We start from the raw sequence: 261592 nt of genomic DNA, 5'->3' as shown, positions 1-261592 counted from the left end.
GTTCCAAGGGCTGGAGCTCCTCTGCTTTAGGGCCAGGCTGGGAGAGCTGGGGGTGTTCACCTGGAGAAGAGAAGGATCCAGGGAGACCTCAGAGCTCCTGCCAGGGCCTGAAGGAGCTCCAGGAGAGCTGGAGAGGGACTGGGGACAAGGGATGGAGGGACAGGATAAGGGGGAATGGCTTCCCACTGCCAGAGTACAGGGAGAGATGGGATATTGGGAAGGAATTGTTCCCTGTGAGGGTGGGCAGGCCCTGGCACAGGGTGCCCAGAGCAGCTGTGGCTGCCCCTGGATCCCTGGCAGTGTCCAAGGCCAGGTTGGACAGGGCTTGGAGCAACCTGGGACAGTGGAAGGTGTCCCTGCCATGGCAGGGGTGGCACTGGATGAGCTTTAATGTCCTTCCAATGCAAACCATTCTGTGACTGCAGGGGACAGAGACAACATGGTGGCCCAGAGCTGTCTCAGGCTTGGCTTCCTGTAGCAACCCCACCTTTCTCTGCACCTCTTTTATTTAAAAGATCTGGGGGGGTGGGGGGGATCAGCAACCAAAAGAATCTTGCTGCTAAAGCCACCTCCAAGCAGAGTGTCCCCAGCACTGAGTGACCTCCCCTGGAGAGGTGACATCCACCTGTCACTGCAGGGTGAGGGGAAATGCCTCACAGAGGCTCTGAGCATCCCTGCCAGGCTCTGTCCAGCATTCCCCCCTCACCCGGCTCGGTGACACCAGCAGGAGAGGTGGGGACACCCTGGGCAGGGCCACCGCGAGGTCCCCTGGCAGCAGAGCCACCGCTGTCCTCCCCACGCCCAGGAACGGTGCAAAATGAGGAAGTGGGGGGAGGGAAAGAGAATCTGTCACAACTCATAGTCGCAGCAGAAAGGCAAAAACAAAGTGCTCTGGGATGGCCTCGGGCCGGCGGTGACAGAGCCTGCAGCACCCGGCCTGGCCAGGGGACACGGGGACACCATGGTGAGTGCAAGCTGGGCCCTCGGGGACCCCCACCCTGCTCCTCTGGGGCACCCCGGGGTGTCACCCCCTCAGCCCTGCCCTCCCCTGTCCCCAGCACTGTCCCTCTGCCTTGGGAGCTGCCAGGGACCTGCCTGGTGTCCCTGCTGGAGAGAGGACCCTGTGCCCAGCTTGGGGACAGCCACTGGGGCTGGCTGAGGTGCTGGGGGTGGGTGTGGGGTGCTGGGGGCTGGTGTCCCCTAGGACAGCATGGGGACAGCCAGGGGATGGCTCTGTGCTGGCACAGCTTTGGATTCTGCCGTGGTACCCAGGGGACAGCTTTGTGCTCCTCCTGGCCAGCTGGCCACTGATTTCAGCACTGCTGGTGCTGAGCGTGGGCTGGGGGTGACAGCCACGTGTCCCAGGCCAGCAGGGACCCTCTGGGTGCTGGGTGCTCATCCCCACGGGGGGACCCTGCAGGGGACAGGGGACAGGGGCTGCTGCGGGGGACAGGGGCTGCTGGCAGGGCAGCAGCCACTTCTGGAAGTTGATGTGGAGGCAGAAGAGGAAGATGGGAGCTTTCCAAATTAGGAAGATGGAAGATCTCAAAATTAGGAAGATGAAAGCTCCCCGAATTAGGAAGATGCTCAGCCGTGGGCTAAGGGCTGCCACAGCTGTGTCCTTGCAGCCCCCAGCTCTGTGTCCCTGGGGTGATGCTGTCCCCAGCTATTTCCACCCAGACAGGAAGGGGACAGTGGCCAGGTTGAAACCAAACCTTCTCCCACCCACGGTTGTGGCTGTCACCTCCGAGAGGCTGCTCACATGCTGTCCCCAAAGACACCCACACTGTCCCCTCCCTGTCCCCTGAAGCTGCTCTGTGGCTTCCTGAAGGACAAGGAGCTCTGCAGCCAAGCCCCAGCCCCTGCCAGGGCCCAGCTCAGGGTCAGCCCCCATCCCCAGCCCTGCCCCAGCCTGGCTGTGACAGTGAGGTGACAAACCTGCTGCTCCTCCCGAGGCTTCCTGTGGCTTTTAAGGTGTTGCTGTTTCTGGGCTTGGCCTATCTTGACTCAAAAGGTGCCACCTTGGGCTGCATCCGCTGCTTGCTCAGGGCTTGCAGGGGTTGCTTTTTTGTGGTTTCGACCTCAGCTTTGAAGAACAGCATGATGTTTTGCAAGTGCAGGAGCATCCTGGCCCTGGGCACAGGGGTGGTGGCAGTGATGCACAGGGGTGGTGGCTGGGGATGCTGAGGGGCTCCTCGTGTGTCACCTGTCACCTCAGGAGCCAAGTCCCTCCTGCACAGGGGCTGCAAAGGGTGCCTGGAAGGTTATGGGGGGACAGAAGCTTCTCCCTGCTTGGCCTGAGGATGGAACAGCTCCAGGGATGTGTTTGGTCCAGGCTACCTTCCCTGGGCAGCTTTGGCCTGGGGCAGAGCAGGGGACTGAGGAACTGCTGCCCCAAACCCCTGAACGCCAATTAATTTGTGTCCCACTGCAGCCCCATCCCCTGGAGGCTCGCTGGGCACTGAGCTGGGGTCATGCCAGGGCTTTAAGGGACCTGAATTCCTCTCCATCCCGATTTTCCCCAGTTTAGTGGCCCTGCAGCCCCACTCAGGGCAGCCAGGCAGGCTCTGTGCCCCCAGAAACAGGGCAGGAACACCCAGAGCTCTGCAGATCCCCAGGACAAACTCAAATTTGACGTGAGCTGCTGCTTTCCTCACAGCTGGGCTGCACCAGGTGCCCCAGCAGAGCCAGGAAAGCCCCTGAGCTGTCTGGTAGGAAGAGGAGGAGGTGAAGATGTGCTCAGCTCTGAGCAGTTGTGTGGCTGGGGGAGAATCTCTGCATGTCAGCTAGGAAGCTCTGAGCTCTCAGTGCAGGAAATGCTCCAATTTGCCTTAATTTGGCCTCAGTCAGCAGCCTGGGGTGATGTGCCAGAGGTTTGGGGTGATGGGCACAGAGCACAGCAGGGTTTGGCTGCCCTCCTGCTCCTCTCCTCCTGAGGTGGAGGGGTTGGGGTGAAGCTGGGCAGCTCTTGGGGTCCCTGGCAGCTCCCCAGGTGACACCACAGTGACCTGGGGAGGATGGCTGAGCCTGCCTGTGTTCCTCCACATGGATTTTCCAGGGGCTATTAGGATGAAGGCAAGCAAAAGGCCCATAAACAATAACCAGGAGGAAGAGCAGGAGCTCCCTGGGTGGTTTCAGGCTCTGTGAGCAGCCCTGAACCCCCTGAGCTGCCCTAGCTCTGTGCACCCCACGAGAAGGTGGAGGGAAACACAGCCCCACAACCAGCTATAGGGTTGGCTTGCATTTAGGGTTTGGGGAGGGGGCACAGGGGGTGTTTGGGGCTGCAGAGCCCTGTGAGGAGGGAGGCAGGCAGGGCTGCAGGATCACAACAGAGCCAGGCTGTGACAAACACCCCAGGGTGGCTGGGGAGGGCTGGGGGCACCCAGCAAAAATCAGGAACCTCCAAAGGTGCTGGGATCCAGAGCTCTGAAACCTTGAGAGCCTGCAGGAAAATCAAGCAAAAGGGGAAGAGAAGAAGAAAAGGGAAACGGAAAGAGTAAGAGGCCAGGGGTGATGGGGGAGAAGTGAAATCGGTGATGGGAGCATGGGGGTGAAAGAGGAACCGTGGGGACAGGGACAGAGGAGCCACAGACAGCTCCAGACAGGGCACCACAGCTGTGCCCAGCTCCTGTCTGGGGACATCTGGGGTGGGTTTGGCACAATGAAATCATCCTCTCCTCTCCCCTTCCCTCGCTGTGTTCACCCAGAAGGGCTGAAATCACAGCCCAGTTCTGCTGCTGCCCCTGAGAGACCAGAGCTGGGTGGGGTGGGGACAGCTGGACAGAGGCTGCTGGCATCTCCCTGGGCAGGGGGAAGGGGCATGGGGGCACAGGGGTGCCAGGAGGATGTGGGGGTGCACAGGATGTCACCACCCTCCTTCCCCTGCGTTGTTCTGGCTCATGATCTGTGCTTCAACAGCTTCGTTAGTCCTTCATTAACCTGAGCTAATGAGTTCTTAATGAACCCGGGTGAGGAGCTGGGACAGGTCCTGTCTGCTCCTCTCGGGTGCCAGGAGGGGAGGAAGGACCCAGAGGGTTGGGACAAACCCCAGTGCTCTGGATTTTGAGCTCTGCACATTCCCAGCTTGGCCAAACCAAGGAGGTGGACAAACCTCCCTGGCCAAACCAAAAGCAGGAGGTGTCTGGTTTGAGGTGACAGCAATCCCAGCTCCCGGCAGCTCCGAGGACAGAGCCAGCCCTGGTGGCAGGCGGTGGCACTGTCGCTGTGTCCCTGTCCCCGCAGGGCAGCAAGGAGCGCTTCCACTGGCAGAGCCACAATGTCAAGCAGAGCGGCGTGGACGACATGGTGCTGCTGTCCAAGATCTCCGAGGAGGCCATCGTGGAGAACCTCAAGAAGCGTTTCATGGACGATTTCATCTTTGTATCCTCCCGCGGGCAGTGGGGACAGGCGGGGGAGCAGCAGGGATTGGCCTCAAGGCTTTGGCAGGGCTGCCGCAGAGCTTTCAGAGTGTCCTCTGTGGGGACAGGATGGGGACTGGCTGCGGGAATGTCACCAATGCAGCTGAGGGGCACTTGGCAGGGACACAGCGACCAAACCCCTGCCCTGCTGTGCTCCAGCATCCACTTTGGTCCTTCCTCTGGAGCCACAAAGCCCCAAACAAAGCTCCTCATTCACTGCCTCCCCCTGTTCTGCACAGCAGAGATGTCCCTGCCTGTGACCGGGGTGGCAGCAGTGACCCTGGTGGCAGCAGTGACCAAGGTCCCCCGCTGCTGTCACCCACCTCCAGCGATGCCCACAGCACCTCCTGGCTGCTCTGCACCCTCGCAAATCCAGGCAAACCCGGGATGGAGCGGGACGGGCACGGGGAGGAGGAGATGCTGTCCCTCGTCCCCAGCGATGCCAGGACACAGGGGACACCACACAATGCTCCCACCCTGCCCAGTCGCTGCCATCCCGGAGCTGGCACTGCCGGGCTCCAAGCAGCTCTGGAGGAGGATGGGGAGGTGTCCCCAAGGTGTCCCCAAGCCCTCCCTTGCTCACCCCACCCCTGCCTGGGGACATGGCTCAGCGCTCTGGCCCCAGCCCAGCTCCCTGCTCCCCAGCGCGGCGTGGCTGTCCCCGCTGGGGACAAGGAGCAGGGCCCGAGGGACACAGCCAGGCACGGCGAGGGCTCGCCGGGTGGCAGCAGGACCGAGGCGGGCTGAGCCTCCTGCCCGCTCTGCTGTGGTTTCCCAAAAGATGCTGCTCTGTCCTTACAAGGCGATGCTGTCCCGGCTGTGACTCAGCCACCTCCCCCCTGCAGCCCTGGGGCTTCACATGTGTTTGGGGGTTGGCTTTTGGGGGATATTTTTTTTTGGTTTTTGAGGGAAAAAATACCCCACGCAGCCTCTCTCTTCCTTTTTTTTCTGCACTGCTGCACGCAGGGCTCTGTCCAGTCATGACTCAACATCCCAAGCTTCTGCATTTCCCAGAAAAGCCTCCCTCCTCCTGCCCTTTGGCCGCTGTCCCCCTGCCCCTCTCTCAGGTGGGACATAAATGGGATATCAAAGGCTTGGGATAACCTGCACTGCTCCATCCCCAACCTCCATCTCCTGGCTCATCCCCATCCCGCTGCTGCACCATTCCCAGGTGCAATTCCCTGCTTTTCCACTCCCTGCTGCACTGAGCTACTTGGGCACGCTGCAGGAAAGGCAATGGAGTGGCTGTGGGCAGGGGAAGGTAGGAGCCGCAGCTCCTCTCCTCTTTGTGCCTCAGTTTCCCTGGCTATAAAATCGGGATTAGCTCCAGCTGCAAAAGCCGCAGGTGGAGGGTGAATTGTAGGAGGTTCTGGGATGCTGGAGAAGCTTTTGGAGCTGATCCTCAGCCAGAGCAGGGAGTTGAGGGGATGCTCCTGCAGCCATCCCACTGCAGGGGACAACCTGGGCCAAGGAAATGCTGAGAGAGCTCCAGGTCAGGGCAGCAGAGCAGCTCTGCTGGTGCCAAGCTGGAAACCCTCATGGCATTCCTGGTGCAGCTCCTAAGGCATGGAAAGGATCCCATAACCACCTTCCTGCTTCCAGGGTGGGATTGGGCAGTGGGATGGGGACATGGGAAGGGAACATCTTTGTGGAATTCCCAGTGCAGCTCCCAGGACATGACAGGGATCCTGAAAGTGCTTTCCTGCATCCAGGGTGGGGCTGGGCAGTGGGAAGGGGACACATGGCACATGGCACAGGACACACAGCCCTTGACCTGCTGCCCAGACCTACATCGGGCCCGTGCTGATCTCGGTGAACCCCTTCAAGCAGATGCCGTATTTCACCGACCGCGAGATCGAGCTGTACCAGGGCGCGGTGAGGCTGCCGCGGGCGATTTGGGGTTAATTCTGTGCAAAATCCTCAGGCGTGTCACCTGAGGGTTCCCATCCTCCCCAGCCCCTCGGGGGCTGCAGGGGTCAGGGCTCCCAACAAGAGTCGGTGGTGAAACCCAGCAGCAAATCTGCATTCCTGGGAAATTCAGCTCAGAAATGCATCCTAAAGCAACCCAAACATGGCAAAATGCAGCCGGAGTGGCTCTGCCCCAGCGAGCTTCCCGAGGAGGAGGGGAGAGTCAAAAAGCACCAGACATGCTGCTGATGAGCTGGGGGTTGTGGGAAGAGACTGATTGCCACGTGGGCAGGGTTATGGGGTTTGGGGAGGGGAGCTGGGGTCTGCTCTGTGCCCAACACTGCTGTCCTTGTCCCCTTTTTAGGGTCTGTGTGAAGAGGCTGATTCCCCTGAGGGTTATGGGGTTTGGGGAGGGGAGCTGGGGCTGCTCTGTGCCAAAAACTGCTGTCCCTGTCCCCTCTTTAGGCCCAGTATGAAAATCCCCCCCACATCTACGCCCTGACTGACAACATGTACAGGAACATGCTGATCGATGGGGAGAACCAGTGCGTCATCATCAGGTACTGGGGGACACTGGGGCACAGCTGGGGTGTCCCTGCCCCTGGGGACAGCTGTCCCCATCACCCATCTCCCCAACCCAGGGGTTTCCCAGCTAAGAGGTGGCTGAAGAGAGGTGGCTCCAGGACTCTGGGGTGTCTGCAGGGACCCCCATGGCCACAAGCCCCAGGCAAGGCTGTGACCAGGAGGGTCCTGGGCAGGGCCAGAGCCTTGTGCAATGCACCTTTCCGGTGCAGTGTTGCAAGGGAAATGGTCAGGATGTGGGGCAAGGCTGGGAACTTCCCTCTGAGGCTCCCAAATCTCCCTCCTCCCCTTCTAAATCCGCCAACAAAAAAATCCAACATCTCCCGGAGCAGCTTCTCACCGAGCCATGCTCTGCTCACACTGATACCCAAGGGAGTGGCCACGGTCCCCAAAACTCACTGTCATGCTCTGGTCCTGCTCCAGGACCCCAAAGCCCCCAGGATGGGCACTCAGGTGGGGCTGTTTCACATCTGCCCTGCTTTGCTGTTTGCACAGCGGAGAAAGCGGCGCTGGGAAAACGGTGGCAGCGAAATACATCATGGGCTACATCTCCAAAGTGTCTGGGGGTGGGGAGAAGGTCCAGGTGAGTCTGTTGTCCCCCCTGCCCCTCATCACTTCACCTCCCAGCTGATCCCCTCCACCCTGACCCCAAGCCCTCAGCTGGTGGCACACAGAGCAGCCACTCCAGGGCTGGGGACATGCCAAACCCCAGCTCTGTCCCCAACCCCAGAGCTGTGGGGCACAGCTGTGCTCAGCCCTCCCTTCCTGTGTCACCAGCACGTGAAGGACATCATCCTGCAGTCCAACCCGCTGCTGGAAGCCTTTGGGAATGCCAAAACTGTGCGGAACAACAACTCCAGCCGCTTCGTGAGTGCCAGGGCAGGTGCAGGGGGTCAGCAGTGCAGCAGAGTCGCTGACCCAGCTGGGAAAAGCTGACCTTTAAGGTCAAGTCCAAGCATTCCACCACCTCTGCCAAGCCACCACTGGACCATGTACCCAAGTGCCACATCTACCCATCTTTTAAATCCCTCCAGAGATGGTGACTCCACCACAATCTGTTCCAGTGCCTGACCACCATTTCCATGAAGGAATTGTTCCTCATATCTAACCTAAATCTCCCCTGGGGCAATGTGAGGCCATTTCCTCTTGTCCTGTTGTCCCGCTGGCTATTACCTGGGAGAAGAGACTGACCCCACCTGGCTCCAGCCTCCTTTTGGGCAGCTGTAGGGAGCGATGAGGTCTCCACAGAACCCAACTGTCTTCAGCCAGGGGTTGCACAGCCCAGCAAAGCTCCTGGTGTGGTGGGAGAGCAGCCAGGGCTGGGGGGAATGAACAATCCCATGGCTCTGAGCAGGATCTGTGCCCAAACAGGGAAAATACTTCGAGATCCAGTTCAGCCGGGGCGGAGAACCTGATGGGGGCAAGATCTCCAACTTCCTGCTGGAGAAGTCACGGGTGGTGAGCCAGAATGAGTGCGAGAGGAATTTCCACATCTACTATCAGGTATGAGGGTGCTCTGGAGCCACCAGGCTGCAGGGAGGACCAGGAGCTGGGTGACCACAGCCCCCTGTCCCCTCCCAGCTCATCGCAGGGGCGTCCCAAGAGCAGAGGCAGAATTTGGGCATCATGAGCCCAGATTATTACTTCTACCTGAACCAGACAGACACCTACCAGGTGGAGGGCACAGATGACCGCAGTGACTTCCTCGAGACCATGGTGAGTGCCCAGATGGGGATTCCCCAAAGGTTGTGGGGCCGGGCAGAGGCTCACGGGGTCTCCACACCCCCAGAACGCCATGCAGGTCATCGGCATCTGCGGGGAGGACCAGCAGCTGGTGCTGCAGATCGTGGCGGGGATCCTGCACCTGGGCAACATCAGCTTTCGGGAGGAGGGCAACTACGCCCGGGTGGAGAACGCTGACTGTGAGTAGCCAAGGAGCCCCAGGGGATGGGTGGGGACAGTCACAGGGACACTTGGGAATGAGCGGCAAACTGGCTGCGTCACAAATCCCCCGGTGGGCGAGGGAGGTGGTACCAGCACCTTCCTGATATTAGAGACAGGGAAACTGAGGCAGCGAGCAAATGGCTCAGCCAAAGCTTGATTAGCCAGGGGACAGATGGCAGGTGTCACCTGGGGAGAGGGAGGGCCCATCCCATGTCCCTTGTCATTGTCCCACTGCTGTCCTTCACCTTGGATGGGGCTGGGGGCTCTGGATGGGCAGAACACAGCTCTGAGCAGCCCCCCTGTGCCCAGCCCTGGCCTTCCCTGCCTACCTGCTGGGGGTGGACCAGGAGCGCCTCAACGAGAAGGTGACCAGCAGGAAGATGGACAGCAAGTGGGGTGGCCGCTCCGAGTCCATCACCGTCACCCTCAACGTGGAGCAGGCTGCCTACACCCGCGACGCCCTGGCCAAGGGGCTCTACGCCCGCGTCTTCGACTTCCTCGTGGAGGTGTGTGGGCCTGTGGGCTGGCTGGAGAGGGGATGGTCACCATCCTCTCCAGGACATGGCCAATCCCACTGCCCTGTGCCCACTGTGTCCCCTCTGCCCCCACAGTCCATCAACAGGGCCATGCAGAAGCCGTACGAGGAGTACAGCGTTGGGGTGCTGGACATCTATGGCTTTGAGATATTCCAGGTGGGTGATATCCCAGGATGTGGCTGTGCTGGAGGATTCCAGCTGGGAATGTCCTGCTCTGCCCCCACAGCAAGGACAGCACCTGGGTCAGTGGCCCCGAGAAGGGTCCCTAGAGCAGCACCCAAGAGGTGCTGGTTGGGGTCCTCCCAGTGAGCCAGAGGAGCAGAAAACAACTCAGCACCCTTTTCTCTTCCATCTTTCATCCAGAAAAATGGCTTTGAGCAATTCTGCATTAACTTTGTGAACGAGAAGCTGCAGCAGATCTTCATCGAGCTGACCCTGAAGGCAGAGCAGGTATAGGGGGGCAGGGCTGGGGGGCTGTAGGGCTGTGCCAGCACCCCAAATCCTGCACCCCCCTTCTCCCCAGCACCCCCAGCTGGAGCAGGGGGTCTGCAGCACATCCCGGGGGCTCAGGGTCCACCCAGCTCTCCCTGTGCTCCCCCAGGAGGAGTATGTGCAGGAGGGGATCAAGTGGACACAGATCCAGTACTTCAACAACAAGGTGGTGTGTGACCTGATCGAGAACAAGCTGGTGAGTGGGGTCTCCTCTGCCAGGGAGGATTTTTGGGGAGCAGAGGCATCCAGACAGGGCGGGGTGGGTTCTGTTGTTGAGGTGGGAGAAACCAGTCCTGCCAAGGAGCAGAGAATCCCAGGATGGTTTGAGTTGGAAGGACCTTAAAGCCCATCCAGTGCCACCATTGCCATGGACAGTGACACCTTCCACTGTCCCAAGGTGCTCCAAGCCCTGTCCAGCCTGGCCTTGGACACTGCCAGCACCTGTGGGAGAGCAGCAGCTCCAAGCTGCTGCTCAACATGAAGCAGCTGTGCCCAGGTGCAAGACTGGACCCTGTCACACCCATGGCTTCCTTTTTCCTGTCCCAGAACCCTCCTGGCATCATGAGTGTCCTGGATGACGTCTGTGCCACCATGCACGCCACGGGCGAGGGCGCCGACCAGACCCTGCTGCAGAAGCTGCAGGCGGCCGTGGGCACCCATGAGCACTTCAACAGCTGGAACTCGGGCTTTGTCATCCACCACTATGCTGGCAAGGTGGGCAGGGCACCCCAAACCCCACAGCCTGCGCCCCACAGCCCCAACCCCTGCAGCTGAGGTGTCCTGCTGTCCCCAGGTGTCCTACGATGTGAACGGCTTCTGCGAGCGCAACAGGGATGTGCTTTTCACCGACCTCATCGAGCTCATGCAGAGCAGTGAGCAGTGAGTTTGGGATTCTGGGGCATCCCAAAAGGGCTGGGGCACCCCAAAAGGGCTGGGGCACAGGGCAGGGTCCTCAACATCCTCACCTTAAAGGCTGGTCCTAAAATAGGGCTTACCTGAAACAGAGGGCAGACGAGGTTAGGAGAATAAAAAGCAGACAAATTTATTAAATGCCTTTAGGTATATTTAGGGCAGACAGAGCCCACTTGTGAGGCTACACCCAAAATGGATGCTGAGTCACGAGATCTCCACATTTTATTAAGTTCAGTCTATTAACATATCAGCCTCAATTCTCCAATTACACCTTCAGGTGATGATGTCAACCACCCCAAGCCTGCTTCCCCCAGTTCACTGTTTTTTACATGTTTTGGGACTCTGAGGCAGCAAAGTGTCCTTGCATTTTCCACTGAGAGCAGTGTTTTGGCTAAAATGCTGGGAACAGAGGTTTTTAGCACTTTATATGCAGCCTGGAGCTGCACACCAGAACTACAGTTACATGAAAAATAGAAGCTAAAAATCCTTAAGGCATCAATCCTGCCTTTGTGGGCATCACAGCTCGGAGTGCTCAGTCCTGCATCACCCCATGGGCATTGGGGGCATCCCAGAGCTGGGCAGAGTGGGATCATCCACCAGTGGGATCATCCACTTGGACTGATGCTATTTTAGGACACTGATAGGACGCCTATGGAAGCCAAACCCCCAATGCTCCAAGCAAGGTCAATCTGATCCTGCTCCCAGGGGTGGTTGGGGAGGATGAATACAGCCCCAGAGCACAGGATTTCCCAGCAGCAGAAGGCAGAGCTGCAGTCAGCCTCAGCTCAGGCCGTGCTGAGCCTGGCAGCTCTCACCTGGGGACTGTCACCTCCCTTCCAGTGGTTTCATCCGGATGCTTTTCCCAGAAAAACTTGATTCTGACAAAAAGGGACGACCGACCACCGCAGGCTCCAAGATCAAGGTGTGTCCCCTGGGCTGCAGGGTGTGTCCCTCTGGGGCGTGGCAGGGGCTGTGCTCCCACCGTCCCCTCTGACACTACAGAGGTCGATCCTTGCACCAGAAACAGGCCAACGACCTGGTGAACACCCTCATGAAGTGCACCCCACACTACATCCGCTGCATCAAACCCAACGAGACCAAGAAACCCCGGGACTGGGAGGAGAGCAGGTAACAAGGAGCCCCCAGAGCCCAGGGAATGGGATTGGCCATGGAGAGGTGGCCAGGACCAGCTTTCCTCCAAAAACTGCAGCCTTGGGCGGCTCTCTCTGAGATGTTCACACCCAGGGGAGCACAAGGAGTGGTGGGGACTCATTGTGCTCTTTAGGTGCACCTTTAGGTCCCCTCCTGAGCTGTTGTCCCACGTTGTCCCCACAGGGTGAAGCACCAGGTCGAGTACCTGGGGCTGAAGGAGAACATCCGGGTGCGCCGGGCAGGGTTTGCCTACCGCCGCCTCTTCCACAAATTCCTGCAACGGTGAGGGATGGGGCTGGCAGATCCCACAGCTCAGCCCTGACCCACAGCTCCTCGTTAGGAGGAAATTCTGCCCTGGGAGGGTGGGGAGGCCCTGGTGCAGCTTCACAGGATAAGAGAGTTCGGGGTGTTCAACCTGGAGAAGAGAAGGCTCCAGGGAGACCTCAGAGCCCCTGCCAGGGCCTGAAGGGGCTCCAAGAGAGCTGGAGAGGGACTGGGGACAAGGGCTGGAGGGACAGGACACAGGGAATGGCTTCCCACTGCCAGAGGGCAGGGAGAGATGGGATATTGGGAAGGAATTGTTCCCTGGAAGGGTGGGGAGGGGCTGGGATGGATTTCCCTGAGAAGTTGTGGCTGTCCCTGGATCCCTGGCAGTGTCCAAGGCCAGGTTGGACAGGGCTTGGAGCAGCCTGGGATGGTGGAAGGTGTCCCTACCATGTCAGGGGTGGAATGAGATGAGCTTTAAGATCCCTTCCACCCCTAACCACTGTGGCATCCTGTGACTGGTTTCTCCCCACAGCTATGCCATCCTCACCCCCGAGACGTGGCCATCGTGGCGAGGGGATGAGCGCCAGGGAGTGCAGCACCTCCTGCGCTCGGTCAACATGGACCCTGACCAGTACCAGATGGGCAGGAGCAAGGTGTTCGTCAAGAACCCCGAGTCGGTGCGTGGCCCTGAGCCCTCTGGGGACACTGAGGGTGGCACTGGGGAGGCTTTGGGGTGTATTGGCTCAGCACTGCCTGTCCCTCCCAGCTCTTCCTCCTCGAGGAGATGCGGGAGAGGAAATTCGATGGCTTCGCCCGGGTGATCCAGAAGGCGTGGCGCAGACACATCGCCATCCGGAAATACGAGCAGATGAGAGAGGAGGGTAAGGCCGGGCCAGGATGGGGTCAGTGCCACCCCTGCTGTCCTTTTAGGGTGCCTTTCAGTGGGGCAGCCCAGCTGTCAGAGCAGCAGCTCCTGATCATGGCACTAGTAGGGATCAGGCGATGGAGGAACTGGCCCATGAGATGTTGGGAGGCTTTTCCCACTCTGAGAGGAGCACAGATTTCCTGCTCCTATTCCCAGCCCTGGCAGGGGCCACGGGACAGACACAGATCCTTGTGCTGTCTGGCTCTGTGCTTCATTGCTTGCACAGGGATGGAGGTGAGCAGCTGGGAGTCAGTGCTGGCACAAGGATGGGACAAGCCACTGCTCCCTGCCTGACCCTATCCCAGGTTTTCCCACCTTCCCAAGCATGCAGTGAAAAATCGAGGAGGAAATCCCATGAAGCACCTGGGTCCATCCCTCCTTCCCACAGCACGAGGGTTTTTGAAGGCAGTTCATGGGTTTCAAAGCCAGCCAAGCTCAAGCAGCTGGGATTCCTCCCAAGGCACAGAACAAACCCCACTTGCTGGTGCCATGATCCATGTGACAGCTGCCACAGCTGGTTGGGGGGCTCTGAGCCACCAGCACAGAGCCCTGTCCCACCAGCATGGCCTCGGGGTCCTTCCCAGCTGCCAGCATTCTCTACAACTTCAAAGAGCGGCGGAGGAACAGCATCAACAGGAATTTCGTGGGTGATTACCTGGGCATGGAGGAGCGGCCGGAGCTGCGCCAGTTCCTGGCCAAGCGGGAGCGAATCGACTTCGCCGACTCCATCACCAAATACGACCGCAGGTTCAAGGTGAGGACACTCCTGGGGCTGGGACTGGCTGAGCTGCAGCTGGTGTTGGCTTCCCTTGGGTGGGGTTTGTGCAAAGCTCCTCACCCCCTTCTGCTGCTCTTTCCCAGCCCATCAAGAGGGATTTCATCCTCACCCCCAAGTACTTCTACCTGATCGGGAGGGAGAAGGTGAAGAAGGGGCCTGAGAAGGGGCAGATCAAGGAGGTGCTCAAGAAGAAGGTGGAGCTGCAGGCGGTGAGCGGAGTGTCGCTGAGGTGTGTCCCTCCCCACGGGCTCTGCATGGCCTGGCTTCCCCCATCACCTCCAGCAGCCTCTCCATGCCCTGGTGCTGCCCAGCCCCTCACCCATCCAGCCCTGAGGAGGAGGAGGCTCCCCACAGGGAGCTTTGCAGATGGGGCTGTGGAGGTCAAGGAGTTTTCCAGCTAAATCACCCTTCAAATATCCTGGGGTGGACCCAAGTCCAGCAGGGCCCCCAACTCCCCCCCAGCCCAGCTGGCATCAGCCTTGGTGGGGTTGACACCCCTGCTTGCTCCCCCAGCACCAGGCAGGACGACTTCTTCATCCTCCACGAGAACGACGCTGACAATTTCTTGGAGTCCATCTTCAAGACGGAGCTGATCAGCCTCTTGTGCAAACGCTTCGAGGAGCTCACCCGCTCCAAGCTGCCCCTCTCCTTCAAGGACACGTAAGGATGGGGGCCAGGAGAGGGGACAGAGCAGGACAGGGTCCTGTCACAGCAGCCTCATGGCTCCTCTCGCCCCCAGACTACAGTTTCGGGTGAAGAAGGAGGGCTGGGGTGGCGGTGGCACCCGAAACGTCACCTTCCTCCGAGGCCAGGGTGACGTGGCCACCCTCAAAGCTGGAGGCAAAACCCTTACGGTCAGCATTGGGGATGGGCTCCCCAGGAATGCCAGTGAGTGCCAGGGCACTGGGGGGTGGCAGGGGTGGGACACAGGAGCGCTGGGGTCACAGGGCACAGCTGGAGGCCTGGGAACATTGGGATGAGCTGGGTGTACCCTGCGGGGTTTGTGTCTCACCCGGGAAGGAGCTCTGGTGATGGGGCAGCACGGGGAGCTTTGGGGAACAGGGTCCAAATGGGGGGACAGCCCCTAGAGCTGTCACCTAACGGGGGGCTTGTGTCCCCCCAGAGCCCACAAGGAAGGGGGCAGCACAGGGCAGAGGTGGCAGCAGGTGTCCAGCACCCTCCCGAAGTGCTCCAGCAGCACCCAGAGGTGAGGAGGGGGCAGCAGGGTGGGGGGACCCCAGCTGGGATCCAGGCTCTGCACGGACCTGGGATGGGGTGTTGCAGGAGCCTGCAGGAACGGAGCCCCCCAGTTCCCCCGAGGCGATGGCCAAGGCCAGCGGGACACCTACAGGATGCCCCAGAAGCAGACCAGGGGTCCCCCGGCTGCAGCTCTTCCCACCCGCAGCGCTGGCCACCAGCCCAAGGCGCGACCCCCATCCGAGCACAACATGGACTTCCTCAACGTGCCTGACCAGGGCGTGGCCGGGTAGGTCCTGTCCCATGTCCCTCTGCCTGCCCCACCCTCCTCTCCCACTGCCAGCAGCACCAGGAGATGCTTTTTCCCCTGGAGGCAACTGGGGCAATCTGGCTTTGCTGGAAGGACACACCTCCCAGCTCTTGCGCATCCCAGTTCTCCCAGTCCCTGCACTGGGAGAATCCACCTGCAGGCACAGAGCATCCCATGGGTATAGGGCAGCAGAGTGGGAAGGAGGATAAAGCACATCCTATCCCAGTTCTCCCAGTCCCTGCACTGGGAGAATCCACCTGCAGGCACAAAGCACCTCAGGATGGGCGGGGGGGAGTGCAGCTCATCCTGCCCCAGTTCCCCCAGTCCCTGCACTGGGAACACCCACCTGAACTGCAGGCTCAGAGCAGCCCATGTGCAGTGTTTTTTAAGGACATGCACGGACTTCACCGTGGTATGGCAAAGACACTTCATTGCAAAAATTTAGGGTTCTTAAACTGTTAGTTTGTTATGAGTTTATATGCTCGTGAGGCACAACAAATGAGCTTAACCAACCACCAGAGACCACGATAGGAACAGCATCAGGTGTGACCAACCATGAGCCCCACAGTGTGAGCACTGATTGATTCTAATCATTGTTTTACAATTCTGTAACTTGCTTTTCGCATCTAGTTTAGCCGAATCATTCCCAGAATGCTTTTTTAGTTAGCCAAAGTCACAGAAGTGAGCAAGGATTTTCCAAGGGCAGCAAGGCACTCGCTTTGCAAGGCCTTTCTGCTCCACAATACCCATGGATGGGGCCAGCAGGGGACATTGGGGTCACCAGGATGGTCTTGGGGTCACTCTGGGGACATTGGGGATGCTCTGGGGCAGTCACTCAGGTGGGGGGGACATTGGGGACCCCTGTGGGTCACTTTGGGGACATTGGGGACACCCTGGGGATCATTTTGGGGACCCCCCAGTGGTCATCAGGGCAGCCTGGGGGTCACTAGGACTTTGGAGTCCCCTTCAAGGGTCACTCTGGGGACATTGGGGACACCCCTGGAGGGGTCACTCGGGTGGGGGGGGGGACATTGGGGACACCCTGGGGCCACTTTAGGGATGTTGGGGACACCCCGGTGGTCACTTTGGGGAGCCTCAAGGGTCACTCTGAGGACATTAGGGACACCCTGGGGTCACTCTGTGGACACTGGGGACATCCCAGAGGGGACACTCAGGTGGGGGAAGTACACTGAGGACAGCAGGGAGCAACATATCCACCATCCCCCACCCCGGTGTGACCATCCCTCCCTGTCACCCCCAGCATGCAGCGCCGGCGCAGTGTGACCCAGCGGCCACCGCCAGCCCGGCGCCCCAAGCCCCAGCCCAAGGAGGGGCCGCGGTGCAGGGCGCTCTACCAGTACCTGGGGCAGGACGTGGACGAGCTCAGCTTCAACGTTGGGGACATCATTGACATCCTGCTGGAAGGTACCAGCCTCCTGCCCTGCCCAGCTGCCCGACCCATGCTGGCAGCACACCTCACCTGCCTCTTCTCCCCTCCCCAGATGCGTCCGGCTGGTGGAAGGGCCGGCTGCACGGCAAGGAAGGGCTTTTCCCCGGGAATTACGTGCAGAGGATCTGAGCTGGAGGAAAGGAGGTCACCTTCCTCCCAGCCCACCTCCAGAGGCTGTGCCCAGGGTGCCAGTGGTGGCTCCATGAAGTTTTCCCACCAATGCTGGCATGGAGCAAGTGTTTCCTCATGAGCCCCCGGACTGTGTGGTGCCAACAGCTGAATCCCACCTGCCCTTTTTGATTTGGGGACATCCCTGCAGCAAGGACAGGCTCTTTGCTGCTTGTTCATACCCTGGGACTGAAATTGCTCCGTGGAATGGATAGAATCGTTGTTAATAATTATGGTAAATAGCCAGACTCAGCAAATCTGACTCAAATATTCAGTCTGGGGTTTGTATTTCACCCTGGTGCCGATTCCCAGTGTGGCTGTGACAAGAGCTGGGACGTGGGCACACACAGATCAGAGGCAGCCCTGCTCCCCCTGCTCTGAACCCTCCAGAAAATGCTGAGCACACCAACCAGCTCTCCCGGGGATCCAGCTCGGGCTTCTCCACCTCCTGCCGGGCTCTGCATCGCTCAGCACAGCCGCTGGGAGCTGCCGGGACAGCAGCGAGGCAAAACAGGGCCGGGGTGCTGTCCCCATTCCCTGATTTCTCGCAGGAAAAACTCCCAGGATCTCCCAGACAAAGCCCACGGGGCTGTCACAGCTTTGTCTGGCGGTGCTCAGGGGCAGGGGGGTCTCACCCATGGGGGGATAGGGTGGATGTATGGGGTGGCAACATCCATCGTCAGCTGCAGCAGCTCAGGGGCACCCCAGAGCCCAGGGACATGGGGCAGCGTGGGCTGGGGGTGCTGGGTGGGGGCTCAGTCCCACCCGGGGCTGCTCCGGGAGGTTTTCGCCAGGGAAAGGGATGGACAGGGCCGGAATGTCCAGGAATGTCCAGGGAATGTCCAGGAATGTCCAGGGAATGTCCAGGGAATGTCCGGCTTTCCCCGCTTCCCGCTCCCCCCGCCAGGCCCTGCGCCGGAGGAAGTGACGACAGCCTGATCCCTCAGCCTCACCTCCTAGCCCTCCTCTTCCTCCTGATCCCACGACAGCCTCATCCCACAGAGCCCAGGCTGACATCCCAGCCCTCCTCTTCCTCCTGATCCTACTGACAGCCTCATCCCACAGAGCCCAGGCTGACATCCCAGCCCTCCTCTTCCTCCTGATCCCACTGACAGCCTCATCCCACAGAGCCCAGGCTGACACCCCAGCCCTCCTCTTCCTCCTTCCCTGAGCCCACACCTCAGCCCTCCTCTTCCTCCTTCCCAAATCCCCACCGACAGCCTAATCCCACAGATCCCAGGTTCAACCTCACATCCTAGCCCTCCTCCTCCTCCCTGATCCCACTGACAGCCTGATCCCACAGATCCCAGCCCTCCTCTTCCTCCTTTCCTGATCCCACAGAGCCAACCCTCACACCCCAGCCCTCCTCTTCCTCCCTCCTGAGCCCCCACCCCCGTGTCACACAGACCTCCCCACCTCAGATTTTGGGGTCCAGCAGCCTTCAGGGGACCCTGTGTCCTCCAGGGTGGGGATAACAAAGGGCAGGACCCCACTGGGATGGGAAGTTCCCCATGGGATTGGAAGTTCCTCATGGCCACACACTGGAAATGGTGGTTGCCCCCTGCCCCACCATGATGGGTTTTTTCAGCCTCTGCAGTCCGTGGGGTGATTTTTCCTGTAAATCACAGGTTTTTAGGAGTCCTTGCACTGCAGGGTGCAATGGGGAGAGGGGACCAGGCACCTCTGTTTTTACTTTAATGAAAAATAGTGGCTTTGGAAACTCGGGGGATTTAGGAAAATTCTTCCTGCACCTTCCAGCTTTTCCTTGTGGCTGGGGGAGCAGGAATGGGGGGCAGTGAGGGCTGTCAGGTGGGATGCTCTGCCACTCAGCCCTGCAGAGGTGTGGGAGTTGAGCCACCCCAGGCACTCCCTGGGATGCTCCAGAGGGTTCCAGATGCTCCCTAGGGGTCTGGGGGTCTCTCAGGGGCTCCTGAGAGGATCCTGGAGGCCACAAGGGGCTTGGGGTGCTCCTCAGGGCCACACACGAGTTGGAGGGATGTCCCCAGGAGTCTGGGGTGGTCCCAGGGTGCTCCAAGGAACCAGGGGTGCTCAGAGGGCCCTGGGATGCTCCAAAGGGTCCAGAACTTCCCACAGGGCTCAGGGGCTGAAGCGCCCAGCACACTGCAAAGCCCTGGGATGCTCTGGGGATTCTGAGATGCTTCAAAGCCCCCAGGAAAGTCCAAAAGCCTCAGGATGCTCCATGATCTCTGTCCCTGGAATGTTCCAAAGCCCCAGGATGTTCCAAAAGCCCTGAGATGCTCCAAGACCATCAGGATGCTCGAGCCCCCGGGATGTTCTGAGCCCCTGAGATGATCCAAGACCCCAGGATGCTCCAAGGGCCCTGAGAAGCTCCAAAAGCTTCAGGATGGTCGATGCCTTTCCCGCTCTGGGATGTTCCAAAACCCCACGGGATGCTCCAAAACCCCGGAATGCCCCAAAACCCCCGGGATGCCCCAAAACCCCCGGGATGTTCCAAAACCCCCGAGATGCCCCAAAGCCCCCGGGATGCTCCAAAATTCCGGGGATGCTGCAGCTGCCCGCAGACGCCGGGATGCGGGATGGGCAGAATCCCTCGGGAAAAGCAGCCGGGGGGCAGCGGGGCGGGGCCGGTTCCCCCCCCGAGGCCCCCGCCCGCCCTTCCGCACGTTCCTTCCTCCCCCCCCGTCATCCTCCTCCTCCTCCTCCTCCCCCCGCTCTCGCGACAGCTCCGCACAGAAAATGGCCCCGCGGCCGCCCCGCCGCTGATGCGCGACCCGGGCGGCGCCGGCCCCGCCGCAGCCCCGGTACGGCCGGGAGGGACCGGGAGGGACCGGGAGGGACGGGCGGGCACCGGGGGAGCCGGGCGGGGAGCGGCAGCGGGGGGAGAGCCGCGATCGGGGGATGGAGCGGCACCGGGGGGTGCGCGGGCAGCGGGGGTGTACCGAGAGCGGGTGTACCGGTGTACCGGCAGCGGGGTACCCCGGCACCGGGGCGGTACCGATAGCGAGGGGTGTCCCGGTGCCGGGGTGTGCTGGCACCGGAGCTGGGTCGGTACCGGGATGAAGCAGCACCGGGGGATGTGCTGGCACCGGGGGTGTAGCGGTACGGGGAAGGACCGGCACCGAGAGCTGTCCTGGCTCCCGGGGCTGGACCCGCACCGGGGCTGGGCAGGGAGCTGCTGCCCACCGCGGCTCCGGGGCCACTGCCCATGGCGGGGGTGGCCGTGGGGTGCTCCCGTAGCTGGCACTAGCCCCAGGACCGATAGCCATGGGTGTGTGGCCCGTGGGGGCTACCAGCCCCAGGAACCGTGGGGTTACCACCTGTGGGGCTGGCAGGGACAGGGACAGGGACAGGGACAGGGACAGGGAACTGCGGGAGCCACCAGCCCCAGGTCCTGGCAGGTGTGTGTGGCCTGTGGGAGCAGCAGGACCTCCCACCCATGCCGGGATGCACCTGCCGGGATCTCCCTGCGCTCCCTCCATCCTCCCCACCTGCGGGAGCTGCTTTGTTGCTGCCAGAGCTGGGGCTGCCGGCCTTGGCCACGGCGTGACCCTTCCTGGTGCTGCTGCTCGGGGTCAGCTTTGGCCAGCTCAGGGACGGAGCTCTGACAATCCCAGGTGGCTCCTGAAGGGAAAGAGGGGCTTTTTCCAGCTGCAGAGCTGATGTAGCCGGGCGGATCAGGCAAAGGTCGGCAGCAGGATGGTGTGGGGATGTGGGGAGATGGCAGCACAGCTTGGAGCAGTGTGGAGCATAGCGGGGACCCCCTCAGAGGGAAGAGGGGCCTGGGCTGAGCTGTCCCCGTGGCCACCATGGGGATGTGACAGCAAGGCCATGCATGAGGCTCAGCGCTGTCACTGCCTCCGGGGTGGGCTCCACGGGCTCTCCAGGCAGGTTGGGAGTTGGGAAGCAGAGAAGCCACCCCGGGAGGAGCAGGGAACCAACAGAGAGGGGCAGGGAACCCCCAGGGAGGGGCAGAGCAGAGCAGCGTTGCTCCAGCCATGCCCAGGACTGGGGCACCCACCTTGCCCTGGCTGCCTGGAGCATCCTTCCCCCAGCACCCCCAGCTCCCTGCGAGCTCCCTGCGATTTCTGACAGCACCAGGGCAATCCAGAGGGTGGGTTTGAGTTCGGGACGTGGATCCGAGCCCGGGGCTGGTGGCACTGGCTGGAGCTTCCTCCCCCGGCGCTCGCCGGCTGCGCGATCACATGAGCCCCTTGTTCAGAGCCTTTGTCTCCTCTCCTGCGCCGAGGAGCTGCGACTGGGGGGAGCCTCCTCATCCTCGGGCCTCAGAGATGCTCAAATCGGATTATTTGTCCCATTTATCCTCCCAGGGTGGGTTGAGAAAAGGCTCGGGATGCGGATAAAGCCCCCGGCTGGTTTGAGGGGGATGAGCTGTATTAATTATTCACTGAATCAGCAGCACAGCCTGCTCGGGGTGAGCGGCAGCTGCAAACATCCTGCTTACCCTCATGGCTGGCAGCCCCCTGGGAGGGATTTTGGGGTACTTGCTCACCCCTCAGGGGTTGGGATGAGGGAGTTTGGTGTCAGCAGCGTTTTGGGAGGCTGAACCTGTGGCAGGAGAACCCTGGGGATAATGACAGTGACAGTGGTGGCTCTGGGATCAGGGGTTCCAGGGCAGGTTTGCACTGGGGGTCACATCTCTGGGGGTGTCACATCTCTAGGAGAAGCACATCTCTGAGGGAGTCATATTTCTAGGGGGGTGTCCTGTCTCTGGGGGAATTATGTCACCAGGGGGTCACACCTCTAGGGCAGTGACATCTCTGGGATCACAGGAAGTCACTGGGGATGAGGACAGTGGCACCTGGGATGGAGTGTCACACTCAGGGCTGCAGAACACAGTCCTGGAGGATGGGAAGTGTTGGCCACCATCCCATGGGGAGGTGACAAATGACAGCAGGATGATACAGGTGCCACCTGCTCCCCAAAACCAGTCACAGGGTGCTGCCACCATGTCCTTTGCCATGTCACTCGTGTGGAACACTGGGTCACAAGCCAAGTGTCCATCCTGCCTGTCCTCATGGAATCTGCCCATGGCATCTGCTCCAGAGACATTTTCCCAGCTTTTCCAGAGAAAAAAAATCAGCTTACAATGCAACACTGGGGTGCAGCCGGGAAATGGAGAGTGACATCTGTGATCCCAGAGGGACAGGAGGGAGGTTCCGACACCCAAAGGCACTGCTGGCTTTGACTCTGGAGCACCAGGAGCTCCCTGTCCCCTGCTGCAGTGCTGTTGAGGAAGAATTTCCTGATTCCTTGGAAAAACTTCCCTGTGCTGCAGCTGAGCTCCCAGTGCCATGGCCCTGCTCCCTTTGGGTTCTTCCGGAGGCCATCGGTGCCAGGGGTGTGCCAGCAGGTCCTGGGCACAGGCTGTGCCACCCAGGTGTGATCCAGAGCGGCATTTCCAGCAGGGAAAATTGGGAATTTTGGTTCACTGCAGTCTCCAGGGCAGGAAAGGCTCCAGCAGCTCCAACACTTCAGGGTCAGGCACTGAAACATGGCAGTGCCACAGGGACAGTGCCCAGGGGCTGGGCAGGCAGACACAGCCCTGCCTCGACCTTTTTAGTATTGTCTCCCCCAAAAGAAGGTTCCCAAGACCTTTTATCCCAACAAAACCTGCATTTCCCCCCAGTAAAACAAATCTCCATCAAAGCTGCCAGGAGCTTCCCATGTTTACCCCATGTCCTGCAGGGATGAAGAATGGAGATGGAGCATCCCCTCCATCCAGGGCTGAATTTCCCTTCCCAGGGCATGACCAGCCCCAGTCCTGCCCCAGATTCCCTGTTCCATGCCAACCCCCCTCCGTGGTTGGCTGATTCCATTGCGAGGCTGCCGAGCTGAGAAAACAACAACAAAAAAGCCCCACAACCCCCAGACAAAGCTGGGAGCCCAGGGGCAGCCACAGGAGTAATCCCACATGGATTTTTTTCCCCCTCCCTGATTTATTTCCCACTAGGCTGTGGTCCCAGAGTGCTGGGTGCTGCAGGAACAGCTGCTGAGCCTGGCTTGACCAGGCTGAGCCCTGCTGGGTGAGACCCCCCAGAGCCAAAAGCTGGGAAAATGCCTCTGGAGCAGATGTTAGTGGGAAGGATGGGGTACCTCATCCAGCCGAGCTGATCCCCAGGGAGATTTCCCAAGGAGTTATTGAGCTCTTGGGGAAATATTGGCCAGTGCCAGCCCAACTTCCCAGCCCCAGCACTGATGATTATATTATTATTATTATTACTATTACTATTACTATTATTATTATTACTATTATTATTATACTATTATTATTTTACTATTATGATTCTTTGACTATTATTATTATTTTACTACTATTATTTTACTATTATTATTTTACTATTATCATTATCAGCATTGTTATAATTGCAATTATTTTTACCATGTTATCATTTTCATTTTGTCCTTATTTTCATCATTGCTTATTATTTCTTAGCATTATTACTGCCATTAGTTCTCATCATTTTCTGTCTCGCTCCAACATTAAGATACTGCAGAGAAATATCCCAAACTGAGAGGATTTTCCAGTTGATTTTCACTGGGAATTAGTTTGGCTTAGCCATGTGGGAGCCTCGTGCCAAGGTGTGGTGAGGCCAAGATGATGTAATTTTGGGCAGGAACTGTCCCCACATGCCCATCACCAACTCCCGGCCATGCAGTGGGATCTGCTGTTCCTCCTGGCTGGAAAACCCTTTGGAATTGTGAGGGAGAACCCAGGGAGCCCCTCCAGCCCAGCTGGGAGCAGGAGGCTGGAGCAGCTCCAGCAATCCCTGCTTGGGCTGTGCCTTGGCAAGGGGATCCTGCAGTTTGGGGCAATTTTTGGCTACACAAGCAGGATCCTGGCCAAGTCTGGGGTGATGTTTGGGGGCTTTGGGGACCACCCAGGGGCAGGAAGGGACAGTGCCAGCTCTGGGTTCAGAGCCCCTGTGGAGCTGGGATCTCCTGTGGGCTCAGTCCAGGTGGAAGGGTCAGTCCCACAGCCATGGGGCACTGAGGAGGAGGAGGAGTAATAAAGATTTGGAATCGCTTGCCCAGGGAGCTGGTGGAGTCACCATCCCTGGTTGTGTTTAAAAAAAGATTGGATGTGGCACTCAGTGCCATAGTTTAGTTGAGGTGGTCTTAGGCATGGGTTGGACTCAGTGATCTTGGAGGTCTCTTCCAACCCTGTGGTTCTGTAAAGAAGAGGAGGAGGAGGAGCAGCAGGAGGAGGGAGTCACCATCCCTCCAGGCTGCCATCTGACCTCTCTCCCTGCTCTGGTGCAGCATCACCAGGAGGAGCTGCCGTGTCCCTGTCCCCGTGCCCAGCTCCAGCCAGGCCATGAAGACAGAGAAGGACGAGGCTGTGGCCACCTTCTCCCTGCGGGGGAAATTCGGTGCAGAGGGGGCAGGTGAGTCCCCTGGGAGGAATCGGGGCAGGAGCAGGGGGAGCCTTTGGTCCTGTGGCTGGGAGGTCCCTTTGGCCAAATCCCACCCCATGGGGCTGTGCCCAGGTGTGCCTCGGTGTGCAGGTGGCATCACCCAGCATGTTCCAGACACCATCAGGCTTCACCCTCACACCTCAGCTTTTCCTAGAGCACAGCCCCTCCGAGCTCTCACACCCTGAGAGGCTCCAGCCTCCCCAGCCCCCTGCAGCCAGAAGCCCTGAGGCTCCACTTCCCTGTTTTTCAGGAAGGGGAGGGCAGAGGGGTGTTCTGGCAGGGCTGAGCCTCACGGCCTCTCCCCGCAGGCTGCAGTGACCCAGCCGTGCCCGGTGCCCCGGTGACAGTGGCGGGGAGCGGAGGGACTCCAGCCCCGGAGCTGCGGCCACTGAAGCGCAGACCTGTCCCAGGTGAGCCCAGCCCCGCCCCGGGGAGGGGACAGCCACAGGGACAAGGGACAGGGCCGACGGATCTGTGTCCTTGCAGGGAAACACTACCAGTGCTCGAGCTACGGCTGCAAACTGGCCTTCCCCAGCATGCAGGAGCTGATGGACCACCTGAAGGTGCACTACAGACCCACGCAGTCCCTCGAGGGTAAGGCCAGCACACCCCACGGGCCCTGGTTTTGGCTGGGAGGGGGCAGAGCAGGGCTCAGAGCCAAGGCAGGGTGGTGATGGTGCTGGTAGCTCCAGGAGATGGGAGTGGGGGGAGCGTGGGAGGTGCTGGAGACCTTGCAGTGGGGTTGTCCCCAGCTGGGCTGGTGCTGAATCTGCCTTTGAATTTCTGTGTTCAGGCAAAACCTTCCACTGCCCCACGCTGGGCTGCAGCGAGACGTTCCCCAGCATGCAGGACCTCATGGCCCACATGAAGGTGCACTACAAGCCCAACCGCTACTTCAAGTGAGTGCTGCTGCTCCCTGTCCCCATCCCCTGTCCTCTCTGGGGACACCTGGCAGCTGCCAGGCATCCCCGTAATGCCTAAAATTGGGCTTTCCTAAAACAGAGGCTATACAAGGTTAAGAGAATAAAAGCAGTTCTATTTATTGAAGGCCTTCAGGTGCATTTAGGGCACTCACAGCCCTCCCAGGGACTACACCCAAAATGGACAGCAGGTCATGAGTTTTTCATACTTTGTAAGTTTTGTCCATTTGCATATTGGGGGTTAATGCTCCAATTACAGCTTCAGGTAATGAAGTCAATTACTCCAAGTTTGCTCCCCCAATTCACTGCTGTTTACATATCTTGGGGCCTGAGATCCTTGAGTTTGGAGCTTAGAGAGGAATTGATTTGTCTAAAAATGAGAGAACAGCAGCTTAGCACCCTGAATGGAGTTTAGAGTTATACACTAGAGAATCACAGGATTACAGATACATGACAAACATAGAAGCTAAAATCCTAAGGCACCACGGAGCCCCCAGTGCGGCAGGGCAATGCCGAGGGGAGCATCGGCCCGACAGAGCTCTCCTGACCCACAGGTGTGAGAACTGCCTGCTGCGCTTCCGGACGCACCGCTCGCTCTTCAAGCACCTGCACGTCTGCTCCGACAGCGCCAGCAGCCCCGCGCCCCCCGCCAAGGCCGACCGGCCCGGCCTGCCCCCCGCTACCTCTGCCGCGGAGAAGGAGCCGCCGGCCAAGCCCCCCGAGGGGCAGCCCAAGCTGCCGAGCGCCCTGCGGCCCGCCGAGAAGGAAGGCCCCGCGTTGGGCACGGACACTGCCCCGGCGGCGCTGCCCACCGGCCTGCCCGAGCTGCCCGGCTCGCTGCCGCTGGTGTCGCCGGCCCCGCACCCCTTCCCGCTGCTGGAGCCCGGCCTGTTCGGGCCGTCGTCCTTGACTCGCTTCTCGGGGCCAGCCGCGTCCTCCGTGCCGGGGCCCTTCCTGTCCTACGTGCCCCAGTCGCCCTACGGGCTGCCGCAGCCCCCGGCTCAGCACCGCCTGCGGCCTTTCCTGCCGGGCCACGGCCCTCCCAGCGTGTCCAACGCCGTGTGGAAGAAAAGCCAAGGTGAGCGCGCCGAGCCGTGCGGGACAAACCTTCTTGCGCTCCCGCCTTGACCAGCAGCAGCTCCCCGAGGAGGACAGGACCCGCCGCCGCCCCGCCGAGGATCGGCCCAGTCCTCCCCGGCCCCTCACAGCCCCGTCCCGCCCGTGCCACCCCCTGTGCGATGTTCGATTGGGCAAAACACCGAAAAAAAAGCCTCCAAATTCTCCCGGCCCTGCTGCTCCCCGGCGTGCTGGGGTGCGAGGCGGGGGGGCCTGGCCAGGCCTGCCCTCCCACGGGTCCCCCCAGGGAGGGGAAGACCTAATGCTTGTCTTGGCCCTCGATTCCCTCCGCAGGTGTGAGTGTCAGCCCACTCCTCCCATGCTTTGGCTCAGGAGTGACACCAGGTTAGTTTGGCACCTACTGGGTGGGGGCTGCTTTCTGTCGCTGGGGGGTTTGGGGGGCGGCGGGGGGCACAGGGGACGGGAGAGACCCCGCGGGCACTGCGGTGCTCCCGCCGAGCAGAGGGGGAGGGCGGGCTCCCTCCTTCCCGGGAGGACAGCCGGTGGGCTCAGAGGCGGGGGGCTGCACCCCCAAAACCCCCCAGCCTGGCCCCGAGGGCAGAAGCAGCAGGAGGAGGAGCAGCAGCAGCTGCCTGGGCTCCAGTGCCCCCAGTGCCCCAGTGCTGAGCCCGGGCTGGAACCCGCCGTGCCCTTTGCTCCGGGGCCGGGGGGCACAGCCTCGCTCCCTGCGCCCAGTTTCGGGGTGCTTCCCTCGGGAAGGGAACCGCCGAGCGCCTGTGAGGCTCGGAGCAGGGGGCTGCAGCCCCCATAGCCCCGCGGCAGCACCCGGCACCCGGCTCCGGGCGATCCCGGGGACCATCCCGGGGCGATCCCGGGGCGATCCCTGTGCTTCCCTGCCCGCCCGTCCTTGCAGGGCACTCCTCCAACAGCCGCATCGTCTGGGAGCACACGCGGGGCCGCTACAGCTGCACGCAGTGCCCCTTCTCCACCGCCTCCCGCGACGAGATGACCCTGCACACCGAGGACCACCGCAAGAACCCCCCGCCCGGGCGCCTGGAGGCGGAGATGGGTACGGGAGGGACCCTGCTGGCTGCCCCGGGGTGCCTGTGGGAATGGGATGAGGCACGTCCTGCTCCCTCTGTCCTGCCAGCGGCTGTCCGGGCTCTGCTCCCTGCACTGCCAGCCTGCAGCAGTGTCCTGGAGGGGTTTGTGTGTCCTTCCTGTGCCCTCCCCAATCCCTGCAACGCCCCTGTGGGGTCTGAGTGCTCTCCCTGTGTTCCCCAAATCCCTGCAACGCCCCTGTGGGGTCTGAGTGGCCTCCCTGTGTTCCCCAAATCCCTGCAATGCCCCTGTGGGGTCTGAGTGCCCTCCCTGTGTTCCCCAAATCCCTGCAATGCCCCAGAGGGTCCATGTGCCCTCCCAGTGCCCTCCCCAGCCCCTGCAGTACCCTTGAGGGGTTCAGATCCCCTCCCAGTGCCCTCCCCATGCCCCCCAGCCCCTGTGATGCCCTGGGGGTCCGTGTGTCCCCCCGAGGTGCTGACAGCTCTCTTCCCTCTCCCTGCAGATTTCGGGGTGGGCCTCACCCCGTTCCACGCCAAGCTGACGCCGGAGATGGAGAACTCCCTGTACTCCCAGCTTTGATGCTCTTGGCTCCCACGGGACTCTCCCCATCCATCCCTCCCCTGAGCCAGGCAGGGGGCACAGCACAGCCCCTGCCACCGTGCTGGGACAGGGACCCCTCCCTGGGGACAGCAGCACCTCCAGCCCAGCCCGGGCTGCCAGAGAGGTGGATGTTTCCTCTGGAATTTCTCTCCTTCCTTTTTATTTTGGGAAACTCCAGTACCCGGAGCCCCTGCGCCTCCCTCCCTTCAAGGTTTTGTTGCTTCAGCCCCAGGGGCTCTGGGGGAGCCCGGTAGGTTCTCAGGAGTTAGTGGACTTCTCTGGAGTGAGATCTCGGAATAATAAATGGGAATTGTACAGGAGTGGCGGCCGGGAGAGGCTCTGTCAGTCCCCATGGGGGCTGAGGGTAAGGGGGGAACAGGGCTGGGCTAAGGAGCCCCCAAAAACCAGAGGAGTGGGACATGATCGGGTGTGTGACCCTCTTCCCCCGGGCTGGCCCTGCCAGGGGCTGCTTTGGGGAAGGGGAAAGGGAAGCGTTTGGGAAAGGGGAAGGTGTGAGGAAGGGGAAGGGGCTCTCTCTGCTCCCCCTGACCCCTGTCAGCACATCCCAGAGCATGCAGGGCTCCTCAGCAGCAGGGCTGGAGCCTCTGCCAGCTGCACCCCAGCACCCAAAGCAGGGCAGAACCCCAACCCCGGGCAGCCTCGGTGCTGTGCCAGCCCTGCTGCAGGCAGAGGTGATGGGAAGAGGGCATGGAATGGCATGGAAGAGCCGTTGGGAGGAGCAGGGGCCCTGGTGCCCAGCCCAGGGGGGCAGCACCCCCCGTGGGAGCACCCTGAGGCTCCCCCAGTCCTGCTCTGCCGGTCCAGCCCAGCAGGGTGAAAAGTTTGCTGCAAACTGGTTTGAGGGGAGGCGTGCTGGGACCTGCTGGTGCCCACGGCAGGCCTGGCTGGGAGTGATGGGAAGAGTGAGGGATGGGAGCGATGGGAGCACTGGCACCCCCTGCCCTGCTGCTGCCACCAGCCCCAGGAGGGGACACAAACCTGGGGATGGGGCAGAAAGGCCCAATGGCCACCTGGGTAGGGTGGTCATCCGTTTCTCCTCCTGCCATGACTTCTCCTGCCATCCCTGCACACAGCAGCAGCACCCTGGGATGCCCCAACTCCATCCTGCAGCCCCCCTAAGCTGGGCCCATGCCCTTCCTAGCCCAGCCTGGTCCCCTCAGGCCCTGAGCAGGGGGAGGGACACCCTGAAAGTGTCCCCAGGCTGCAGTCCTGACAGGGCCAGCTCAGCACAGAGCCAGCACAGGAGCATGGAGCCCCCCAAGGGGAAGGACCCCAAGCCCCCACAGGGGGCACAGCTCAGCCCCCACTGCCCTGGCACAGGCAGCTGCCCTGGCCCCCAGCCCACCCTGCCCTCTCCACCCCAAAAGACAGGAGGGGACCCTTCCCAAGCTGTCCCTGACTCTGTGATTTGGCTCTAGCCACCCCCAAGGGCAGGGTGGGCAGCACTGGCCTGTGGGGGTCCTGCAGACCCCACCATGCTGTGACCCACAGCAGAGCCCCTCCGTCCCCATCAGCCCTGGCTGAGCCTAACTCAGCTCTCCCAAAGACATGGGACACTCCCAGCTCCCAGGAGGGACCCAAAGCTCCCACTCCGAGCATTCCTGGCTGTTCCCAAGGCAGAGGCAGCCAAGACAAGCTCCATTGCAATGGATTTTTAAAAACTGAAGTCTTTATTAAAGTTTTATCCAAATTTTGTAACAAAAGATACAAAAGGGCTGGAGATCCTTATTTCTGGGACTAGTCTGACCAATCAAAACCTGACAGTTACTAGGCTAATATAAAATCCATACAATCTGCTAAAAATGCAGGGAAAAAAAATTAGAAGTAACTGCTGCTCTGACATTTCTTTTTTTTTTTTCTTTTTTTTTTTTTTAAATTCCTTAAACATTTATAAGTTACTCAGTTTGCATTTTACAGGATTAGATCTTCTCCGAATGGTCACAGCGACTGTACAATGCGAGAGACACCAGCGAGAAGGAAGCGACAGGAAGGGGGATGTGCTGCAAACACACCCCACACACTCCTCGGAGGGGAGGGAGGGCTGGAGCCTCAGATCCGGGGGGGCCACGGAGTGCCCGGGGCACCCTCGGGAATGCCACAAAGTGCCAGTGCTTGGCTGCACCCCCGGGAGCCCCGGCAGCAGGACAGCTGTGCCACCCCAGCCTCCCCGGGGCCACTTCTCCCGAGGGATGCGCCGGCTGGGCAGCTCTGGGGTGAGGGAAGGTGGGAATGGGGTTGGGAATGCTGCAGCTGGCTGGACTCCCCACATCCTCCCTCCTCCAGCTGCCTCGGGGTGGCATCGGTGGCACCTCCGGAGCAGGGAGGTGAGGGGACAGCTGGATTTCTGCTCCGTGCTGGGAAGGGAGGAGGAGGAGGAGGAAGAGGATGCCCAGGCCAGGCTGGCACCGGGGGACTGTGCAGAGCTGGCACTGGCTGGCAGAAGGACCCTGAGAATTTACAGGCTAACACGAGTTAGGAGCATCACAGTGATCGTGGCTGAGCGGGGCTGTGCTGGGGATGGAGCTGCTGCAGGAGCAGTATCCCCACACCTGCCTTCCCTAGCCCTTCCCAAAGGCTGCTGTGGGGCACCAGGAGCCTCCCTGCAGCAAAGACAGAGCCACAGCAATCCCCCTCGCTGGGGACAGCCCAAGGGATGGTTCTCAGGTGGCTGATGGGAATCATGTTCCAGTTTATAAAATAAAAATAGGAAAGCAAGCGCAGGGCTACTGCAAGGTGCATCGCAGAGGTACCAGGTCATGCAAGCAGCCCCTCCCTCCCCCCAAAACCCCAGGCACCCCCCACCCCCCAGCACTAAAACATCTTCAAGCATGTCCAGAGATCACATCACCATGATTTCAGATCTGAGACACCCTCAGGGATCGTTCCGAGTCCACGGAGATGAACCAGATTTTGCACCCAAGGTGGCTCAAAAAGCATCTTCAGAGCCCTGGGCTGAGGGCACGAGGGTGGCAAAGGCCTTCTGTGCTGGCAGGGTGTGAGCTGGAGCTCTGGGTCCAGTGTGGCACAGCTGATTTCAGACACAAAGATACCCTAAGGTGGAGATTTTTTCTCTTTGATTTTTTTGTGGGCTTTTTTTTTGTGGGTTTTTTTTGTTTCGTTTTGTTTGTTTTTTTGCAAGCTGCTGCACAAACCACCGAACGGAGAAAAGCCTTTGGTCATGAGATACTTGTGAGAAAAAAGTGAGCCTTGTATGGAAGATTCCCCTGAATGCCTACAGTATTCTAAATCTTAAAAAAATATATTGTGGACGCTGCAGCCATACAAAGAGGGAGGAGGAGGAGTGGGAGACAGGGATTTACAGTCTCACACAGACACAACGGGGAGGTTAAGACAAGCACAGTCAGAGTCTGTAAAACTGATTGGCTCGCTGGGATCAGTCATCCTCATCGTCCTCTTCGTCCTCTGCATCTTCCTCTCCTTCATCCTCTAGACTTCGTTTTCTCTTCTCCCCGCACGGATGGTCTGCAAAGAGAGGGGGAGATTCACTCTTGCAGCCCAGCCCAGGGCACAGCAGCTGAGCTGAGGCCTCGTGAGGAGCTGGGAATGAGCACTGGCACTGTTTGGGAGCAGATCCACCCTGTCCTGCTGCTCATGGAAAAGCCTGGGCTGACATGAGACACCAACAACTTTCCACGCCCTCTGAGCATCCTGTGTTTCAACAGCTGAAAAAGGGCTTTTTTTGTTGAACACTCTCAAAAATGCAGCATCTGCAGAATTCAGGCACTCCTGACCAAGTTCATGGCCCCCAGTGCTGGCACTGCTGAGGCCTCACATCCTGGGGGCAGTTCTGGGCCCCTCATGACAAGAAGGACACTGAGGGGTTGGAGTGTGTCCAGAGAAAGGAACAGAGCTGGGGAAGGGTCTGGAGCAATAGGAGTGGCTGAGGGAGCTGAGAAAGGAACTCAGCCTGGAGAAAAGGAGGCTCAGGGGGACCTTCTGGCTCTGCACAACTCCTGACAGGAGGGGACAGCCAGGGGGTCAGGCTTGCCCAGGTAACAAGGGACAGGATAAATGGAGAAGGCCTAAATTTGTGCCAGGGCAGGTTTAGATTGGATACTGGGAAAAATTCCTTCAAGGAAAAGGTGCTCAGGCATTGGCACAGCTGCCCAGGGCAGTGGTGGAATCACCAGGCCTGGAAGTGTTCACAAACGTGTGGATGTGACACTTGGGGACAGGGGTTAGTGCTGTTGGAGTCAGAGGGATTTCCCAACCTTAACAATTCTATGATTCATCCAAGATCCTTCGAATTCACTCCAGCCACAATATTCTGTCAACTTTCACCTGGGTGTTTATATTTGTACAACCTGAGGGGTTTGGCCCCAAGCTCAGGTCTAAGCTGAGGAGAGGGGAAAGTGTCCCCAAGGCATTTCCTCACACACTCCAGGGACAGAAATCCTGCTCCTGCACAGCCCATCAGTTCCCAGAACTGCTTTTCTAAGCAACTGACCTCTCAGAATTACCTGGCATGGTTGGAATTAGAAAGTCCTGAAACCTCTTTCCCACCCCCTGGGTGACCCTTGGTGATGACTCTGCTCAGTATCAGCTCAGGCAGAAGAGCTGCAGCAACAACAGCTCTGCACTGAGGCTGGGGAAGTTCCAAAAACACCAAATATTTGACTGTTGAGGCAGCTCTACAAGAAATTGGTTTGTTAGAACTCAACTCACCCTCCTCAGCTTCATCTTCTTCATCCTCCTCACCATCTTCCTCCTCATCTTCCTCCTGGGGTTAAAACAAGAGGCTTTGTGTGAAGAGCCACAATTGCAGGAGCTGTAATTCCACAGTTTTCCTTTCCTTCTCCCACCCCACCAAAGCCTCAGGGTGGCAGGAGGAGCTGCTGCTTCTCCAAGAGCTCCTCACATCCCCATGGATGGAGCTGCATGGATTCATCACTCAGAGCCATGGAAGTGCCAGGCTGAGCTCTGAACTGGAAAACTCTGTGGACCATGAGTCCAAAGTGCAGGGAAAAAGCCAGAGTAGGAAGCAAACTGCTCAGATCTGCCCCAGAGAGGCTCATGTGACACCTGGGCCACCAGACAAGGGACAAATGCCCGGCCTGGTGCTGAACCAGTGACAGCCTCACCTCATCATCTACTCCATCCTCCTCCTCTTCACCTTCCAGATCATCATCTTCATCTTCCTCGTCGTCAATGACTTCTTCATCCAAATCGTCTTCCTCCTCATCGTCCTCCTCTTCCTCGCCTTCTACCAAAAGGGGGAGGGAGGGAAGTGCTCCAGTTCCCAAATCCCTGCCACTCCCAGCCACCCCTGTCCCCTCAGTGCTGTGTGAGCACAGGCAGGAGGCACAGAGGATGAGGAGGGACCTCACCAATCCCTGGCACCTCCCAGCCCCTACTCCAGTGCCAACCCTCATTTATGGAGTGGAAAATGAGTTGTTCCCCAGCAGGAAAACCAGGAGGAGAGAAAATCCTCACCTTCCCCATTCTCATACTCATCTTCCAGTGCATCCCCATCTGCTTCAGGGTCTGAGTCAGGGGCTTCCTGCTCGTCAGCATCGAAGCCATCCAGGTAGGTGAGCTGGGGCAGCAGGGCAAACACGCTCTCCCGGTAGTTGATGAGCATCGTCACCTCGCAGTTGAACAGGTCCAGACTGTGGAGGTTTGGCAACTTTTTCTGCAAAAATCAAGTTGTTAGGATTATTGACAGCACTGTGTGAAGTTCAGGCAGCCAAGGCAGCACAGCTGGGGCACTGCCCAGATCCAGCTCAGAAGTGGTTCTGCCCCCATGTGCTCCTCGGATGGAGAGATCACTGCTCCTGCGCACTGTGGGCACAGAAAATTTCTATCCAGCTCCTCTGTCCTGGCTTCCCCTTCTGGAACCAACTCTCTGTGTATTTGCAAATCTTTCCTTCTTCTGAATGGGCACGGGAAGCTCAGGAGTTGCTGAGCTGGGCTCATCCTGCCCACAGTATCAGGCAGAACACCAAGAGCAGAGCTCAGGGAGAGCTGCAGCCTGGCTGCCCTTGGCACAGCCCAGCTCAGGCCATCACAGCAGGCACTGTGCCAAGGAAAGGAGGAGCAAAACAATCCCAAATTCCTTCTGCAGGGAATGGATGGACCAAACAGCCAATGAGGCAAATGCCCTGCATTAGACCTTTCATGAACCCCTCACTGCAAGAGCATTCCTGGGGCAGTTCAGATGGAGCCCCAGCGATCCTGACTCTGGGAATGGCAGCCCTGCAGTGCTGTGACAGCAGAATCCTTGGGCTGATGGGACAGATGCCCTCACTGGTGTTCAGTTCCCTCATTCCATGACACCCCAGGTGCCACCTACCTCCAACTGCCTCCGACCCTTTATGGTCCCTTCTCAGATGGACACTGAGCATCCACAGTTTTACTCATCCAGCCCCATTTCACGCTTCCTTTAGCAACTGGCAGCTGCTTTTCCAGACTGAGGAGCCATTAACTACTGGCCCAGCCTCAAATTGGGATCAAATCTGTTCCCATCAGAACCACGAAGTGCTGTTGGAACAGTTACCAAGATGTTGGACTCCTGCTACACAGACCCATTCCCCACAGGAAATGCCATCCCTGGAATTCCAGCACAGCCTCCACTCACCAAGGGCTCCAGGGTATTGATGTCTTTGATCTTGTTGCCACTTAGATTCAAGTGTGTCAGGTTGGGAGTTTTCTCTGCTAGAACTTCAAGGCCACCAGAAATCCTATTATCACTCAGCTCCAGCTGAAGGGAGGGAACATCACATGGTCACCAAGTGTTTCAGCTCGTGATACAGGGAAGGAAATTACCCTGAGAACTGGGCTACAGGGAGCACCCAAATTCTGGGTCAAGTTTTCCCTTAAAACCCCTTTCCTGCAGGGATACAGCACTGCCAGCCACCCCCATGCTGCTAAGTGCTCCAAAATCCAACATATTTATGATGTTATAAAGCTTCTGACAGCAGCACAACAGCACAAGCAAGAGAGGAAGGGCACTAAACACCTGAAGAGCTCAGAAGGGTTTTGTTGCCCATTAAAACCGACCCATCTCACTCACTCAGACAGGGAGGAAAGAGCAAAATTCAACTGCATTTTTCTGGCAAATACAGGAAAACCAACTGCCACCAGGGGCAGCACAAGGACAAGGGCTGCTGGAGAAGGGACAGAGCCCTGCCTCACCTTCCGGAGCTTGTTGAGTTTGGGGAGGTTGGACACGGACAGCAAATTGATGTTGATCATGCTGAGGAACTCCAGGTTCTCGAAGTCTGAGGAGAGTCCGACCACCTTGCCATCCTCTGAGCGGCAGTTGTCCAGGACCAGCTCCTTCACCTGCACAGAGACACCCACAGCTGTCACCTCGGCTGTCACCACAGCTCCCCTCGGGCCTCCCAAGGTGACATCACCAACACATCGAGAACGCAGCAAAATCCCCTCACTCAAACTTCAGACCTTAAAGCCAAATAACTTCTGGTGAGAATCCCCCACAGTGGCTGGGGTTCCACCCTTTAAGCACAAGCCACCAAGTGTCCCCACCAAGGTCCCTGCTCTCCAGGAAGCACAGGCAGGGCTTTTGAGCCACGAGGTCACATCCCAGCGCTCTGTGCACTCAAGGCATCAATAAAGCTTTCAGAGTCACGCTTCAGGCTCTGCTAACGAGAGGCCAAACGAGGTCAGCTGGGTTTGTCCCCTTCCACTTTGTCCCCCATGCCACTGGGGGGTGGAAAGCCTGCACCAGGAGGAGGATTGGCCTCCCTGTGACACTGTCCAGTGAGGTGACATGGGTGCCTGGGCAGGGCTCAGCACATGAGCTCTGCCTCAGGCTGGTGACACAGGAGCACTGATGGCATCACACATTGGATCACCACACACACAGGATCCATCATTAGCCAGGAATTCAGCACAGGAATCAACCAGGACCTCAAAGCACCAGCACAGGACAGCTCCCCCCAAACACCTGGGGGAAAACACCCCTGTCCCCCCCAGCCCACAGGTGAGTGAGTGCCTCAGTCCCAGCTCTCCCAAGCCACTTCCAAGAGCTGCTTTTACCCCACACATTCCTGACAGCAAGATGCAAAAATGAGCCTTGGCCAGAAGGCTCGTGGCACTCTCCAAATTCCTCCTTCGCAGCGCTCCCATTTTACCTCTCCTGCTCACATCAGCCAACTATTAGGGAGTCATTTTAAAACCACTCTGCCTTGCCAGAGGGAGAGTCTGGGGGCTGCTGTGCCATCTTTGCCACCTTCACAGCACAAGCTCTGAATGAATTATCGCTTCAAACTCCTCAAGTGGCATGGCTGGTTGGGGGCTCTGCAGAGGCTCTGCCAGAAGTTTCATAGCTGAGTGTGTTTTGCTTCTAGCACCCCAGAAAAGGCTCCAGCCAAACCAAGACTGTCACTGTGGGGGATGTAAAGGTGCTCAAGGCCAGACCTGGGTGGCTGCTGCTTTGTTGAGCCTGAACTTCCTCAGGTTATCATGGAATCCTGGAATGGTTGGGGTTGGAAAGTCCACCCAGTGCCACCCTGCCATGGGCAGGGACACCTTCCACAACCCAGGATAGCTCCAAGCCCTGTCCAACCTGGCCTTGGACAGTGCCAGGGACGAGGCAGCCCCAGCTGCTCTGGGTGAGCTGTGCCAGGCCTCACCGGAGCCATGAACAGACCCGGCCAAGCCCAGCTTCAGCCCCTTTCCGATGGCACGGGACACGCCGCAGCCGGACACAGCAGCTCGCGGGACACCCAGCGCCACCCAGCCCTGACCCCGCTGGCTCTGCAATTCCTGGCGTCACTCCACGGGCACCCGGCGCTCGCAGCTCCTCCTGCCCAGCCGCTCTCGTCCTGCAAATCCCTTCGCCGTGCACGAAGCCGCTTTAATCTCCACCCAAAGCCCCGCTCACCACCCGCTCCCGCCGTGCTGGGGTGCCACAGCCCGCAGCTGCCACGACACCGAGTGTCCCCAGGGCCAGGGAGGGACCGGGCAGGGCCCAGCGGGGCGGCCGGGATGGGAGAGCCAGAGAAAGGGGACTAGGGAGAGCCAGGGAAAGGGCAGCGGGAACGGGGAGATGCAGGCGAAGGGGACTGGGGACATGCAGGGAAGGGACGATGCAGAGTGAGGGAAGATCCGGGAAGGGCAGCCGCGGCGATGAGGCGGCCAGCAGCGAGCGCGCAGCGCCGGGCCCAGCCCCGCGGCCGCCAGCGGAGGGGAGCGAGCGGCCCCACGGGCACCCGAAGGGCTCATCCCCGCAGCCCCGAGCCGTTCCCGGGCGCAGGAAGCCGCGGGAGCCGCTGCGGCCCGGCCGGGCCCGCTAACATGGCCGAGCCGCCATGGCCGCGCGGGGCCGCCCTGGCCGGGCCTGCTGCCTCCGCCGCGCCCGGGCCCGGCCCGGCCCTGCCCGCTCGCCGCCCCGCCGCCCCCCGTGCCCCTCGGCGGGCCGGGCCGGGCCGGCAGAGCCCCGCCGCGGCCAGCAGCACGAACCCGGGGCGGGCGGGCCCCCCGCGCACGTGCGCGCCGCCATGCCGGGGCCGCGGGCCGGGCGGGAGCGCTCCCGCCGCCGCCGCCCCGCGCGCCCGCCGCCGCCGCTCCGTCCCCGCCCGCCGAACGCGCCCGCTCCCCGCCGTGCGGAACCCCGGCAAGCCGCTCTCCCGGTCCCGCACCCCCCCGCGGCACGTGCCGCCCGCTCCCAGCCGCCGCCGCCGCACCTCGCTCGGCTTCTTGTTGCGCAGCTCCAGCGTCAAGCGCTTCTCCATCTCCATGCTCCCGCCGCTCCGCCGCGCCGAGCCCGAGCCGCGCTCCCGGTGCCGCTCCCGGTGCCGCCGCCGCTGCCCGGCCCCGCCGCTCCCCGCGCTCCCGCCCCCGCCCGCGCGCGCGCCGCCGCCCGGCGCAGGAAGAGGCGCCAACGGCAACAAAGGCGGCGAGCGCTGCGCCCCCAGCCGGCCGCGCGCGGAACTGCACCCGCGCCAGCGGCCCCTGCCGGCCCCGCCGCGCCAGCGCCCCCGGGATCCGCGGGTTCGAGTCCCGGCACCGCGCACTCTGCCCGGCACCGCGTTCGTGCTTCGCCCCAGATACAGCCCCATCCCCAGGCACTGAGTGCCAGTCTACAGCACCGTGTTCCAGTCTCCAGAGCCACATCCCCATCCCTAGGTACCCTAGGTTTTCCGTCGGCACGGTGCTCCTGTTTGCGGAGCCGCATTCCCACCCTCAAGTGCCGTGCTCTCACCCCCAGGCGCTGTGTGCCAGTCTCCAGCACCATGATTCCATCCTCAAGTACCCTAGTTCCTTCTCCAGAGCCACATTCCCATCCTCGTGCACCACGTTCCCATTCCCAGGCACCACATTCCAGTCCCCAGCACTGTGTTCCTCTCTCCAGAGCCACATTCCCTTCCCCAGGCATTGCGTTCCAGTCTCCAGTGCCACATTCCTATCCCCGGGGCTATGTTCCCAGCTCCACTGCCACTTCCCTGTCCCCAGTGCCACATTCTCACCCTCGGAGCCATATTACTGTCCCCAGTGTCATGTTCTTGTCCCCAGTGCCACTTTCCCATTTCCAGTGCCACTTTCTTATCCCCAGTGCCACCTTTCTGTCCCCAGTGTCGTGTTCCCCTCCCCAGTGCCTTTTTCCCCTCCCCAGTGCCACTTTCCCATTCCCAATGCCCCATTCCTGTCCCCAGTGCCACATCCCTGTCCCCCTGCCAGGCCCCCATCGCAGCCCCTCTGGGCAGGCTGATAAAGGCAGGGTGTTGGTCAGGCTCTCAGCTAAAGGCAGGACGAGATAACAGCAGGAACTCCCTGTCTGTCACTGTGGGGCTGTGATGATGTTTTTCCCTTCCCTCATGTGACAAGAGCACATAGAGCCCTGGGCTGTCCTGGCCAGCCACAAACTCCAGAGCCTGGAATGCTGCTGGCGTCACAGGGCAGGACAGGGCCAGCAGGGCTGTCACTGCCCTGGCACAGAGGTGGCCTCGATCCAGCTGCCCTCCCAGGGGGTGACAGAGCTGGTGGCACTCTGCAGGGCTGGGGAAGGTGCCCACCATGGCACGAGGCCACCAATGCCAGGTGCTGGAGGAGAATTCCTGCAGGATGTGGGCACTGCTGCCTGCGGCTGCATTAAAAATTCTTTCAAAAAACCCCAGAGAAATCTCTCTGATCCACAACCAAGGCTCCAAGTAAACAGGAACACGAGGGCTCACAGGCCAGGCCCCATGGTCCCTTATTGTCCCCTCTGGCACAGGGCCACCAGCCTGCCTTGTATGGCAGGAAATGGCTTCGTGGGCCACTGGGGGTCATTTCTGGCACTTGGCTCCAGCACCAGCCTGGTGTTACTGGGAGGAGCAGAACGAGGTGGGGACGTTTAGCAGAGTGCTCAGGCTCCAAAGGGACCAAACCCACTCCTTTCCAGAGCAGATAAGGGGTATCTCTGTAGAAAGAAAATTGGCTTTAATGTGTTTTTGGCACCTTTGTGACTTGCTGAACGCAGCTTGTTTTCTCCAGCCAGAGAGCTCCCAGCTAACAGGGCACCACAGCAGCTCCCCCCTCCGTGGTGTGGCTCTAAGGAGACCCTGAAACCACCCAGTTCTGAGGCTGTGTGGGGTTGGGCAGAGGAGATGGAGGGTGAGATGTGTTTTGGGGGCACTGAGGGAGAGGGAGAGCAGCCCACAGCTGGAGTAAAGACAACCTCTGGCTGCCCTGCCCGGGTCAGTCACACCCCGGGGGTGATGTGGGGAAGGGGTTTTGAATAATGGGATTTTTTAGGTTGGAAAAGAGCTTTAAGATCATGGAGTCTAACCACAAGGTCAAGGCCAGGCTGGACAGGGCTTGGAGCACCCTGGGATATGGAAGGTGGATGGAATGACAGGGGTGGAATGGGATGAGCTTCAAGGTCCTTCCCAACCCAAGCCATTCCTTGATTTGATGATTCTGTCTGGCCACAATAGGGTGGATTGGGGTGATCCCAGCCCCCTCTGGCCCTTTTCAGCTCCCCCAAGGGGGAAAGCACCCGAGGGGTCCCCTGTCCCCTCTCTCAGCCCCCGGGCAGTGCAGGCGGGGATGCTCGGAGCGATTCTCCCCGGCTGATCTGCATTTGTTTTAAGGTCCTTTCATGTCCCCTTTGAGGCTCGTTTCCTGTCCTTTGTCGCAAACAATGGCCTGTCCCCCCCGCCCGGCCAGGGTGGCTTTATCTCCCCTCCCCTGGGCTGCGCTCCCTTGGGAGCTTCGCTTTATATTTGCCTTCAAATAAAAACCTGCTCTGCTTCCCCCGGGTTGATTTGAGAGCTGCGGCTCGCCGGGGATGTCTGGGAGATGCATTTGCAGGAATTGCGATTCTCTGCGCCCAGGCAGATGAACACGAAGCCGGGAATTTACTGCGCTGGGAGGCTGCACTGGAACTGCTGACAGGGGCTGAAATTCAGGTCTGGAGCTTTTCAGGCAAGCTGGAGCACAGATGCCGGGAAAAAAACGTATTATCTGTGTGTTATACAACACAATATCATCTGCCCGTGGTTTGCAGGGCCTTAACTGCTTCGTTCCCAGCCTGGTGCCTCCTCGGGGTCACTGAGGAGCCCTGGCTGTGCCACAGGGATTTGCTCACCACCGCTTTGCCAGCCTCAAAATGGGCACAAGGATCCCCCAGATCTCCTGGTGGCTGAAAATCCCCAGCAGCCAGTAGAGCTGCAGGTGTTCACCTGGAGAAGAGAAGCTCCAGGGAGACCTCAGAGCCCCTGCCAGGGCCTAAAGGGGCTCCAGGAGAGCTGGAGAGGGACTTGGGACAAGGGATGGAGGGACAGGACATGGGAATGGCTTCCCACTGCCAGAGGGCAGGGATGGATGGGATCTTGGGAAGGAATTGTTCCCCCTGAGGGTGGGGAGGCCCTGGCACAGGGTGCCCAGAGAAGCTGTGGCTGCCCCTGGATCCCTGGCAGTGTCCAAGGCCAGGCTGGAGCAACCTGGGACAGTGGAAGGTGTCTCTGCCAGGGCTGGGGTGGCACTGGATGAGCTTTAAGGTCTCTTCCAACTCAACCCAATCTGGGATTCTGTGATGAGGCATTCCAGAGACCCTCAGGGCAGTTTGGGAATGTGCAGTGATCTGTAGAGCTGGAGGATGGGATCAGCCTCACTGAAAATTTACAAGCCAACAGGGTATCTGTTGGGATCCCAAAAACCCCAAACAGTCCCCATGTGCACCCAACCACCCCCAAAGAGGAGGCAAATGAGGTTCATGCAAGCCCTGGTTGCCCTTAGAAGAGATTGATAGAATGCTGGACCCATTTGGAAAGGACCTTAAAGATCATTTAGTTACAGCCCCTCTGGGTTTTGCTTGTTTCTCTGGTGGAAATCAGGGATCTAAAACTCTCAGGATACCCTGGGTCCCCCCTTTTCTCCATGCCCAAATCATCCTTCTGCTGCTGTATCACGATCTCTCCTTTCCCCCATACCCTGAGTCCCCCATCTCTCCCAGACCCTGACCTCCCCTCCTCCCCCTGAACCCTGGGCCTCCCTCTCCCACACACCCCAATCCCCCTTTCCCCATGTACCCCAATCCCCCTCTCCCCCTATACCCCCAATCCCACCTTGTCCCACACTCCAATGTCCCATACTCTAATTCCCATTTCTCATGTACCCCAATCCCCCTCACGCCTCTACCCCAATCCCCCTTCCCCCATAGTCCAGTTCTCCCTCTCACCCGACCCCCATCCCCCTGTACCCCAATCCCCTCTCCCCATATCCCAATCCTCTCCCTGCACCCCAATCCCCTCTCCCTGTACCCCAATCCCCTCTCCCCATATCCCAATCCCCTTTCCCTGCACCCCAATCCATCCTCCCTGTACCCCAATCCCCTCTCCCCCACATCCCAATCCCCTCTCCCCCTATCCCAATCCCCTTCCCCGCTCCCGGCTGCACCGCGGCCCCGTTACCCGCAGGGGGCAGCACCGGCCCGGCCATGGGACAGTCTGTGTGTCGCGGAGTGTCGCGGAGGCTCCGCGGTGACCCCGGGGACGGGCTGGCGGGACAGGGGACACTCTGGGCGGGAGGAGAGCCTGAGCAGGGCCCCGAGGTGCCGCCGGGCATGGTGTCCTGCTTTGGGACAACGCGGTTGCTCCCGAGCCGGCGCTGCCGAGGTGGGATGTGTGACCTCCGGGCAGCTTTTTGCGATTCAGGACGCGGCAGAGGCACCCCGAGGGCTTGGGTGGCACCAGGAGCCCTCCAGGCACTTGGCAGAAGGGTTTGAAAGGGGAATTGGGGAGTCCAGCCATGAACCCAGCACCACCACCACGGTCACCGCCAGCCCCTGTCCCCAAGTGCCACAGGCACGCTGCTTTCCAACACCTCCAGGGATGGTGACCCCACCACTGCCCTGGCAGCTGTGCCAGTGCCTGAACCCTTCCCGAGAAGGAATTTCTTCCAATATCCAACCTAAACCTCTCCTGGCATGACTTGAGGCTTCAGCCTGATCCCTCCTGGCTGTCCCCTCCTGTCAGGAGCTGTACAGAGCCACAAGGTCCCCCTGAGCCTCCTCTGCTCCAGCCTGAGCTCCTTTCCCAGCTCCCTCAGCCACTCCTGGTGCTCCAGCCCCTTCCCAGCTCCATTCCCTTCTCTGGACACCCTCCAGCCCCTCAATCTTGTCCTGAGGGTCCCAACCTGTCCCCAGGGTCTGAGGGCACTCAGCAGTGCCAGCACAGGGGACAGTCACTGCCCTGTTCCTGCTGGCCACACAAGCCAGGTGCCATGGCCTTCCTGCTCCTCTGGGCACACGCAGCTCCTGCTCAGCCGCTGCCTCTCTGCCCTGCAGTAATTAGCTGTGCCCTGCAGTAATTAGCCGTGCCCTGCAGTAATTAGCTGCGGGTTCTGGCATCCCTCTGCCGTGTAACCATCAAACAACACCCAGCCCCTATCTCGGAGCAGATCTGGAGGCACCTTGCAGATCTCTGCTCGATGTCTCCGATGGGGAAGCTGAGCCATGCAGCAGGGCAGGGATGGATCCATTATCCCTGCAGGAATCAAGCCCAGCTGCTCCCAGGAAATCCTTCAGCAGCACATCCATCGCCTTGGAATGAGAGGTGGGAATGGGTTTGGACACAGCCCCAGGGAGAGACAGCAGGGATGTGCCTGGGGTGGGATTTGGGGAGCTGGGGCTGCCTTGGGGAGCTGTCCCCACCTCACCCTGCACGAGGAGTTGTCACCTCCAGCTGCCCCAGCACCTCCCAGGCTGTCTGCAAGGCTTGGTCAGAATTAATGACTGATTTCAGCAGCTCTCCCAGCTCAGCCAGACCAAGCAGCAACACCAGGAACAACCACAATGGCAATTCCTGTTTGCACTGCTGAGGGATTCTGGATCAGAGTTAAGGAACCAACACCCAGAGAGACCACAGAGAAACCACCTGTCCCAAGGAGCTTCCAACAGGTGTGGAACATGGATGGGAAATGGACTCCAGGTGCCCCAAAATGTACCCCTGATTGGGGTTAAATAATGCTGCATTGCTGGGGTGGCATTTCCAGGGACCCCAGGAGCACTTCAGTCCAGGATTACAACACATTCAAGCAAACAGGCAGGAGGTCTGTGTGTGGGATCCTCAAATGTCACTGTTTTTTGATTTATGGCTCAAAAATAAGGGTTTGAAGCAGCACTCACATCCTCCTTGGAATGTCACCGTGTCCTGTCCCTGCACCACTTTCCTGTCACCTGTGCATCAGGTCTCAGCCAGCTCGTGACACTCCTGCTCAGCTTGGCCATTGAGGGATGAACCTTGAGGTCTTTCCCTTCTCTGGCCTAGGCTTACACTTGTCTGGAGAATTTCTGTGAACAGGTAGGAAAAAAAATCAGGATTTCTCAGTTTGTTCCTCAACGCTGCTCAGTCACAGCTGCATTTGCCCCTAATTCACAAAGTTTGTGCTAATATCCTGTCTTTTTGCAGGAGAAACATTGGAGTGAGATCATCCCCAGACAAGCTGGAGCTCCTCCTCATCACCCTCATGGTCCCAGAGCACGAGGGGACTGCTGTGCTCTGCTCCAGCCTGCAGTGAGATTTCAGGACACCAAAAGAGGATTTGGGAACCATCCCTCTTTGGGAAAGAGCACCCCAGGGAGAGGCACCCTGTGGGTGGGATGGCTCCCTTTCCCAGTTCCCATTCCAGTTTCCAGTCTCAACAACAGGGGAGATAGGCACAGGCTGAGCCTGCAGGCCAGAGCAGCCTCCTCCTCTGTCACCAGCCTTGTGCAAGCCTCTCGCCCTCCCTCCCAGGGTGTGGGAGAATCCCTGGCAGGCAGGAGCTGCTCAGGGTCCAGCTGGGCTTGGGAAACATCTCCAGCAGCACGGGAGAGCCCCCAGGCTCCTGCTTGCACCCCGTGCTGGTGTCACCCTCTCCAGCCTCCCACATCCCAACCCCTCACAGCCCTGGGTGCCTCCAGAGCTGGGATGGGGTGGCCAGATCCTCCTCAGGGCTGATTTGACACCCTGGAGGTGTTTTGATGGCAAACTCCGTCCTGATGCAAGCAGGAAGTCGAGTGAGTTGCACCAGCAATTTTTTCTGGGCCCTTCAGCTTTGCCTTGGAGCTGCCTGAAGACTCAAACTCTTGGGATTAGTTGGTTTTATTGGTTGGAGATGGGTTTTAGTCCCTGCAGGGAGAGGCAGGAATTAAAAGAGTAACAAGGTAGTGAAGAATTGGGAAGTTATTAAATGAGGAAAGGAAATGTCTCTGCAGGCGAGGGCTGGTGAGGGCCAGGGGGGATGTTCAATGAAAGGAGAGTTCCTAAACATCTTCACAGAGTTTGGCCCATCAGACACCTGAAATTGTACCAGGGAGGTTCAAATTGGGTATTAGGAGAAATTCCTCCATGGACAAAGTGTTCAGGCATTGGAATAAGTTGTCCTGGGAAGGGGTGGAGTTGCTGTGAATGAAGGTGTTCAAAAAACCTCACAAAATGGATGTGGCATTTGGGGACAAGGTTTAATGGTGGACTGGCCAGTGCTGGGTTGATGGTTGGACTTGATGGCCTTAGAGGTCTTTTCCAAGCCCAGGGATTCTGTGATTCCATGTTTGGTGACTCCCACTGTCCCTGGGGCAGCCCTGGGAGGTTGGGCACACATTTTCCAAAAGGATCAGTGCTGGCACAACCCTGGAAATGGCATCAGGATCTTCCTACGGAATGTGAACAGAGGGGGAATGTCCAGGGACACTCCTGTAGCTCTGTGCCCTGAGAGACTGTGTCCAACATCCATTTTCCTTTATTTTTGTAGGCAATCAGAGCTTGGAAGCACCTGGGATGGGCTGTGCTTCTCTGAGCAGAGATGGGGAGCTCCACAAGGCACAGGGATGTGCACTGGGAATGAGTGGGGTGGGATGGGGAGGGGGCAGGTGCTGCATTGGAGGGGCCTGGAGGGTGGGAACAGGGAACAACTTCTTAGGATTTCCCATTCCAGAAGGCAATGGAATGGAATGGAATGGAATGGAATGGAATGGATTTCCCAGAGCAGCTGTGGCTGCCCCTGGATCCCTGGCAGTGTCCAAGGCCAGGTTGGACAAGGTTGGAGCAGCCTGGGATAGTGGAAGTTGTCCCTGCCCATGACAGGGGTGGCACTGGATGGGCTTTAAGGTCCTTTCCAACCCAAATAATTCTGGGATTCTAAGAGAAGATGCTTTTCCAGCCAAAACCTAATTAAACAGAACCTTGCTGCTGCAGAATATGATCACAAAAATAACCTTTAACAGCCTGAGATAAATGTGGGCAGGACTGGCCAGTCCTGGCTGGTTAAACACGACAGCCCAGGACCTCCAGCTAAGGAAGTATTAAGTCACTGACCACCAGAAGATGGGGCAGGAGGCAAACCTGTGCTCTGCCTTCTTAGGAACTTCCTAAGGCTCCAATTCCCCCTCCCAAAGCAGAGGCAGCAGCTCCTGCTCTGTGCCCAGTGGGGAGCAGAGAGCAGAGGGGCCAGGGCTGTCCTGGATAAGCCCAGGATGAAGAAGTCTCCCGTTCCCAGGGCTGGTTGCAGACTCTGCTATCAAATCTCTCCCAGGGCTTGCACAAACCACCCTGGCAGGGGGCTCCTGCCAAAGCTTTGCACCACCCTGGGCAGGATTGCGACGTGGGATAACACAGCTGCCTGGCTCTGAGCTCTGCCCAGCCCCTGCCAGCAGGGATGGAGAGCTGCAGGCTCAGCCCGAGCAAAAAGGAACTTTCTCTTCATCCCCTTCTATTTTCATATTTCTCCAGAGTCAACATTCTGGCAAATGTCCCATCCTGGAATTGTTCAAGGCCAGAGTGACCTGGGATAGTGGAAGGTTGTCCCTGCCCATAGCAGGGGGTGAAACAAGATGGGCTAAGGTAGCCCCAACCCAAATTCCTCTAGGATTTTATGAAATAAGGGTGACAAGTTGTTGGGGTTTGGTTTGGCAAGAGGAGCCTCCCTGCTCTGTGGCTGCTAAATCCGAAACCTTCTGAGACTCCAGGCAGCCCTGGGCTGAGAAAGGCCTGGTTGTACTGTGCATGGCCAAGAATAAAGTGATTTTTCTCCCTCTTGATTTAGATATTTTTATCTCCAAGAAGGGGAGAATGGGGAAATTCTCTGCTCAGCTGCAGCCCCAGCAGCTCCCTGTGAGTTCCACAGCCAAAGCCTCTCTGCACACCTCGCCATGCTGCAGGCACATGTGACAATGACAGCGCTGGGAGAACGTCCTTTAATTACTCCTGTTCTTGCTGTCACCATCAGCAATTACGGCATTTGCTTTAAACCCGCCTGGATTTCAAAACAAGCCCGAGGTGCTCCGATTGACAAAGCCTCCTGGGCTGCCTGGTGTGGCATCCTGCCTGCAGAGGAGATAATGGGGTGCCTGGGAGATTGCTCAGTGCTGAGGGATTGCTGGGGAATCTCTCCTAGACCCCAAGACCAGCCCTGTGGGGCCTGACAAGGCTTGTGCTGTGTCCCTGTGGGGTTGCCTTGCACAAGGTGTTGCACAGAGCAGGAGTTTCAGGCACTGGAGGCTTCGAAGCCACACCTTGCATGGGGTGCACCTGGTTTGCTGCTGCTGCTGCTGCTGGTTTTTGGTTGCCTGGAGCTCCTGCCCTGCCTGCTGAGGAAACACAGAGATATTTCCAGCTCTGCAGATGGGAACAGGAGTGGGCACATTGCTCCTGAGGGGCTCTGCAGCAGCGATGGAGACAAATGTTCTCGTTTGGCTGAGCCAGGCACATCCAGCGTTAGCACATCTCCTGCTGCTCTTGTTATTTCTTCCCGACCACAATTTGCTAAACAGCTTCCCAGCCAGGCAGAGGACAGATTCCTGCCCCGTGGAGCCATGAATGAGAAGGATTATCTGACTGTTCAGCATTAGCAAGGCTCCCAGGTCACCTGCTTTTGTTTTTGTACCTGGAAGCAGGAAATTGCAGCCCTGAAGTACCAAAAGCTGAGGATGGCAGTGGGATGGAGCCTGTCCAGGCAGCTCCAGGGCCTTCCTGGGCACAGACAGAGTGATGCAGCAGGGCAACAACGAGCCAAAATGCCTGCTTTCCCTCCCTGACTCGCCCGCTGTGAGGCTGTGAGAATGGAGCAAAGCCGTTTGTCTCCATCCACCCCAGGGCTCTGAGTCACTCGTGCTGAGCCAACAGCAGTGGCAACGTGGGATGCCAGCACTCCCACCTCATCCTCCCTGCCCTGCTGTCGCTGCCCCTCTGCCCACAGCCAGGGCCCCACAGCAGCTAAGGCAAGACATAAACACGTGTGGCCATGAACCGCAGCTGCTGCTGTTGGTATCTCTTTTAAAAATCCCTCATCAGCAGCAGTGCGGGTGGAAACCTCCATCTGAGGTGCCACAGGACACAGCAGGTAGGACCAGCCTCGAGTTAAGCAATTGGATTCTCCCAAACTCGACTGCCAGAGTCCCCAGATCCCTGTTGTGGTGGCACCAGCAGCAGAACTACCTCCCCACCACGGCTTGTGGGCACACAGCTGTAAAACCCTGAGGCTGCTGGCTCAGCTCCTGGGAAGCCTCTGCCCCTTCCCTCAGCTTGGATGTGGTTTGGAGCAGCCTGGGATAGTACAAGGTGTTCCTGCCCATGGCAGAGAATGGAACTGGGTGGGCTTTAAGGTCCCTCCAAACCCAAACCATCCTGAGATTCTGTGATTTCACTGCCTGCTCTCAGCTGTCCCAGTGAGACCCTCGGGTGACATAGAGGCAAAGGATGTCTCCAGGATGAGGCTCTCCAGGTTAATCCCTGGCCTGTGTCACAAAGCTGGGGACATTGCCCGGGGTGTGGGGTGTTGCAAGAGGGCAGCAGCACCAGGGAGCAGGAAGGGACCAGCCAAGGGGCCAGGAGAGTCCCTGAGCAATGGCACTTGTCCCTGACTGTGTCACTGCCCCTCACAGAGCTGAGCCCAGATGGCTCCTGTGAGGAGAAAGATGGAGAGGAGGCTCAGCAAGGAGATGAGGACTTCAGGGGAAGCTTTGAGAGAAAGAAGTTTTAAATACAGGGAGGATTTGAATCACACAGTCCTTGAGGCTGGAAAAGATCATCAAGTCCAACCATCAACCAGCAGTGCCACTGTGTTCGTCACTAACCCTGTCCCCAAGTGCCACATCCGCACTGCTTCTGAGCACCTCCAGGGATGGTGACTCCAAACCTCCCTGGGCAGCACATTCCAATGCTTTACAACCCTTTCTGTGAAAAATAAAGTCTCTAATTTCCAATCTAAACCTCCCCTGGAGCAACTTCAGGTTGTTTCCTGTCCTCCTATCCTTGTTCCCTGTGAGCACAGCCTGACCCCCCAGCTGTCCCCTCCTGTCAGGAGCTGTGCAGAGCCAGAAGGTCCCCCTGAGCCTCCTTTTCTCCAGGCTGAGCTCCTTTCCCAGCTCCCTCAGCTGCTCCTGGTGCTCCAGACCCTTCCTAGCTCTGTTCCCTTCCCTGGACATGCTCCAGCCCCTCAGTGTCCTTGTCATGAGGAGCCCAAGGACTGGAGCTGGGGCCTCAGCAATGCCAGCACTGGGGAGTCTCTCTGTGTAATTCTCACATGAGGCCCAGAAGCTTCTCCCTGTGCTCCCTGGGCACCCTCCTGTCCCCATCCCACCTCCATGTCACCATCCCCAGCATCCCCAGCATCCTCAGCATCCCCTCTGACCACAGGCAGGAGGATGTAAACATCAGCAGGAGCTGGACAGGAGGACTCAGCAGGAAGCCAAGCTCTCTTTTTAACCTACTTATTGATGAATCAGGGGAGATGCAGGTTCCTGACACCCTCCCCAGTTATTCACCCAAGCATGGCACAGGATGTATCAGGAATGCTTGGACACTTCACTCACCCCAGGAATGCCAGAGGTTTTGGGGTGGGAAAACTCATTCTTTTTGAAGATTTTCACACAGACCAGGCATCACATCCTGTTTGTGGGTTCTTATTCCCAAATCCACCATCCCAGTGGGACGGGCAAATCACCACTTGCTTCCCACTGAGATTCCCTGCAGAACTGTGGAGCTTCTTTCAGCCTGGCCACTCGGTCTCCTGCTTGCAGAGTCCATTCTGGAGTTTGAAGTGAATAAAAAGCAGCTCCACCCCAGGCTCTGTCACCATGCAGGGTGGGAGCAGCTCCCTGGGATCCCTGCAGATGCTCTGCTCCAGCTCTGTCCTAGAAGGACACCCAGCCTGGATTTAGTGCCACGTAACAGAGGCTCCACCGTGGTGCAACACCAGCTGCTCCTGCAGGGGTTAATTACCCTCATTCCCAAACCCAGGTGGATTTGGGAGGCTTTTCTAATCCCTGGCACAGCCCAGATCTCTCAGGGATGCTCTTTTCATAGGAGTAGCAAAATAAATGGCTGAGCTTCCCAAAGAGCTTCTCCCCATGGCAAAGGTTGCTGTTTGATCTCTTTTTCTCAGGGACACCTTGGAGCTTGGTCTCACCCTGCCTCTGGTGTCTCTCCTGCTCCACCAGGAAGCACTGATCAAATAATAAGTTTCATGTTTAAGAAAATAGCATATTTCTCTCACCTCTACACGGAGGAAAAAATGTTGTTTTGGGGGGAAAAGTTTAAGTGCTGCCAAATTGCTTGAACGCCTGAATGAGGCCCAGGAGGAAAATATTTGCAAAGCAGTCAACCAAAGGTGTCCTGGTCAGATAGTTCTTTAACTAAATAACAAAATAAACTGGCTAGAAGAAGCGAGATTTCATGACAACATTCTTTCTGACAATAAAACATTGGGGGAAAGTCAAGAAGAGGCTCGAATTTAAATCCTGAAAGAGGCAGCATCACCTTGCTCCGCACTTCTTGGTGGAAATGATTGCAGTGGGATTTTTCCCTGTGCAAGGGAGGTTGAGTGGATGTTCCCTCCCCTGGGAGAAGCAGGGCCAGCACGGGGAGCGCCTGCGCAGGGAACCTGCCCGGGGGCACTCGGATGATTTCAGGCTGCATTTCCACCCCGTCCTTCCAACCCTTCCAGCTCACGCTTCCCTGCCCTGCCTCCTTGCCCCTGCCCATCTGGGGGCATGGATATAAACCCCTCCAGCCAATATGTTTCCTGTGGGGACCCAGGTTTGCCTGGAGGGTGCACATGGCTCCTGGCTCATCCCAAAGCCTTCCCTAGGCACGGGGCAAGGGGTTTTTCTGGCGGCTGCTAGCAGTGAGCTCACACCGTGGGCACTCCTTCGGAGCTAGGGCGGCAGGGCAGGTTGCTGCTCCAGCTTTGCTGGAAACCTTGGAGCTCCTGGAGCGTGGGGAAACAGTGCTGGTCCATCCAGGGATCACAGGTAAGCACCAGTGCTGGGTGCTCCATCACTGCTTCCACTTTTCTTTTTCCTCTTCTTCTTCATCATCTTCTTCTTCATCATCTTCATCTTCTTCTTCTGTCTCTCCATCCCTCCACCATCTCTCAACCAACATCTCTCCAGCCATGAGATGGGATTTGCCATCCTGGCTCTGAGTCTTTTCTCACCTTGCATCGCTGTAGAAGCAATGAGGGGTGTGGAGTCCCTGTGGTGTGAAGGAGCACATGGAAACCCAGGAGCATGAAGAGCCAGCCCTCAAACCCTTCTGCCTGCCACCTATTTTATTTTGCTTCTGCAGCTGTGATCTCAGCTGCCCTGGGAGCCACCCAGCCTGGATTAAGGAGAGGCCATGGTTAAACTGAAGTTGTAAGGGAACAGTGCAGGTTCACCCTCAAGTCAGTTCGTCTGGTTGGAGCAGGAGCTGCAGAAGAGCTCGTTTGTGTTGGTGTCACCCTCCTGGGTTTTCTCCCTTTGAACTGCTTGGGAAGGGAGGCAGAGGAAGCTGTGGGAGCCTCACCCTGCTGCACACCCACGGGGACTGCTGGGCACGGTGGTGGCTCAGCTCACCCTGCTGCAAACAGGGAGTTTCTTCTCAAGAACTTGATCGTGATCATTGGGTTTGAGATAAACTTCCCTTCCCTGGGTTAGAGTTGAAAGGATTTTCAAAGAAAAGCAAAGAAAGCTGTTTGCTACCAGTGCTTTGGGAGCTCAGAGATGCCACTGAAGTGGTGTCACCTCAGGACCTGCCTGGTGTCACCCCAAACCTGCTCGCTCTGCAGGGCTGGAGCAGCACAGCTGGATGAGTTAGTCCCACACAGCATCCAGGGATTGAACTGCTCAGCTCCAGGGAATTTCTGACTCTGTTGTGTACCAAAAACCCCGCTACTGTGGGCTTGGTGGTGCTTTCAAATGCCTCTAAGGTTGGCACCCATCTTCAAAAATAGCTCCAAAGTCCCAAGGATCGGAAAAAAAAAAAGCCAGATAGGAAACTTCTAATCAAAATAGGATCAGAACTTTTGCTTTTTTAAATTACTGAAAGAGTGCTGAGGAATGATGAGGACAGGAAACTCTTTAACATGGTGGGGGAAACACACAGAAGGTTAGATTTTCTTCTGTTCAGAATCTCATTTGTAGCTTCTGCCACTACCAGAGGCCAGGTCTGGTGGTTGAGAGCATGCTGTGGGTGTGAAACTCCAATCCCTTCCACTGGGAAAGCAGGATGGAGATTGCCTGGGAGTGCACAGCGAGTGAAATCAAATTCAGAGTGAAGAGGCACCTCCCAGAGCCTTTGCTCTGCACCCCAGGACTCCAGCAATGCCCACAACCTGTGCTGGTGCTCCGGGGCTGAGCTCCCATCAGCCACGTTCAGCCCTCGGGAAGATGCTGAGGAGCAACTCTGCAGAACAGAGCCAATGAGCACCAACCTCTGCAGGGTTATCCACTCCCCAGAGGTAACTCCGAGAGCACAGGGAAGTCCTCCTGGCAGGAAGGTCTGAGTCATAAAGAAAGTGAAGAGGAGAAGAAGACAGGGTGACAAGGACTGGGCTGAAATGGGGAAGCGCTGTGTAGCAGCAACAGCACCTTATGGGAAATGTTGATGCCATGGATTGCTGACCATCCTCAGAGTCCAAGAGCATTTTCTGGGGTGATTTGCAACTCCTGCATCGTGGGAGAGAGGAGATATTCTGCAGTAGGATGTGTGTTGGGAAGAGGATGAGTCCTCGGTAGCCGGGTAAGGCGCGGTGCTGGGCCGGGGGTGCCACAATTGTGAGGAGCAGGGCTCCCTTTGGGTGTGCAGCTCTGTCCTTCCCTGTGCACACCTCTAACCTGCTCCTCTCCTTTTTCCCAAGGTGCCCAACAATGCCGAGCATATTTTCCTACCAGAGTGCCGAGGTGGATTGGTGTGAGAGCAACTTCGTGCGCTCGGCAGTGATTGCAGAGTACTACAACACCGTGAGTGGCTGAGGGAGGCTGGGGCCAGCTCCAGGCACCCAGGAGCTGCTTTTGGGATCCAGACAGGATGGGACATCCCTGTTTTCTTTCCTCCTCCTCACTCCTTTGAACTCCCTGGTGTTGGAGGGTGCTGGTATGGGGAGCACTTTCTGAGCTTCAGGTAAATCCCGGGACTTTTGTCGCTTGCAACGGTCGCTCCCCAAAACCTGCTGGGGTCAGGGGTACTCCTGGGGTGTGTGTGTGTGTGGGGTTGATTCCCAGTGAGAAAACTCTGGCAGAGCTCCTTCACAGCCCAGATCGGTGAGATCCTGTTATACCAGTCCAGCAGCTCTGCTGCCAGCTGGGGTAAGTCCCACACAGGGCTCATATATTCCAGCTGAACGTACAGGAGTGGCAGAATGAGAGGCAACACTTCCATGAACCGTGTCAGGCAGGTTGGGAATCCGGAACTCGGCGGGGAGGAAAGCTGGAGCATGAGCCAGTTTCACCTCCTGTGATCCTTTCTCACTGTGGCTGCTCCCAGTGCCAGTGCCTGGGCTGCAGCATGGCCAGAGCATCCCTGTCTGCCTGCGGAGGGCTGGGAGAGCAGCGGCTCTCCAAGCATGTCCTGCTCCTCCGAGCAATTAAAGGCTCGCAGGGGTGTGAGGCATGTGGATTTACAGCCTTCCACAGGCCTTGTTTACAACTTTTGGCAATTACTGTCTAACACTAGAAGTTCTTGTTCTCATGGAAATGGCTCTTCCTCTTTTTTTTTCTAAGGCATTTCCTGCTTTTAATAAATTACCTGTAATGACGATAATTCCCCAGCCCGAGTCCTGCAGGCTCTAATTGCCCAGCCAGGGTCTCAGAGGAGGGGGCTGTGTGTAGTCACTGCTCTTTGAGGCACTCAACAAAGAAAGATCTGCCAGTCCAGACCAAATCCTGCTTCCCTGGGGCATCCAGCTGGGTGTTTTGTGCTGTTTGCTGTTTACTGCTGCTGTTGGATGGGCTCAGAGGAGCAGAGTAGGGCATAATGAGCAAGGGGATACAGAAACCACCCAATACTCACATCAGATTCTCAGATCTCAGGGCTTGGAGCAACCTGGGTGAGGGGAAGGTGTCCCTGCACATGGCAGGAGTGGAATGAGATGATCTTTCCAACCCAAACCATCCTAAATGCAGCTGGAAGTGTCCAAAACCTCTGTGTTTGGGAGAGTCATCAGCAACACTGCAGAGGGGCTGATTTCCATCAAGAGCAGGAAGGCTGAAAGTAAGGTTTTGGTCTGAATTCCTCCCAGGAGATAAATTTGCCTCATGTCCTAGTTTGGAACATAAGGGAGCATTTTTGAAACTTCTTTGGAGCTGAGATACCTCTCACACCCAGCCTGGCAAAGTGGCTTGGAGTCCTTATCACACCAAATAGTATCTCAGGAGCTTTTCAAAAGCACTTCTGTGTCTGACTCCTCTGCTGGACACATGCTGGTGTGGCCAGATGTGTGACTATCTCTTTCAGGCCCCTAAGTCCCATAAAACATTAATTCTCAGCTGCCTGGGTAGCTTTGTGGCACAGGTTTCTAAATCCTGTGGCTATTCCTGAATACCTTACCCAGGTGCCCTGTCCTGGATGGAGGTTCCAGCCATCTCCCAGGTTTCCATACCCCACCACTGGGCTTGTTGGGATGAATTCTCACTATGTGGGATGCAGGCACAACTTTCCTTCAGGAAAGGAAAACCTATGGATGTTTCCATGCAGATAGAAACGAGTGTGATAGTGAGGGACAGAAGGATGTGGACAAGCAAACCCTGCAGGATTTTTTCCCAGTGGTTGAACTTGTTCTTGTTCTCCTCTATAGGACACTGGGCACCTCTTCCCCAGCAGAGAAAGAGGTTTTATGGTCCCTGCATTGATGTCCTTTTTGCCAGGCTCTCGGAGATCAGCAGAGTGCCTGTGCAGGAAGGGAGGGAAACAATTCTGCTTAGGATATGATTCTCTTGCAGTTTCTGTTTTAGGATGTGATTCCCATATAGAGAAAGCGGCAGAAATTTAACCCTGCCATGTCAGCTGCCTGCCTCAGGCTGGCCTTGACCTCCTGTCCAGACAGGAGGAGCAAACCTTCTTAAAATCTGCCATTATCTGAGCATCTGCCAACAGCCCCAAGGCTGCACTGTGCTAAGGCCAGACTTTGTCACCAAAAGTGAGCCTCACTGACATGGCATCACCCCTTCCTTAGCAGCACAGCCTGGCACTGCCTGGGTCCCTTCCTCAGCTGGCACTGCCTGGCTCTCACCCTCTGCAGCAGCACAGGGATCTCTCTTCCTGCTCTGGGATCTCCCACAGGATCAGGCTCCTTGTGATGTGCCCTAAAGGGGGGACTATAGAAACCCTGAGATCCATAGTTATCCCTGCAGGGTTCATCCTGCAGATGCAGGGGCTGAGGGCACCACCCCAGGTGTGATCCTAACAACCTGCATCTCCTCTTCTCCCCACTTATTTGTTCCCCACATTCAGATTGCTGCCTCTCAGCAGCAAGCCTCACAGGCCTGCCCTGAATTAATTATATCAATATTTACCTCAGTGTCAATTTTCCAGAGTTTTAGACTGGCTGGGAACCCAGCCAGCTCCTAGCCAAGCCTCCTGGATCACTAAATCAGCAGGGTTTCCTCACAGAGCATCCTCTTCAATGTCTTCTTCCCAGCCCTGCCCGGGGCTGGAGCAGAGCAGTTCTGTGCCAGCAGCAGCAAATGTGCAAATGGGGATTGCTCTGTGCCAGCCATGCTCTCTCAGGCCTGCTTGGCTTGCATGCTTTTTATTAGAAATAAGCACCAAGGGTATGAGAAAAGAATGTAAACAGTACCTTTAAGTACCTAATAATACATGGTGGCTCATGGCTGGATGCAGTTCAGCACAAAGCTCTGTTTATAGTGACTCAGTGACCCAGAAATTTATTGTCTTCTGGCTGCTCGGGGGAGAGCAGTGTTGTGCTCCAGGAGGGTCATCAGTCAGGGACTTGTCTTCCTACCCTTGTTTCTTGGCTGGAATGACTGATGCAGGACGCTGGTGATGACACTCACATCTTCAGCAGTGTCTCTTTGCAGCAGCTCTGGCACTGCTGCACACCCAGAGCTCCTGGATGCTTCACTGAACGGTGAGAGGAGCTCAGCTGCAGGTGCAGATGCACCCAGAGAAGGGCTCAGGGGCAGGGGCAGGGCTGTGTGGGGTGTCCTGGTCCTCTCACACTCTCACTAATCCCATGGCTCTCTTGTCTGCCCAGAAAGCTGTGCTCAGGAGCACAGCCCAGCACGCTGCAAACACTCCCCAAACTGCTGCTTCTTGCCCCAAAGCAGCAGCATTGTGATGTCAGGACACGCAGCCTTGTCCCCTGCTATACAGATGTGGCTTTACAAACTTGCTGCACAGGTCTGGAGAGCCTCAGTGTTCACTCCTGTCTTTAGCCCTGTGGGCTCCTCTGTCACTGAAGCTGGTTCACTTTCAGTGAATGAATTCCCTGCCACAAGTCCTGCAGGAATCTCCTTCCACTGCAGGAAATGCCTGGCTTGAGCAAGGAGCAGCCCAGGGCTTGCACTGCTGCTGTGCTCAAACCAGCACCTCCTGCCTCCATCGGCATCAGAGGCTGATCTCACCTGTCACAGGTGAAGGTTCTGTCTCTTTGTCTCAGGCTGGAGTTGCACAAGTTGGGGTCTTTCTGATGATCCTATTAATGCACCAGGATTAGAGCTAAGTTGCTGATCCAAGCCTCGCTTCTCTCCTGGGAAAAGAAGCAAAGAGTTGGGCTGAGCTGAGGCACCTGGAGCAATATCTCACACTTGTTAGGGAGTGGGTGGGACATGGCTGGGAGCTTGGGCAGGAGGACTCTCACATGTCCTATCACACCTTGGCTCACCACTCTTATCTCCCCAACATCCCAGGCAGAGGGAGCTGGTGCCTCCTGGCCAGTGTGACCAGAGAGGTACAAAGAGAAGCTGTGCTGGGGGCTCCCAGCCTGAGCAGAAACTCCAGAAAAACTTCCCAGTGGGTGTACTGGGAGCAAATCCCTCCTAACCACGTTCGGGATGGAGCTTGCCACATCCTAGAGGGAAGACAGAAAGTCAGCATTTACAAATCAGGGCTTGGAGCCGCCGAGTGATGAAAGCCCCGTGTCCCCCAGGGGGGTGGGAGCTGTCCCCTAAGCTCCCAGCTTGGCTGCTCTGCAAGGACTCCTTCTTATCTTCCTGACCCTATTGGCACGGTTCCCCTGGTTATCCCTCCCCTCTGCTATCTGATCTTGCACATCTCGTCCCGAATTAATGAAGTGATAACGCAGCTATCATGTAATTAATGACACTGTTGCAATGCCCGCTGCAGCAGGGATCCGGAGCTCTCCCTCCTTTCCTCACGCTGATGTGCATGCTGGCACTTGCACTCTCCTGCCTTTTCCCCGAGCGTTTTCCCTCTCCCTGCTTGTCTTTCAGAAGCCTCCTTAATCATTCCACAGGAAAAGAAAGGTTTGAAGCAAAGTTGTTACTTGAACACATGGTTTGATTTCTCGGTCGTTTCCGAAATATTTGACCTCAACGGTGCAAGTGGGAGCAGCACTTCTCTTTTCATGGCTGGAATGGGAACAGGCCTGGATTTGGCTTTAGGCACCTATGGAAAACTGATACATTCGGCCTGAGAACTGCTGCTAACAGGAGCATCAACTTGTCTCACGGAAGCCTTAGTGAAAATCAAGATTAATCTCCGGTGTTTAAGGGAATAGAGACCTCACATTAGGCGTGAATTGTGTTTCCCTCTGGAATACGAGAGGGTGTGTTCCAGAGAGATGACAACATCCCGGTGATTTGCAGCCCTGTTAGCATAAACTGAGATCCCAGGGGACACCACAAGCCCAGCACTGATTTTGCAGTTTCCCTGGTGCTGCTGAGGGGGGAGGCCGCAGCGGTGGATGCCAAATTCCAGGCGTGGGGTCTGGGTCAGCATCGGGCTGGGACATGAAAGGAAAAGGATTGTGAGACTGAGATAAAAGTCACCCTGGTGGTTTGCCAAATGGCACTTCAGCAGATGGCTCCAGAGCCCCAGAGAGCTGTCTGGCAGGTAAATGTAGCACCACAATACCAACCTTTCGTAAGCAGGAATGATTTTCCCTGGGGAAGCCGTGCTTCCCGGTGATATCCCTTTCCTGAGCTTCCAAAGTCAGGTGAAAAAGGCAGGTTAGGAACCCACAGAGGGTAATTAAATGAGTTCAAACTTCACTCCCCCGTGCTGCAGGGTGGAGCAGGCCTGCCCCAGCACACAGGTCCAGGCTTTGGGCACTTTGCTCCTCCCCAGCTGCCACATTTTGCCCATCAGCATCTCCCTGAAGCACTGGCACCTTCAACCAGTCCAGCAACAGGCTGAGCCCCAGCGCCATCCCCTCCTCTCCAGACAAATCAAAGTCCCTCAAAGAAGGAATTTTGCAGAGTTGGAGATCAGAGCAGAAGAATTCCTCTGTGTTCGCTTGCCAGGTGTGTTTAGAGGAGGTTTATGACCTCATGTAATTACCAGTGTCCAGAACACCTCCCCTCCCCAGGCCAGGTGGCTTCACACCTGACACCACAGGATGTCACCTTAGTCCTGCCTGTCCCCACCTCCTGATGTCCTGCTCGTCCTGCTGCTCTCCACCACACCCACTCCCAGTTCAGGTTGTTTTGCTGACTGTGGCATGCTGTGCTGGCCGAGCTCCTCACACCCTTCCAACCCCTCACAGGGCAATCACTGCTGGCTGGAAGGGTCAGGAGCCATCCAGGCAGCTCCCAGTGGTTCTGGGCTGTCAGGAGAGGGAGATGGCTGCAGACAGAGGAGTTTGGCAGCTGAAGATAAACCATTATCACCCAAAAAGGGTGATCCTGGGCTTGCTGGCCCCAGAGGGAGAGCAGAGGTGTCTGCAGCCACTGTTGGCACAGTGAGAGCTGCCCTTCCAGTTCCAGCCTGGCTTCTGGAGAAACGCCTCTGCCCTCTCCCTGTGCCAAGAGCAACCCCTGCTTCCACCCCGGCTTTCCACTGGAGATCAGGATCCTCCTCAGAACAGAACCTCCACAGAGATCCTGAGGCACTGGTGGGATGGGGCTTGCCCAGGACTGTGCAATGAGCTGAGTGTGCCTCTCGTTTTTCAGATCAGCAATGTGAGCTTCTTCGTGCTGTCCCCTGCGCTGCTCTACCTGAACCGGCAGTACTGCCAGAAGAAGGCCATGCCCCTCTACTTCATCTCAGGGCTGCTCCTCCTCGTAGGTGGGTGCCAGGGCTGTGGGGAGAGCAGGCAGGTTGCCAGACTGCCCAACATGATCTCTTTGGAGAGTCTCAGTGGCCAAAGCACAGGGAGAACTTGGGTGGGCAACCAAGCGGTCAGGTCTGTTTGAAGCCCTGCAGACCACAGCTCCTGCCAGTTGTGGAAATGCATCTTCCAGCCCTGTAAATCTCTGTGGTGTGAGTGGACTCACTCAGGTCTCCCTGAACACCAAAATCTATGCCCTACTCTTCAGGAATGGTGGATCCTCAGGAATGGCCCCCAAGAACTTCCCAGGGCTTGTGGAAGGATGGAGCTTTGCCATCTCAAGCTGTCCTTGCTCCTTGCAGGTCTCTTCTCCATGTACTTCCACATGACCCTGAGCTACGTGGGACAGCTCTTGGATGAGCTCTCCATCCTCTGGACACTGGCTGTGGCTTATTCCTTCTGGTACCCACAGGCTTACTTCCCCAAGTGCATCAAGACCAGGTATGACCCAGAGGGACACGGTGCAGATGGGACATTGACACTGAGGTGTGTGACCCATAGATCCCCCCAGCTCCTCTGCAAGGGCTCAGCTCTGAGGTCACTGCAAGTGGTTTTAGACCAGACCCTCATTCTCTTGGTGCTGACAGAGGAAAAGTCAAAACCCTCCTGTGCTGGGCTCCTCTCAGCTGGAGCTGTTTGTGTTTGCAATGCTGCAGAGGAAACTTTGCGTGGAGAATTTCAAAATTAATTAGGAAATGAAACGTTCCTGAACATTGACATTCAATTACTCACGCTGTCAATCTGTTCCAGCATCCTCTGTCATCCACAGAGAGCTTTCCCTGAAGGCTGAGGGGGTTTCCCCTAGGACAAGCTGCTCCAAGTGACACCCCTCACTGCAGGGAGGGCTGGCTGGGCTGGAGGAGCTCAGCAGAAAGGATGGGGACACTGGGAGAGCGTGGGGCAGCAGGACCAGGAACCCAGCAGGGCTTTACTCAAAGGATGGTCCCCTCTGAGCCAGCCCAGTTCACAGCCTTGCTCCTAGTCTGCTCTTCCCATGCCGAAGGGGAGGTCACCAGGAGTTCACCGTGGAGACATGGCTGGGGGAGAGGGAAGGGACTTGGGAAGGGATTTGCATGTGAAAGGCCCCTCAGAGCCCTATTGTTGCTCAGGGAGCCCAAATCGGGATGTTTGCACAGTCCTGTCTCACGGTCCTTCCCTGTGCAGCTCTCCCGGTGCCTTTGCCTCATCCCTGGCATCACCACAGAAGTGCAGGAGCTGCCTTGTGCGCTGTGCTCCCTGCTCTGGCATGGCCCAGCCGGGGGGCTGCTGCCTGAGCCTTCCTGCCAGGACCCCACAGAGCCTGAGCTCAGCCACGTGCAGACAGACAGGAGGTGCTGGAGAAGCTTTTCCCCTCTCAGGCCAGGAGCAGAACCTTTCCCATCCTCACCCTCCCCTCCTGTGAGCCCTGGGGTCACTGACACTCACTCCCAACTCCCCTCAGGAGGCATTTCTTCTGGCTGACTGGGATCACCACCGTGATCAGCACCTTCATGTCCTTCGTCAAGCCAACCCTCAATGCCTACGCCCTCAACTGCATCGCCTTCCACCTGCTCTACCTGACCTGGAGGGAGCTCAAGAAGTAAGGAGGGGGTTCAGGGCTCAACTGCAGGTCCAGCTGTGCTCCTGTTGGGCACTGACTGCATCCACAGCAGTGAATTGAGCCCAGGTCTTCACCAGCCACGTGGACTGGGGAGGGAGCAGGCAGAGGCCCAGGCAGGGCTGTGGGCAGTGGAGTACAAAAAGAACACCTGGCCCAGGTGGCTGTGCAGAATGGGGACAATCCATGGGGCAAGGGTGGAGTCATCATCCCTGGAAGTTTTCAAAAGCCCTGTGGAGGTGGCACTTGAGGACAGGGTTTAGTGCTGGACGTGGTGGTGGTGCTAAGTTAACAGCTGATCTTAAAGGTGATCTTAAAGGTCTTTTCAAAGATTCTATGATTCCATGATTCTCCCCCTCAGCTGCCATCTCTGCAGCTCCTTCCCCTTTGTGGGGCTTTTGGGAACTAGTGTGGGGCTGGGAGAACCCACCAGGATCTGGAGAGAAAGACAGGAGTGCTTTGGCATCTCCCAGCATCATCCTCACACCCAGAAAGTCAGAAACCCTCTCTCCAGAGCCACGCTTGTCCAGTTCCTGTGGAATTCTGAGGAATATTCTCCAGAAGGAACTTGCTGGGGTTTGCACTGCTGCATGTGCAGGCAGGAACCAGCCCTCTTTAAAACTCCCTTTCCTTCCAACATAATTGTTCTGCTCCCTGTGTCTTCCAGGTGCAACGACAAACGGGTTCACCGCATGGCCGCGGTCATGGTGATGTGGTGGGTGCTGGCCATCACCAGCTGGATCAGTGACCGCTGGCTCTGCTGGCTCTGGCAGGCCATCAACTTCCCCTATTTCCACAGCTTCTGGTAAGGGCTCCAGGACCTCCAGCCCAAACATTTCCTGGGCTTAAGGGCCCACGGCAGAGAAACAGCAGAGATGAGACACTCAACCAAGGAGCAGCTGCGTTATTTCCCCACCCTCTCCCCTTTCCTGGCACTATTGATGCTGCTCCTCACTCAGCCCAAGGATTCAGCCCTAAGCCCTCCTTAATATCCCTCTCCTCCTCTGAACCAGCCAAGCACTGTTTTGGAAGTGAAATTGTTCCAGAAGTCCCTCCAGGTGAGCAGCTGGCTCTCAAAGGGCTGCAGCCACTCCCCAGGCACTGTGTGAAGTGCAATGTTCTTGGAGTTATTTCAAGAGCCAAAGCGAAAGGCAGGGTTTTGTTTGGACCTGACATTTCAGTGCTGCACACTCAGATCCATCCTCACAAAGCCCTGGGATGGCTGGGACAGAGCTCAGCCAGGAAATAGGGAATGGTTGGAATGGGTCCCCTATGTCACCCCAGCTCCTCTGCACCCAGAATTGTCCCCAGCCCAGCTCTCAGAGCTCTGCCAGGATTTCCCTGTAGGCACAAACCCTGCAGGACCCACACTCCCTGCAGCCCTTGTGGGGCCTTTGGGGGCTGCAGCCTCACGGTGACCATGCCAGCAGGCAAAGTCCCCCCTGTCCAACACATCTTTTTGTTTTCCCTGGCAGGCACGTGCTGATAGCCATGTCCCTGCTCTACTGCTGCCCCCTGGTCATCTACTTCGACGTCACCTACGAGATGCCCTCGTTCAAGCCCAAGCTGGAATACTGGCCCAGTGACTCCTGGCCTGTCGTGGTGCCCTATGTCACCCTGGAGGAGCCCCACAAGCAGTGCTAGAGCTGGGTGCCCTCAGGCCTGCCTGGGCACGGGGTGTGTGATGCTCAGGGAATATCTCGGCTACATTCCTGTTCCTCACACAGGAGCAGCGTGGTCGTGGAGGGGGCAGGGAGCAGCTGAGGCCTCGTGATGCTGGGCATGAAGCAGGGTGGCAGCCCACGGGTGCCTTGGAAGGCTCTGCCCAGGCTGGTGTCCAGGGAACTGGAGATTTCCTCCAGCAGATCTCTGTGAGACAGGGAGGGACATGGTGCTGTTTGTGTCCTCTGCTAGTCAAACACCAGCACCCCTTGCTGACAAGGGCACAGTGGACAGCACTGAAGCCAAACTGGTGACAGCTGGGTTTGTTGGGGCTGCTCTAATTATTATTATTATTAACTCTATTTATTGATGTATGTGGTCTTGCTCAGGAGAGCTGTGCATTAAAGCTGTGTACACCAACTTACACTGAAGCCCTTTTTGTCTCTGACTGCACCACATCCTCTCATCTGCCAGTCACTCCCACAGACAGGGTGCCCAAAGCTCTGTCTGATCTAGGGAGAGCTGTTTATAAAGAGAAATCCAGGGTGACAGCCCAAAAGAGGCTCTGCTGGCCCAGGCTCTTCCCCTTCCCCAACCTCCAGTGATCCTTGTTCCTCCCCAGCTCTGAAAGTCCCCAAAGCCCACACAGGTAACTTGGAGACACCTCTGCTTTCTGGAAGGGCTGTCTGGGGTGAGGGTGAGGTAAGGATGGCCAAGGCTGGCTGAAGGAGGGATTGTCCTGCTCTGCTCTGTGCTGGAGCAGCCTCACCTCGAGAGCTGGGGGCACTTTGAGCATCACAAGATCAGAAGGATCTACCCAGAGGCTGCTGGGGCACTGCCCAGGCTCCCCAGGGAATGGTCCCTGCCCCAAGGCTGCCAGAGCTCCAGGAGTGTTTGGACAATGCTGCCAGGGATGCCCAAGGTGGGATTGTTGGGTGTCTGTGCAGGGCCAGGAGTTGGATCAATGATCCCTGTGGGTTCCTTCCTGTTCAGGATATTCTGGGATTCTAAGAGTCTAATGACATTAGATAGAAACACTGCTACATTTGCAGGGATGGCTGGACAGATATCAGGAACAAAGGATGTAGAGCTTCAGAGAAAGACACTGCTGTGCTTTCCAGGTTGTCCCCACTGTTGCTCTCACAGCCATGGGACACTCTCCTGCTCCCCAAACCTTGCTGCTCCCAGTGACAAGCTGAGTCTTGTTGTGGTTCTGGGTTCTGGCCCAACCTGCAGGGACCTTCTTTGGGGAGGACCAAGGTTGGCAGGGTAGCTGAAATTGGCTCCCCACAGCGCAGCCACAACAAGCTAATTTCACTCCAGGGACCCCTTTTGGGCTCCTGCGAGTACAGAACAAGCAGGAACACTCTGGGTTTTATCTCTGAGGGGAAGGTGGTGGACAGTACATTCTCTCATGGCCGCGGCTGCCTCGTGGCTCCCTCTGCAATGGTCCCCAGGGCCACTAGATGGCAAATTTGGCTCATGAACCCCGAGCAATATTTCATCCTGGGAGAGGGATGCCTTGCCGTGGACTGCACTCCCAGGCCTGGTCCTTCTGCCCTCTCCATCCCCCGGCACGGGGGTCAGAAACCTCTCCTCCAGCACGGCCACCCCCGAGACAGCTGCACAAGGCGCAGGGAACTGGGAATTCACACCTCCAGCCTTTGCGTTCCCTCCTGTGCCCGTGCTGGTGCCCATCTCCTCCCTTCCCCTCTTTGTCTCCCCTGCATGCCACCACTCTCACCTCCCGTCTCCCCTTCGCTGACCCTCCCTGTCGCTCTCCCCCCTCCTCACCCTTTCCCCGGCCCATCACATTCTTCCCCAGCCTATTAATAACTTCTGGGCAATTGCACCGGGTCCCCGCTGGGCTCGGCCCCGCCGCCGCCGCTGCCCCGCGCAGCCACTGAACGCGCCGGCAGCAAGTTCAAAAGTGCAGCGGGGCTTTCACAGCCCCCAGCCCCGTCAGGGGGTGGAGGAGCCGCTTCCAAAGAAAAGGCGGCGTTGCCAGGGAGCCCCTGGCACAGGAAAAGGGGGTCACCTTCACCTCCGGCAGGACCCGCCGGGATGGACAGGCGCCAGCAGCCCTGCGGGCTGGGGATGCTGAGAGCGGCCGGGGGGATGAAGGGCTGAGCTCGGGGCGAGCAGGGCTAATTGGCCACCTCCGGCCAGCGGGCCCCGGTGGGATGCTCGGCCCGGTGGCCAAATCCCCCCGTGCAGTATGGAAATAAGGGAGGTGTCCCCGGCGCTGCTGCCTGGAGAACAATGTTGCTGCAGTTGAGTGACTGTAACAGGCCCCGATGACAGCCGGGGCCGCGTTAAAAATGCCTATTCAAGCAGATCAAGACATTGAGAGGCCTCGTGGGGATCTGAAACCCTCGGGGATTTCTGGATGAGGCCAGAAGCTGAATCCCCAGCCCTGGGAACCTGGGGGGGGGAAAAAAAAAGAAAGAGAGAAAAGAAAAGAAACCCACAAAGCAGCTTTAAAAGGGCGGCAGCGCCCGAGGCAGGGCCTCCTGCTCCGAGCGGGGCTGCAGCCTGAGAAAGCAAGGCAGCCCTAAAACCAGCGTGTGACAGTGCTCTGGGCATCCCCAGGGCTGCACAGGGTCACCTGAGGCTGGGTTTGCACCTCCCAAAGGTCCCCAAGCTGCTGGGGATGCTCTGTCCTCGCTGCCGGGGAGCCATGGCTGCAGCTGGGGGGGCAGATCTGACAAACACCCCTAAAAACTGTCAGGGGGATAAAGGGCAGGGATCCTGCAGGGATGGGCAGAACAGTGAATGGGGCACTCCTCAGAGGGTGAGAGGTCCCTTCTCAGTACCCTGGCAGATCTGAGGGTTCCCTGTGCCCCAGGATCCTTGGCAATGTGGGTGTGACGGGTGTGACACCAGCTCAGCACTGCAATACAGACACGGCAAGAAGAGCTGCAAACCGCCCGTGCTCAGGGGGCTGGGCTGAGGCTGGCCAAAAAGAAACCTTTCCCTATTTTTGCCTCGTTATTGCCCTGTTTTGGTTGTCCATGTGGCTGCACAAAGCACGCAAAACAGAGGCAGGAGAAGGAGAGGGAATGAGGAAGAGGATGGAGGCTGCTCCTGTCAGCCGATGCCAGATTAAAGAGGTTGGGAAACAACAGCATCAGTTGAGACTATTCGGTGCAATTGCAACACAAATGAAAGAAAAACCTTGATAAGGCACCAGTCCTGCAGCATCAAGGATTAACATTTACCTGTTCTGCTGCACCAGTTGCCTCCTGCTGTTTCATATTCCCAGGATTTGGCTGGCAGACTGGAAACTTTTCAAGGCAGAGTGATTTATCTGTAAAAGATATTGCACATTCATGGACCTGCATAAATAATGCAAAAGTAATTAATAATAACTCAGTCCCTGCTCTTAACAATGCCAGGAAAAGAAATTGCTTCACTGGAGTGTCGCTTATGCCTTTTGGAAAAGATCTTTGTTTTTTAAGTGTCTCGGAGAGAAAGGACAGGGTAGTTTTGAAACAAGGACTGGATGTCACTCAGTCCTGGGGTTTTAGTGCCAGCCTGGCAATCTTCAGGATTGATTTAAGGAACCTTCTGCTGGAGTCATGTGAAACAACATTGATTCAGCTTTGATTTTGTGTTTAGTTCTAATCTCCTATGTCTGCAGTCAAAAGTTTGAAACTGTGAACACAAAGGGCTGAGAAACCCAGGAAGGAAAGAGATAAGCTCCAAGAATTATTACCTTTAAAAGCCTTGTCCTTGCAACTCTCAGTGTAACTTTGGGGTTTGACACAGGGCTTCCAGCTCGGGGTCTGGCAATCCTCTCACACCAACTTCACAACTGCTAGGAAATAGGAAAGATGTTCTAAATGCCAGGATTTCCCAGATATTGATGGCTGTTCCAGACTGGTGGAAGTTATCAGGTTCTGCTTAGCTGATAGGGATTACTGTCACTGTATTCTAGGCAATGCTCTGTCACTGTTTTTTCAGGGTCCCTGCCTGTGTCCTTCTGCTGAGCTGCACCCACAACCATGGCTGTGTTTGACCAGGGATCACAGAGATGTGGGGAAGGGGAAGCACAGCCATTACCTGGGCAAATAAACCAGTTGACAAAAAAATGAGGTTTTAATCGAAAGATCAAATAATCTCTTCAGCTGTTTCTATAAACCCCCACGGTTTGGTTCCACTTGGGAAGACATTTTCACTGCTGCTGGCAGAAGAAAAACAAGCAGCTCCCTTCTGGCTGGCGAAGTGGTTTGAAAAGCTTCAACTCTCTATTAATGGCTGCTATCAAAATACCTAAAATGGAAGGATTAATTTTTCTGTGCCTTCCCATTACAGCTCAAAACATGGTTTCAATTAGGGTCGGTCTCCACTTTTTTTTTTTTTTTTTTTGGTTCACTTTCTGTGAACACTAAGTCACTCCTGTCCCTATTCATGAGCTCAGTTCTGCAGTGGTTCTTCCCAGAGGTGTTCAAATGTAAAACTGGACTGTCCTGAAGTGTCACACTTTGCTTCACTGGCACAAGTACTTAACAAAAGGCGAAGATCTACCTGAAATGCTGAAATATTCAACATTAAGTCGTGCATTGGGTTATAAATTTCACAATCTGCCATCGATGCTGCATTTATTTAGATAGGCCTTCAACAAGAGACCAGCTGTCTCAGTTCACTGAAATGTTGAAACATATGTTTAATTTTCAGAATATGAATAATTCCATTGATATCAATGGCACTTACTTACACTTAAGAATATATTTTGCTGAGCTGGAGCCAGGAATAGTGCCATGTAATGCCAATAAAGTGCAAATTGCAATTTCTCACTAAGTGCTTTCTGGGACCAATTTAAAAATTAATCAATGAAGATCTGTCGTGTGAAAATGCAAGAATTAATATATGTGAGATTTTGCTGTTTGCTATCCTAATATTGCCAAGTATTAACATCCACCAGAGCACTGACAAGTGAAATCAAACCCAAATCTGTGAAACAGAGCAAAAATGGCAACAAGTTGCATGTGTTGTTCCTCATGAATCATCCTATCAGGCTTCAAGATTTACCCATGTAACATTAAATAACATTTACTGTCCATACAGACAGACACAGATATGCATTCATTCCATTGGATTTGGAATTAGATGATCTTTAAGGTCCCTTCCAACCCAAATGTTCTCAGGCACAGGGTGGGATTTTTAGGGTGTCTGTGCAGGGCCAGGGTGGACTGGATGATCCTTGTGGGTCCCTTTCAACTTGAGACATTCTGTGACTCCCTGACTCATAATGATTAAAACACCACAGAGGAAAGGGTCCAAAATAACATTATTTCCCCCCTTCTGCTTCTTACCCTCCACAGAACTTTGCTATGAGGATCAAATAAAAATTTCCAGGCACAGACACCTCAGCTGTCTGTATTTGCTCCCACAATTTTCCTCTTCACGAGTTCAACACCCCTGACATTGCCTGTGACCTGCAGAGACCTGGGACGTGCCCCTCGTCCCCTGGGATGGTGTCACCAAATAAATAACTCTATATCCATATGCAAATGATTGCTGTTTTCAAGCTGTTCCCCAGCGACCTCACACACTGCCCAGCCGGTGCAGGAATATGTTTCCCACATATGTCAGATGTTTCGTGACACATTTCACACGTATTTCAAATAGATTCCCTGGCCTATAAAAATGCCCAGGCACCCAAACCAAGAGGCCTGCAGCTGCAATGTTTACACTGTGCAACTTCCAAAACGGCATGAAATGTGTCCAAATTGATGGTATCCTTCATGCAGCTCAAATATCGATGGTTTATAACTTTATAAGTGCAGTGGATTCACCCATGAGAGAATATTGCATGGTTTATTTTGATGGCTGAGTAACAAAGGGAAAGAATTTGTTACAGCTCTGCCTCCACAGTAACAACTCTCAGTCCTCCCTGTGTTGGTCAAAACAGTGTTTGTCTCATGTGTTTGTCACTTTAGGTTCCAACCTGCCTCCCCTGAAACTGCACTGGCTGTGCTTTTATGCAACAAAACCCAGCTCCAGGGTGTTTGAGATGTACCACACTGCTAAAAAAAATGGCTTTGCTGCAATCAGGTGCACTCCTGGCTCCCAGGTGATGATGGCAGTGATAAAGCTGAAGTTTCAGTGGGCTGAATTTCAGCCTGGCAGGGCCAGCCAAATGCCCTGAGTCACAGGTACGTTGGCATAGCCCCCACTGCAGCGTGGGGCACTATCTGAGCTGCTATCAGACCTGAGCCAGGTAGAGCAGGGGTGATTTGCATACATTTGCATATGTGGCAACCCCTCCTGCAGTTGCTGTGCAGACAGGTGAAAGCTCTTTTTGTACCATTCCAGAAAAACAGTTTAGTGGGATCTGTCGTGGGAGCAGCTGACCCAGAAGCCACAAAAAAATCAGAAATTCTTAATAATTTCATACAATCACGATGGTTCAGATCATGAAGTCCAACCATCAACCCAGCAGCACCACTTAAACCATGTCCCCAGGGGCCACATTCACAAGTTTTTTTAACTCTTCCAGGGATGGTGATTCCACCACTTCCCTGCACAGCCTGCTCTGGTGCCTGACAACCCTCTCTGGGAAGAATATTTCTCAAATATCCAATCTAAACCCCCCCTAGACCAACATGAAGCTGTTTCTTGTCCTGTCCCTGTTCCCTGGGAGCACAGCCTGCCCTCCCTGGCTGCCCCCTCCTGTCAGGAGTTGTACAGAGCCAGAAGGTCCCCCCTGAGCCTCCTTTTCTCCAGGATGAGCCTTGGAATGTTACAGAGCTTCAGCAGCTCTGGTTCTGTCTCACGATGTGCTCTGAGTGCAGAGAGCATCACACACCACCGGGCTGGGGATCTGCTGCCCTTGGAAAAGGCTAACTGCTCTCAAAACCACTGAGCTGCATTACTGGGGCTGGAAATGGCAGAAACAAGAGGAAAATGCTCCACACAACATGAGCAGAGCTCAGGATGCTCAGAACCAGGGCAAGCATGGGTATGCAGCCACTGGAGTGCCACATTAGAGCCCTGGGAATCTCCAGGCACCAGGAATGCCTTGGGAGAGGTTCTAGCTCAGTGTATTTGGAAAATCATAGAATCGTAGAATGGCTTGGATTGGAAGGATCTTGGAGAGCATCCAGTGCCACCCCCTGCCATGGCAGGGACACCTTCCACCATCCCAGGCTGCTCCAAGCCCTGTCCAGCCTGGCCTTGGACACTTCCAGGGATCCAGAGGCAGCTACAGCTGCTCTGGGCAATGTGGGATAGTAATTCCTACTCACATTTTGGACTCTTCAACCCAGAACACAACACAGAACAGGCTCTTTGGTGCTGCTCAGACTCCCCAGCTGATCTCCTCCTGTCATGTTCTATTTTTCAAGCTATTTTTTCCCCCATCTGGTATTCTTCAATGGCCTAAAGGTCACCCTGCCTAAGGTGACAGTCCCGGGCAGAAGGTGGGGACTCCCAGCACGGAGATGAGCACCTTCCAAAGATCCAAAGATTCCAAAGCAGCCAAAAGCAGCCCCGTGCAGAGCAGACACTGATTTCAGCAGTGAATCTTCCTCCTATTGCCCCATGATTGTGCTTGCTCCAGTGACCACATGAGGTGCCTGGGCCTGTCTTCTCCAACTGTCCTTGTGCCAGCAGTCTGTGTTCAGCCTGGGACAAATCCAGCTGGTGAAATTCTCCTTGTCACAGCTCTGGCCAGCTCTGGCACAGCCAGGCTGTTACATCACTTGGCCAAAGCTGACCTCTGTCTGCAGAGCACAAGGGGAAGGTGCCCTCATCCCGGCAGACAACAAAATGGATTGATGGGTGTCACTTCAGCAGCACGTTACAATGCCAGCCTCACCTTTGGTGTTAATGAGGCCCCTTCATTAACAGCCTGGAGCAGAGGGGTCAGGGGCTGAATAGTGACAGGCTCCTTTCTCCCCCAGCAAGCTGGTGCTGCTCATTCAGAAGTGGATCACGTTGGCGGGGTACTTTCGAGGACGCTTGTGCTGCCCATGTCGCATCTGCAAGGGACGTGACGTGTTTGGGACTATTCATCTGGCTCTTTTCACCAGCACTAAATACCCAGAGAGAATAAAATAAATTCTCATTGTGTTCCCACTTGCGAAGAAAATTTTCCCTCTTCCTTCTGGTTCGGAGGGTTATTGTACATTTAAATCCTTCTGCATTTTTCAGTAGCTATAGCATGCTATAATTTAGATTTTCCTCGGGCACAAAAGAACTTAGTTAAGCTAAACTGTATTACAGTGTGGGTTGGCTTTTTTTTTTTACAAAGTCCTTCATTAATAAGGAACTAAAGAATTTCCAAGCTGTCTGTAATTTTTCCCAGATGCAGCTAGTAGTTGCTAGGAGTATCTTTTTGGCAATCAGAGTTTTTGGTTATTAACAATCTGGGCTTTTGCTACACTACACCAGGGTTAAATATGTTCTGTGAACACTGCAGTGTGGAGTGTGAACTGCAGAACGGGAAGGCAGACAACAGGCAAAAGAAAATCATTTTTTAGAGGAATAAACAGTGCTGGGGTTAACAGCTGATTGGAACAAGCACAGGATTCCCTGCAGGGATCCCAGTGTTGATTAACAAACCAGGAGCCAGCGTGGCTGCAGCCCTCACTCACCCCTCACTCACAGTTTGTCCCTGTCACCCTGAGCTGACCCTGTGCCACAGACCAGAGCAGCACCCAGGACCCACCAGAGAAAACAAATCCTCTCTCAACTTCAGGTTCAGGACATTTTCAGAGGCTGCACAGTGTCAAGGACAGGGCGCTGTGGTTGGCAAAGCCTTGGTGCACACCAGGGAAAAGATCTCTGCCCTTTCTTCCCTAAATATCACCAGTTCTGGGGTTTGACTGCAGGTTTGATCATCTTGGGAACACCACAGAGCACTTGGCCCATGGGATGTGCTCCGCAGAAGTAGCTGAAGACCCCTGTAATCATTTTGCAGCTGTAAGAGAAGGCAGTGAAGTCACTTGCATCCAGGAGAACTTGGGGATCTTTCTACTCCGGCACGTTGCACATGGACACAAAGTGGAAGAGACAATTTTCTCAAAGAAACCCTGCCCAAATGTGAGGTTTGTGTCTTAATCTTTAAATCCTCAGAGCTATTACAAGATGATCATTTTTCTACACTGCCTGATTCTTTCCGTGCTGGAATCAGCCTTGCTTGTTCCCTGGCTGCTGTCCAAGCCACTCCGAGCCTAGACTGACCACATAAGTCGTGGTCTTCAGTGCAAGAGTGGAAGCAGGGAAGGCTGCAACTAAATTAGTAATGAGAAAATAATAATGAATGATGAAAAACAGTGAAACAAACTTGTTTCTCCAGGGACATGAAGGGCAAGCCACAAGCACAGACACATAAAACCATGATGGGGACTTGCAGTCGATGCAGAGCCCACCTTGCAGTGAGGGATGCTGAACCTATGCTAAAGAATTTTTGCTGAAAAATGAGACATCTTGGGCTGCATGAGAATGGTCTGGAGGGGCTGCTGGGGAGGGTGGGGGGCTGTGTGCATGTTTGGGGGGTCAGAGCTGTGTTCCTGCAGAGAAAGGGAGCCAGGGGGAGGGAAGAGGAGCCTCCAGGTGCAGTTTTGTCTGCAGTTGCCTGTGCTCCAGAGTATGCCAAGAGCTGGGGTGGGCTCTGCCACAGCTCCTGCTGGCCAATCCTGCCCCAGGTGACTGGGGACACCCAAGCGTGGGCTGCTCTGTCAGGACTTTCCCCACTGGCGGGTTCTCAACCCTCCAGTTGTTGCCTCCTTTGCTCACATTCCCCAGGAACAGCCACGTTCACGCTGTAAAGCATCCGTGGTGTGCACAGGCAGGAGAGAGAAAGAACGTGTTGTCCTTTCCCAGGGCTGGAACCTGGGAAAACACCCCCGAAACCTTTCCCATCCCTGGCCAAGACAGGGATAAGCGCAGTGCAAAGTCTTTTTTCCACTTTATTTTCCATCATCCCCAACTCTCACGGGACAGAACCAGCCCTTGGCATGGTCCCCTACCATGGGCCAAGCCAGATTAAACACACACCTTTCAGTCCAAGACAAGGATCTTTGAGGCAAGACTCTGGAAAGAAAAATAAAATAAAATAAAAAACCCAAACAAAAATGAAGGGGAGCTGTCGCGTCTCATTTGCATATTTGAATATGCAAATCAGAGCTGTTTCTTATCCATTGGCACTGGCCCTACTGTAGATGGCAGCAGCACAGCGGATCTCTGCCAGCATCCAGTGCCACAAAGAAAGACGCTAATTGGATTTGCAGACGCTTATTGCAAAGCCCAGAAGTTGCTGGAATAGGTATAAAGAACCAGGAGCTCAGCCCACGGCTGCCTCGGGTGCGAAGGCACTCGGCTGACAGCTCGTTAGCTCGAGATCTCCCTGCAAAATGAGGAGTTTGGAGAAGCCTGGATGGCTGCTGGCTCCGGCATCCCCAGCACCCCAACACGCTCCCAAAGAGCCTGGCAAATTTTCTACCCTTGGCTGGGATGTTTTTTCTTTTTGAGGGGAGCTTGAAAAGAAAATTGGGGTAGGTTTGATCAGTGGTTGCGCTGGAAACGGTTCAGGCTGGGAACTGCTAGCGGAGCAAAGGCTGGTTCTAAGAATTTCTCTCCTTGAGTGTTTTCGCAGTTGAATGTAAAGAGCCACCCCAGCACATTTTAAATTAATCCATTCACGCCACTTCATCGAATATCCTGAGTTGGAAGGGATCCACAAGGATCAGCAAAGTCCAGCTCCAAACTATCTGTCCCAGCAGAGAGTGCTCGGGGCTCAAGGTGGTGCTTATCCCAAACGGGACACCCCAAATTCTTCAGTGGGTTGTGGTTTAATGCCCATTTATTGGGCTGCCAGTGTACGTGTGGAAGCTGAGGCACTTGGCTCTGGGTTTTCCATCTTGGAAGTGTCCAAGTTCTTGCTCAGATCCCGCCTCTGAAAGCTGGGGGAGTGACCCGTGTGCAATCCAGAAGTAAAGACGGGTGTGCTGAAGCAGGAGAGCACAAAAACAACCATTAACACCAGGCTGGGCAAAAACAAAGGCATGGAAAAATTGCCATGGATGGAAATTAAACTAAAAAGCAAATTCTAATGATGTTTCAGAGGAAGTAATGGGCATTTTTTCAGGAAAAAAGCTCAGGGTCTGGTGTGTCTGAACAGCTTCCCTTGCACAAGGTGGAAATTCAGCAGAGCAACAGCAAACTTGGGAAAGATGAAGACATTCCCAGGAAACATTCAGCCCTGGGAGCACATAACCACCAAGGGCTGTGATGAGGCTGTGAGTGAATAGCCAAGATGGGGAGGTAGAAAATAAAAGATTTAGACCCGAGAGTCACGTGCATGGGAATAATGTTCACAATTAAAGATATCAATGAGAACTCCCAGAGAAAGAGGCCCTGTCTCAACGGAGAAGAAAAGGGACTGTCCAAGGAGATGTCTCTTGGGACTGCATCAGACAGAAACATGGAAAATTAAAACCGGAGCACTTAAAGGAACCCAAATCAGGCTCTTTTTTGTTGTTGTTGTTGTTAACTGAAGCGATTAAGCATTTTGCTTCGCTAATATCCTCTATCAGGTTGATGAGGTAAAGTGGCTCTTTAGAACGATTTGGGAACCGATTAATCCTCGCCTGTGGCGATCAGTCAGCGACACACAGAGTTATTGGCTAACACGGGGGTTTTCTGCTGCCTCACAGAGATCAACAAACTATTTCAAACAAGCAAGTTGCACGAAGAAAAAGAAATTCTGAGCGAGCTTGCTCGGAAACAGTCACCAATTGCACTTGTAAAGATAAGTCCCGCATTCATTTAGGGCTGGCAAAATTGAGAGCTATAACTTGTCACTTAAAACTCTTAAAAAAAAAAAAAAGGGTAAAACTCTCCCCAGGAGGGAGAATGATGGAGGGGGAGAGGGGGAAGGAAGGCGGGAAGGGGAAGGGAACTGTGGAGGAATGAGGGACAAAGGGGAGAAATGTGGGAAGTGAAGGGGAAATGGGAACCGAGAGGAAATGTAGGAGACTGAGGGGAAAATAAGGGAGATTGATGGGAAAAAAGGAGAGAAATTGAGGGGAAAATTGAGGGGAATGAGGGGGAAATGTGGGAGACTAAGGGGGAATATGAGAGAGTGAGGGGAAAAAAGGAGAGAAACTGAGAGGCAAAATGAGAGACTGAGGAGAAAAATGAGGTGAATGAGGTTGACTGAGGGGAAAATGGAAACTTAGAGGAAAGATGTCAGACTGAGGGGAGAAATGAGGGAGACTGAGTGGGAAATGAGAGAAACTGAAGGGGAAAATCTGGAAGACTGAGGGGGGAAAGGAGAAAAACATAAAATGAGGGAGGACTGGGGGGAAAAGCTGAGGAAGACCAAAGGGAAAAGGAGATAAACTGAGGGAAATGAGGGAGACTCGGGGGGAAAATGTGTGAGATGGGAGAAATGGAAACTTGGAGGAAATGTGGGAGATTGAGGGGGAAAATGAAAGAAAATGATGGGGAAATGAGAGAAACTGAGGGGAAAATGAGAGATTCTAGAGGGAAAGGAGGGAAATGGGGGAAAAGCAGAGAATCTGAAAAAAAATGAGACTGAGGGGGGAAATGAGATAATACATGGGAGACAGAGGGGGAAAATGAAGGAGACTGAGGGGAAAGGAGAGAAAATGAGAGGGGGAATGGGAAAAACTGACAGAAAATGAGGGAGACCAAGGGGAAAAAATGAGGTAGACCAATGGGAAAAGGAGCAAAATTGAGGGGAAAAGGAGAAAAAGAGAAAGAAAAAGGAGGGACACAAGGGGAAAATAGAAACGGAAAGAAAATGTGGGAGACTGATGGGAGAAATGAGGGAAACTGAGGGGAAAAGGAAAGAAATTCAAAGAAAATGAGGGAGAGTGAGGACAACTGAATCGAGAGAGAGCAAGAAAAAATGAGGGAGAACAAGGGAGAATGAAGAAGTGAGGGGAAATAGGGGAGAACAAGAGATAATGTGAGAAACTGAGGAGAAATGACAGAACGGCAGAGGGAAAAGGGGAGAGCTGAGGGAGAAAGACGGGCAGCGAGGGGAAAAATGAGACGGGGGAAAGTGAGGGAGGGAAAAACGGAGAGAAAAAAGGCGCAGGAATGAGCGAGGCTGCGGGGAACAAGGCAAGCCATGCCTGGCCATCCCGGCTGCCGTGCCCGCCGCTCTGGGAGCTGCGGCTTCCCTCTTTTCCCCTTGTTCCCGGGTCATTTGTGTCGGGAATTAACACACGGGCGAGAAGCGTGGACCGAGGGCGGGACTGGGGGCAGAAGGGGCGGGATGGCGCGGCCGGGGGTGCACGACGAGGCCCACACGCCTGCTCCCGGTGTTGGTTGTGCACTGAGAGGAACATACCGGGAGACAGACCCGGGGACAGCTGCGGGAGGGCAGCGGGCGCGGAGCAGCAGCCGCATCGCCCCACACGGGGCTGGGGGGCGGCCAGACCCCGCTCCCGCCCCCCGCTTGACCCACAGCGCTGGCCCCGCCCACGGTCCCGCCCACCCCGCAGCCCGCCCTCCTCTCATTGGTGGAAGCAGCTGCCGATCACCGGGAGGGGAGCGAGGCCCCGCCCCGCGGCGTGCGGCGCGCGGGCATTGGCGGCGCGCGGGGGCCGCTGTGGCGCTGAGGCGGTTTCCGGTTCCGCGGGGCGGGCGCGGGGCTGGCGCTGCCTGTGAGTGACACACAATGAGGCGGGCGGCGGGGCCGTGAGGGGCCGCGACCGAGCAGGCGGCGGCCGAGGCGGTGGGGAGGGGGGTGGGGGGGATAGGACAGAGCGGCTTCGCTCGTGGACAGAGCGGGGGAAGAGATTCTCTCCCCCCCGCCCCGCCGACCGGGCACCGAAACCGCCGCGGCGGCGGGAGCGAGCGAGCGGGGCCCGCGGCGCTGCTGTGCCCAGCCATGGACAATCAGGTGAGGGGAGCGGCCGCGCCGCGCTGCCGGAGGGGTGGGGCGGTGCCGCTGCCCCCCCAGAGAGGGGGACACGTCGGGGAGGAGCCCCCAGGGAGGGGGCCCTGAATGGGGGGAGCCCGGTCTTTGGGAAGGGGGGGTTGGGGGGCATCTCCCCCTTTGGGGGGCATATCTCCTCCTCACACTCGCTTTGGGGTAGCATACCTCCTCCATACCCCTCCAATTGGGGGGCACATGTCGTCCCTACGCCCTTTAAGGGGGACCCCTCCTCCCCAATGCCTTTGGAGGGGGGCACACCTCCTCCCCAGTCCCTTTTGGGGGGCACATCTCGTCCTCAGTCCCGTTTGGGGGACACACCTCCTTCTTCCCACACCCTGTTGCAGGGGCACATCTCCTCTCCAATCCCATTTGGGCGGTACACGTCCTCCTCACACCTCTTTGTGGGCGCACACCCCCTTCCCCACCCCCATTTGGGGGGTACATCTCGTCCTCACACCCTTCTGGGGATGGCAGACCCCCTCAATCCGATTTGGGGGGGTCACATCTCCTCCCCATCCCCCATTTGGGGCGGGCACACCTTCTCACTCCCCTTTTGGGGGACACGTCGCTTCAGTCCTATTTGGGGGGCACACCTCCTCCTTCCCGCACCTTTTGGGTGGGCACATCTCCTTCCCAATCCCATTTGGGGGGAGCACGCCCCCTCCACACGCTCTATTTGAGGGACTCACCTCCTCCCTACACCCTTTTGGGGGGGCCACATCTCCCCAGTCCCATTTGAGGGGGCACATCACACCCTTCAGTTGATGCGCACACCTCCTTCCCACCCCCATTTGGGGACACACCTCTTTCCTAATCCCATTTAGGGGCGATACCTCCCCACACCCTTTTGGGGGGTCTCAGCCCTCGCCCCTCCATGGGCGGCCGCTGTAGCCCTGCCCGCGGCGGGGGGTGTGAGCAGCATTTCCCGCAAATTCCTGCCTGGGATTATTGCCGGGGAGGGACGTGCCGGCGGTGCGACCCCCCCCGAGCCGCGCAGGGAAGGGTTAATGCCACCGGGAAGGGTTAATGCCACCGGGAGAGTCACCGCCGGCCCGGGAGGTTCCAGGATGGATGCGGGAAGTTTACCTGAGGTGATGTGGATGGGGAGCCTTTTGTGTGCGGGGAGTGGGTAACAGGTACCTCCCGGGCTGGGGATCGGGAATCAGCCCCGCTATCCCGGATAATCACCCGGAGGAGCGGGAATGGGAGCCGCTGATGGCTTTCAGGCAATTAGCACATCAAACAAAAACCAGAGCAGCCTTCAGAATGTTTATTGAGAAGTTGAAAGCAGGCTCCTTTGTATTATTACAAATTGTTTGAATAGGATCCTGATTTCCCTTTGTTGAGAGACACGCTTGGAAAAAAAGGAAAAAAACCCTCCATTTTCAGCGGAGCAACTTTGGATGCTGGTTACGTGTGGAGATCTTATTTTCAAATGTGTTTCAACTTCTGGCTTAATTCACAGCGATTGTTAATTGGAGCGGGGTGTGAGGAGTGCAGCAAGTACAACTTTCACTCTCAGTTAAACAGTTCTCTTTTATGTTTAATTTCGGTCTCTTCCACACAGCCCCATCTGGTTCTCAGCTCCAATTTCTCAGCCGTTTCAACTCGGGAAAGGCAGATTTTGTAGCCTGACAGTCATTTGCACTTCTCAGGAGAGGGGTAGTAACTGGCAACAGTAGCAGGATTTAAAGGGTAATTATGGAATCGATAACGTGAGGCTGCGGCACAGCCTGGCTCAGGGGATGTGAACACTGTGGGAAGCATCCCAGATAAAGCAGGCCTGCAGGCACACTCCAGTGTGAGCTTAGGATTTCGGCAGGCTGGCTCCACATAATGCTTTTGCAGCGTTGGAGGGATTGCTGTGCTCGGAGTGGAGCACACCTTGCCTTTCTTCTCAGCCCTTAATGCGACATGAAAGAGCAGCCGGCCCTGGGCCTTGCTTCTTAGCGCAGGAGCGAGGTGGAGCTGCTGTAGATAAGCCTTAAGAGCAGGGAAAAATGGCTTGCCAAGAGAACTTGCAGAGGAGGGTATCCCAAAGAAATGCTGTGGCACTAATGGTGAAGGAATTAATTCGATGAATTTGTCCCCCGGCCTTAGGATTGATGCGTTGGGTGGCTGAAGGTATTTTGCTGGGAGGATTTAAACTGCCTGGAAGTGTGTGTTAAGGCTTATGGTTGAAATTGGAACTGGACTGCAATTTGGGAGGTCAGGCTTTGATGCCTGGTGCTCTGCAGACCTCCTGTGAGAGGTCTTCTTACAAAGACAAGAAGGCTGAGATGGAGTCACTTGTGCTTTTTCAGCGAGTGTTCACAATGGTCTGGGAAAAAAATGTCAGGCTGGAGATGCAAAATGTTTTTTGAGCATTAATCGTGATCACACTCCTTGCTGCAGTTTGTCAGTGGGAAAATAAGGATGATACTTTCCCTAAACATTTGTCTGGAGCTCAGGAAGCTTTCTCTTTCCCTGCTCATTGTCTAACATGCCCTTGGTTTGGCTCCAGGTCAACATGTAATATAGGTAATGACAAATAATGCTGTATCTCCCAATGGTAATTGGGACTTGCTAGGAAGAGCAAGACACTTATTTTCAAGCCTGAAGTGAAGAACGGGGTAGGGACTAAAACCAGCCTCTTTTTCTATGAGCCTCCTGGTGCTGAAGCTGGATTTTGGTAGGTTTAGTTTGGAATCACTGCTCCTGCTCTGGTTTGTGTAACAAATGTGCACTAAAGTCGGCTACCTTGAGTGTTATTCCCTGACTACAAATGTGGCCCTAAGATTTCCTTGATTTATCTTGTGTCTGAATCCCATTTGCCTTTTCTCTGTTACATCTGTTTAATTCATTTCCTTTCTCCTGGCTGTGAATTCTGCAATACTATGTGGATTTTCACCATTAATTTCATTTGGTTTTTAAGACGTTTAATGGGATTTTTGTGCTTTGAGCCAGGCATGGAATACACCTTCTCTGTTACTCAGTGATCAGAGCAGGATTCAGGAGTGCAAATCAGATTTAGGTCAGGTTAGCGTTGGACATTGTACAGGCAGATATGTTAACTTGATCTTTGAAAGTGTGATAATAAAATATATTTAGAACAATACAGGAAACATAATTTTCTTCTGGTGAGTGATATATTCTAGAGAATATCGCAAACCACCAATTCATGATCTGATTTTTCCTGTTTCGAGATGAGTTTTCTGTCAGTGCTGTGAATTCTGTAAGCTGTGAACATCAAGTTCTGTCTCTGACACTTTCTAGAAATAAAGATTCCTCAATTAGGACTTTGCTGACAATTTAACTGATAAGTGAGGCAGAGAAACCGATCCCTCTTCTAGAGCTGCTTTCTCTGCAGTGTTAATATTAGGAAGCAAATAGGTATGAAATGGTGCTGGGAGCTATTTTTGTGACACCTTTGCTGTCGATAACACCAGTTTTTGGCGTGAGGCTGTTTCTCTCCATGGGGGATGTTATGTTCCCTGGTGGATCCAGTGCCTTCCAGCGAGGTTTTGTGTTCTCTTTGCTCATTTCCCTGCCTCTGTCCCCACGCAGTGCACAGTGCAGGTGAAGCTGGAGCTGGGGCACCGAGCCCAGCTGCGGAAGAAGCCAACCACGGAAGGGTTCACCCATGACTGGATGGTGTTTGTGAGGGGCCCGGAGCAGTGCGACATCCAGCACTTCGTGGAGCGCGTCGTCTTCCGGCTGCACGAGAGCTTCCCGAAACCCAAGCGAGGTGAGCAGGGTTGGAGATGTTTTATCTCTGTGAAAAAGCATTTTGCAAGTCAAGGTTGTCTTGAACTGCCACTTCGCTGTGAAATAGCTCCTTAAATAGGAGCGAAATGTCCATTGTGTGCACTCAGGCTTTAACCTCTCCCCACTGTGTTTGAGGAAGGTCAGGGAGAATGGGACCTTTCTTCTGCTGAAAGGGCAGGAGGTGAGCTCCTTTCTCCTCTTATTTAAGCATTAGTATGTGCAGGTTCTCAAGACACAAGTGACAGCAGGAGATAATTCATGTTACAGAATGGGAAAGATGGGTTTGATTTGTTGGAATTCGCCAGCAAAAGCTGGAAGCACATGAGAGATGCTCTAATACTGGACTCAGATGTGTATTGGGTATGTACAGTTTTGCAGTGGGCATGGATTTTTGCAATTTCTAGTCTCAGGTGCCAGTTCAGCAGAAATCAATGCTGCCAAGGGGCGATGGTTTCTGCCCCTGGCTGTGCCTTCCCCCTGCAAGCCCTGGGCAGTCAGTGCGGCTGGGGAGAGTACACGTTATATAGTGTTATTTTCTGACAGAAAATCAAATTTTAATGTGGCAAAATGAGCCTTATTCTTGGCACAGGGCAGCAGGAGCTCGTAAGTTTGAGGTGGAGGAGCAGGAATTGCCCTTTTCAGGGGCAGTGCAGTTATATCTGTGTAAGATTGTGTAACTGAAGCTGCAGTTATTAGTGTTGTAAGTAATACAAGCTGCCCGTGAGAATTGTTGTAATGTGCATTCTTGGAAATATTGCTTTGGAAGCAAGACACTCAGGATGTCTTAGGACAAGCTATGACATTGGTTTTTTTGGGAGTCCACCGTGCAAAGGAACTCAAAGGTGCTCAGCTTACAAGGATGTGACTCTGGTTTGTGTGTTGATAATGTCTCCTTCAAACTGATCTAGTAAAACTGATGTATGATAAGCAAGTGCAGAACTGAGCTGAAAGCTGATTTATAGAATAAAAATGCAATCTGTGGGTTACAGTTCTTGTCATTTGGTGTAATTAGTTTATTATAAATAACTGTGTTAGGATAGTGCATAGAATCCTGGAATGGTTGGGGTTGGAAGAGACATTAACAGTCATCTCATTCCACCCCCTGCCGTGGCAGGGACACCTTCCACTGTCCCAGGCTGCTCCAAGCCCTGTCCAGCCTGGCTCTGGACACTTCCAGGGATCCAGAGTAGCCACAGCTTCTCTGGGCAACCTGTGCCAGGACCTCCCCACCCTCACAGCCAGTAATTCTGTCCCAGTATTCCATCTATTTCTGCCCTCTGGCAGTGTAAAACCATGGCCTTTGCTCAGTCAGTTGCTGTATCATCTGCCTTTCCAGAGGTATTTTTTCCCAAACACTGGATTTTCCATGCTTTCCTTGAGCTTGTTCCTGGTGCCAGCATGCCTTTGACTGAGGTGTGTCTGGGTTATACATAAATACTGTGGCAAAAACCTATTCCTGGGCTGGTTTGAAGGGTTTCTTCAGATGGTCCCCTCTTCCTTGGAGCAGATCCTGGTGCTGAAGGTGGGCTCGTGCTGCTGGCAGATTGCTCTTGGAGTCCTTGGAATTTGTCAGAATAGAGTGGCAGAGGAACAAAGGCTGCTTGGCAGATAGGCTTAAGATTCCTGCTGCCATATTGGCACTGCTCTTTGGTTTGGGATTTTTCCCTCTAAATGACAGGGTTCTTACATGAAATTCAAGTTAAAGCAAGTCTAGAGGTTTTTGTTATTTTTAGTTATGCCCTTTTTTCACAGCTGAATTTGGAGTGCTGCTTTCCAGCACCTTAATGATGGTAGAAGTGCTTAGAGCTGGGTGGGGATAATACAAGTACATTAAAGGAAAATAATTTGTGTGCTTTTAGGTTTGATGTACTGTTTCCTAATCATATTAATTACTTGGAATTCTTAAGAGAAACTCAAAAGATTTGCACTGAATTCCTCTAATTACCTAATTGACTTTATTTACATATATTGTAGTGCATAAATTATATGCAAGTGCATCCGGTTCCTGAGAGGGAGAATATCAGTGTGGGTCTCATGTTTCTCCTGGCAGCTGCTGTATGCTGCTACTTCATGGCCCAAGAAATGATCCTGAAATCCTTCAGGTTGGATATCCTGGAATGGATAACAGGAAGGATTCAGGAGCATGAAGCTGCACCAGGTAGCGGGACAGGGGGAACCGAGGCAGGGACATGCAGATTAATTTCTGAGAAGCAATTAACTTTTCTAATTGCTGTTTCTGCAGTAAGCAGCTCTGACCTTAGCAGCAAACTGGTTCACCTTCCTCCTCGTGTTTCCTTGTGTGTGGAATAAATAGCAGTGCTCACCTGCCCTTCAGGTTTGTTCACCTCTGGGGGAAGCAGCAGCCTTAACGTGGCCGTTACCCAATTATGAGCACTGAGGATTGCAGGGGAGTATTTCAAGGAAAAAATAATCATCTGCTTGTGTGTGGTAGTGTTTTGATTCATAAATGTAGGCATCAAAGTAAATTTTACCTTTCTGTGCTGTCCCACCTTTTGCCCTTTCCTTGCCAGGCACTTGGGACTGGCAGTTTGCATTGTTGTGGGGCTGCCCAGAAATGTAATTGTATCTCACTGCACGGGAGGGGAAGAATCTCCCTGAGACTCAGGCCTGGAGTGTTTTATGTTTCCGTTCCATGGGAGGAGCTAAGAACAGATTTCATGTTCTTAACTAAGCCTGTGGCCACCATCTTACTCTGTGTGGTTTTTTCCACTAAGGTCAGTCTTTTAACTGTGCCCTGAGTTCTCAGAGGCCCAGTTCTCCTCTTGCAGCTCCTTTTTGGCTCAGATAAAGTTGTGCTGAATTCCAAGTTCACATTTATTTGTTCTCTTTCAGTGTGCAAGGAGCCCCCCTACAAGGTGGAGGAGTCTGGCTACGCTGGCTTCATTATGCCCATTGAAGTGCACTTCAAAAATAAGGTAGAATCTGATTTCTGGTCTTCTAATTGTTTTGAGCTGTGCCAGAGCCTGAAACTGCCTGACAGAAAGACTCTAAATTATGTGACTGTTTTATGTGTGTGTTTTTTATTAGTCTAATAAATAGAATTTAACTGGGAGTTGGAAGCTCCTGCCAGACTTCAAAAGAAAGCTTTTGGCAGAAATGGAATTGCATAGAAAGGTGATACCAGGACAGTGGATGGTCCTAGAGATTCTGAGCAGAGATTGTACCACTTGTAGCTTCTTTAGCATGGAGGATATTAAAGCAGTTGAAAATATTTTATGTACATGTGGAAGTAAATGAACAAAAAACACTGATTTTTATAAACATTTGTAAACACTGTGTTGATTGTCAATATATTAAAAAGTCTACTGTTGAATTTGCAAGCTTATTAAATTTAACTGTATAGGGATGAAATTTGTGGAGGCCCAAGACAAACATTTGCATGTGTAGCACAAGTATTGAGAGCTGTGTTAAAGATATCTCTGTTCTAACTCACTGCTCTTCCAGAAAGAAAACACTAAATATTTTAAGTCTTAAGATGCATTGCCAGCAAGTATATGAAAGTTAAAATTTGAGATTTATTGCTTGCTTTAAGTCTACCACAGAGGTCACATGCTGTAGGTTATGAAAACAGGGATTTGGGCACTTGTGTTCATATTACCTCAGTTTCGGTTAAATTGTTTTGTTAAACATGAATAATGGATGTTTCTGGGTTTGATTACTGCTTAAATAATAAAATAAAAAATAATGTTTTGCTTATGATCCCTAAGAGGGAACCAGGGTAAACTAAACTAAAAATGTTGAGCCACATCCTTGTAATCTGTGCTCTCCCACCCCCTCAGCTCTCCAAGCACAAGCCTTTAGCCCAGGTGTGTTGACAGCAGACCACATACAACAGCCTAATTCTATTTAGCTTCCCATCCTCCTTTCCATGTCCCTCCCCCAAACATCTGTCTGCAGTTTCCTTCTGTCTCCCCTCCAGCTCAGGATGCTCTCCTGGCTGTGTCATTTTGTGAATAATTAACATTTTGGGTTGGGTTTTTGGCCTACCACATGGCTCTGACCCCAACTTTATGGGGCAGAGGAATAAGCCAGCTAATGGGACTGAGCCACGGAAGACAGGCTGCCCTCCTAAACCTCAAAATGTTTTGCCCACAAGTTGTTTTTTGGGTAGGTAAGGTAAGCCAAAAGGCTGGGAAGAGGAATGGCAGTCAGGGGCTTGGGGGGTGAATGTTGTTGATAAAAGCAGGTTTTATGGCAAACACTGAAAACTACGACTTGAGTGCAACAAAAACACCCCAAAAGCTTGAAAGTAGTTCTACTTCTGGTGGCTTTTCTGAGGTTTTAGATGGGAATCAGAAAATTCTCTGTTTGCACTAAATGTTGGCTTTAGTCAGGTTCCAAATCCTTTACACTCCTGACCAAAAAATGTGAACTTCTCCACGTTGAGTCCTTAAAAGTGGAACCGCTAATGTCTGTGAGGGTTGAGCTGTGTTTTAGTTCTACTCTTACCTTTTATTTTCCCTTCCTTTCTTCACCCAGCCTTTCCCCACGCTTCCCTTATCCCTGCAGCTCTCTGTTGGTTTGTCTTTCACAAATCCTCAGATCTCTCTCATTCCTGTGTGTCTTTTGGTAGGTGCTCACGTTTGCTTTGACTGCCATCTGCATTCCTATGTTCTCTTTTTCTCTGTCCCTCATCCTCCCATGTTCCTCACAGAATATGGAGCTGGCAGCTTTTCTGACTAGAACTTGGTTTCACACCCACTGGGGTCATCACTCCTCATTGTTTCTCCACACACGTGACTGCAGAGTTGTTCCCCAGCACTGAGCAGAGAGGTGGCTTTTATAAATAAGGGAAATAGGTGGGCTCTGTGTTCCCTGGAAACAATGGAAGGAGCTGTTAATTTAGGAGAAGGCTCTTTGCTTCTGACATTTTGGTCTTCAGAAACATGACGAATAAATAGGAGAACAGGTTGAGTTGCAGACTTGTTTTCAAAGCTACAGATCTTCAAAACACTCATTTTTGCCCTGTTTTTTAGCTGCATGTTTTCTGGAGAGGTTCTTTTCCATTTTTAAGCTGATTAACAAATTGCTAATTAAGGAGTTTCAGGCAGCACCTCTCATTATTTAATTGGGGCAAGGGGTGGTTAAGGGAAAAGGTGATAGGTTTCATCTTCCAGCACATCACTGGAACAAAGACATCTTCTCACATTCAGCCAGGAACTAATTTAGGATTGCTGGGAGCTCAGAAGCTGCTGCTGAGTTGGTGAGCAGGGACAGGAGCCCAGGGAATGGCTGGAGCTGGGTCAGGCTTGGGATGATCTCAGGGAAAGGTTCTTCTTCCCCCAGAGGCTGCTGGGGCACTGCCCAGGCTCCCCAGGGAATGGTCCCTGCCCCAAGGCTGCCAGAGCTCCAGGAGTGTTTGGACAATGGTGCCAGGGATGCCCAGGGTGGGATTGTTGGGTGTCTGTGCAGGGCCAGGGCTTGGATCAATGATCCTTGTGGATCCTTTCCAGCTCAGGATATTCTGGGATTTTATGTGAAGAGTTGGGCTCCTCTATCCACCACTGCCCAGTGATAATGCCATCTTGGAATTTTAAGAGCTCTGGTTATTTTCAGTAAGTGGAGCTGAAGGAAATATAAGAGGTAAATACCTTTACAAAGATAGAAATGCAAAGTAAAAATTAAAAAGATAGGGAAAGAGGAGGAGGAGTGGCAAAGGCTTAGGATACAGCCTGTGTTCTCCTGAATTAAAGACTGTGATGTTAAAACATCAAATAAATCAAAGTCTTTATTATTTCAAGACCATGTTTTCCCTCTGATCTGTGTAAACCTGTTGACACTGGTGGGGATCAGCTGGTGTGTGTGCAGCAGATATTGTGAATTGATTACAGCATTTGGGACTCATCCTTGGGTAATTCTCTTCAAGTAGATGTTATGGATTGGTTCTGGGATTGGGGTGAAAAGGCTCTTTGGAGGTGACTGGGCAGGGGGAGTTGGGTGGGCTTTGTGGCCATATGTTCCTCACATTCTGACACATTTTTGTTGATGTGTGTCCTCAGCTGAAGCCAGACTTGCAGAGGCTTTGGGATTTGTTTATCGATGCATGTTGAGCTTTGTGAAGGTGAGAAGAGAAAGGATTTAAAGAGGGAGTGAGTCAATCTGTGGAGATTGATCTTTGCCATGGTTGGCTGAAATGGGTTTTTTTTTCCCACAGTTTAAGCCTCCTTTCTTAGCCATTTCCTTTCCCTGTTCTGATTTGTTTTTTTGTCATTTGGGATGACAAATCCTGGCTGTCAGAGCCCGTGTTCTCTTTGCTTTGGCTAAAGAAATCCTGACCTGTGCTCTGGGAAGGAGCAGCTTCACTAAGAATGGTTTTCATGAACTTCATCAGGGATTTTTTAAGCAACTTGGCATAAAATTGCCCATTAAGTCTTTGTGTTGGAGGACTCCCTTTTTGTTACCATTGTTGTGTGTTCAGAGCAGCAGACTCAGTGCTATTGGTGCCTTTTTGTCAGACAGGGAAGTGTCAGCAGAGTGTGAAAAAGGTGTAGGAGCCTGTTTTTATCCTCTGTGAACATTGCTGGCCTGTGTCTGTCCTTCCTGTGCTGCAATTCAGCTCCTTCATGAGTAGGTGCTTTCTCAGTGCTGGCATTTGAATTGCAGAATATAAATGGTGAACATTGCAGTGAGGCTGGGCAGTTTGGGGCTCTGAGCAGCCACAGGACTCGCAGTCTCCTTTAACGCTGGCAGAGCCTTTGCTGCTGTAACTGATCCTGAAAAACAAATGGCAGGGGCTCAGCAGGTTGATTGATAAAGCTTTTGAAAGTGGAGTTGGCTAATGACAGCAGATCATTTGGACTGGAAATGTTCGTGTGCTATTTTTGTTTTGAAATCCTTTGTGTTCCTCTAACGAGGGCTGCTGTGAGTGGCTTCTGCTGCTCGAATCGATACAAACCGGGTACAACAAATGCGTTGCTGTTTTTCTCCTGCTCTTCCCCTTCCCTCTCCCCCTCAATTTCAACAGTCTGGAGGCTTTTTTTTTTTCATTGTTGTCTCCAAATAAATCTCTTCTAGTGGTACATGTTGTAATCTGGAGGCTGTAATACAGGTCTGGCTTTGGTATTCATTCCCTGTGACATTTTTTGCATCCTAATCAAATTAGATCAATCCTCCCCACAAAGCTAAAGGTCTAGTAGATTTTCATGTTATTCTGATATAAGGCAGATGATATTAATGCAACATGGATAAGATGCTGTATTAAAGTCTCTTTAAAGATGCTACCTCCTAATTTTAGTGCTGGAGATAAAAGCCTTCCAGGATTTACATAATGGATACATGGAACTTGGGCTTTTCCTATTAGTGAGAAGGAGATAAGCAAAGAAAGCAGAAAAATCCGTTTGATTTTTCCAGTGAGGTTCAAAAGAAAAATATGCATGTTTTACCCCTTCTGCAACCTTTGTAGGTGTGATAGAGAAAACAAATAGAGAAATATTGGAAAAGGAAAAAATTATTTATGTATCAAAGTAGGAACTCGGTGGAGGCATTGTAGGTGGGCTGCACATATGGCAGGGGAGGTGAAACAGGATCAGCTACAACTGGTGTCAGGACTGGGCCATCAGGAAGGGATTGGGATTTCAGGCCTGGGAAATCCTCCTGGGGAAGGTTGAAGAGCTGTGTTTGCATGAGACACTTGATTTGACTTAACCTGCTGTGTTCTTGGGGCAGGATGTGCACAGGTTTGAGGAGAGGAGGAGTAGCTTTAACCTGTTGGTGCTTACTCAGTGTTGCTGAAAGCTGTGGCAGGAGGGGTAAAACTTGTCCTTTTGTGTGGCCTTTAAGGGAAGCATTTTAGGTCTGTCCTGTACCATCTCCTTCCAAACCTGCAGCACTTCCTTTTGTCCTGCTGCTGCTGACTGGTGAATCTTCATTTTACATTTTTCTGTCAGAAATTAGGATCAACTTACCCAATCCTTTATCTGAACAGGGCCAAGACCCCTGGGCTGTGTGTGTTTGAGTAGTCCTTCAGTGTGGCACATCCACAGGCACCTCCAGATGCTGAAAATACAGATATATATTTTGATATATATTTGCAGGATTTGGCAGAGATGTGCTTGCAAAGACAGAAGCTTTACCAGCCATGCCAGCTTGTATTTGTAAGAGTTAGTAGGTTATGAAATGCTTCTTTTGGGAGTAGTGAGTCGATACGGAGATTTATTTATACTCATATATTTATTATATTCATTATAGATAGATACATAAAAATTATAAAAATGTATTAGGGAAACCTAATTTCCAAACAAAGTAATCATCTTCTGATGGAGGAAAGTCCTACATGCTTAACTCCGAAGAATCTCCCAAAAGATAAGGGTGGTTCATGGATTCCTGAGTGGAACATAAGGCTGTTTATTTCAAAATCTGAATATTGGGTTATTCCCTTTCCAATGCCCAGTCTGGAAGCAGCTCCAGGACCAGTCAGACAGGTTGTACCAGCCTGGGAAGGGGTTTCATTTCTCCAGACGTTCCGGATAAATGCCTCTGTCAGGCTGGATCTATGGCAAAAGGGAAGTGGTGTTAGATGTTATAGTTATTGAATAACCATGAGCCTGCTTCCTTGGTGTGCTAGATTTTTGTAGATAATTTTGTTTTATGGCTTTCTAAAAGTGATTTATGAGCTTTATGCGCACGCTACCAGTGAAATTCTTTTGATTTGTGTTAAGTGGCAAAGGGCACACCCTGCCTTAAAAACAAGACAAGGAAATTTTAACAAAAGACTTTGAAAAATTCCTCCTCTTACAAAAAGTGCCAAAAGAACTTTAACCCATTACTTGAGAACTCAAAGGAAAAATAAAGCAGCTTCAGAGCTCGTAACAGGGCAATGGCAGGCGGTGCAGACAGGAAGCAGTAAAAATAAAACCTAATGTACCCAGCTCAGGAGATTGGAGGTGGAATAGGGGGATTCTCAGGATGAAGGGAAGTTTACAGCAGCTGCAAATAAAAGCCCTGGCTTTGTGGTGCTCACTTGGAGTTTACTTCTCTGGCATCCTGGGATTTAAGGGGCAGATGCAGACTGAGGTTCTGAGGTGCCTTGCTGAGACATCCCTGCACCAGCTTAACCATTTAATGGTCAAATGCACCACTGAATTTGAATCTGAAGAATTCGTATCTACCAGTTAGAAATGGATGCAGTCCATCCTTTTGAAAGCTTTAGAAAAGCATTTGGTCTTGGGAACAGCAAAATATCCACAGAAAGGGTCTTCCCTGTTCAGTTTTACTGGTTGACATCAAGGAATATCAGAAGGTGGAATTATCCAAGAGTAAAGCTTGGCCTGTGTGTGTAGTTGCCACTGAAGCAGGAGTATATCAAGTGATGTGGGATTGTCTGGACCAAAGTTTGTAGGGTGAGAAAGAACCTAGCCTGGGCTGCAGCTGCCAGCAGCAGGATGTGTGGATCCCAATATATTATTGAGAAAGGCTTTGAAGTGTGGCACTGTGGATTCAGCCTGGCTTTCCATTTAAAGTTAGAGGATGGGTAGGTCTGGGTCAATTGAGAGAGATTTTCCTTGGTTTCTCCCCCCCTTCTCCCCCTTGCTGGTTGTTTGGAGGGAAGAACCTTTTAGGGAGAACCGGATGGATTAGGCTTTGGAGTGGCTTGAGCTGTAATCATTAGCTGGGCAGTGAGGGCAGTAAAGGAAAGAATATTTATTTGCAGCTTTTTGCTTTGAGACTTTTGTGGTGGTTCTTTTAGGAGTGCTGTAATCTCAACTATTCACGGGGGGGGCAGGGGGCTCCTTATGGCCTGGGGGATACAAAGGAGATTTTAATGATCAGGGCACTCTGCTGGGGCTCATTCCCAGAGCAGTTGTGATCTCTGAGCTGGAGGAATAGCACGTTGAAAAACTGCCTTAATTCTACAAAAATTCAACAAAGACATGACAAATATTTTGATGCTTGTGAGGCTGTATGAAAAATGGGATAGCTAAGGTGGGAGAGGAAAAGTGATCTGTTACCCCTCCTGCTCGGAAAGCAGACAGGCAAATGACAAAGCAGAGCTGGTAATGGGATGGCAAAACAGCTCCTGACCAAAGCCTGTGCTTGCTGATACAGCCAAGATTATTTACTCTGTTGTAAACCAGAGAAAGCATTTTAGAAGCCATTATTAGGCCACATTTGGGTTTCTATTCATCCTTCATTTCAGTTTATTAGACTTTGAGGGACCCTGTGCAGCTGCTGTTTGAACTGCAGCGAGCGCACACGCAGAGCTCACTAATGATTCTGTTAATGAGAACGGGCATGGAAAGCAGGCAAATCACAGGGCAGTGTATTTCGCAAGGATTTTTCTTTTTCCTCCCATTTATCTGTTTTAGTAGACTCCTTTCAGGAGTGTGTGGATTCTTCAGGACCTTTCCCAAAAGAGGGTCTGAAGACCTGGTGTTGGCAGTACATTAATCTGAGACTGTTGATGTCTGCCCGACCCCATTTGGGGGTGAGGACCCAAGGGCTCAACTCCCAGATGAGCTCAGGGTACTGATTTTGATGTAAACCAGGTGTAGCTACCACCCTTTGTATTATTAGAAGTGTAGCTTGTCCAGGGAATGGCCTCTGGAGCAAACAGCAGGACCCAGGGTGGTCTGAAGCCATTTCAACCTGTTTTCAGCAAATCTCACGGCTGGGGCTGGGAGCCTGCAGCGCCTGTTCCCATCCAGCAGTGCCACTGCACCAGGAAATGGAGCTGCTGGAGGGGAATTCTGGAAAAGACTGCTGTGCAGCTGCTCGGTGCTGCGCAGGGAATGAGGCATGCGGGATGCATTCATGGAAATACGCAGGGCACTGCCAGCCTCGCTGGGCTTCCCAGCACAGCCTCTCTCGCCACATCGAATTTCCAGCTTGGAAATGCAAAATGCAAGAGAACACCAGGCGGTTTCCTGACGGTGTTTGTAATACACAAGAATTATATTTGCAGTTTGCTGGGGGGAAGGGAAAGAGGGGGATTTCTTCCCTTCTGTGCTGCAAACGCAGCAGGTGGAACAGAAGCAGTGAGGCGCAGATGATCCCCCCACCAGGCATACAAACTCCGGATTGCTTGGGTGAAAGTGCCCTTGGAAAGTTCAAAAGCCTGGGATATCTTCCCATTCAGCCTCTGCAATATGCATATTGAAAAGGATTTTGCAAACCAAGCCATCCTTTTCCCGTTGCGTTTAATCTTTTCTCAGTGCCTGCAGAGATCCTGGGAGTTCAGAAGTTGTTCCTTCTCTGAAAAAGGATTATGCTTTACTTAATATTGATACTTAGAGGTGCTTCCCAAAGGAGATAGGATCTGAATTTTGGTGAAAACAGAGTGGTGCATAAAGCTTGTGAATCTGCTTTTCTGGGGAGACTTGAACAGCTTTAAACATAATTTTCAGGCAAAATCTGTGTCCATGCATTGCTTTTGCAGTGAGAAGCCTCATGCCCAAGTTCCTGATGAACACCAGCACAAATAGTTTAATTTCCAGCTCTCTGATCTCATGGTGAAAAACTCCATGAATGCAATACTTAGTGGTTTATTTGGGATTTTCAGGAGTGACTGTTTGGATCCCCAGACTTACTGTGCTTGCCAAGCTTCTTCCAGTTTTCCAAAGCCTTTCTTGTTTTTAGGAGGAGCCCAAAAAGGTTTGTTTCACATATGACCTGTTCCTCAATCTGGAGGGAAATCCACCTGTGAACCACCTTCGTTGTGAGAAACTGACTTTCAACAACCCCACCAAGGAATTCAGGCGCAAACTCATCAGGGCTGGAGGGGTAAGTGCCCAATTTGGGATCCTAAAAGGAGTCAGCTCGTTTTGCTCTGAGGTTTCTTTTAGCCCAGCAGGCTTCAAGCAGTTTTCTACATTCATTTGTAAGATGACCAAACCAGTTTTTGACTCGTGGTCATAGGACTGCAGCACCTGAAGCAGAACAAAGCCATTGTTGGTGTGTGATTGGTGACAGTTCACTTTTCAATTTAAATGTGAGCATTAATATCAAAGCACTGAACACCTCTGGAAGGTGAGATCTGCTGTGGTTATTGCAGGCTGTCAGTCAGGCAGCTGCAGTTACCTGTGACCTTCCTGGTGCCAGGAGCTGGCTCAGTACAGAAAAGCTCAAGGAAAGAGATGACTTCCAAACTATCCCTTGCTCTTTTTTTTTTTTAGCTTAACAGTTAGTGCTTCCTAGTCATTCAATGACCTCTAAACCTGGCCTCAGCTACTTATGGCTTAGATAATAAAAATTGCTGAAAAGTTTGACAATACAGAGTGTGAGGAGGAAAAACATAGATACTCTTTTGAAGGCCCCGTGAGGTATGGGTTGCTGCAGTAGCTGAACTCTTCCATCTGAGAAGGTAGTAAGTAGTGGTTGACTTAAGGATGATCCTGAAATGACTGCAGGATCTGGGTAAATCAATCCAGGCCACAAAGTGCAAGAGATTTTTAATAAGCCAGAGGATGTCAAGGCCACGTTGGACAGGGCATGGAGCAGCCTGGGATAGTGGAAGGTGTCCCTGCCCATGACAAGGGGTGGAATAAGATGAGCTTTAAAGTCCCTTCCAATCCAAATTATTCCTGATCCTCAGTTTGCCAGTGCTTTTCTGTATTGGGCACAGAGAGAAAAAGGTGCTCATTTCAGCCCTAGGATGGCTGGAACATCTTCTGCTCTCCAGGATTTTCACAGTACATTATTGTAGTCCTTGTGTACTGAGGTGTTTCAGCTGTTAATCATTTTTGATGCCCTTTCTCTGGTGGAAATTTTCCACAGAATTATTTTGACAAAATAGGGGAGATGGTAAGAGAATTGTTCCATGAAGCTCAGTGCTTGGTGTTAAGATTTTGTGAAGGGAGACACCCAAGATCTGCTTTTTTCCTTTTTCCCCCTGAAGGAGTGAATTCAGCTTCTCCTAAAGCGAGGAAGTCTTGCTCATTCCTTCCAGATTTATCTCCCTACCCTTTTTCAGGGGAAGAGCATTTGCAACAGAACACACAGTTCTTGTCCAGAGCTTTATTGCCTGCCTGTGCTCAGAATATTGGCATTCCCTTTGGGAAAGACACTCGATATTGCACTGCTGCCTTTCAGTTTTTGTGCGTTTAATACTCTGTCTTTGAGGAGTTGCCTTGAAACCAAGCATTCCATAGACAATATCTTTTTATGGCCTTCAAGGAGGGGAGGGGAAAAAACCCACTGAAAATATGAATAGTAGTGTGTTAATTGAGCAAGTGGCTTAACATAATCATGTGTTAATAGTTAATAGTCCGTGAGACTTTGTGCAGACATAATTTTCCTCCTCTTTATTCCCAGGTAATGGTGATGCCAGAGGGAGCAGAGACTGTTTCAAGGCCAAGTCCCGATTATCCGATGCTGCCCACGATACCTCTCTCTGCCTTCTCTGATCCCAAGAAGACCAAACCCTCCCATGGGTCAAAGGTCAGTGCAAGCACACTTTTGGGTCAGCCCGAGGTGAAGGAGTCTTTCAGGCCAGGCTGCTGAGAGCTTGTTCAGCAGCTGTTCCTGGCTGCTGCTAATTCTGAACCTCCTTGTACTCTGCAGTTCAGTAGTTAATGGTCTGGAACTTCCCAGCCTTTAGGAGGCTTTTTTTTATGATCTGATCGACTTCTCTCCAGGGAAGTTTTGAAAAGAAAATTAAATGTGCAAGACTGGGAATTTTTGGTGAATTGTATCTTCCTTAAAGGTGGATGAAATCCTCTCTGATTGTTGTGGTTGTAGCCTGGATGCTGAGCATGGATTCTGTGGCTCTCTCTCTCACTGTCTGCCATGCCCAGCTGTACTCTCAGTTCCTGCATCTCTTGGCAGGAAGGCTGAGTGGAAAGTCAGCCCTTCCTCTGTCCTCAGGGCAGTGCTGGAAAGAACATCAAATATGCTTCACTTGGTCAAACTGGTGCTTTCCAGATTTGATGTTTGCATCCAGCAGTAGCCAGTTCTTGAGGCTTTGAAAGAACCTCAAGTTTTTTCTTTTTTTCCCTTATGTACTGAAGCTATTTTTGTATAATCCTACATGGGAGAAACAATCCCCAAGCAATGTGTTTTGGAGCAGATTACATGCACTTTATCAGGCTGAACAGTCACAGGTATTAACAACAATTCATTTTCCAGTGTAATTCAATTCTGATAGCTGTGTTCTTCAGGGCTCTCAACACTCTGGCTCTTCAGTTATGCCTTCTGATGTTATGAAACGGAGTGAAGATGACTTACCTGTTAGTGGCTGATTTAATTTTGGTCAGGAATTAAGCACTGGAAGACACAGGAGACAGCAGAGAAATAAAGGGCTCTGAGATAAACTCTGGTGAAAATTGCCAGTTGGTAAAGAGACAACATTCTCCTGCTCCCCTTCCTCCAGGGTGCCCTCAGAGGTGCATCTGTGTTTGCATTCAGATGAAATCTGAATTCAATATGTAGAGATGTTTCTAGACCTTTGAAAGACCCTGGAAAGGAAGAGGAACATGTTCCATCCTTTCCTAAATGTTGAAGTGGCTGCTGTCAGTTTGTGTCCATCAGCTTGAGGGAAATGTGGATGTTTACCTGGGCATCTGGGGGTGGGTTTTTGCATGAAACAAACATTTGCATGTGATTTATGAGGATGTATTTTATCATTCTGTGCAGAGCTTCCATTTCATACCCAGCTTGCATGTTTCTGTTGCTGAATTTTAGGATGCAAACAAGGAAAGTAGCAAAGCATCCAAGCCACATAAAGTAACCAAGGAGCACAGGGAGAGGCCCAGGAAAGACTCTGAGAGCAAAAACTCCTCCAAAGACCTTGAGAGAGAGCAGAACAAGCCTTTGAAGGACTCCTCCAGAAAACCAACTGAGAACAAACTGCCTAAGGAGGAGAAGGCACCTCCAAAAGCTGCTTTCAAGGAACCAAAACTGGCCGTGAAGGAGACCAAACTGGAGAACACTTCTCCAAAGGGGGGGCCACAGCCGGAGTTAAAGTCTTCCAGCAAGAGGCCCTCCAACGTGGAGTCACCAAAGCCTAGTGCCAAAAAACAAAAAAAGAGTAGCTCCAAAGGGGTGAAGAATATCCTGGGGACATCTCCCAGAACCTCGTCTTCCTCATATCCAGAGAAGAAACAAACCAAGGAGAAGATCAATGCCAAAGTGGAGAAGGTAAAATCTGAGAGCGAGGCCAAGGAGATCAAAAAGCCCGTGGAAATGGAGGAGTCAAACTCAGAGGATGAAACTTCTTTCAAGTCAGAGGTGAGTAGGGATTTATCCTTTACCAGAGTTTGGAAGGATGATGTTATATCCCTGCCTGAAAAAGATGTTAAAAATACTCTCTCAGAGAAGATCGAGAAGCAGATTGGGAAATGCTTAGGCTGGGTTGTATCTCAAGTAAAATTCTTCTTTGAAACTCCAGTCAATATTAATTGTTCCTCCTGTGTGGTTTAGCTCATGTTTCAGATACAAACTTCTATTGGGATTTATTTGCAGGCAGGGTTTAAGTCTGTAAAAGTCAGAGTTAAGGGTTATGGTCTCTCACTCATCCCTTGCAGTGACATCTGCAGAGCTATAGGGCATACATGCTTTCTGCCTGCTTATGATAACAATATTTTTGAATGTGATTTTACTTCAGAAAAGGAGGAAATCATTTCAGTTTTGGTAATGAAAAAAACCCAGTATTAAAATGTAAATAAAGCCCCTCTTCCTGCCATGGGCTGTAAGAAATGTGCCATTGGCTGAAGCTCAAAATACAACCACATGCCACTAAATCTAAATAAGTTGTGTTGTGAAACATAAAACAAATCATATTCTTGTGCTACTATTTTTAACAGCTGTCTAAATATTTTTTTCCTTTTTACAACTGAGAACATTCCTCATCCTCTGTTTTCTAAAAAGTGTTTTCCAAAAGAAGGCAAAAAAATGTAGGAGGGGACAGACAAATCCAAACTCTTGCTACTTTTCACTTGTGTATTTGTTATAAAAAGCTATATATCTTGTAATAAGGGTTCACAGGATAATATCATGGGAATCTGGAACTGGTTCTTCCTGACCAATCTTAGAAAGATTTAGTTTATTGAGATTAATTTTCTAGGGACAGTTTGTGTTATGATTTAATCAGCACAGTGGTACAGCAAATATTGATGTGTTTGTCAGGAAGAGTTTTTTTCTGCAGGATTCCCAGTGGAAGAGTTTACTGGGGAAGTGTTAATTCCACTCTGCAGAGAAGTGACATCCCTGGAAGTGTCCAAGGCCAGGTTGGATGGGGCTGGGATAGTGGAACGTGTCCCTGCCATGGCAGAGGGTGGCACAAGATGAGCTTTAAGGTCCCTCCCCACCCAAACCATTCCAGGATTCCATGACTTTATTTCCCAGATGGATTAAATTTGTATTTTGGGCATTAAGAGGCAGTTCCTCCCCACTTGCAGCCTTTTACCCAAAGTGCAGCAGTATGCAGCAATTCCAGATCTCCATTCCCTCATCTCAATTCCAGACCCACAGCCCTCACTACAAACTGTGTCCTTGCTGATCCCAGAGTGTCCTTCCTTATCCCTGAGGTGTCCCCATGCCCTGGCAGTGCTGGGCAGTGTAAGCTGATCGTGTAAGCTGTCCCTGAAAGCACAGCCTGTGGCACTGGGGCCTCAGCATGTCCTGTCCCTGTGTGTCCTGCCTTGCTCCAGCTCCTGTGTCTGTTGGGTGCTGGACAGCAGCATTTGGGGAGGGCAGGGACACTCGAGGTGACAGACAGGGCACGGTGGCAGCTGCCACTCCCACCAGCTTAGGTTTCTGTGGAACCTGAACCCCCGGGGCACAGCTGCATGATGCCCTGGCACAGCTCACGGGCTGCTGGAGCTCCTGCTGTCCCCTGGGGGGATCTCCCTGCTCCCAGCACTGCTGCTGCGGGGTTTCTCCTGGCACAGCTGCTCGTGGAGCCGGGTGGGAGCCACAGCACTAAAGCGAGGGAGCAGCTGGAGGTGGAGCAGGGCCCGGAAACTCTTAAATCAGCTCTGCTGCTGCAGCCAAGGGTTGTGCAACAGCTCCAGGGCTGCAGCTCCACGGTGGCTCCCAGCTGACATCTTGGCTGCTGTGCAGAAGAGCAGCCCTGCTCCCATTTGTGCTCCTGCTCTGTGAGCTCAGGGGGGGATTCTGCAGCAAGATGAAGGAGTTTCTCCTGCTGTTTCAGCTCCTGCTGGAAATTACTTGTCCTTTCTGGGGTTTTTCTACTTTTTTTTTTTTTCTTTCCCCATGCAGTCCAGTTCCCTGAGCTGGCCTCATGCTTGGCTGCCTCAGTGCTGACAAAAGGGAGAGGCAGGGATGGGAGGCAGCGTTGCTTTTTGCCATTGTCGGCGTGTGCTTTGGTCACATCCCAGTGACAGTCACAGAGCACACAGAGCATGTCCAGCTGCATCCTCCTCTGGCTGAAAGAGCTGCTGGGTTAATGGCAAAAGGAGGTGTGGGTTATCTCCACCTTCTGCTGCTTAGGTCCTGTTAAGTCGTTTTAAGGGAAGATCTGCAGATTACCAGGAATGGGAGCTGTGGGTCAGACACAAGAGCTGTGCTCCCTTAGCTTGAAAATATTCATGAAATCCCAGAATGGTTTGGGTTGGAAGGGACCTTGAAGAACATCCCACTCCATCTCCTGCCATGGGCAGGGACACCTTCCACTGTCCCAGGGTGTTCCAAGCCCCATTCAGCCTATCCTTGGACATTTCCAGGGATCCAGGGGCAGCCACAGCTGCTCTGGACAACCATGCTCTCCACTTCCATGGTAGAATTTCCCTAAACAGCCAGGGCTGCTGCAATGTGGCAATAGATCTGATAGAGGAATTGTTAAATTATTCTTCACTCCTGAACCCTTCCCAAAGGTTGTAATACCCTCTTTGACACATTTTCCTCCTTCCTATAGTGGAGTAGATGGAACTCTTGCCAATACCTGGGTGATGGTGTGGCCAGCAGGCCCAGGGCAGGGATTTGTCCCTTTGTGCTGGCACTGCTGAGGCCACACCTCGAGTGCTGTGTCCAGTTCTGGCCCCTCATGACAAGAAGGACACTGAGGGGCTGGAGTGTGTCCAGGAAATGGAATGGAGCTGGGGAAGGGGCTGAAGCACCAGGAGCAGCTGAGGGAGCTGGGAAAGGAGCTCAGCCTGGAGAAAAGGAGGCTCAGGGGGACCTTGTGGCTCTGCACAACTCCTGACAGGAGGGGACAGCCGGGGGGGGGGTTCAGGCTGTGCTCCCAGGGAACAGGGACAGGAGGAGAGGGAACAGCCTCAGGCCAGGGGAGGTTTAGCTTGGATATCAGGAGCAATTTCGTCATGGAAAGGGTGGTCAGGCATTGGCAGGGGCTCCCCAGGGAGGTTTGGAGTCCCCATGGTGTCCAAGGAAGGTCTGGCTGTGGCACTCAGAGCTCTGGGCTGGGGACAAGGTGGGGAATCAGGCACAGGGATTATAAAGAGGGATGGTATTGGAATGAAACTTTCTGCTGCCACTTCCATTTATCAATTGCCAAAGCTGCCAATGTGCCTTTTGTGCCTGTCACAAGGTTTTTGTAGTATTAACCCTTCCTGTAATAAAGTTGATGGGAATGTGGGATTCTTCCAGCATCAGGATTTGGCAGCACTAGTAACAAGTGGATTCCTAGGAACAAAACAGTGAAACTGAAATGCTGATTTTCACGGAATTACTTTTTTAAAAGGCAAGATATTACAGTACTTTGAAAATTTTAGACTAGAACCTGCCTGAGTACCAAATAAAACGTTTTAAGGGGATTTTGGGATCTGTTTGGGGACAAGAGGGAGTTGCTGCGGCCTCTGCTGCTCTCTGGTGGTCCCCAAGGCTATTGCAAGCGAGTGCTGATTTATGGTTAAAAACACAGATATCACCCAAAATTCCTTCCTGGGTGCTGCTGTTACCCGCAGTTCATTTACTCTTCACTCGCTCTCACTGCATAGGATACTCCTGGTATTTCTGCCCTGTGCTGGCAGAGGAGTTTGGCTCACAAGGGTTGAGCTGGTCTCTGTTATGTTTTCACAATTAAGTGGAGCCAGTACAGCAGATCACTCAAACTGATGGAGAAACAGCTGGGTTTAGGGTATAATAATAATAATTTAGAATTAGTTTTGGAGTCACATGATTGATTGGGATAGACATCTCTCCATGTCTGTGAGGAAAGGCTGGGAGAATTGGGATTGTTCATTGGAGAAGAGAAGCTTTGGGGTGACCCAATTGTGGCCTTTCATTGCCTGAAGGGAGCCTGCAGGAAAGACAAACTGTTTGTAAGGGCATGGAGTGACAGGACGAGGAGCAGTGGCTTCAAATTGACAGAGAGTAGGGTTAGATTGGATATTGGGAAGGAATTGTTCCCTCTGAGGAGCACAGAGTGCCCAGAGCAGCTGTGGCTGCCCCTGGATCCCTGGAAGTGTCCAAGGCCAGGTTGGACAGGTTTGGAGCAACCTGGGATAGTGGGTTGGACTAAATCATCTTTAAGGTCCTTTCCAACCCAAACCATTCTATGAATCTGTGATTCCATGTTTAGTGAAGTGTTCAGGGGGAACCTGAGTGGGTACAATAAATAGACTTTTTAAGAGGGCTTAGGTAATTGTGGGTTCTGTGCTGGTCACCTGTCACACTTCAAAAGCAGTGCATTTTCACTGAGATGTTTTTCAGATGCTCCATATCATCAGCTGGGGGTTTGAACCTTGTGGTGTGAAGGGGTTTGGTGGAGCCTTTGGTATTGCTCCCAGCAGTGCTGAGCTACATCCTGCCAGACTTCATAAACGTTTTTATTCACCTCACATTTCATTGTTTCTGTAATCCCAAGAACTGCATTCAGTGATGGGTGATGTTGTAGAGTGCTCAAATGCTCCTGTCTCACAGTGCTTTGTGCTCTGGTTTTCTGGATTAGAAAGATTAAGATTCTTTTTCTTTTTTTCCCTTTTATGGGGGGTTAAGTCTGTCCAGTCCAGCCCTTCCAACTCCAGCTCCAGCTCCGACTCCAGCTCTGACTCTGACTTCGAGCCATCTCAGAACCACAGTCAAGGTGTGTTGCAAGAAATAGTTTGTTAAAACCTTCCTTGTGTAACCTTAAAAGGCTCAAGAGAATTAAATCTGCTTTTCCAGCACCATAATAATACAGTTTCTTGCATGCAGCCATGTGTTGGAGCCGTGATGCTTCAGCAAGAAAAGGCAATAATGTCATAACATCATGAACAAGTATTTTTCTTCTTTTGGCAGCTAATTTATGAGTAGGGAATCCCTCTGGATTTGGTTCTTTTCCTTTTGGCTTTGGTTTCTGCCTCGGTTTATAAATGTCTTGCTAGTGCCTGATCTGTAGAATCACCAGAACAGTTCTCCTCCAATCTCATCTATGTTTTATTAAGAATTATAAATGTGCCATTCATCACTTTGCCAGTGTGTAACAGCTCCTTTCTCAGATGCCTCCACTGATAACCCAGAGAGAGAAACTGGCAATAGTAAATGTTCTAACTGCAGCAAAAGCTGTGCTGCTACTGTCTCAAGTGACATTTAAATCAGCCCCACACCATGAAAAATGTGTCCTTTTGTTCTCATTTGGGAAGGGAGGGGAGGACTGGGAGGGGATGAAGGAGTTGTAAAGTTTGTCAGCTCTGCTTTAGCTTTGGCTGTCCTTTCCCAGTACCATCTCCCTGGGAATCAGGACGTGTCTCAGTTTAGATCCAGGGGCTGGGGTGGGGTTTTGCTGGCTGTGTCCTGGTGCTGAATTCCCTTCTCCCTGTGCCCCCAGGCCCCCTGCGCTCCATGGTGGAGGATCTGCAGTCGGAGGAGTCGGATGATGACGACAGCTCCTCCGGGGAGGAGGCAGCAGTCAAAGCCAACCCCGTCAGCCGGGATTCCAGGTGGTAACAAATCCGGAGCACTCGTGGTTGTTTGGCTCCTTGCCCTCTGCATTTGGGATTTTTGGGTACCCTCCCTTTGCAGGGAGCAACCAAAGGGCTCTGTGTGAGAGGGGAGGAAGGGCAGATGTGTGGAGTCACTCAGCACAGGGTGGGACACAGAGCTGGTGACAGCAGAGTTGGCTGAGGAGCCCAAAGAGGGCAAGGCACTGGGAGGTGCTGGGCTGAGCTGGCAGGTGTCAGTGACTGAGCCCCTTCACACAGTCACCTAACTGTGACCCTCAGATCTCTGCAGAGTGTGATACCTTTGATCTGCAGAGATTAGGGATGTGTGGGGGACAGGCAGGGAGTGCTGCTCTGGGACTGACAGGGCTCAGGAGTCACTCTCTGCCCACCCTGTGTCAGCTGCTCAACTCCTCTGGGACTCACTTACAGCTGTTTCCTGCCTCTGTCCTGGGAAATACTGAATTTCATCCTTTTGCCCTCAGGAAATGCTGTTATAGCCCAAACCTGGAGTCTAAGTGAATACCTGAACCTAAATGCTTGGCCCAAAGAGCAGCTGCAAATTGGAAATGCTGCAGGTGTTTACCAAAACAAACAAACAAATGTCCATTATTGCACTTGTCATCATCAACTAAACAGGACTGGGGAGACTTTGAAGGGTATTTTTGTAGACCTTTAGAGAATAACCAAGTTTTCAAGTTCATCACAGGTAGGATCCCTGCCATACCTGTAGGGCCAAAAGGAGAATGAGAATGAATAGAAAATCTTAGATGTCACAGCAGTAGCACTAAATGCATTTTTTGCCTGTGGGAGTGTTGTTGAGCCTCTCATGCAGCTACTTGGTGACTTTGGGAGGAATTCCTGAACTGAACAGTTACTGTTTGTGACAATCAAGTGGTGCTCAGTTGTTCTAAGGGATTTGTGTGTGACAGAGTTGAACTGGTGCCTGCCCAGGGAATGCAAGGTGACATCAGCTGGGAAAAAAGGGATTCCAGTGCCCCATTCTCCCAGCCAATGCACTAGTCTGTGATAAAGAAGAGAATTTCACTGAGCTCTGTGTGATTCAGCTGGCAGCTGCTGAGTGTCTGTCCCTGCTGATGCTCATTCTGTGCTGTGGTTTTTCAGACTGAGCCTCAGTGACAGTGACAGTGACAACAGCGCCGACTCCTGCCCGCCCAGCCGGGAGCCACCTGCAGGGCAGAAGCTGCCCCCAGCAAACAACAAGGTATGAATTCCCACCTTCCCACAGCTCTGCTTCCCACCTCTCCTGCTTCCTGCACTGGGAATTCTCACTTGCAGCAGATTTTCCCTGTTCCTGTCCTCAGCAGACAGGTGATTCCTTCCTTTTCAGCTCTCTGCTGTGACACCCCCGGGTTTGCTGAGCTAATTTTGGTCCTGTTGTTGGTTTCTTTTTCCCTCAGGCATCTGGAAGGAAAAGCCCAGAGTCTTGTAACAAGCCAGAGAAGATCCTGAAGAAGGGAACGTATGACAAGGTGTGTCCTGTGGAGAGGGCTCTGTCATGTGGGCCTGGAGGGACAGCACATGGGAATGGTTTCCCACTGCCAGAGGGCAGGGAGAGATGGGATATGGGGAAGGAATTGTTCCCTGTGAGGGTGCTGAGGCCCTGGCACAGGGTGCCCAGAGCAGCTGTGGCTGCCCCTGGATCCCTGGCAGTGTCCAAGGCCAGGTAGGACAGAGCTTGGAGCAGCCTGGGATAGTGGAAGATGTCCCTGCCATGGCAGGATTGGATTGGACTGGATTGGATTTAAGGTCCTTTCCAACCCCAACCATTCCAGGATTCTGTGTTTGAGGAGTTGAGTGTCACAGAACTGTTGGGCCTCACTGTGCACAAAACCACCTGGATCAGCCCAGCCTGTTCATTGTTCTGTCTCAGCAGGGTAAAAGCTTGAGTTTAACAAAAACCAGATGTGCAAAGGACACTTTGGAGAGTGACGCTGCAGAAATTGTGTACATTAAAGAGCTGAAGCCCCAGGTTGTGGTCATAGGCAAAATGTGAAATTGTCATATTTGTTTGCCCTTTGGCTGAACCAATGGCCTGGTCACTGCTGCAGTGCTGGGGCACTTCATTAAAAGGCAGTTTCTTCTGGCTTTGATCTTATAAATTAAAGATTATTTGATGCTCTGCTTTGCAGGTGTAGCTGGAACCTTTGTTTGTTCAATGAAATTCCTCCTTTATTGCCTCCAGGGAGAACAGAGCAGTGTCCATTCTGTGATTCACTGATTCCATAAATTACTTTAATGAGTTCAGTTCTACTGATACAGACCTGTTGTTGGCTGTCTAAATAAAACTAAAATAAAAAAAAAAAAAAAACCAAACCTAAGAACAATGAACATGTTGAGCCTGTGAACAATCCTTCATTTCCTGTTGTGGTGTAGGTAAAACTACCTGGGAATACAGTGCACTCCCAAGAATTTTTCCTTACCTAAATACAAATCATTGCTCAGCAGCTTGCTGGGGTGCTGGTCACTGATGCAGGTGTTTTCAGGTAATTTGGAGTTAATTAGTAAAACTCACTGATGAGGAGTTCACCCTGAGGGTCACCAAGGTGAACTTCACCTCACTGAGGTCCTTGAAGGTTCTGCCCAGTTCTTGGAGGTGGTTACAGGTATGGCTGTCATTAAATTAAAAATAAAATGTCCTTCAGACCTCGTATAGTTAAGAAGTCTTCAGTCTCTCAGTACTTGACAAGGAGGAGGAGGCAGTAAAAAACTAGGGAAAAATTGGGAATGTCTGAAAGGGCCTCAAGATCCTCACTGGGGAGGTCCCTTTGTCATCCTTCACCCACTGCAGTGTCCCTGTTTGTGTCCCTGCTCCTGCACAGGCCTACACGGATGAGCTGGTGGAGCTCCACAGGCGACTCATGGCACTACGGGAGCGCAATGTGCTCCAGCAGGTACAGAGCCCTTCCCTGTGTCCCCTGGGGGTCTGGGTGTCCAGGGGCTTCAGCCAGAGCCTTCCAGAGAGCTTCTGCTTGGCTTTGAGAGCAGAGATATGGGAAGGAAAACATCAGCTGTGCATGTGATGTTTTTACTGGAAATGATACAGGAGTGTGGTGTGGGCATCTTCCCTGGCAGCAATGCCAAACCTGGGATCTCCTGGGCTGATTAACAGCTTGGGCTGATGGACAGCTTGGGCTGATTGACAGCTTCATCCTGAGGGGAGCTGGTGGGGCAGGGGCTGAGCTCTGCTCTGGGACAGGGACAGGAGCCCAGGGAATGGCTGGAGCTGGGTCAGGCTTGGGATGATCTCAGAGAAAGGTTCTTCCCCCAGAGGCTGCTGGGGCACTGCCCAGGCTCCCCAGGGAATGGTCCCTGCCCCAAGGCTGCCAGAGCTCCAGGAGTGTTTGGACAATGCTGCCAGGGATGCCCAGGGTGGGATTGTTGGGTGTCTGTGCAGGGCCAGGGCTTGGATCAATGATCCTTGTGGATCCCTTCTAGCTCAGGATATTTTGTAATTTTATGATTAAAAAGACAGGAACATACCCACATCACTGTCCAGACTGAGCTGGTCAGGCAGGCAGGAGGAGCTGGTTTGCTTTTCTGGGAGAGGATTCCCTTGCTGTTGTGAGCCATTCTCCTCTCCAAGGCTGTTCGAAAGGGGTGGGAAAGGCCTGGACAGGCTCTCTGTCCCTGCTGCCCTCTGTGCTATCCTCACATGCATCCCCCTGTGTCCAGATCGTGAATCTCATTGAGGAAACCGGGCATTTCAACGTCACCAACACAACCTTTGACTTTGACCTCTTCTCCCTGGATGAGACCACCGTCCGCAAGCTGCAGAGCTACCTGGAGGCCGTGGCCACATGACGCTGGGCCTGGCAAGCTGGCTCTGCTCTTCAACCAGAGATCCCTTCATTGGTACCAGGAAACCACCCCATGGAACTAGGCCTTCTTATCCTCCTGCCTCACCCGAAGAAGCACTGCCTTAGAGAACAGCCATGCTCTAGGAATGCTCAGCCAGCTGCACTTTTCTTGTAGGCTTCAAACCAGCGCCCGCCTTGCTGAGCCTGTCCCCCCCGGCAGAGCAGGCGTGCTGCACTTAGGCTGCACAGCGCGACCTTTTCGGTTTCCCTTCGAGCAACTGTGTTTCCAGAGCACATTTCCCAGGCGTCTCTGAGATCTGCAGAAGTGTGGATGCTGTTCCTTTCCCCTGAAGCTCGGGACCAGCCTGCGGAGAGCTCCGGAATGCAGAGCCCTCCCGCTCTGCACTGTGTGGGTCACGGTGGCTTTCACAAAGCTGCCCGGGTGACTGGGGACACAGGAGGCTCCCCGGGGTCCTGCTGGTCTGCTGCAGAGGAGAGGGGATGGATTCCAGCTGCATTCCAGCTGGGATCACCCACCAGCTCGGTAACGTGGCTCCCGGTGGGGACAGAACCCTCAGCTCCCTGCAGGGACACTGTGCTCGGTGAGAAGGCCTCTGGAACCTGCTGTCTCCTGCTGGGCTTTGGAGATGTCTTGTTTTTTGATCTGAGCTCCGAAACAAAGTCCCACTCCTTTCAGTCTGCTTTAACTGTAATAGGACTCCAAAACTGTAAGCTGTATATTTTATATATATATATTATATATATGTATGTACTGTATGTATAAGAAGGGCCTAGTTGGGTCTTATGATCTTAAGGGTGTGTTTTTCTGTTGTTTTTTAAATGGCTCTGGCAGGGGAAGGCGCTTAATAAGATTTGACTCGTTTGTTCAATGCCTCTTGTGGACAATTTGTAGTGTAAGGAAGCTGGACAGCAACCTCCAGGCACCCCGTGCTCCAGGAGGAGCTCACTCATCGTCTTTTCCATTTGTCAGTGTTTGATAACTTTGCCAAAACACGTGATTGGTTTTGTTCTGTGTTCTCAAAGAGGAATCTCCTTACAGTGGCCCCTATAGTAGTGGCTGTACTTTGGGAAAACCAAAACAAGGGAGAACTTAAATCTTTGGACATGCCTGGGAGACGCTGATGGAAAACACAAAGTGGAGTCAGGGGTTTGTTCCCTCCTCCCTCTCCCGCCCCACTGCCTGTGCAGGAAAAGGCAGGAAACAGAAACACTAATCCAGACCCTTCCCTACATTTCTGATTTCTAGTTAAACTAGTATTGACCTCCAAGTGTTGTCCAGGTTGGCATGGGCAAATCCCAGTGCCTTCCTCAAAGCTGTGTTACACTCCTGGTCCCTAAATTCAGTATTTTCCCAGGAGCTGCTTGTTTTTCCGAGGGGTGTGGAAAGCTTTTGCCAAATGTGGGGCACAGGCAGTGTGGGAGCAGCGGTGCTGGGGAGCCCCTCTGCTCAGGGAGGGTTGCACCGCTCCAGGTTTGCTGTCCCTTGTTTTGGGTTCCCCCTTTCTTTATCATGGAAATGTTGCAACTAATCAACTGAAGTGGCAATATGATGATAAGCTTGTTTGAGTTGGGTCATGTTGACCCGATTCCCATTAATTTTGTCCTTGTACCACCTTTCATGTGTTGTGTGTGTGTGTGTATATATATATATATGTGTGTTTGTATATATATACATATATATATATATATGGAAGTTCAAGCTCATGCCAGGTGCAAACCCTGTCACGCCAGAGATCTCAGCTGTTTCCTTTCTTGCTGGACGATGCCAGGGCTGGATGGAAAGCCCAGAGAAGGTGGAGGGCAGTGGGCAGAGGAGGAGGTGGCAGGGGGATGTCCACGGTGGAGGACAGCAGTCACAGCCTGTGGGTGGCTACTGCGAGCTCCTCGTGTCTCCGTGGGGCATTGCCAGGGGAGGCAGCTCTGTGCCCACTCTGGGCACCCTGGCACCACCGTGCTGGGTGGGGTTGGTGACATTGTCCTGTCCCCAGAGCAGTGGGGGTGGCCAGGCTGAGCCCCAGCTCCCCCAAGGTCTTTGCTGCCCTCTCCACCCAGGTCCCTCCTCCCACAGCTCCTTCTCACAGCACTTCCAGACTGCCCACAGCCTCCAGAGCTGCCCCTTCTGAGGGACTGGAGGTGCCACCTCCCTCCTGCCCCTTCTGTCACCCCTGTGGTCACAGCTCCCAGCCAGTCCAAGCGTGGCTGGCAGCACCATGGCATCGTCCTGTCCTGGAAGTGACTTTGTTGGTGAAGTCTTGCTGAGCATTGATAGGGATTTTGTTTGGTTTTTATAAGAAGTATTTTACACATGGATTTTTTTAGACTGTTTATAATCCCCCTGAAACCCCGAGGTAGGATTGTTCCCCAGCAATAGTTCCTCTCCATTGTGTGCACATGCTGATTTGTTACTAAAAGGTTTTTTGCAAGTACTTAGTTGTTCTACAGAGTTGATGTTTTTTGGGGTATGTGGTAGCGTCGGGGAGCACAGGAGGAATGACTCTGCAAACAATGTCACGTTTGGGCCTCATCTTGTGTCCCCTTGGAGTTCCCTGTGTAGATTCCCTCTAGGCTGGCTGAACGCTGTTCTGAACATGCCGTGTACAGGTTTTTGTGGATAAAGTGTTTGTTCTTGTGTCACTCTTGAGAGCATGGATGGATTATTGTACTCTAGGAAGGAGGGGGCAGTGCTGCCGTGGGCATTGCTTCAGGTCCTCGAGGATGTGTAGTAGCTTGCGTTGTTAAAAAAAGGAAGAAAAACAAAAAAAGAATCCAAAATTGACTTGTAGCCATAATGGTTTTTCCAAGGAAAATGGACAGGACTCTTGTTACTTTTCCATGCCCTTCGTGGCGTTGCTGCTGGCACAGACAAAGGTGCTGGGCAGCCCGAGGGCTTCCCGAGTGTCAGCGTTTGAATCGTGTTGGAGGTGGGATCAGGACTCGGCTCCTCCTCTGTCCTTGGCTGCCAGATCCGAGGGGAAAAGAGGGGTCAGGAGCATTTTCCTGGGGTCCTGGTCTGCGATGTGTTAAGCCTTGAGGCTTTGATTACTGACATGTACTATTAAAAAAGTTTAAAAAAAAAAAAGAGGAAAGGAAGGCTGGTTGGCTGCAAAGGCCAGCAGAGGAATTTCGGCCACGGAGGGAGCGAGGCTGGCTGAGGTCAGGCTGAATCCATGGAAGTGCAATGACTCTGCCACCCGTGGGATCGTGGGGTGCGGTGGGAGCATCACAACGAGCCAAGCAATTGATGCAACAATCCAGAAGCAGTTTTTTTGTCAGATCTTGGACCGTGTTTGATGGTGAGGGAGGTTTGAACGTCCCTTCTGGAGGCTGTCCTGCCCGAGCAGAGCCCTGAGCAGCTTTGGTTCCACAGTTTTCCATTGGGGATGTGCCAGAGCCAGCTCTGCTCGGATGAGGCTCCTCCCTGCTCCCCCAGGTGCTCCCGGTGATGCTGTGACACCCCCGGTGCACCTGGGACCAATTAAGGTGTTAATTAGTGCTCAAAGGACCCAAATGGGTGTTGCTTTCCTGGGGCGTGGAATAGCCATCAAAAACTGACAAGATGAGTTTGCACTCCTAAAGAAAAATGTAAGTACTTCAACTTCTAGAGAATTTTTAATTGTATTTCTGCCTAGAGCCGAGGTATTAAATACCTCGTCACTTGAGGATTTTAAAAGTTGTGTTGGGAGATGAGTTCTTCACTCAGCTGGAAGAAATGCAGCTGAGCCAAGACTAACTGCAAGATTTAAAAAATTAAAAAAAAACAAAAAACAAAACTCATGTTTGTAATACGTTACAGGATTGTTTGTCCTGAATTTTAAACTTTTTGTTAAATTTGTGGAACTATGGAGGAATTTTCTAGAAAAAGTGAAATAAAGTAAGATGGAAAAGTAAAACTTGGAAGTGGTTTTTGGTTGTAGTCTGTTTCTCCAGCGATGGCACCTTGGCTTTCCCAAAACCTCTCCTGATGGAAAAGGAGCACTGAAGAGGGGAATGCCAGGCAGCACCATGGCAACACCTGGGAGGTGAAAAACCAAGGAAAAGGGAATTGCTTTAAGCAGGGGATGCTCCAGTGTCCCTTAGGCCAGCAGAGCTTTAAGTCTGTTCAGGTGAGTCTGTTCTCCCTGGCTCAGGTGGGAGATGAGGGAATCTCCACTGCTCCCAGAAGGTGCCCTGAGCTCTGGCACAGGGTGATGGTGACACCTTCCATCCCTTCCCACCTGGAGTGTCCCCTGTCCATCACTGTCCATCAGCTCCCAGGCACAGCTCCAGCTCTCCCTGCCCGAGGCAAACCTCCCCAGCCCAGGAATGACAGAGATAAGAGACACAAACTGAGGAGTTTATTACACATTCCTCTTCCAAACACTGGAGACACAAATCCACACAGCTCAGCACACACAGCACAGGATGAGCAGCAGTTCCAGTAGTGCATTCCCACCCTTCCAATGGGCCAGTGGAGTTTCACTGACCCAAAGCAGGGACAGTTTGAGGTTTAGGCCACCCTGAGCCCAGCCCAGGCCAGTGGTGACACCAGCACTGACCTGCATCAGCCTCTTCCCAGTGCTCCTCCTGTTCCATGGGAAATGGTGCTTGGAATCAGAGCTGGGCTGCTCTGCCCAGGTAAGGATTTCTGGTTTGAAATGAGCCATTGTCCAGGCAAACCTTCATGGCTGTTGGGATTCCCAGTCCCCACTGGAATAAGCCCTGCAGAACCATTTAGCAGAGCACAAGGAGCTCCTGGATCCAGGTGCTTCTCTCCAGCTTTGCAGGTGGGAAATTCTGTGTCCTCCAGTCAATGAATTCACCATGAAGGACCTTTCACAGCTCTGGGCTGGTTGCTCACAGACCTGCAGCAGAGCCAGCCTGGGCTCCCAGCACCATCTCCCCGAACAGGTACAGAGCCTCAACCCACCCACCCTCCGCTCTGGAGTTCCCCATTTCAGACACTACACCATTTCAGGATTGTAAGACACAGATTTCACACATTGTACACAGCCTTATAAATAGTCCCTGGAGTAAATCACTTCCCAGAATACCAGCCATGGATACAACTTCAACAATACAATTTATGGCTTCATTATAACTCAAAAAGGTAAAACAAACTCAAAATATTGCACAGACAAACCCAGTTCATGTGAGGTTCCACCTCCACAGCTGTGTGTAGTCACACAGCATTTGTCATCTCAGGGAGAGTTTGTGGGGAAGGAGATTTAAAACGATATGGATGCCATCAGCATGCAGGGAAACGTGCAGCAGGGAGTGAGGACACTGCTGGAAAATGAAATCTGCCTTTCTCCCTCAGCAGGAAAAGTGCAGCTCCTGATTTGCAGCTCCTGTTTTACATTCATCTCAGGAAAAGAAAACTTTGGTTAGAACGTAACATGTCACATGGATTTAAGGTAAACACTGTATTGCCCTTATAAAAATGGAAATAAAAAATAAAAAATACAAAGTTGAGATATATGGGATATCTCAGCACAGGACACAAGACAGGAGAACGTGGGCAGGACCATGCTCACCACACTGCAGGGCCAGGACATGGACAGCAAAGCAATGCCGAGGGGCTGCCTGGTGGCTGAGCCTCTTTATTTCAACAGGATCCAGGGAATCCTTCCTGGGCAGCTGGGAATGTCCTCGGGAGTGGTTTCAGTCTGGGGCTCTAGGGCCTGGCCGAGGGCTCCCCTGATGGGGTGTCGATGTCTGTGTAAAACTGAGCAATTTGGTCCTGGTATTTCTCAGCCACAAATGGCCTCTTCAGCTTCATGGTGGGGCCTGTGGGGAACCAGGACAGGGTTAATGGGGAGCCAAAACCAGCCCGGGGTGAAGCAGAACACAGGAACAGCGACAAATTCTAAACTTCTCTTTGGGTTTAATGGAATCTCCCTCCCTTCCCTGTGAGGGGAAGCAGCACAGCAGCAGCAGAGGCTGCTGGGGCACTGCCCAGGCTCCCCAGGGAATGGTCCCTGCCCCAAGGCTGCCAGAGCTCCAGGAGTGTTTGGACAATGCTGCCAGGGATGCCCAGGGTGGGACTGTTGGGGTGTCTGTGCAGGGCCAGGGCTTGGATCAATGATCCTTGTGGGTCCTTCCAACATTCCATGACTGCAAGAGGCATCACAGCACAAGGGTAAGCACTGCTCCCCTCGGTGCTGCTGGGCAGAAGTGGGAATTCACCCCAGTTCATCCCAACCCCCAAACTGTGACATGGAAAAGCCACACTGAGGAAAGGTCAGGGGCAGCTCTGTGTTGGCAGTCCTGGTTCTGTTGATGTTCAACAGCAGGGAAGGGGCACTGGGCAAACCCCAGACACCTCCCCACCACTCACCAAGCTCTCCTCCAAAGAGGGAGAAGTCCTTCTCCAGCAGGGTCCACTTCTGGACTTTCTGGGCATTGGACACTGCTCCCTCGTTGACAGCCGAGATCCCTTTCTGGATGGCAGCATAGATGGCCTTGTCTTTGCTGCTGATGATTTCTGAGACCTTGGTGGCCTTGCTGCCCAGCTTCTGACAGTATTCCAGAGCTTCTGGAGTGAGGTCATCTCCAGGCTCACCTGTCTCTGCATCCACAACGCACTGCAGGACAGGCCAGAATGGGGAACTGGGCATTGCTGAGCACCTGAGGAGCCTCCAGCCCTGGGTGCTGCCCTGGCATGGTTCCTGGGCTCCTCCCATCCCACTCCAACCCCATCAGCCCCTCAGCTCTCATCCAACCCCCAGCTGGCAATGGAAACTTGGGACAAAACACAGATAAATCCCCTGAGATCTCTGCCTGCTCAGGAGCTGCCTCAATGCCAAGGAGCAAGGAGGGTACAGAGCTCATCTGCCAAATTCCTCCTGTGCTATCCAACGTTAATCACTTTTTTCCAGACCTTTTCTGGACCACAGTTTACTTCCCTATACTGTGCAGCAGCAGTGTTGGAAGTCACACACAGCACTCAACCATGACAATCCCAGCAGAGACACCTCCAGGGCCTGGCTAGGGTCTCCTGCTCCAGGGTGAGGCTGTTGGCCTCAGCTTCACTAAGGAGCAATTCCCACTCTGACAATCAGCACAAGCCACCACAGATGTGTCTTGCTGGAGTTTAAAGCCAGAGCCTGACAAAGTCCCTGACTGCTTTTTACTTCCCAGACTGCTCTGGGAGAAACTAAAACAGGTGAGGAGAGCAGAACGGTTTCCTTTCCCAGCCTCACTTTTAGGTCTTTTCCTTCTGTTTCTTCCTGCCCTCTGTGGTTCAGAAAAAGCTGTCCTGAACAACACCAGGACCTGATGGTCTGAGCAAGTGACAATTCTCTGTGGTTCCAGCTGCACTTAGCAGCTCAGTTACAGCAAATTGTGCTCCAGGCTTCTGTCTCCACAAGACACTAAAAATGTGTAACTCTTTTCCTCCCTGGAATTAATCAGATTCAGCAGCACAGATGGTGGATTCCCATCCTATTTTCCATTACCTTTAGTGTCAGAAGCATAGCAAGGAATTTGGCTTTGTCTCCAACCAGCATGGCGTTGCTGATGATGGGAACAGCATTTTTGACAGCATCCTCGATTGGAACAGGAGGAATGTTCTCACCTCCTGCAGTGATGATGAGCTCTGGAAAACAGTCAAATCTTGATTAATGCTTGGAGCTTCTCCCCTTCCCACAACCTGAAACAACTCCACAGCTCCTTTGTGTCTCCTGGATCAAACAGTGAGTCTGTGTCAGCAAGACTGGGAAAGTCATGGAGTCACCATCCCTGGAAGTGCTCAAGAATGTGTGGATGTGGCATGGGGACATGGTTTAGTGGTGGCCTTGGTAGTGCTGTGGTAATGGTTAGAGTCTGGGATCTCATAGGGCTTTTCCAGCCCCAGTGCTGATCCCATGACTCCCCCCAGGCCTGGAGAGAGGAGCAGGAGCTGTGCACACACAGCCCTGCCAGAGCTGCCTCAACACTCCAGAGGCACGTGCAGTTTGGGAATGCAGGATGAGCCCCTTGGCACCCTGGCACAGACACCTGGGGCTCTAAGGCATCTAAGTTGGCACCCAAATTGTCAGCAATGGAAGTGAAAGATTTGCTGGGGCAGTGCTGGAGGTTCCCATGCCCTGCAGAGCACAGGGGAGCCCCCCTTCTCAGTTATCTCCTGGTCCTTAGAGCAGCCCTCACGTGAGCACCTCTCACATTTTGAGGGCTGAAGTCTTGCATGACATTAGCTTGTTTAGGGTTGCTCAAATTGCTGTCCCAAGAGCCACATTGCTACAAGCACTTGCACAACAGTGTTAAGCTGCTGTTTTCCTTGGAGTTCACCCAGCAAAGCTCCTGAAACTGAGGCAGCTGCTGGTAAAACAAGCCCACGAAGCATTAACTCCCCTGGTGCTGAAACCAGAGGGCTTCTCCCTCACACTGCAAACACACCCTGGCTCTAGAGGCCACCCCTCTCCTCCCACCACAGGCTGAGTCCAGGGCAGGACACCCTGCAGCCACATTCATATGGAAACTCCAGGTGGAGAAGGATTTAAATATTCTTCTCTGCAAGTCACAGCCACACAACCAGCAGAGCCTCCCCTGCACCAGGGGAGGTTTAAGTGGGATATTAGGAAAAATTTCTTCACTATTCAGCATTGGGAGAGGCTGCCCAGGACAGAAGGGGAGTCACCAGCCTTGGAAGGATTTAAAAGATGTGGATATTGGGGACATGGCTTAGTGGTGGCCTTGGCAGTGCTGACAGAACAGTTGGGCTCCATGAGGTCTTTCTCAACATTAACAACTCTGACTCCATAGTGCTGCACAATGTGAAGATAAGCAAGCCAGGGGATGTGCTACCTTTAATTCTGCCTGTGATGAAGAGGAATCCATCCTTGTCATGCTTGCCCAGGTCCCCTGAGTGCAGCCAGCCATCCTCATCGATGGCCTCTTTGGTTTTTTCTTCCATGTTCAGGTAGCCCATGAAGATGTGCCTCCCTGAGAAGCAGATCTCCCCAATGCCATCCCTGTCTGGTTTATGGATCAGGGTGTGGCAGCCTGTCAGCTCCTTCCCACAGCTGAAAGAGAGCACAGGCCAAGGATTAATTTATTTTAAACTGAATTCAAGTAGAGGTTACAACAGCACCTCTCAAGCTGAAGGGTTTGAACAAAGCCCAGCAGCTTTTTAGCACAACAGCTTCTGCTTCAAAGCCATCTGCTCACGTAAGGGCAGCTAAAGAAAGAGTTGTTACTGCAGAGACCAGTGCTCAAACACCTGCTGGTTTGCACTCATTGTTCTCAACACCTGAGCTTTGAATGAGCAGATTTATGTCCTTGGCAACAAACTTTTACTGTGCAGCCTGAGTGAGCCATTCAAAGACAGCCAGCACCCTTTAGTCATTAGCCGTTAAAGTGAAGTGCAGGCTGGAGTTACCAAACTTTCCTTCTTCCCACCAGCCCCTCACTTCTTCCTCAGGTCCACAGAACCCAGCCAAGGTAAATTTACATATCTCTGCTGCTGCTGCTGCCCTTGGCAGATCTCTTCACCCTGGATGTGGCTCCCCAGTGACCTTTGACTGGCAGCTCTGGGGATGAGCTGCACCAGCAGAGATGGAAGTGCCAGATGCAGATCCCACCACTATCTGCTCCCAGGAAGGTGCTCACCTGCCGAGCTTGAAGGCGTGAGGTAGGGACATGGTGTGAGGCCCAGAGCTCTCACTCATCCCATACAGCTCCAGCACGGGAATGTTCAGGCTCAAAAAGAACTCCAGGGTTTCTCTGGTGATGGGAGCAGCCCCCGTGTAGCACTTGGTGCAGCGGTCCAGCCCGATGGCCTTGCGCACCTTCCTGTACACCAACTGTCTGGCCAGGCGGAAATTCACTGGCACCTCGGAGCACCTGCCAGAGGAAAAGGTGCACACATGGAACTTCTCCCCCTTCCTCCTCTTATCTTCATCCTACTCTAGTTTATTCAATAAAATAACTGATTATTTCCCCACTCCAGCCCTTGCTGCTCATCCTCAGGTCCGAGCACCACTGGCCTTTCACATGGGATATAACTGTGGATGGCATATGATCCCTGGATGGAGTATAACCCCTGATCTGATAGTAAAGTTCTCCTACAACTCACAGCACCCCTGAAATGTAGCTCATAATTACCCATTCATCCTCTTCAGGTTGGTCTGCAGTCCCACTTCCTTGGCCCACGATGCCACTTTCCTTCGGAGCGCTGAGGATTTCATGCCCACAGATTTCATTTTCTCTTCTATTTTTTCCCAGACACGAGGAACTCCCAAAAAAGCAGTTGGCCTCACTTCCCGCAGGGTCTCCACCAAGCTGCCCTGAGAGAAGCAGGATTTAATGCAGTTTTTAGAAGTGATTCGCTGCAGACTTCAGGTCAGCACTGGGCACTAGCAAGAACTTGGGATTCTGCCATCAGTTTTGAGGAATTGCTTGTTTTTTGCAGTGCCACCAAGAGAGAGGAACCCCTGGGGCATTCCAGTGGGAACTGGAGAGGGAGCAAGGGTCGATGCTTTCAGTGCCACAGCTGACACAAGAATCCTTTACTCAGGACTCAGATTTAGCTGGTGCCATTGTGCAATGTGGGCAGAGCAAACACAGAGCTGTTGCTCAACCAGCTCTCATGTGGGACTAGGTGTCAGGTGAGAACTCAGCAGCTCCCAATTGGGAAGTCCTGGGTCAGCTTCTCTCAGTTTGTAATAAAGTCAAAAGGTGAAGGTCAGAGTGGCTCCACTCAAACCAAGAGGGGCAGATGGTCAGTGGGCAAAGTAAACCCAGATAGCAAAGATGAGAACCACGAGATAACACAGCTTTGTTTCAAGCACCCACCCCAGCTCAAGCAGGTAGATGGGTATAAGTTTATTTTTTTTTTTTTTACCTTCAATGCATCTGGTTGGGCAAAATAAACTTGCACTCCAAAGGTCATGGCTGACCAAATGTCAGACATCTGTGCAGCGATGTGGCTGAGGGGCAGGTAACTGACCACATGCTCCTGCCTGGCCTGGGCGTCGCTCAGCATGATGAAACGTCCAGCTGCCGCTGCTGTCCATGTCAGCTGCAACGGGAACCCACAGGGGCTTCAGAGCTGGGACAGCACAGAACACATGGGCACAACACAACTGCAACACCCAGGGATCTCAACAGGGGCACTTGGCTGGTTCAGCTGGAGCAGAGGAGACTGAGGGGAGACTCCTCAGGGGCTGCAGCTCCTCCCGAGGGGAGCCGGAGGGGCAGGGGCTGAGCTCTGCTCTGGGACAGGGACAGGAGCCCAGGGAATGGCTGGAGCTGGGTCAGGCTTGGGATGATCTCAGGGAAAGGTTCTTCCCCCAGAGGCTGCTGGGGCACTGCCCAGGCTCCCCAGGGAATGGTCCCTGCCCCAAGGCTGCCAGAGCTCCAGGAGTGTTTGGACAATGCTGCCAGGGATGCCCAGGGTGGGATTGTTGGGGTGTCTGTGCAGGGCCAGGGGCTGGACTGATGATCCCTGTGGGTTCATTCCAGCTCAGGATGTTCTCCCTCAGCACCCCCTAGGGCCAGAGTTGCTGGGATGGCACTGGACACTCACATTGTCGTGGCTGAGCATGACCCCCTTGGGCTGCCCCGTGGTGCCTGAGGTGTAGATAAGGGTGCAGCACTGGTTGGGTTTCTGGGATGTGATGATTGTGTGGAGCCGAGAGTCTGGCACATCCCTGCCGAGCTCCATGAACTCCCTCCACTGTACAGAGGAGACAGAGCTCAGTCACTTTGTAAGGCATCATTCACATGAAAAGTTAAACCCTTTGCTACACACCAAGAGAAGAAAGCTGTTTTCCCTATCCAAACCTCTGGAAGAGGCTGTAAATCCACACTGTCACCCCACAATGTTTTCTGGCTGACACAGAGAGAAGCAGAAAGGAGACAGACCCACCCCCAGCAGCTTCACAGCTCTGTAGCAACTCCCTGGAGTAATCTGGGGCCCGAGGCTGCCTGGCAAAGGTCAGTAGGCTCACAGCCCCCTTACAACATGGATTATCAGCTTTGCACAACAGCAGACACCTCCTGTCCCCCCACAGGCAACACAAGCTCATGGGATCACAGCTACAGAGCCTCAGGCTGGTTTGGGTTGGAAGGGACCCTAAAGACCATGTCATCCTAAGGCCCTGCCACAGGCAGGAACATCACCCTCCAGATGTCTAAGGCTCCATGGAAGGTGACAGGTACTTGCAGCCATCAGCTGAACACAACCAGGACTCACAATCAGTGAAGAAGCCCAAGACTTACCGAGTACAGATTTGGTCTCTTCTCCTTGATCTCCTCCCCATACTGCACAATGCCCTTCAGATGAGGTAGTCTATCTTCAACCTGTGTTAAGAAGGGAGATTCATGAGGAAGAGCAAATGCTGCTTGTCCCTTTCAGACCTCTGTAACCCCCTACTTCACATGTTCCTCATATTTGCCATTTTATGTAAAGCCAAGAAAATCCCGTGTTCCTAAAACAATGGGTTTGCCACACTAGAAAGAGTCATAATTTGAGCTAGGATGTTGCCAGACACCTAGAGGATGCCCTATTGTTCATTTTGGCTTCTCCTATTTTAAGCCCAAGGCTTTAAGAAGTGAAAGCACCACTTAAGCTCTTGTGAGACTTAGTGCCAGTGACAGCTCACCTGGCTGGAGCAGGGCACACCTCTGCTCTCAGAGCCAGTATTCCCCTCAGGTGATGCCCTCCCACAGCATTTTACCCTCCCACATTTGTCAACAGGATGCTGTAACCCCCAGCCATTTTAAAAACATCATTACTTCTAAGATTTTCTGCAGCTGTTTATGGTTTTCCACCACTATAACGTTAGCACTGCAGTTATCTGCTACATAGTGACAGGCCTCGGGAGAGTTTGTAGTGTAGATTCCAACAGCAAATCCCCTAGAAAAGGGAAAAAACAAAACAGAAAAGCAAAACACAGAGTTACAGGACAAGCAGAGTTGCTGGAAAAATTCAGACCATTTCAGAGCAAAAACTTTGTGAAGAACATCCCATAAAATGATAACAAAGAGGGGAGGGCTTAATTCCAAGAGGAAATACTCTGTTCTGTGGCGTGGGAAATGTCAGAGTGATGTGAGGGACCAAAATGTTTCATGTGGAAGGCAGATATCAAAATCCAGCCCTGGGATTCTTTGGAATTTCCTACCATGTTTTAATCACTGTGTACATAAAAATGTTTTTGAATTAACCAATCATCTTATTTTGAGAGAAGCAGCTGGCTAAAAAAATTTAATTTTTCTCTCATTAATTCATTATGAAATAGTTCAGGTTCTATCTACCTTCATTAAATTCAAATATAAGCAATTTGGTTTGGGTTTTTTTTTTGTTTGTTTTATTGGGGGTTTAATTATTCACTGCTTCTCCTGTGAATACTGCAGTTTCTCTCTGCCTGCCAAAGCAAAATGCATGGCAAGAAACAAAACTCTTACCCTGCAAGGATAGCTCCAATGTCAGCAATGAACCACTCTGCAGAATTAAATCCCAGGATGCCCACTCCATGGAAACGCTCCAGCCCCAGCTGTAAACAAGAGATGACATTACAGCAGCTTGGCTTTTCCTTTGCAGAAAGCTCAGAGCTCATTTGCAGATCTCTGCTGAGAGCACAGCACTAAGGGAAGGAGTTCATGTTCTTACATAGGGTAATTCCCACTGAAAAACTTCCCAGGAGTCAAGAAGGAACAGTTAAAGTTTCACAGCACTGTCCCACTCCAAGTCTCCTAATCCCAACAGCACAGGCAAAAGGCTGGGCCAGCTGGAATATTTAAGTCAGGTTTGCCATACACCTCAAATACCTCACTTTAAATATTTCCTTACATGCTTTTTTTCTTGGTTAAATGTGGAAGCAACTGTCAAAAAATTAAATACCAAGGTGTCCATGGCATGTTCAGGTACTTCCCTGTCACTGTAAGATTCACCTGCACTCAGGGAATTTACAGGTTTAAGACAGACTTGACTGCAGCCATTCCAGCTCTGGAATGAGTGACCATTAAATTTGGCTTTTTACACAGTGGTAGGAAAAGGGAGAACAGTCTTAAACTAAAAGAGGAGAGATTTTCATCAGACATTGGGAAGAAATTCTTGGCTGTGAGGGTGCTGAGGCCCTGGCACAGGTTGCCCAGAGCAGCTGCAGCTGCCCTTGCATCCCTGGAAGTGTCCCAGGCCAGGTTGGACAGGGCTTGGAGCAGCCTGGGATGGTGGAAGGTGTCCCTGGTCACAGCAGGGGGTGGCACTGGATGAGCTTTAAGGTCTCTTCCAACCCAAAACATGCTGATTTTAGGATTCTATGAATATGAACCAAGAGAATTCAACAAACTCTTACCTTCAGAAAGCTTTTGGCTGCTTTCCAGCACTCGTCATAGTACATCTTATATGTCAGCTTTATCCATTGGCCATCTTTTTTGGATGCAAGGGCATAATAGTCTCTGTATTTATCCACAGACTCCTGCAGGAGCTGGTGCACAGTCTTTGGTGCCTCACTGCCTACGCCCTGTTCTTCCATCCTCAGCCTGACCTCTCCATCACGACGTGTTGTCCACACATTGGAGGCAGGAGGGGAGGAGGCTGCTTTGAAAGAAAAGTGTTCAGCATCTTACATTTAGAAATTTCCTGCTGCCACAACAGAAAGAGAAATAAAATATCAAGCAAATTCTGCTATACCCACTCCTACACCCCTGTTTTGGCCTTTTCTCCTTGGCAAGCTTGCCACATGACCTCCAGTATTTTAGACTGGAAGCTTCAAAAGCACTTTCAAATTTTGCTAAACATTTCCCACTTACACCTCCTCTAACCTGCTCTGCTGCCCTAAGGCTCTTGTACTGGTAAGGTGAAAGCTTCCTGCATCTTATACGCTGCTATTTTTAATTTTTTTCTGTTAAGGAGGACTGAAAGCAGGACACTGGTACCTGGTAGATGAGCATCAAGCACTGACACTGCCTATTAATCCTTGAAGCTCAGCTGGGCTTTAAAGTCTGAGTTCAAGACACTTCTGCACAGCCCATCCTCCAACCCGAGCTTCTTCTTCCATTGCTATGGTTTAATAAATTCCTCTCTCATTGCAGTAATAATTTAATGCACACCACAGTCACCAAACTTCCATCCACTCACCTTTGGGACCGAATGAGTTCACCTGATGTTTCTCCATCTTGGAATCTTCCCCTGGCTCACTGTTGTGTGGCTCAGCAGTTCTGCAAGGCAAAAGGAATTATCCCTGGATGAGAACACTGAGGGCAGGTTTGCTCCATCCCTTAATGTCACCCAGTCCTTGGATATCAAAGTGATTCCTGATGTTCTGCAGGCGACTTTATATTCATTTACTACCCTGCGTGGCTCCAGCAATGAAACAGGTCTCTCAGAATGTGCAAGCTCTGCCTGTGCTGTTTTTGAACACAAGAGTGTTGTCCTAATTGCAGCTTTCATTGCAGACGAGCTGCAGAAGAATCCATAAACACCATCCCAAAACCAGCCATCATTTAATTCCTAAGGTCTGCTCCAGGTGCCTGAAACAAAGAGTCTGCAGCTGGGAGGAGGAGGAGGGGGACAGGAAGGGACACATGGATCTGGAGCTCATCTCCTGTCTGCAATATGTGAGTCCAGCAACAGGGAGGCCCCTGGGGACACTCAAGTCACCCCATGGGGAAACCCACGGAGATTTCCTGCAGAAGAGCAGGAAATTGATTTAACAGGAAATCTTGTTCTTAGGTATTCCTAACAAAGCCAGTGCTCCCAGCAGCTGCTTGGGCAGAAATGGAAACAGGTTCATCCCCATGTGCTTCAGCCACACTCCTCCCAGCTGAGCTGTCCCTTTTACTTTCAGCCCCACATGAGCTGGTGAAGCACCACTTGTTTGGTTGCAAAACTGTTCTTACTCCATCCCTTTCCAAGCTGGACTTTCTCACAGCCCTAAGGGATGAGGATAAGGGATGATCAAGTCTCACATCCCACTTGAGAGTGGGAGTTGGAAGCCAGACCCGGTGAGATTTGGGATTTGCCCCCCAAAAGAACATCCCACCCTCCAACCAGGCAGCTGATGTTTGGTTCCCTGCCCTGGGCAATGCCCTGCATGGACCATGGGTTTAGCACTAAGGTCTGAGTTTTAGCTGATTTAAGATTATACTCCAAAGACTCTTTCCATCCTGCCCTGCCCTACCAGGGCCCTTTGCTTCAGGCCATCACAAAGGTGTTGTTTCTCCAGGCCCCTGTTTTCTCTTCCCCACAGCAACCCCTGGCTGCAGCTCCAAGCCCAGGGTCTTCCAGATGGGCTGCAGGGCCCTGACATCACAATAAGCCCAACACTGCAGGGACAAAAAGGAGCCCCGACTCTGCCCATTGCAGTCAGCCCACACAAATTCCTCAGCCTAAGCCTCAGAGGGCTCCCACCAAGTTGTCTTTTTATTCCCTTTCTACCAGACCAAAGACAAGACAACTCAGCACAGGCACTGTGTGAATTTCAAGGTAAGAGGGAAATCACTTCCCTTGGGTTTACATTTACTCTGAATTTTTAGGGAACAGTCAACTATTACTGCTTTGGGCATGTGAGGAGGTTTAAGGCCCAGGGAAGATCTGACATGGCTAATGCCATGTCCTGTCCAAAAGCAGAACTGCTTCTCTGAACTAATCTGCAAGCCAGCAACCAGAGCTGAGTAAATAATTTCTTTATTTCCCCCAAAGGGATTATGAGATGTTCCCATCTCCGTGTTCCCTCCTCATTATTGAGAACATTTTTCAGCACAAATTAATCCTCAGTTGCAATAGTTCTGCACCATTTCTCCACCAGCTTTTATGATCAAAGCATGCAAATGACCCAGTAATATGAGCAGAAAAGCCAAAGCTATTTCCCTCACAGTCATTCAAGTCTTTTTTTTCTCCCCCTTATGACATGTAATTCAATGCAGCACCAAAAAATTTAGGTAAAGAGGTTTTAGTCAGCAAGATCCCATTATGCTGTGGTGAGATATAGACCCTAATCTGCTCTTTAGTCTGTAAATCTAAGCAGCCTCTTACCAGCAGGAGTTTGAGATCAGTGCAGGTACTGCACATGAGCTGTTCCCTACAGATGCAGGGCTCTTTCAAAAGCATTTAATCAAAGCAAGCACGATAGAATACAAACTATAAATACAAACAGGATAAATAAAGCCTGAAATAAGACAAACCTGGGTGAAGAGTTGAGCAGTACATCTTCCAGTGATGTAGCATCTTCCACCTCACAGTTCCCTTGAGGAGCTGAATTACAATAAGGCACAGGGACCGGTTCTGCCAGTGCCATCCTTGCGTCTGACTCACACAGCCCTGTCCCTGTGAAAACAGCTTTTAAAAATTAAAATACAGCCAAACGTTACAGCAAAGCAGCAAAAACAGCTCAGTCGTCTGAGAGAGGCAGCCCCAAGAAGACGCAACTCGAGCCTGCGGCACGTGCTCAAAATATGGGAAATTCTGACAGCAGGCACGCTCCGGTCATTGCAAAACCCCATACCAAAAGCAGCGTGACACCCACAGCTCCCCAAGAGCACCACGAGCCAATTTAAACACCACACTCCCTCTGCCCCAAATGCTCCCGCTCGGCTCGCAGCCCCCTCCCCGATCCCTCCAGCCTCACAGCGCATCTCCCGTCCCGCAGCCTCTCCTCCGCAGCCGCTCCGCACCGGCGCCGAGCACGACGTGCAATATCCTTTATTTTTAAACTAGCGCCCAGGAGGCAGATCTGGAGCATCTTATGTCATGTGCTGCTGCCTTGCAATTGGAAGCGGCTCGTCACCCCACACCGCCGCCTCTTAAGGAGGCTCTGGCCCCACTCCTGCCCGCCAGTCTCGGCACACCGAGGATTTTGGGTCTCTCTGGGGGGACACAGCCCTGGGACACCCCACATTTAACCTGTTTGCATCAAAATCAGCGTTTGGCAGATGGTTTTTTTGGTGGCTCCCACGCTGCTTTCAGCACTTTGTCTTGGGGGTTTCATCGCCTAAATGAATTGTTTTCTAAACGCTCATTTTATTTAAGGTTTACATTCATCAAAAGCCTTTGATGCCTATGAGTTGTCAGGCTGAGCTTTAATTGTTTCAGGGGATTTCAAGCTGATTGGAGATGAATCCCATTATCCTTGATCTCTCTAAGAAGTGGATTTTAGGCTGCTATTTTGTACCTGCCTTAGACAGACGCATTTAAATCGTGTGATGCGAGGAGCATATTTGTCTCGATGAGGAGGGACAGGAGTGAAAGGAAAGAGGCTTTTTATCTACTAAATCCAACCCAGCTACGCTGCAGCCCCCTGCCTGTGCCGGGAGGGCAAAGCCACGCCAGCCACACTCAGGGACGTCCCCTTTTCGCTTACTCATCTGCGCAAGGACACGTTGCTGCTCACGCCACGCTCTGCGAGTCACCACGCCAAAAATAGTTTAATTCATGAGCAGCCGAGAGGGGGATGCCTGCAAAAACCCATCTCTGAAGCGCCGAGATAACTGGCAGACGCTGCCCCGCACCCCGTTCCGGGCTGGAACAGCAGAGCGGTTTGTTCGGAGCTGTGAAAAGAGGCTGTTATCTCTGCAGTCCCGTGCCCAGCCCGGAGCAGTTCCCTGCCAGCTCGGAGAAGCCCAAACCCACACGTGGCAGAGCACCCCGGTCCCAGCCTGGTGCCACCCGAGCTGTCCCCACGGCCTCACTTGCTCAAGGAGAAACCGAGCAGATCCCGGGAGGGACGAACCGCAGCGCCTGCCATCACGCCTGACCCCCTTTCGCAATGCTGCTCCCACTTTCCTTCCCAGCACCCCACAACGAGGGGTTCAGGGCTGCCCTGTGTCCCTGAGGGAAGCTTTGGCCTCTGCACTAATTACAGCGTTTCTCTTGCCACCTGTGCTTTAATGCAGCAACGAAGTTTCGAGGGGAGAGTGAGGTGTTCTCACTGCAGCTATCAGGGAATCATGGAATCCCACAATGGTCTGGGTGGGAAGGGACGATAAGGATCATCCAGTGCCACCTCCTGCTGTGGGCAGAGACACCTTCCACTAGCCCAGTGTGCTCCAAGCCCTGTCCAACCTGGCCCTGGACACTTCCAGGGATCCAGGGGCAGCCACAGCTGCTCTGGGCACCCTGTGCCAGAGCCTCAGCACCCTCACAGGGAAGCACTTCCCGCTAATAGCTGATCTCTCCTTGCCCTGTGTCAGTGCGAAGCATTCCCCCTTGTCCTGTCACTCCAGGCCCTTTTAAATAGTCTCTCTCTCTCCAGCCTTTTTGCAGGCTCTCTTCAGGTGCTGGAAGGCTACAATTAGGTCATCCCGTCTTCTCCAAGCTCAACAACCCAAATTCTCTCATTCTCTGCTCACAGCAGAGCTACTCCATCCCTCTAAGTTTCATTTCCATGGTTGGCTGCAGGTTTCTGCATCACCTTCAGTCAATCAAGAGGAGAAAGCTCTTCCCAGTGGAGACCATCCCTGTGTTCTGCCCTTGCTGTGCACAACCCTGGGTAGACTTGCACCATGAACTGAAGTGCAACCTGATCATGCCACTTCCTAAACCAGTCATGTATTTGATCCAACAAATTCAAGTTAGAAGCAAATATTTCCCAATATTTACAGACTCTCCCTAGCTCTGCTCACCGTTGCAGCTCAGCCCTTCCCTCCCTGATGCTTAGTTACAAACACACTGTAAAACACACGTGTTCCAGGGTTGGGAGGGGATGATCTTTAAGGTCCTTTCCAACCCAAACTATTCCATGCTTCACCAGAGCCAGGTGTAATTCTTGGATCCCAAATGATCCTCTCCCACCCCATGCTGTTCCCTGAGGAATGAGCACACCATGGTGTACCACAGGCGTTCGGAACATGGGGAACACACACCCAAACAAAAACCTGCGGAAAGAAACCTCCCTTTTAATTAAGCCTGCGTGACTCCTGAAATCATTTAAATACAAAAGTGTTCTGCTTTGAGGGAGCACCGTGACCCAGAAGAACTGAAGTGTACCGATTTTAATGGAACAACTACAGGGCTTCACTGACAAAACAGAATAAAGGTCCGACAAGGTTCAAACTGGTGACAGTCGACGGGGCAGGAGTGGAGCTTTCATTTATAACAGGCTTTGGACACACCTTTACCTCAAACATATACAGCTTCAACAATATCAGTTCAAATTACTGAGCATGTTATCAGCCACTTGACATTTTCCAGCACAGCCCAATAGGCTTCCTGTGGCTGATTTCTTTTGACTGGTGAAGACACCACATCCGCTCTGCTCCACTTCTCGAGGTCCAGAGCAGCTCCTGGCAATTGCCACATCACCATCAGAACTGAAACTTGGGCCTTTCTGTTCCTTTTGTTTCCCTTAGAGATTTACTAAGTGAGGAAACAAAAGCTGAGCAACGGCACTTTGCTTGCTCTTAGATAAACTCAGTTTTTAACAGAGGCAGTGATAAAAGCTTCCTGAGCACTAAAGGTTTTGTCCTGGCAGCACCACTGACCACAGGTGCTGGGCAATTCTCCGATGCCCTCCTGGTGCTGAAGTGGGGAAAACAGAAGGAAAAGTAATTCCAGCCTCTCCTCTGCAAGGATGATGAGTGACTGTCACGACTGCAGACAAGAACCTGACTCCACCACACGTTCAGAGCTGAGTTTTGGCTGAAGAAAGCTGCCCACTGACCATCACTTGGTCAGCAGAGCCAGCTGCTCAGCCACGCAGACAACCACAAAACTCTCCATTTCAGGAACGTTGCTTCTCCAGAGCACCGGGATGTTTTAGGTGAATTCCCCAGCAATGTGACTCACCAGGAGGCTGCCCCGAGCTCCTCTTTCCTAAACTGTTGCTTCACCACACCATCTGCACAGTCACCGGCAGGGGGAAATCCCCTCACGGCCAGCAGGAAAGCACAGGGTTGTGTTTTCAGAGAGGCACCACCTGTGTTCCTGGCGGCTGCCACTCGTGGCTTTGTGTCCGCTGGGAGCACAGCGGGGCTGGGAGCCGCTCAGGAGCATCCCGAGCAGTCAGCTCACCTCACGGAGCATCCCCAAATCCCAGATCACCTCACGGAGCATCCCCAACACTCAGATCACCTCACGGAACATCCCCAACACTCAGATCACCTCACGGAACATCCCCAACACTCAGATCACCTCACGGAACATCCCCAACACTCAGATCACCTCACGGAACATCCCCAATTCTCTGTTCACCTCACAAAACATCCCCGATTCTCTGTTCACCTCACGGAGCATCCCCAACACTCAGATCACCTCACGGTCCCTCACGATGGGACAGCACAGGAAAAGGACATCCCTTCTCCTCAGATCGCCTCCTGCCCTGAGCGGGGTCTTGGGAGAAGTCCCCCCAACCAACCTTGTGTTCATTTAACCAAAAACCCCCAAGATTTTCCCCCCCGCTGCCCAGACACCCACCCGCCCGAGGGACATCACGAGAAGCACCTGCCAGGAAGGTGAACCCCACACTGCACCCCCCGCGACGGGCGGGCATCCCACACACACCGGGTCGAGCTGGGGACACCCAGAGAGGTTCTGTGGAGCTGGTACCGCCCTCCCTCCCTCCCTCAGCCCCGGGCCGGGGTTGGGCTTTAGGACCGCGCGTTACCTCAGGGCCCGGCGGGCGCGCGCGACCCCTCAGCAGCTCCCGCGCGCCGCCGGGCGGGACCCTTTAGAGCGCTCGCGCTTGGGGGGCGTGGCCATCTCCCCCTCTCCCCGCCCACTCAATAATTTAGGGACATTCTATTGGACGACACTGCTGTGGGCAGAGGCAAAGCCACGCCCCCCCGCGCTGGCATGAGGCGCACCGCCGCGCGATTGGAGGAAGCGGCTGTCAATAACACCGAGGCCGCGCCCCCGGTATCTGTTACCCGCGGTCGATGACCCGCGCGGTGTCCGGGATGCCGGGATTGGGCTGTTCCGGGACAGCGGGAATCTGCTGTCTCCGGGCTGGGAACACATCCCAAACACTAGCCCAGACCGTGCTGCGGCAGCGGGAGGCTCTGGAGCACCTGGGGTGCTTTGGTGGTGTGGGGTGACGCAGCAGAAGTTTTCGGGGAAGAGAGAAAAATAGTCTGAATCTGTCTGAAAGCTGGTTTTCCCCTATAATAAAGTAAGGTTGAGGGCAAGATGGATAGGAGAAGAGGAAACTGCCTCAGGTTGTGCCAGGGGAAGTTTAGATTGGACCTGAGGGAAAATTTCTTCATAGGAAGAGTTGTAAAACATTGGAACAGGCAGGTCAGTGGTGGCGTCACAGTCTCTGGAAATGTTCAAAAAGCATGTGGATGTGCCACTTGGGGACATGGTTTAGTGGTGACCACGGATTTATGGTTAGATTTGATGGTCCTAGAGGTCCTTGCCAGCATTCATGATTGTGTGATTCTGTGAAGAAGGATGTTCAAATGGGGCCCTGAGCGACAACAATCCTTTGACCAAATGAAACAGGAGATGGTTCATGGCAGAAGCTCTTGGGCCATTCTGGGCAGGGCAAGATGCAAAATGTCCTCCAACCACAGCTGGGGGAAATGGTCCTACCTGGAGCTCCACCATCTCCTGTCCTCCCCAAGTCTTGCTTATTTAAACTGGAGTCCAACAGTGCATATTTATTTATTAATTTGTTATTCAGGGTTATGACCAGGTGGATCCATCTAACTGTTCTCAGTTGTTCCTGGATGATGAAGCTGCAGAAAAGCCAGGATTTTGTTTATCCTGTTAGGAAAACAGCTGTATCTGTGAAATGAATTATTGCCGCCGTTTTTTCTGGTGCAGGCCAAGAATTCCAAACCATTGTTTTTTTCCTGTAAATTCTTCTCTCCCACCACCCAGAGATATTCCCTGCTCACACAGGGAGGGGAGGTTCACACCATTCGGCTGATGAGCAAACCTAAGGAATATGTAATTAGGGAAGCTCCTGCCAGAAGGTCAGGCTGCAGCTGGAGCAGCGGCAGGGCCAGAGGACAGAGCAGTGCTGGGGATTTGCAGCTGTAAAAAAGCATCAGCACAGGGAGACAGAGATGCCAAGGCAGCCCCAGGAGCCCTGCACTGTCTCCTGGCCCAGGAACCTCCAGGTCCTGCTGTGTTGGTTGTTTCCCATCTGCACTCTGAGCCTCCCCATGCAGCTCCTCAGTGTTCCCATCTCTCCCCAGCTCTTTCACCTCCTCCTCTCTGCAGCCTCTCCAATGTGGCTCTGTTCTCATTCACATGGCAAATTTATTTTGAAGAGAAAGACAAAACAGCAGCCTGGAAGTCAGTGAGATCTGTAAAATTCAGATTCCTGACCCTCATACTCCAGTCTGCCCTGGTCTTCAGCCAGTAGCTGCTGTGCTGACAAGAGGCACATAAATCCCAATGAACCAAGGAGAGTTCCAGGGGCACAGCCCAAAGGTTGACTGAAGTGGCACGACCCACCAGTTCTATTTTTGGCCATTCCCTGAGCCAACAGATTGCCTCGGGCGAGCTGCTTTTTTTGTGCTCTCTGTGTCCTTGTCCATCAAACTGAGGTTGCATCACTCCCAAGGTAGATCCTGTGGTGTTTGCTGATCTCCTGCTGGCTCTGGGGCAAAAGGGGACCACGTTGGTGGTAAAGGAGCAGGTAAGAGCAGAGAGGAGCACAGGTGGTCTTCAGGCACCCCTGCCATGGGCAGGAGACAGGCTGATAGCTCCGAGTTGTTATTGATTGGTGATAACACAGCACAGCCCTTTGTAAACAAACAGGGAGTTGTTAAGCTTGGAATAGCAAATGCACCAGAGCGACTGGGCCTCTGGTCAAACAGCACCTTTTGTGGCTCTGTGTTTGCCAGGAATTAACTCCTGTGGAGCTGCAGGGTTCTCCTTTCTCAGGCACCAAGAGCAGGGTGGCCCCTGCAGCTCCAGGAGAGTGAAGGAACCAGGACCAGGACAGGCTGGGGGTGACCCACTGGACAGGGGCTCTGCAGAGAAACACCTGGGAGTGGATTACAATTCCAGGAGGGACAATGGGACCCTGGAGACATTGGGAAGAGTGTGGCCAACACAGCACGAGTGATCTGCCCCTCTACTCGGCCCTGGGGAGGCACATCTGGAGTGGTGTCCAGTGTCCAGTTCTGGCACTATGGTTCAAGAAAGACAAGGAGCTGCTGGAGAGGGTCCAGTGGAGGCCACAGAGGTGACTTGGGGTCTGGAGTATCTCTGATGAGGAGAGACTGTGGGAGCTGGGCCTGGTTAGTCCAGAGAAGAGAAGGCTGAGAGAGGATTCTATCAATCCATACAAATATCTCCAAGAGGTGTCCAGAGGATGGTGCCACTGTTCAGTGGTGCCCAGCAACAGGACAAGGAGTAATGGGCACAAACCAAAGCACACCTCAACGTGAGGAAGAACTTCTTTATGTTGAAGATGGCAGAACACTGGAACAGCTGCCCAGAGAGGTTGTGGAGTCTCCCTCCCCAGAGAAATCCCAAATCCACCTGGATGGTTCCTGTGTCACCTCCTCTGAGTGACCCTGCCTTGGCTGGACTGGGTCATCTCTTGTGACACAAGACTGGGAGAGAGGAGGTGGCTGCAGATGAAGCAGCCTCAAGCTCTGCTGATAACACAGGTTCAACCTCGAGGGGAGGACCAAAAAATCCACAGAATCCATTTTCTTCCTGTTGGTAAATTTATGGTGAGAAAACACATCAAGTCTTCAGTTAATAGTCTGCTTGGGTCACTCACAGCAGTGTCTGGGATGTTACAGCTTTCTGCCTCTGTGACAGAAGTCACTTTTCCCCAAGTGTAGACACACTCCTGGAGGGGTTTCAAAGATGTGGAGATGCAGCACTAAGGGACATGGTTTAGTGGTGGGCTTGGCAGTGATAGATTATTGGCCTTGATGATTTTAAGGGTCTTTTCCAACCTAAATCATTCCATGGTGCCTTCACACTTCTGCCTCACCTCGACATTTCCAGGTATTTCACATGACTAAGGCAGAGGGAGATGCCAGCAGGGACAGTGCTGTCCCTCACAGGACGAGCATCAGGATAAGAGCAAAGGCCCAGGATAAATGCAGATTGAGGCTGTGGAACTTCAAGTTTGTGCATTTCAAACCACACCACTGAGAGCAGGAACTCTGGTGCACAGGTTTGGTGGTGAGACACAGGCTGGCTGCTGCTTCTTCACCTCAGCCACAGCTTTCCTGTGCCCTACAGAACATCACCCCAGTGAAATTTCCATTTGCAAGTTCTTTTCTTTCCTACCTCATCTCCTCGTGCAGCTGTGGACACAGAGAGTGGAAATAAGTTTCTTCTTCAGCTTAATCATTCCCTGTGCGGAACAAGCCCTGTCTGCCCATCTGAATTACCCAACAGAGTTTACATAATTCTCACTTTTATCATCAGCCCTGGCACTGGGTCAGTGAACTGTTCTGGGCTGGGATTCCTCTATAATGCTCCCAAATTCCCAGTTACTGCTGGCAAGTGACTCAACCCAAGTTGTTGAACCTCAGCATGTTGATTTGTAAGATAACAAGGCGTGGGGGGCAATAAAATATTTCAGCAATTTCCACTTGAAGCTGGACACAAGGAGACTGTGAATGTGAAGAGGAAACAGGGTGGAAACCACATGGTCACAAGGCAGAAAGGGAGACAGAAGAGTCTCTTTATACCTGAGTCATTTCCAGACATAAACTGGACAAGATGTCTTTCGCATCAAGGACTTGCAACATCTTTTCTGGTCATGTAAAAGGGTCTAAGCAAATAGGTGTGGGAAATACTGGAAAAACCCCAACAAACCGAAGCCCAAAAGCACTCCAACACAACAAAGAGACACACACACTAAAATCCCCACCAAATTATGCTCCAGATTAATATCCAACTCTCAACTGTCATAAATCAACAAAGCCAAGGACTCATCACCAGGACACACCAGCTGATAACTGACCTTTATCTGCCTCTGTCTGTAATTAAGTGACTCTTCTGCAATTCTCATAAATAAAACAGGGCAAAAACTATTCACCCTGGCCTGTCATGGGCAGAAACTCCTTTTTACTTTTTTTTTTTTTTTAATACTCATTAAAAACTGCACATTCATGGATTTTGAAACAGTGCAGAGTGGGCAAAGGCTGTCCATGGTTTATGCAATATGCAAAGTGTAGTGTGTGGAATACATATTTATAAAGCATGAAAAGCAGTGGAGAATTAGGATTTCTTGGCTGTATAATTATTTAGTTTGATGTTAGATATCACCTCACTTCAGAGGCCATGCCTATATCCTCTGAACATTAAACTAAACCCAAATTGCTATCTATGCCCACAGGAAATCCCACTTTTGGAAAAGAATTGCTGGAAAGCCACTTGCACTAAAATGAGATGGATAGAGAAGTTACACGGAGAAGAGTTGTTTCCAGCAGCTCAGAAAAAAATTCCAATTGCACCTCCAGAACTTCAAAGAAAATGGAATTGTGTTTTTTCTCTGGCTGCTGGAGACCTAGAGTGGCAGGATGCTCCCCCATCACCAAGCCAAGGGACTTTGTGGCAGTGGTGTCACAATGTTTGCCAGGCAGAGCAAGGCTGTGCCCTGTCTGCCTTCCCCTTTCAAGCTGTGTTGTAAGCAGGAAAGGGATGAATGTGTAACCAGAGATAGCGACACGGAAACGAGCTCTGTGCCTCGGTGACACAGGCCAGGTGCCACTCTGAGCCGTGGGACAACACAAACTGACAAGGTTCTGCTGATGGTTGACAGAGCTGGAGGGAGGTGCAAGACCTCTGCACCTGCAATTCAGCCTGAAATGTTAATAATCCACAGGGCCACTTAATAATTTTCTGTGATTTTTAAACATAAACCCACCAGAGTAAAACAGTTACAGAGCTTTAAGATTCTCACTGCCACAAGAATGTTCAGCTTCCCCTTGTGAACATGCTGAATCTTTCTGCTCAACAGTCAGATTCCAAGCTTCCAGCAGTGTCCCCAAGGAGACAAGTGGCATCCTGGCTTGTACCAGGGGCCAGCAGGACCAGTGACTGTCCCCCTGTGCTGGGCACTACTGGAGTCAAATCCTGGGTTGTTTTGGGCACCTCATGAGAAGAAGGGCATCGAGGGGCTGGAGGGTGTCCAGGGAAGAGAGCAGAGCTGGGGAAGGGTGTGGAGCACCAGTGTGATGAGGAACAGCAGAGAAGGTTCTCTCCAGGTGCCTCAGAGGCTCTTCTTCACTGCCATGCAGGTGCTGAAGGTGACATCACTGTGTGTTTTGCTGATTTTGTGCCCCTTTCCCATCACATCACCCAGGCCCTTCCATTTGATCCTGTCCAGCACTCCCTCAAGCCTCCTGGTCACTCTGTCCTTAGCCCCTGTGGTTATCTGGGGAACAGGAGGAGCCTCACTCCAACTCACTCACCAGAAAACCTGTGCTTTGTGCAGAAATTCCATTTACACCTTGCACTGGGGCTCTTCAGGCACAGATGTTGCCTCCATGCAGAGGCTGTGTTGACAGAAGCTGCATGGATTTAGTCACACCAATGTGACTGGACTTGATTATATCCAAGTTGTGGACACATCCTCCTTCTGTGGGCCAAGGAGGCTGCAGCTCCCTGCAGGGAGTGGCACACAAAAACCCACGGACACTGGTTTTTTTCCATGACTTTACCCAGTGTTGTTTTGCAGAATTTCCAGACAGCTACAGCCAAACCAAACAGATAAAAGTCCAGATAAATGCTCGGTCCTTTAAATCTTGTGAAAGGAAATTTCCAGGGTGGGAGGAAAAGAGAACATTTGGGGTTTTAGCTGTGCTAAAAACTTGTTAGGGGGAAGACAGGAGGTTGAGAAGAGTAACCTTGTGAAATCCTATGTTTCACAGGGAAACCTTTGCCAGGGATTTTTGGGATCCTTGCTGCCACCCCAGGGAGACAGGAAAAAGAGCATGGGAAAGGCTGAACACCCTCCTTTCTCCCACCTTCAGCACTCACCTGTTTGCTTCCAGGCTGGAGGAAAACAATGCTCTGGGCCACTGCCAGGACAGGACAGAGCATCCTGGAGCAGCCTGGAGTTCATTTTGTTGCTGGAGAGATGTGTGGGCAGAGGAGGACAGGGTACAGTGCCACTGGGAAATTCCAGCATGGCCTTGGCACAGCCACACTCAACAGATTTCTCTTCTCAAGCCCAGCCAAAAGCACTGAAGAATGTTGTTGTCCGACCAGCAGCAAGGTCAGGAGGCTGTGATGCAGAAAACACAGTCCTGGGGCTGTGGTTAGAGCAAGATCTCACCCAGGAATATCAATCCATGGCTGTGCCCAAGGGATGTCACAGCTCCATGCAGGAAGAGCTGCAGTTTGCACCAATCCCACTGAAATTTCCCTGGAAATAGCTGGAATGGAGATTTAATCTGTTCCTAAGTGCACCCCTTGAGGGACTCCCTGCCTGCAAAACCAGGACCTATCCCATGTGCACCACAACTTGAAGTGAGCATGAATGAAATTATCATAAAGTTTAATTTTATCACTGATATATTGAAGGGAAAATCCATTATCACAGTTTGGATGATCCTCGTAACTGACATGGGATGGTGCTGTTGGTCCTGTGGGACAGAGGACACAGAGTTCAGGCTCCAAATATTTTGCACTCAGCAATAAAACACAGCACAGAGAGAATCCCAGAATCCCAGAATCATTAGGATTGGAAAACACCTCTGAGATGGGGAGAACCTGATACAGAAATCTCCCAAACAGGAAAATGCTGTTTGGGTAGGTACCTGAGTAAAAATAGAGATTCTCCCATTTGAAACAAGCAAACTTTTTCTTGAAGCAAAAATCCCAAAGGCAACTTTATTGTTTCTCTGGGATTTTTTCATTCGGGAAACAATTCAAAGGAATAGTTTCAATTAAGGTTTTGTTTTCAGCACCCAAAGCAACAGTATTTTTGATGGATAAACACAGGATTTCAAAGGATCCCTCTACCTTTACGAGTAATTTGCTTTCATCGAAAGACTAGTGTTTTATCAAAACCTCCCTTTGGTGGAATCCAAATCAATCAGATTCTTTGAGCAGGATTGGATTTGAGCTGAATTCCAGTTTGCTTTGAGGAATATGCCCTCCTGTGGGTAGCAGAGACAGCTGCAGCAAACTGCTCTTCTGGGGAGAAAGAGAAGAGGAAAATCAAACTTCTCTTTCTTTACCAACAACTTCATTACATAAATCTCCTTCCCCCAGATCCCAGTACTGTCTGAGAGGAGCGAGATGTGGCTCATGAACAAAAATTAGTCCCAGTGATCAGCTTGGCACAAGAGGTGGCAGACAAGTCCCTAATTAAAAATAACAGCGCTGTGGTGGTTCCCTGGGATCCCAGCAGGGAACTGGCTGACTCCCCTGGGCTGTTGTTCTCTCAAAGCTGTTCTGCTGGGCATTATCAAGAATTTTCAAGTGTTATCAAGTGTTCAGAATATTTGACTGTGGCACTTGGGGACATGCTTGATGGTTGACTGAGGATTGACTCTGGATTTGAGGATCTCAGAGGGCTTTTCCAGCCTTAATGAATCTGGGATTCTGTGCAGGATATTGTTGTCAGCAACCTGATCCTGTGCTTTGGGTTTCACACAAGAATTGAACTTTGGGAAGAACAGGAGCACATCCAAATGTGTTTTGCATTTCTTCTCCAGAGGAATTGATGCTGTTCATTGGGGAATTGTGCTCTAAAAATTAAAGTAGATTTGATTGCAACAGCACATTGGAGGTGATATTAAAGGGGGGAGGACTGAGGGATTTCATTCAGCTTTTGGTAAATTTGAGTGATAATTCAGAATCAGCATGATGCAATTCAATGTGGCTGAACCCAATGCACTGTGCTCAAGCAGGAATAAGTGACCACAGGATGAAAAAAGAGCTGTTTATAGAGTGGTTTTTAGGAAAGACCCGGATTTTTCTAGCAGGAAAACCAAAGGATTGCTTAATTTGTAAAACAAGAGATTGAGGGAAGGAATGAGAACAACCTTCAGACAGATCAGAAGGAGTTTTAACATAAATATGTTAATCTGGTCTCTGTTTCTAGGGGTAAAGGTGGGTGTTTATGTGTACTAGATGATTTCTCAAAAACAATTATATTTTCTATTTTACTGTATGTTTCCCCTCATCTAAAACCAGTTATTTTTAAATGCCCGCAGCTTAAGCACCTACAACACATTAAAAATGCAAATTATTTTTCTTTGGAGCTTCTCCTGTGTCCATGGGGGTCAGACACACAACTCCATGGATTTTTCCAGTGCAATTCTTGTGGAAATCTCTCAAAAGCAGGGACAGCAACCCCAAATCTGCAGATGGACCACACGCTCACCAGTGCCTCCAGTTTAGATTGCCTCACTCAGTCACTTCCTTTTCCAGAAACTCCTTTCCCAAAGTGTTAGGTAAGAAAAGTAATAATCCTGTGGTGTTTGGAGCGGGCTGTGTTATTGGAGTCTCCATGGGTACAGATTCCACACACTTCTTTGGCTGAGGCTGGGACATACTTTTCAGAAAACGTTGCAGAAAAAATACATCATAAAAGGTTTTTTATTGCATGTCTGTGAGGTGATCCTGTAAATTGTGAAATTCCTGATGGGGATTTTTCAGAGCAATTGGTGGTGATTCTCCTGAGTTTAACTGTGGGGGGAAAACCCATAAAATCCCCACAAACAGAGATATTTCATAAAGCTTTATAAAAAATTGCTGCTTTCCTTGGCAGCACCTGCATTCAAAAACATGACAGCAAGCTAGAGCCTGTGTTAGGTTTCACTGACAAAATAAAACAGGACAGGATGTGGAGAGCAGAGCATCATCCAGCCTGGCCTTGGACACTTCCTGGGATCCAGGGGCACCACAGCTTCTCTGGGAAATCCATTCCAGGGCCTCCCCACCCTCACGGGGAACAATTCCTTCCCAATATCCCATCCATCCCTGCCCTCTGGCAGTGAGAAGCCATTCCCTGTGTCCTGTCCCTCCATCCCTTGTCCCCAGTCCCTCTCCAGCTCTCCTGGAGCCCCTTTAGGCCCTGGCAGGGGCTCTGAGGTCTCCCTGGAGCTTCTCTTCTCCAGCTGAACTCCCCCAGCTCTCCCAGCCTGGCCCCAGAGCAGAGGAGCTCCAGCTCTTGGAACATCTCCATGTTCTCCTCTGGACTCTCTCCCGCAGCTCCATGTCCTTATGTCGCAGTGCCAGCGCTGGACTCGGTCCGTTTATCCTCAGATGACGATTTGGTGCCACAGGGCGATGCTGCTGCTGCTTCTCCCCTTTCCCCATCCGTCACCCGCCTTGTTGTCAGTGACGTCACGCCCCGTCGCCATGACAACGGCTTGATGTCATATGCAGGGGGTATTTAAAAAAACAACCCAGCGGCGGCCGGAGGAACGGCGAGCCCGCCGCTTTGTAATGTTTAACAGCCGGAAAATCAACTTTTTTTTTGGTTTTTCCCCCCCGGTGGATGTATTGGGGTGAAACCAGCGAGGCGCCGCCCCCGTTCCCCTCACAGCCGAGCGCGCGCGCGCGTCACGCGCCTGCCCCGCCCCGCGCTGAGGCGCCAAACCGCGCGCCAACTGCTAGCCACGCCCCCTCCGCAGCACTATTGGCTCTCCCGCGGCGAGTCCCGCCCCTTGCATTGACTGACAGGCGCCGAGCCAATGGGAGTTGCAAAGACGCTGGGCACGCCCCCGGAGGGGCGGAGCCGGGCGGTGACGCGCGGGGCCGGGGTAGCAACAGTTGCCTCGAGACCCGGCGCCCGGCGCCATAGTGACCGTAGCCCTGGAGACTGTTACTTGCCAACGGCGGCAACGCGCGGCCCCGGCGGCCGGAGCCCAGCGCAGCCCGCGGCACCCGGCGGGGACGGCAGGTGAGCGGGGCCGCCCCGTGACGGGCTGGATGTGGGACCGCGGCCGGGGGGGCTGGAGGGGATGTGCGCGATCTCCGTGTCCTCGGCGGGGCCGGTGCGGCGCGGGCCGGCAGCGCGGACCCGGCTTGTCCCGGCGCGGGATGCTCGGTCCCGCCGCGCTCCGGGGCGGGGGGTGCCGGTCGCGCCGCCCCCGGAAAGTTGGGAGCGGGGGAGCGGCGGAGGCGGCACCGCCGAACCGCCCCGGGCCGGGCACCCCGCCGGGCCGGTGCCGCTGCCCCGGGGCACCGCCCGTAGCGCGGCCCCGCCCGGGCACGGGAACCGGGAACCGACACCGCCCGGCCGGCGGGGGGGGCGCGGCCGCTCCCGGCGCGGGGCTTCCCGGAACTCCGCGCTCCCGGCTCCGCGGGCGGCAGGGACGGAGCGCTGCCGGGGGTCCCACCGGCTCCTGGGGGTGCGAGCCGCAAAGTGTCCGGGCAGGGTCGGGAGGGGACACCGGGCAGCCGCTCCGCTGGCTTCGGAGCCGCACCGCTCCGCGCTGTCCCCGTGCTCTGCTCCGTGCTGTCCCTGTCCCCTGCTCCGTGCTGTCCCTCTCTCCGTGCTCTGCCCGTCCCTATCTCCGTGCTGTCCCTCTCTCCGTGCTCTGCCCGTCCCTATCTCCGTGCTGTCCCTCTCCCCGTCCCTATCTCCGTGCTCTCTCTCTCCCCGTGCTCTCCCCGTCCCCCCCGAGCGCTCCTCCTCCTCTTCGGGGGTGGAGGGAGGTGGTTTCAACTCCAGCTCATCCCTGGAGTTTGCCAGAGCTCGGAGATCCCGCCGCTCGCTTTCGTGTCGGTCTTAGAAACGAGGGAAAATCGCAGCGAGACCTATTTGCAAGCATCTGCCGTCTGTTCTTGACGTGGTTTCTGCTGTTTGTTTTGAATAAAGTGTGTTGTGAAACAAGATTCATCTCCTGTTAGAGTGGGATTTTGTGGACGTGCCTGTTTCAAGCGTGAGTTCCCCTTGCCTGATTAAATCTTTCCGTCCTTTTTACTTAGAAAGCACTCCAAAGCCTTTATTTTGGCTTTGCTATTGAAAGAGGCGAAACTTACTAATTAAAGAGTAGAATAAATAATAATTGTATTAAATGTTATTAAATCTACTTTACCTTTCTGCATTTGGAATGTCCTTAAACTCAGGGTTTAACTGATAGCTCAGCTTTGGAATCATTTAGTCGAGGCTTTTCTCATCTGCTGCTGCCCAAACTTTTCGACTCTATCTTGGTTACAAATCATTTGAGAATAGAGACTAACGTCTGGCTTAGAAAAAAAGAAAAAAATATCAGTCTCAAAATACCGACCTTAAGCTCCTGGGCTTCCCTTTCCGCCTCTGCTGTTTCACTTTTCAGTCTGACTTTGCTTCAGTCCGTTTAGGATCAATTCAGTCTCAGGTTTTATTTTCAAATGGCACATTAGTAGAAGGCAGTCTGTGGAAGGCGAGGCATTTTGGGAGGCTTTTTCATGGTTCAAGATGAGTTGAATCAACCTCTGACTGTATCTGCTGAGAGAGCAAAGTTTGGTTTCTGGATGGCTGGAGTCAGGGGAGGCAAAACCCCCAAGGCAGGACCAACTTGGGGGATATTGGATACCTGAAAATCTTAGTTCATATTTTAGAAAAAACCACATCCAGCTGGGTCTTTACCTCTCCATGTTGCTGTCCCAAGGGATGGGAGATGTGTTGGAATTCTGTGAGATGTGTTGCATTTGCCTTGGGGTTACACAGCTGTGGGCAGGCTCTGGGGGTTTGTTGTTTTAAGCCGTTGGAGTTTGTGTTTCTCCGACTGTGAGGTTTGGAAATGCTCATCTTTTGAATCGGCATTTGGGTTCTCAGGTAACAACAGGATCTTGGCCTGAAGGCTCAAAGTGCAGACAGAGGGGGTTGACAGCTGGAATTTCTTTGTCCCTGCTTGCTTCCTGCAAAACAGGAATGATCCCAGCGTGCTTGGGGATGGGGATAGGAGCATCCTCTGGCACAGAGGAACGCCAGAGCCAGGTCCCTAAGCTTCCATGGGGACTCCCACAGACCGTCCCTGCTTTGCATCTCCCTGCTGAGCCATTTGCATCTCATGAATTCCTCTCACTGTCCCTGTCCTGGGGCCCTGTGTGCCAGCTCTGTTCCCTGGGGAAGGATTTAGTGGGAAATCTGCAGCACCTGGAGAGGGGGTGAGACCTGCAGGCAACACGGCCAGCAGCAGTTTCCTCTCCTTTAGCATCAGATCTGCCCTCTCAGAGCATGTTTTGTTGGTTTGCCTTATAAATTTGTAGATTTGACCTATAAATGGAGGTCCCTCCTCCATCAAGAGACTTGTCACCAGATGTCCCATTGAGTCCCCACAGCCAGGCCAGGGGTCACCCATCCTGAGACTTAAGGCTGAATGTGGTCTAGGAAGAGTGGCTGTTAAATAGTGTGTCAGGTATTTGAAGGTACACCAGAAATACACTTTCTGTGTCCTTTTGTGTGTGTAAACATGATCAGACCCATCCTAAAACTGTGCAAGGCCAGGTTGGACAGGGCTTGGAGCACCCTGGGCTAGTAGAAGGTGTCCCTGCCATGGCAGGGGTGACACTGGGTGGCATTTCAGGTCCTTTCCAACACAGCCTGTTGTGAGATTCTGTAATCATTGAGCAGCCAGCGCCTCTGATGACATCAACTGCTGTCATATGTCCTCGCTTTTGGAGGGAATCCTCCAGTTGAGAGCATTCCCTGCCACTAAAAGACACTTTCTGCCACCAAATAACTTCGGGGCTGCCACAAATGCAGCTCCACCGCGGCAGAATAGACGGCGCCAGTCATTGTCTTTAAATAGTCTCCTGCTTGTAACACCTCGGAGCACCGACAGCTGCCACGTTTAATCCCAACATGTTTTCCCTGCTAATACAGGCCCGTAAACAGAGCTGCTTTCCCGTATTCCAGCCCATTCCCCCCGTTCCCTTTTAGCCTTTCCCGAGCTAAAAGCGGAGTCTGGTTGCGCTGCTGATTCAACAGGCAGATCCGCCCGCTCGGCTCCTCCGCCGGAGTTTCTGCTGGAGGCTACCGAGTTATATTTAACCCAAGTTCTCCCTCCTTTCCCTGCCTCCCTCGGAACAAATGCCAGCGCAGTGCAGGGCTGGATCCCCTCCAGCTGGAGCCCAGCGTGCCAGGGCTCGCCTGGACTCAGGGATTGGGATCCATCGGGATCCGGGGTGGCAGTGCTGATATTTGACACGCAGGGAAGGTTCCTCTCTGTAATCTGTGCTTTGAGACGTGGGGTTTTGTCTTATTTGGACTGGCAGGTCTTTATTCCTTTGTTCAAACACTCCCAAATCCAGCTTATTGTCTGGGAACGTGCCGGCTTTCCCATGTCGGGATGTGTCTGTCCAAGCAGCTTATGGAGTAATTATCCATAAATACATAAATAGATGGCAAAACCTTCTTTCAGCACAAACCCTTAGCTCACTGAGCAAAGAGGAACCAAGTGACTTAGGGATTGATTATCCACAAATTCATAAACAGATGGCAAAACCTTCCTTCAGCACAAACCTTAACTCCTTGAGTAAAGAGGAATCCTTTTTTGCAGGGCACTTCCTAGGGTCACTTTTCTTAAGCACACAAAGCACAGAGGAAATTATTTCAGGTCTCATTAATACACTAATTATTTTCACTTGGAGGGAAAGCAGAAAATACAAACCTACCTTCATCTTGGGGTGATGTTTTATGAAAGATGGCAAAGTTTGTATTTCAGAAATTATTTCAGGACATGTTAATACACAAGTTATTTCCAGGCAGGGGGGGAAGGAGAAAAAAAACAAACCCACTTTCAGCTTTGAGTGATATTTTATGAAAGATAGCGATTTCTGGAGAAGTTTAAATGTCCTTAATTCAGCTGACTTGTTAAAACAATACACAATTATGTCTCTGGACATGTGATTTCATGTCAATGAATGAGAAAATCTTCCCACAGTATTCCTGCTCACTTATGTCACTGCAGGGGTTAGGCAGTGTCTATGCAGCAATAAAGTTACAAGGTGTATTTTAAATTGCACCAAAAGCAAGAAGTTGTCCAAACAGAGCTTTAGAAACTGTTTCGGGTTAGAAACTTCATGTCATTCCCTTGGGTATTTCCCGATGTTCCACAGGGAGGGAAGAGCTGCAGAAATCCCAAGTGAAGGCATTTGAAAAGTCATTTAAAGGCAATTAATAAGTTTTTCTTTATTCCTAAGCTAGACTTCTGTTAAGAATTTGTTTTTCTGAGCTTAATAAATGCCAGAGAAGTCTCAGCATTGTACAAATGTGTCGTGGGAGGAAGCTTTGCAAGAGGTTGAACATTGCAGTCAAAAGAACAGGTCACAGAATGCTTCACCAATAATGACTTTATACAAAGAAAATGCAAACAAAAATCAGGTTCTTTGTTTTCTTGTCCCAAATCTGAAAGAAATCCTCCATGTCTCTAGCAAGGAGCTGACAGAAGTAACAATCAAATTAACTGCAGAGATATTCCTTCCTGATGTTCCATTTAGCTCTCTGGTGCATATTCCCACCATCCAGGTTCCACAAATCTTTTTTTTTTTTCCTGTGTGAGGAGGTTTTTCTTTGGCTTCATGTGCAGAATGTCTGGATGTGTGTGAGGACAAACACCAGCAGGTACCTGCATGCAGGCTCGGAGGAGGAGCAGCTCCTGACACATCCCTGTCTCCCATGGCAGGGAGGCTCCCTGCTCTGACTTCTTCAGGGCAATGTCTCATCCTGGCAAAAAAAAAAGCTGGAACACGACCAGGAACAAAGCAAAAGCAGAGGCAGGAGGTTCAGGGGGTGGCACTGTGTAGCAGCATCTCTGAATCAGGAGCTGGAGAGGCAGGACAAGGGGGAAGGGGTTGAAACTGAAAGAGGGGAAATTTAGGTTCAAGAATCAAAGAAATTCTTCTCTGTCAGGGTGGTGAGTCAGGTTAGATGTGGCTGCCCTGGCAGTGTCCAAGGCCAGGCTGGACAGGGCTTGGAGCAACCTGGGATAGTGGGAAGTGTCCCTGCCCATGGCAGGGTGGAATGGGATGACCTTTAAGGTCCTTCCAACCCAAACCATTCTGGGAGTTTATGTTTTCACATGAAATTGTATTTTCCCCGTCCCTTCTAGAGAAGCAGATCCTGGCTGGTTTTACTTCTCTCCCAAGCAGCTTTGGAGTTCACATTTTCCCTTTCCCATCAGGAACTGAACCCGTGCTCCAAACTCACAAACATCCGAATTGCAGGAGTGAATCCTTGTGAACTCCACACCTCAGGAGTGAATCCGGGTGTGAAGAGAGGTGGTTCTGTCTCCATGGCTGAGTTTTGGAAGTGCCCAACTCATTTGGAAGCAGGAGGATGAAATCAATGCTGAGTCTGTGTGGGGAGGCACCAGTATTTCAGGACTTTGTTTGGAGAGGCACCAGGAATTCAGGAGTTTGTCAGGAGAGGCACCAGGAATTCAGGAGTTTGTCAGGAGAGGCACCAGGAATTCAGGAGTTTGTCAGGAGAGGCACCAGTATTTCAGGACTTTGTCAGGAGAGGCACCAGGAATTCAGGACTTTGTCTGGATTACGTGGCTGGTGGTTCTTTGAGGTTAACACGAGGCAAAGGGTCCTGCTTTGCTGAATGGAGCCTGTAATTAAGGATGCCTCTTTTGGAGGTGTCACTAGTTAAGACTGACAAGAAGCATCAGGGGAAGAGGAGAGAAGGGAAGAGGCAGGGGTGGAATGATTATAGGCAAACAACTTCAGCAGAATTAGCAATTTCCTTAACCACCACCTGGTTAGTCATTGTCAGACTGTTCCTTAGTATCAGCTTAAGATCCCATTGCCACCATGACAACCCTGGAACTGTTCTGGAGAATTTCTGGCTCAACACACAGCTGATTAAACATTCACCCTGCTCAGGGAATTATATCAGTTATTCTCGTTCTTCTGACCTCTGGTGTCTGTGAGTCCTGGAGGCTTTAGATAAAGCAGCCTCACACTGCCAGGTAAAACCCCTGCACTGCCCTTGCCCTTGTGCAGCTGAGCAGGGACAGAGAGGGACACTTTACAAGGACTTTTCTTTCCCCTAAGACACTGATTAGAGAAAAGGGAACTGAGCATGGAATTTTTATTATTATCATATATAGACATCCAGAAGTGCTACACAGCCAGGCAGTGATGGCCTCAGTGCAATGCTGGTCGAAGTTATTCTGTTCCCCTGATTTGGGAAGGTTATTTATGATGTATGAGTGTCTCCAGAACAGACCTGAGCATCTGGGGATGGCTTTTTGCACAGAGGATTTCCTGTGTTTTTGGTGCTGATGGAGTGGAGCATCGACTCATGTGAAAGAAAATGGTTTTAAACTGAAAGAGAGGAGGTTTAGATGGGGTATTGGGAACGAATTCTTCCCTGTGAAGGTGGGGAGGCCCTGAAATGGAACTCCCAGAGCAGCTGTGGCTGCCCCTGGATCCCTGGAAGTGTCCAAGGCCAGGTTGGACAGGGCTTGGAGCAGCCTGGGACCGTGGAAGATGGCAGGAGGTACAGCAGGATGAGCTTTAAGATCCTCTCCAACCCAAGCCTTTCTTGGGCTTCTATGATTCTTTTTTTGTTCCCTTCTTGGCTTTCTCCAAGGTCTGATCCTCGGCTGAAGTGATGTTGATGTGTGAGTTGGCTTAGTGCTGATGGTACCTAGGACAGGTTCAGTTACTGGCTGGGAATGGACAGTTTCACAATTAGATTATTTATTAATTAGCCTTTACTCAGCATATGAACAAGGCTGCTTAACAAGGCACAGGAACTCCAAATTCAGGTGGCATTCCTCTCCCCAACACCTCATGTTTTTATTGGAAACACAAAGTGGTGTGGGCATCTTCCCTCTGCCATCCTGGCAGCAATTCAACACTTGGGATCTCCTGGTTGGATTGACAGCTTGGCTGATTGACAGCTTCCTTCCAGGGGGAGCTGGAGGGGCAGGGGCTGAGCTCTGCTCTGGGACAGGGACAGGAGCCCAGGGAATGGCTGGAGCTGGGTCAGGCTTGGGATGATCTCAGGGAAAGGTTCTTCCCCCAGAGGCTGCTGGGGCACTGCCCAGGCTCCCCAGGGAATGGTCCCTGCCCCAAGGCTGCCAGAGCTCCAGGAGGGTTTGGCCAATGCTGCCAGGGATGCCCAGGGTGGGATTGTTGGGGTGTCTGTGCAGGGCCAGGGCTTGGATCAATGATCCTTGTGGATTCCTTCCAGCTCAGGATATTCTGGGATTCTGCAAACCCAGGCTGGAGCAGATGTGTGGTGAGGTGGACAAGGACCTTTCTCCATGAAGCTCCTGGGAAGCAAGGCATGGAAACAAGGATGGATTCTGCACAAAGCTGGATATTCCAGCCACCTCTGGGGCCTTTCTGCCCAACACCAGTGTGATATTTTCTGTTCCCCAGACTGCTCTTGTTTGGGCAGTAACGGGAGGTTGTGCAGAGCCTCTGATAAGGTGGGAGGAAGCAGGTCAGGAGATAAGCCCCAGCTCTCCGTGTGCTGGAGGTGATGTTGTCAGTGCTGGCACCTTGCTGCTCTGTGCAAAGACCTTGCTCTCCTCCTCCCCCGAGCTGTCTGGGATGGTCCAGTCTAAAAAACAACTCAAAATCCACCTCTGGGCTGTGAAACCAGGGGGGAGATGGGAATAAGTGCACGTGGAGTGGTTCTGTGTAATTTATCATCAGTCCTTGCATTTAAACAATTTCTTGTGCTGTTCAAACCCTTCCCCCCCCCCAAAGGAGATGAAATGCAGGTCTTTTCAAATATTCATGACCTTAAATGACCAATCATGGGAGGAAATTTTTTTTCTAATAGGTACAAATAAGAAGAGAAATAATGGCTTCTGGTCACCAGGCTGGTCTTCAGAGCTTCCTCCTTCCTAGCAAATATTTATTCTCCTTAACGTGGCAGATGTGCACCATTGTTAGAAGACTTCCACCTGCCAGGAAGGTGGAATATCCTGCACAGAATATTTCTTCAAGCCTCTTGAAGAATCTGAGGCTTGCCTGCAGTCTCCCCACAGCTGCTTGCACTGAGAATAGAGATTTTTCTATATGAATCACCTCTCCTCAAACCAGAAATGCAATGTTCACCCTCATATTTTAGGCATCTCCTCTGTCACATTGATCCACACCACTCTGACCTGAGCTGGGCGTGCAAAAGCAAAGTTGTTGCCACTCCAGGCTTAGCTTAGAGATCTGTTGGGGTCCATGTTTTCCTTTTGGAATAGCATTTACTGTGGGAGTTTCCCTAAGAGCATTTCCAACATCATGACTGCAGCAGGTTTCCCAGAGAAGCTGTGACTGCCTCTGGATCCCTGGTAGTGTCCAAGGCCAGGTTGGACAGGGCTTGGAGCAAGCTGGGATAGTGGAAGGTGTCCCTGCCATGGCAGGGGTGGATTGGAATCCCTTCCTATCCAAACCATTCCATGATTTTATGATGCTCTGAATATTCCCTGGCAGGCAGAAAGCACTCAGAAAGGTAGAGCTACTGCTTGTTGTGCTAATAAATGGACTGATTTAAATGTCAGAGTATTGTCTTGTGTGCTGCCACCATTAGGGATAATTGTGGAAGGTGAGGAGTTGTAAACCATAGAATTCATGTTTGAAATGGTACTGGAGCAGCAAAAGTGCTTTTTGATTCTTAGTGCTGCTGTTTTCCACAGTTTCGTTCCTCCCAATTTAGATGCTGCTCAGAATGTAAAAATCTTTAAAAAAACAGCAAAGCAATAAAAACCCCAAACCAAACAAAACAAGAAAACCAAAACATCCTCCCCCCACACAAAAACTCAAAAACCCGTACTTGTTGTTAGGTAAAAATTGCAGTAATTTTTTGGTAACTATCCATAATCTCTGTGTTCCCAGAGGTTTATACCTGACTACTGAAATTTGCAGTCAGTTCATTATTTAATCTTACTGAGGTGGAGGCGCTAAGTAGAAATGTCCATATCGAATATTACTTTAAAACCATGAATTTTTGAGGTGTTCCAGTGCCAGAAACCCCAAAAAGGATCCCGATAATCCATTCTCCTGCATGGGGTGGGATCTGCTCACAGAGGTTTCCTGGGAGAGGCAGAGCAAAGATCATCTCCCGGCGAGCGCAGGAGGTTAATTATTTAATTAGGGAATGATTCTGTGCCGTCAGCGCCTTTCACCGTCACAGAAAGCTCCTCTGCAATCCCCATCCAAGACATTCCAGGGCAGCTGCGTCATCCCGGCTGTTGGGATGGGTTGTCTCCACAGCCCGGGGTTGCTAGGGAAGAGGAACCTCAGGGCTGTTTGGGTTACATAACCCTGGAAATTAGGGAGCAGCCCATGGCTAGGGAGCTGCTGGAGCCACCGGGCTGCTGCCAGGCTGGGAGCGCTGGGAATGTTCACCTGGAGAAGGGAAGGATCCAGGGAGAGATCAGAGCCTAAAGGAGCTCCAGGAGAGCTGGAGAGGGACTGGGGACAAGGATGGAGGGACAGGACACAGGGAATGGCTTCTCACTGCCACTTCCCACTCCCATTCCAGGGTTTGATGGGATATTGGAAAGGAATTGCCTGCTGTCAGGGTGGGGAGGCTCTGGAATGGATTTCCCAAAGCAGCTGTGGCTGCCCCTGGATCCCTGGAAATGTCCAAGGCCAGGTTGGACAGGCAGGGATCACCCTGGGACAGTGGAAGGTGTCCCTGCCCAGATGGTGTCCATGGGATTTTCCAACCCAAAACATTCCATGATTTTGTGATTACAGCCAATTGCAGGGTGAGTCTCTCTGTGGACCAGTTTGTTCTTTTCTGCCTCCTTTTTCATGGATGAAATCTGTCATAAAAACATGATCCACCTTGCAGTGCTCGGGATTTTGAAGTCCCTGACTGCTGCCCCGTGGGGAAATGTGGTTTGTCTTTCCCTCCACAGGTTCCTTGCAGGCTCTGTCTTTGTAAAAGTCAAACTCATCACTTCTTCGCTGGGGACTGAAAGGAGACATTTTCATATCAAAACATCTCAGGGTGTGTCTGTCACAAGAAAACCTCTGGGTTTGCAGGCCCTGGGGCTACAGCTGTGGCAGTGTCTGTGGGATTTGGGTTATTTTCTAGATATTTTCTAGGTATTTATACACACTTATGTATAAAATATACAGACATATACAGACACCTTGTGAGAGAGTGTATTTCCACGACTAAATTGTGATCAAGTGTAGTTCCAAGGGTTTTTATTCCACATTTCTGATTCCACCTCTTTGCCTCTGGATTCCATCCTCACTGGGATTTCTGTGCCACCTTAGGCTCCCCTGTGTCAGGAGTCACCCACACTCAGGACTTTTATAAATTAATCTCTGATCTAAATAAATTAATCTCTGATCTAGCAGATCCCATCTTTTTCTGATCCACAGTCCACATCCATTGGCACTTCAGAGTTTGGGGAACCCTGCTTTATTCTCTCTGTGCTTTCATTTCCATTTTCCATTAGGGAATAATTCAATCCCTCCTTTTTTTTTTTTTTTCCCCAGGAACCAGAAAGTTAAGATGGGCAAATTCATGAGGATTAATATTTGTAAAGTGCTTTGAAAGCCTCAGGTGCTTGTTGCTTTACTCACTGATGAAAACAAGACACACATTTTTTGGGGATGGTGTCACTATTACTCTGCTTCCATTTTTGGGGGGATGGTGTCATTATTGCTCTGCTTCATGCCCTCCTGGAATATTTTGTGCAGAGAATCCCAGAATGGTTTGGTTGGAAGGCACTTCCTGGCTTCTCTCTGCTCCCTGAAAATGATCCCCCAGGAAAAGCTCCTCCCCAGAGGATTTTCCTTGCCCAGTTTGCTGGGGGTGGAGATCCTGCAGGACTTGAGCTGGTGGAGATGCAGAGATGATGCTCAGAGCTGTGCTTTGGTGCTGAAAAAATCGACACAGGGAAAACAGCCAACAAAGCCCTGGAGAAATGGTCTAATTAGAGAAATTTGGGGGAAAGAGTGGTTGGGGCATTGCTGGCTGAAGGGACTCCAGTCTCACTCTTCAGGCTGTTTTACAGTCCAAATGAACACACAGCTAGAATGCTCTAAAAAGGGAATTTTGGAACAAAAATTAACTGTAGATGATCAGAACTCTTGTTCCACATTGCTCTGTTTGCAGGACGTAGTGAAACACAGGAGATTTCCCTCTCTGCACATTTAAAAAGCCAATTTATATCCTGGGTTAAATTCCTCCAGCTGTGCTCTAACTTCATGTCCTTAAAACCTTTTTCTTCACTGCCACCAAATAATTAATACATCATACATTGCAATTCTTATTCACTTTCCCCTGAGAATTACTTAATATCTTAGTGATGAGTCTCTCCTTAGTCAATCATTAAGGAATTTCTGTGCTAACTTTTCATTTTGGCAGCTACTTCCTTGACTTTATATTGTGATGTTTGGGCAACGAAATGTTCCACACAGTGAACGTTCTGAATGCATTCTCCTGATTTCTGAGTGCTTTCTTAATAAATGTGAGGATTGAATGATGTGATTAGCCAGAACATCATGCAGTATTCTGCTGGGGGAAAGTAAATTGTCTGTGGATGAATTTCCACTTCACACTTCTGCTTTATAACCATCCTAGCACGGCAGTGAATTGGAAGTTGGTGAGAACTGACAGCCTGTGGCCACTCTGCAGTGATTTCTATACCTTTTTATCTCTCAGGTTTATAAAAATTTTACTAATTTTTCCTGCATGAGAAAGTTAATATAAGAGTTAAGCTACTGCCTGTTGCCTGGAAGGATGATTTTCCCCTAAATCAGGAGCATGTGCTGACTGCTTAGAGGATATAGGCAGTAATAAGGTCCAATAATGTAATCACACAGGATTTTAATTTTAAAAGTCTGCTCCCCTCTCCATTCAGCTGGGTACAGAGAGTTGTGTTGTCCTTGGAGGATACAGAATGCTGCAAGCCTGGCTGGGAGATAAATCATCCCTAGGGATGTCATTCCCTGAGTTTATGACAGCAGGGGATGTTTTCCCACTGCAGGAGCACAAACAGCTTTGGTCCTTGGATACACGAGTGCTCATGGGACTGGAGAGCTGGGCTGCAAACACCATTTTATTAAATGTCTTCTCCTCTCCTCTCCTCTCCTCTCCTCTCCTCTCCTCTCCTCTCCTCTCCTCTCCTCTCCTCTCCTCTCCTCTCCTCTCCTCTCCTCTCCTCTCTCCTCTCCTCTTCTCTCCTCTCCTCTTCTCTCCTCTTCTCTTCTCTCCTCTTCTCTTCTCTTCTCTCCTCTTCTCTTCTCTTCTCTTCTCTCCTCTCCTCTCCTCTTCTCTTCCCTTCTCTCCCCTTCCCCTCCCTCTCTTCCCTCCCCTCCCCTCCCCTCCCCTCCCCTCCCCTCCCCTCCCCTCTGCTCCCCCTCCCCCTCCCTCCCCTCCCTCCCTCCCCTCCCTTCCCTTTTCCCCTCCCCTCCCCTTTCCTTTTCCCCTTCCCCTCCCCTCTGCTCTCCTCCACTCCCTTTCTCTCTTTCCCTTCCCTTTCTCTTTCCCCTTTCCCCATTTCCTCCTTCCCCCTTTCTGCCTTTCCCTTTTCCTCCTTTCCCCCTTTGTCTTTTTCCCCTTCTTTCCTTTTTTTCCCCTCTCCCTTTTCCCTCTTCTCCTTCTCTCCCTCCACAGCTGTAAATGCCTCTTTCCTGGAGACATCACCACCTCTTGGCACTGCCAACAAACTGCTCCCAGTTGCTCCTTTGAGCCCATTTCCTGAATTGTGTCATTCAAGGATCCCTCTGTACCTTTGTGTCACTTCTGGAGGAGTCACTTCTGGCACTCAGTGATTGTGAGAGACAAAAACTCTCAGCTGTGAGTGCAGAGCAATGAGCATTATTCCTTCTGGAGTGCTTTCTGCCAGAGCACCTGAGTGCAGATGCAGGGAAGATGATGGTGTTGTCCTTTTTTGATTTTCCATCTCCAGAAAGTAAAACTCCACTAAAAAAAAAAAAAAATCAATGTCCTATTGATTGTTAAAATTTGCTGTTAACGTCTTGATTGCTGGACTCTTCTGCTCTAAACCACTAAATCCATTCACTTTAGCACCGTGTGGTGAGTAAGAGCAGAAAATGTCCCTTCTCTTTTGAAAGATTGAACTGGAAATTCAGGATTAACAAAATCTACTTGGGTTTTCTTTGCCTTTGAAACAGGCAGATGGGATCGTTTAACATATCATTTGCTAAAGCTTATTTTGACTGAAGTCTGATGTCAAGTAGCACCCCCAAGCAAATATTGAAGAATAAAATACCATATTTCTGACTTACAACTCTGTTGCTGTTGGTTTAAACTAACTGTGGTGATAAAATCTCTCCTATTGGCACAGGTTCTGGTAGCAGAGCAGTAATTGTTTGTATATAGGATTTTAAACCGCTCGTGTTTTCCGCTGTTACGTTAATGGAAAACATATTTTGACATCTTCCCCTTAGCTCCCTGCCTAAACTAACTGGATTTGGAATTCCATCTGGCTGCACAGAAGAGACTCTTCCCTCTATTCCCCACCCAAATCTCTCCTTGGTAAATAAAAGAGCCAATGAAAGGCTGAGGTTTTTAAGAGAACAAATCATCATCTGCTGTTAAAATTGGCAGCACCGTGGTCTTTCCTGGCTACCTGCTGGTCTGAGGCTCTCCAGAGCTGCTGGAAGCTTTTTTCTAACTTTTTTTTTGAGTTGTTGGAACACATTTGGCTCATAAATACCTCCAGCTCATGGCCCATCAGAGACCTGTGAGTCAGGGAGGAGGAAAGGGTCGATTGTGGATGTTGTGGAAACCCCAAAGCCTCAATAACAGAATAAAGTGGAGTCTCATGCTCTGCAACCTGCCCTCTCTCCCCTTCCTATAGGACTTTTTTCCTTCTTTGTCTGTTTGGGAAGAATGCAGCAAAGAGGGGATTTACCCTATGGAGTGTGAGATTAGTGTTAGGTTGTATCTTTTAAAATACAGGTTTATGCAATTCGGTCACAAAGGAAAGTTAAGAGAGAGCAGTAATAGGTTGATAATCAAACCATTCATAATTTTAAAAGGAAAACAGAGTGAATCCCTAGTACCAGTGGGAAACCTGGATGTTGGCTGACTGCTCTGATCCTTTTGAAACTGCACAGCTCAGGCAGGAGAATCAGCTTGAGGTGAGTTGATCAAGCCTTCCCTGCAATCTCTCTTATGGAAAAAATCCACTGAAAGCTTCCCAGCCCACACAGAGCAGGGTCTTGGCTCTCAGTGCCTCAGAATGATCTCCCTCTGCTTCATGTGATGACAGATCTTCAATATTCTTCACAGCAGAACAAGGGGAAAAGCTGCTGCTGCTGCTGGTTCAGTGTTTCTTGCACTGTGATTTTACAAAATCCAGAGTGGGTCGATGCTTCAGGCAGGCCTGGTGGATGCTGAAACGCAGTAATATTCAGCTGGTGCTCCTGGAGACACAGATATCCAGGAGCTCCAGCTTGGACAACATCCTCCTGCCTCCTGTGGTGTTCCAGAAAGGAAAGATTTGCTCCTGGTTCTTGAGCTTTGGTGCAAAAGCCTTTGAAGTCAGCTGTGGTGTGGCTGGGAGGGAGGCTGACCTTGCTCGGAACAAAACCACATTGAGTTAATCCTTGCACTGCTAATTAGGCTCTTTGTGGCAATTGACAACCATCTGGGTGGTCGAGAGAGTTCTGTGAACCTGGCAGAGGAGTCCTGATTCCTCCTTCCTCACTGTCCTCTCCTTCACGTGCTCAGAGAAGTCAAATCTGTCCAAATTTTACTGACCAGAGCCCATGCAGGGCATGGCAGTGAGGTGAACTCATGGCCATGGTTTTGGGGGATGGAGTGGCACAGGAGAGACCCCTCTGCCCCATCAGGGTGTCTGTCCCCATTCCAACTCTCCCTGAGCAAACAGGAGGCTGCTATTTGAAATATCCACGGAAAAAAGCAGTTCCAAGTGTCCCAGCCCAGAGCCATGTGGTCACTCCAGGGCGTTTCAGAAACTCAGGTGATGCTGAGGACATTCCTTCTCTCTCTCTCTGCCTTTCCTGCTCCTTCATGAGCTGCTGGGCCCTTTCAGCTTGAGCATCAGGAGGAATTCCTTCCTGGAAAGGGTGATTAAACACTGGCAGGGGCTGTTTGGAGTCCTCATCCCTGGAGGTGTCCAAGGAAGGGCTGGAGGTGACACTCAGTGCTCTGGGCTGGGGACAAGGTGGGGATCAGTCCCAGGTTGGACTTGTATTTGGAGGTCTTTTCCAGCCTAAATGATGCTCTGTCACAAAACCCTTTTCCCCTGCAATGATATTCCTAGAAAACCTTTCTCTTTGCTCATGGTGCTGCACTTCTCCACTGATATTTGCATTGCTGATTATTTGGCCTTAGGAGAAGAGTTGCTCTGCTCTCAGCAGCTGGTGGCTTTCCTTTCCAGAGGAGATGGATTTGTTTTTTCCATCCCTGAATAATTTAGATACTATTCATAGCTTGAAAATATTACTTTGCAGAGGAACGAGGTGCTTGTACGAGGCTGAAAATGAATGTTCTGATGTATTTCCACCTGCAAATTACAAAACTGCTGCGTGAAGTTTGCTGTGACAAAGCTTTAGGGACTCCAATTCAGTCTGCATTTAATCAATTTGTTTTGTAGAGGAAAATTTATATCGAATCTGGCAGCCCTTTTAATGGGTAGGTTTCAGAAATTAAATTATGCCTGATTCTGGTTCCAAATGTGCTGTGACATTAGTGTTAAAAAAAAAATTAAAATTACAATTTTTGCTTCTCTTCATTGTGAAGTGGGCAGACATTGTGTATAAAGAGATTTGTTTCAGGTTTTTAACCTTTTTAAAAGGTTTTGTCATCCTCAACTGGTATTGGTTAGGAGTGGAGCCCCAACACAGGAAATGTCTCATAATTTGAAAAAAACAAGCATTTTCTGGCTGGCTTGTATTAAAGAAAACACTTAGCCTGGACTCTTGAATTGAGATGGTGATATAAATCAATAGGATGCTCCCAGCTGAGGAAAATACTCATTTCTTTGTCTGGAAGATGCCAATGGGAGGTGTGATAAAGGTGGGACCCTCTCATCCCTGCTCCCTCCCACACGTGAAGATATCACACAAAAGATATTGGGAAGAAATTCCTCCCTGTGAGGGTTGGCAGGGCTGGGCTGGAATTCCCAAGAAGCTGTGGCTGCCCCTGAATCCCTGGAAGTGTCCAAGGCCAGGCTGGATGAGGCTTGGTGTCCCTGGATGGAGATTTTCAACCTCCTACAAGCACCTCGTTCCTCTGCAAAGTAATATTTTCAAGCTATGAATAGTATCTAAATTATTCAGGGATGGAAAAAACCAAACCCATCCTGCTGGATGGCACAGGTGTCCCTGCCCATGGCAGGGGGTGGGATGAGCTTTAAGGTCCTTCCCACCCCAAACCATCCTGGGATTCTGTGAACATTCCCATTTCTTCTGTGAACATTCCCCTTGCTTGGCAGCTTCTCTGGAGCCTCCTGCAGCAGAAGAGGCTCTGCTCTCTGGACCTTCTGCTCCCTGGGCTCCTGGCCAGCCTCTGGAGGTGCCTGTGGGATGCTCCTCTGTGCTGCAGCTCCTGCTCTTCCCTCCATTGCTCAGTTCCCTTCGCACTGGAGGCATTCTTAGCATTCCTTCCAGTCTGCAGCGTAGCTGCACAACATCTAATCACACTTCTTCACAACAACTGGCCTGGAAATTACCATTAGAATGGATCGGAAGGGTTTGTAATTACTCAGAAATGTCACCGGGCTGGAAGAGTGCAGGGCTCTGCCTGTCAGCAGCCTTCCCTCTCCCGCTTCTTGGAGGCTTCCTGCAGGTGAAAAATGCATTTTCCTGAGGTTTTGTTGTCCTGAGCAGCACCTTCCTCCTCTGTTATAAAGGATTGTCCTGGTAATGGCTCTGGAGTGTCACCAAATTTTGGGACCAGGCTGAGGGGAGCTCAATACATCACTGAATTCATTTGCTGAGGGGATGTATTACAGCCATTTCTCAACACCACCAGCTCGTGCTTTCTTTTGTCCCATCCCAATTTTGATGTTTATTTCTTCAGGCAAAACAGGCACTGGAATGGCTGGAAGAGTTGCCTTTGGCCGGGATGAGGATGCTGCTCCCAGAACTGATTCTAAGAGGGAGAGGAACACAAATCCTTGAATTGTATCTCAAATCCTACCTTGGGCAGGGCAGCAGCATCTTTCCTGCTGTCCATCTCTGGCTAAACCAGGGATTATTTCCACAGGAGAATTCCCACCTCCAGAGGGACACAGGGGCTGGAGCAGCAGGGGTGTTTGCTGCTTCACCAAACTGGCACCAGGATTTTTGGTTCCCTGTGTAGGCAGCACTGCAATTCCCTCCAGAGCTTGGCTCGGAGCAGCTGCATCTCCTGATGTACCAAAAATGAGTTTTTGATCCCCTAAGGAGAGCACCAGGTGGCAAATGCAGGGTGGTGGATGTATCCCATCCTGCAACTAAACTGGGAATATCCACCCTTACACAGCTTTAACTGCATTCCCAGCTTCCTTCAGCCAGCATTCCCTTTCGGGAAAAGAATTATCTGCCATGGATTGAGGTTGCTGCCTTTTTGTGGGAAGGGGGGAAGGAATGAAATAATAGTTAATACTTAATGCATATGAGCAGCGATGCTGCTGGGGTTGCCTAGCAGCCACTTAGACAAGCAAGAGAATAAAAAGGGCTGAGTGAATGTGTTTGGAGCTGGTTCCTTGGTCTGCGGGTGGAATCTGACCCATGCAGCCCAGTTGTTGTTTTTTTTTTTTTTTTGGGAGGGGGAGGAGATGGTGGAATTTACCACTAATGGATATTTTAGCTCTGTGGATCATCTCTATCCACTCCCCCACCCCCATCTGGTTTTCGGTTTTGAGTTTTTTTTCCAAGTGTAACTTGGAGAGCTTTAGCCAAAGGGAGGTGTTAAAGTTTTGTGTGGTTTTTCTGGAGATGGAATAGGCAAAAAAAAAAAAAAACAAAAAAAAAACTCTCAACGAGATTTTTTTCCTTCTATTTAGGACTGTATCTCTGGCAGTCTGGAGATCATTAGCATTTCATGGCCTCTTCAATATACTGCTCAGTAAATGCTGTGGAGACTGGAAATAGCTCCTGCAGTCACACTTAGCACTCCTTGCATTGCTCTCCTTCCTGCAAGAAGTTCATTTCATCTTCTGAAAAGCAGAAGTGGAAAGAAACTTCGGGGAAAAAAAAAAAGGGGAGGGAGGTTGAGCCACTCTATGATTGCAAATAAACTCCTTCCCCCACGAGACCAGAAATTCCCCGAAGTATAAGGTTGAGTTAAAACCCGCTAGGAGATAAAAATAAGGAAGGCTGACAGTTGAAATAGTGATTTTCTGAAATCGTGTTCTTCTCTTGACTTTTTTTTGCAGTAAAAGTTGGAAAGCTGGAAACCCTTTTCCTTGTCAGGCACTTGTGGGAGTTACAGGACTCCAGCAACTGGAATCCTAAAACCTCCACTGCCATCCACACTTGAGAGGTGTGAACTCCCAATTTTAATGTGTTTTCCTCATCCCAGCAGTCATTTTTAGCATATTAAGGCAGGAAAAAAAGGGCACTTAGCAAAAAGGAATGAAGTGAGAAGCATCTTGGACTTAATTTGGAATAAATATAGTGAGACTTTGAGGGCAGCTGGTCTGTTTTACACTCTGGAAGGAGTTGATGGTTCTTGGGTCAGTGCCAGCAAAGATATCCCTGCAGGAATTCTGGTGGAAGGAGCAAGGGGGTCTGGACAGGGAGTTTGGGCTCATTTTGGGGTTTGAGAGCTGGCAGGAGGTTGGTCACATCCACCTTTGCTGCTTCTGCTGCCGTGACCAGAATTCTCTTTTGAAGTCCTTTACTTGGCCAGATGTCACAGTGTTAAAGCATCTTTTAACCCTTTTCACACAGTTTGGAGGCTCCAGTGCTGAAGTTGGCCTTAGAACAGTGGGCAAGGGTTGAAGGAGCTTGGTGTGATTGATATTTTCATTAATGAGTGTAAATGCTCTTGGATCACCTCAGAGCTGCAGGTCCTGTCTGTGTTACCCCCTGACTGGGAGAAACTTCAACTTTAATTTCCAGTTGTCATTTTTAAGTTGCCAAAGATGCTTGCCTGTCTGGCATGATGTCTGCTCTCTATTGAATGCTGCTCTGAACTACTCAAGAAAAAGATCTTTTGCTTCCTTCAAAATATTCCTGAGTTTACTCTTCTCATGAAGGGCAGCTCCCCTGAGAGGGAGATAAATGCTAAAAGACCAAGAAGTAGTTTGGGGGCTGGGTCAGCAATAATTGGGGGGAAAAATCCTTAAAATAAGAACCAACATTTTGGAAGACTTTATTTAAAATGTGCCCTGGGTTGTGACTTTTATTTTTCATCCAGTGGGTGAGTGATTTCAGCTTTTTATGACATCTGCCTTGGAGAAGTGAATGCCTCACTCCAAGCCTGTGCAGTGCCCTGGGGGACTGTGCATTCCATCACAGGCTGGGCTTGATCTTGGAGGTCTTTTCCAAATTTAGTGATGCTGTGATCAGTAGAAAAACACCTGGAGAAACACCAAAGGAAGCACTGTGAAAGCTCCCACAGCTGGAAATCACCAGCAATAAGCTTTTATTGATCACTGCCAAGGCAAACCGAAGTGATGGAGCTGCCTAAGCTTAGATGGAAAAGTTGGAGAGACAAATTCTGCCCCAGATCTGCTCCTATTGAATCTGAGAACCTGTGACAGCAGTCTGTGGCTTCGGTGATGATTAGCAAGCACAGCAGAACTTTTATGTGTCAGATCAGGCCACAGCACCCAGGACAATGATGCTTCCACCAGCCCAACAAAAGCCTTTCTCTATTCTCTATTTCCCCAGAGCAAGCTCTCCCTTAAAACCCTCCGAGTGTTCCTACATTTTTGCTTATGATTAATTACCTCGAATCCTAATGTAAAAAATTCGATGTAGAGAATTCCAATTAGCTTTCCATGTGCATGGCACTGGAAGAAAACATCCTTTTGATGGATTTCTCCTCTTCATCGAATCAGAGGACGCTCCAAAACCACGCACACACCCTCTCCCAAAAGCCCATTTCCCAGCCAGGCTGCCTTTCCCTGCACTCACAGACACCACCAAGAAAAGCAAACCTGTTTTAAGTAAGCTAAACCCCGCTTGAAAGGGTTCTAAATTCTGCTGGAAAACTTTGAGGGATCCACAAATAGGTGGGGGGGAAAAAAGAAATAAGTTGAAAGGACTCGTGTGTGTTTGTTAACACAGCAATAGTTTACTCCCAGCTCCAAAAAACTCAACTCCTTAATATTATTTTCAAAAAAACCCAACTGAACGCAAAGATTTCTCTCCTGAGCATCTGCTTTGAAGAGCGCTCCCCAGCCCGCTAATCCCTTTATTCTGAAAATAACAATTCAATAAAATAAACCCAAACCAAAACAAAGCCGCGGCGCCCGCAGAGCTCCCCCCTCGCAGTTCCCATGGCAAAGGCGTTATTTGTCCGTCCTCCCTTCCAGGGCTCCTGAAAATACCCGCTGACATATTTAGTGAGGCGGGAGCGGGATGGGGATGTTTGGTTTGGGAAACGCTCCCTGCGTCGCCTGGCAACGCTCTGGGACACGGGAGGGGACCTCGTCACCCCTGGCAACCGCTGTTGCTCCCCAAACATCGCAGCCCCACAGCCTCCCCCACATCCTCCTCATCTGCCACAGCCTCTGCCTCGCCTGCCTCGGAGATTTGGGAGCTTTGGCTGCTCCACGCAGCCCCAAAACCCCTCAGGGGGGTCTCAGAATTAGGGGTGAAGACACTTCCCCCCTCTATTTATGTTTCTAAAGGGTTTAAACCTTCCCCACTCGTCCTGGAGTGAGTTTAAATCTCCCCCACTCGTCCTGGAGTGAGTTTAAATCTTCCCCACTCATCCTGGAGTGAGTTTAAATCTTCCCCACTAGTCCCCCAGAGCCTCCAGACTGATCCATCCCGTGGAGTGAGATGGGGTTTGGGTGTCATCAGGACGTTTCTGGGTGTCATTAGAAACCCCTGTCCAGCCAGACTAGAGACAGAAAGGTCACTGGGGTGAGCTGCCTGTCACAAAGCCACCCACTCGGCCTCCAGGCTAGAAACTCTGCCCACAGGAATTTATTGCCTGGATAAACGATCTCGCTCGGTTAATTCCAGCTCTGGAGCAGTCAGTTCTCTTTCTTTGGGACAGTGGGAGCTGTTGGAGCAGTGCAGAGCTGTGGGAAGCCTTTATCTCCTCCCATTTGTGTAGGATGCAGTTTGTCTTATTGCTGTCCTCACCAAAAATCCACCAGTGCTGTTCTCCCAGTGCAGAACATTCAAATCCATATTCCTGAACTGCGTATCTGGGACATCTACAGCAGCCTCCTCTTTGCCTTTCCAGGGAGAATTGCCTAAATAGTTTCTGTCTTCTATTTGGAGTCTTGTTTAGTCCTGGAGTCTGTGCCTGACACCAGCAGCTTTGTGAACCTTAAATTTCCATAGAAAAACCCCTCAGCTCCTTCCCTCTCCTCACTGGTGCAGTGCAATGGTTGGGAAGCAATTGCTGATATCCCTTTACTTTCCAAAATGTGCACTGAACACAGCAATGGAATGGTTGAAGAAGTGCTGTGAGTTTAGTTTTGGGGCTCCCTGTGTCAGGCTGTGCCTCAGGAGTGACTGGAGATCACAGAACCATGGAATGGTTTGGGCTGGAAAGGTCCTTAAAGCTCATCTCATTCCACCCCTGCCATGGCAGGGACACCTTCCACTATCCCAGGTTGCTCCAAGCCCTGTCCAGCCTGGCCTTGGACACTTCCAGGGATCCAGGGGCACCACAGCTTCCCCAGGAACTCCATCCCAGCTCCTCATCCCCTCACACGAAAAATTCCTTCCCAATATCCCATCTAACCCTGCCCTCTGGCAGTTTGAAGCCATTCCCCCTTGTCCTGTCACTCCAGGTCCTTGTCCAAAGTCCTTTCCAGGTCTCTTCTCCCAGCCTCTCTTTCCTTTGGGGTACAGGAGCAGAGCCCAGACTTTCCCAGTGGTTCCTCCCCAGCAACACCAGTTCCAGGTCAGGGCAATGCTCTCTGTGTTGTGCTGAGCTGGGACAACCCAGAACCTCCTCCTTCTCCTCTTCCTTCTCCCTCCTTTTCCTCCTCCTCTTCTTCCTCCCAAAGTACAAACCCACAGTTCATTCCCTCGTGGGATCCTGTGGTGGGATCTTCTGGAGATTCAGAGCCCTAACTCCACTGATGGTGTAAAATCTGAGACATGTTCTCCAAACAGCCCCAGTTTCTGTTTGTTGCTTCTTCTGCTTCACTTTGTGAGGCACCACAATGCTCTGAGTGGTGCTGTGTGAATAAATAGCAACACCCTGGGCTGTGCTGGCAGCAGTTCCTGCTGTGCTTGCTGGAAACAGCTGCTGCTGCCACCCCACATCTCCATGGAATTCTGCAGCAAATCTCCATGGAATACTGCAGCAAATCTCCTGCTTCACACTGGAATCATCAAAAGGCTGCTGCTTGGTCTTAAGGCCACTCAAGGATTGTCTTGTCTAAGCAAGTAAAGAATGAGGGCTGGTGAACTAGAGGTGGGAATTAAGCCGATCTCTTGGAATTAATTTCAAATAAGTGGCATATTCCATAGTTCTCTGCTGTAGGACAAGCTATGAAAGCCATAGGACAAGCTATAAACAGCAGCACCAAGGTTTGCAGTTCCTTGTTCCAAAATGAGCCCAGTTCAGCCAGAGGAGGGTTAGCTGTACCCAGAGACCTGGGATTGTCCTGGGAGCAGGAACCAGCTGAGCCACAGACTGCAGGGGACAAGGAGCCAGATGCTCTGGTTTGGCTGACAATGGAAACATTTAGATGTGTCCTGAAAAGGAACTTTGAAGGGCTTTTGTGCCAGATTTTTCCTAGAGACATTTTTCTCACATGGGCCTGGAGGGACAAGACAAGGGGAATGGCTTCCCACTGCCAGAGGGCAAGGAGAGATGGGATATTGGGAAGGAATTGTTCCCTGTGAGGGTGGGGAGACCCTGGGATGGAATTCCCAGAGCAGCTGTGGTGCCCCTGGATCCCTGGCAGTGTCCAAGGCCAGGCTGGACAGAGCTTGGAGCAGCCTGGGACAGTGGAAGGTGTCCCTGCCCATGGCAGAGGATGGCACTGGATGGGATTTAAGGTCTTTCCAATCCAAACCATGATATTTCCCTTACTGAATCACAGCCCTGGGAAACCCTTACAGTGCACTTATTAAAAATGTGGGGAAACAATAAATTCCAGCCCAGAACTTGAGCTTGTTTTCACCAGGCAGCACTAGTGTGTGTGTTACAGCCTGGACATGGAGAGTACTGGAATATGACTTTTAATTCCTCCTTCCAGATGTGAAAGCTTCCTCACTGCTCTGCAGATACACAGATGTTATTTCTTGGCTAATATTTGCCATGATTGTAGCTAAACTTTTCTGAAGTCAAGGTCTAGGTAGTTCATAGGAAGGAAATAAGGAGTTTCAGGTAGTTGTTGACAGGGTTGTGTTTCAGACCTGAAGGAATCCAGTCCTGGCTTTTGATGCTTGGAGATTGTTCAGGTTATCAACCCAAAAGAAAACAAGACAGGTTGTTATAAGGTAATGATGTTCACAACTCTACTTTACCCCTCTTCATGTCTGAGATTCCTCTATGTGGAATTTGGATTTAGCCAACCCTAAGTCATTGTGGCTTCTGCTCTTCAGCCTCAGCTGGCTCTTGAGGAAACTCCAAATTACAGGGCCAGCACAGATCCAGATCCGTTCCTGACTCTTTTCTGTCCTCAAAGTTTCTCTTAAAGAAACAGCAGAGATTAGTGAACGGCTGTTACACAACAGTTATGTGTGTGTATATATATGACTTGACTTAATTCTGTGAAATCTAATTAAAGGCTGAGTGTATATTTGTATTTCAGTATATTATTAACTTGCTAATAAAAGCCATTTCCAAATTTGTATTTTTCCATGAGGACCAGGTTTCTGGAAAAAAAAAAAAACCAAAAAAAACCCAACCCCAGCTATAGTGGCTGCTGTCCTTGAAAAGTGTGTTTTGGGTTTATCTGTGTTTCCAGGTAACTGGAGCTCATAGGCAAGCAGTGTTTGCTTCTGTTTTAAATTAATTTAACCTAATCAGTGGCAGGGTCTGGTGCCTTCTCTTGTTTATAGAATTTTGAAGCAGTGTGATGAGTAGTCTCTCCAGAAAGCTTCTTTTCAAGTTCCTTGGCATGTTTGCTTCCCACTTCCATCCACTCAGAGCACTCGTGGGAAGGGTGAAGGTTCTGTGCTTCAGGCCCCTGGGGATGAGCTGGTTCAGGTGCAGCTCCCATCAGCCTGCAGCTCAGCTGGGAGGGGACAAGGACAAGGACATGGCCACTCTGTCAGGGATGGCCCAAAGCTCTCCCCATGCCCTGCAGGGTGAGGAAAGGTGGATGATGCTCCATCCTTGGGAGGCAGGGCACTGTGCCAGCCTGCCCCAGGCTCTGTGGGGTGGCTCAGTGTCACACGGGATGGAGGCTTTTGGTGCACAGGGCAAGGTTTTGGTGAGTCAGCTCTCTGTCTGCTCCTAAGCTGCTCCCACATCCTTCCAGGATCTGAAGGGAAAACTGGACAAGGAAACTAGAGAGGAGCTCTTCATCAGGGACTGAGGTGACAGGACAGGGAGGAATGGCTTAAACCTGGAGGAAGGCAGATTTAGAATAGAAATTAGGAAGAAATTCTTCCCTGTGAGGGTGGGGAGGCCCTGGCACAGGGTGCCCAGAGCAGCTGTGGTGCCCCTGGATCCCTGGAAGTGTCCAAGGCCAGGCTGGACAGGGCTTGGAGCAGCATGGGACAGTGGAAGGTGTCCCTGCCATGGCAGGGATGGAATGGGATGTCCTTTAAAGTTCCTCCCAACCCAAACCATTCCAGGATTCTGTGAGATTTCCTGGCTCCCTTTAAAAACCAGAGTAGCAGCTCATCTTCCAGAGCTGCCAGAGCAGTTAAAATCCCAGGAATTGCTGTCCCCAGTTGCTCTCCAGAGCCAAGGGAATATCCTGATTGGCAGCTGTACCCACCATGGATGAGGATTCAGTTCTGAGCCAGCAGAGTCCCAAATGCTCTGAGCTGCACCCCCTGCTCACAGCTGAGGTGGGAGCTTGGTTCTCTCAGCATTCCTGAGTGACCTAAGGAAAACAGAACTCCTAAATGGGAGTACTGGGCAGAGCAGGCTCTCCTTGGCTCAACCATCAAAAGCAAAGGGTTTCTTTTGGTTTCCCAGCTTGGGGAGGTGGAATCCTGTTTTTCCAAAGAGGATGCAAAGATGGGGACACCCTGTGGTCCTGGTTGGGAGCTGTGTGCTGCTCCTGTGCTCCTCCACCCTGGGAGCTTTTTGGGGCAATGGAAAAAGAATTAAATTGATATTTTCCCGATTGGAATTTCAGGGAAACGCCTGTTACTCCTTGGAGGTCTCATGCTTTGGAGACATGAGCAGCAGGGATGAAGGATGTGTGCAAAGCAGGAGCCAGGCTGGGTTGAACACAAATATTTGCCTCAAAGGAGGGAGAAGTCACTGGATCCATTTCCATTCACATCAAATAAACCAATCCCTTCTTCCCAAGAATGAAACACTTCCTTTCTGTGCCCTGCTTCAGACACAACCAATGCCTTTTCAGGGCAAGTTGTTACATGGAGACTGAGCCAGAAATGTTGAATGAAATGGAAAATATTTAGGAAAGTTTGCTTTAGTAAAATAACTGTGGCCTAGAGTGTGGTGGGTGAAGTAGACGGATACTTGTATCTGCTAGAAAATAATCTAAATCAGCCATTCTTTGCATTACTTTTATTATTTTCAGTCTGTTTTGAGAGTGTTGAGAATTCTCAGTAGTGAAACCATTAAATGTAAATGCCCTGGTTCCTTTTTCTGCAGTTGGGGAGAAAATACCACTTGGAGCTCATCTAGAACATGATGGTTAGATAGCATTTTTATTTCTCCTGCATTCAGTTATTGCTGTTCTGGTTTTCCCATTTATCTAAGTTCCAAACCAACTAAACATGAATAAAAGTTCCAATAACTAAAAAACTATTTTTAAATGTAAGCCTTCCCTTCAAAGTATGCAAAAAATGCACAAAATCAACCAAAAAACCAAGGAAAAAACTGGATTTTAATATTGATCCTTACAGGTCAGTGTTGTGAATGAGAAATAGTTTATTTTTTTTTTTTAGTTAAACTATAGCCTTCCCATTATTTTCAGCAAAATAACAGATATCAGGAGATTTCTATTAAAAATTCATAGCTGTGTCATGGACTTGCATATGGAAATGGGCTTGGATGAGATTCCCTGGATAATTCACCCCCTGGTCAGCCTGAGATCCATTCAGCAGAAGGAAACTGTGGAGCACAAACTGTGCCAGCTGAGGCTGTTGGCTGCACTAAATCTCATTAATTCCTGATAATAGTACAGATGAACAAAGGTTATCTAGTGTATTAATTTAAGGTGAATTTTCCTGCATAAAATGCCATTAGCAATCCCATCCAGCTCCAGGTTTCCTGCAGCTCTGGTGCATGGAAGCATTTTAGCTCTATCCTGTAACTTTAAAGGTTGGAAAAAACCTCTAAAATCAAATCCAATAAATACAAATCTTGCTGTAACAGAGCTTGTGTCTCTCCCATGACTTTAGAGATTTTAGCTGCAAATTTATTTTCAATTCTCACAATGGGAAGTGTCTGACAACCTGCACAGGTGATGATTAAAAATTCAGGCTGCCTGGTTTTACCTGGAGAGCCAAAGCTGTTGGCATTTGCTCTGTGCTTAAAGAACACCAGAAATGAAATTCAAGTATCATTCTAGCAGCTGCACCTGGAAAAATAAGCTTTCCCCACCTTTATGTCTTAATTTGACATAAATAAACTTTTCCCCACCTTTAGGTCTTAATTTGAAATAAAAGCCATGAAGGCTAGTGGTAGACTTGGCAGTGATTATGGTTGGACTCTGTTTTAAAGGTCTTTTCCAACAGAAATGATTCTATAAATAAATCCTTCAGGCATCAAAAATCTGATTTAACATTTCCTGTGCTTTAAGGCAGTCCTTTTTCTGGTGGATTTTTTATGTCCCACGTTTAATTCTCCTTTGAGAAGATGTTGTTAAGCCCATTTATGAATGGCAGGGATAGGGATAGTGGATTTCTTACCCACGGAGGTAATAAAACCCACCAAGGTTTACTGGGAAGCTTAAACCTAAGTAGCTATAAAAACCTTTGTCCCAGAGGTTGAATAATTGATTGTTCTTAAAACTAACAAAAAACTCACTGAGCATATTTTCCTTTCCCTCATTTATATCCCAGTATTATATTCTATTTCAAAAGTCCTGCCAGAAATAAAAGGATGTAATAAAGGAATTTGAAAAGTTTAAATAAGATAGAAGGATGACCAACCAAGTAAGCCTTGAAAAGCAAATTAAATAAAATAGTTCATGATCTGTTTTGTCTTCAAATGAGCGAGTGATTCACTGGAACAGCAACAATTTTAATGTTTTGAAAGCAGCACTGATAGAAATGTATTCTGGAGGGAGGAAATTCCTCCCTGGGAGGGTGGGGAGGCCCTGGCACAGAGCAGCTGTGGCTGTCCCTGGATCCCTGGAAATGTCCAAGGCCAGGTTGGACAGGGCTTGGAGCAGCCTGGGATAATGGAAAATGTCCCTGCCATGGCAGGGGTGGAACGAGGTGATTTTTAAGGTCCTTCCCATCCAAACCATTCCATATTCCATGATTATCTAGGTTGGCTGCTGGTGCAGAGTAGCTCACAGGTTTTACATTTGCACCTTCAAGAAATAAAGATTTGTAAAACAGGACCTAAATAGCCATGAGAACCAAGGCCAGTCCCACCTCTGATCCATGCAGGCTGCTCTTAACTAAAAATCAGATGTGGAGGAAGTTATATCCATGCCCAGTAGTGACTTTTTCTTCTAGAATAAAAACACAAAGTATTTTGGCCACAATTACAGCAGAAGCAGCCCTGGGCCTGAGGAAGACAGGGACTTAAATCCTCTCTAATTTGGAGTTTGGAGCTGCCTGGGATGGATGGCTGCTGGTGCCACATGTCCTGCAGAGCACCAGATCACCAAAGACAAATAAACCAAACACTTCCCTGCTCTGGCTCTGATCCACCAGCACTCCTCCCACCTTGGAGGGCTCCACATTCAGCTCCAAAACACTTGTGTTTGATGGTTTCTATTAAAGCATTCTGTGGAAAAATCCATCTCCTGGAGGGCAGAATTCTGCAGCACAGAGAGAGCACCCAGGGCCAGTCTGGGATCAACTCCTTCCTTCCCCAAATTCTTTTGGGGTGCAGGGATGCTGCTCCATCCCCTCCTGAGCGCTTGAAGGATATGATAGATCCCTAGGATCCCTCCCTGCTGCTCCCTCCTTTCCCCCCTTCTCCCCCTGCAAATCTGAATGTAGAAAATATTTTGAGCTGCTCCTCTTATCTCTGTTTTCCCAGCGGTTTGGAGCTGCTTTAGGCAGGAGGGATGAACAAAGGCAAGGCCATTTACATGGAGGCAGCGGTGCCTTGTGAATGAAACGGTGACAACCCGAGTTTTTATCAGCCCTCTAGGCTGCTACTATTACTCCTTGTCTTTCTGAAAGGCATTCAGGCTCTGACAGCCCTCCGAGACCAATGCTTGAAAAATACCTTGCCTAGGGGAGTATTTGTGGCTTTTTTAGGAGTGGGAAAATTGAAGCACAGGGAAAGGGAAGCATCCTGTCCAAGGTCACGGAGCGAGCTGGTGGCAGAACCAGAAATAGCACCCAGAAGTTATTAGGGTTTTTTTTTTCCTGAATTTCCTTTCCTGTCGCTGCTGTTTGCTTGGATACTGAGCTAGCTGTGTGTAAACAGAAGGTTTCCAGAGGCAGCAGCCTCGCTATCTGCCTGATTCACTCAGCGATGATGCAACCTGGAATCCAGATGTCTGTGATGCCTTCCAGGGCCCTGGTGTCCTGTGTGACATCAGCAGCCACGTTGAGCAACCAGGGCTTTAAACTCGTCTCTCCCTGAAATGCCAATGTGTTGAATAAGGAGACCTTGTAGCAGCATTTTGGTATCCAAAATGTGCCTGTGAAAGAGCTGGAGAGGGACTTTTGACAAAGCCGTGCAGTGACAGGACAAGGGAAAATGGGTTTAAGATGAAAGAGGGCAGATTTAGATTGGAAATTAGAAATCAGAAAGGAATTCTTGGCTGTAAGGGTGATGAGGTCCTGGAACAGGGTGCCCAGAGCAGCTGTGGCTGCCCCTGGATCCCTGGCAGTGTCCAAGGCCAGGTTGGACAGGGCTTGGAGCAGCCTGGGACAGTGGAAGGTGTTCCTGCCCATGGCAGGGATTGGAACAAGATAACCTTTAAGGTCTCTTCCCAACCTAAACCATTCTGTGCTTCTCGCTGTGATTTTATTCCTTTTGCATGGTCAGATCCATCTGCTCATTTCTGCACAATAACTGACTTTTTTTGCTCTTCTTCACCTGGTATGGAGCCCTGAAGCTGAGAAAGTCAACTGTGGATGCTGCTGATCCTCTCTGTGACTTAGCAGCAGCTTTGTTGATTATTAATTAACTTCTCAGTTTGCAGACTCGGCAGTACCAGGGGCTGCCAGGCTGTCAGAGGCCACCAGACACCTTTTAATGGCTTCTGTCAGTCCGTTCTGTAAGAGTTACAGGTGGGACAAACCTCTCCTTCTCAGGCCACATCTAAGAGGGAGAAGCAAACTGTAGAGCTCTGGGGAGCAGGAAGGCTCACTTTTGAGCCAGTGAGTTTCTGCTAAGAAGATTATCCAGAACAGTGTAAAACTTCCCTGTGGGAGGTGGTAAATGGGATGGGAGCAGAGCAGGGAGTCCTTCCATGGCTGTTTGCTTTGGGGATGTGGCAGAGCTGCCCGAGAGCTGCCCGAGGCTGAGGGAGCTGCAGGGATGTTCCTTACCCTGGAACTGCTGAGGAGTTTGGGACAGGAATTGCTCCATCCCTGGGAACATCCAAGGGCAGGTTGGATGGGGTTTGGAGCAACGTGAGGAACATGTCCCTGCCCACGGGATGGGGTGGAATGGGATGAGCTTTAATTCCCTTCCCAACCCAAACAATCCTATGATTGTGTGAAGAGGAAAGAGCAAGACTTTGAATGCCACAATTCCTCTCCTTGAAAACTTTATGCTTCACCCACCCTCTGGAGCCTTGGCTCAGGTACCAGCTCACTTGGCTGCTGTGCTCCCAGGGCATCAGCAGAGCTCTGGAGCACCTTGTGCAGCTTTCTGGGAGAGCAGGAATCCTGTGAGTGTGCTGTCAGCTTTTCATCAGCACCAATTAACCAGAGCAGATGGCGCACACGGATCTGAATCCAATCCTCAGGAAGTGCAGGATGGCTTTAATGAGGAGTGAATTATTCTCTATCCAGGATGTTTCACTGATAAATAAAATAATAACAAGTCCTGGACGTGTGGCTTGGCAGTCCAGGATTTCTCTGTCTGCCTACCTTGTCTGGAAGTGCCATCTGCAGATTTCATCGAAGCCTTTGTGTCTGGTGTGGTTGTCAGCACTGCCAGAGCCTGCCTGGTGGGACAAACCTGAAAATCCCACTGGGGATTTATTTTGGCAGCAGACAATTCACCTTCTACCCTATCCACATCTCTCTGCTCTGTTCTGGTCGCTGAGGGAAAGCAGAAGGCAAAATGTATCAGCAAAGGTAGAGGATTGGGAATTTGAATCATAGAATCGTGGAATATTCTGGGTTGGAAGGGACCCACAAAGATCATCAAAGTCCATCTTTTCTAAGTGTCCTTTTGTGATTAGTACTGCACTTCAAAGGAGACCTTTTTTCAGACCTAAAATGCCAAGAGCTGACCCTGCCAGAACCATTCTCTAATAAATGATTAAAATCTTTGTCAGCTTACCCACCTTTCTTCTGTAACCTCACCATACTACATTTTACACTCTAAAAACCCTGGAAAGCTGCAAACCACAGCCCTGGGCACAAGGGAGAGACCGAAAAGACTTTTGGAAAAGTTAGGGAAGCAGATGTGCTGCAAGTGCCACATCTCCTGCCCCAGCACCTCCACCTGAGCATTCCCATCCCAGCAGTGCCAGCCCTGTGTTTAATTGCAAATAAAATTATTTGGGGCTGGAGCAGGCACAGAGCTCTTTCCCTCATTTACTGGGAGAATTATTATTTTCCTGATCCCACGGCACTGTTGCAACTGGAATCTTCTCACAGGGAGGTTTTGGCTAAAATCCAGGTGGAGGCAGTGATGGGGAGAGGCAGGTGCTGCCTTTATATAGCAGAGCTGCAGGGATTGGGGGTGCTGAGGGCAGCTTGAGGGGCCTGGGGGGACACAGGAATAAATATTGATTAAATTCCCCTTGTTTCTGGCTTGTTGGATCAATCTGGGAGCTGTGACTGTGTGGGTTCTATATCTACTCTTTCTCCCAGATGTGAGGAAAATTATGGGAGAGAGAAAATTATTTGCAAGCTCTGGGGTTTTGGGAAGGTTGGGGGATAATTGTGATTTGCTAATGGGTATATAGAACACTGGGGAAAAAAACTTTAAAAACCTGTTTTGTGAAGAATCTTAATATTTGGGGATTTTTTTTTCCAGTGGCTGAAGGAATAAAATGGTATCACAACCCCCTTGCATTTCTTTTTACACAGGTCTAGTGTCCCTCAGTTCTCCATTTTTCCTTTTGCCTCTTAACTTGCACGAAGTTGAGGGAAAAGTTTAAATATTGGAGGGAGAAAGGGAAATAAAAGAAGATATCACAATGTTGTTTGGAGGCTCAGCAGTGAGGCTGAGAAAGCAGAAATGGCACTGCCCAAAATCTGGGTGTTCTTAAATTTGATTTCGAAGTGACAGCAGAAACCCTCCTAAAATAGTTTATTAAACAGGAACTTTCACAAGAAGCTAAGGAAAAAAGGCTCCACACCCCAAAAAGAAATCAAAATGCCATTTTGTGCTGTCCTCAGCATCCCTCAGTGTCCCCAGGATGGACAGGGGCTGAGACAATGGCAGGAGGGAGCAAGGAGACCTAAAATGATGGGGAATTGCTGTTCTTCTGCTCTTCATCCTTGATTATTTGTGATTCTAAACCTAAGCTAGCCACCCCAATAAAAGCTCCAGGCATGGACTTAAGTTTGATTAAAAGCCTTTCTGCAGTAGTTAAACATGATAAGGCAGAGGGGGAGAAAACCTTATTTTTAAAATATTCTCTTACTCTTCCAGATCATGTCTGATGCTCACTGTGACACAATAATTTTCCAACGCCACTTTTCGGTTAAATATAGAAGTGCATTTTCTGTTCCTTCCCTCTCCTCTCCTCTCCGCGAAACAATTGTGCAACTTTCTTTTATCCTTCATAGAATTCTGCATTAAAATTAGCTCCAGCACTAAAAAGAGTCCCTGGTGTAGGACGGGAGCAGCTTCCCTTCCCGGTGCTCTTCCCCCTGGATCTCTCCAGGATTTTCCCCCCCTGGCTGGAGGGCTTTGGGCTGTGTGGGTTGGGGTGTGTGCTGCCCTGCCTGATGTCACTGTGTTGTCCCCAGCAGTGAGCATGCAGAGTCCCGAGGGTGGATCAGACTCAGCAGCTTCCGTGGCTCTTCACCCATCAGCCTCAGCCCAGGCTCCGGTGGTGCAGCCCGTGCCAGCCTCGCAGCAGGTAACCTGTGCCCAGCTGGGGATGCTGTTGCCATGGAGAACAACCCTGCTTTCCCTGCCTGATGGGTTTGAATCCCGGGTTTGGATGGTGGGGAGAGCATTTTGAATCAGCTCGTTGAGGTAGTGGGGATAACCTGTTGCTGGGCTTGGTGTTGATCGAGGCTGTGGATGTCTTTTGAGCCCTCCTGATCCACCTGCAAGGTTTAACATGGGGGGTTTGGGGTTTCATTTAGCTCCCCAAGGGAGTCGCTTCGTGCCAGCTCAGTGTTTGATTTGGATCAATTGCCTGTTGTCACTGCTTGGTGTCAGTAAAAGCAGGGGAAGGTGGAACACTCCTGAAAGGTGCTGAGCTCATGGGAAGGGCTGAGGGCAGAGCTGATGTAGGAGGGTGGAGAGCCACGTGCTGCAGCCACAGAGGGGTGGCCAGCAGCTCAGGGAGGGGATTCTCCCCCTCTGCTCTGCCCTCCTGACCTCCCCATGCAGGGCTGGGGCCAGGGTTGGGTTCTCAGCACAAGGAGGATGTGGAGATGCTGGAGAGAGTCCAGAGGAGGGCATGGAGATGTTCTGGAGCCCCTCTGCTCTGGGGCCAGGCTGGGAGAGCTGGGGGTGTTCACCTGGAGAAGAGAAGGATCCAGGGGGGCCTCAGAGCTCCTGCCAGGGCCTAAAGGAGCTCCAGGAGAGCTGGAGAGGGACTGGGGATAAGGGATGGAGGGACAGGACACAGGGAATGGCTTCCCACTGCCAGAGGGCAGGGATGGATGGGATCTTGGGAAGGAATTGTTCTGCTGAGGCCCTGGAATGGAATTCCCAGAGCAGCTGTGGCTGCCCCTGGATCCCTGGCAGTGTCCAAGGCCAGGTTGGACAGGGCTTGTAGCACTCTGGGATAGTAGAAGGTGTCCCTGCCATGGCAGGGGTGGCACTGGATGAGCTTTAAGGCCCCTTCCAGCCTAAAGCATTCCATGATTCCATGGTCTCATCCTTTGGTAGGTGGATCCCATCATTTTCATGTGAAGAGGAGGGATTTGTAATTAATACACTGAATATGATGCACTTGGGAGGCCCAATGGGAGACAAGTGATAGCTTTGAGTGATGAATGGGAACCACCCAGTGCAAAACAGGAAGAATTAAGTGCAACTGGTTCCTTTTTGTTCCTTTTTATGCCTTTTGGGGAACTTTGAAAAGAAATTTCTCTCTCAGGAAGCTGAAGGGATAAGAGGATGGGTGGGTGTAACTCAGCTACATCCTTCTCCAACTCCCAAGTGAGCAGAAGCAGCTGCCATTGGATGCTGATGAGAAGGAACAATTAAAGATTGTGAATTGGAAGGAAGGTTTGACTCACTGGGAGCCATGGACATTCCCATCGGGTGATCAGGAGCCCTGCTGTCACCTCCCATCCATGGAGAGCATTCCCTGTTGGTGTTGCAGTGATGGGGACAGCCCTGACCAGCAGTGCCAGGTGTCCCAGGGATCACTGGGGTGAATTTGACCATCAGCAAAGGTTGGAAAACCTTTGGCTTATGAAATCACCCATCCAGCCTTTCCCTGTGCTGCCATCAGAGCATCGAGTGGAACTCCACGGATGAAGGAAAATCCAGAGGATAGTGGGAGATTGCTGAAGAGGAGGAGCACCCAGAGCCTTCCCTTCTCACCAGCAGGACAAGGAATATACTGGGAATGAACTGCTGGCAGCAGGAATGGTGTGAGGCTGAAGCTCTCAGGGTTGTTGAGCACTTTCAGTGTGAGCAGAGGCCATTTGAGCAGGATAGCCTCACCTTGCAGGTTGGGAATGATTCCTTCTTTTGGTTGGAAGGTGGCAGGAGCAGCTGGACAGGCAGTGAGGAGCTGAGCTGGGCAACTGTGCCAGAGATGTGTCATTTGGCAAAAGCAATGCCAGGGAATGGGTAAAAAGTAGGAGAAAGGGAAGATTCTTTGATGTAGGTGGCACTGCCAAGGCTTGGCTTCAAAAAGGGCTTGTGATGTCCCCATCCTGCACTGGTGACAGCCACTTTGGGGGGGAAAATGGGCCAAGTGATGGCTGACATAAGTGTTCATGTCCTTCCTGCAGGATTCCCAGAGAATCCAGCCTGGGGATGGAGCAGCTGTCTGGAAATCTGGGAATTGTCATAAACCTGTGATTCTGCCAGAACTGGATTTCTGGTTGTTACAAAGAGCATGTTGAGAGGCTGTTAGAGGGCTGACAGTCCTAAATACACATGTATAAGGTGGCCAGTAATTATCAAGGTTGCTCCTAGGAATCCTGTGGGATTGTGTTCCAGCTCTTTGTTGTGTTGGCCCAATCTCCTGGGTATTTTTATAGCCTCCAGCCACAGAGGATGTGTCTGCTTGGAGAAGGTTTAAAAGGCCATGGAGGTGCTTGGCTCTGTTCCCACAGGCCTCACTGAATCCTTTCTTTCCATCCACCACATCCCCACGTTTGTTCTGCTGGATGTGAAGGTGCTGAGCACTCTGAGATTTGGGACAACCTCAGACTGGATGAGGAGTGTAACCCAGGGGTGATGGACGTGACACAGCCACCACCACAAGGCATCTCTGTGCCCTTGGTGGCACTGAAGGGAGAAGAAGAACCACCTGAGCTGTGGTGCTGGCAGATGCTTGGTGGGATTTCTTGTTGCAGCAGGCAGAGCATGGTTGGGTTTGGCAGCTGTCAGGGAAGAAACTTGGCAGCCAGATGTGGATGTGTGAGGAGTGATCCTTGTTTGGCTGTGGCTGAGCTTATCAATGAGCTGTTATTCCCTTTCATGGAGTTTTCAAGATGAATCCTGGCAGAAATTGTGGATCCAGCTTTGCCCAAGTTCAGGGGGCTGAGTTCAGGCTGGTGCACCCCAGGGGAGGGTGGGGACCACAGGGACACTGATAAAAGGTGCCTGTGCACTGCTGCTGCTGGGGTCAGGGGCAAGTTGTCCATGAAATTTTGAAGAGAACACCTGGCTCACCTGTGTTATGGACTGGACTGAAGTGTCTCTTCCTGTATGTTCTTCTTGCAGAGGGTTTTGGTCCAAGCCACAGGCTCTGCTCCCAAAGGGGCGCAGATGCAGCAGATCTCTGTTCCCAGGGTCCAGCAGGTTCCACAGCAGGTAAGGAACATTTCCAAGGTGAGACAGGGAGCCCTGCATCAACAGCTCCCCACATCCCACACAACTTCTGAAACTGTGCCAGATCCAGAAAAACCTTAATTAAAGAGTTGTGGGCAGTCAGAGACCTGGGATCACTTTCTCCAGCTCTCTCCTCCTTTCTTAGACTGATGACAAAAAACTCTCAAGATATTTGAAGTTTAGGAAGAACCTTTGCCGTAGCAGTTGTCTTTCATGTATTTGAAGATCTGATGGATTCATTCATTTGAAGATTTGATGGGTGCTTTCAACTGCCATTTAAAAGCATTTATTTAATCAAAGTTAAATTAAAAGCTATCTCGTTCGGTAAAGACTTTTTTAGAGGCGAAGAGTTTGGAATTTTTTTTAATTACACAAACAAATATACTGACTGCACGTGGGTCTGTAGAAAGGTTTGGTGCCAGAGAGCTGTGCAAGTGTTTTTATTTATTTGAACTTTGCCTTTTCCAGGGCTTGTTTCCTAAGAAACCAGGACTATGTGGTGCTGCTCCATGTGGACAGCAAGCCTGACCCTCCTAATTTTTTTCCCTTAGTGATTTTTTATTTGGTTGCTCCATTCCAGGGGGAAAAAAATTGACAGAGGGCAACTCCATCCCTCCTAGGGCAAAGAAAAAGGGGGCTGGGGTGCAGCTGGACACTGCCAGGCTCCCCTCTGAAGGAAAAGCTGCAGCATGAGCTCAGCCCTATTAGTCAGCCCTGAGACACGTGTCCAGAGGAAACCCAGATCTGTTGTTTCCACTGCTCGTGGAGCAACCACTTATTTATCTATTTTAATTTGACCTTTGAAAATGAAAACCTCCTTTGGCATTCCTAAGCCTGGCAGTGGGGGGTGGTGTTTTTTGTTTTTTTTCTCTTCTTTTTCTTTTGAAAAGAAAGCCTAAACATCAAGGTAAGGTTAGCTTTGTGATGTGCAGTTTATCCTGAGCAATGCATGACTCCTTGCTGCCTGTTGCAGGTGCAATCCGTGCAGCACGTTTATCCAGCCCAGGTGCAGTATGTGGAAGGAGGAGAAGCTGTTTATACCAATGGAACCATGTGAGAATCCCTCAGAGATGTCCCCCTCCCACCTCCCATCCCTTCCCTCCCCCCAGGCTGCTTCCCCAGGATGGAAGGAGGAAGAGGAGGAGCTGTTTCACCTGTTCTGAGGTGTGGCAGGGTGGTTTCAGCCAGGCTCCAGCCTTGGGGGTGTTGTCCTCATGGAGGGAATATTCTCCACATGGAAGGGTCTGGTGTTCCCCTGTGCCCAGCACTTTGTGGGGACCTGGGCAGCTTCAGGAGGGTAACTTTTAGAGGAAAAACGGGGTGTTGTGGTATTTTAGAGTGTCAAGGAATCCCAGAATGGTTTGGGTTGGAAAGGTCCTTAAAGCTCATCTCCTTCCAACTCCCCAGCGCCTTCCACTATCCCAGGTCACTCCAAGCCCTGGACTTGGATACTTCCAGGGATCCTGGGGCAGCCACAGCTCTCCAGCCTTGGAGTTTCCTCTTCCTCCTGTCTGCTGGGCTCCATTTTGTTCCTGCTTTTGTCCTTCCTCACCCCAGGAGCTCCAGGCTCTGTGGTGCTCCAGGGCCGATGAACCTCGGCTCCCATTCAAACCCCGCCAACAACAGTCCCTTTTCTCCGCCATTGCCCACCTTTCAGACCCTGTTACCCATGGGATTCTCTCCACCAACCCTTCCCCATCTCCCCTTTTGTCCCCCGAGCAGACGAGCCGCCTACTCCTACAGCAGCGAGGCGCAGATTTACGCTCCCACCAGCGCCACGCCCTACTTCGAAGCGCAGGGAGGAGGAGGAGGAGGTGGAGCTCAGGTGACTACAGCGACATCCTCTCCTACAGCCATTCCCTCTCACAGCATGGTGGGCATCACCATGGACATTGGGGGAAGTCAGATCCTCTCCGGCTCGGGAGCCTATCTCATTCATGGGGGGCTGGAGAACTCTAGACATTCTCTGTCACACACCTCACGCTCCTCTCCAGCAACGGTATGTAGCCCTGCAGGCATGGCAGCTCGGGGGCCAGCAGGTGTCCCAAAGGGATAAAGGGAACTGGAAAGCCTTCAGCAAATAAAACTGACCTGTTGTTATCACTGTATATGTCTATAATGTGCCGTGAGTGCAAGGAAGAGAATAGACACTGGTGTATTAGGCTTATTTTTTAATTGGAGTTTGTGGTGGCACTCTCACTCAGGAGATCACTGAAATTATGCAGTGTTAAGAGAAGATTCTCTGGGGTTTTGGTGGGTTTTTTTTTCTCCCCAAGCGAAATATTTTGGCTTTCAAAGATTTGTCTGTATTTACATTTTCTAATAAGTCAAACATCTCACATATGCTTACCCAAATATTGAAATATATCTTCAATTATGAAGAGACCTGGAAAATCCTTCATTAACCCAATGGATAATTAGCATATAAGTTATGTCAAACTGATCATGCCAAGTGCACAGTGATCAAAAAGTCCTTGTGTATATATTTCCTACACCATTGTGTATTCTGTCCTTGCCATATGTTTAGAAAATGTCTTTCAGGGGTAATACTGATCAAACAGAAAATGTTTTAAAGTTGTAATTTTTTTAAGTTGAGGTGGCAGGTGCTGGAAGCACAGCTGTACAGCTGTGTGGGACTGAGAGCTTACAGCTCTTCACCCACAACAGCCTTTTTGCAGCAAGAAGCTCCCAGGGCCTTGATTTGGGAATCTCCCAGCCCTTAGCAGCTGCCAGGAGTGGTTGGAGCTCATTTCCTGGGACACTGCTCACCTTCCTCTGCAGACTTCTGTGTGTTTATACATTTCTATGTAAATATAAATACTAATGTAGGTGTAATTCAGGGTATGTAGCCAGAATTTCAAATGTGAGCAGCGTCACCAGGGAGAAAACCAGAAGCTGTTGCTACTGAGAACTCTTGCAAATCTGGCCTGCTAAGTTGTGCTTTCTTTTCCCACTGAGTTTTAGAATATAGACTTCATGTTTTTTGAATTTTTGTGCCTTCAAAGGTTGCTTTGATCCTGTAGTAAATGTGCTCTGCCTTGGGTAGGCAAAGGGGAAAAGTCTTTAGTTTGGGTGGAAGACAAAATGACAGATGCTGGGTTAGCTGGGGATCTTTCCTGGGGTGAGAATGGTGTGTGTGTATTTTAACTGTTCATAGTTAAAAATTAGCACTGGACCATCTGATCTTTGCTCAGACTTGTTGTTGGGAAGCATCACCTGTGTGGGACTGCATCTTGCAAAGCTGCATAAATTTACTCTTGGGTTTTTGGGTGGGGTTTTTTTGTTGTTTGGGGTTTTTGTAGTTTCTGTGGTGATGAGCACAATAGAAAAGCCGAAATAGAAAATGTGTCAGTAGAAATGTCCCATGAACAGATTTAGGATGAGGTTATCAAATGAGATAAGGCTGATCAGCAAAAAAGAAAACAAATTTAGAAAGCGACTTTTATGAAAATGCATCTGAGATAAATTCACTCTGTTGCATGTAAGAATTAACTTCCTGGAGGTATTTTAACTCAAAATATCTGAGGAAGGGCTGAAGAGGATGGAAAAGTGCCTGGCAGACAGTCCAGGGCTGTGTCTGTGTGTGACTTTCAGTCCTTCCAGCACAGACTGGACTTGGAGGAGGACAGAGCAGAGCCATAAGTGCTTGGAATTTCAATAATCATGGAGTCATTTAGTTTGGGATCTTAAATCCCATCCCATCCCACCCCCTGCCATGGGCAGGGACACCTTCCACTATCCCAGGCTGCTCCAAGCCCTGTCTGACCTGGCCCTGAGCATTCCAAGGATGGAGCAGCCACAGCTTCTCCACACACCCATCATGGGCAGCTTGAGGAGAGCAGGGATTGAATCAAGTCCATGAGCAGGAATATCATTTTCTGTTGAGTTTCCAGCCTAAACAGAGAATGGGAAAAGCCAGAGTGGCTGTATAGTCTTGGAAAATTGGTGTGAGGCAGGATGAGGAGCTTTGTGGGAGGAAAGGAAAGCAGAGCTCGTGCAGATGGAGCCAGGGAAGTGTTTGCAGTGACCTTGGGGATGGACATCAAAGTGGTCAGTGATGGGAGGGCTGGGAATGGGGAAGGAGAGGGATTGGGGGTGTTGAGGGCTTGGAGAGGAGACCTCAAGAGCAAGGAGGGCATCTCCAGGGGAGAATGGGATCAAGGGAGTTCTGCAGGATTAGCAATGGCCCAAGAGCTGCCTCAGGAGCTCTCAATCTCATCTCTCAGGAGGTTGAGAGATGTTTGGTGAAACTCTGTGTGCACTAAAGAAAAATCTTCAAATACTTATAGAAACCTTAAAAAACCTTCCCTGTCTGCTGGAATAACAATGTTCTGCTCCATCAGATGGGTGAAACAGCACAGGGAACCTTCATTAGCTCTGCCAACACAGCTCTATTAATCTTCAGCTAAATTAGTCTGGACCAAGAGAGGAAATCCTTGAGACCTCCCATAAGTGGGTCCTCAGAGCTCTTCACCTTCCTGCAGGGCTGCTTAAGAGCTTTTAGTTTTCCCCCTGTAATATTTTTTATTGCAGATGCAAAGTGTCCTTTTGGATTGGACAGCTGCCACCAGCAAAAGGCCAGGCAGCATTTCTGTGTTGCTCAAGCTCTAGCAGAGGAAGAAAGTTGGGTCTCCCTCTAACTCTGACTCATTTCCTGAAGGCTGTGTCAGCAGTGAAGGCTGGTTCCTCATGGTCCATCCCAGTGTGTGAGACTGTTCTCAAAACCCCACTAATCTGGGACTCAATTCAGTGATAACATCTCTAGAAGTGCCCCAGTGGTTCCACTCCGGGGTGGAAGCCAAGGGGAGTCTGCTGGAGGTGGAGCATCACCTCACCTGGGTGTGGCACAGTGGCTTTGGCTGTTGGATGTTCCTTCAGAAGCTGGGTCTGATTTGTTCTGCTCTGCCACCCTTGTGCGACAGAGCTGGGCTTGGGGAAGGGCTGGGTTTATCTCAGCCCTAATCTCCGCCGTGGGATGAGTCAGAGCAGGCTGGGAATGTGGGAAGGAGGCCATGGACAGATCATCTGCACATGCTTTGTGCCTCCAGAGGTGTGAAATGAGGACAGGCAGAGGGAGCTGCTGGCTGCAGGTTCTGTGTGCTGCTGCCTTGTCCTGCCTGCACTGACAGGGCACAGAGAGCAGCGTTTGAGAACATCTGCTGGAGGCAAACAGTAGGTTCTGCTCCTGCCAGGCGCTTCATGTGGGGGTTTGGGACGTTTGGGGATTTTTTTCTTGCAAAAAGCTTGCGGAGGAGCACTGGAGCTGTGGGACCAGCAGCCATGTGTAAGGAGTTTGCCAGATTGTGCCTCAGGAGCAGGAAGGAGAAGAGAAGAAGGGTTCAGGAGAGAGCTGAGGCTTAAGGCAGAACAGGAGCTCTTCAGGGGCCAGAAGGCCTCACCTTGGCTCCTCTGAGATCAAGAAAAACCAGCACAGGTAGCATCAAATGTGCCATCCTGGCTTCTGGGGAGAGCTCAGTGAAACCTGGCTGTTCCTTCTCCCCTTTGCAGTTCTCAGCATCAGAAAGCCTTATCCATTCCGCTTGTTGTACTCTCCTTGTGCCCCAATTTTATTTCTTTTTTTGGGTTTTTTTTTGACAAAATACCAAGAGGTGACAATAACCAAGTCGTTACTCTGCCAGCTCTCCTTGAAAGGTTTTGCTAAAACTCTGCAGCAAATCTGCAGTGGATGTGTCTGGCGGTGGTTTGCTCTCAGCAGGCAGGGAAAAAGAGGAGGAAAATTGCTTTTTTTAGAAATGGGCAGCACTTTTAGTGGAAGATAAACCCCCCCTGGCCTCGCTCTGTCACCCCCATGGGGATTCCTGCTGTGTGTCCATGTGCATGTCCCAATAACGCCTCTGCAGCTCCATCCACACCGACTGTGCTCATCTGTTTGCCTCTTTTTCCACAAGCTTGTTGATATAAAGCATTAATCATTCAAATATTAATAAAGAAACAATAATCCTGGCTGTTGCTAACTATCTGATTTCCTTTCTTTTTTTCCTTTTTTTTTTTTTTTTCTCCTGTGCACATTTTCTTTAGCTTGAAATGGCGATTGAAAACCTACAAAAAAATGAAGGGATTACATCACACAAAAGCAGTTTGCTCAACAGCCATGTAAGTTACAATCAGAATTTACAACCTTTTCCCCTGCTTTGGTAGGAGAATTATTTCTAGCCCTGTGGTGAGTCACTCAAAAGCAGCCTGTGATGGAGCTGTGCTGCCCAAACCAGCCCATTCCCGAGGAAAAAGTCTGCAAAAAGGGCCATGATGAGAATGTTTGCTGCTGAGATGCTCTGGAGTCTGTTAACTGCCTCTGCCCTTTGTTTATTTATTTCATCTGCCTTGCAATGGAAATTGCTGGCAATTAGATAAACACGTTTGAGGAAGTTCTCCTTTCACTGGAACTGAAAAATGGCTGGAAAATGACTTGTAAATCCTCAGCGATGACTCGGTGTGAATTGGGACAGATTCCCCCCAGCCAGCACAGACCAGCAGCCTGTGAATGCCTTTTCCCCTCTCTCTGTGCCTCAGGAAGGCCATTCCTGTCACAATGCTGTGCTAAATCCATGTGCTGGCCCTCTCTCTCTGCACTCTGCCAACGATCTCCCTGCTTTGTGTGATATTCCCACTGTTCTGCTGGGCTTTTGCATCCTGGTTTGTGGCTCCCATGCAGTAACACCGAGGGGTGAGCACATGCTTGGGGCAGATTTGGTTTAATCCAGGTCTTGTTGGACTCCCTGGACTTGCCTTGGCTTCCCTGTGTTTGGATTGAGCTCAAGCATGTCCTGCATCCAGAAATCCCAAAAGTGCACAAAGTGGTGCTTCTTTATCCTAACAGATTTCCTCTGCCTTTGTGTTTGGGGGCTGGTTTGGTGTCATTCTTAGGTCCTGCAAAAATCAAATCAAATCAATCTTCAGAAATAGCCTGAGACAACAAAAGGAACTTTAAACCTGTTGATGTCAAACTCCAGGCTGGGGCTCCTGGGGGAGCTCAGTCCTTATTTCAGCTGCCAAGTGAAGGTTTCTGGCTGTGGCTGGGGAAACACAAAGCTGCAGGATCAGGCAGTTCCTGCATCCCTCCCATCCCAGGCTGTGCCAGGCTCACACTCCCCAGTGCTACACAAGGATCCTCCTGCTCTGCAGGGTTTTTCTTGTTCATCAAGGACAAGATTTGGAAAAAATCAGGAAGAGGGCAGAGGAAAGAAAGCAAAAGGCAGAAAAGAGATTTCACTGACCCCAAGCTGTGCAGGAGGGAGTTGGGGCCTCATCCAGCCCCTGATCAGATCTTCCCCACCTTTGTCTTGCAGGATAGAAGTGCAGAACTTGTCCCTGGTTCCAGGTCATGGTTCCTAGTTTGACATGATGTTTAAATGCTCTTATAAAGTCCAAAGCAAACAAATTCCCTCCTGAGCACATGGGGACACAAACAGTCTCCTTCCTGAGCACATGGGGACACATCCACCCTGGGGTGCTCCCTGCTGAAGGTGCTGCTCCTGGGCTGGGTCATTCCCTCTGGCAGGGCACAGAGCCTGAGCTGAGGAATCCTGTGGGGTCCTTGCTGTCCCCAATGTCCCTGCTCTGCTTCCCAGGGCATGGATAGGTGTCTGTGGACACGTGGGAATAGCGAGAGGCATTCATGCCTGAAGGGAGCTCAGCACTCTGAGGAGCCACATCAGGCAGGGAATTGCAGAGCTGGAGGAATTCTGGTGCCATTGCCCAGGGAGGCTCTGCAGGGAGAGGCTCTTAGGATTGCTCTGGGTGAGGGATCTGAGCCCCTAGGCAAGCTGGACTAGAAGTTTGGGTTGGAAAGGACTTTAAAGCTCATTTAACTCCAACCTCCTGCCATGGGCAGGGCTACCTTCCCCTAGAGCAGGGTGCTCAGAGCTCTGTCCAACCCAGCCTGGGATGTCCCAGCCATGGAGCAGTGATGGGGACTGGAGATGGTCAGAGCTGTCACCAGTGCAGTTGTGGGACACCTCAGTGCCCAGCAGTGCTGTGCCACAAAAGGTTTCTGCTCTCCAGGATGCTCCAGTTCCTCCTCATGGCAAAGAAAAAAACCAAAACAGCAGAGAGGAATTCCCATCCCAAATTCCCCATGCTTGGCACACAAGGTTGTCAGGATTGTCCTGCAGGAGCAGAGGGGGAAGCAGCAGGTGGCTGCAGTTTGTCAAGGCTGGAAGCAAATTCCAGCTTGACAAAAGCAAGAGGAAATGGGGAGATGATGCTAATTGCACTTGGTTGTGGCTTAATTGCTTTTGAGGCTTAAGGTTGCAATGTTTTTCATTGTGTCCTGCTCTCTTTTTAAATTTGGCATTTTGGAAATGTGTGAATTCCTGGGGTAATGGGATTTATTTTGTTACCATCAGCAGATGGTTCATGCCAGGAATCTTTGGGAATTAAAAAAAAATTAAATAAGAGGACAATCAACGCTATCTCAGCCAAGAGGGAATTTTTCACATAATCTAACTAAAATCAATATGAAATGGAGCTTGATAACTGAATTTGGCTTCAAAAAAATCTCTGAGAGGTCATTTAAGTGCACTGGAAATATCTAGTGAGGAAGGTGAAGCTCCTGCTGCTCCCCAGTGGTACAGGATGGTTCTGATGGAATCAGGGCAATGTGTGAGTGGAACTGAGCCTGACAGAGGCCCTGCCAGGGTCAGGGGATTATTTCTTTGCCAGTCATGAGCTTGCAGGTGATGCAAAGAAATTGGAGAAAAATATCTACAATTTCTGTACACAAGTGCCTGAAGTTGGAGGAGTTGGATGTCTGAGGCTTTGTGGCTCTGGGATATCCACAGCATGGGCAGGAGTGGGGGGAAAATGGAATTTTTCCTCATTGTCTGCAAAATGAAATAGCAAAAAACCCCAAATATACCTAAAAAAAAATTGGAATTCTTTCACTCTTTCCTGTGAGTGAGTGGCTCTGTCCTAACTCTGAGCACAGCTGAGTGGGGACTCACAGTTCCAGCTAAAAACACCTTAAATAGGGTCCACAAATGGTTTCTTTTTTATATTTCATGGAAGTGGCCACAAGAAAACTTCTCCAAACCTGCACCTTCCAAAAAAGGTTTTTGTTTTCTCAGCCAGCCCCAAGAATGGCTTTTTCCACCCTTGCATCGAACAAAGATGAAGTTTTTGATAAAGAGTATTTTTTTCAAAGGAAACCAAACAGTCAGATAGAAACAAAGTTAAGGTAGAAATGAAAATTAAATGTTCCCCTGTAGTGCCTCTAACAAACACAGCAGCATATGGCTGCTGAGTGATTTTATTGGAACCTGATTGTGGCATAAACAGAAATAAACTGGAGAATATCTGATTGTCACAACCGAGCAAAACTCAGAAAGCAAACAGAATAAGGAATACAAATGGAAAGAATCTTTAATTTTCTCATTCTAAGGGCCCAATCTGTTATTAGTAGTGCAGGAAGAGCAAAAATCATGTTTGGGAAATTATTTATGTTCTGACAGATTTCTGTTTCAAGCTCCTTTGTGTGCTTCATAATAAATTTCTAATTCAATAGTGGGAGTTCATATTGTGAAACTCTGTAATGTTTAAGGGAATATAAAAAGACATTTGCAGGAAAAGGAAGCTGGGAGATGAAGAGAATCTTCTAGAAATACCAGGGATTAGAATAAAAATGCCCAGGATCACATTTAAATGAGAGGGTTTTATCTGTATCTGAATTTTCCATAGTAATATGAAACTTTTATATTTTTTTAAGGGCTTAAGGCTTAAGATTTAGGAGCTAAACAGGGTGATGCACATTCAGTGTCTTCCACAGGCTAAATAAAATACCTGGTTTTAAATTGTGAAAGAATCTTAAGCAATAATCTTTTAAATATAGGGGATGGATCAAAATGAGCACAGGTGTGGACAACTTAAAAACTGAATTCCTGCTGGTGTTTTATGTCAGAATCACTGGGGTCCACTTTTATTGAGAGAACTGAAGGGCTGGGGGAAGCTCAGGGCCACAGAAAGACTTTTTGGGGCTTCCAGGGATGTCAGTGCTGCAGATGAGAGCAGGAAGGATCATTATGGATCATAACAAACATCAGATCTGGGAACTGTGGGGTTGGAGGTCAGAATGAGCACCCCAAAGAGTGTCTGGGGTGAGGAGGAACTGGGGGAAAAGTGGCTCCATGAAAAGCAGGACAGAGGGAAAAATGGCCAGGAGGTTTTTCTCTCTTCCAGCTGGGTCTGCTCTGCTCCAAAGGCCACCAAAGCTGAAGGGTCCAACCATGGGAAGCTGTGGTTGGATTTGGATCAAACCCAAATCATCAATCATGGAATAGTTTGGGAAGGACCTTAAATCCCATCCAGTGCCATCCTCTGCCATAGCAGGGACACCTTCCACTGTCCCAGGCTGCTCCAAGCCCTGTCCAGCCTGGCCTTGGACACTGCCAGGGATCCAGGGGCAGCCACAGCTGCTCTGGGAAATCCATTCCAGCCCCCCTCCACCCTCACAGGGAGGAAATCCTTCCCAAATTCTCATCCATCCCTGCCCTCTGGCAGTGGGAAGCCATTCCCTGTGTCCTGTCCCTCCATCCCTTGTCCCCAGTCCCTCTCCAGCTCTCCTGGAGCTCCTTTAGGCCCTGGCAGGAGCTCTGAGCTCTCCCTGGATCCTTCTCTTCTCCTCTTCTCCAGGCTGAATGAAATAGTTTTCATTGTAGAGCTTGAACTGCAGTTTTGGATCCAGCTCCCTTTGTGTAGTTTAAATTTGGATCCATGAGGGAGACCCCCAGAACACACCCTGAGGGGCTGCAGGAGCAGAGTGGGATGTGAGACACAGAAACTTAGGGAGGTGCCTGAGATGTCATCACACAGCTCAGGTTGTATGTTCACAGAGTTATTGATGTAAAACTCCTGTCCCTTGGTGAATTGGGACCCTGAAGTGTCACCAAGAGAAAATGGGAGAAAAGAGAGGATAGTGGAGAGGGTTTGAGGGTTGGTCAGCATGCAGACCCAGGGGCTGTGTCAAATCCCACTGATTCCTAAATCTGTGCTCAATTCCAGTATGTGCTTGGACTGTCAGTTGTATGGAGATGCTGTGGCTGATATTTTGGCATCCACAACCTGAGGGTTTTGCCCTGATCTGTTCTGGTTCTGGTGCAGGGGTGGAGGTTTGGGCAGAGAGGGAAGCTTGGAAAATGTGAATCCCAAACATCCCTGATGACAATGAAAGGGCTTTTACCACCACTGTTGATATTAGTCCATTTGTACATCCAGTTCTTTCCAAATTGCGCTGATTATAACTCTTCTCTTATGGATGCTGAAGTCATTTAGTCAATTAAAGGAGATTGGGGGCTTTGCATTTGAATTTCTGTGCTGACACCGTGTGCTGGACCTGCCCTTTCAGACTATCTAGGTATAAATAATTTATATTAATTGCAAATTTTAATCAACAGCCGTGTCAGAAGTTCAGACAGTAAATTTTGCAAAATAGATGGATTCCCTCAGATTTGGAAGGTTGCTTTGGCAACCGTTAATTTTATTGTTAAGGGAGCCATTGCAGACATGCCAATCTTCAAATTAATAAAGACTTCGCATCAACTTGCTTCCCCTAAAATTTATTCCTCTTAGGCAGTATCTCTAGATCTCTTTCTCTTGGAAAATGCAGCTTTTTACAGCTTTATTTTGGCTCTGCAGGAATTCATCCGAACCCGAGGTGGACACTGAGGTGGCAGCAGGACTGTATTTTAATGAAACATCAGTGGTTCTGTTTGGGCTGGGGGTGCTTTTGCCGTCCTAAAAAGCAACATAAAGTTATATAAATTATAATTTACACTAATTAACTTGTATAAATTAATTAATTATTCAGTTCTCTCGAACTCCCAAATCCGACGGATGTTTAAGCGCCGACCCTCCCTGATACCCCAGCCCTCTGTAGACTCGCATGTTGTTTATCTTTCCCTGCCTGAAGCTGCAGTGGCTGCTGGATAACTACGAGACAGCAGAAGGTGTCAGCCTGCCCAGGAGCTCCCTGTACAACCATTACCTGCGGCACTGCCAGGAGCACAAACTGGATCCTGTCAACGCTGCTTCCTTCGGCAAACTCATCCGCTCCGTGTTCATGGGGCTGAGGACTCGGCGCCTGGGCACCAGGTTGGTGGGAATCCGCAGGAAAGGAGCCAAAAATCAACCCTCCTGCTGCATCTCTGATGCATTGAGAAGCTTCTGAGCAGCTGGAGGAGGTTTAGGTGTTTCTTCTGAGAGCTACAGAAAGAACCGACCTTGATTTGGTGGGGAAATGGGTTTTAGCTGAAGCTAAGCTGCTCCTGATCCCATTAGGATGCTGTTAGCCCAGGGAATGGCTGGAGCTGGGTCAGGCTTGGGATGATCTCAGGGAAAGGTTCTTCCTCCAGAGGCTGCTGGGGCACTGCCCAGGCTCCCCAGGGAATGGTCCCTGCCCCAAGGCTGCCAGAGCTCCAGGAGGGTTTGGACAATGCTGCCAGGGATGCCCAGGGTGGGATTGTTGGGGTGTCTGTGCAGGGCCTCAGTGATCCTTGTGGGTCACTTCCAACTCAAGATATTCTGAGATTCTACATTGTCTGACAGAGATGAAGTCGCTCATCCTCAGTTTCCACTGCAGAGCCCAAAATTCTGGCTCAGTGAAGCCATTTCTCCCCTTGAGTCCAGTAAGGATCTCCATGACAGACCCTGTGCCCACAGCTTTGATGCAGAAAAGCTGTAAAGCTGTAAATGGTTTATTTGGGAAATACCCAAAGCATCAGGCTGAATCTTGGGTGAGGTTATTTTCTTCTAAACCATCAAAGATCTTTAAGATATTGCAGAAAAAGTGCAGCACAAGAAAATAAACTCCTGCAATTACAGATGTGTCCTCCAAGGGAGCATCTTTATCCCACCTCATAATATTTTAAAAGTTGGTCATGTAGTGCCTATAAAATAGTCATTGCTCTGACTGTTGAAGATTTTATAATGAAATTCAAGCTTCGAGATTTAGCCTTTTAAACAAGAACAAAACCAGATGTGTCTAGGGCATTCCACAGCTGGAATGTGGAGGAGACAGTTGTAGGAAGAGCAGGGGAGTATTTGGATTTCTTTAGATTGGGTCAAGTGCAAGAGCTCTGAAGTAATTTCTTTAGAGGAGAAAAATTTAATCTCATCAAGGATTAAAGAATAAACAAGTGAGCAAAAAACCCACTGCAAATTGGAAATGTGCAGGCTGGGAAGGAGACAGTGAACCTCAAAAAGTATGGAAAGAGCTGACCTGCATTATTTTCTTACTCATTGTAATTTTAGGTTATAAAGGCAGCTATTATTTCATTTGCAGACACTGAAAATCACTTAGGGCAGGGCTGAACATGCAGTGTGTGTGTAAAACCCTTTGGTGCAGTGACAAAGACCCAACAATTCAACCCCTTGAAAAGAGAAAATTTCCCCAACAAAAGAAGAACCCAATTTGATAAATACCCTTCTCTTGTATTTCTTTTATTTTCCAATGAAAGCATCCTTGGATTTAAGGTGCCTCCAGTGCTTGTTTTAGTGGCGCAGCAAAGGAATTTTAATCCTCCCCTCTCTGTGCTCTGGAGATGATGTTGGTGTTTCTCTAGCTTGGCCTTCTCTCCCTCTGAGGACTCAATTCACCCATTTTTGGTGACAAATTTGCTAAAGCCACATGGCACACACTGTCACCACATGTCCATGGCTGCAGAACTGTCCTCACACCCACTAGGACCAAAAAATCCCACTTTGGTGGAAAAGCTTCAGCTGACACATCTCTGTAATGTGATGGAATCTTCTCCTAAGGAGCAAGGGAGAAAGAATTCCAGCCCCTTGTGCTTGGAGAAAGCTTCCAATTTTTACAAAACCTACAAAAATGAGCAGCTCCAAGGACAAAACCACATCAAAGCCTGTGGCTGTAGCTGCAGAAGTGCTGGCAACAGAAAGACATTTTTCTTTTCATAGTGGACTATTCACTCAGGCTCATTTTATCCAAGTCTAGATAAAGATGGAAGCTTGTTTATATGGAAAAAAACAAACCCTTAAACCCTAATCAAATAGCAAAGTGTCCCCTGTGGTCTTTCTGTCACTCTGTTTAATAACACTTTGTATTGGAACATTTTCCTCCTCTCTTCCCCAGTCCCCATGGGTCACTTGGAGCAAACCTGGCTGGGCTGAAGTGTGGATGTCACTGCACTTGGCCACATGTGGGTTGAAATTTTCCAGGGGGTGATGGCATTTCATCAGTCCATCCCTCCAGCCGCTCAAACAGCCGCGTGCTGCAAGAAATGGGGATTTTTCTCCAAACAGCCAGGGCCACAGTGTCCCTGCCACTGACAAAATCGGTGTTTTCAGGGGAAATTCCAAATATCACTACTACGGGATTCGCCTAAAGCCGGAGTCGCCGCTGAACCGCCTGCAGGAGGACACGCAGTACATGGCCATGAGGCAGCAGCCCATCCACCAGAAACAAAGGTAGGAGCTCCCAGGCCCTTCCCAAAACACTCTGCAGGTCCCTGGGATTTGCCTCTGCTTGGGAAGTTGCTATTGTTGGAGTGCCAGAGCTGAGCTGTGGAAGGGTCCAAAAAGCATCCTAGTTAATGCTCCATCCCTGGAAATACTCCAGGCCAGGTTGGATGAGACTTTGAGCAACCTGTTTTGGGAGGAGATGTCCCTCCTCACTGCAGGAGGTTGGATTAGATGGCCTTTAAAGGCCTTTTCCAACCCAAAATCTTCTGGAATTCCGTGGAATGGGATTTATCTGCCTGTTCTGTTTGCCAGTAGCATATTCCACCCTGTGTGCCACCTTTCCCAACCTCCCCACAGCCAAAGTGCTTTAGGATCTCACCTATGGAGATCTTTGTGCCAAATCAATGTGAAGGACTTTGGGGCTCGTGCTGTCTTTGGGTGGATTTCAGGTTTTGTTTGGATTTGGGGAGCTTTTCTTGGGCAAAAGTGCAGGTTAGTGCCATGTTTAATCTCAGGCCTGAGTAATTTTAAAAAACCCAGTGTGCAAAGGGATTTGGAATTGCCCTTTGGAAGCATGGAAACTTCTGGTTGTTGCTGACATGCAGAAGGAGATGGAGAACTTTTTTCTTCAGCTCCCAAACAGAAAATAAATGCACAAGTCAGTGCTTGAGACAGAGTCTGCTCTGGAGCCCATTCCAGCTCTGCTTCTCTTTTTTTATTTTTTATTGTCACCAAACTTCTTAACCCTTCAATTCTGTCTTGGGGGAGATTTTCAAAAGGAGCTTCTCACTTTCCCTAAAGTCCATGATAAAAATGATCAGCCTAGAGTGCAACCTGGAGTACCAACCACTCCATGAACTCCCAGCTCTGGCTCTGTAAATAACATGTAGCTGTTTGCTCCTGTCTGTGTGGATCCTAACCCATCCTGATTCCTGGGAATTTAGGTACAGAGCAGCCCAGAAGATGGATGGGATGGCAGAGACTGCAGCCAACAGCAACCCCCACACCACACCTGAGCAGTCAGTGGCTGCTCAGAGTCAGCACCATCAGCAGTTCATAGGTGAGGAGACTTCTTGGGTGATTTATTCCACATCTTGGATTTGGGCTTTAAGGGAAAGGTCTTGTCCAGCAAGTCCTGACTGGTGTGTATTTGTTTTCTAATAAATCTGCAGTATTTTGTGTTTTTTCAGACATATATTTATATATGGTATGTGTTCTGTGAGCTTCTGTAGTGTCACACTTGCTAAATTTATCTGCTGACTCCTGTTCCCCCTGGAAGGCTTTTTCCTTGAGCCCACAGGTCTGTTGGATCCCTCAGATGCTTTTAATCCATCTGGTTTTATCCAAGTTTCATGGAACAGTGGACATCTTGCCAAGCCTGCTCAGAGGGGGAAAAGCAAATTTCTTCCTTGCAAAAGCTGTAGTGGGGATCTGAGTGGAGATGATCCATATGGACCTTCTCCTTGTGGGACAGACCTGCATTTCCTGGGCCTGGATCTGTGTCCATCACCTCCAGCTGAGGCAGCAAACCCAAGCTCCTGAAATCTCTGCTGCCCAGTTTTATTCCCCACTGCACTCTCAAAATACCAGAGAGACATTTTTCAGGCTTCAGAGAAACTCTGCTGGAAGAGTGGTAGATGAGGGCAATGTTTTCTTGTTTCTTTTATTACAAACAGACAGAAAACATTTCCTTTTCCTCACTGAATCCACTGGGCTGTGGCTGTTTGCCTTTTCCCAGTATAACAGCACAAATCAGGAAAAGGACTGAATTATCAGCCTCATTTTTCCTGTGGGAACATGAAAGAGCCCCGAGTGACAGCAGCACCTTGTGCTCACCTATAGTCTGAGCTTTCCTAACTCTCACCATCTTTCCCAAATTTTTTTTCCAGATGTAACCCATGTCTTCCCCGAGTTCCCAGCCCCTGATTTAGGTAATGTCCTCCTACAAGAAGGTTTCACCTTGAACGACGTGAAAACTCTGCAGATTCTCTACAGGAGACACTGCGAGGTGAATATTTGCAATATGATTTGGTGATTATTTGTAATTAATTCATTAATTGCTGTAGGACATCATCCATGTGAGCATCTCATATCCCACTCTTTGGTAAAACTTGAATATAATTGGGAATGCTTGATTTGCCAGGAATTACAACTCCAATATTTATTTTCTCATTGTGTGACCTGTTTTATATTAGGTTGGTTACTAAAGCAGTGCCAATTCCCTTGTTTTCCCTGTAAATAATTTCCTGTAAGTGAACTAATTTTCACTTTTCTCACCTGTGAGCTGACACCGAGGTGTTCTTTGTTGTCAGGCCACGCTGGATGTTGTGATGAACCTCCAGTTCCACTACATCGAGAAGCTCTGGCAATCCTTCTGGAGTCCCAAGGCACCCCCTAGTGATGGCCCCACTGCTCTGCCTTCCAGGTACTCCTCAGCCTTCCCTGCTCCATTGCTTGATGTGATATATATTTTTTTAAGATGCATGGAATGTTTTCAGGCTTTTTGAGTGCTTCAGAGAATTTGGGAGTATTTGTTGCCCTGCAGGGTTGAGACGAAGAGGATCAGAGTGTTTAATATTGTAAATTCAGAGCTTTGAAGAAAGTGTCTGCTCTGATTAGAGAATTGTCTCTAATTGAGACAATTAGGGGTCATTGAGGTTGGAAAAGCTCCCCAGGACCATTGAGTCCATCCATTAACCCTTCATGGCCATGGTCACCACTAAACCACGTCCCCAAGTGCCACATCCACACGTTTTTGAACATTCCAGCAGGGTGACTCCACCACTGCCCTGCACAGCCTGTTCCAGTGCCTACCTTGTGCAGTAAAAGTGTCCATCCACCTGCAAAGTGAAAATAATTCAAGCTGGATGGACCTCAGTCAGCTACAGACAAAATGTTTTGTTCTCATCCAAACACTCAGCCTCCTTCCTTCTGAAACCATTCAGCATTTGGAGTTGTTAAACACCTTGAAATCATCTCTGCTATCTCTCAGCATCAGCTGATCTGCTCCTGCACTGGCTGCAAGTTCTTGTCCCCAGTGCTGAGGCTGAGAGCAGAGGGGAGAGCAGAGGGGTGGGGAGGTTTTGGGAGCAGCTGGGGCTGTAAGAAGTCCCCAGCTGAGCCTCTGGGGGCTGAAATGACTGTGCTGAAGCTCAGCTCCCACATGAACAGGAAGGTGAGAGGTGATGAGGTTGCAAATGGAAGAGGTGAAGGCAGGCCAAGCACCAGCAGATGTGGATTTGAGGGAAAACTTCTCTGGCTCCAAGGACAGGGAGGTGCTGGCAGAGACAAGAGCTGTACTAGCAGGCAGCCATTTCCTTCTGGAAGGCACACAAACTTCTTTTTTCTGCTGAAAATTGGAGTTAGAGATGCAGAGAATGCAAACTGAATGCAAACCTGCTGCTAACTCTGTCTCCTCCTCCTGCTGCAGTGAAGAGGAGGCTGAAGGGACTCTGCCAAAGGACAAGCTGATCACTCTGTGCAAGTATGAGCCCATCCTCAAGTGGATGAGGAGCTGTGACCACATCCTGTACCAGGCCCTGGTGGAGATCCTCATCCCTGATGTGCTCAGACCAGTGCCCAGTGAGTACCCCCAGCCCCACCTCAGGCTGATTTAACTGTGGCTACCACTTGCCACAAAGATTTCCACTGTAAAAACCGATTGGAGGTGTTTGTTTTGGCTGAAATATTATGGCAACAGCAGTGTTCCTCCTGCAGCTCTGCTCTGGGGGTATTTTGTACCTCCTGGGAGCTCCCATGCCTTTTAAATTTGGTGGGTTGCACATCACATCTCCTGATTTTGGCCAGGAGCTGGGTAAAAACACAGTTTGGATGTAGAAACTCCTTGGGTTGTGCTTCCTTTGAAGGTCTTGGTTTGCACAGAACCATCCTGTCCCCTTCTGCACTCCTGGAAATCAGGGGTCATCTTTTTGGGAGATTAATGATGGAATATTGAGGGTTTTCCCTCTGATTTGGCTTCCCAAATGTCCCTCTGGGGGCTGTCACCTACTGGGGCATGAGGATATCTTTGAAAAGCAGATTTCAACACTTGAAAAGTGCTCCAAAGGGCCATGAATAAGAAAAGGATGAGAGAAAATAAAAATCATAGAACATTTAAGGTTGGAAAAGACCTCTAAGATCATTAAGTCCAACTGGAATAAGAAAGAGTTAGAATAGGAATAAGAATAAGAGTAAGAATAAGAATAAGAGTAAGAATAAAAGAATAAGAGTAAGAACCAGAATAACAGTTTGAGTAATACCATTAAAGAATAATTTGAGTGCATCAACCCAGCTGATTTCCTTGGTGCTGAGTTGAGATCTCAGCTAACCAGACCACAGGCTGAGCTTGCCCAACAGTCCTTAGCTGGAAAGTGGGACCCAAAAATGCTTCAGGACAGCCTTTGTGACTCTGCAGCCTTCTTTGCAGGCACACTGACCCAGGCCATCCGGAATTTTGCCAAGAGTTTGGAAGGGTGGCTGATGAATGCCATGAGTGAATTCCCCCCGCAGGTCGTGCAGACCAAGGTGAGCAGAGATGGGCCCAGTGGGGGAATCTTGCAGTTTTCCACAGGGATCGGAAATTCCTGCTGGGGTTTGGCCTCCTGAGGGGGTGTAATGATTGATTCTGACCCAAAATCAGCAAGGAGTGGGAGGACAGGTGGGATGGTTCCTTTGTACCAGAAGTTGATGATGCTCTGTCCATGGAGCCATTCCTGTGTCCTGAAATTGCAGATAAAGCATTGTGGGGGAAAAATCACAGAATCCTAGAATCTCCTGAGCTGGAAGGGAACCCCAAGGATCACCCAGTCCAACGCCTGTCCCTGCACAGACACCCCAACAATCCCACCCTGTGAATCCCTGGCAGCATTGTCCAAACACTTCTGGAGCTCTGGCAGCTTTGGGAGACCATTCCCTGTTTTCTCTGCCCTGGAATGAGGCTGTTCTCCTGGAAAGCACAGGAGTGAGTGGCATTGCCCCAAGGCTCCTGTTCCAGCTCTCCTAAAGCCAGGGATTCTTGCTGCCTGTTCCCACCTTGTTCATCTTTGCTGGAGGCAGAGTGTTAAAACCTGCTAGTTTAAAGAAAATAAATAATAGAATCATAGAATCATTGAGGTTTGGGTCCTTCCACTGTTCTGTGATGAGAATACAGTGGAGCATTGCATGGCCCAGGCAATTAGGGAGACAGCAATTGCCATAATGGGAGAGGTGAGAATCCTTCATTCCCTAAACCAACCCAAACCAAGCAGCACCTAAAGAGACACCATTGGCTCCCAAACCACCCTGTGCCCTCACCATGTTTTACCACCACCTGTGCCAAAGGATTGACTGAGCTGTTCTGAGTGGCTGGCACAAGGATTCGTTTGGAAATGACCTTTAGGATCATTTGAGTCCAACCATTACCCCAGCACTGCCCAGGCCATGGCCAAAGTATGTCCCCAAGTGCCACATCCGTGTGGTCTTTGAACATTTCCAGGGCTGGTGACTCCCCTGCTGTCTGTTGTGTGTGCAGAGCTGGGCAGGGAGCAGAGAGTGCCCTGCAGCCCCTGGCATTGTGTTTCAGGTGGGGGTGGTGAGTGCCTTCGCCCAGACCCTGCGCAGGTACACATCGCTGAACCACCTGGCGCAGGCAGCGCGCGCCGTGCTGCAGAACACGTCCCAGATCAACCAGATGCTCAGCGACCTCAACCGCGTGGACTTCGCCAACGTACAGGTAACCCACGGGCAGGTGACCCACGGGCAGGTGACCCACTGACAGGTGACCCTCAGGCAGGTGATCCACAGACAGGTGATCCACAGACAGGTGACCTATAGGCAGATAATCCACAGGCAGGTGACCCTTGGGCAGGTGACCCATGAACAGGGTGACCCTCGGGCAGATAATCCACAGGCAGGTAGCCCTTGGGCAGGTGACCCATGGGCTCCTCTCCTCCTCACCTCCTCCAGCAGTGGGGCTCCATAGCCAGGCTCTCTGCTGGTGACCAGAGTCTGATTGCCAGCCCAGCTGAATGGATGAGGTGATGGTTGTGGTGTTACTTTTCCATCTCACTGTGGAAAAGGAGCTTCTGTAAGACTCACAGAATCATTAAGGCTGGAAAACTCCTCCAAGGTCATCCAGTCCAACCTTCAACTGAGCCCCACCATGCCCACTAAGCCATGTCCCCATGTCCTCTCATTTTTTGAACACTTCAGGGGTGGTGACTCCACCACTTCCCTGAGCAGCCCATGCCAATGCTTTACCACTCTTTCAGTGAAGAATAAGGAAGTGCTACCAACAATAATATAATTCTAAAAATTATATTGTACTGTGGTCCTGATAGATGAGATTCAGAGCCCATTCACAGCCCTTGCTTACTAGAAACAAAGTTGATTTCCTGGGTTGGGATACAACACTGTGCAGGCCTGGCATGAGTAACTGTGACCCTTCCTCCTGAGCAGGAGCAGGGCAGGAGTAACTGTGACCCTTCCTCCTGAGCAGGAGCAGGCCTCATGGGTGTGCCAGTGTGAGGAGGGCATGGTGCAGAAGCTGGAGCAGGATTTCAAGCTCACTCTGCAGCAGCAAAGCTCTCTGGACCAGTGGGCCAGCTGGCTGGATAATGTTGTCACTCAAGTGCTGAAGCATCACGAGGGCAGCCCAAGCTTCCCCAAGGCAGCCAGGCAGTTCCTGTTGAAGTGGTCCTTCTATAGGTAGGTTGTATTTCTCGTTTTGGGGGGATTTCTGCATCAGGTTTAGGGTGTGTAAAGATTTCTTTGAAAAGCCAAGGCCAAGTTCTTCATTCCCATGAAACTCTTGTGCTCCAGAAGGGAGAGGTTTGTCTCTGTATCCCTTCAGGATGGGGATAGGATGCTCAGTAAACCGATTTCTTAAAGTGTTTCGATACTTTTGGCTCAGAGGCAGCGACAGTGTTGTGTCCAGAATTCCCATCAGGTGTAAAGAACCCAAATTTGTGATTGCTGGCTGTTTTCCAGCTCCATGGTGATCCGTGACCTCACCCTGCGCAGCGCCGCCAGCTTCGGCTCCTTCCACCTGATCCGCCTGCTCTATGATGAGTACATGTTCTACCTGGTGGAGCACCGAGTGGCCCAGGCAACAGGGGAGACCCCAATTGCTGTCATGGGAGAGGTGAGAATCCTTTATTCCCCACAAACCAACCCAAACCGAGCAGCTCAAGAGACACCGCTGGTTCACAAACCACACCGCGCCCTTTGGTTTCACAACAAAAAGGATTGACTGAGTTGTTCTGAGTGCCTGGCACAAGGGTTGAGCTCCTGGAGTATCTGCCCTGAGCTGGTGGGTTTGGGGTTTGGGGTGGTTGAGCATCAGTTGGGCTTTGGAAGCCTGGAGGAGGGAGGGAAAGGGTTTCCCCACTTCCCAGCACAGCCTGTGACTGCCAGCCCTGACTTTGGGATTCCTGCCAGGGCAAATCCCATCTAAACCAAGCAAAAATCGTCCAAAAGTTGCTTTCAGCAACTGAACTTCTCCAGGCCTCTACAAGCTCCAGCATTATGTGGCACAGTCAGCCACTCCCTCCATTTTTGAGGTGAAGAAGAGGAATGATGGGGTTGTTTGGGCTGTTTGTGAGGGTTTGGGGTTGTTTTTGTTCACCAATCAGACAGTAACTCTGGTGCCTGGCTTGCAGGCAGGTCCTGTCCTGCCTAGCTGAAGCCACATCCAGTTTTTCCCTCTGGGAAAGCCCCAGATCAACCTGTGACAGCAATATTGAAACTACTGCGAGTTTAAAAGTGAGCCTATGTGCTCAAAATTGATCTCATTTGCCCCTTGAAGCTTGTGCTGTTTTCTTCCCTCCATGGAGCTCATGCAGGGGGCCAGGCAAACCAAAGCCTGTTGGTTTTTCTTTCCCTTCCCCTCCCACGCTGCTCTGACTGCAGTGCTGAGTTCCCACTATTCCCTGCAAAACCTCTGCTTTTATGGATATTAAAGGAACATGAAAGGCAGAGAGTGGCTCCCAGCAAAACCCAGCTGTGGGAGGCTTTCATCCCTCAGGCTTTTCCTGCATGAAAGCCTTGCAATATCCCTGTTCTCCAGGAGGAGGCTGATTCTTCCCAGCAAAGGAGGATGAATTGTGTCCTTCCATTCCCACTGAGCTCTGTAATTCCCATTCTCCTCAGCTCCTGCTGCTGCCCAGCTTTCCGTGGCTTTTCAGCGTTGTTGTTAAAGCAGTTTGGTGTCTCAGACTGTCACTGAGAGGGACACCACAGCCCCAGAACCAAGGAGCTCTCTGGTTCCACTTGGCACCACAGCCTTGCTGGCCAAACATTCCCTGACATCACTGCAGAGTCCAGGAGAGGGGAAATGCCCGAGGGATGGAAAGGGCTGGAGAAAAGGCACCATCTTTGCCTGTGCCAGCACTTGGTCATCACTTGGGAGAGGGAAAAATTTCTCCCTCCATTCCAGAGCTCAGTCCTGCCCTTGATTGTTGGGTTTGGTGTTTGCCCAGAGGTTTAAATGGCAACAAAAGGCTTTTCCCCCAAAAGCTGTGGTTGGTTTTGCTTTCTGCTCTCCACCACCAGCACTGATGCTCCTTGTCTCTCCTGGGTGCTGGTTGGAACTGTTTGGTGATGCCATCGAGGAGGTCTGGCACCTTGGCTCTCCAAAGCCTCACTGACCCTGTGACTCCTTTTTCTTTCAGTTTGGTGACCTCACATCCCTGTCCCCAACACTGCTGGACAAAGGTACTTCCCCTCCCTCCTGGGAAGCTCTGCTGGCTCAGGGTGGGATTGCTGTGGGAGGGGGAACCTCGTGCTGGGAAGCAGCTCCTGGTGCCTCTGTCACCGAAACTGCGGGGAAAACAAAAACCCTCCAACATTTTTAATGTTAGAGAGTCAAGGCATTACTTTATTATCTGGCCAAGATGTTGTTCTGGCCAGGATGTACCACAGAAATCATCTCATCCACACACAGCCCGGCTGTGCAGAGAGAATTATTCCATGATACATGATTTTACTAGATCTTTCAAGTATTTTGTGCAGTCAAAATACATAGGAAAGTATTGGGTCAGTGTTCATTGGTCCAGAGTTGAGCAAACCCCCAGTATTGTTTCCAATTGGATCTGAATCTCCTCACCTCTGATGTTAATTAGATTTTTCATTCTTCAGTTTTCCTATCAGTCCTTTCCAGACCAGATATCTTCACCCCTGCTGGAGGTGGTCTGAGGTAGATGTTTGTAGATAGCCACTGATGTCCTGTTGATGTTCTGCTGAGAGCTCTTTATCTTTTGGGTTCCTCCAGTCTGTTGATAAGCTGAGTCCACCAGACCTCACCTGGTAGAACAATGCCCTGGAAAGAAACCTAAAATTCCTTTTCCCAGGATAAAGACAAACAGAACCCTTTGACTAAAGTGATACAAAATTTTTTAACTGGCATATTTTCCCACACCTCCATCTCCATCTCCTTGTCCTTTGCAGATGACATGGGCGAGCTGGGCACCGAGGTGGACACGGAGAGAGCTCTGGGGGAGCCGCTGGTGAAACGGGAGCGCAGCGAGCCTGGGCCCTCCCTGCAGGAGATCTGAGCCAGGACTGAGCTCCTCCCCTGCTGCACGGAGCCATCCACAGCCAGGTTTGGTGTCCCCAGCCTGGAGCTCCCCGGAGCTGCGATATTATAGTGCCTCTTAGTTTCTCTTTATGTTTACTCGTGTTTGAGGAAGGGCTCCGGGCTGAGCTGGGGCAGGAGCTGGGATGGGGCTGGTTTGGCTGCCAGAGCCCCTCCAGTGTGGAGGGAGAAGCTCCAGAGTCTGCTCCCAAGGGATGGAAGCCTCTGTGCTCAGCAGCAGATGGGATGTGCCTGGCTGGGAGAACTTGACCTCCCTCCCTCCCCAGCCGGAGCCAGGCGCAGAAACGAGGCTTTCTCTGTCAGGGAAGGTGCTTTGGGTTCCTTCCCCACTTCTCAGACTTCACTGTGATACAAACTTGAACCAATCAGTGCCCAAGAAGAAGAAAAAATACCTGGCCCTTCTCCTCCAGCCTTTCCAGACAAGCTGCCCCAGCTCTGGCTTTGCCAAATCTCTTGTACCGGGGAGCACAGGACACTTGGTGTCTCTTGTCCCCTGCTTGGGAGACAAGGCCACACATCCCGGTGACACCGGCGTGCTCTGGGACTATGGGATGAGCATTCCCACCTGCTTCCATGTCTCCCCAGCTTGGCACTTCACCCCAAAGCTCCTGGACGCCATCAGGCCAGCTCAAGATACCAAAGGACTCTGAAGAAGTGGCAGCTGGAAGCAGAGTGTGTTCATCACCCCCTGTGCCCCAATGCTTGTGGGCAATCCCATGGCAATCCCATGGCAATCCCATGGCAATCCCATGGCAATGCCCATCCTCCACGATGCCCAGGCAGAGGGGAACTGGTCCCACATCCTGGGGTTTGTGAAATTCCTGCTCCATGTCCTGCTCTGCCGTTGGAGGGTCCGGGGCAGGGGTGAGGGTGTGTGACCTCAGTGCCTTAGGGTGGGTCTTGTTCCCATTTCCCCCCTCTGTGGGTGAGCCAGCCCAGCTCAGACTGACCCCACAGCCCATCCCAGCTAGAATGGGGCTGTCACAGACCCTGGGGGGGCTCAGCACTCTGGTGGCATTTCCCTCTCTGGGTGCCTTTGCCTTTTCCTGCAGCTCAGCTCCCGTGGGGCTGAGCTGGGTTTATCCTCTTTCCCATGTGCTGTGGGGTCTGTGCTGACATGGATTTCCCTGGGATGCTGTGGGCTGCACTGGGGTGTTGTGGGCAGAGGAGGGGGGTGATCTGTCATCAAGCTAAACTGCAAAAACAAAGCCCTGGGGCAAATCTCTCTGTGAATAAAGGCCGTGTCACAAATAGCTCTCATTATTATGGTTTCTGGTGATGCTGGGTGTGGTGTGAGCTTTTCCAGGGTTCTCATGTACATTTGCCTAGCAGAGTATATTGTGTCCAAATCTCTGATTTCCTCATTCCAGAGGTACTAAGGTGGCTGTGACACTTTCAAACACGTTCCTGATGGCAAGTGGAATGGAAGTGTGTGCAGTGGCACATCTCCCCTCTGTGCCATGCCATTGTGCCAGGGTGGTGTTTGTCTGTAAATGTCTCACATGGAAGTGGCAGGAGAGAAGTGAGAATTAAATGTAACTAACCACAAAAACTCCCCCGGGTCAGAGTCCACACTTTGGATCCTGCTGATGAGATAAAGAGGGTCTGAAAAAAACAACAGAGCAACCAAAGCTTAACTCCCCTGCTCCCACTGAGGATTCAGCTCTGCCACTGAGGGAACCCTGCATGCCAAGATGCTCTGGAGCTCTGCAGCAGCGTGTGAGGAGGCTGGAGAATCACCCAGAGCCTCCTGCACAGAATCCCCAGCTCAACTGAACAGCAATAAATGTGCATCCAATGCTCAGGCCTGCACCACAAGTGTCATAGTCCCATTTCTTCTGTGATCCCTGAGAGGTGCCAGGAGGTGCTGCAGCAGCCTCGGGGGGATGCAGGAGCTGCCCAGGGCAGGTCATTCAAGCAGTTTTGGGCAGGGATGTGGTGTCTGCAGGAAGGCAGATTCCCCCTGGAGCAGCAGCTGGTGTGTAGGGATAACTCTGTCACAGCCAAGCTTTCAGGGGAGAAGAGGCTGGAGGATCAGGCTGAGCACAGGGCCATGGAAAGATTTTCTAATTAAGCTTCCAGACTAATTGAGAGGATCCCAGTGAGACAGTGATGTGACAATTGCTGGGTCATTCCTGCTCTGAGGGAAGGTTTAGCCTCAGCCTCTTGCCCCTGTGCCTCTGCTTCACTCTCCCTCTGGGTTACACCCAGCCTTGTGGGCTTGGCTGGACCAGGCAGAGCCTCTTCCTTTGGGAATCTCAGGTCTGGAAGCAGGAGGTTATTTCCCCCAGGAGAGCTGGGCAGCACCTCCTGACCCTGAGACAATCTGCCTCTAAGCAGAAACAAACAGCTCAAAATCCTCCTGTTAGCACCTGCAGCCCACCCTCAGCCTGCCCCTGGCTCCATCACCCCTCCCAGAGGGGCAAATCCTGCCAAGATTTCAGCACAACCATCCCAGGACTTTGTCCTCCATCTTTTCCTGACCAGCAGAGAACACCAGGAGGGGGCAGGAGAAGGGGAGGTGGCCGGGAGGTGACACCAAGCCCAGGGAAATCAGAGGGACACAGCATTCCAGAAGCAGTTTGACACTGCCAGTCCCTGTGGCTCATCCCAGAAGGGCAACCTTGGAGCTGGGCAGGGTGGCACAGCCCAGGGATTCCCTGGGAGCAGCCCGAGGGGCAGGGGCAGGGGACACTGCAGTGCCACCAGCCTGGGAGATGCTGCTGGCCTGGTGACAGCCAGGACACCTTGGAGAGCTTCCATCTGTGCATGGCTGTGAGGGATGGGAGGGTGGGATGAGCCCTGCTCTTGCCTCCTGTTTGTCCCCAAAGGAATGTGTCCCTTGGCTGGGATGGCTTTAGGTTCACAGCCTGGCAGTGGCACTCCTGGATTGTCCCCAACAGGCACCTGTGTCTGGGAAGCTTCAGGGACAGAGGCACTTGCAAAGAAATGAGACAGAATTCTCCAAATGAACCAATACAAAAATACAGATTCGAAAGCAGCTGTTTGCTTGCAAGTTCTTGTGTCATTTTGTGTGAAACAGCACCTTCTTCTGTCCTTCTGTCTCTCTGTGCTTCCATTGGAGCCCTCAGCCTGTCCATGTGGCCACAGGGCACAGGAGCAGCAGCCAAAGCCCTGCCTGGAGCAGGATAGGCTCAGGGAGGCTCCCAGCATTAACCCTTCCAGTGTCCATCCAGATCCACAGCCTCCCCTGCTCTGGCATTGTCCCCAGCCCAGTGTCACCTCCTGTCCCCATCTCCATGTCCTCACCCTCCAGCTGCTGCCCAGCATGGGGCTCCAGCCGTGGGGATGGTTCATCCCAGACCTTCCCCATGGATCCAGGGGCCATCCTGCCCCCCAGCCCTGCCCTTCACCCCATTCCTGCTCCCTGGCTGGGCTGGGAGATGTTCCTGCAAGGAGAAGATTTCCCTGTGGCTCTGGCAGCACTGAGAGCCCAAAGGATTCCCTGGACAGAAGCTTCCCTCCCCCTCCCCGTGGCTGTCACTGTCACTGTCACTGTCCCTGCACAAGGCACAGACACCAGGCACAGACTGAGAGGCCTCAGTGCCCCCCTGGGTACCAGAGGGGACAGACCCTGCCTGGCCCCTGGCCTGGCTCTGCAGGAGGCAGGAGGAGCCTGGCTGATCCCAGGGCTCAGCTGGGGCAGTTTAACCACAAACAGGTTTCACCTGAAGCAGGCAGGTTTGGGGGCAGGTCTGCAACCACCCCTGCAGCTCCTTCAGGGTGTGTTTATAAACCCACATCCCCCTCACCCCAGGGGCTTCCTCTCTCTTTCCTTTTTTTATTTTCTGTTCTTTTCTTTTTTTTTTTTTTTTTGCCTTTTGTTTTGTGACCCTCAGTTTGGAGCTGGGGGGAATTTGGGATTCAGTGCCTCGGGGTCTCTGGGATGCACTGCTGGAACATTCCATCTTTCCCAGCAGTGCCAAGCAGGTAAGGACACAACAGTCCCTCTCCCTGGGCCAGATCTGGGGGCTGCAGCCCAGAGCAGGGCTGTGCCCCAGGTGCTTGGGGTGTCCCAGCACTGTTCCTCTCCTGTGTAATGTCCCAGGTGAAGGACAATGTCTTCACGTGGCTCTGGAGTGCCCTCGGGGCTCAATTCCCAGCCCAGCTGCAGCACTCCAGCGGCTGCCCAAAGGAATTCCTGCCTGGCACAGCCTTTCCCTCCCCCGTGGAGCTCCCTGCTCAGCCAGGAGGACATCGTGGAGAGCCACACTGGGTATGTGGATGCCAGGAGGGGCTGAACCTGCTCCTTCCATGGTCTGTCCCCAAGGGAAGGTGTCCCACATCTGGGATGGGTTTGGTTCATGGTCTGCCTCTCCTGGGAGGCTCCCCAGGCTGCTGCTGTTCCCTGTCCCAGGACAAGGCTGGGGTCACCCCTGGGTGTCTGGGGTGTCTCTGCTGCCCAGGCCCCCCTCACCCCTGTGTCCCCTGCTGTGCCAGGAGCTCCAGAGAGCTGAGCAATGCTCTGGGGGTGGCTCTGCTGGACTGCAGCAGCTCTGGCCCAGACCCCCAGCTGGTGCGCAGGATTGTGGCGCAGGTGGAGTTCTACCTGTCGGATGAGAACCTGGCCAAGGATGCCTTCCTCCTCAAACACGTCCAGAAGAACAAGATGGGCTTCGTGAGCATCAAGCTGCTGACCTCCTTCAAGAAGGTGGGCCTGGGTGGGCAGAGCTGCTCTGGTGGGTGTGTGGGGAGCTCCAGGCTGTGTCCAGAGCTGCTCTCTGCCCTCAGTGCCCTGCAGCAGCTCTGCTCCCAGGGAGGGAGGCTGGGGGAGCAGTGAAGGGCTGGATTCACCTCTTCTACCCACACTTCCCCTGCACTGCTTTGGGAGAGATCATCCCTTCACCAAAAAAACATCCAGGGAAGCGCTGGTGGTGTGGCTTAGAGGGAAGTTGTGGCTTGGTGACACAGCCTTGGGGACCCTGTAGATGCCAAAATTGCTCACATGGAAGGGGAAATGAAATCGCCATGACTTCACATTGTGGTCCCAGCCTGCCCGGGTGGTGGATTTAGGGTTGTCCCTGCCTGAGGATGCAGCCTGATGGGGATTTCACCCTCTCCCCACAGGTGAAATACCTGACCCGGGACTGGCGCCTCACCCTCTACGCCCTCAAGTTCTCAGCGCTGCTGGAGGTGAACAAGGAGGGCACCAAAGTGCGGCGGCGACTCCCCATCCCCGAGTACCTGCTGAGCATCCCCCCCAGCAAACTGCTGCTGGCCTGGGAGCTGCAGCCCCGCGGGCAGGACCTGCCGCTGCAGAGGAACTTCCTGGAGACCATCACGAGGATGTTCAGCCCCTTCGGAGCCATCGCCTCCATCCGCATCCTGCGGCCGGGCCGGCGGCTGCCCTCGGACGTGCGCAAGTACTCGGCGCGGTTCCCCGAGCTGCTGAGCAAGTGTTGTGCCCTGGTGGAGTACGAGAGCCTGGAGAGCGCCCGGAGAGCCTTCGAGAGCCTCGGCCACCTCGACTGGGGCGGCATCAGGGTGGTGCGGCTGGGCGGGAAGGGGGGCAAGAAGAAAGCCGGCGCCGAGAGGGAGGCGGAACGCGCAGGATGGAAGGTGCCGGCGGCAGCGCTGACCTTCCCCCGCAGCCTCGAGGATTCGCTGCCCAGCAGCTCTCCAGACTCGGATGATGCCTCGGGGTCACCGTCCCTCCTCCTGAGCGAGGACCTGGTGCCACCGACCTGGCCCGGCAGCGACTTCAAGGCGGGGAATGGCAGCGCTTTCGCCGGATCTCTCCTCGCCCGCAAGGGCTTCCCTACGCTCGGGATGGGCTTGGGCAGCGAGAGCCCTCGGGGGAGCTCGGCGGCGGCCTGGACACCCTGGGGCAGCCTCTCCCCTGCGGCCAAAGCTCCTGCCGGCAATGCCCTGGCAGCACAGGGGCTGTCCGAGCCCCCCAGCCTGTGGGAAGGGGTCCTGCGCCCGCCCCACAGCCCCGAGGGCACCAAGGGCTTCGGGAGAGGAGAGCTCGTCCTGCGGCGCTGAGGATCCTTCGGAGTTGGCTTTAGGGTTTATTATTTTCTTTCTTTTCCCTTCTGCACTCGAGCAGAAGTAGTTTCTATGGCCCTGAGAGCTGTGGGCAGTGGCAGAGCAGCTGATCCGGGGAACAGAAGTTGTGGGGCAAGGACGATGCTCGAGGCAGACGCTGAGCAGCAGCAGAGCTGTGCCGTGCTGTGCTCATGCCAGTTGGGACTGTGCTTGCCCAGGGCCCAGAGCTGGGTTTGGGGTCCAGGTGTTGGGTGAGAAATGGACAATAAAGAGAGATGAAGTTTCCAGGCATCATGGCTGATGCTGTGATTTCTTTTTTTTTTTCTTTTTTTTCCCCCCGTGTCTTTCTAGGTCTTGCTGCTATCTGAGGTGCAGTCACCCAAGGGAAGGAGAGTCCCTGCCTGCCTGCACCTGCCACCTTCACTGTTCTTGGGGTGGTGGGGACACTGGGGGGTGCTCAGGACAGGTGACACAGGTTGGCTGAGCCTGACAGAGACAGGAGCCATGGCTGTGGTGCCAGGGCAGTGGTTCCTTCTGGCTGTTGGCTGCTAAAGGCTCCCCCAGGATGGAATGTTGGGGCTTCCTGTGTCCCTCCTGCTCCCACAGCCTCCTCAGCTCCTCCTGGAGAGGCAGAGTGTTCAAGGGGGCTACAGGTGGCTCTTGGGGGCTGTCAGTGCCTTTGGCTGCAAGGCTTGGGATCTCCTTGAGATAAGAGGGATGTGGTGGGATGAGCCTCATGCCTGCAGTGTTGGGATGGAGGATTCAGGAGGTCCTGGAGAGGGGAAGAGGTCACACCTTGTGTGAGGAGAGGTTTGAGGTCAGTCCCCACAGTCAGGGGTGGTGTGGTTGGAAGCCTCTGGGTGAGGATGAGGGGGATGGAAAACAAAGCAGATGCTGGTGTTGGTGCCAATCTCTGAGCCAGGACTGAGCACTGAGGAGTTATTCTATAGGCAGTGAGGAGAATTCTCTGGATGAGGAATTCCTTGTCCTTATGGTAGATTTCAGTTTCCCAGATTCCTGCTTGGAAAGCAGGTCTGGGAAATTCCTGAAGTCTGCAGAAGAGAATTTTCTGTCAGGAGTGCACAAGGAGCCACCAGGAAAGATGCTCTCCTAAACTTGCTGGTTGGGAATGGAGAAGGACTGGGGGCAGCTGGGGTGGTTTTGGCCCCAGTGCTCCTGAAAATGGTTGAGTTTAATGCTGTCAGTGTGAGGAGAAAAAAGGGCACCACAGCTGCTTCCCAAGACCTGGAGAGAGGAAATGTTCTGCTCCTCAGCAAAGTTCCCTGGGAATCTTCAAGGGGCTTCTTTGTGAACCTCTGGAGCAGGCAATTCCCAGGTCTCGAGGCCAGTCCCAATTCCCAGCTCCCTCTCCCCTTCCCACTGTGCTGGGGCAAAACCACCTCCTTCCTGCTCCCCCCAATTGAAGACTCCAGATCCTGATGTTTTTCCAAAAAAATATCCTTTTTATTGGCACCTGTCTTGGTGCTGCCACGATGTCCCTCAGCGCCTGCAGCCAGATGGCATCTTTGGGGCCTTTGAGCCTCCACAGGCTTCGGGCTTCTCCCCCTGCCAGAGAGCAGCCAGTAGGGCACCAGCAGGGGTGGGAATGTGTCCCCAAGCCCTGCTGTCCCCCAGATCCCTGTCCCACCTGGTAGAGGTGACAAATGAGCCCCAGCAGTGAGGCCTCTGCCTGTGCCTGCAGCTCATCCGTGTGCTTCTGTGGGGGGACAAGGGGTCAGTCAGGGGTGTCCCCACAGTGCCCAGCCCTGCCTGGCACCCTGTCCCCCCTGCCATACCCCATTGATGGTGATCCAGGGCACATACTGGTGCGGAGGGTCCAGTGCCTCGGTGAGTTGGGCGTTGTGGTGCATCAGAGCCACCCCGGTGTCCCCCTGCATGCAGGCGGTGATGCGGCCACTGTCCAGCTCTGGGGCGTAGATCTGCAGGCACTGCCAGGCACGGGGGACATGGAGGGGTCAGGGGGACAGGGATGTCCCTAGTGGTGGGGATGAGGGGTGGGGAGGGGGACATACGGCCTCCAGGTTCTTGGTGACGGAGCTGCCCGACTCCAGGCAGAAGATGACAGGGAAGTAGGTGCTGAAGTTCTGGGCCTCGTGCATCAGACAGGCCTACGGGGACAGGGCGGGCGGTGAGGGGCTGCTGGACCCCCCCGTGCCAGCGCCGTGGGAACGGGGACCGTCACCTCCATCATGTTGCCCAAACATTCCTCGGGGCCGTGCTGGCACTGAAAGTCCAACTTCCCGCTGACGTTCCTCTCCTGCGGGACCAACCGGTCTGAGCAGAGCCGGCAGCGCTGAACAAGCGCCCGCGGCACAGGGAGGGACAGATCCTACCTGGGCGTTGCCGTAGGGCACCAGGGTGATGTTCAACATCTCGCCGGGCAGCAGCAGCCAGGTGGGGAAGAGCTTCAGCACCAGGAACTCGCGGCAGGCCGGGCAGAGGCTCTCGTAGTACAGGCTCAGCTCCACGGGAGCAGCCGCGGGGCGAGGAAGGCTGGGGCAGCTGCTCTCCACCTGCGCGCAGGGAGGTTTTGGGGTGCACGGGGGGGATACAGCTGCGACTCCCCCTCCCCAGTATCTGCAGGGATGGGGAAGAGCTCCCGGGATGTGGGGTAGAAGGGGGATGAGGGTGTGCAGGGCTAGAGGGAAGTGAGAGTGGCTGGGGGGCACGAGATTCTGTGCGTGGCTGACACCCAGTGCTGGGGCTTTCCGCAAGAACTTCCCCAAAGTATTTCAGAGGAAAACAAATTTAGACCAGGACACGCCTGGGGTATGGCTCAGCACCCACTGCCGGGGGAAGCTGCAGCCCCATGGGACTCGCAGGGTGCTGTCACCCCCCGGGGCTATTTGGGGCAGAATAAAAAAAAAAAGCTGTTTTACAATGAAAAAGCAGAAGTGCCAGCGGCAGCTGGGGAGGGGCCGGTCAGGGTCTGGAGGGACCGCAGCCATTGCCCAGGGGCGCTGGGGAATGCCGTGGTGTGGCACCACAGGAGCTCAGCATCCCTGCGGAGGTGACAGCCCGTGCCACAGCGATGCTCGCAGCTGGCACTCGCTCCAGGCATCGTGGCCAGGCAGTGCCCCAACCCCGTCCCCCCGTCCCTCTGTCCCCGCGGCCGAGCAGGCGGGACGTGTCCCCGCGTGCCAGGTGACCCTGTCCCTGTCCCCAGCCCCGGCAGCAGGAGCGGCTCTGACCTGGCAGGCGGCGGCGATGTCCGGCGAGCTGCACCAGCGGTGGGCAGGGTAGTCACAGCCGGGGGCCACCCCGAGCCCCGAGGCCACGCCGAGCCCGGGGGCCACCAGGGCCACCAGCGCCAGGACAGCCAGCGGCACCGTGGGGGCCATGAGGACACCGCCGGGGTGACGCGGAAATGAGCTCGTCCCAGCGGGGACTTTTAAAGCTCGGCTACGCCCGCCTCCATGCGCCCTTCCTGCCCTTCCTGCGCCCGGCCGGCCGCCTCCTGTGACGCCTCCGGCCCACGTGGGGCCGCCTGGCTCCGGCCACCGTGTCCCCGCTGTCCCCGCCGAGCGGCCACGGATCGGAGCTTTGGGCTCGCAGCCGCTGCGTCCCCGCAGGTTGGGACAAGTCCGGGAGCGAAAGCCAGCGCGGAGCAGCCACGCGTGGAGTTCCCCGAGCAGGGACATGGGGATGGCTGCCAGTGCAGCCCAAACCACCCCGAGCTCAATTTTGGGGTGAGTGAGGAGGAACCTCGTAGTTCCCCCCGTTTGCAGCCGCTGTTCCCGGCCGGTTCTCCGCCCTGCTCCCCACCTGCCGCAGCCCTACAAACCCGGGGAGCGCAATCCTGGCACGATGGGTCACATCCTGCACCCAGCCCAGCAATTGGGGCACAGCCCTGCCACCCTCCCGCCCCCGCGACACCCTCCCACAGCAATCCAGCAGCCTTGTTCATTAACTCTGTTTATTTCTTTTTCTTTTTTTTTTTTTTGGTTGTTTTTGTGGGTTTTTTCGAAGTACCGTACAAAAAAAAAATCCTCTTACAGTAACAAATACTGGGTTTACATTAGTAAACATCAACAGAAAGAGCAGAGAGCACTACTGCTGGTAACGGACAGCTCGGGGGGCAGGTTATTCTTTATTGCATATACCTAGAAACTAAAACCTCACGCAGCCACCACGTCCTCTCCGAGCTCAAAGCCTCCGCTGGCACCAGAGCCCTTGGGGGGTTACACGGGGGAGCCTGGAGCCCCCCGAGCAGGGACACGGAGGGACAAGCCCCAAACTGTGCCCTGGGGAGCAGAACAGCCACGTGGCACCCACGGGACGCGGGTGTGTGGCTCGGCTGGGGGACGTGGGGGTCACAAGCAGCAAAGCGCAGCCCAGCGCCTCGAAACACGGCTGGGTTCAGAACGAGCCAAAGCAGCAAAGGACAAATCACAACGAGCTTATGCTGGGGGAGCTCCGGGCTGGGCTTCCACCCCGGGGAGAGCAGGGAAAAGCTGCTGCTCGGGGAGCCAAGTGAAGCACCGTCAGGGAAAGGCAGCCCTGCGGAAGGGCATCTTCCTCCTCGTCGTACACAGGACGTGCGAGCAGAGCCCTGTCAAGGACGCGCCACCAGCGGGTGGGGAAGGCAGTGCTGGAAGGTGCTGAGGGGTGACAGTGACCCCCCATCGGCTGTGGCTGGGCAGCAGGAAGGGACGGCGTGGGGAGAACAACAGAAATTCAGCCAAAAGGATTAAAACATAGGATAAAGAGAAGCTGGAATTTCCCTGGGCAGCAGAGCCAGGTGAGCACCAAGCTGAGTGGTGACAAGTGACAGCTTGAAGCTGAGACTCTTCCAGATGCTCAGCAGGTCCTGGCATGAGCCAGGAGCAAACCCTCTGGCCCCAAGCTCTTGTTGGGGAGTGATGGTGGGAAAACGTGGAGCCCGTGGGGTGAGAGGCTGAGGAACTCATCCCTTCAGCCTGTCCTGTGGTGTGGGGATGTGCTGGAAGTGCCAGGGACAAGCACAGAGTCCCGAGGCTGAAAATGTGCCCCTGTGACTGGTGTGGGACACTAAGGAAGCTTTGGAGTGTTGGTGCAGCCCCCCCTGGCCACCCCACAGACCCCAGGAGGCCTCTGGAGGAAGCTGTGAGGACCAAGCCTCCCTGCCCCATTCCCACGTGCCCTCATCTCTCACCTGCCCCAGCCCAAACTATTCCCTTAATTATCCCTGGCAGCTTTTCCCAAGTGATCCCCAAAGCCAACCACAGCCTCTCCTGGGCTGTGCCCCCACAGCTCCCCCAACCCACCGCCAGCACCTGAGCAACAAACACTGACAAACCAGACCCAAAAACCAGGGCCCAGGGCCTGGAGAGGACATGCAGAGCAAGCAATGGGGGCTGTACAGTCGAGCATAGGAGAGCTGCCACAAGCAACAGGAATGGGACGTTTGCTCCAGCAAGCCCAGCTCCAGAGGGATCTGGGGACTAGCCCAGAGCAAGGCAAGCAGCAGAGCTGGCCGGGGAGGGAGGGACAGTGTGGTCCCCAGACAGGTGGCACATCAAGGACAGGATGCAGGCACAGCACGAGCACAGAGCACCCCATGGATCTGGCAGAACCCGAGCTGCAACGCGAAAAGAAGCGCCAAAGTCCACGGCATCCACCAGCCTGTCCCAAGGAGGAGCCTCCCAAAGGGAACGAGCCACTCTGGCCAGTCAAGAGGACCAAGAATGGTATCCTCCAGCCAGACAGCTGAGAGAACCGAGGGAAGGAAATGCCACCACGGCCTCAACTCAGCTCAGCTTTTAAAGCTCTTCCAGTCCCACTTGGGCTGCCCTGGGGCCCTCCAAGCTCGGACACAGTGCCCTGCCCACAGCAGCTGGCTGTGGTGGGCAGCCCTGCCCCAGCCCCATTACAGTACCCACGATTGTAAGTGCTTTGCATACGTAGTTCACCATCATGCAGATACATTTCAACATGCCCTGGGCCCAGCAGATGTGTCCTGCAGCAGAGAGGTCCTTCATTCCGTGTAGGGCTCGTAGTGTGCGTTGGACTCTGGCCCTCTCCTGCTCTAGCTGCAGGGCCCGGGGCTGTGGCAGCCTGGCAGCTGCTGCCCACGCTGGGGGTGGCACTGGGGGCTCAGCAAACACCAGCACCAGGGGAGCAGCTGGTCACAAAAAGAACCATATTTACAGAGCTACAGTCAGCTTCAATGGGTTATGTGTGCAGAGTCACCGAAACCAGCCGGAAACAACGAGCTGTGCATCCCACAGATCCTGCCAGGAAAAACATGGGTACCAACACGGATTTCACAGCTTCGCTGGCACAGCTAAGGCGGGAGATTCATGGCTAACCAGATCCTCCCTGCCCAGGCAGCAACACTCCAGAGGTGGTTATGACAAGAGGGAATGGTGGTGAGGTTGGGCACAGCACAGAGCGAGGATCTCGGCTGGGGAGCCCCATGAAGGATGAGGTTTCTCCTTCCTAAATGTGTCTCTGCATGCAAGAGCAGCACCCCTCGTACCAGACACCATCACAGCCTGCTAGGCCAGAGGGAAGGAAGAGTGAAGGATGCACCAACTCAGTGGAGCCTCCTCCTCTGCCTCCTCCTGTGTCCAGGCAGGGAACCCCTTGGTCACAGCACCAAGGAATCAGGAACCAAAGCTCTACAGTGATGCGTAGCGGGGTGACCTGCCAGCAAGAAGGGGATCTGACCTGCTTATCAGGGAAGGGGAGGGGGCTGTGCTCACCCCCAGCAATTCAATCTCAACTGGATCCCACCTCCTAGAGGCTGGAGCCCACTGGGAATCAACAGCCCAGCCTTTCTGTCCCATCAGCCAACACGGGTTTCAGCTACTGACCAAGAAGGACATCAGGAACGGTCACAGACATCTCAGAGGCTCTGAAGGAGCAGGAGCACAGAGACTCAACTATACAGGGTGCAAGAGTCCAGAGCCAGAAAGCAGCGCCCTGGGGAGAAGCTGAAGGCAGCTGTTGTGTTGTGCATGGGCTGCTCATCTGGCTGGTGGCTGGGAAAGGACCGGGTGAGCCAGAGTGACATTCAGGGAGTCATTGTGCTGCACCAGGGACGTGTGCTTGTAGTGCAAGACCAGGTCCTTGAGGGAGGCGTAGAGGTTGTAGGGTTCAGCAAACCCATAGCCTGTCGCCGTCTTGTAGATCACGCAGTGCTTGGTGTCACCGTCCACCCTGCCAGGGAGACACAGGGGCCTGGGTCAGCAGTGGCACAGGGACAGAGGAGCACAAGCAGGGCCACCAAAGCAGCCCAAAGACACATCTGGCCCTAGCAGGAGAAGCCAAGGCAGATGGGAGCTGTCACCTCCAGCATTTGGCAAGGGAAGGGTGGAGCAATGCAGAACACAGCTCAGGCCAGCCCCATCCCATCCCATCCCATCCCATCCCATCCCATCCCATCCCATCCCACCCCACACCTGCACAGGGATACTCACACCACGGAGCAGGCGTAGCATCCCTTCTGGCTGCTCTCCCGGATCAGGAAGGTGCCATCCCGTTTCCCACACAGCATCTCCTCCGCCTGCACGCGGTTGATCTTCCCCACGTACCATGTCCGCTCCTCGTGGTGGGGCAGCTCCTCCTCGTCATCCATCATGGAGTACTGGCTGCAGTGGAGCACAGGCAGGGTCAGACTCCCTGAATTTGGGGGTGTGGCCCCCACATCTCCCCGCACTGCTAGCTGCCATCACACATGGCAGGGAGGACATCCTCAGCCCCCAGAGAGCTGGGATTTGCCCAGGGCTGCAGCATGGGCGGAACCAGCTGTGCTCCCTGTGCTCCCACATCCCCCAAATCCCACAGCACACAAGCAGGACACTCACTCCTCTGTCTCATTCTTGATGCCCAGCCACTCGTTGATCTTCTTCTGCCGGGCACCCTTCTGCGTCAGCCACCTGGGGAAGGAGGGCAGAGCTGAGCGCGGCTGCAGCGAGCCCCGGGCGTGGCCATCACCAGAGGGCAGCAGCCGCCGCTGCCGGGGCCCGCCGAGCCCCGGGGCCGCGCTGAGGGAGCGGCTCCTGCCCCGAGCGGGCTGCGAGCCGGTCCAACGAGCCCCGGAGCCCTGGAGGAGGCAGCTGGATGGCTCCCGGGCCGCGCTGCGGGGGCACTACGTACACCAAGTACTGGTCCCGCAGTTTGCGCAGCTGCATCAGGTCTGGCTTGAGGCTGTTCATGCGCTTGTCGATCTCCCGGTTCTCCGAGGCTTGTTTCTTCAGGTCCTGCTCCAGCTTCATCTTGCTGTCGTGGATCTCTGTGATGCGAGACTTGAGCTTCTCCGAGTTCATGAGGATCCTGGGAGAACGAGGTGGGTTTAGGCTGTGAGCCAGAGTGGGGGAGGAGGAGGAAGCAGCCTGCCAGCTCCAGCCCACAGCACGCTGCTGGAGAGACAAGGAGTCCGCGTGCCTCGGCTCTGTGCTGAGCCAGGAGGATCCTTCCCAGCCCCTGGAGCCCTTCTTCAGGCAGGGCAGGCCACCACCACCCCCATCCTCACCTTTGCACCTCCTTCTCATTGCCCTCCCTCCGGAAGCGCTCGATGTACTCCTTGCTGCACTTCTCCTGTGTCTGACACTGCTCCTCAAAGATCTTGATCGTCTCGTTGAAGGCCTCGATTGCTGTCCTCTTCATCTGCAGCTCCTGGGGAGAAGGGAGTGGAGCGCTGAGGAACATTTCTGCACATTTCCATCCCCTCTTTCCCCTTCTCCAAAGCAGCTCTGTCCTTGCTGCAGGCAAAATATCCCCTTCTTCCCAAGCCCCTCCTCTGGGGAATCCCCTCCAGTCCATGAGCTGACAAATGGGGCAGCAGGTGCCCGATCTCTGCTCTTCCCTGTGCACAGCAGGGTGGCTGCCAGCGCTCAGGAGTGACAGGGCAGCCCGTGGGGAAAGCAGTGCTCACATACCTGGGATGTGCGTGTGTACTCCTCATACAGCAGGTCATACTCCCAGCTCTTGTCCTGGTACTGCTGGTGATAAACCTTCAGCTGCTCCCCCACAGCTTCCACGCTGTCCTCCTTCACCACCTGGTCCTGCCAAAAGCACAGGCTCAGTCAGAACCTGCTCCAGCTGGTCCCACAAAACCCCACCAGCCCTGCACATGCCTGTGACCCCACGACAAAACATTCCAGCACAGAGGGAAAGGGATGGGACATTGTCATCTACCAAAGGAGCAGGGACGGAGGAGCAAATGCCCCTGGTTCAGGCTGTACTTGCCAGCCCTGTCCTCACCTGCTGGTACTTGGAGATGGGGTAGAGCAGCCTGGTGTCCAGCTTGGCGTTGTACTGGGCGAGCGACTCGTGCCGGTAGTGGGTGATGAGCTCCACCACGGAGCCAAAAGTCAGGGGCTCTGAGAAGCCATACTTGCCTTCCCGATGGAAGATCTTGATCAGCTTGTTATTGCCCCCCTTCCTGTAGTGGAGGGGAGAGGAGAGGGCAGTTAGCACCACCCCAGCAGCCTACACCAGCCAGAGCTCTCAGCATCCCAGCAGCTGGAAACAGGGATGTGTCTGAAGAGCTGCACCCCAGAGGCTCCCAGGGGATCCCAGAGCCCTACCTGAGTGTGAGTGTGTATTCCCCCTGGATCTTGCTGGAGGCATCACGCACCAAGAAGGTCCCATCTGGTGTGTCCCGGAGCTTCTCGTTCACCTCCTCCCTGCAAGGAACAGGATTGTTACAGATTGTGAGGTGGCCCCAAGGCTCCCTTGAGCACCTCGATGGACAGGGCAGCCCAGGTGTGAGCTGCAAGTCACCCTCTTACCGAGAAATGTCCCCCCAGTACCACTCGGCGTCCTGCAAGGGCGCGTTGTTCCCATTGGCCAGGCTGGCTGCACTGGGCTTTGGCTTCGGCGGTTTGGGAGGCAGGGCTGTGAGAGGAGGAAGGTTGAAACAGGGTGAGCCCAAATCCCATCTCCCCACTGGAAATCTCTCCCCACTGGAAACCCCACTGGAGTGCTGAGACACCCTCCCTGCAGTGAGTAGCCCTGGAAGGCCCCTTGGCCACCACAGTGCCCAGAGCTGCTCCAGGCACATCTCCAGCAGCTCAACACCTTGAGCCAGCCTCCGGGCACAGCTGGGCTAACAAATGCTCTTGGCAAGCCAATCATGGGGGCAGACTCCACACCCACAAATGCCAGTGCCCCAAGGAAGGGTATCTCAGTACCTGGAGGCAGCTGTTCTGGCTCCAGCTCCTTCGTCTGCAGAAGTGTCTCCAAAAACAGCACGGAGAAGTCAGGGCTCAGCTCTGGGCTGCAGGGAGAGAAGAGGCAAGTTAAGAACAGCAGGTGTGGGGGAGAACAAGGCACTGCTCCCGTGTCCCTTGGGGTCAGCTGGTTCATCCCAGCTGGCATGGCAGCAAGGGCTCTGTCCTGGCTCTGAGTCCCACCTCTGTGTGCTGCCAGCAGTTTAGTCCCAGCAGGGTGGGCAGCCCTGCTGTTCCAGGCTGGACTCCCTGTCCTGGCAGGCACAGCGGCCGGAGCTGGGAACACTGCTGGAACCAAAAGCCTCACGTACCTGGCGCCAGGCAGCCGGAGGAGAAGGGGGCCGAAGATCTCTCCCAGGGCCCGAGGGTGGAGGCTGTTGCTCTCGGCCTGCTGCAATACCTTCCCCAGATGCCGGAGCAGGAACTGCAGGGTGAGCATGTTCTGGAGCGGGACCGCAGGCGGCTCCAGGGCCAGCAGCAGCTGCTTCCGGCAATTCTCTGGCTGGGGGATCTCTGGGGAGAGAACAAGACATGAGGGAAGAGCTGGGACGGCCAGCACCACTCTCCATGCTCCGGCTGCATCACAGCACGGGAGCACTGTCAGCAGCGAGGGCAATGTGCCAGACCCCATAGGGACAGGGCCTTAGTCCCCCAAACGTGTCCATCTTGCCCAGCCACCCATTCCCAAGGCAGCCAGGGGAGGCCCTTACCCTGCAGGATGTGAAGGATGTCTCCATGCACCGACACTGGCACCACAGGGGAGGGCAGGTCCTGCAGGTAACCTCGCAGCGCCTCGCCCAGGGAGTGCACATCCAGGGGCTCCAGGTCACCCAGGGTCCAATCTGCCAGGACACAGATTTCCCATGGGAAATAGGCACAGCACTGGGCACCCAGCTGGCAGCTCTGGTGCTGCCAGCACCCATCCCAGAGAACATCACACACCAGCCAGCTATCATGGGACACGGCACCACGAGGGAGCTCAGGCAGCCCTCAGGCAGCCCATGTGACAGAGGATGCCTGGAAGTGCACCTCAGAAATGAGCTGGCTCTGGGAACCTCAGCAGTTCGCCTTGGGAGAGGGCAGAGGTCATTTGGGATGCCCACACCCTTTGCCCTGAGCCCCAACACAGGAATTGTGGGCACACACAGGTCAGGTGAGCGTTTTGCTCTCTGTTGCTGGCAGAGCCAAGCGCAGACCGAGCAGCCACACACTGAACCCAATGGGGGAAACACCTCCCCGAACGCAGGATTTTGGGAAGCACATAAAGCCTGTCCCAAGAGCACAGCCCGGGCTGACAGCACAGTTCCTGGGGTTTGCAGGAATGTCTGTGGAAGGGGATTTGCCAGCATGGTGCCGGATGAGGCCCCAGCCCAGCCGAGAGGCAGACGGCTCCCAAGGCTCCCCAACAGAGACATCAGCTGCCGGCACCGCGGAGCCATGGTTCCAGCCACCAAGCTGAGCTGAAAGATCCTCCCCTGCTTATTAGTGGTGTGACAGAGCCAGAGAAGCCTCCACCAGCCCATCAGCAGAGCACCCCGAAGATACAGGCACAGGGGTTCACTTGTTTGCCTGTGAGTCTCTGAGCCGGAACCACGCCCCTTTGCTGCCCCCCATGGATGGTGCCAGGAATCCCCCCTGTGCCATCCCTTCCATGCAGGACAAGGACGTGTTGGGACGGGGACAGCCCAGCCCCAGAGGCAGCGTGCCGGGAGTCAGGAACTGCCGGGGACAGGCGAGCCTGGCCTGGATTGCATTACTGCTGGCGCTGTCACATCCACTAATCTCCTCCATCTGAGCCGATTCGCCTCCACCGCGCAGAGCTGGTTCTTACCGGTTCTCAGCGCCTGCCTCAGTTCGGAGCCAGATGTCCTGTACAACATCTCGCTGTCCAAGCCTGGGGAAGGGGAGACACTGCTGTCAGCTCCAGCACAGGCACCAATCCGATGCCAGCCACGCAATGGCTGTGGCACAGCCAACCAGGCCTGGACGGTGTCCAAGCAAACCCCCTGCAGAGGCTGCTGCAGTCCCCTTGGCCCCCAGGACTGCCAGTTCAGTGGCCCCATTTCTCTGCCATGGCACAGATCCAGGCTGGAAGCGTTTCCCAAACCCCAGCACCCACCCGCTGTGTGTAGGTGCTCAAACCCATCACCCTCCCGAGCCTCAGCAGCTCAGTCCAGGGAGGAACGTGAGAGCAGCTGTGTCCTGTGTGTTCCACACAGAGCTCAGCTCTCATTGTGGAGTTTTGGGGTGTATCAGCCCCCCCATGCTCAGCATCCCCCCCTTACCTTTCTTCTCAATAGCTTCCACCAGCTTTACCAGGAGTGGTGGAGCAATCTCGGGAGGGCTGAACTGCTCCTGCAGGTCCGGGAGAGGAGACCCTGGGGGAGAGGGAGGGAGAGAAGGGCTCAGCACCAGCTCAGCCCTCACCAGCAGAGCTGGGCCAGGGCACAACCCAGGAAGCTCCCAACAGGAGCAAGGAAGCACATGGCCCCTGCTGCGAGGCTGTGGCCCAGGCAAACACAGCATGGAGGCTGTGAGGAGCCTGCCCAGAAGCCAGCATAACACTTGTTGAGCTCCAACCCTGACTGGGTGTGCACAGGGAGATCTCTGCTGCTCCCTGCAGAGGCTTGGAGACAGAGCTCATCCCCCTGGGGACCCACACCCCCCGGGCAGGCAGCACAGGGGTTACCAGGGCTCCTGGAGCTCAGGGCTGGGTCCTTGCCCAGCACAGGGGCTGCGCAGGGCTGGCAGAGGAGCGGGGCCAGGGAGCTCGCTCTGCTCGTCGTGGTGAGCTGTGATTAATCCAGCGATTCAGACAGAACGCCATGTCAGCAAATTCCTGCCCTTGATTGCTCGTTTAACATGGAAACCGGCCCTGTGCCTCCCCCTCCCCGTGAGCCCACAGCCTCCGTGCAAGCTGCTACAGGGCACAGACAGCCCGTGGCACGGGACCAGAGTCCCCCCATTCCTGGGGGTATCTACAGCCCTGTGTCAGGTGGTATTTCACTGCTACCTCCAGAAAATCTTGAGGTTCTGGCTCCAGGCACCCCCTTCCCCTGAGCATGCCGGGGCAGGAGCATGCAGGCCTGGCTGAGGAGCTGCCAGCAGGAGGTTTGCCGAAGGATGAGCAGTGCCAGGCTCCATCCTGCTTCCAAAGCAGCGCCAGCCGGTGCAGGAGACTCCTCCAGGCTGGTCCACAGCACCCAGCAGACCCTGGGGAGCCGCGGTGGGTGAGGACACCCAGCACACTCCACTCTGCAGAGGCAGAGCCAAAAGGCTGCTCCCCGTTGCGAAACAGTTCCGTTGTCATGGATCTGACCCGAACTCGCCTGGTGTGGTCTCACCACGAGGCACAGCAAGCTGGAACTGCGCACCCAGCTCAGCCTCCTGCACCCACAGCCCCGTAGGGAGATGGAACAGCCACAGGGAGGGAAGCACATGGGTCAGGCACCCAGAAGCTCTGTGCTGCTGGGGAAGGGGGACACAATCCCCCACTGGAGCGAGCCCCTGGGCACAGGAAGGGGCCCAGCGTGGAGCGGGTCGGGGTGGGGAAGCTGCAGGCAAGCTTCCAGGCTGGCAGCTCCCAGCCTGACCCTTGGGAAGGGCTGAAGGGAGAGTAAATACTGGCGCTGCCCACGTGGCCCGGCCGGGAATGTGCTGCTTCAGCAGGCAGCAGCTTGTCTTTTTTTGTCAGGCACAGAGCCGGAGCCAGCAGCGACTCCTGAGCCTGCCGGGCCTCCGGGCTGGGCCGCCGCGAACAAGGCTGCTCACAGCACGGCCCGGGCAGCTGCGGAAGTATTCCCGAGCCACATTTTCCGCTCGCGTTCTCTACGGAAGGCAAACACCAGCAGCTCGTAAATCCACTGGCAGAACACACCGGGTCTCGCTGCTCTGCGGGGCCAGCCCTGCTCCCGGGCTGTGGGACAGCTGTGGCGCTGGCCCTGCTCCACAAGTGACACTGAGGGGCTAAGGAGTCCCTGCCAGCCAGGGCAGGACCCGGGAAGAAGGGAAAGAGCTTCGTGGGGCAGCCAGGAAACAGTTCTGCATCTCCCAAAGCGCAGACCGTGAAGAAATAAGACAGGCTTGGCTCAAATACGGTTTTTCCATTGCAAAAATGTGTCTCCCCAGCAGAATACAGAAATAAAGAATCACAGAATGTCCTGGGCTGGAAAGGACCCACAAGGATCTGCAAGTCCAGCTCCTAAGTGAACAGCCCATACAGGGATCAAACCTGCACGCAGAGTGTAAAATGGCTCTGGGTGTTTGAACTGCAGGTCCTGCCTGTGCCCAGAGTGGAGGTTGGCTCTGGGAATGCACCCACAGGGGACAGGGCTGGCACTGCCCTCACGTGCCATGGTACCCCACACTTCATCCTCAGGCAGGATGCTGAGAGGCTGGCTTTTGGTTTCCTTCCCAAATTTGCCTTTTCTGTGTTTCAGGAGCTTTGGCACGTATCTTGTTCCACCTCCCAGAGACCCCACCGGTGGCTTTGACCACCCAGACGCCTCCACCAAGCCCACCTTGAGAAGAGGGGAGAGGCACCAAAGGCAGAAATCCAGCTCCCAAGGGAGCACCGGGCTGGACGCAGGCAAGGCTGGCACATCCAGCACAGAGCATAGCCCAGGCTCCCAAGAGGAGCTGCTTTCTTGGAAAGGCAGGTTGCGAGCGGGATGACTCAGGTCAGGCTCTGGCTGCCAACCCAAACTCACGCAGGGCCCGGCCGCATTCCCACCCTGAGGAGATGTTTCCTGGGGCCGCCCCTCCGGCTCCGGGAGCAGGAGCAAGGGAGGCAGCTGCAGGGAGCTGCACCAGCCCCACAGCCCCAGTTTCGTAAGACCCCAGAGGTGTTTTCACACAGCCAGAAGCATCTCCTGGGGTAGCCACGGCTCCCAGGCAGAGAGGGATGGGGAAGACGCAGCACTGCCAGCTGGGAGTGTTCCCTGGCACATTCCAGCTCCTGCTGCTGACCCCACTGCTCCCATGTGCACCAGCACGAGGTCTTCTGCAAGGCATGGGAAGGCAAAGTGTGGCTATCACCCCTCACAGAATCCCAGAATGGTTTGGATTGGAAAGGATCTTAAAAGATCACCCAGTTCCAACCCCCCGCCTTGGGCAGGGACACCTTCCACTAGATCAGGTTGCTCCAAGCCCCATCCAGCCTCACTTGGAACACTTCCAGGGATGGGGCAGCTACAGCTGCTCTGGGAAACCTGTGCCAGGGCCTCACCACCCTCACAGTCAGGAATTTCTTCCTAACATCTAATCTAAATCTCTCCCTCTTTTAATTTAAAACTTCCCCCTTGTCCTATCACTATCTGCCTGTATAAGAAGCCTCTCTCCCTCTTTTATGTAAGTTCCCTCTAAATACTGGAAGGCAACAATAAGGTCTCCCAAAGCCTTCTCTTCTCCAGGTGAACACCCCCAGCTCTCCCAGCCTGGCTCCAGAGCAGAGGGGCTCCAGCCCTTGGAGCATTTCCCCTGGACTCATTCCAACAGGTCCACATCTTTCTTGCACTGAGGACTCCAGACCCAGACTCAGCACTGCAGGTGGGGGTCTCACAAATGAAGAAGAGTAGATCGGGGGAAACCGGTGGCTGCTGAACCCCTGCCACAGGGTTTACGTGCCTGGGAGCCAAAAAAACAGGCTAAGAGCAGGCAGCTGCCACAGCTCCACAGGCAGGGCTGAGGCACGTTGGCTCTCCTGGAGCGGGTCTGTGCCAAGGCCAGGCTGGCTGGGAGGCAGCCGCAGGTGCAGGACAGCCCATGCCCAGCCCCGGGGTGGCTGCCCGGCCCCAGCGAGGGCTCTGCGACCCACGGGGAGGGCTGGCTGCCAGGCAGACAAGCAATTAGCTCCAGTTCTCAGAAGCGCTCTTTTAGACCCTGACTTTTCTCCTCTTGCCCAGAGACAAGTAATTGTGTCTCTCAGCGGGACTGAGAAGCTCTTGGCAGGGAGCACTGCCCCAGGCACTGCAGAGGCGGGGAGGTGGTGGTTGGGAGAGGTCAGGACTTATCCTGAAGGGAGGGAGCCTGGCAAAACTCAGCAGAGTGGAGAGAGGGACCATGGGGATCCTGGCTGGTTGCAGGGCAGAGAGGGACAAGGATCTTGGAGAATAAGAGTGGAACAAGGCTTGCCCCAGGAAGCTCTGCTGAGCAGATTGACCAGCTGGAGGAACAAAGTGCTTTTCTCTAGGCCAGGACTGAGTCTGAGCCCACAACCCCCAGGCAACTCGACCGCACTGCTGCTGCTGGGGCAACCCAGCAGTGCTGCCGAGCTGAGAGCTTCACCGCTGTGCTACAAAGCCACTCACACACTGTCATCTGTCACACAGCAAGACTGGAGATGTCCAGCAGCAACAGGGCACACAGCAGGGCTTACCTTGCTCCAGAGCCTCGGGCAGCCGGCAGCCGCTGGCCCCCGGCGTGGCGGGCAGGGGTCTCTGCACTCGGGGCCGGTGTGAAGGCACGGCAATTTTCACCGGGCCTATGTACTCCACGTAAGTGCCGGGAAAGTCCCCCTTCTGCTTCGTGCGCTCGTTGACACCCAGGATCCACCCGATCTGGTTGGGGGTCTGCTCATCTCCATCTTTGAAGCCCAAGGCTTGCAGGGCCCCCTTGCTGACGACCAGGATGTCCCCGGGCAGCAGGTCAATGTCCTCCTCGCGCTCCTTGCGGTAGGGGTAAAGCGCACGGTACTGGAAGCCGTCGGTGCTGCCCATCCTCGCTGCTGGGGGAGAAGGGCTCTGAAGGGTGAAGCAGCACGTTCCAGGTGGGGGAGGAGGGCCCTCAGAGGCAGCTCTCCCCCATCAGCACTCTGAACTGTCTCTGTGTGAACCGGGACCCCAGGAGCCTGGTCTGGGTGCCCCGGCGCGCTTAGGTGCAGCCCCTTTTCCTAAGCTTGAAACCACGATTCAACCAAATGATGGAGCAAAGGGAGAAGGAGACAAACATAATCCAGCACTGGTGAGCGGGCATGCAGCAAAGAAACCCGAGATCAAGGTCTGTTTCACCAAAAAAGACAGTCTCTTGGAGTCTGGGGAGGAAAAGAACAGTAGGCTTCCAGCCTGGACTGGTGTGGCACACTGTGTTCCCCTTCCCAGTGCCTGCAAAGAGAAAAAGACTTGTCACTGCACAGCCAGGCACCCCACACCCTCCCGACACGCCAACATTCAAACTAGGGGTTCACCTGAGAGAGGCAGGACTTGTTTCTCTCCTACCTAGCAGCTGATGCTGAGCCCTGGATCCAACCAGGACACACTAATCCTGATTTACACTCCCAAAAGCAAGTGCAGAGCCAGTGGCTGCAGGCAGGAACGCTACCTCCTCTCTGCTACAGCCAGGCACCAGCTCTGCATCTTAAAGAGGTTCACCCCTGCTTCTTCAGCTTACCCTCCTCGCAGCACTTATGCAAACAAGGAGACAACAAGTGGGACAAAACAGCCTTTATGCAGGATAACTTTTGCATACAGAAAAGAGTGACCCTGCACCCACCAGCTGCAGGCCCTGAATAGGAGCAGAACAAACAGATTTAACCTTCCCTTGTTAAATCGATTAAATTTCACAGTTCACCTTTACATCTCACCATGCAATCCCCCACAAAGGCATCTTCTGAAGGGAGCTGCCCACAAATGTAGGTTAACCAAGCTTTCAGCAAAAGGCTGTCGAGATGCGCTGCCATTCCCACAGAGCAGCACTTCAAAGCTTTGCTCTGAGCAAAAAGGCAATTTTTGAACTTTTCAAAAGCAGCAACAGCATCAAGTGCAGGCATGGGTTCTTTTCGCAGAGATGGAGGCAAGAAGAGTTAAAATAATCTTTAGAAGCCTTCAAGTCTACTTAGAGCTCCTAACTGCCTTTCAGCTATTCAGAGAGAAATTGAATATGCTGCCTGCCCTGCCCAGAAATCCACCAAAAAGAATAAACCTGGGTTATAACATGTTGTTGAAGAGATGTATGAGCTGGGACATTCCCACCAGCCAGGCACGTCCTCTTTTCCCATCCCCTCCTGGCTGCACAGGCCAGTTTTCCACCTCCCTCAGGCAAATCCCAGAGTTCTGGTTCCCGCAGAAGTGGCGTGTGGCCGAGGACCGGATCTACAAGGCACCAGGGCAGCCAGAAACCAGCCTTCCCAGGGACACCCTGGGCCTGCTGAAACGCTGCAGGTCCTGTTAAAGGCTTGAGCTGTTTTGGCCCAGAAACCACCAAACCCAGCTCAAACTCTTGAGCCTCATCTGAAAACTATTAACGAGCGGGAAGGTGCTTCTCAGGGCTGTGGGAGCCTAGGCAGAGGGAGGCAAGGAGGCAAAGGGAGCCAGGACACCCTTCCCAGAGGGATCGATGAACAACCAAGCACGGCACGAAGCCAAGGCTGCTCTGACCGCTGGTTGGACTCTGTGACAGGCTCTAACGGTGGAGATCTGCAGGATTTCAAAATAACCCTTCTGGGCCAGCAACAGGTTACAGTTCATATCAGCTACAAATCCCTCTTTCCTCCTGCACGTGGTATCACCCCTGCATGTGTCACCACACCTGCACGTGCTGCCACAGCTGCAAGTGCTGCCACAAAGTCTGAGACCGGGGTGAGTCCCCAGGGAGAAGGCAGCCCCACCTCTCCTCTGCAGCCAGGCTCTCCAGCTCAGCACCAGGGCTCCTTCCCTTGACAAGGACAAAAGGCACAAAGAGGCCATGGCACAGGAAACCTGTGCAGCAGCCAGAGCCCGCACCGCCTGCCTGAGCTCGGGCAGGCGTCCCAGCCGGGCTGTCTTTGCCATGAATGAACAGGCACTGCCTGCGGGGAGGTGAGGCACTTGCGGCCAGAGGCGGGTGGAGAACAGGATTGAGCCTGATCCAGCTTGCTGGAGAGCTTCTCCAGAACTCCAGGAGCAACACCAGACTGCAGAATTCATGGAGAGATCCTAAAGAGGTTTCTGATGTTGACGGGGGAAGCAGCACATCCCAGCATGGCCCCGTGAAAGCTCCCACCATGCTGGGATGGCAGTTGCAGGGAACTCGCAGCAGAGCCCGCATTTCCCCAGTCCAACCAGCCCCAGCCAGGAAAATATTACTTCATAATCCAGAGCATAAAGAAAGATTTATGACCAGGCTTACTGGCTGCCCCTCTGAGTGCTGCCTGTCAGGGTCCCCCAGAGTGGAGTCACAGTGCCGGGGGCACTGTCTGACTGCCAAGGGCCTGAGTGGCCACTGCCTGCTGGGCATGGTGCCGGCAGCTCCCCCTCTTCCCAGGGAGGACAGACCCCAGAGTGATTCCTTCTGGAGAGGACAGACCCCAGAGTGCACCCAGAGGCAGCAGAGCTCAAACCCAGCAGGGTCGATGCTCCCCCGCAGGCACCCCCCAGCTTCCACCGCAGATCCCAACCTCGACTCCAGGCACCTCCAACAAGCCGGTGCAGCCGAAGAGGCTGGAAGGACAAAACGCTCAGGCCTGGCAAACTTGTTCAGTAGCTTTTAGAGGCAGATCTGTGTGGAAAGGTGGGAAGAGGAGAGTGACTTGGGAGCACCGAGTGTCTCCGAAGAGCTGGTCCCACAGCTTCTTCCAGCCAGCTCCTTCTACAACCTTCTTCCCTGGGGTGAGAACACAGGCACAGCTCTGTGCCACCGTGCTCTCCACGTCCCAGTGGGTCACCGGGCAGTGAAAAAAATCCAGCGAACTCAGAGCCAGGCTATTCCTGGAGAAGCCTCACCTGCTTTCCCCACGCTCAGCCCACGTGAGCATTGGGCGCTCGCGAACATGTGTGAGGAGTCCCCCAGGAGAACCAAATCCTCATGGCCAATGCCGGCACCATCCTCTCCAGGGGAAACAGTCGTCCTCTGACCTGCCACAGACCCAGCCAGAGGCTTCCCTGGAAGCTCTGCACCCTCGGAGAGCAGCTGACCCAGTCTTTGGGGATTGGGAACACGCACTTCCCAAAGCCCTGGAACAGCTCTGTGGAGGGAAGGCAGCACTGAGAGGCTGGGACACGCACGAGCCTGTCGGCTGGAAGCACACCTCAGAGCAGGAGAGAGGGAGCACCTCGCCAGAAGATTTCAGCTGGGCCCAGCTCCAGGTTTGCTCGGCTCTTGGAGAGGAACCTCGTGTGTCTGTGCTGGCGAGCACTTGCTTAGGCTGCTCTGAAAATCCCATGCATCAGACAGCTAAATACCTTTGGTAAATCTATCTCAGCGCCCAGAAACAATCCCTCAATTCATTAACTGCTGTCAATACTTTCTTTGTTTAATACATCGGTTTGAAACAAAAAACACATTACAAGTCTTTTTGTCTGTGCCCAGCACATAAATAAAAGCATCTTAACATTTTAAATGTGGTTCCTGTGCTTTTTAACCCAGTTCCAAATGCAGTTCAAAGTGCAGCTTGACTTGAAGTGAGACTGAGAGTCACTTTCCCTCCACTGAGGGGAAAGAATGCATAAAAATATTTAAAGGAAAAATATGCTCTCACAACAGTATACACAGCTCCAACCTTTCCAAGTTACATCAGATCCTCAGTGAGCAAAACAAACACCATATCGAGTTTTGAACTGCTAGTTACAGACAATAAGAACAAACTTTTCCTTTAATAAAAAGAGAAAATAGAACAATGCAATGATGGATGGGAATAAAAACGGACAGGGAACTGCCTGCCATTGTGACATCTGCTGCTGCATCACGTCCTCCTGACCCAAACAGCCAGGGCAGCTCTGATGGCCTCAGCTCCTGAAGCTGGCACCACCAAGCACGTCACAGGTCATGCTGTGTCCCCCAGCACCTACAACACCGAGTGGCAGAGGGAGACAGGGCAAGAGCTTGGCAACCCCTGACTTATAATCAGCACAAAGCACAGCAAATCCCCAAGCTCCCAGGCAGCTTCCCAGGCAGCTTCCCGAGCCGGCTCCCTCCCCAGCCAGAACAATGACTGGAAAAACGACTCGCAAGGCTGGAGCCATGAGCGAGGCTGTGGAGGAGGCAGCAGTGCCACGAGGAGCTGTGGGGGAAGGAGCCGGGAGAGCCTGCAGGGAGCTGGTGCGGGCGGGAAGCAGAGCTGGACACACTCCAGCAGCTGCCCCTGGGGAAGCAGCCAGCGGAGCAGGGAGAGCTGGAGCCCGGGCTGGCCATGGCACTGCCAAGCCAGCTGGTATTTCCTTCCAAACAGGGAAAAGCTGCAGGGGAGGAGGAGAGTTATGCCTGAGCCGTGCCCGAGCCAGGCATTGGACTGCCGAGGCCGTTTTCACCTCTTCTCTTCCCCAGAAATGCTTCTCAGCCAGCCAGCGACAGATCCCCAGGAGCAACAGCTCCCCAAGAGCAGCAGCTCCTGCCCACAGCCACAAGCCACCCTTTGCCAGGGACACAGAGCACTTACTGCTCATGCTTGAGTTTCATTACATATTTTGCTTTATTCACCAAAGCCCGAGGAAGTGAAGGAATATCTAAAATATTTCACCGAAAAGGTCAATGTCATGGTTAGCAGGGATATGAGGAGCTGAATAAATCTGTATGAACAACACCTTCCTCACTTTTGGGAGACCACTGGAGGTCCCAGTGACCTCCTGCTCAAAGGCTGGACAGCACGAGAGCACCTTAGGCAATCTGCACTCCTACTCCAAGACTTCTCATACTGGCCAGAGGCTTCTCCTGACACTGAACTTCCTTGCTCCAGCTGAAGCTTGTTCTCTCTTAACCACCTCAGAAACTTTCTCCTCCTCCCTACAAGAGCTTTCTACTTGGCCAGAGACTTTTACTTGCTGGCAGCGAGCAGAGAAGGACCCAGCACCCAACATCAGCCCCATCATCTCACTCTAGGCTGCTCTTACACCATCCCCCATGCAGCAAGAACACACTAATTCCATTTTAGGAGCATTCATGGAGCTGGCTTTAGGGATATAGAAACCCAGGAGCAGGATTTTGGCAAAAAAATTACAGTTCTAAAAAAAACATGAGTACACGAGAAAAAAAATCCAACTGCTCTTTCTAACTTATCTGCTTAAAATCACATTCCCCAGGCTATTTGGAATTTATATGATTTATTAGCAGCTCTGCACAGCTCAGCAATCACATGAAGTAACCGACGAGGTAAGAAGCACCCAAGTTAATATATCAACACGATTTGGTTATTGGTGAGAGAGCCAAGACCTTCCAACTTGAGAAATCCACCATCCCTTCCTCGGTCTGCTTTTTATCTTCCATTACTCGGCTACTTTAGCTCCGAGCTGTGGCTCCAGAGATTCCCAGAGGAATTAAAAGAGCCCTCGATATTATAAATACTCTTTTTCATTGTAAACACACCCCAGCACTCGGAGCTCTGACATGGCTCCAAACTGGCTCCGCAAACCACTCTGCTCCTCGCCACATTCCAGCTGAGCCACGCTTTCCCTTCCAACCCAGCGCTTTTGTCCAAGTGAGACCCAACTGCGGGCAGAAAGGATTTTCCTGTGTGCTTGAAACCTTGTTCCAGCCAGTTGGGAACGGGGGGTTTTGGGGCAGGGATCAGCTTTAGGAAGAACAAGTCCGTGCCACGAACCGTGCGGGCAGATGGAAGCACGAGCTGCCCACGTCAAAAGAGAGTCACCAAAGAAACCAAACCATGGCTTTGGACTTTCCCACATCGTGGAAGGCTAGAGCAGAGGCCAATCCAGCCTCGGGGACACACCAGCCCTTCGCATGTCAGGGAAGGGTGGGGGAATGGCCAGGAAAGCAGTGATTTAGGCTATATTTACTCAGCTGTCTCCATTCTCTGCTCTCACAGAGAAAGTCACAGGGCCAGTTCCCCAGTGGTTCCAAGAACTGCTTGGGAAATCAAAGCCGCGCATTAATGGGAGGAGAGGCAGCCACGGCTCCATTGAAAGGCAACGCTGGGGCCACTCCAGCTCCTCATTTTTTGACAGATTTGCCCCCTGGCTTTATCTCCCATTGATCACAGACCCCCAGTTTGGGTGGTACGTGACCATGGGAATCTTCCTCCTCAAGGGGCTGAGAAACATCCACACAGGAGGAGAAGAAATGCAATGACTAGCCTCCCTGGGAAGCGGTGGGTGGCTCATCTCAGAGCCAGGGTTTGGGGGCAACTGTGTTAAGAGACAGCAAAGCCAACCTGGGGCTGGACTGGGCACATCCCTGGGGCACCAGCTCCAGCCTGGGAACTGCTGGGGCCAGAATGCCCCAGGGCAGGGGGAACAAAGGTAGGACCCTGAAAGACCACTCTTTTCTGGCCCTACCACCCCCAGGGGGTCCCCAGGACCCTCGGCAATGGGGACTGTACCGTGCTGAGGGGATCCCTGCACTGTCACCGCTGTGGGGACAGTGGCACAAGGGAACCTGTGATGGCACTGCTGGGTTACAGGTAACCCGGGGGATCGAGGGACACAGCCCCTGCACAGGGACGGCACAGCTCGGGGGTCCGGCAGGGAGGACGAGGCACAGCCCCGCCACTGGGAGGGGACAGGGACAGCCCTGGGGGGGATCGGGGGGCACAGCCCAGGCACACGGAGGACACGGGGACAGCCCTGGGGGGGATCGAGGGACACAATCCCAGCACAGGGAGGGGGACAGGGACAGCCCCGGGGGGGAATCGCCTGGCACCACGACGAAGCAGTGGCACTGCCCTGGCAGCGAGACACCCCGCGCTGGCACCTCGCGAAGGGTCCGGGCATCTCCTCGAGGCTGCCCCATGAGGGACAGAGCCTCGGCCCGGGGCCCATCCCGGTGCTCCCCGCCAGGCCCCGGGGCGCCTCACGCTGAGGGGGTCCCGGCGCCCACCCTGGGCCTGGTTCCGATCCCGACCCTCTCTCCCCGATCCCGATCCCCCCGATCCCGATCCCGCCGCTCCCGGCCCCGTCTCACCTCTCCGCCGGCCCCATCCGCCGCCGCTCGGCTCCAGCCCGCTGCTGCCTCCGGCCCGGCGGAGCCTGGGACAGGCCCGAGCGCCGCCGGAACGGCCCGAACCCGCCCCGGAAACAGCCGACAGCAGCCGAGCGAGAACGGAACTGCCCGAACCTATCCCGGAAACAACCGAGAGCAAACGACAGAGGACGGAGCTGCCCGAAGCCTCCGGCCCCGCCCCTCCTCGGGCCCGACTGCCATCGGGGCTCCGCCCCTCGCGCGAGTTGCTCCGGAAGGAGCCGAGGGTGACCGGAGGGAGAGCGCGGCAGCGCCCCCTGGTGGCGAGCGGAGCGGGCACCGCATCGGGCACCGGGATTGCACCGGGAACGGAGTACAGCACCGGGATTGCACCGGGAAGGGGGTACAGCACCGGGATTGCACCGGGAAGGGGGTACAGCACCGGGATTGCACCGGGATCGCACCGGGCACTGGGACTGCACCGGGATTTCACCGGGCACTGGGACTGCACCGGGATTGCACTGGGAACTGGGACTGCACCGGGATTTCACCGGGCACTGGGACTGCACCGGGATTGCACTGGGAACTGGGACTGCACCGGGATTGCACCGGGCACTGGGACTGCACCGGGATTGCACTGGGAACTGGGACTGCACCGGGATTGCACCGGGCACTGGGACTGCACCGGGATTGCACTGGGAACTGGGCACAGCACCGGGACTTCACCAGGATTGCACCGGGATTGCACCGGGCACTGGGACTGCACCGGGAATCGGGGCACAGCACCGGGCACGGGGCACAGCACCGGGACTGCACCGGGATTGCACCGGGAATCGGGCACAACAACGGGATCCCACCGGGAACGGGGCACAGCACCGGGACTGCATCGGGCACCAGGACTGCACTGTGATTGCACCGGGACTGCACTGGTAACTGGGACTGAACCGGGATTGCACCGGGACTGCATCGGGCACCAGGACTGCACTGTGACCGCACTGTGATTGCAGCGGGACTGCACCGGTCACTGGGACTGAACCGGGATTGCACCGGGACTGCACTGGGAGTGCACTGGGACTGAACCGGGATTGCACCGGGACTGCACCGGTCACTGGGACTGAACCGGGATTGCACCGGGACTGCACTGGGATTGCACTGGGAATGCACCGGGAACAGGGCACAGCACCGGGACTGCAGCGGGCATGAGGCACCGGGCACTGCACGTGGAGCTGGGCATGGGGCATGGCTCCAAGCATGCGGCACTGCCCTGGGCACAGGTCACGGCGCTGGGACTGCGCCAGGGCTGCGGGACACTGCTCCGGGCACTGGCACTGCACCGAGCACCCGAGTCACGGCCCGGTACCGGAGCCAGGCTGGGTGCCAGCCATCCCGGTGCCACTGCAGGGCCACATCCCCTCCCTCCCGCCCCTCGCCATCAGCCCCGGAGCGGGCACTCCCTGCCCTGCACGCTCCGGGACACCCCGAGCTCTGGACACCACACTCAGCGCAAGGGACAATTTTAATCCAACATAAAACTTCACGAAGGTACGAACAGAGCCGGGCGCTGGGCAGGAAGACACAGTCCCCTTGGCTTTTAAGATATTTTCCATTAAAAAATACTCTTCCCACCCTTTCTGTGCAGCCGAGCCCCCCCATCCCACCGTGCCAGGGGGCAGGGGGTGCCCGGTGTCTCCCCAAAACCCTGCTGCCTTCCCAAGACCTTAATACAGAGAGTGGAGGGAGAAGCAAAGGAAACACGGAGCAGCTCTGGTTGCTCATTTTTGGGGGGGTTAACAGCACCAGTTGAACGGGAGAAGCGGGAGACGGAGCCTGGCACAAACCACACGTGCACAAAAGAATCCAACACACAGCCCAAAAATCCACCGAGGCACGGTGATGCCTGATGGCAGCGGGGTCGGCAAACCAGGAATGGTGCCCCTGTCACCGGCACGGTGCTCGGAGCACCACGGCACCAAACCACGGCAGGGGGGAAAGCCGGAACATGCATCAACAAATGGAAACGTTTATATCCCAGAGAACGGTAGAAATCGGGGAGAAATGCTGGGTTGAGCTGTTGTTTGTTGGATAAAGGGTGACGGGGGAATGAAAGGGATGAAATTCCCAAATTACAAGTGAAGCAGCACAGGTGCTCACTGGGTTGGGGCGATTTTTTTTTTTTTTTAATTGGGATTTTGTGGGTGTCTGTGCACTCACCTATCAACGCCACATGATTTGGTGGCAGAGAAATAGAAAGAGCAAAAGCTGACCCTAAAAACCCCATTAATATTCCCATCTGGTTGCTGACCTTGTGGGGATGTCTCTGTTTTTCCCACCTGGAAGGGCCAATGGAGCCAGGTGGCTATAAAATCTCCAAATAAAATAATGAAACCCTTTTTATAGCTCCTATAACCTCATAAAATGATCCATATGCTCATCACCTGACATATTCAAAGAATATCCTCCCTCTGCATCCCAGCCCAGAGCCCCAATATTTGGGGGGTGTTGCTGTGAGTTTGGGGTTTTGTTTTAATTTTAAGTATTAGAATTGTGGGTTTCTTAGGAGATCCAGGGTGTTTCCAGCTAGAATTGAAGTTAAAAAGTAGGGAAAAGCAAGTGGGTTAGAAAACAGTGGGCTGGGAGCTGGGAGACGCACGGAAAAGGCTGGGACTCCCAGAGCTGGGTTGGCCCCTGCGACAGTCCTGCACTGCCCGTTTAGCTTATAAAAAGTAATAAATTAATTAAGGAATATTTGCATCAAGTCCTTTCTGTACACAGAGGTTGGGGCCCAGCTGGGGAAACGCCGCCGCCGGAAAAGCTCCTGCGTCTCTATAAAAATATGAGCATCTTTCAGGGAGTACAAAAAGCCTTCCAGGGGGGCGAAGTGCCGGACGCCACCGGCCCGGCCAGCGCCGATGTCCAGAGTGGCTCCGGGGACGTTTCTCTCATGGATTTGCCGCACAGGACGGGGTGTTGGGGAGGCACTGGGATGCCACAGGGAGCCTGAGCCATCCCTGGTGTCAGCACGGGGCTCAGGCGTGCTTTGCCCCGCTCCCTGCGCCCCGGGGAGCCGGGAGATGAGCACCGGGTGGCTCCTGGCCCTGTGCTGGCACTTGCCAGTGGCCGGTCGATCCCTCCCCGCAGTTCCGCTGCTGCTGGGAGCCACGGTCCCGATGCTCACACCCATCCCACCACGGCAAAGAGATGCTGCTGTTTGCCTGCTCGGTGCTGCTGATGGGGTAGGAGCCCTGGCATTCCCACTCGGCCACCGCCAGCTCCTGCTCGTCGCTCTCCGAGCCCTGCACCGCGATCTGCGGCACCGTGTTGGGCTTCGGCTTCGGCGGCAGCTCCGTGCCACCCGTGCCACCGCCCTGGGCAGCTGTGCCCTGCCCTTCCTCGCTCTTGCCGCCGTCCTCGCTTCCCGCCGCCGTCTCCTGCTCGTCAAAACTCACTTCTTGAACCGCCTCCTGCTTCTTGAAGGAGTCCCGGCGCTCAGACAGGTTCAGGCGCCGCATCACCACCATCTCCTGGTCCCGGTCGTGCCGCTCTCCCAGCCGGGAGCTGGCGGGGTGGTAGCCGTGCTCCCCCGGGTACGGCAGCGAGTCGCCCTCCCCGATGGCCTCCCCATCCAGCGTGGACATCTCCAGCCCCAGCTTGCGGCCGCCGGCGGTTTTCTTCTCGGCCAGGATGGTGACGATCTTCTCGGCCGACTGGACGCGCTTGAGGAGGGGGGAGCGGGGGCAGTCGGCGCTGCGGGGCCGGGAGCTCTGCCGCACGATGGTGGGGGGGGACAGGGTCTTGCCCTGGAAGGAATGGGGGGTTTTGGGGTACCCGTGGAGCGGAGATGGGGAGCGCTGGGGGGAAGGCGGGCGCTGGGCCGAGGAAGGGGTGCAGGCCAGGGGCGAGGGGGGGATGCTGCTGGTGGATTTGCGACGTCCCACTTTGTAGCGCTGCCCACCCAGTTTGGGGGCCAGCCCGTGCAGGGAGCTGGGGCGCACGTGGCCGGCAGGTGACGTTGGGGTGCTGGAGGAGGGAGAGGTGCTCTGAGGGGACACAGCATCTGCCGTACAAAGAGAAAAGGTCACTGTAGGGATGGAGGGACACGGCCTCCCCGAGGGACATGCAGCATCCTGCCCTGCCCAGAGCCAATATCCCCCCTTGGGGTACCTGAGGGCAGGTCGGGGGCGGGGCTGCGGCACGGCGTCGTGGGACCTGGGGACAGGCTGTGCGTGGGAGACTCGGGGAGGCTCTCACTGGAGGACAGCGAGTGATGGAGACCGGAGGAGAAGCTGCGGCTGGTGTGCAGCACGGATGACTGCTTGGAGATCTTCTTGAAAAGGGATTTCCTCCTGCTGTGGGGACAGAAATAATTTTGGTTTCTCCTTAAAGCTGTCAGTCTCAAGTCTACTGACCTGGCAACAGCAGGACTAAACCCCACTGGACATCCTGGTATGGCAGATCCAGAGCATCCAACCCAGATGGGATCCCACTGGACACCCCAATATGCCACACACCACGACTAATGCCATTTTATCCTGGTTTTACCTACCAGTCTTGGCCATCCCTTTTCCTGCTCTTTTTACTCCTCCGTGCCATTCTCGTCTTGGAGCTGTTTTTCCGTGCAGGGCCGATTTTAATGGAGGTGTTCTCCAGGGCAGTGGTCCTCAGGGCCACTTTATTCCCACTCTGAAGGATGGAAAACAAATCTTTGCAACACCAAATTCAAACCAACTCCTGCCTCAGCTGCCAGAGGAGGCAATGCCAGGGAGCTGCAGAATTGATATCCTGGGAGAGCAGAGCAGCTCTGGTCACCCACCTTCAGCAGCAGCTCCACCACATCACGATGGACCAAACCCAGCACGGACTCGCCGTTCACATGTGTGATGAGATCTCCTGCCCTCAGCCCGGCTTCCTGCGCGGGGCTCCCCTCCTCCACGCTCTGCAATCCACACACAAGGATTTTATTTGGGTGCAAGTTTCCTCCTGGGGTTTTCCCACTGGGAAACACAGTGTCTGGCAGCACTAGACCCCAGGCCACGTACCCAGACCATGTGGTGAACGGTGTATACGTCACTGTCGCCCATGTAGACACGGATGGCTCGCAGGGTGAAGCCGTACTTCTTGCCTGAGCTGTGGATGATGATGGGTGGCCGCAGGCTGGTGATGGCCAGCGTGGAGTCTCGGCTCGGGGAGGAGTCCCGGGAAGAGGGGTTCGACGAGAGAGAGTGGGGGGAGATGGGGCTCATCAGGGCACCACCACCGAAGTCATCTGCAAGCAGGAGAAGCTGGTTCAGCCCGGAAAAACAATATGACAGTGGCTGTCCAGCAGGATAAATCACACAGCACACAGACCTGAGGTGATGATGAGGGACAGGGCTGAAACAGAGGCAGATTTGGGCACACGGCTGCCCAGCGAGGCTCTCTGCCTCTCTGGCATATCCTTCTGGGTGCTCAGCCGACGGCCCCCGCTGGGCTCCAGGCTCCGGGGAGTGGAGTTCTTGGTGCCAGTGCTGTTGCTCCGCAGGCGGATGCGGTTCAGGCTGACGAGATCGGCTGCGCAGAGGGGAGCAGGGACAGTTTGGGGATGTGGAGAAGCCACCCTGTGCCATGCACCCCAGAGCATCCCACAGCAGTGCCCCCAGCCTACGCACCCGACAGCGCTGACTGCTTCACCCCGCCGCCGCTCCCCGCGTCCGAGTCTCCCACCACAAACTTGGGTCTCTCCGGCTTGGAGGCCACGCAAGGGCTCTCATCCTCCGAGGAGAAGGCAAACTTGGGCATGGTGTCCAGGCTTAGGGTGCTGGGCAGTGCGGTGGGGCTGCGGCTCCGCTCATGCCGGGTGGCACTGCCAGACGTCCAGGAGCGCAGGCTGCAGGGGAAGAGCAGGAGAGCTCAGGACAACCCAAGATGGGTGAGGGGGATGGCACTGAGCCACTGCAGCACCCCAGGACGCATCCCACTGACCAAACCCTCAGTGCCGCAAACCCTCAGTGCCACAACACACCCTTGATATCAGCACAAATAATTGGTCCTGGCACCAACCCTCAGTGTTGGCACAAACCCTCCATCCTGGCACAAGCCTTGGGCACTGGCATGAGCTCACACTAGCAGTGCAGCCCCACTGACCACATACCGGGGCTCAGTGCCTGCTGGCCGGCTCCTGTCCTCATCTCCCGAGTGCCGATCCCACCGCTCCTCCTTGTCATCGCAGTGACTTCGGTCAGAGGATGAGAGGCTGAGGGCAGAGTTGACCGCCAGGAATTCTGAGCTGCTGTACACCTGAGGAGGAGAGGAGCCATCAGCAAGGAGCAGAAATTTGGGAATCTGGGTGCTCTGGTGTCAGCCAAGATACCAGTGCTCAGCACAGATGCACTGGTTGGGGTGCCAAAGCATTTTGGATGCTGGAGGAGGGGCTGGAGCACCTTGCTGAAGCGGTGAGAGCAGGACGAGAACTGCCCGATCTCCACCGATGATTCCTCGTCGTTGGTTTCCTCATCCTCCGAATCCAAGTGGCGATACCTCTCAGAGCGAGCTGAAAGCCAGAGCCAGAGGGGGAAGAAATGTCACCCTGCCTGCAGCAGGGCCAGGTGGGACCTACAGCCCATGGGTGACAGCCCAATCCTAAATACCAGGGCAGTTTTGGGGGTAGAAGGTTGGTAAGGGTGAGCAGGCTGGAAAGGATTGTGTCATCTTTGTGACTTGGGTTGTAAAGGACCCAGCTTCACCCAGGAGATTTTCATCTCCCATGGAAGCATCCAAAGTGCAGCTGGGATAATGGATTGGCAGAGGGGGAAAAGGGATGGATTTGGCCTCACTGTCAAAGTAGCTGGTGTCGTCCTCTGACTCCAGCTGGGGGATGAACTCAGCCTTCTGCCGCAGCAGCCCATTCCAGTCCAGATGGAGGAAGAAGGAATGGTGCTTCACCTCATGTGCACCTCCTGCCAGGCAGAGAAATCCATGTCAGGGCACAGGGCAGGATACGGGATGCTCCCACTCCCATCCCAAACAGTAGAGTCTCTCCTCCCCACAGAGCAAACAGCTTAAAACAGGATGGACCAGAGCCCTGTGCAGCCTTCCTGGGGGGAACCCCAAGCAGGAGACCTCTGAGCACCCTCAGAGTGGCAGGACACACTTTGGACTCAAAGTTTGATGGGAATCAAGGTGGCAGGTGACCCCCCAAAAGGGCTGCCTTGCATACCAGTGCCTAGGCGCTCGAGGGGACACTGCCTCAGCAACCGTGTGATCAGGTCCTGGGCGTCTGCAGGAAGAGCCTCATCCCCTTCTGGCCACATGATTTCATCTGCAAAGAAAAAGGAAAATGGGTTTGGAGTAGATGAAAGGGTTTGGAGTAGCTGAAAGGGTTTGGAGTAGCTGAAAGGGTTTGGACACTTCTGGGCAACAGGAAAGTCCCCTGGGAGCTGCAGCAGGGGAAGCGTCCACCCAAAGAGGGAAGTCAAAGCTTGAGAAGCCTCCTCACTGTTCAGCCAAGTGTGACAGGAAGAAATCAAGTTTCCCACATGTTAAAGGACAAGCTGGGAACAGCAAACTTTCCCCTGACACTCACCACTGATGACCTGCCCGAAGAGCTCCTCAGGGGTGTCTCCAAAGAAGGGGACACAGCCCACCAGGAACTCGTAGAGGATGATGCCCATGGCCCACCAGTCCACAGGCTTCCCGTAGCCCTGGATGAGGATGACTTCGGGGGCGATGTACTCCGGAGTGCCACACACCTGCGTGGGAAGCAGGGGCTGACACCTCTGCAGCCACCTTTGCAGCAAGTCCTGAGGTTATCCCAGACCCCAGGGATGGGGTCAGCCATGTGAAGCAGGACCTCATACCTGCTTGTCCATGAATTCCCGAGTGTCCTTCTCCATGTGCCCTTCGTAGAGGTTCGTGGTCATGTTCATCAGGCCAATCTTTGACAGACCGAAGTCTGTCAGCTTTATGTGGCCCATGGAGGTGATAAGCAAACTGCAAGAGGAGACAGACACCCCACAGTGCTGCTGTTTGCTTCTGGGGAGAACTGAGAAGGACCAGTCGCACCCCAGGACCTCTGGTCCTGATGCAACTGCGCAGAATCAGTCTCTGGGCAACAAAACCCATTGCCTCATGCTGCCCTTCCCCACCTAAACCCAACCCCACTCCTGCTCAGATCCAACCCAGGTCCTCACTTGTCAGGTTTGAGGTCCCGATGGACAATGCCGTAGTTGTGGAGATACTCCAGGGCAAGAACAGTCTCAGCAAAGTACATCTTGGCCATGTCGACGGGCAGTGGGCCCATGTTCTTCAGCAACGTGGCACAGTCCCCTCCTGTGGGGACACAGGGGGTCAGGGGAGGCAGGGAGGTCAGCAGGCCCAGCAGGCTCCCAGCCAGACCCTCTGAGCAGCTGACCCCCAGACACAGGGCACAGATACTCTCTGAGGTGACCAAGGCCACCACCTTCATCAAGGTGAGACTCAGGATCATAAAGCATCTCCTCGTGCTTCCCTCTGCTCCCTGGAGCAAAGCAGGGCAGCAGATGTCCAGTGGTGTCCTTGGTGCTCAGACTTTGATATCCTCCTGATATCCTCCCCTCCTCCCTGCACCATCCAGCCCCAAGTGCTGCTCTCACCTTCCACGTACTCCATGACCATGCAGAGATGTCTCTTTGTCTCGAAGGAGCAGAACATGCTGACCACAAAGGGGTTCTCAGCGAAGGTGAGGATGTCTCTCTCCACGAACACCTGCTGGATCTGGTTCCTCAGGATCAGGTTCTGCTTGTTGATTTTCTTCAGGGCGAAGCGCTGCCGTGTCTCCCTGTGCCTCACCAGGTACACAGCCCTGGAGGAACGGCTGGACCTCAACACATACCCTCCAGCCACCAGCACTGACCACCCCACGCTGTGGGGCTCGGACAGGGAGGGCCTTGGAGTAATTTTGATGCCTTAATAATTTCTGGGGTTTTTTTCTCTTCATGTATCTGTAATTTGCTGTAGTTCTGGGCTTCTTACAAAATGCTAAAAACCTCTGTTCCCAGCACCTTTAGCCAAAACAAAGCTCTCTGGATAGAGATTAGACATATTTGTTGCCCTAGGGCCCAAAAATATGTAAACAATGGTGGAAAGGGGGAAGCAGAGCCTGGGGTGGTCAACATCATTGCCTGAAGGTGTGATTGGAGAATTAGGGACCAACATGCTAATAGGACAGAATTTACAAAAGGTGCAGAGCTGGTGACACAGAGTCCATTTTGGGTGTAGTCCCTGAGGGGGACTTTGCTTGCCCGAGTGTACCTTGAAGGCCTTGAATAAATTTGTCTGCTTTTTATATTCCTCATTTGTCTTGGCCTCTGTTTCAGGTAGCCTGTTTTAGGCATCAGTTTCCAGATGGGGACAACTGATAGGAACTCCCCAACTCACCCGTAAGCCCCATTGCTGATCAGCTTGATGGTCTCGAAGTCTCCCTCGCAGGGCTTCCTCCGTGGAACGGTGACTGAAGGCTGGCTCTGAGGAAATACAGATTTTTAATGTTTCCCAACGTCCTGGCAGGAATTCACCCAGCACCATCATGTATGACCTCCAAAAGCTTCTTGCTGCCAGAGCCCTCTCCAGCCACAAGCCCCAGACCAGAAGTCCAAGATGTTCTGCAGGTCAAGAGCCCACTCTGAGCTCTGTCCACTCAAGAAGCCAAATGAGGGACTGTGAGGCCTTACCCCTGAATAAATCAATTACCCTTGGGGACAATCCAAATTGACATGTCCCAGTCTAGCACAGCTGCAAGGAGCTCTGGTGTGGGGTGAGGCAGGAGGAAGGCAGAGGCAGCAGGTGGGACATGCAGGTAGGACCACACTCACCTCACAGGTGTCATCGTTCTCCGGCGTGATGGTGTTCCCACTGTCGAAGTGATCCAGCTGCCCCATTTCTGCAGAGGACAGGGATGGATTTCACTTTCCTCATGCTCAACGCCCACCAAAATCACCCCCTGCCCCACCACTCTCCCTCCAAACTCGACACCCTACGGGGATTTAGCCACATGCTTTGCTTGAGCTATCGTACAGAGAAATTCAGGTCATGACGTTAAGAGGTTCAACACAAGGTTAAACATTTATATAATTCTTTTTTTTTTTGATAGTCATTCCTGCGTTCCCCAGGGATTATGATTCCCCCCCAGGGCCACGGATTAAGTGTTTTTGAGCTTAATCTGCTTTGCTGAACGTGTTGGAAGCAATAATAAGGGATGTGGGGTTGGCCAGAAGGACTTGGCCATCATCCTGGTCCTGCTGTGACCTCCCCTGCCATGACACCAGCACAGCCCTACAGGTCCCCCTGACACCTCCCAGTGCTTGATCGTGACCACCAGTGGCCAAACTGGGAGTCCACCTCCTGCTGCAGCCCTCAGAGCCCCAAGCCAAGTGCTTCCCTACCCTCCAGCGGGTCCTTGACAAGCCCCAGCTGGCTGATGATGTATCGGGGAATATCAGTCTTTATTCCCTGTCCAACTTTGGCATGTCCTTCTGCAGCTTCCAGGAGATGGTAGAACTCCTCTGGGTCGAACTCCTGGATGGGGAAAACCACGCACAGTTGAGGAGAGAGATTTTGCAAAGTTAAACATTTCCTCTAAGCCTTGCAGGTGACACCTGTAACTGGGGACAGGCCCTGGATGCATCATTCCCCCATCATTCCCCATGTCAAAGGTGATGGGAAAAAAAATGTAGCTGTGTGAGTTGGCCTTGGAGGGAAAACAAAAGGGAGGTGAAAATTTCATCAGGAACCATGGCACAAAGATGAGTGCTTTAGAAATTCAGCACATCAACCAAAAAATAAACCACTGAAGATCACAGAATGGTTTGGGTAGGAAGGGACCTTAAAAATCATCTCATTCCAGCCCTCTGTCACAGGCAGCAACACATTCCACTATCTCAGGTTGTTCCAAACCCAATCCAACCTGGCCTCAAGCACTTCCAGGGTTGGGGCATCCTGGAGGCTTTGCCTCTTTTCCAGGCTGGCACAGACCATGAAAGACAAGACAGGAGCTTCCATGTCTTACCAGGCACTCCAGAAGTCGAGCAGGGCGGGAGATGATGATCAGCAGCTTCCTCACCAACTGGTCGATGAACTTCACCTCCTCACTCTCAGAACGCTCCTGAGCCTGTCGGGAATGGAGACAGAAGCCAGGTGTCTCCTGGTGGCCCCAGGAGGTGGCACCAGGCAGGGAACTGGCCCCTACTCACGTCTCGGAGCATCTTCTCCAGTTTCTCCTGCAGCTCCATGAAGTAGCGGGAGGTGATGAGAGCTCCCTGCGACTTGGCCAGGCAGTCTCTGGCCAGCTCAATGATCTGGTGGTGGATGAAGCCCAGCACTCCATCAGCCAGGGGCAGGGTGCTGCTCGGGGCGAAGTTGGTGATGGTGTCCTGCAGCCGCTCTTCCATCTGGGCTGTGGCCTGCAAGGCAGAGTGGATGGTGATGTCCAGGAGCACATGGCCCCATGCCATGGGTTTGACCAGCCAGGATCTCATCCTAACTCCTTCTACACTGGGTTTGACCAGCCAGGATCTCATCCCACCACCTGGACTGAGTTTGACCAGCCAGGATCTCATCCTAACACCTCCTGCACTGGGTTTGACCAGCCAGGATTTCATCCTAACACCTCCTGCATTGTGTTTGGTCAGCCAGGATCTCATCCTAACACCTCCTGCCCTGGGTTTAGCCAGTCAGGATCTCATCCTAACACCTCCTGCACTGGGTTTGGTCAGCCAGGATCTCACTCTGCCACCTGGACTGGGTTTGGCCATCCAGGATCTCATCCTACAACTTCCTGCAGCTCAAATATCCACAAATATCCACCTGAGACCCAGCTTCCAGCAGACTGCAAAAACTCCACCAGAGTCTCCAGAGACTTCTGCCTGCTCATGTGATGGGGCAGAGCCACAGGTTTATTACATCTCCAGCGTCCTCAGCACCCCCAGGATCCACCCATGCATTTCACACTCCACAGAGGTTGTTCTGGAGAAGATGCTGTCAGGATGCCATGGAGGCCCTGGGCTCATCCCCCAGGTCCTGGCAGTTACCTTGGGGAACCTCTCCTTGTAGACATGGTTCATCATCACAACCTCATTATCAAACGTTCCGCTCGTCCGTCCAGGGCTGTGGAGGGAGGAGAGCAGTGGTGTTACAAGTTCAGGTCATTTGCATCTATGCAAATAGTCACCATCCCTAGAGAGCAATTTGTTCCCTCCTCCTAGCTCCTGATTCCGAGTGGTTAAAGCTCATCCAAGTGGAGCCATCAGCCTTGGGCCAGCACTCCCAGCAGCATCCCTCCCCCTGGAGGTCCTGGGATGTGGTCCAGGGAAGGCTGACCTCCTACAAACCCAGGTCCCCAAACACAAGTCACTTGGAAATCCAGAGCTGAGAGGCTGTGCCAGCAGCCACTTGGCTTTGAAGAACGAGCTCGTCCTTTCCTTCCTCTGCATTTCTTGCCATCATTGCCCTTTTTGCAGCTCACAAAACGCCCAACAAAACTTCACAGTGGACACAGGAACCTTCATAAAACATGGGTTTTCTCCTTCCCTCACCCAACACTGCCCCTCCCAGGGCCCTGCCTGGTGATCCCGTTTTGCAAAGCAAGCCGCGGGAGGAGCCAGCAACTCATTAACCACTATAAAATAATAAATGTGGTGATTAAAACCAGCCCCAGCCCAACCCCAACCCAGCCCCAGCCTTTGCTGTGCCAACTGCAGAGCTGGCATCCCCTCAGTGAAAACCTCACCACCTACAAAACCCTGTCAGATAATTAATCTGATTTTAATGAAATTTCAGCCGGCAACACGCAGAGCTGTGGCTCTGCCTCTGGTAGCAAAGAGGATCGGGAGATTTTCCAGAGGGAAAAGAGGATTTAACCAAAACATCCCCTGCTAAAAGCACCAGGTTCTGGTGCTGGACAAGTGGCAAAGAGGGTGGCCCATTGCACAGGGTGTGGTCTTGGAGTAGCAACGTGGAGCTCAGCAGTTCCATAGGATCTGCTCCCACAATGTTGTGGCCATTGGCTTGATGCTTTCTGCAAATTTTCCTCTTTCCAGCCCACAAATGCCTGTTCACCTGCACTCTTTGTGGGTTTTTTTCCCAGAGGAAAAGGGCAGCCCCAGCCAACAAAGGTAATGTTTTCTTGTCCAAGTACAGAAATGGGATTTTTAGCCTTTTAATAGCCTGCAAGGATGGACATGCTTGGACTTCTGCTTGGTAGCCCCCTCCTTGCCACCAAAATCATTCAGACAACTGAGCAAGAGGCTGTAAATCACCTACTGTGGAATTAATCCCACTTTCTCCAGCTTCAGCCCTAGGAGACAGGTACTGCCTGCTGTCAGGAGAGCAATGCCACGTCCCGACAGCCGAGAAGATGCTGAGAACCAGACCTGAACACCCATGGGGCTTAGGATCACAGAATCATGGAATAGTTTTGGACACCTTCCACTAGACCAGATCACTCAGAGCCCCATCCAACCTGGCCCTGAATATTCCCAGGGATGTTGCACCTACGACCTCAAACCAAAGTTTCTCCACTTCCTTGCAAGGGCAAAACCCATTCAGGGTTTGGGACAGGCTTAGCAAGACCAGGACCAGCTGGTGAGAGGGCAGAGGATGGTCTGGATGTGCCAGCACTTGGAGCACTGTCCTGTCAGCTCCACGGGTGCCTTCCCACCTGAGGCTCCTGGATCGTGGGCGCAGGCAGGGCGAGTGCCTGCCCTCCTCGTCCGTGACGCTCTCCGAACTGCGGAAATGCTTAGAAAGGAAATGCAGCTCGTCGGGGGTGGGCTGGTACGGCAGCTGGTGCAGGCGCTCCTGGGAGGATGAAGATGACTGGGGAGAGAGAGGGATGCAGGAGATCAGGGCATGGATCCACACTTCCTGGTGGTGGGGTGGGAATCAGCAAGCCACCACCTTGGAGGTTCTTAGGAGGGTGGGAACGCTGACAGGCAGCATGGTCTGGGCTTGGGAATGTGAAATGTGGAGAAGGGCAGGTTGGGGGGTCTGCACTGCCCACTCCCACCCCAAGGTCCCACATTCTCCCACTCAGTCTGGCTCCACTGAGTCCCATCCCTCCAGCATCCCAGGCAGCTCAGTTCTGTCACACGCAGGGATGCTGCAACTCTCAGGGATGCTCTAACATCCAGGGATGCTGTGACCCCAGGGATGCTGTAATCCCAGGGATACCGTAACTCTCAGGGATGCTGTAATCCCAGGGATGATGTTAACCCAGAGATGCTGTAATGCCCAGGGATGCTCTAATCCCAGGGACACTGTAACCCCCAGGGGTGTTGCAAGTCCTCAGCCAAGCCCTGTGACTTTCTTAAAAGCTCACTTGGGAAGCAGGATGCAGCTAAAGCACATGGTTCTTGTAAGAACCTGCACTGTGGGGCTCGGGAGGCATTTCACCAAAAATCCAGGGGTTTAGGATCTTATCATCTACTATCATGAGAAAGCAAGTGTTACCGAGACCGTGGAGCTGGGGGTGTTTGTCCCATAGCCAGAGGAGGGTAGCGAAGCCAGTGACCACCTTCTGCCATCAGCCCTGTGAGTGCAAACATAACCATCATGTACAGGGAAAAAAAACCAACTACTAAATGCAAATCAATAACATCAGAGACAAAAGCCTGGGGAGCACGACACAGATGTGGCTTGAGGAATAAAGCGCTGAAACCTCTTTTCAGAATGGGCTGAAACCTGGTGAAAAGGGGTTTGCAGGTGAGGGGGCTGTTCTGCAGCCAAGGTGTGCAGGGAGAGTGGCAGCCAGGAGGGCCACTGTGAAAGGACAGCACTGGAGCTCCATCAAATCCATTCCAGACAGAGCAAAAAAAACCCACCCGTGAGAATCTGATTTTTAATTAAACTCAGCCTGCTGGGAGTTTTCTTGGTGAGAAACCAGGATTCCCAAAGACTCATCCTGAGACAGCAGGCGCCGGGGAGCAGAGCCTGGCCATAAACAGGAAGGGAATTGCTCATACGCAGGCAAATGCTTCCTCTTGGGGATGTTTCCAAGGGATGGGGACACGTCCAGGTCAAGACGAGGCCCTTCACCTCCCACTGCCATTTCCCGTGTGGGGTCAAGGACAGCAGGAGCTGGCAGGGTGCCACAGCCAGCTCCAGCACTCGCAAACTCCTGACCCCACAGCCTGGCTGTTCCCTCTGTTACAAGTGTGCAAACCACCCGAGAGCCTCCGGTGTTTTTCCATGTGACAATCGATGGTTAGGATCAGCCACCCGCCCTCCATGTGCGCAATTAATTAATTAGTTAAGCGGGGGTTTGGGAGCTGAGCGGGTTGGGGAGGGGATGCAGCAGGATCTGCCTCTGTGGGGACCTGGATGAGCATCCATCCCTGGACATCTGAGAATCCATCAGGAGTGCTCAGAGAGAGTCCAGGCTGGGGCTGAACACATGGCCAGGGATGGTGTGATGGGAACAGGGATATTTCTGCTCCCAGAGCTGCAGGGAGCACAGTCCTGGTGCAAGATTTCCCACCCAGGGATGCAAACAAAGAATCACTGAGTCCTAGATGGGCTTGCACTGGAAAGGACCTGAAAGACCCAGTCCCACTCCCTGTCTGGGCAGGGACAGCTTCCTCTAGACCAGACTGCTCCAAGCCCTGTCCAGCTTGGCCTTGGACACTCGGAAAAGAAGGTCCCTGATGATACAGAGCTGACACCTCCCCAAAACACAGCCCCTGCCCATCCCTGGTACTTGCCTGTCAGTCCGAGGAGCATGGCTGGGGTGGTGGGTGGAACCAGTTACAGCAGACACCACCAGACCAGAAATCAGGGAGAAGAAAAGCAAAAATAAAAGCAAAACAAGTCACTTGAGATCAACAGAACAGTTCCCTAGTGGGGGAATGATCTTTACTGGTGAATATTTACTGGTCTGGGACTGGGGTTGGGAGCTCACCTGCGGGCGAAGGGGAAGTTGAGGGAGGTGCTGGCAGAGAAGTTGCGTGGGCTGTCCAAGGGACTGCTCCCAGCTGCAGGGAGAAAGGGGGAAAAGTCATCCCAAAACCCATCCCAGCACAGTGTCAGGGGTGCTGAGAGCTGCTTCTTCAGGGGAAAGAGTGTTTAAATCACTTCCCAAGATATTCCCCCCTGGAAAAGCCACCTGGCAGCCAGGAGCCAGTGCACTGCCGCTAACAAGGTGCTGAAGCCCTCCAAAATATTCAGGAAATTTTGGGAGATGCTGAACCAATCCACGAGGATAATCCCTTACCTGTTGGCACGGAGAGTGGGGACAGAGGCCGTGAGAGGGTCGGGGAGGGGGTGCCCACCACTAAGCTCTTCCTGTTGCTGCTTCGGCAACTGGGGAAGAAAAAGAGGGAATTAATTTAGGGAATCAATGACAGAGAGCTGGAGGGGCTCAGGTATGTAAGGATCTGCTTGTACATGAATTCCTGCACCAGGGAACACAGCTGCTGTGTTCATTGATTATGATCCATTGATTATGGATCTCCTGCCCCTGGGAAGATCCATCCCCAGGCCCAACACTGCTGGAGATGGGAGGACAGGGTTATTTTGTTATTTTTAACAAAGAACTGTCTCTTCAAGGTCCCACTTCTGGTTTTGGCTCGCCAGGGAGGGCAGAGGCAGGCAACAGCCCCAGGGCAGGAATAGAAAAAGGGATGTAAAAGAAGGAAGTGATGGAAATGCCAAGTGGCCACAACCCGATCTGCTCCATCACACAGAAAATGCCCCCAGTTCCTATAAATCTCCCTACACTTAATGGTCCCCATGTCACAGCAGAGAGGACAGTCCCAACCCCCTGAGGCTTTGTGGTGTCCCCAGGAATTTGTGGGAATTTTGCCCTGGATGGGCTGTGCTCTGTCCAGCAGCAGCAGGCAGCCACTTGCACCAGCACCAGGTGAAAAGCAGCTCCAGAATCCTGAAACCCCAAAACCCCACAAATCCCCTCCTGGTACCACAGCCCAGCATCCCACAGAGCATCCTTGCAGGGTCACGTCCAGCAAGTCCTACCTAGGTCTTCATACCCCCATCTCCATTCCCACCCTCCCCATCCTCTCAGAAATTTTGTTTTTCCTTTCAGCCCTGGGTGCAAGGCTGCCTTGCAAGAGTGGCCTAGCCTTGAAAATTCCCCCAGGGATGCTGCAGTCCCACTCCTGTCATACCCCACTCCCATATTTCAACCCCATTTAAAACACGATGGGTTCATTTAAGTTCTCCTTCGCTCTGCCAAGAGGAAACTGCAAATATCCACGGCACAGAGCAGAAGCTCGAGCACGAGGACAACCCTCCCCTTCCTCTATTTCCGCTTCCTCAGGCTGCAGATTCCGCAAAGACACCGAGTTTCCTCCCCAAGCTGGGAACAGGAACCCAGACAGATGCAACTGATCAAAGGACATCGTTTAAATATCACACCACAGCCACAAACACACACAGCACTGAGGGGATGAAATGGAAGCAAAGGATCCCAAAAGGATCTCCACGGATCCCAAAAACAGAAGCAAGTGGCAGATGTGGCATCCAGGGTGTAAAGGACAGTCAGGGTGTCACAACAGGTCCCTCCAGGGGGATGGATGGATGGATGGACAGATGGATGGATGGATGCACAAGGCACTGATGAGCTCTACACATGTGGTCAGAGCTTCACACGCATAGACAGAGCTCTACATGTGTGGTCAGAGCTCTACACGTATGGTCAGAGCTCCACACTTGACACCCAGCACCCCTCACCTCTGTCTGGCATCTCCTCCTACTCTGGTTTTAGTGGGGCTAAAACCAGGAGCCCCAGTTCTTCTGCTCAAGTCTGAAGGTCTTGGCCACCAGGGAGGCTGCTTGGAGCCCCCCAAACCCTCCTCTGCACCTTCCTGCACCCAGGCTGAGGGGTCTCTGGGTGTCCCCCTGGGATACACATCCCATGACTGCTGTGAGCTCACCCGGAGCTGCAGTGGCCTTGGAGGGCTCAGAACTTCCCTCTCAGCACCTGGGCTGAGCTGAGACATTGTGGGCAGGAAGAAACCTTTCCCCCCTGACCATTCATCCCTTCTTAGAATCACAGAATCCCACAATGGTTTGCCTTGGAAGGGACCTTAAAGCTCATCCAGTGCCACCCTCTGCCATGGGCAGGAACACCTTTCACTATCCCAGGCTGCTCCAAGCTCTGTCCAACCTGGTCTTGGACACTTCCAGGGATCCAGGGGCAGCACAGCTTCTCTGGGCAACTGTGGCTAGCACAGGTCTTTCCCATGAGAATTCCTTTTGTGTTTTATAAATAAAGATAAAGTTTGGATGTTATTAAAAACAGTGTCCCAAGATTTGGATGGTGCAGACCTGGCCAATCAGGCCTAGGGGGAGGTTTCTGACTGACCAATCTGGGTGACCTTTGAAAATTCTATATATATGATGAAATCAAAACAATAAAGGTGTTTTCCTTCTTGCCACTGAGAACTGGGTTCCTTTCTCTGCTAGCGGCTCAACACCGACAGGCAACCTGTGCCAGGGTCTCCCACCCTCACAGGAAAGAATATTTTCCCAATATCCCAGCTAACCCCACTCTCCTTCCTGCCTCCTCTGATTTTCTCACTGAAACACAGGCTTGAACCCCAATTTGCAGCTGCAAACTCACAGCCCAGCACCCACAGCCTCGGCTGCTGCTGGCTCCGTGTGCCGGATGGGAAACTGAGGCAGCGTGAGCAGCCGTGCCACACCACCGCGGCGGCACAGGAAGAGGTTTAGGAACCAGGAGAGCTGCAAAGAGCTGCCAGCTCTGGCATTGCTTCACTGCCAGCCCTGCCAGAGGGACCGGGGTGCACATCTGTGTCTTGCACGGGGGACAGCCCGGGGGACGAGGGGCTCACCTCTCCTCCCTCGGTTTCATTTTGGAAGTGAAAACAAACCTTTAGTGAAGCAAGTTCCAGTAAGGGTGACACAGAGCGAGGCCGACGTTTCCTGTTTCCGCGCGCTCCACCCTCAGCTCCCACAACCATCTTGCGCCACTTTAACCCCCCTCCGCCTGACACATCAGCTACAGCTGGTTCCCATCCTTCCCGCACGGAAACCTCGGGCTACGAACAAGCCCCAGGGCACAGACGAGCTGCCGGGCCCCGATGGCAGGCGCTGGGGCTGCTGCCCGCTCTGCCTCCATCACCTAATTGCACATTTGGTACCAAAAATGGAGTGGAAAATCGCTGTCAGCATCTCCCGCGCTGCTAGAGCTGAGGCTGCCTTGGCCGTGGCGCTGCCGCTGTCATCCAGCGCTTGTTCCAAGGGATGTGGAAAGTGTGTGACAGCCAGCATGACCCCAAAGCCTGGGGCAAAATAGTGTGTCACCCATCGAGAGGAGGAACGGGATCTCCCGGTGCCGGGAAGAACGGGATCACACCGGCACCCGGCCTCGGCACGGGATGTCCAGCGGCAGGAGATGGAGCAGAAGCTGGCAGCTTCACTGAATCCCAGAATATCCTGAATTTGGGAGGGATCCACAAGGATCATCGAGTCCAACCCCTGGCCGTGCACAGACACCCCAACAATCCCACCCTGTGCATCCCTGAGACCATTGTCCAAACACTGCCTGAGCTCAGGCTGGATGCCGTGATCAATTCCCTGGGGACCAATTCCCTGGGGATTGCTAGGGAAGGGCAGGATGCGGCTGCACAGCACAGCGCTGATGTCTCTAACTGACTCTGCGGACCTGGGCGAGCGGGGCTGGGTGCCTCGGGGTCAGCCCTGTGGCACAGCGAGGGTCCGGCAGGGCAGCGCACAAAGGGCTGCAGCTCCCGCTCCTCTCCCGCAGGATCCGCCCCTAAAACTTCCCAGGACAGCAGAGCACCGTGTGCCAGATGCCTGCCCTGTGCCGGGCACTGCAGGCAGGTGAATCCGAGGCAGAAAAGAGCCGGTTTGGGACAAAGTGGGTGCGGGGTGGCGGGAGCAGGGCGGGGCCGGGCGGTGATAAGGGAACGGGCGCAATCTCAAAGGGCAGAGCAGGCTGCTCCGCTCCTGCTGCGTGACTGAGAGCACGTGTCGGTGCTCCCAGCTCCCTTCCTTGCTGCCTCCATACCCCCCAATAGCTCTTATGTGCCTGGAGATTTGGGGAAGTGCCATGGATCAACGCGTCCTGGAAAAAAATCGCTTTCCAGTGGGATAAATTCATGCTTAACTTCGAAACCCGCTGAACCAAGCAGCTGCATCCCGAGTTTCCCCATGACATTTGTCCTCCGTGACTTGTGACAGCGCTGAACTCGGCTGCCTCCGGGGATGGGGCTGGAATGGGGCTGGGATGAGGATGGCATTCACTATCTGGATGGTGAAATGCAATATGCTGCCTGGCACAGACCCCACCACATCCTCATTCTGGCTCCTCATCCCACCCCAGCCAAAAGCCTGGCACTGTGTATGTTCCTATGAACCCACCCTGGAGCACCAAGCAACACCTCCCAAGAGCAAAATCCCAAATCCTCAAAGGGAATCACAGGCTAACGAGCTGGGTATAGACTTACTTATTTCTTTGCACTGCAAGAAGACAGCCTCAAGGAGCTGCCCGGCACCCTGGGGTGCATCCCTGCACGTCCCTGTGCGGCAGATTCCCGGTGGTGGGGAGGAAATTGTACCTGTTAGGTCTTCTGGGCTGATTTCCTGTGGTCTTTGAGGTGTGATCACCTCTGGGCTGCATCCACAGAGAAGGAGAACCCCATCAGCACCAACCCACCGGCTCTCCTGCCCTTGCCAGCCATCTCAGCATCCCCCCACGGGAAATTAGGATCCCTCAAACCTCTTAATCCCACTAAGTAACATCATATGCTTTCTGTTAAATAGGCCAGACCAGTCCTCACCGTGGATTCTAGGAATACCAGTGAAAGAGGAGCAAATCCTCTGCCCTTCATGAGAATTACAGCCTCATCATGCTCAGCTGGAGACTGATGACTGCCTGGATCATCTTTCCAATTACACATCTCTCCCAGGCCCCCCCCAGCTCGGCCACCACAGATTGGAAAACCCCATCCAGCGCCTTTTTTTAAAATTATTAAGGGTCCTCTTGGCCCGTCCTCTTGTGCCAGGAGCAGGAATTCCCACAGCCCAGGTGAGGCTGTATCTTCCCGGGCTGGGATGGGATGGATACATTTGCTAAGCAACCGTGTTGCTTTGTGCCAGCTCACACTGACACCGAGAGACACTCACAATGGGAATCTCTCAGCGCTGCCTCCGCACTGTCTTAAACACCTCTGTTACACAAAGCCTGGGGAGGGTTTGATGCCTGGGCCAGCTGCAGCACCCCAAAGCTGCTGGATGGAGCTCCCAGCCTCCACCACCCACGCCTGGGGGGCTCAGCGGGTGTTCTGAACCTCCTGTGCTCCTCCTTGGGGACACATCCCACCAGCCTGCCTGGGACAAGCCTGGCCTTGCAGCTGGAGGGAGATCCAGGGTAGCCCATCTGTGCAGCCCCTCCACCACTGCCCCAGCCCCCCGACAAAGGGGCTGAGAAACCTTTGCCTCCCTGGAGCCTTGGCCCCTGCCACCCCTCCAGGCACCCTGGGGACCCTCAGCGTGTGCCACACGGGGTCCATCCCACCAGTAGTGTCCACCTTGGCACGGGGGGTCACAGGGGTATTTCTCCCATGTAAGGCACTCCCCTCCCCAACCCACACATGCCCGGGATGGGTGCAGAGCACCCCAAAACCTGCATCCCCTAATGTTCCTGGGACCCTGTGACCCACACACCCCATGGCTCTGGGCTCCCAACCCACCCACCCAGCGATCCACAGCCCATCCCACCCCGCCATACTCGGGGTCTGGAGGGTGTTCCCTCAGCTCACACCACCCCCCAAAAGATGAATCTGGGGTGTACAGACCCCCAAACAGCACAGCTGGGTGTGCACATCCAGATGCACTGCCCTCCCCCACTCACATGTGACCCCCCGTGCTGAGACACCCCCCAAGTCACACATCCAGGTGCCCAGCCCCCCCCATATCACACAATCCGGTGCCCACCCCTCAGTGCACATTGCTGCCCCTCCCAAACCAAGCACCCCACTGCACCCCACGATGCACACGGACCCCCCAAACCCCATTGTGCCTCCCAAGTACTGAGACACCACCCCTAACCACACACGTGGCCCCCCCTAGACCATACACTCCGGTCCCTCAACACCCTAAACACATCCCTGCATCCTCCGGTGCACCCAGAGCCCCCAAAACACACACCCCAGGGAGCCCCCGCGGTGTAAAGACCCCCAAACCTTCCCACCACGTGTCCCCCCGGTGCAGAGACACATCCCCCCCGCCCAGTCACGCACACCGGCGCCCACCCCCCATGCACGGTGGCGTGTCCTGTCCCCCCCAAACCACGCACCCCGGCGCCGCTCCCGCCCCGACTCCTGCCCGCCGGTCTCCCCCCGGTGCCGGTGGCTGCCGCCGGTACCTCTTGGAGCGCTGGAGGAGGGCGCCAGTCGCCCGCTGGCCGCGGTAACCGGGCGGGGCGGCTCCCCAGCAGCTCGGGTCCGACATCGCGGCCCCGCCGGGGCCCGGCCGCGTCCTCCGGCACCGAGCGGCTCCCCCGGCACCGAGCGGAGCCCCCGGGACCGTGCGGGGCCGCGGCGGGGGCCCGGAGCGGGGCCGGGAGCGGGGCCGGGCTCCCGCCGCCTCCCGCCGCCGCCGCCTCCCGCTGCCGCCCGCCCCTTCCCGCCCGGCGGCGACGGGGTTACCATGGAAACGGGCAGCGCCCCGAAACGGGGTCGGGGTTTCCATGGAGATGGGGGGAGCACCCCCAAAAGGAGAGGAAGTGTGGTGGGGGGTTAGCGCGGACAGGAGGCAGCGCCTCAAAACGGGGTCGGGGTTATGGCAGGGATGGGCCATCACCCCAAAGTAGGGTCAGGGTTGGCCTAAAGGCGGGGCAGCACCCCAAGATGGGCTTTGGGTTATCACAGAGACAGGGCAGCACCCCAAAATGGGGTCAGGGTTAGCCCAGAGATGGGGCAGCACCCCAAAATGGGCTTCGGGTTACCATAGACACCCCAAAATGGGCTTCGGGTTACCATAGAGACAGGGCAGCACCCCAAAATGGGGTCAGGGTTACCATGGAGATGCAACATCCGCTACTGATGCGCTCGAGGGGCACAGATATCATCCCCCAAGTCAGCGGGGGCAATCCCAAAGCCTGGGGCTCCCTGGGAGCACCCTGCCACCCACGGGATGCATCCTCCCAGGGCACCCACCCGGCAGCATCCTGGCAGCGCCCTGCAGCCTCCCGCCCACAGCGGCTTTCCCGTTCAACCGGGGAGATCCCCAGCACAGACCCAGTGACAGCCATCCTCCTGCGAGGTGGCACACCAGGGCCGCTGGGACCTCCCGAGCTGTGTGGGATGGCATCGTCACACTCACCGGGCCAGTGGCACAGCCAGGAACGCTGGTGCTGCTGGGCTGGGCAGGGGTTTGATGCCTTTTGCTTCAGCTCCTGCCCAGCAGACTGCCTGGCCCTGGCCCTGTCCCCATCCTCACCCCGCTCCGTGTCCCCATCTCATCCTCACCATCACCATCCCAAAAGCTCTCTCCCCAAGGCCTCAGCTGAGCATCCACAAGGCCACGCAGGTTTCCCCACACGCTGCAGTCACTAACGGGCAAACGGTGGCCAGGCAGGGCTAGCGGAGGGGGCAGCAGGCAGGGCACTGGCAGCACCCAGGCTCCCTCCTGCCCGCAGCAAATGGCTCTGCCTGTTGCTGAGCAGCGGCAGAGCTCCGCACCGGATCCCGCCCTGCCGGCACCAGCTGCTCTCCCCGGCAGACGGGGGAGAAACCAGCGTCACCCCCGGGTGTCGGGCAGGTGCAGCGCTGTGCCGCGGGTGCCACGGGGCACAGGGCGGGGTGTGACCGCCGGTGCCAGCGCACCTGGTGCACCTTGTCCCCGGGGCAGAGCACAGCCGGCACACGCCGAAGGGCCTGGCCACCACCTCCACCGGTGGGGCACCACAAGGGCCTTGTGGCATTTGGGGGGGTAGAAGGGGGGAGTCCACCCCCCAGAGCAGTCCCCCATCACCTTCAACCCACGGCAGAGCAGAGAAGGTGACAAAGCAGGTTTCCTAGGCGCCATCCCCACTCCCACCCTGCTGGGGTGCCCATCACTCCATCACTGCACAGTGCCGTGCCCTGGCCCATTCTCCATGTCCCCCTTCACGACAAGGGTGCTCAGAGCCTGAACTTGAGCTGCTGCCACAACATTCCTACTGGGGCTCCCCAAAATGGACCAGTCAGTAGCAGAACAAAGCCAGCAGCACAGCCAGGCTGGGTTTGGGGTGAGCAGGGCTGGGCACAGACCCCAGCCACATGACCCCATGTGTCCCATCGAAGACAGTAGTACCCTTTTGGGGCACGCCAGGACATCCCTGGTGGAGGGGACCCACCTTTCCGTCCCCATCTCCACCTCTCCCCCCTCATTCCCTGGAGGGGGGACACGGTTCCCAGGGAGGGTTTGGGGGGGTCTTACCTCCAGGGGTGCAGGGTTAGTAAGGGGCTGCAGGGGCTGCAGGGGCTGCAGGGGCTCAGCAGCGTCGGGCTCTGGCTGCTCGGAGACAAGCTGCAAGGCAAGACGTGCCGGCGCCGCGTCAGTGGCTGATGGATGGCGCTGGTGGCCCCTCGGTGGCACAGTCCCCTGGGTCTGGAGGGGGCCAGGGAGCCAGAGCGGAGGGGAGGTGGGCTGGGGGGCTCTGGAGTGGGCCAGGGAGCAGAGCTGGAGAGCAGAGGACAGCAGGGACACTGCAGGGTCTAAGGCTCTGGCGGGGAAAGACAGCGGGTGGTCTGGCGCTGTCGCGGGGGCTGTCACCGAGAGGGTCCGGGGCTGAGACTGCAGGAGGCTGGAGAAAGGACCGGGACCTGCGGCCCGGGGGTGGGAATGCAGAGGGGTAGGAATGGACCGGGATGGGGGATGCGCCTGGACGGGGAAGCAGCGGGACGGGGATAGCCGGGGGTCCCGCCGCCCTCCCCCGCTGCCGGTGCCGCTACTGGCGCGCCCCGCCCCGGCTCCGACTCACTCCAAGGTCAGCGAGGGGATCTTCAACCTGTCCCGACGCGACTTCATGCCGCCGCTGCCGCCGCCCCGCTCCCTCTCCGCTCCGCTCCCGCCGCACCGGCTGCCCGCGCTGGGCGGCTCCCGCGGGCGGGCGGGCGGCACCGGCGGCCCCGACGGGGCTCCCTGCTCGGCCCGCCGGGCCCGGGCCCGCCCCCGCCGCTCGGCTCGGCACGGCACGGCTCGGCTGAGCAGTCACCGGCCCCCGCGCACCCTACCCGGCCCGCCCGGTCCGGCGGCGACCCCGATCCGCACCGCTCCCGGGGAGTGCCGGGGCGCTGCCGCTGCTGAAACACCGCGAGCCCAGCGCAGCCCCAGTACAGCCCCAGCAGAGCCCCAGTACAGCCCCAGCGCAGCCCCAGCACAGCCCCAGTACAGCCCCAGCACAGCCCCAATGCATCCCTAACAGTGCCGGTATGGCTGCAGTGCATCCCTGACACAGCCCCACTGCTCCTCCCGTGCATCCCCAGCACTCTCCAGCACAAAATCCCAGTGCAGTTCTGCAGCATCCTCCTACCACACCCAGGGTACCCCAATACTGGTTAGAACCCCAGCACACTCCAGTACACCCCAGTACACTCCAGCACCGCTTAGAACACCCCAAAACACCTATAGCAGAGAACAGCACGCCCCAGTACACCCCAGCACGCCCCAGTACTCCCCAGTAAATCCCAGTACATCCCAGTACACCCCAGTACACTCCAGCTGACATGGAATCAGGTCCCTCCAGTATCAAAGAACATGACGATGCCACCCTGGATTTGGGCACAACAAGCCCTGGTGCCATTCAACAGCCATCCCTACTGCCACCCAGGTGCCAGTGCTGTGTCGCCAAGTGTGACGCTCCCGGTGACACCCCACCCTAGCCCCAGGTGGCCCAGCTCGGGGACTTACGCTCTTCCCCGGCGCGGCAGGCTCAGCTCCTTCTGCAATGAGAAAAGCAAGAAAAGGGGTCAGAGTGTGGCTCTGGGAGTCAGGGGGTGCCCACCTGCAGGACCCCCACTCCTGCCAGCCACACCCACACCCCTGGCAGCACCTTGCTGTCACACCAGGCTGTCACTGCAGGATCAGTCCCTACTCACAGTGCCCAAGGGGAGGGTGACAAATCACCTGCTCAGGCCCAGCACAAGGGGACATCTCCTTCCAATGTCCCCAGGGCTGGTGGCCCTAGTGGAGTGATGGCACAAGGGTGGTGGAGTGGGAGCAGCACGGATGTGCTCAGCTGGAGCATGGCCCCAGAGTGGTGGCTGTGCTCTGTCCCCACCCTGTCCCCCCACCCCGGGAGTGGGGAGCTGCCAGCAGCCCCTACATTATTTATTTTTCCAGCCTCTGGGAATATTTCTTGTGAGAACTGTTTGCTCACAGGTGGTGCAACAGGCCAAAGGACAGCTGGGGACAGGAACCCTGGCCTGTGCCATCCTCCCAGTGTGTTGGGCACCATCCGGCTCCAGCACTGCTCCCGTGCCCACCCGTGTGCCACCAGTCACCCCACAGAGCGTCACAAATTCCTCCAGCACGCTGTGAGTGGCACAGTGTGGACAGGCTGATGCGTGCCCTGGCACACCGTGGGATGCAGGGACATGTGGCAGCTGCAAGTGCTGATTAATGCCCCATCGTTGCCCTCATCCTGTGCCCACCGGTCCTGTACCCCGGACCCATTTTTGGCACAGGCACACAGCTCCCTGCCGGCCAGGGCTGCTGCCACTCATGTGGGGACACCCAGCAGCACCCAAACAGCCCCCAATCCCCGGGGTACCCATGCCCCATCCCGCTGCCCACGCCACGCAGCCCCTGTGGAAATCCCGGGATTGGGGAGCGCTGCAACGCAGTGATGCAGCAGCATTGCCATGGCAACGGGTGACATCATGCCTGGGTGCACAGGGACTCGGCAGCCCCGGGGCCCACGGGTGTATGTCTGCCCCGGGGTGGCGTGGGTGCAGGGACAGGGTACACGGCGTGGCTGTGGGTGTCCCTGTGCCCCCAGAGCGGGGTGACACCAGGCCCGGGCCGGGCAATGGGATACAGGGGCCTTACATGGAGCGGGAGCCCCCAGCACCGTCACCCAGCCCTGCTGTCACCCAGCCCGGATCCCACTGCCACCCGGAGCTGTGCCCAAGGCCACCAGCCCCTGCGCAGGGGAGGAGGGTCACACCGAGGGTTTTACTGCTCGGCCGTGGGCAGGTGGGACAGTGGGACAGAGGACTGTCCCCCATGCTCACCCCCACCCATCTGCGGGTGCAAGAGCACAGAGAATTCCTATGGCACCCAACACCCTTCACTGCCAGGGGCTCTCCAGCCATGCTGTGTCCCCAGGGACACCCAGAGCATCCCCCGGTGGCCCTGAGGACCCATGTGGGGCAGTGTCACAGGGCCAGCACCCCCAGGGTGCCTGATACACCCATCCAGTGCGGTGCATCTCCCATCAGCAAGTCCCAGTGGGAGCCAGGATTAACCATCAGCTGATCCCTGGGAGGACAGCATTAGGGGACAACACCAAGGATGGTATCAGTGATGGCATTAGGGATGGCATCAGGGACAGCATCGGGGATGGCATTGGGACAGCATCAAGGATAGCATCGCTGCTCAGCCCTTTGGGATTAAGGCCCTGGTGGGAGCCCCTTCACTCCTGCCGCGGGGGTGTGGGCACTCAGCCGGGTCCTACTGCTCTGCCCTTCCGCGGAATGCCAGGAACGACATCCCCAGCCAAGAGCCCCGGAGCCCACGGCCATGGCTCTGTCCATCCGCACCCGCGGGGAGGCAGCTCCCGCGCAGGGCTCTCTCCGGGCTGAGCGTGCAGCGGAGCGCAGCTGCCCGCGGAGCTGCCAGCTCGGATGAAGGCAGCGCCGTGCCATCCTCCAACCGCCCCGACAGCTCCGCCCGGGCCCCCCGGATACTGCAGATGGGGATGGAGGCGTCAGGTCACCCGGAAAATCCGGCTCAGCGCTCATCTCTGCCAGCCGGGGGGTCCCCGATCATCACCCTCCGAGCACGGCAATGAGAGCCAGGTTCTTGCGGGAGAAGGTGCAGGATGGGCAGGCAGGATGGGAGCGCAGGGCAGCAGAGAGGTTCAGACAGGGGCTGGCACAGCGGTTCGGCACGAACCGGCGCAGGGAGCTGGGCTGGAGGGACCACGGGGCAACCACGGGAGCCCTCACACAGTTGGGTACTCGCCACCAACATCCCGTGGCACGGCTGGGGCTCACAGGGGGGTGACCGCTCCTGTCCCACCTGTCACACGCTGCTCACACGGCACCCACCTCTTGCCCCCGCAGCACCCACCTCTCACACACGCCCACGCAGAGCACCCCACTCCCCCACGCAGCACCCACCTCTCGCACACACACGCAGAGCACCCAACTCCCACTCGCAGCAGCCACCTCTTGCACACGCAGAGCACCCCCCTCTCACCCGCAGCACCCACCTCTTGCACACGCAGCACCCACTTCACAGGCACCCAGAGCGCCCACTGCTCACCTACGGCACCCACCCTTTGCACACCCACCTCCGGAGCACCCACCTCCCAACTTACGGCACCTCGCAGACCCGCATCCTGAACACCCACCTCCCACCCCGACACCCACCTCCCACCCGGAGCACCCACCTCTCACTCGCAGCACCCACCTCTCACCCACAGCGCCCGCCCCCCGCGCCCCCGCAGCGCCCACCCCTTGCAGACCCGCGCCCCGAGCACCCCCCTGCCCGGGCTCACCGGCAGCGGGCTCCCCGCGCTCCCTCCCGCCCCCGCCCCGTCCCTGCGGTGTCGCTGCCCGCTGCCCGTGCCCGGTGCTCACCTGGAGGCCCCGGCGCCGCAGGATGCTGGGCTCGTCCATGCCGGCGCGCCGCCGCCGCCTCCCGCTGCGCCCGCTCCGCCCGGTGCGCCCGGTCCGCCCCGCCGGTGCGCCCGGGGCGCCGCCCAGCGGCCCCGCCGCGTCACCGGACGCGCATCAGCACCGAGCCCGGGGCTGGCACGGCACGGCATGGGGCTGGCACAGCATGGCACGGCATAGGGCTGGCACGGCATGGGGCTGGCACAGCATGGCACGGCATAGGGCTGGCACGGCATGGGGCTGGCACACCACAGCATGGGATTGGCACAGCATGGAGTTGGCACACCACGGCATGGCACAGGGTTGGCATGGCATGGGGATGGCACAACACAGCATGAGGCTAGCACGGCGTGGGGCTGGCACAGCATGCCACTGGCATGGCATGGGGTTGACATGGCACGGGGCTGGCATGGCACAGCGTGGGATTGGCATGGCATGGGGCCGGCACACCACGGCATGGGGTGGCATAGCATGGCACAGGGCTGGTATGGCATGGCATGGGGCTGGCACAGCACAGCATGGGGCTGGCACAGCACGGCATGGGAGCCACATGGCGCTGTGCTGGAATGGCACAGCATGGCATGGGACTGGCATGGGACTGGCATAGTACAGGACTGGCACGACATAGCAGGCTGTGGGGCTGACATGGCAGGATACATTCTGGGGTTGTCACAGTCTGTCTGGCTCAGTACAGCCCAGCATGGCACAGTCTGGCATGGCATGGCACAGTATAGCACATCATGGGGCTGGCACAGGGTTGGCACAGTCTGCCTGGCTCAGCAAATCCCAGCACTGCAGTCTGCCATAGCACAGCATGGCATGGCACAGCATGGGCCCTGCACAGCAGAACATGGCACAGCCTAATCCTGGCACAGCCTTTCTCGACACAGCCCAGCACAGCATCTCTGGCACACACAGGATGGCCTGAGGCTGGCACAGGCTGCCTGGTGTGGCACAGCCCAGCATGGCAAGGCCTGGGGCTGGCACAGCAGGGCATGGGCTGGGAGCTTGGTGTGGTCCAGCCCAGGTCTGTCCTGGCTGGCACAGCACAGAGCTTATGGCCTGGGGCAGCACTGCCCAGTACAGTCCAGCACAGCATGGCACAGCCCAGTCTGGCATGGCATAGTCCAGCATGGCACAGCTTGGTGTGACACAGCACGGCCTGGTTCAGCACGGCACGACACAACCCAGTCCAGCCTACTCCTGCTGCCTGTTGTGGCACAGCAAAGCCCAGCACGGCTCAGTTTGGCACGGCACAGTCTCCTCCTCCCCGGCGAGCAGGAGAGGGGACACGCAGGGAGTTAAGAGGTGCCAGGGGACCCTCTGTGCCCCCAGCTCAGCCCACGCTGTCCCAGCACAGGGACACTGCCGCCACCGCCGCCCTCCGGCGCCGAGCGAGTGGCACACAAGGAGCCGCTTTCTGCGGGAACAAGGGCACTCTGTGAGCGGCCCTCGGTGCCACCCGGCTCCACCGTCCCGGGTCACCCGCCTGTCACACGGCTGCTGGTGTCCCGGTGCCACCGCGCTCTCCTGCCTCACTGGGGCTTTGTTCGCAGCGAGCCGCGCTGGGGACAAGCACAACAGGCCCCCCAAAAAACCCAGAGAACCCCAACCTTGAAGCAGCCGCTGGAGAGTCACCCAGTTACGAGCAGAGGACCAAAAATACGCTATGTGCAAAAAAAAACCACCCAACCAAAAACCCCAAGACTCATCTTTCGCTTACCTTGCGCTTCTCGCCGCGCCGGGCACGTGGCGCAGTCGGGACATGCGGTGCGGCCGCGGGGCAGGGGTGGCCTCATCCCGGCAGCCTTGCCGGGAAAAAGGGGGATATTTCGGTTGCTTTCTCTTTTGTTTTTGGTAAAAGTGGGGCATGCACTCACGTCTAAGAAGGCTCTGCCCCGCTGGGGAACGGCACACTCTTAGCTGAAGAGGAAACCCCAAGAGCGGGAAGCTGCGCTGAGCACTGCTGCCGCTACGCCCGAGAGGGGTGCCGGGGGATTGGGGAGCCAGGAAGGGCAGCGCAGTCCCGGATCCGGTGTGGGACAGCCCGGGTGGGCGATGCTGGGGTGGCTGCTGGCGGCGCTGGCGGCGCTGGCGCAGGGCGGTAAGTGCTCCTGCGGTGCTGAGATGAGAGATAACTTCAGAAGAGTTTCAATGAATGATTCGGGGGAGATAAGACCTGGGGAGCTCCCGGAGAGAGATGGAGATACTCACCCAAAACCACAGGGACGGAGTAAAGATGGTGAATCCCCTCTAGCATCGGACAGGAGCCAAGGGCGAGTGGCACCAGCATCACTGGGGAGGGGGAAAACAGAGGGTTTGGGGTGACAATTGCTGGTGCAGCTGCTCTGATTCCCCATTTGAGGGGAACGACATGCGACATGGCAAGCAGGCAACAACCACAGCACTGCTCCCTCCACGCACGGGATGGAGTCTGGGATGCAGGAGCCTCCAGCCACCGCCCTGTCCCGCAGGCACCGTCGCAGCCCTCGGCTTCTCCTGCTGGAAGAAATGTAACACCCTCAAGCCCTTCCACTGCTCCTGGTCGCCCCTCGGGCCCGCCGGCAGCACCTCCTACATCCTGAACTTCTGGTGAGTTGGGCAGCGCGGCGGGAAGGGGGAGCCCGTGGGAAGTGTCCCGGATCACCCCTTGTGCCACCTCCCTCCCCAGCTTCGAGAAGCACAACCTGTGCCGCCAGTTTGAGGCGGGCACGGTGACAAACTACAGCCCCCCACACCGCCAAGTGTACGTCTTGGAGAACACCACGGCCTGGGTGGAGGCACGCTGGGGGCAGCAGCTCCACAGGACGCCCAACCACACCCTTCACCTCAGCCAGGCTGGTGAGTGCCCCCAGGACCCGGCTGGCAGCCAGCACTGGCACCAGTAACTGCCAGACCACCCAAAACCACCTCATCTTCCCAGTCAAGCTGGATCCACCCCCCATCAGGATGCCCTTCTCCAAGAGTGGCGGCCAGCTGAGGGTGTGGATGCCACGGCCACAGTGCCACGGCCTGGACCAGCCGCCACAGAGGGAGGCTCGCTTCTGGAGGGTGGGAGACAGCAGCTGGACACAGGTAAAAATGCTGTTTGCTGGAGATGGAAGTGACTGCCAGGACAGTCAGGACCATCATGGCAGCCCTGGGAGTGTGGGGGCTCAGTGATGTCACTGTGCCCCCCCAAACCCAGCTGTGTCCCATCTGTTTCACTGCGTTATCAGCTCTGCCTTGTGCTCTGGCCATGGGATCCTGCTGCTGCCTGTAACAGGATCAGGCTGTGATTCTCAGGGATTACACAGACAAAACCCCAGATTATACTAATGACGACAACAGATCAAATCTGGATGTTTGTCCCCAAAGAAGCTCTGGCAGCTGGGGACCCCCACTCCTCTCAATTGCTGCCAGGAGGGTCCCAGAAAAAGGGGACCCCGGCCACCATGTCCCCTGCACTCCATTTGGCTCTCCAAGCCCCTGGGGTGTTTGGTGATCACAGGGCAGCTTTGATGTCCAGTAACACTGGGTTTACTGGGTGGGTGTCTCCATGCCCTGTTCTCTCTGCAGGTGACATGTGAGACTGTGATGGTGAGAGGTGAAGATGACTCAGGTTGGTTTAGCCTGTGGGGGTGTTGGGGACAAGCACTTCCCAGGGGTGCTCCCACTTCCTGGTGGGGTGCTCTGCCTTGTGCTCTCCCCCACCACCCCATGATGGCCAAAAGTTGAGGAGTAGAAGGGTCACCCTCCAGCTGACCCTTCCACCCCTCTCTAGTGACCTGTGCCCTGGGGGTAAATGGCACCTTCGTGGTCCAGCTCCGGCACAAGCCTCCCCACTGGAGCAGCTCCTGGAGTGACTGGAGCAGCAACATCTCTGTTCCCGAGGGTGAGGAAGAGAAGAGGAGCCTGGTGAGATCCCAACAGGTCCCAAAAATGTTGATAACTCAGTCAGGCTTGCTCCTCCTGCAGAAATCCTGGAGAGCCCAGTACTGACCCACCAACTGGGCAAACTGGGGAGAGATGGGCAGCGGCTGCTGAGGCTGAGCTGGCAGGTACAGTCATGTCAGGTACAGTGGCATCCCTGGGGACCCTCCTGGGTGTGGTCCAGCTCTTCATCCCCCGAGTCACCCTCTTTCTGTCCCCAGCCAGTCCTCAAGGAGCAAAGGGATGTCACCTACAAGCTGGATGTCCGCATGCCGGCGTGTCGCTGCGCAGAGCCAGATGAGGAGGACAGGGTGGTGCTGGGCTGGGAGGTGACAGAGCATAACCTCACCCTCTCTGGGGCTGAATACAAAATCCTGCTGACAGCAGTCAATGCTGCAGGGCATGGGCCAGCACAGCAGCTCCGTGTGCCGGCAGAGCAGCACGCAGGTATCTGTGCCTAGAGTGAGGCCAAGCTTCCCTGGCAGCCCTCAGGGCCTGATTTTCCCAGCTACCCCTAATATCCCCCATTTCACCCCAGATCTCAGCTTCAAGAATGTCAGTGTGGCCGATGGCACTGTGACAGCGCAGTGGGAAGCACCAGTCCCTGGAGATGCCTTCTGCTTCGAGCAGCAGACACTGCCAGAACCTCCAAAACAGGGAATCTGCATCCAGCAGGAATTCCCTGCCCACAGCATCCACGTGGAGAGAGGCAAGGGAGTGGCCCAAGCCCATCGCTGTCCTCCCATCTAGGGTCAGAGGGTCTAACCAGTATCTCTAATCCCTCCGCAGGAGCACTGGGAGCGCCGGGGTGTCACCGCCTCGCCGTGCACGGTTGGGACCCGGAGAGGGGCTGGGCCACCTTCGCCACGTGGCACCACTACGCCAGCAATGGTGCGTGTGGGAGCACGGAGCGTCCGCTCCTGGTTTCCCTCCAGAAAGGGCATTCCTGAAATAATTCCCCATTTCTCTGCACACAGACTCGTTGGCTGTGCCCGTCAACATCAGCACTGCAGATGCCACCGTCACCCTCCAGTGGAAACTGTCCCCACGTGCCACCTGTCCCGGTGCGCTGGCCAAGTACCTCGTCTGCCACGTGGCCGAGGGGGACAACATGACCTGTGAGTGGGACTCTCTGATCCCTGTGGGGCAGGAGGAGGGTGCTGCCCACGGGCAGCTGCCTAACTGCCTCACACTCGTCCTTGTTTGCTCAGACAGCGAAGTGAATGCCACAGCATCAAATTACACCCTACAAAACCTCCAGCCCGGCACAGCCTACAGGGTGGGCGTTTGGGAGGTGACAGAGGACAGCGAGGGGACCTGCAGTGCTTGGTGGCCCTTCCAGACCAAGGCGCTGGGTAATGGCTCAGACCCTGTCCCCTCCCCACTCCGCATGGGGTGCTCGCTCCACTGGTTGCTCACCCTCACCCCAAAATGTCTTCTGTGTCCCACACGGGGCGTTGGGGACAGGAATGCCACCACCCAGCCATGCCCATCCCCAGGTCCCCAGGGAGCAGTGTGGAGAGGCAACCTGAAGTACCTGGGCATCTCTCTCAGTCTCCCCGCCGCAGCTGCCATCTACCACCTGAGCAAAAAGAGGTGACAGAGCACCCGTGTCCCCACGGCGCTCAGGCCACCCCCACCATTACCCTCCCTCAGCAACCACTCCCTCCCCAGGGCTCGCCGCCTCCTCTTCCCACCCCTTCCCAAGCCCGTGGGCACCAAAGCCATCCAGTTCTCCGCCGGCGAGATGAGGCAGGTGGGTTGTAAGGCGCAGGATGGGGACAGATCCCACCGGGATCCCACAGCCCCACACACAGCCCTAGCAAGAGACATTCCACCCCAAACCCACCCAACCCTTAGGGCCAGCCCCGGACAGGCCTCCTGGAGCCCTCGGAAAGGTTCAACCCAGCCGAGCTGCTGCTGACGGAGCCGAACCCCAGCGAGGAGACAGCTGACACGGACACAGAGCCTGCGGTGCCACAGCCCGGTGTGTCGCAGCCCAGCCCCGCGCCGGAGAAGCCGGTGGCAGTGGCGATGTCCCAGCAGGGCTGTGCGGAGGAGCTGCCCTTCGCCTACCGCAGGCAAGAGCTGCTGAGCCCGGGGGGATCTCCAGAGCCTGGCAGCACCGGCAGCACCGGATACCCACCCGGCCAGGAGGAGGAGGAAGAGGAGGAAGAGGAAGGAAGGCAGGGCCCGCACCAACCGCTGATCCCCATTGCCCTGCTCATCTCCGACAAGCCCATCATCATCAGGGATGAGGAAGGACGGGATCTCTCGCCGGAGAAGTCGGTGCCGTAGCCTTGACCAGGCTGGAGCAGCGGGGGTGAACGGCAGGATGGGGACAGAGGTGTCCCACGGGATGCTGGGTGTCTGTGTGGGGTTCTGAGTGCCCAGCCCGTGAGTTCACGGTCGCACTGGCACTTTCAGAGGGTTTTCTGGTTTCCAGGACACGGAAGGCAATGCCTCTGGATGGAGCATTGCACCAGGCCGGGTTTTGGCCACGCAATTCCCAGCCTCAGCCTTTCACTGGGGATGAAAGTCGAGCAAAGGCAGTTGCAGAGTCTGGTCAGGACTGAGGGTATTTCCATGGCTGGACTGGGAGGAGAGGCAGAGCTTCCTCCCAGCCGGCTGCCACCTCTGGGACCAGCATCCAGTGGATGCGGGCAAAATCCAGCTACCAAAAAAAAAAAAAAGTGA

At 53.5% G+C, this 261592-nt stretch overlaps 12 protein-coding genes across 34 annotated transcripts; 7 read left to right on the top strand and 5 right to left on the bottom strand.

The window, feature by feature from the left end:
- The first annotated feature begins 728 nt into the window (after positions 1 to 728).
- MYO1F (myosin IF) lies at positions 729 to 17307 on the top strand. Of its 2 annotated transcripts, XM_085040582.1 has the most exons (28): positions 734 to 964; positions 4243 to 4380; positions 6204 to 6293; positions 6792 to 6886; positions 7404 to 7491; positions 7686 to 7775; positions 8280 to 8411; positions 8490 to 8624; positions 8698 to 8830; positions 9162 to 9358; positions 9464 to 9544; positions 9752 to 9838; positions 9990 to 10076; positions 10427 to 10594; positions 10674 to 10759; positions 11633 to 11714; positions 11814 to 11920; positions 12128 to 12226; positions 12744 to 12888; positions 12978 to 13092; positions 13721 to 13890; positions 13998 to 14143; positions 14428 to 14574; positions 14654 to 14802; positions 15038 to 15121; positions 15199 to 15400; positions 16683 to 16846; positions 16924 to 17307. In XM_085040582.1, the coding sequence occupies exons 1-28, from the start codon at positions 962 to 964 to the stop codon at positions 16998 to 17000; spliced, it is 3297 nt and encodes a 1098-aa protein (XP_084896708.1). In that variant the 5' UTR covers positions 734 to 961; the 3' UTR covers positions 17001 to 17307. The 2 variants fall into 2 exon arrangements, with proteins under 2 accessions (XP_084896709.1, XP_084896708.1); XM_085040583.1 differs by lacking the exon at positions 16924 to 17307 and having other exon boundaries at positions 729 to 964; positions 14654 to 14768; positions 16683 to 16840.
- Positions 17308 to 19701: 2394 nt separating this feature from the next.
- ZNF414 (zinc finger protein 414) lies at positions 19702 to 28436 on the top strand. Of its 2 annotated transcripts, XM_085040901.1 has the most exons (9): positions 19702 to 19822; positions 24303 to 24427; positions 24766 to 24867; positions 24944 to 25051; positions 25251 to 25356; positions 25932 to 26455; positions 26788 to 26838; positions 27368 to 27523; positions 28019 to 28436. In XM_085040901.1, the coding sequence occupies exons 2-9, from the start codon at positions 24358 to 24360 to the stop codon at positions 28093 to 28095; spliced, it is 1194 nt and encodes a 397-aa protein (XP_084897027.1). In that variant the 5' UTR covers positions 19702 to 19822; positions 24303 to 24357; the 3' UTR covers positions 28096 to 28436. The 2 variants fall into 2 exon arrangements, with proteins under 2 accessions (XP_084897027.1, XP_084897028.1); XM_085040902.1 differs by lacking the exon at positions 26788 to 26838.
- Positions 28437 to 29786: 1350 nt separating this feature from the next.
- Positions 29787 to 37951, bottom strand: LOC146426275 (acidic leucine-rich nuclear phosphoprotein 32 family member B-like). 2 transcript variants are annotated; one of them, XM_085040903.1, is made up of 7 exons: positions 37809 to 37951; positions 35293 to 35442; positions 34736 to 34858; positions 33592 to 33790; positions 33240 to 33361; positions 32824 to 32878; positions 29787 to 31620 (listed from the first exon to the last, which is right to left on the bottom strand). In XM_085040903.1, exons 1-7 carry the CDS (start codon positions 37860 to 37862, stop codon positions 31532 to 31534), a joined length of 792 nt encoding a protein of 263 aa, XP_084897029.1. In that variant the 5' UTR covers positions 37863 to 37951; the 3' UTR covers positions 29787 to 31531. The 2 variants fall into 2 exon arrangements, with proteins under 2 accessions (XP_084897029.1, XP_084897030.1); XM_085040904.1 differs by having other exon boundaries at positions 33240 to 33358.
- Positions 37952 to 50508: 12557 nt separating this feature from the next.
- ACER1 (alkaline ceramidase 1) lies at positions 50509 to 62777 on the top strand. Of its 2 annotated transcripts, none has more exons than XM_085040278.1 (7): positions 50509 to 50836; positions 52705 to 52807; positions 58937 to 59051; positions 59397 to 59535; positions 60536 to 60673; positions 61359 to 61496; positions 62167 to 62777. In XM_085040278.1, the coding sequence occupies exons 2-7, from the start codon at positions 52715 to 52717 to the stop codon at positions 62333 to 62335; spliced, it is 792 nt and encodes a 263-aa protein (XP_084896404.1). In that variant the 5' UTR covers positions 50509 to 50836; positions 52705 to 52714; the 3' UTR covers positions 62336 to 62777. The 2 variants fall into 2 exon arrangements, with proteins under 2 accessions (XP_084896404.1, XP_084896403.1); XM_085040277.1 differs by lacking the exon at positions 50509 to 50836 and adding an exon at positions 52377 to 52586.
- Positions 62778 to 76038: 13261 nt separating this feature from the next.
- On the top strand, positions 76039 to 108551 carry MLLT1 (MLLT1 super elongation complex subunit). Of its 4 annotated transcripts, none has more exons than XM_085040504.1 (12): positions 76039 to 76241; positions 79824 to 80004; positions 82878 to 82960; positions 91620 to 91763; positions 93294 to 93419; positions 94662 to 95208; positions 99889 to 99984; positions 100708 to 100819; positions 101945 to 102044; positions 102241 to 102312; positions 103663 to 103734; positions 104516 to 108551. In XM_085040504.1, the coding sequence occupies exons 1-12, from the start codon at positions 76230 to 76232 to the stop codon at positions 104642 to 104644; spliced, it is 1674 nt and encodes a 557-aa protein (XP_084896630.1). In that variant the 5' UTR covers positions 76039 to 76229; the 3' UTR covers positions 104645 to 108551. The 4 variants fall into 4 exon arrangements, with proteins under 4 accessions (XP_084896630.1, XP_084896631.1, XP_084896628.1 ...); XM_085040505.1 differs by having other exon boundaries at positions 76042 to 76241; positions 94662 to 95207; positions 99897 to 99984; XM_085040502.1 differs by lacking the exon at positions 76039 to 76241 and adding an exon at positions 77241 to 77368.
- Positions 108552 to 108978: 427 nt separating this feature from the next.
- On the bottom strand, positions 108979 to 126255 carry ACSBG2 (acyl-CoA synthetase bubblegum family member 2). 5 transcript variants are annotated; one of them, XM_085040499.1, is made up of 15 exons: positions 126183 to 126255; positions 121768 to 121909; positions 119723 to 119802; positions 118938 to 119182; positions 118048 to 118136; positions 117379 to 117499; positions 116863 to 116943; positions 116168 to 116317; positions 115484 to 115660; positions 114745 to 114926; positions 114250 to 114483; positions 113446 to 113663; positions 112098 to 112237; positions 110978 to 111224; positions 108979 to 110427 (listed from the first exon to the last, which is right to left on the bottom strand). In XM_085040499.1, the coding sequence occupies exons 2-15, from the start codon at positions 121878 to 121880 to the stop codon at positions 110315 to 110317; spliced, it is 2190 nt and encodes a 729-aa protein (XP_084896625.1). In that variant the 5' UTR covers positions 121881 to 121909; positions 126183 to 126255; the 3' UTR covers positions 108979 to 110314. The 5 variants fall into 5 exon arrangements, with proteins under 5 accessions (XP_084896625.1, XP_084896622.1, XP_084896623.1 ...); XM_085040496.1 differs by lacking the exon at positions 126183 to 126255 and adding an exon at positions 122211 to 122350; XM_085040497.1 differs by lacking the exon at positions 126183 to 126255 and adding an exon at positions 122211 to 122350 and having other exon boundaries at positions 118938 to 119179.
- A 9957-nt stretch (positions 126256 to 136212) lies between these two features.
- LOC146426271 (DNA-binding protein RFX2-like) lies at positions 136213 to 197387 on the top strand. 7 transcript variants are annotated; one of them, XM_085040664.1, is made up of 18 exons: positions 136213 to 136367; positions 168908 to 169017; positions 172023 to 172112; positions 173104 to 173183; positions 173853 to 174129; positions 178170 to 178244; positions 184054 to 184235; positions 186450 to 186569; positions 187508 to 187623; positions 188453 to 188571; positions 188876 to 188988; positions 189994 to 190145; positions 190990 to 191087; positions 192124 to 192273; positions 193039 to 193247; positions 193530 to 193683; positions 195212 to 195254; positions 195987 to 197387. In XM_085040664.1, the coding sequence occupies exons 2-18, from the start codon at positions 168913 to 168915 to the stop codon at positions 196091 to 196093; spliced, it is 2190 nt and encodes a 729-aa protein (XP_084896790.1). In that variant the 5' UTR covers positions 136213 to 136367; positions 168908 to 168912; the 3' UTR covers positions 196094 to 197387. The 7 variants fall into 7 exon arrangements, with proteins under 7 accessions (XP_084896790.1, XP_084896794.1, XP_084896789.1 ...); XM_085040668.1 differs by having other exon boundaries at positions 136215 to 136367; positions 168905 to 169017; positions 173853 to 173955; XM_085040663.1 differs by having other exon boundaries at positions 136215 to 136367; positions 168905 to 169017.
- A 2323-nt stretch (positions 197388 to 199710) lies between these two features.
- Positions 199711 to 202434, top strand: LOC146426270 (la-related protein 6-like). Its single transcript, XM_085040679.1, has 4 exons — positions 199711 to 200085; positions 200204 to 200371; positions 200596 to 200806; positions 201223 to 202434. Exons 2-4 carry the CDS (start codon positions 200214 to 200216, stop codon positions 202138 to 202140), a joined length of 1287 nt encoding a protein of 428 aa, XP_084896805.1. The 5' UTR covers positions 199711 to 200085; positions 200204 to 200213; the 3' UTR covers positions 202141 to 202434.
- Positions 202435 to 203585: 1151 nt separating this feature from the next.
- On the bottom strand, positions 203586 to 205617 carry IFI30 (IFI30 lysosomal thiol reductase). Its single transcript, XM_085040680.1, has 7 exons — positions 205356 to 205617; positions 204498 to 204677; positions 204347 to 204421; positions 204177 to 204272; positions 203940 to 204092; positions 203792 to 203860; positions 203586 to 203709 (listed from the first exon to the last, which is right to left on the bottom strand). Exons 1-7 carry the CDS (start codon positions 205503 to 205505, stop codon positions 203644 to 203646), a joined length of 789 nt encoding a protein of 262 aa, XP_084896806.1. The 5' UTR covers positions 205506 to 205617; the 3' UTR covers positions 203586 to 203643.
- A 446-nt stretch (positions 205618 to 206063) lies between these two features.
- Positions 206064 to 226296, bottom strand: PIK3R2 (phosphoinositide-3-kinase regulatory subunit 2). Its single transcript, XM_085040671.1, has 16 exons — positions 226149 to 226296; positions 218701 to 219424; positions 214610 to 214702; positions 214156 to 214218; positions 213035 to 213166; positions 212636 to 212837; positions 212286 to 212371; positions 211884 to 211989; positions 211680 to 211778; positions 211354 to 211534; positions 211029 to 211154; positions 210623 to 210765; positions 210247 to 210423; positions 209955 to 210026; positions 209568 to 209738; positions 206064 to 209307 (listed from the first exon to the last, which is right to left on the bottom strand). Exons 2-16 carry the CDS (start codon positions 219038 to 219040, stop codon positions 209115 to 209117), a joined length of 2184 nt encoding a protein of 727 aa, XP_084896797.1. The 5' UTR covers positions 219041 to 219424; positions 226149 to 226296; the 3' UTR covers positions 206064 to 209114.
- A 1347-nt stretch (positions 226297 to 227643) lies between these two features.
- MAST3 (microtubule associated serine/threonine kinase 3) lies at positions 227644 to 255070 on the bottom strand. Of its 6 annotated transcripts, none has more exons than XM_085040654.1 (28): positions 254948 to 255070; positions 252051 to 252082; positions 242362 to 242450; positions 242050 to 242122; positions 241853 to 241873; positions 240603 to 240681; positions 239812 to 239969; positions 238184 to 238259; positions 237347 to 237556; positions 237163 to 237264; positions 236540 to 236672; positions 235970 to 236037; positions 235536 to 235621; positions 234752 to 234960; positions 234311 to 234449; positions 233978 to 234110; positions 233704 to 233869; positions 233338 to 233439; positions 232955 to 233077; positions 232562 to 232671; positions 232273 to 232418; positions 231791 to 232008; positions 231492 to 231692; positions 231182 to 231408; positions 230956 to 231078; positions 230689 to 230825; positions 230307 to 230491; positions 227644 to 230199 (listed from the first exon to the last, which is right to left on the bottom strand). In XM_085040654.1, exons 1-28 carry the CDS (start codon positions 254984 to 254986, stop codon positions 229172 to 229174), a joined length of 4413 nt encoding a protein of 1470 aa, XP_084896780.1. In that variant the 5' UTR covers positions 254987 to 255070; the 3' UTR covers positions 227644 to 229171. The 6 variants fall into 6 exon arrangements, with proteins under 6 accessions (XP_084896780.1, XP_084896779.1, XP_084896781.1 ...); XM_085040653.1 differs by lacking the exons at positions 252051 to 252082; positions 254948 to 255070 and adding exons at positions 250578 to 250667; positions 251122 to 251252; XM_085040655.1 differs by lacking the exons at positions 252051 to 252082; positions 254948 to 255070 and adding an exon at positions 251122 to 251246.
- Positions 255071 to 256512: 1442 nt separating this feature from the next.
- IL12RB1 (interleukin 12 receptor subunit beta 1) lies at positions 256513 to 261355 on the top strand. The gene is made up of 15 exons (XM_085040662.1): positions 256513 to 257087; positions 257458 to 257575; positions 257655 to 257824; positions 257907 to 258058; positions 258542 to 258584; positions 258747 to 258857; positions 258941 to 259023; positions 259117 to 259342; positions 259434 to 259604; positions 259685 to 259786; positions 259873 to 260013; positions 260107 to 260250; positions 260395 to 260491; positions 260570 to 260651; positions 260756 to 261355. Exons 1-15 carry the CDS (start codon positions 257042 to 257044, stop codon positions 261191 to 261193), a joined length of 2124 nt encoding a protein of 707 aa, XP_084896788.1. The 5' UTR covers positions 256513 to 257041; the 3' UTR covers positions 261194 to 261355.
- The last annotated feature ends 237 nt before the right edge of the window (positions 261356 to 261592 follow it).

This window comes from Lichenostomus cassidix, chromosome 28 (genome assembly GCF_008360975.1).
Source record: "Lichenostomus cassidix isolate B80296 chromosome 28, HeHo_3.0, whole genome shotgun sequence".
In the NCBI taxonomy this organism is placed as follows: domain Eukaryota; kingdom Metazoa; phylum Chordata; class Aves; order Passeriformes; family Meliphagidae; genus Lichenostomus; species Lichenostomus cassidix.
The sequence above is the reverse complement of the archived record's forward strand: the minus strand, read 5'-3'. Positions and strand labels throughout refer to the sequence as shown.

Excerpts from the sequence above, each read along its gene's own strand:
- IFI30 (XM_085040680.1), bottom strand. The coding sequence starts at position 205,505 with ATGGCCCCCACGGTGCCGCTGGCTGTCCTGGCGCTGGTGGCCCTGGTG. Across the intron at positions 204,678-205,355 it reads ACATCGCCGCCGCCTGCCAG|GTGGAGAGCAGCTGCCCCAG; the intron begins GTCAGAGCCGCT and ends CCCTGCGCGCAG. Across the intron at positions 203,710-203,791 it reads TCATTTGTCACCTCTACCAG|GGGGAGAAGCCCGAAGCCTG; the intron begins GTGGGACAGGGA and ends GCTCTCTGGCAG.
- ACER1 (XM_085040278.1), top strand. The coding sequence starts at position 52,715 with ATGCCGAGCATATTTTCCTACCAGAGTGCCGAGGTGGATTGGTGTGAG. Across the intron at positions 60,674-61,358 it reads ACCTGGAGGGAGCTCAAGAA|GTGCAACGACAAACGGGTTC; the intron begins GTAAGGAGGGGG and ends TGTGTCTTCCAG. Across the intron at positions 61,497-62,166 it reads CCCTATTTCCACAGCTTCTG|GCACGTGCTGATAGCCATGT; the intron begins GTAAGGGCTCCA and ends TTTCCCTGGCAG.
- LOC146426275 (XM_085040903.1), bottom strand. The coding sequence starts at position 37,862 with ATGGAGATGGAGAAGCGCTTGACGCTGGAGCTGCGCAACAAGAAGCCG. Across the intron at positions 35,443-37,808 it reads GCAACAAGAAGCCGAGCGAG|GTGAAGGAGCTGGTCCTGGA; the intron begins GTGCGGCGGCGG and ends GTCTCTGTGCAG. Across the intron at positions 34,859-35,292 it reads AACTCAACAAGCTCCGGAAG|CTGGAGCTGAGTGATAATAG; the intron begins GTGAGGCAGGGC and ends CCCTCCCTTCAG.
- MAST3 (XM_085040651.1), bottom strand. The coding sequence starts at position 248,606 with ATGTCGGACCCGAGCTGCTGGGGAGCCGCCCCGCCCGGTTACCGCGGC. Across the intron at positions 240,682-241,852 it reads CATGCTCCTCGGACTGACAG|GGCTGATGGCAGAAGGTGGT; the intron begins GCAAGTACCAGG and ends TTGCACTCACAG. Across the intron at positions 237,557-238,183 it reads ACAAGGAGAGGTTCCCCAAG|GCCACAGCCCAGATGGAAGA; the intron begins GTAACTGCCAGG and ends TCTGCCTTGCAG.
- IL12RB1 (XM_085040662.1), top strand. The coding sequence starts at position 257,042 with ATGCTGGGGTGGCTGCTGGCGGCGCTGGCGGCGCTGGCGCAGGGCG. Across the intron at positions 258,858-258,940 it reads CAACATCTCTGTTCCCGAGG|AAATCCTGGAGAGCCCAGTA; the intron begins GTGAGGAAGAGA and ends CTCCTCCTGCAG. Across the intron at positions 259,343-259,433 it reads GCCGGCAGAGCAGCACGCAG|ATCTCAGCTTCAAGAATGTC; the intron begins GTATCTGTGCCT and ends ATTTCACCCCAG.
- PIK3R2 (XM_085040671.1), bottom strand. The coding sequence starts at position 219,040 with ATGGGCAGCACCGACGGCTTCCAGTACCGTGCGCTTTACCCCTACCGC. Across the intron at positions 214,219-214,609 it reads GGAAGCTATTGAGAAGAAAG|GCTTGGACAGCGAGATGTTG; the intron begins GTAAGGGGGGGA and ends CCCCTTCCCCAG. Across the intron at positions 211,990-212,285 it reads GCCAGAACAGCTGCCTCCAG|CCCTGCCTCCCAAACCGCCG; the intron begins GTACTGAGATAC and ends CTCCTCTCACAG.
- ZNF414 (XM_085040901.1), top strand. The coding sequence starts at position 24,358 with ATGAAGACAGAGAAGGACGAGGCTGTGGCCACCTTCTCCCTGCGGGGG. Across the intron at positions 26,839-27,367 it reads TGGCTCAGGAGTGACACCAG|GGCACTCCTCCAACAGCCGC; the intron begins GTTAGTTTGGCA and ends CCGTCCTTGCAG. Across the intron at positions 27,524-28,018 it reads GCGCCTGGAGGCGGAGATGG|ATTTCGGGGTGGGCCTCACC; the intron begins GTACGGGAGGGA and ends CTCTCCCTGCAG.
- LOC146426270 (XM_085040679.1), top strand. The coding sequence starts at position 200,214 with ATGTCTTCACGTGGCTCTGGAGTGCCCTCGGGGCTCAATTCCCAGCCC. Across the intron at positions 200,372-200,595 it reads ATCGTGGAGAGCCACACTGG|GAGCTCCAGAGAGCTGAGCA; the intron begins GTATGTGGATGC and ends CTGCTGTGCCAG. Across the intron at positions 200,807-201,222 it reads TGCTGACCTCCTTCAAGAAG|GTGAAATACCTGACCCGGGA; the intron begins GTGGGCCTGGGT and ends CTCTCCCCACAG.
- LOC146426271 (XM_085040664.1), top strand. The coding sequence starts at position 168,913 with ATGCAGAGTCCCGAGGGTGGATCAGACTCAGCAGCTTCCGTGGCTCTT. Across the intron at positions 184,236-186,449 it reads ACTCGGCGCCTGGGCACCAG|GGGAAATTCCAAATATCACT; the intron begins GTTGGTGGGAAT and ends CGGTGTTTTCAG. Across the intron at positions 188,572-188,875 it reads TCTACAGGAGACACTGCGAG|GCCACGCTGGATGTTGTGAT; the intron begins GTGAATATTTGC and ends CTTTGTTGTCAG.
- MLLT1 (XM_085040502.1), top strand. The coding sequence starts at position 77,285 with ATGCCACCGGGAAGGGTTAATGCCACCGGGAGAGTCACCGCCGGCCCG. Across the intron at positions 77,369-79,823 it reads ATGCGGGAAGTTTACCTGAG|TGCACAGTGCAGGTGAAGCT; the intron begins GTGATGTGGATG and ends GTCCCCACGCAG. Across the intron at positions 95,209-99,888 it reads AACTTCTTTCAAGTCAGAGG|GGGTTAAGTCTGTCCAGTCC; the intron begins TGAGTAGGGATT and ends CCCTTTTATGGG.
- ACSBG2 (XM_085040496.1), bottom strand. Across the intron at positions 119,803-121,767 it reads CTGCTCAACTCTTCACCCAG|AACTGCTGAGCCACACAACA; the intron begins GTTTGTCTTATT and ends TTTGCCTTGCAG. Across the intron at positions 116,944-117,378 it reads AGCTGCAGAAAATCTTAGAA|GTTGAAGATAGACTACCTCA; the intron begins GTAATGATGTTT and ends TTCTTAACACAG.
- MYO1F (XM_085040582.1), top strand. Across the intron at positions 12,227-12,743 it reads TTCCACAAATTCCTGCAACG|CTATGCCATCCTCACCCCCG; the intron begins GTGAGGGATGGG and ends TTCTCCCCACAG. Across the intron at positions 13,093-13,720 it reads CGAGCAGATGAGAGAGGAGG|CTGCCAGCATTCTCTACAAC; the intron begins GTAAGGCCGGGC and ends GGTCCTTCCCAG.